The following is a 284,917-nucleotide window of genomic DNA, read 5'->3' on the forward strand; positions in this document are numbered from 1 at the left end:
AGCAGAATTTCTCAGTCATCTTCTCAATGTCTGTCCTCCTCTTGGTAAATACAAATATTCCTGTTAGTCTTGTGACTCTCTAGCCCTTTTCTGGATCCTCTTCAATTCTTAACTACGGTTTTATTTCATGTCTATGACTTTCAATCTATATCACTGAGGTAAGAAAACATTCTTTATCTGTTTGCAACCTGCTGCCTTTCACTTTGTTGTGTCTTCCCTTGATTTTTCATTAAACAGAATAGAACCTGAATCACTGAGGCTGGAAAAGACTTCCAAGATCATCAATCCAACTGTTAACCCAGCACCACTGTTCACCAAGTGCCACATCCATGTTTTTTGAACACCTCCACTGCTTCCCTGGGCAGCTATTCCAATGCCTGACCACCCTTTCCATGAAGAAATTTCCCCTAATATCCAATTCAAACCTTCCCTGGCACAACTTGAGGCGGTCCCTGTTCCCTTCGAACAGAGCCCGACCCCCCCGGCTGCCCCCTCCTGTCAGGGACTTGTGCAGAGCCACAAGGTCCCCCCTGAGCCTCCTTTGCTCCAGGCTGAGCCCCTTTCCCAGCTCCCTCAGCCACTCCTGGGGCTACAGCCCCTTCCCCAGCTCTGTTCCCTTCAGACATGCTCCAGATAACTTAATTTTCCCCAGTAATAAGCACAATCTTGTCTTAGCCTGTCATATTTACACCTGTTCTCTTCTTTAATTTCTTACTGGAATGAATGAATGAATGAATGAATGAGCATAGCTGTACCTTTGCAATTTATGTAACAAACATGTGAAAGCTATTTCAGTGCAAAGAACTTATAGAAACTTGGCTGTTTTCATATTTTTCATAATTTGTTGGTCTAAACATTCACATTTCTTTGAACAGAAGGAATATATTTTATAGTCAGAAATACTGTTTTTGCAGATGGCTCTGTTTCTGTGAAATCTCAATAAATAAAGCTTTGTTTAGGATTGCACTGAAGCGAACAATGTGGTTGGAATTGTGTAGAAGATAATTAAAGGAGGAATGAAAATTGAGACTGTTTAGCTTTGTCTCAACTTGAAAATCAAGTTTCATGTTTGGGAACATTTTGTCAAATCAGAAATTTTCAATTGTTATAGAAACCTTACAGAGATTATTGCATTCCCTAAAGTCTTTCTGGTAGAAGAAGAGATGTCACTGCCTGGAGAACCATTTGCTTTTGCAATTTTTCAATTACAAAGACACTAAATCTTTTCTCAAACCCAAAAGAATTATATGAGCCTACTTTTGATCATAAGGGGAAAATTGCCCAGAAACTCAATATTAATCACAATAATTATGATTTTTATGGAGAAGCCACCCAAACTTTTTGGGTCTTAATGGCATATGAGACTGAGGGATGGGCAGATGCTTTTTGTTGCAATATGTGTGATCAAGGACACAATTCTATTTGTAGACAAATATTGGTAGGGTATATGTTGCTTAACATTTCTTTTTTTCTTTCTTTCTCGACAGACAACTGCAAACATCTTGAGTTTCCTGGGTGTAACCATCTCAAGGCATGATTATGAGCTTTTTTTCAGCCTGGAGTGTCAGTGGTGTCTTAGTCCTTTGCTTCTCAGAGCCATTGGTAAGGATTTGAGCAACAGCACCAAGTCATTAGTGAGACAAAACCTCACAAGGGATAATGTGATAATCCCCAGAACAGAGTTTTGCAGGAGTGCATGGTGCTTGCAGATGGGGTAAATTACATCAAATGTCTTCAGGCAGGACAACCTGCTTTCCAGCTCCTCCTGCTCCCCAGACATGCTACCCCTGTTTCTGGTTTCCTCTCACTATACTGAGAGTTTCCATAAGAATATTTTTTTTCCATATCCCAGATCTCTCTTCCGAAGTCTTCCTTTTGAAGGTTGCACTTTCGGTAAAGAAAACCAGTGTCATTTGTGTCTTCTTGTTCCATCTGCTGCCCTCAATCCTGTCCTTTAAAACAATGCCAGGATTATTACTGCAACCTGGGATCCTCTTCAGTGTTGCAGATTATCCTACAAGCCATTTACACCATTTTAAGTTATGTGAAAGCTAAAGGAGGAGCAGGAACATTCAAAGGAAAAACTGCAAAGCAAAAAGATAAAAGTGAAGGAACGGAAGTCAAAAATAACCAGGAATGTGGAAAATGGCTGAGGAAGATGGCACCTAGCTGCTTGTTGAGGAAGGAAGTGATATTTCTCCTCAATTATGTCACCTTTTGGAATTGCTGGGTCTTCAAAGGCAATCTTCTCCCATCATTCCTAAGAGATCCCCACAACTGGCCCGAAAAGGAAGGGACTTCCAAAGCCTTTGGGTGCCCCACCACCCCCTGCCCATTTTATGCATGCTTTGTCAGCTCATCTTGAAGATAAGCACCTCAAATTTCCCTGGAGGTGCAGGGTGGGGGGGCTGTGTGAAGTACAAATTATGACTCACTGGGATATTTGAGCAGAATGGTACTGCAATTGTTAAGACACTTGGGCTTTCCTCCTAATCAAACACAGTATTTGAAATGCAGCAGCCTTGTATTAAAACATATTTAGGGCTCAACCAAGCAGCAGATTGCAGGAGAGATTTGGAAAAGTACATTTTTGTTTCCCCAATCACTCTGGTGCTCCCTCAGAACATTTTGTTCCCAAAATCCTTGTCCAGGCCCTGAAGCTCAGGCCCATCTGGCTGCACTGATCCATTGCACTGGACACCACAGGCACATGACTCAGGAGTTTGATTCCAGCCAGGCTTTTCCTCAAGGCTGCTGTGAATCCAACCCTCACCAACTTGGACAGCCTCCCAGAGAGAGTCAAGAGCAAAGTGTAATTCAGGAATCCCAACCCAACACCTGATCAGACACCTTTGCAAGACTCTGCTGTTCTTTAATGGATAGATCATTTTGGCGAGGTGACAGACAGGAGGCTGTGCCAGCCGTGTGGCTTGTCAGCCCCAGGTGTGGGAATGCAGTTCCCAGGGCAGGAGACACAGCTTGCTTCTGCTGGCATTTGTTGTAATGCTTTCAGTGCAATCTTGTCATCCCCCTCTCAGGACTGGCTCTCCCTGGAGCATTAATTTAAGCATCCAACTCTGGCCAGCAGGATATCCGGGATATCTCACAGTGTGCATCACAGAGTCAGGGGTATTATCATGTGAATGTTCTCTACCGTGATGGTGCTGCCTTTTTTCATCCCTCATTGAAGAGTCTTCAGCTAAACTGCATCACTCCGCACTTACCATTGTCTAAACTTTTAAACACACAATTTATGGATTTTAGTGAGTATGTTCTAATGAACAGTAGCTCAGCAGATGTGGCAACTTGCCACCTGTGCCCTAAATCCTCATGTCTGGTTTCCTGGTTTAAGTGTCTTTGTTATGCACAAAAGCACCTTCTGAATCTTTTATGTATTGCAATGCATAAATGATAAAGCAGACAGAAAGAGAAAACGTTGAGGCAGAAGTAGAGAATGCTCTATTACAGAATCCCAGAATGGGTCAGGCTGAAAGGGACCACGGTGCGACATCTGGTGCCACCTCCCAGCTCCAGCAGGGCCATCCCAGAGCACAGGGCACAGGATTGTGTCCAGACGGTTCTCCAGTGAGGGAGACTCCACACCCTCTCTGGACAGTCTGTTCAGTGCTCGGTCACTGCACAGGAAAGAATTTCTTCCTCATGTCCAGGTAGAACTTCCTGGGCTCAGGCCCTGCCCGGTGCTCTGGTGCCATTGCTGGGCCCTGGAGCAGAGTCCGGGCCCTGCCCTGAGCCCTCCCTGCAGCCAGGGACAGCCAGGGCTGAGGGCCCCTCTCAGCTGGGGCTCCTCTCGAGGCTGAGCAGCCCCGGCTCCCTCAGCCTGTGCTGGGCACGGAGCTGCTCCAGGCCCTTCCTCAGCTGCGCAGCCTCCGCCGGCCCCGCTCCAGGAGCTCCCTGGCCCTGCTGGGCTGAGGAGCCGGAGCTGGGCACGGCACCCCAGATGTGCCTCACAGGGCTGAGGAGAGGGGCAGGATCCCCTCCCTGACCTGCTGGCAATGCTTTTCCCAGTGCTTCCCAGGATCCCAGTGGCCTTTTGGGGCCTCAAGGCACAATTCTGGGACAATGCTGGCTCATGGTTAGTGGTCAAGGATGAGGTGGATGGTTATTTGCTGGTGTGATCCTTGTTACAGACCAACAGAAACTGTTATTACAGGTACCCTGTTTGAACTGACCCATTCACAACCAAACCTGCACCAGGCAGTGTCGTGCTGGTATGATCCTGTTGCTGGCAGAAATGCTGCTCTGGAGATAGGCCAAGTGTCTGCCTTTCAAACAGCACCAGTGGGTTCAGAGTATGGGAAGTGTACTAGCTGAGACTAAGGTACTTCAAATTTTCCTTGAACAGCTACATCTTTTTTTTTTTTTTTTTTTCTGTAAGGACTCCAAGTTGCATGTAAACCTCATTAAAACCATATCATGGATGTATTAAAGCTATAGCAAAAAGTTGTCTTGTGAGGACACAGATGACAACAAAAAGAATGAAAAATGTTCCTTGGTAAAAAAATTACTTCATTACCAGATGATGAATACCACTCACTGGGAACCCTCAGATCTCCTGTAAAATGACATTGAGCTGCATTTTTTCATAGTGAGGTTTAAAAATGAATCTTGGTGGCAAGTGGGTGGAAAGGAGCTACGTTTTTGAGGAAACCTGCTATTGGTTTAAGTTGTAGCAAGTGTTTGCTTCCTGTCTGCCAGCTGAAGTTCTCTAAGGAAGTGTAGGATCAGGATATTATTTCTACTTTCATTTCAGGTTAAAGATTCTTGCAACAAATGGCTTCAATTATCACTGTAAAAGAGGATTTTTATTTTCTGATATTAAGAGACGTTGTTCTAGATTTTCCAGGGAGAACCTTTTTGCTTTTACCAGTTCAGAAAGAATACAACTCTTGCTCTGGGCTTTCTAAATTTCACTGTATATTACAAATGACAGCAATTGTCAGAACTTTCTTAATGCCACTTCAGGTAGAGCAGGCAGGTAAACTGCCCCATCCCAGGATTTATGCCTGTGGATTAGACCTGGATAAAACACATGGCTGCAAGCACAGGATGCATCCCCAAAGAGAAAATGGTCAGAATGACTCTACAGATTTGTTCCTGTATCTCTCAGGGCAGGAATTGTCTTCCAATGTACTTACAGAGCCCACACTGTGAAAAAGCCATGGACATGAGGGAATCAATCTAAGGAATAACCTCATGGATTGCTCCATGTGGATGCTGTCTCAGGCACTTCCAAGAGACTTGATGGGCATCTGGTGTCCAGCCAGGGCCAGCCCACCATGTGCTCGTTCATCTCTGGGGGTGGGGAGAGCTCCAGATTGTGTTTAAAAGAGAGATATGTGCAAGGGAAAGGGAAGAGTCAGGGAGAAAAGAAATCTCCAAGTTACCAGTGAGCTGGTGAGCTAATCATGACTTATGGGCTGGATTTATCTCTGTCCTGGGTTACTGTTCCTTGCTGTCTGCTGTGGTTTGGCTTAGTCACTGCTGCAGCAGTAATAAGTCATAAATTTGGTCATGACACAGGACAGTCTGTTTCTCCTAGAAAAAAGTAGTGATAACAATAGGCAGAGAATTGGATTTTCTCCCCTCCTCTCCACGCAAGAAAGTGAAATAACTTTGGGACAGCAGACTGCTTACTGCAAGGGATTGAGTGCATTATTGGAGAAGTCTTTCAACAAATGAGGGATTCCCAGCTCCTCCTGTGCAGAAGGGAGAGCAGGAGCTTCTGTCCCCCTCCGATACCTCTTTCTAAAAGGCTCCCTGGCTGTGTTGTCCCTTACCTTCCATCCACTATCTTGAGTTACAGCACAAATCTGTGCTTGCCCTGTCCATGTGAACTGTGGCACCAAGCTCAGAAAATCACTTCAGTTGTGTCCTCAAGGGGGGCCAAAGAGAAGGAAATGTGAATGGCAGGGAAGTGCTGAACATCAGGGTCCCTGGGCTCTGCAGCCTGTGGTTTGGGAGCAATGTGTAATCCAGAGCAGAAAAACAGCCACAAACCCAGTGTCAGCCGTGGCAAAGCTGGGGTTTGTTCTGACAGGCAATGGAATTGAAGTGAGATGGTCCAAGATGCTTTAGTGCATGGAATTCCCAACTCTGGGTAAATTTTTCAGGGGAAAGAGGTATGTGGAAAGGGACTTTACTCTTTTCCCAGTGCTGCTGCAAAGATGTGGTGCTCACAGGTCAGGGGAAAAATGGCTAAAGCAGTCATATGCTGGAAAGTCAGGCTGTCTCCAAAGGGGCTTCTCTGGGGAAAGGGTTTCATTATAGAATGAACAGTCTCTCTCCACTGAGCCAAAATCTGCCCCTTCACCAGGGTGTGATTCAAACCAGCCTTCTGGGCTAAATCATGTGAGTGTTTCAAGTAAACATCATCTTCCTGCAGGACTTGGGTCCAGACTTGGTCATGACTGTTGCACCCTTGTTCTGGAAGTCAGCAAAAATGAAAGGTGCTCTCAAAGGTGCTGTTAGAGGCCTTCAAATTGTGCAAACCTCCCAGCCTCTTAGAGCACATTTTAGTAACTAAATAGCTTGATCCTTTTTAAGATGTAGATGGGAATGAATAAATCTCTGTGGCATTCATATTCTTATGATAATACCCAACTGAAAATTATAATCTATTGTGTGGAGTGGAAAACGCAGCCAAATGAGAGTGTGAGGGCAACCAAGCAGTTGGGTGTGAGTCGCTGCTTCGTAAATCTCAGCACACTTCAGCTGTTTTGCCCATGCTGTCAGATAATTTAGAGATCAAGGTATCTGGAGAAGAAATATGGTTTTCACTTCTGAAACTTGGCCTCCTGACTTCTGTTTTCTTTCTCACTTGTCTCAATATAAGCAAAAGTATTCAACACCAAGGCAGATCTTTACTTGTTAGGAATGTCACAGCTCTCTTACCATGAAAGAAATACTTGTGGAAAACCTCAGATTATTCTTTGGGAGTCCAGAGTTTTCCAGACAGCTGCACTGGGAAGATGATGGTGCTACTGGCAGATCAGAAGGGGCGCCTGCTTTCTTTTCACCTAATGTCTTTCTTTTCTGGACCTGCATCCTTATGTTCAAACCCAGAGCTGGGAACCAATTTGTATTTAGTTTTGTACTTGTAGTTCAAAGACAAACCCCATTAGATGGGTGGGCAGAAACCCTGGGCTATCTAAAGCCTTTGCCCTTCCCTTTGCTGTGTATCCCACAGACTCTAAGAAGGCAGTCTCCTCCTCTGCTCCAGTGCCCACCAGGACATGGCTAATTGCTACCTTTTTTTTCCTCTTTTTCTCTCCTTTTTTTTTGCTTTAGAGTGGTCTCAGTTGTGTTTGTCTTAACCTCTTTTTCTGTTTATTTGTTTGTGACCAAACTGCTGGTTTGTGACCAGTAATTTGTTTTCTATTTGGCTTATTGTTGTAACACAGAATATTTTTCTCTGCAGCTGTCCATCACCTGCAGAAACTGAGGAGAGAAGCAGCAGCCAGAGCCACACTCCCTTGCCATGTCCCTTGCTGGAAGGGGACATCAGCTCCTGCAGATAAACCAGACTGATTCAGTGAGAGCCCATCCTCCACTGTGCAGAGGAGCCCAGCTGAGGGGCCCCTTCACATGAAGGACAGAGGGGGTGACATGGCCCATCAAAGGCCACCAGAGATGATGCAACAGACCCTCAGTGTTGCAAGGAACTGTGTCAAACCAAGCTCCCTGCAAGGGAGGCACCTGGGTGTTCCCACCTGCCCAAAGCGTGTCTTAATCCATGGGATTTGATACTTTTTGGTGTGGCAGCGTGGCAGCGGGGGACCCTCAGCACCAGAAGAACCGATGGAGGGGAGCAACGAGACATCACTGGGGCCCCCCCTGGAAGGGTGATGTGCTTCCACCTAACCCCTGTCATTCTCTCCCTGACCCCTCACCCCCCCACCTCTCTCTTTCTTTCCTTCTTTCTTTTCTTTTCTTTTTCTTTCTTTTCTTTTTCTTTCTTTTCTTTCTTTCTTTTCTTTCTTTCTTTTCTTTCTTTCTTTTCTTTCTTTCTTTTCTTTCTCTCTCTTTGCCTCTTTTACTAATAAATAAAACATATCAATTTTTTGGCACCAATACCTAACCTCATTTGGTTTTAATCATGTTTTTTGGGTATATTTTGAACCTTCAAAGTTCTTTCTGTTTTATACACAGGACTTAGTTTTCTTTGCTCTTCTGGGTTTAACCAGATTGCAACAAGAATGATGAAAAAAAGTTCATTTTGAGGCCAGCAACTGAACTTTCAGGTGTTGGAGGCAAGGTCATGATATGCCCAGAATAACGCTTTTCATTTTTCTTTTCACTGTGTACAAAAACCACTGGGCCTTCATTTTCCAGCCATGACTATACAGAAATCTTATTTAGGACTGTGGGTGAGTTGCACAGTGTCACTTAACCCAGCTGGTCCAGTGTTCGCAATTCTTTCCTACCTTGTGCAATAACGTGCTAATTAAAAAAAGACTGAGTGGAACTTTTACCAATCCCCCGCACTTTTCTCCCAGAGCTGACAGCCCCCTCCTGTGTGTGCAGCGCCTGCTGATGCAGTCACCTGGTCTGATCAGTCCCTGCAAAACTGTGGGTACTGCTTAGAGTGGCAAGCCTTGCACATTGAACGGAGTATCTGCGGTCTGTGAGAGATAGAGAATGGCTTAAAATGGGTTTTTAAAACCCTCCCAACATTTTCTTTTTCCTTTATTGGAGATTTATTTTGACTGGGCTTAAGTCAATCACTTCTAAATTTAGGTAATAGGAAGATAAGGTGCTGCTTCAGTGAAATCTCTGCATTCACAGATCTGTGCCAGTGTGACGGGTTAGAAATGGATCTAATTGCTTTTATTTTCTTCAAGGACTTTGTTGGAATTCCAGACCCAAGATGTGATTTGGGTCTGTTAACACTTAAACCCCAGTGTTGATTCATATTGCCAATTATCACCAGTAGGTATGTGTCAACTTCCAGTTAAGGGGCTGCCACAAGAAAATAACCTAAACCATATGTCCGTGTGTATCCATTTCCTCCTGTTCACAACTTGTGACAGAAGGTGGCATTTCCGTCAGATCGGGAAAAGGTTGTTTATATTCCTGTATCATTCCTAGACATATCTTTGGAACGGAGTGTTTCCTGGCCATTCAGCCAGGATTTACTCCCTCCCTAAATGGATGCAATGAAAATGTTGTGTACACAGGGTGGGTCTGGACCAAAGCTAGTGACAATGTTTCGTGAGTGAGATGTGACTCAAGAACTTCAGCGGTGCTTTAAATGCTTTTGATCTCAAATAACATTCAAGGGCAGGAAAGTCTTCAGTGAAAAAAGTGATGCCTCTACAAATATGAGTCTTGCACCTGTTTTCCATAGGAGGAGAAAAGGCTGATGGAGACAGGGAATATTGATGCAGTTTTGATTATGTACAAAGTCCTCTGTTCCTTGTGTGCAGGAGGGATTGAACATGAACCTTGTTCTTGGCTCTCGGACCAAGCCTGGTTTCACCTGCTCTTTCTCAAATCACATGTACAGCTTGTCCAAGCTGTGTGTTCATTTTCCTGGCTTTTTTAACACCCAAAGATGTCTCCTCTCTTTCTCTTTCTTTTTTTGCCATCTGTATTGAAAATGGTACCTATCAACAGCTCTGTCTGCATATTATTTTATTCCCAAATGGGTTTTTCTGTGATTTTTATCATGCAGAGCAATAGGAGGGACAGCAACAGCAACAATCTGTGCTTCAGGCCTCCAGGGAGCTCCTGGACAGACTCTGCACTGTGGCTAGCAAAGCAGGCTGGCAGAAATCCGACTATAAAAGTTACATGACAAAGGCTACAGTTCCCAACATGAACATTCCTCACACACTGGACAAAGTGCTAACTTTAAAGGACACTCTCTGTGGTTGTCCAGGCAGAAGGTTTAGCAAACTGAGCTGTGATAGAGGGGAGTTGGGCTCTCTACACCCACAGTTTTCAGTCGATGTGGAGTACCTTGTTTGTTCAGGAACTGTTGAAAATGCTTGCAAACACCACGTTCAAAATATAGCAAAGAGCTGGAGACAGTCAGGAGAAGAACGAAGTCCTGCCTCTGGAATAACGCGTGGTGTGTTTAAACTTCCCTCTGCAAGGAATTCACAAGCGGTTTCAGCCATAAACCTCTGGATTCACTGTTTCTGGCAGATTTGAACTGAGAGCTGACTGATGTTCTGATGTCCTGGAAAAAAGAGTGCTGTGAGCTCTACCACGAGCCGCTGCGCCCCCACTCACCCCCTTTCTAAACGCGGTGCAGGAGCAAGGGAAAACCCCCTTTGCTGGCGCTGCTGCTGGGGCCCAGGCTGCCGTGTCCGGGCTGTGTGCGGGGCTGTGCGGCGCTGCCCGGGCACTCCCCGGGGGATGGCGGAGGGAATCCCGGTGTCCCCGCTCGGGCACGGCGGGCCCCGCTCCCGCCACCGCGGGCCCGGGCTCCTGAGCGCGGCCGCCCTCTGGCCCAAGTTCCCGCGCGGCGGGCGCGGCCTTCCCTCAGGATCGGGGCACACGCGGATCCCCGGCCCTCTGGATGACTGTTGTGTCCATGGCTCTTCCCACTCACAATCCACAGGGATCACAGAATTCCAGAACGGTTAGAGTGGGAAGGAACATTAAAGCCCATCTCGTTCCACCCCCTGCCAGAGACACACCTTCCACTATCCCAGGGTGCTCCAAGCTCCATCCAGTCTGGCCTTGGGACATTTCCAGGGATGCGGCAGCCACAGCTTCTCTGGGCACCCTGTGCCAGGGCTGCACCACTTGTTCCTTCCCAATATCCCACCCATCCCTGCCCTCTGGCGCTGGGAAGCCATTCCCCCTTGCCTGTCACTCCAGGCCCTTGTCCAAAGTCCCTCTCCAGCTCTCTTGAGGCCGCTTTAGGTACTGGAAGGGGCTCTAAGGTCTCCCTGGACCCTTCTCCTCTTCAGGCTGAACAGGAGCCATGTATGATTCCATAACCTCAGTTTAGGTGTGTAATGGCTACTTCAAACAGATGGGATGTCTGCAGGTATTGGCACCATGAGACAGCCTGGCCTCAGCATCACAGCGAGCCTAAGAGCAGGGCTCGGCATTCAGCCAGGCAAACTCGCAAGGAATTTGTTTGGAGGGCTGGGTAATACTCAAAACCACACTCATAACCTCCACAAGTGTGTTTCCCATGATTGGGATTTCTGCTGTGCCATCCCCCCAAATTCAAGGCTGCATTTGAAGTTTATTACTCCCAGACTGTGACTGCTCATCCCTGTAACTTGGGTAACTGCACAATAGTTGTAGTGCACTCAGATTCTGAGCTTTAAGGATCTGAGCTTTAGTTACTGAAGTTAAAATTCTACTTGACCTGCTGCCTCATAGGCCTCTTCCTTATTGTCACAACTTTTGCTCTTCAATAAAATAAGAAAAAAAGTAGAAGAAACCTTTTATTCTGTGTGTTTCAACAAGCTCTTTAACCCAGCCTGTTCTTTTCTTACTAAAACTCATGTAGCATTTTTTCCCCCAAATATCAGATCAAAGATACAAGTTCCACCTAGTCTTGGCAAAATGTAATCAGTAACAACTAATTAACAACTAATGCACCAGCACTCTCCCATTCCTGGAATTTAATTAATGCACAAGGAAAGCATAGAAGAAGAAAGAACAGGGCAGTCCTGCATCCTTAACAGCCTGTTGGCATGGGAAGGGGAAAAATTAATAGAAGGTGATCTCCCAGGTGTGCTTTGATGTTGTGTGTCTGCAGCCAGGAGCTTCAAAGACAGCATTTTGGTGTCCGTTGGAGAAAGCCCAGCCCAGCACTCCTGGCAGCTCCTTTTCTCCTGAGGTGTTCCAAGTATCCTGCACAACATTTTATGTGTTATTCACTAGGCAGCCCAACTGGAGGGTGTCTTGGGATTTTTGATCACCAAGTGTCTCAGGGTATTTGTCATCAATAAAACACATTGCCCAAGTACTACCGACAAAGAAAGCAGAGACTTATTCTAGAATGTGTTAACAGATATGTTATGGATGAGGCATTAGGGAATTATCTGGCTCTGTCTGGTACTGCCCAGAAATCTGACGGAAGTGCTATGCCCAGAACTGAGCACTGAGCTTTAGGAATATGGACATTAAGTGAGGTGCAGGAGACAGCAACGGAAACAAGAACAAAAAGGCTGGATGTTTTGAAAAAAGAAGGCTATGGGGGTAAGACAAGAACGGGCACAGTGATATTCCAAAAGCCTGTGGCTTATCACAAAGGGAGCCCTGAGCTGCTGTGTCCTCAGGGACACTGCAACAGCCATTGGGTTAAGTCACAGCAAAAAAGGTGAAGAAATTTTGTTGTCAGGCACTTGAAGAGGCTGCAGAGGGAATCTCTGTCCATGGTGGTTTTTAAGAACAGCATAGACACACATAGCTGGGGATGATACAAAAATATCATTATCCTGTCTCAGGACAGGAGGTTTGTCTAGGCAAGCCCTGGGCAGTGAGGAAGGTGTTGGGACAGTGCAGGTGCAGCCATCAGCAATCCATGTGCTCCAGCTTCATGTCAAGGAAAAATGTCCCAGAGTGGACAGTCTCATATGACAGGAATATCAAAGCAAAAGTCTGCAGCAAAAGAAGGAAGAAGAATTTGGTGGGCGAGCATCCTCAGTGTTACAGCAACACCAAATGTGTCTGCTCAGCTGATCAACATCTTTTCTCCAGTGACCAGGGACAACGCCCAGGGAACGGCTGGAGCTGTGCCAGGGGAGGGTCAGGCTGGATATCGGGAAAGAAAGGTTCTTCCCCCAGAGGGTGCTGGGCACTGCCCAGGCTCCCCAGGGAATGGGCACGGCCCCGAGGCTGCCAGAGCTCCAGGAGCGTTTGGACAGCGCTGCCAGGGATGCCCAGGCTGGGGTTGTTGGGGTGTCTGTGCAGGGCCAGGAGCTGGGCTGGATGATCCTTGTGGCTCCCTTCCAGCTCAGCATATTCTGTGACTCTCTGATTAAAGAGCTGCCTGCAGTACCTGAAAATCTGCGGCATCCCTGTAACCCAACAGCACAAATGGGGCAAATACCCAGGGAAACAGGGTGGAACTGAAGCAAGCAAGAAAAGTAATCTTTGAAGTTGGGTTTCAGGTTTTAACAGAAAAGTATTGTAGTCATCTTGGGAAAAGCTAAAACTGGTCCTGTCCTGGCTCCTGCTTTGTCTCCAAAGTGATGGTTTTGCTTACAGAGCATGCTGGGGGCCCTCACTGCCCACTGAGGCAAGTGGGAAAGGCAGAGGAAAGGAAGAGCAAGGATAGACAAGATGTTTCTTGTAGGTGATGACAAAGTTAAATGATAGAGTGTGCATAAGTTTACATCACCTAATGGGAAATTATGGGCCTTCAAGAATCCAAACGGTCTGGAAATATTAAAATGTAAAACAAACCCTGTAACAATGCTTGGGCTGATGGCTCTGCCTGCTTTAACACTGTATCTTGCATGAAACAGATGACCTTTAAATGTCAGAGTTGGTTGGGAGGCAAAATTTCAACACCTCGTTGTAAATAAGTGTTTTCATTAGTGCTGTATTTTTTTATTAAGCAGTATTAGGGAAATGGAACGAGGAAGGTGGTCCTGCCCCTGGCAGGGGGTTCAAACTAGATGGTTTTAAAGGTCCCTTCCCAGCCAAAACATTCTGTGATTTGATGACAAACGAATGGGAGGATCTGACACACAAGGCTGAGAGAGCCTGGTTGTTCAACCTATAAAGACAAGGCTCAGAGGGATCATATCAGTGTGTACAGAGGTGAATAAACAAGACAGCCAGACTCTTCTGGGTGACAGAAGGGGCAGAAGACACAGGCTGAAATACAGGAAATTCTGCTTAAACACAGAAAAAAGAGGTTTTATTATTAAGATGGAACAGGTTGCTCAAAGGAGTTGGGGTGACCCCATCCTTAGAGATACTCAAAACCCAGCAGAAGGTCCTGAGAAATCTGTTCCCGTTGCCCCTGTATGAGCAAGGAGCTTGGACCAGACACTCTCCAGAGCCCTTTCCTACACCCACAAGTCTCCAAATCCAGCTGATCAACCAACCTCTACCAGCACAAGCTCATGCAGATCATGGTCTCTTTTCCAGCTGGTACTTGACACCTGCATGGGGGGTTCAAGCTATTTAGGAGGAACTTCTTCTCAGAAGGGGTGATTAGACATTGGAATGGGCTGCCCAGGGAGGTGGTAGAGTCACCGTCCCTGGAAGTGCATAAGGAAAGACTGGATGCGGCACTAAGTGCCATGATCTAGTTAACATTGTGGTATTGGGTCACAGCTTGGACTCGATGATCTCAGAGGTCTTTTCCAGCCTAATTGATCCTGTGATTCTGCATTTAGGAGTGAGGACAGGCTCCTTGCCACAGGAACTGACTGTGTCCCAGGAGCCATTATCTCCAAAGGTGAGAGATTATTTCACATTATTAAAAAGCAGAAGAATGTACATTCTCACATACAAAAAGCCCTCGATGTCCTGACAACGGGGTATTTACAATGGCATGTCCCATTAGAGACATCAAGGGCTCACTTTTAGGATATGGTGGAAATCTCTGTTCAGAACCAGATCAGGAGAAGCTCAGCAAGAGAAGGGATACTTTCATGGGAATGACAACATCCCAACACCAAGCTGGTCAGAGAGAACAGTGGCACAGCTGGAGGCCTGTTATTAGTGGTGTCCCCCAGGGTTCAATCCTAGGCCTGCTCTTTTTGCACTTGTTCATCAGTGACTTGGATGAGGCGGCCAATGGCTCCCCATCAGGGTCACTGTGCATCCCCTCAGAGGGATCTCAGCAGGTTGGAGAGATGGGCAGAGAGGAACCTTCTGAAACTCAACAAGGGTCCTGCACCTGGGGAGGGACAGCCCCAGGCACCTGCACAGGCTGGAGCCAACCTGCTGGGAAGCAGCTTTGTGGAGAAGGACCTGGGGGCCCTGGTGGACAAGAAACTCCCCACGAGCCAGCAGTGTGTCCTTGGGGCCAAGGTGGCCACTGGGATCCTGGGAAGCACTGGGAAAAGCATTGCCAGCAGGTCAGGGAGGGGATCCTGCCCCTCTCCTCAGCCCTGTGAGGCACCTCTGGAGTACTGTGTCCAGTTCTGGGTTCTTCTGGACAGGAGGGCCAGGGAGCTCCTGGAGCGGGGCCGGCGGAGGCTGCGCAGCTGAGGAAGGGCCTGGAGCAGCTCCGTGCCCAGCACAGGCTGAGGGAGCCGGGGCTGCTCAGCCTCGAGAGGAGCCCCAGCTGAGAGGGGCCCTCAGCCCTGGGTGTCCCTGGCTGCAGGGAGGGCTCAGGGCAGGGCCCGGGCTCTGCTCCGGGGCCCAGCAGCGGCACCAGAGCCACGGGCAGGGCCTGAGCCCAGAAGTTCTACCTGGACATGAGGAAGAAATTCTTTCCTGTGCAGTGACCGAGCACTGAACAGGCTGCCCAGGGAGGGTGTGGAGTCTCCCTCACTAGTGATATTTCAGAATCGTCTGGACGCAATCCCGTGCGATGTGCTCTGGGATGGATGGCCCTGCTGGAGCTGGGAGGTGGCACCAGATGCCGCACCGCAATCCCTTCCAGCGCGATCCGTGCTGGCATCCCGCAGCTGTGCGAGCACGGGAGCAGCTCCGTTCCCCGCTGCCCAGCGCCGCCCTCAGCGATCCCGCCGCCGCCTGGCGCGTGCGCAGCGCGGGAAGGCCGCAAGTCGCGCGAGGCGAGGCGGCGCGGCGGGCGCGCGCAGGCGCGGGGCGGGGCGGGCGCGCGGCGCTGATGCAAGAGCCGAGCACGGTCTGACCCCGCGGCACCGACCCACCCCGGCCCCTCCGGCCCGCGGCCCCGACCGGCCGCAGACATGTCCGGCGACGAGGTGAGACCCGCCGGCCGCCGCCACCACTACCACCCGCGGGAGAGCCGCGCCCGGTGGCTGCGCCGCGCCGGGGCCGCCGCCATGTGGGCGCCGGGCCTGAGGCCCGCGGCGAGTGCGGCCTCCGCCCTGCGCGGGGCCGGGGCAGGGCGAGGGGCCGGGACGGGCGGGGGTCCCGCCGGGCCGGGGCTGAGGCAGCGCGGGGGCCGCAGGCCGGGCCGGGCGCGGGGCCGGCGCCTTGCCCGGAGCCCCGCCGGGCCCGCGGGTGTGTGCCGGGGCCGCGAGTCCTGGGAAGGCCTGGAGCTGTCCGGGAGCTCCCGGTGTGCTGCCGGCGCCCGCCCCTGGCACGGGGACGCCGGAGAGGGAGACAGATGGCCCCGCCACCGATTCTCCATCGTGTTCTGCGCTATTTAGCGAAACGCAGCGTTTAGGCAGTTACCACTCGTTTCCTGGAGCTTTACTAGCTTGGGTTTTAACCTTGAGAGCCGACTAGCAACATCTGAACAAATAATTACTTCACGTTTTCCGGATCTGGTGGTGTTAGTCTAGGCCCAGTACCAGGGAAGTTGATACATCCGTGTCTGAAAAATTTTTCAGTTGTTTTAAGTGCCGTGTGTTGGCAGCTTTAGTGGCCTCATTTCCATTGCTCTCATGGGGAAAAGGAAAGTTTTCCGTGTGTGAGGTGCTTATCAGGCTGGTGTAGCTCGTGGGAAGCTGCCCTGGCTGGATCCAGGAGATGGCTGCTTCTGGCCTTGTATGTTCTCTCTGGTGTTGTTTTAAATACCTGTGTGGCTTGTTTCCTTCAGAGCAAGGTGGTCACTCAAGCCTTGGAGACAGGCTTGTCCTACATCATAAAGAACTGATGTAATTACGACTTACTGTAGTAGGAGCTGTGACTGACCTACTCAGCTGCTTTAACATCTAGAATAAATACGTTGCATTTTTGTGCCTAAATGTGTCATGGGAGCTGCAGTTCTCATGTCTAGGCTGTTCTCTGCACTCATGAATGCTTGCATCAGCTGCTGTCTGACGCAGGTGATCACAGGGCCAGGGACGAGTTCATGGAGTGTCCTGGTTTGAATATAGTTTGTATTCAGTAAAACTGGTTTTCTTGCACAGTGAATTAATTTGACATTGGGGTTATTCCTGGGATCTGCAGTGAAGTTCCACCTCTGGGCATGACAGAGAATAAAGATGATGGCAGATAACACAGTTGAGCTGTCACTGTTCTTCAGGCTTTGGTATGAGTGTGAGTGCAGGTGCCTTCCAGAACTTCTGTGGCTCTGGTTGCTGGGAGCCAAATACTTTGATACTGATGTAAAGTTGGTGAAACTTTTTAAAGCCTGTGAAGTTGAGGAGAGTGAAGACACATGAAGACTGGGATAGATGGTAAGAACTTCGTTGTGTTGAACTGCAGCTTAAAATTTTCAGAGCTATGTGTGAATGAAACTCATTGGTGGGAACGTGCCCAGAGCTGAGGCACAGCAGGGGTGGCACAGGCTTATTTTGTGAGGGGAGGTAGTCTGTTAATGTCTGTTCAGTTTATTAAAAATCCTGAAATGTACATAATCCTACTGAAGATCTGAAAGTTCTTTGAATCCTGCAGTTTTGTGAAGCTTCAGGCAATAATATTAGAGAGTGCTGTGCTTTGAGCAGCCAGAAAATTTGAGTGCTGCTTGATCTTAGTAATTTTGCATCTCACCATAGACATAAGTCAGTGTAGTGTAATGACACCTGAACTAACTTGATCAGGGCAGGGGTGATGTCTGCTTCCTAGACATGCCTGTGTTTATTCAGACTAAGGAAATGGGATTTATTTGTGACTTCTGTTGGAATCCCTGCTGTTTGCCACTGTCACAGCAGTTCAGAGGATCATTGGCTTCAGTCTTGAGTTGCATTTGGTCTACGAAAGTGATTGTGTTTCCCCCCTGTCTGTTTGTTCACTTGCTAATTTTCTGTAAGTTGGGATTTTGACTGTGTAGGCACTTGAAGTAAGGAGCAGCTATATGGAGATGGATGTGAGAAGGAGCCATGTGGTCTACAGAGGAGAAAACCCCATATGGGAATTTGGCTCTGAGAGCAGAAACAGGACAGGAATTTTTAACTTCTTTTCACACAGGAAAAGCATCCATGTTTGTTGTGTTTGTACTGGAGGCTGCAGTTCTTTCAGTAGAAAACCTGCAGCTTTGTAGTTTGTCAGAGCTTAAATGGTATCAGAAAGTTTGGACTAAGCCAATGTGCTGAGCAGAGAAAAGGAATAAAGAAAACTTGGAAACACCTACCTCAGAAAGCCAGAACATGAACAGCCGGGTTATCAGGCTGGTTCATTTATGTCATGACTTGTTAAAGCAAATGTGACCTAAGGCTCCTGCTGAGTACTTGTTGAAGCCCTTGGTGAACAAAATATTTCAGGCTTAGGCCTCCTCCTCAGGTTGTGGAGTGTGATGTGTTCTGAGTAGGTGTTGGGTGTGCAGAAGCCTGGCTTGCCCTGCTTGGCTGGGGTGGCCCTGCTCAAGGCCCCCTGGGTTTAATGCTGAAAACCCATCTCCTGCATCCAGGAGTTGTCTGGGTGTGTTCAGTGTGGTTAGGCTGCAGACACTCTGTCTCTGTAGGCACAAGAGATCCTTTATGGTGGTTCAGATGTCTTTTCCTTCACAAAGAGAGTGATTTGGGGCAGGGGGGCTGGTTCCTTCTTAGAAACTGTTACATCCGATCGAGGCATGATTTTAGGTTTGTTTCACATGAGAGAATAAAAACCTCTCCAGCGTCTTGAAGAGCATCTTCATGGAAATGAGTCAGCCACTTGTGCTTGTTCCCAAGGCTGTGGACTGTGTCCATGCAGGCAGCTTTCCTGCTGTCCCAGCAGGCTGGGGAGGACCAGGAGGAAGCAGATGTGTAACCAGTTGGACATACTGTGATTTCTGTGCATTACAGGAGTGTGATTCACACCACTATCTAAGGAAGCAACAGAGGAAAGCCCTTTGGCAGAACTCCTTTGAAGATCATTCCAGCACAGCGTATGCAACTAAAGACACACTTCAGCAGTTTGAAAGCCTCAGTGTCCCGTGTTTGTGCAGGCTTTGGGGATGTTGTGCTTCAGACACCCATATGAGCAGTTCGCTGCCTTTAGTAGAGCCTTTATGAAACGTGTGTCTCAGAAAATGGGAAGAATATCACAAGAATAGCATGTGTAGGAGAATGAGAAGTGCAAAGAAGGGTTCCGTTGTGGGGAGAGGGCAACCAGCAGACTTCAGGGTATAGCTGAGCAGGAAGTTGGACAACTGCTTTTTGATGAAGTGCTGGTCCTTTCCTGAGTGAGGGTGTTCATGATGGTGAACTACAACTCGGTGAGAACATTCTTCCATTACTGGATAAAAAACATTGGAAAAAGTGTCTAAAATTGTTGTATTTAACATATGCTATGGTGTGACAGTCCAGGCAGATGTGTGTAACAAACTGACCAACAGCTGGGATGTCAACATGTGTCTGAAGTGAAACAAAAGGCCTTAATGTGTTGGAAAAAATCCCTCAGGTCTGCAGATGATGAATAGGTTAAAAGTGAGTCTGGGGTTAGTGCCTTCCTCACAGTCGGACAAGGGGAATTAAGCTGCTTTGCTGGCTGAAGAGCGCATTAACAGCTTTTAATCACTTGGTGTCTGAGGTTCAGTTTCTCACCTCTGGGGAGGGATAAGGATGAGACCTTTGCCATTTCACGGTTTTCAGAGCTGATGCAGGTCTTGCTGTATCACCAGCCCCTTCTAGGTTTCCCCCTCATCCAGACTGTTCTTGTCAAGACAGTTGGCAAATCTTGCCTTTAATAAATCTGGGAATGAATGTGTCTCACAAGTGGAAGCGATGTGTGATTGGACTGTGTGCTTTGATGGGGTTAAATTTTCTTCTGATGTTGGGTGGTGCTGTATTACTGCAAAATTGGAGTCCACAATGGTCATAAAATAGAGACGGTAGCCAGTCTGTCAGAGAGTCACAGCTTTAACATATTTTCAGCTGCACTAATTAGTAGATGGCAGGAAACTTGGACTACAGGAAGAGTAGCAGAAGCTGTGAACTCTGTCAGTTTTCCCTTGTAATTGACACAGTTGAGGTTGAGGCTGAGGACCAGTTTGGGAAGAGTGTTATAAGTATTAAATGAGGGGTGATTATTGAGCTGCTAAGGAACTCTTGACTTTTACAGATGATTTTCGATCCTACTATGAGCAAGAAGAAGAAGAAAAAGAAGAAGCCCTTCATGCTGGATGAGGAAGGAGGAGGAGACACACAAATGGAAGAGACTCAGCAATCAGAAACAAAGGAAGTTGAACCAGAGCCAACAGAAGACAAAGATGTTGAAGCAGATGAAGAAGACAGCAGGAAGAAAGGTAAAGTGAATCCATGTAGATAAACTCTCAAAGGTGCTGTTTTGAGACTACAAGGCCTGTTTCAAGAATCTGGCATCCCAGAGTACAATGTCAGAGCCGCGGTTTGTTCGGAGATTTGTGAGTAATCTGTGCTGCTTGTTTGGAGGGCAGATTGCTCTCCTGCTTGGCATCACATTCACAGACATCACCAAGTTCCCAGAGGCTAATGTAATTTCCATTTTTCTGACTCAAACAGTCTTTTGTGTGAGGCAGTGGAAAGAGACTCTCTAAAATAGTGTGGAGTTTTAAATCTTCCACGTGCAGGTGTTGCAGTAATTCCACAAATATGGCTCTTCATCATTTGAACAATTAAGCGATAGCGCAAATAACAGAAACATGGTTAAAGGAGTTTCTAGTTTTTGGACAATTCTGAATGTTATAACCAAACCAGAGCGTTCTTTGGAATCTTTCAGGAAGTAAGTGTGTGATTGTGTATAAAATCTTGCTTTTTAAATTGAGGCCAATGTCATTTCAAGATTACCTAATTCAGAGAGTGCCATTAACTTAAATCCGTTTGTTGATAAAATTGGCTCCTGCTGTAGACCAAAGAAACTTTACCTTCCTCCTGCAGTTCTCTTCTCATTTTTTTTGTCCAAGCATATCTAATGACAAAAGTAACTAATTTATCTTGTACAGCAGAAGGAAAGATGAAACATTTAAAGAATCAAAAGACACAGTTAGAAGATGCAGAAACTAAAACAGTATTTGGGGGCAGCGGGGAATGTTCTCTTCAAAACCTGAAGGATATCCACAGGGGTTACAGATTGTTGCTCATGTCTTACTGTAATGTTTTAAAGGTTTGGATGTAAATTGGAAACCTTAATGTCTGAACTGTTTCTACAGTTACACTTCTTTAGGCAATCCTTTGTTCTTTAGATACAACAGATGACTTGGATGATTTAAACTTCTTCAATCAAAAGAAAAAGAAGAAAAAAACAAAAAAGATATTTGATATAGATGAAGCAGAAGAAGGTGTAAAGGTTTGTTTACATAACTTGACTATGGCTGAAAACTCTCTTGCTTTCATTTTCTTGAGTTTAGCAGTGCAGGAGTTGTTTCAAGTCTGTCATTGTGTCTTAATGCAGTTCATAATTAAACTTTACGCGTCTTTCATTTTTTTTGATGAACGTGTTGCTCCTGCCTGGGCTTTTTGTCCAGAAGTGGAAAAACCTGCCTGCTCTGCACAAAGAGCAAATAATTCAGCAGTATGTAGGAAGGGTTGGTTAACCTCAAGGTTAGTTGTCTTTTGGGGTTGGAGAGGTAACTGGATGTCAGAAGCCACACACAGAACAGTCCTCTAAAGGCCAGCCCTTCAAATAAAGTGCACATATCTGCCAAGAAATCTGTTTTCACTCTGGTGTTTTCTTTAGAAAGGATTGGCTACTGTGCTGTGTTCCTGAAGGTGTACAAGATATTTTTACTCTTCTCAAGTTTTATTCCAAGTAGTGTTTTTGTATCACATGTCAGTGTAACTGGCAAGCCCAGAGAGCAAGAGGACAGAGAAATGTTACGTTATGTATAAACCTCCTCTTCACATTCTGCCTTTTGGGGAAGAAAATGTTCCTCTGATCTAGCCCAGAAGACAAAATACTTGCTCTGTGTTCTTTCAGAGTGCAGAACTGTGATAGCAAACTGGAGTAGCACAGCTTTGCTTTCCCTTACTGCCTGCCACGAAGGGTGTTTTGTTCCCTCCTGCCCTCAGATGGCTGCTGCCCTTAAGTATAGCCTGACCTTGTTCCTGGCTAGCCAGAAGTTAAGCCAGAAAGTGCAAATCTGGCCCTGCTCCTGGCAGCAGTACAGGGCTCTCTTGAACATGCTGGAATTCCATTCTTACCTGTTGGGTTCCAGGGCTGTGGTGGATGTTACCCGTATTCACCTCTGTAGTGTGCAGCTGGTATTATTTCTGATGCTGTGCAGTGGAGGTCTGTGTTTAACACTGGATAAACTACAGCCTTACTTCTTTGCAGGAATTGAAAATTGAAGGAGATGTGCCAGAGACAGTAGAACCTGAAGATGACCTTGATATCATGCTGGGCAATAAAAAGAAGAAAAAGAAGAATGTGAAGTTTCCAGATGAAGATGAGATAATGGAAAAGGATGAAGGTATAACCTAGCTCAGTGAGATGTTGCAAGTGAAATGTATTCTACCTTGTATGTGAATAAGTTCTGTTCAAGTGCCTTTTTAGTTCCAGAATTTGTCAGAAAAGTGTTCTTTAAAAGCACTGTATAAATTTCCTATGAGTGCTGATGTCCCCTGTTGACAAACAGAGGAGACTTGAGTCCACATCTTAGTGGAATTTTATTTCATGTAAGCATGAGGTTAAAGAATGTCTCTTAATGAATCCCCAAAAACTTTCTTTACAGCATTTGAGGATGAAGATAGCAAAAAAGATGATGGAATTTCTTTTAGCCTTCAGTCAGGACCTGCGTGGGCAGGCTCAGAAAGGGACTACACATATGATGAGGTAATGTTCCAGAGACTTTTAAAACATATTTGCTATGTTCATCTGCATCAGTAGAGCCTTATGCTCGTATTTCCTATTTCTAACTTCAAAGTAAAGGACTTGTAGTCAGAAGCTCATTAGCAGACAGCTAACAAAGCATGTCTTCTATCGCAGTCATTTTCATATGGGGCAATACTGGTCATAGTTCAGACACCTCTGCCATGGGCAGAGCAAATCCGTGGGGAAACAGTGTTGGGATTTTGCATTTATCAGAACGTTTTAAGTGTGTTCTGAAGCAGGTGGGGAAATGCTCTTAGGCAAAGGTACTCTGATATTCAGTGTGAATGCTGTTGCAGGTGGCTTTTAGAGGTGAGGTACTTTGAGACATGGAAAATGCTCACGTGGGTGTGAATCCCTTCTTTTGCAGTTGCTCAATAGAGTTTTTAATATCATGCGGGAAAAGAACCCGGACATGGTGGCTGGAGAGAAGCGGAAATTTGTCATGAAGCCCCCGCAGGTTGTGAGAGTAGGGACCAAGAAAACATCTTTTGTCAACTTCACAGATATCTGCAAATTGTAAGTTTCCTCTTTGGATTTCCTAGGAATAGCAGATGGATACACTGCTCTGTGCTCCTGTGTTGAAAGCAGTGTTTTCTGGCAAGTGGCTGTGGCCAGGAGTGGAAGCTATTTCAGTCAGAGAGCTCATTACATTGCTCTGTGAGAAGATATTTCTGAAAATAATTTATTGAGATAATTTCTAATTTTATACTTAAAATACGAAAATGGTACATGGGCTCTTGGGCTGAAACTTGGTGAGTTCATTGGCTTCTGTCAAGCTGGGTCACCAGTGGTACTTATGTGCAAGCCTTGAGGAGAAGGGTGGGAAAGGTTCTTTCTAATTTGAGCTGACTACAAATACTGTTCTCTCAGTAAATGGTGTGGACTCCAGTAGTGTTTTCCCACTGTTTTCTGCAGTGAGATATCTATGTCTTAATTATGTCTTGTGAAGACAGATCTGTTCTTTGTGAGCACTTCTGGGAATGCAGATCTATGGGTGTCATAAATGTGCCAGAAAACCCAGGGAGTTTTTAATGGTAGCTACTAACATTTTTCCAGGGGATGGGACAGTTGGAATGAAAAATCTCTAATAGAAAACTTCTGTTCCCTAGTTGCTGTAATTTTGAGTTTGGTTTGGTGGGGATGGTGGGAGGTTTTTTTGTGTGGACTCTTGAGGTTTCTAATGTCCTCAGTCATTGTGTGTGTGTACTCTTTGGTGCAGGCCCTCTGGCACTGCTCCCTTTGAAACTTGGTAACTTAAATTGGATTTACCCTGCCAGTCCTGCATAAATACCAGATTTCTCTGAAAGGGAAAGGTTAAACATTTCCTTACTTTATTTTTAGATTACATCGTCAGCCAAAACATCTCCTGGCATTTTTGTTGGCAGAATTGGGTACAAGGTAAGGCTGCTGGGCTGTGGGTGTGCTTAGGCTCAGTATTGATCAAATATAACATTTTTGGGATTAGATCTTTATACATGTGCTGGAACGTGGGGCTTTTGTTCCCTGCACTTCAGTGCTGTGCTGGGTGATTGAGGAGAGAACATTTTAGTGAGGAGGTACAGAGTCCTCCTTTCCAAGTCTTCCAAGTCCTAGAGAATGGTCTTGTTCACTCCCATGAGATAAGCAGGTGAGGGTTGTGCCTGGGCAAAACTTCCTGTAGGAAGTAGCTCTAAATACCTCAGAATTTTGCATTTTTTTCCCTCACAAAGTGATTCTGGCTGTGCTTTTCTTGAAGAACACATCCTTACCTTGCTTCATGTTCCTGTTTTGTTTTAACACTTCACACCTGCAAATGAAATAATTAATTTTCTCTTTTCAATTAGTGGTTCAATAGATGGTAACAACCAACTGGTAATCAAAGGAAGATTCCAGCAAAAACAGATAGAAAATGTCTTGAGAAGATATATCAGTAAGTAGAACCTCTTTTCCCACTCCAAATTTCTCTCAGGCCCCTTGTGATGCCCAGGGGCCCATGTATGGCCCAGGTGTGTGCCCACCATGGAAAAGGCTGAGGAGCCACAACTTCCCTTTATCATGGAATAATGCAAATACAGGTGGTTCTGCCATGGTTAGGCCACATGGGCTGTACTCAGTCCTGCACTAAAACATGCCAAGGAAAACAGAGCATTTGAGAACTGCTTGTTTTCATCTCAGTTTCGTGTCTTGGCTTTGATGAGGACTCTGGACAACAACAGTAATTGTTGATTTTGTAGTCTATTGTACCCATGAATTGACAGATGCAGTGTGTGTGTGTGTCACTGCTGGGCAGAGGACTCAGATTATGTGTCACAGAGCTCCTGCTTCAGTGCTGTGTCAGTACCAGCGTTGCTGACACCTGGGAATGCTGCTTCAGCAGAGGAACCCGGGCAACAGCAGTGGGAAGTCTGTCCTGGTTATTGATTTTCAAACACCTGTGTCAGTGCAGGATGTACCACATCCTCTTTGTTAACCAGGGGCAATTTTTAGGTTTTCATCATCAGCCTCTTTGAGGTAGTAGGTGTGTTTGAACAGCTTTTCAGGACAGCTGTTGCACAGCTGCTGCTGCTCGATTAACCGCCCGTTCCTTCCCCGCAGAGGAGTACGTCACCTGTCACACGTGCCGCTCCCCCGACACCATCCTGCAGAAGGACACCAGGTTATACTTCCTGCAGTGCGAGACCTGCCACTCCCGCTGCTCCGTGGCCAGCATCAAAACCGGCTTCCAGGCTGTCACAGGCAAGAGAGCACAGCTCCGTGCCAAAGCTAACTAGGTTTGCTAATCAACACTGGAGGTGGCAAAGTGTTCTGGGGAGATGGGACTGGACAGGTTTACAATCGGAGTGGATTTACCATTGTATTAAAGCAAGGCTGTAAAAACGACAAGAAATTTGGCTTTTGATTGATTGGTCTGTGAAATCCTTGCAAGATGCAGATCCTCAAGCTGTTCACATACATTTGCTCATTGAATATATTTTACCAACTGTAAGGAGCGTGATGGGAAAGGAGGTGCTTTTTAATCCGTTCAGACTTCTGTAAAACACGAGATAAATTAAAGATACTATAACAGTGAGTGTCTTGGATTTGGATTTTTCCTTCAGTTTCCTCTTCCAACACTGGTGGGAATGGTTGGCGTGTTGTTCTGCAGATCATGTCACTGAGCTATGTCCAAGACCCAGAATGAAGTTTTAAGATAAAGGTTATTTTGCTTTTACATAACAGACTTATTTTAGTTCTGCTGTCATGAAACAGAGAAAGCAGTCACAGAGTCCCAGGGCTGACAGGCCAACACGAGCCCTGCTCCTGCTTGCACAGCCGTGGGTGCATTGTGCACAGACAGGGGCTCAGGGCATGCTGGTACTGCTTAATTAGGCAAAAATAGCTCTGAGAGAGTTCAGACACCAGATTGATGCTGAATCTTAACACAGAATCAATAAACTGTACTGTAAGTTTTCATAGTGTCATAGTACTAAATTTTGCAATTTCTAATAGAGAAACGTTTATATTTCTGAAGTCCTGCACTCTTCATCACTTTAAAAAGAATCTAAATGCAGCAAAAAACAAATAGTAGGTCTAAATGTCATTGTATGGTGGCTGCAATACAGTCTTCTATAAATCTCGAATTTGCAGGGGACACTGCCAAGTAATTTGGGTTCCAAATTAACACTTTTTGCTTCAGGATCTTCCCATGCCCTTCATCTGCTGGCAGTGGCAGTGACCTTGAGGGGACACCTGGTGCTGTCCTCGCTGGGTTTTGTGTAGAAATTGTTCCAGCTGGGGAGTACAAAGATGCAAATGTGGAGTGAAATTCCCCCCTGGGTTGCAGAAGTGAGGACAGTTGTCACTTGATTGCTAAAATGTCCCAGGGGGAGGGAAAGGTGCAGCAGCTCAGGGCCCCAGGCACCCACCCCTGCAGGTCAGGGGAGCAGCCTCCTCCACAGAGGAACTGGTCCTTCTGAAGGCAATAAAGCAAACACCACAACTTGAAGGGTTTCTACTAAGTTTTAACCTTTGTATGTTAACACAGAGCACAGTACTGCTGGGAAGTCACTCACTTGCTATTTGAAAACTTTGACAGCACTGTAAGGTGAAAAATCAAGGTTTTATGGTTGGTTTCTTAAAAGCATTTTGAATTTCAAGTGAGCTATAACAATGTTGGATGTATCTTAAAGTGAATAAAGCCAGGATCAGTGCCTCTTGTAACATCATTGTTGTATTGTTTCTTCCTCTAGCAAAGAGTCTCCTGTTGGGAGTAATACCTTGGAGAAGTGCAAGTTGCCTTTTTGTTCTGGTGGCTTGCTGGTGGGACACCCTGAAATAGTTGAAGAACAATGATACTTTGTTCTAAAATGCTTGTTTTTCCCTGGGTCAAATACCTTTAACATACTTCAAAAAAATACAGTGTGGCCTTGAGCTGGTGCTGTATTTCAGTGCTTTAAATGAAAAGTTCCATTTAGTGAAATTGGATCAAAAAGATCCAAGTTGCATAATAAAGGAATAAATAATTGCTCCAAACTCTCAGCTGTGAGCTCTGGCTCACAGGAGAGTTTCATAGGTGTATTTTGTAGATGTGCTTTGAGTCTGTGCATGAAACCCTCAGGGCTTTTAATGACTAACATTTGAGTGCAGCATCTTGAGCTGTAGGCTCAGATCTTCCTGTGGAATGACCTCCCTAATGCAGGAAAAATCTGTGTCTAGGAGCAGATACTGGTTGGGCTTTATTTTTCTTAGAAAAAACTTCCAGAGTACATTCAAAAAGTGTTGTATGAACACAAATGCCTCTTAGGAGGCTGATGTGAGTTTGAAGTGCAGTTGTGCTCAGAGGCAAAAGAGTTTCTACTTGAGCTGGCTGTGAGAAACAGCTTAAGGATGGTGTTCTTAACAGAGGAAGAAGGAGGTGGTAGCTGTGGTTGCCCTGGGTCTGTGTGCAGACATCTTTCTGGAGACAAAGCTGTGTTCTCCATGTTTTTTTTCTCTCTGAGCTGGAAATCGGCAGTGTGGAGATGTGGGAGCCAGATTTTGGGTACTGACAGGCCCTGGGTGACCAAGAGCTGAGCTGCTCCTCTCCATGGATTTTGCTATGCCCAGTTCTCCACCTGATCCAAGTAATCTGAGCAATGCAGGACTGTTCCTTCCCAGCAGTGAAGGTGAGATGCCTTCCAGCCCAGAACATTCAAGAGAAAGTCATCTGAGATTTGTTCCTGGAGGAGTTGGGAGAACCAGACAGGAGAATTGCTGTTGTGGTCAGTCAGCCTGAGATTTACTGATGTCTTGGAAGAATAATCTCTTTATGCCCCCCCTTCTGCCAGGACATGCTTTTATCTCCACTGTCAGGTGGTTGCAGCTTGAAGGGTTGAGGACCTTGCTCACATCCCTGCAGTAACCAGGGTAATGGGAACATCTCATTCCCTAATTCAGCACAAATCCAGTGGGATCAGCTGCATTGGGGTTCCTGTGCTTCTGTTCTGCTGAAATCACTGGTGGCTACTATGAAAATCAGTGAGAATAAACTCCATTGCTGGGAGTTTCTGGCCAGAGCAAGAATTTAATCACTTTTTGTAACCACAACTGGTGTAAAGGAGGAGCATTTATGAAATGCCTCCATCGAGAGCTGGGAGTTTCTGGTGGTCCCAGGCCTGTGACATTGTGCAGTGTGTCGTCCAGGACTGGCCACGTCACCCTGAGATCCCTGGTTTGGGGCAGCTTCTCAGGGAGACTGGGGCACCTGGGGTTGTCTGCAAGGAGAGGAAAAAAACAGATTTTCAAAGCTGCTGCTACCAGGACAGGGTTTGTCATGAATTTCAGGGGGTGTTGAGCTTTAATCAGGTGAAAAGACCTGAGGTGGTGGCTGGTGGAGGAGGCACAGGAATAGAAACAGCAGGAAGTTCCTGAAAGTCAAGAAAAGGGGAAGTTGAGTGTGATGCTGACAGCTGAGAATCATTAGAATTTATCTGTTCATCTTGTGAATAACATTTCTCCAGCTCTCCATTCTGCCCCTGTGCTCAGTTTTTCTCTAGAGGTTTACTCCTGATTACTGGAATAGCATCCAAGAAGGGGAGAGGCCCGGCTTTGAGAAGGATGTGAACACAGATGTTGAACAGAAATCAGCAGCTGCACAAGAATTTACCAGTTCAGAATCAGGCTGGATGGAGAGCAAACTGCAAAGCCTCTCCAGCTCTTAAAAGAATTGCTGGATTTTCTGTTTCTGAATTGTTCCTGCCATGGTGAAGGTCAGTGCCTTGTTGCCAGAGTAGCAGAGGACCCGGGTCCCAGGGGGATCAGGACAAGCCTGTCCTGGGGAAAACCTTTCCTAGGCTTTTGGCAGCAGTGCCCACTTCTGGAGTCTGCAGAGGGTGGGATTCTCTCAATGGCCATGGGAGCAGCCAGGGTTAGGCTGGACCTGTCTGGCTTTGCTCCTCATTCTGCTCTCTGCATTTATAGGGACATTTGGCAGTTCACAGCTTGCTCTGGTTCCAGGGGTTTGGGCACCTTGGGAAAACTCAACTGGCTCCAGTTTGGGATAATAGCTAAAAGGATTTTGGGTGAACAGTAAAATCCTATGGCAGAGAAAGGAGCACAATTCCCTGTGTCCTTTCCCTCAAACGCAGAGAGCTGAGGGAGCAGAAAGGTTGCTCTGATCTGATCAGTTGCTTAAAGGATCTCATGACAGGAGGAGGAAAAAGGCTTTTGAAGGAAGATGTTACAGGGAAATACCCTCCTGAAGAGAAACAAGTTCCAGGGCTGCTGCTGATCCTTAACACATTATCTCACCTGGACATGGCTTTGCTTTGAAGGGACCTCACCAGTCCCTGAGCTAAGAAGTTTGGTGTTTGCAGCTCTTTCATTATTTTATCTATTTCAGTGATGAAGACAGGGAAGCGCCTCCAGAGGCTGTTCAGCCAGTGTTTAGTTTTTAGAGAAAGCCTGAACGCTGCTTTTCCTGCAGGTGTTTCACCATACGCGGACTTAGATAAGCTCCACGTAAACATTGCCTTAGGTATCACACGCATAACCCTGTGCGTTCCTACACATCCTCCGTACCCAGTGGCTGTCAGTCTGTCAGTCTGCCCCAAACCCATGGGAACAGGTCTTTATACAGAACTAGAAATTCCAGCTGGCCCTGGAAATGTGTTGCTGCCCAACAGACCTGAGGAACTGGGTTTTCCTCACTGGAAGAAAAACACTTTCTCACTTCCCTCTGCCCTTGTCTATAAGCCCAGGCTCACTCCTTGCTGCCTGAGTTTGCTGTTCATCCTTTTTCCTTTTTGTATATTGCAAACACCTGCATAATTCTGAAATAAAACACTTTACCTCTGTGGTGGGAAGCATTTTTCTGCCCAATACCCACCAGAAATGTGTGGTACATCCCCTCCTCCCTCTCTTTTCAGCCCATTGCATCTCCCACAGTGGTCTCTGGACTCACAGAAGTTTTGTGTTTTCTAACAAAAGCAGCATCCTTAATTCTACATTCTGTAGTAAAGCACATCACTTTTAATTGTTTCTGTCCCCAGCCCTGCTTTGGGTAATTATCCCATGAGTTTGGTGTATTTCTTTCTTCAGTGTGAGAGCATTGCACTGGGGGGGAGCAGGACTGTGGGACTGATGGCAAAGCAGTTTGTGCCCTGATTGTCACCAGTGTCACGTGGTTTATTACAGGGAGGAAAGCTGGATGTGATTAATTTTGAAAATAAGGCACAGAAGGCAAATGTAAAATAAATTTGCAGTTACATTTCTTGTTTTGTGGACTGAAATGTCTCTATGCTGCTCGTTGCCCTCAGACCCTGCTGCAGGCCTTGTGCTGCTTTTGTTCAGCACCAAAATTGCCTTTTTTCCCACCAAGGCTGTGATAAAATAAGTTCTGAGAAATGTGAGCTCATCTGAAATGAAGCTTAAAACGTTTTTCTTTGCTGCCTTGTCCCCACACTCCCCAACACCCTCAGACAACAGAGGGAGGAGATGTTGCTTTCTCTACTCTTCTGAAGGAGCTGTGCAGGCAGCCCTGGGGTTCTCCTGATGTGATTTGTGCTTGAGGCTGTGGGTGCTGTTGAGGGAAAGCCCTTGCTTGGGGCTGCCTGGGGAGTCTCAAATACTCTGTACATGGCACTTTGTTTTTAATTTGAGGCCTTCCCCACTTCCCCAAAATTCATTTAAACTGTGTGCTGAAGCACATTGTTTCCCTTTACTCTTTGTTCTGAATGAAGGAGGTGGCCTTTAAATCCTGTCCCTGGCCAAGAAAATCCGTGGCTTGAATCAAGAGGAGTGTGCTGAGGCTGGAGCCCCTCTGTCCCTCTGGAGATGCCGTGGCCACTCCTGAGCTGGGCCAACTCAGCACAGGGATGCTCTGGCCAGTGTGGGCAGGAAGGGAGGAGCCAAGCTGGGGCACAGAGCGCAGAGCAGGAGGAGATGTCCCAGCTGAGCTGCCAGGCCTGCTCTCCTCACCCCATCTGGCTCGGGCTCACCCAGCAGGAGGAAGCTCTGAGTGTGTGCAGTGCTGGGGCTCTGCACCCTCGTGCCTGGGCCAGCCTGTCAGAGGAAACAATCCCCTGCCTGGGAGGACATCTGGGCAATGGAAGGTGCTGAACTGGATGTGTTCTTGCTGAGCCAGTGCAGGGTGTCCATCCTGACACCTGGCTCTGTCCAGGGCAGGCAGAGCATTCCCCATGTGGCTGAGTCCTTTCGGCACCACTGTCCCCATGCAAGGCTCGGGGGTGTTTTCCTGCCAGAGGATGGACAGACTCCACCAGGAACCTGTGGGGATCTTGACTACATCTCCAAATGTTTGCAAAACTTGACTGATAAGAGGAAAAAGAGGGAATTGAACCTCCTGCAGGTAGCAAGAAGACAATGCAGGAGGGATACGACCACTGTGACAGACACAGCAACTGGCTCTTACAAATTCCCCAAAGAACAGTCCCGTTACAGCTGCAGTAACTGAAATGTTCCCAAAGTGCTGCACGGCCTGCAACTGTGATGCTCATCAAAGTTAATGGGAGTTACTAAAGTCAGTGAGGGTTTCTGTGGCATCTCCTGGCTCAGACAGTGCATGACTGCAGGCATTTTGGCCCCAGTGATTGTTTGTCTGTGTCCAGAAGCACCTGGAAGGAGCATTTGGGACTGGAGTAACCCTGCTCTGCTGCTCTAATGCCTGCCCAGGCCAGCATGGGAGAACCAGAGCACCAAAACTTCCGGCACATCTGCTGATCCCATCTCATCCCACCCCACCCCATCCCACCCCATCACATCCCATCCCATCCCATCCCATCCCATCCCAAGTGTGTCACCAGTCTCAGACATTCCCGTTTCCTTTGCAGAGGTGCAGGCAAGGCAGCAGGCACTGAGACTTTGGGGTTGTTTCTAACCAAGACCACGCTGCTTTTGCCACTGATGGGATGGCAGCAAACAGAGCAGTCCAAGTGAGAAGCCAGGTGAGGTCCAGGACACTTGGGAATGGGACATCCTCTCTGTGGGTGGTCAGGAGTCTTTAACAAAAGCTTTTTTCAAGCTCACACGTGGCAACTGGTGCGTGTTCAGTTGAGCTACTCAGCTTCTGACTATGAGCTTTCTTCAGACTATGCAGACGTTGAATTAATTGTTGCCTGTGGGGTTGTTCTGGAGAGAATGGACTGGCCCAACCCTTGTCCTCCCACATGCCAGCAGGACAGGGGGGATTTACAGGGAGCGACTCCTTGGGGATGCTGGAAAAGGAGGTTGGGTGCATATGGGGTGGGACCCTTTACATTCATTCAAAAGCTCACGGAATTTGAAACATCTTTTTTGCATCATGGATGTTTAAAGGGCCTTGGGGAGGACGCCACACATCTTTCTGTTAGCCAGGCCAACCCTAAAGGCCCCGGAGCTGGCTGTGCCTATGAGCCAGAAGATGAGATGGGGAAGAAAAACGGGTTGGTTTAACTTCTATCTGGAACTGAGGAAAAAAGAATTTATGACTTTTGGAAGAACAGGGAGGCAATTTAGGACAACTACAAGAGTGTCATGGGGCTATGCAGGGAGAAAATAAGAAGAGTCAAAGCTCAGCTTGAACGTAATCTGGCTACTGCCACAGAAGACAATAAAAACCGTTGTTGTGAATACATTAGCACCACCAGCAGGGCTAAGGAGAATCCCCCTCCTTTTTGGGATGTGGCTGGGGGCCAGTCTCTTTTCCCAGATATCAAGGGATAGGACAAGAGGAAATGGCTTCAGGCTGTGCCAGGGGCGGTTTAGGTTGGATATGAAGGAAAATTTTTTCACGGGAAGGGTGGTCAGGCATTGGAACAGCTGCCCAGGGCAGTGGTGGAGTCACCATCCCTGCAGGGATTTAAAAGAGGTGATGTGGCACTCGGGGACATGGGTCAGTGATGGCCTTGGCGGAGCTGGGGGCAGTTGGACTGGGTGGCCTTAGAGGGATTTTCCAACCTAAATGGAAATGTGGGAACCTAATGTGGGAAAGCCCCTCAGAGCAGGGGTGACCCCTCCTGGCTGCCCATTCCCCTCCTGCTGGAGCCAGCAGGGAGCTGTGCAGCTGGTTTATGGCCCAAAGGGTGCATGAAGGGGTCAGGGGTGTCCCTTTCCCACCCCCTGCTGCCCCCTCACCTCTCCGTGTGGGTTCTCTTCACCGTCACAGAAAGACCTTGGTGAGCACCAAAACCCCAGAACTCATTTCCTTGGGGCCCCACCTACAGCCAGGAGCGGAGTGAGCTGCCCTACAAGGGCCTGAGAGCTCCCCCAGTCCCTCACTCTCCTCCCAAGATAATGAACAAAATCAAACCAGTTGTTTGCTGGGAGACTTTGGCCGTGGAGTGACCCAGTCCCAGCCCCTGAGGCACTGCAGCACCTCAGAGCTGGGAACATGACTGAAGGTCGGGCTGATTTCCATCTTCTTGAAAGCCAGTTTGACTTGGTTTGGTTTTGGGTTTTTTTTTTTCCCCCTCCTGTTGTTCCTCCTTCCAGCCACAGACACCCAGCCATCAGTCTGATGCTGCTGCTTTTCTCACCTTGAAGGGAACTGCTGACTGATGGCAGGATGCATGGAGAGATGGATGTTCAAACATCTCAGACTCACCATAAACTCAGGCAGCTTTGCCCTCCAGTGCTGGATGGTGGCTCAGCCACAAAGAACCCACCAAGGTTGGATGGGCCTTGGAGAAACCTGGTCCAGTGCAAGGTGTCCTGAAGAGATCATCTTTAAGGTCCTTTCCAACCCCAGCCATTCTGGGATTCTGGGATTCTCCCCATGTGGTCACTGGTCCCTCCTGACACCACTCTGGTGCCAACCAGAGCAACACTGTGCTTAAGAAGCAGTTTTTGGCACTGCTGGCTTGTGCAAACTGGCAAAGCAGCCAGATTTTTCCAGTCTGTTATGAGCCGGACAAGTGAAAAATCCAGAGATTAAAGGCCAGGATTTGGCCCCTGCTCTCCTGCATTAAAGAAGTTTCCAAGCCTCCAGGGAAAAATCCCAGAGCCCCTGTGAACGCAGATGTTTTGGTCAGCCCAGTGGGATATACCTTGTGGAAGGGAAAGCAAATCCTGTGGGGAGAGCGGAGGCTTGGAAAGGGAAAAAAGCCTTGTCTGGAACAGAAGAAGTGTGTGTGTACAGCAGACAGAAGAGAGGGGAGGCAGATTAGATTTCTTTCTTTTATTATACAGGATTGTATGTACAAGGTCACCTCTCTCCCGAACATCAGCATCACAGTCAGTTCACAGCCACACCTGCAGCTCATCTCTCCAGGCCTGGAGAACAGCTCGGGACAGCACGGTGCAGACATTGCACAGGAACCACAGGGGAAGGATGGGCTCTCCCTTCAAGCCCTCCTCAAGCAGCCCAAACTAAGAAATGCAAAGGAAACTTTGTGCTTCAAGGGCCATGCGTGCTCCAGGATGGTGCCAGGGAGAGGAAGTGTCACCCCTGGAGCTGTTTTCCCTTCACCCTTCCAAGAGATGCCGTGGATGAGGTTGGAGCACTTGGGACCACCCAGGGCCAGGTGTGGGAGGGATTGGCCAAGGGGAAGGTGTGGACAGCACTCTGGGTTCCAAGCACTGATGTGTGTGTGTGTTCTGGAGGGGAAGGGGGTGGGCAGGACACACCATGTATGAAAAAAGTGCTGTGGGAGTTTCAGTCCCGTCTACCCCGGGAAAACAGGACAAGCCCAGCAAGGAGAAACGAGAACGGCTGAGGCCTCTCGGGTGCAGGGGTCCCACGATGAGCCCTCTGCTCACAGCACCGGGCAGGGGGCAAAAGCAGCTGGGATCTGGGGAGCAGGGGGGTGCTGGCACACCCACATGCATCGTGCTCGGGGTATTCCCTGTCCCCAGCCTCGGGCACGCTGTCACCCCGGGGATGGAGCTCAGGCAGAAGCAGGAGCTGTCGCACCACTCTCCTGATGTGCCCTGACCGGGGCAGGAGGAGATGTGGGCAGCCAGGGAAGAGGCTGATCTCTCTGGCTCCAGGCTGCAGGAGGAGCTCCCTTCCTTCCAGGGAGCAGCTGGTCCAAGGAAAGGGTCTCATCCATAGCTGCTGGCACCCCCCACTCTGCAGAGGCTTGCTCAGCCCTTACATGGTGGAGAATGAGGACACCAAATCACTGAGGGTGACGTGTCCTTGGTTTCTCCTGCTTGGGATCACTTGCTTTCCTGCAGCTTCCTCTCCCCTCCTCTCTTCAAGCAGCTTCCCAGAGCGCAGCAGCTGCTCCAGCACCGACTCCTTTCCACCTGGAAGTGACCCTGGACACACAGCAGCTCATGGGGCGCAAGAGACGTGACAGGAGGTGGCCGTGCTGGGGGACAGCTCACCCCACACCTCTGACTCAACAGGATCTTCAGCACAGGAACACAGATTGTCCAAACTGAGACAGTACTTTTCCCCCAGTCAGGAAATGCTCTGGCTCTCACCTCGCACAGGAAAAATGTCTTTATTGGGTTGGGCTCAGTTCTCTCTGCTCTCCTGCAAGCAGCTCTAGAACACCTCTGGCTCCCTTGGGGACACAGCTGCTCTCCTGATCTCTGTGGTGGCTCTGGGTTGTGCAGGTCTGGCTCCTGCCTCTGGCTGCAGAGCTCCGAATCCATTGCAGGGGTGGTGGGGATCCGCTGGGAGGATGAGTTTTCTTTGCCTTTGCTTTACAGATGGATGGAAGATGTTGGGCCATGTTTCTTCTTTGAATGCCAGGTAGAGATGACAGCAGCACTTCCATTCAGCTTGTCTTGCTCAACGTGCCAGGACAGGGTTTAGCCTCGTGCTTTCCTCACACTGTTGCTCACAGCTGCTCTGGGTGGGCTGCAAGGAGAAAAGGGGAGCTACAGCACTGTCCTTGAACCCCACAGATTTGTCATTTAGGAGAGAGGGTGAGGGACTGGCCAGTGACCCAGCTGAGCAGCCAAGCTCCATGTCTCCACATAGGGGATCAGTGGAACAGAGCCTCTCCTGAAGCAGCAACCCCCCAGCCCAACATGCACAGAACAAGAGCTTTGGCTCAGAATCAGCAGCAGGGGAGCTGTACCTGGTTACTGTAGTCTGGCATCCTCCACATCTGTGTAATGGCTGTTCTCCTGCAGGGAAAAGGAACCACAAACAGTAAACCCCCCTGTGTCCCTCCTGCCCTGCCTGGGGCGCTGTGACACCTCGCATGTGGCCACCAGCTGGTCCCCTGGTGTGGGAGAGCAGTGCCAGGGTGCTCAGTGTGATGGAGGAGCTACAAAACACACCTGGTATGGACACCAGGGGCCAGGGCTGTGCTTGCTGGCACAACAGAGGCCCAGGCAAAACCACACAATTCCTCTGGCTCCTTACTCTGAAACGGCTCTGCCAAACAGACCTGGGGTGTGTAATTCCCTCCTGGGCTTGGAAGTGATGGAATCATAGAATCATTTAGATTGGAACAGACTTCCAAGATCATCAAGTCCAACCATTAACCAGCACCTCCGTGTTCACTTCCCTGGGCAACTGTTTCAATGCCTGACCACCCTTTCAGTGAAGAAATTTCCCTGATCTCCGATCTAAACCTCCCCTGGCACAGTTTGAGGCCATTTCCGCTCATCCTGTTTCTTGTTCCCTGGAACTGCCCCGTGATGCCAGCGTGCATCAGTCCACAGAGGCAAATCAGAGTCCTGATTCTGCTGCTGAGCACAGGAACTGTTTGCAGCAGTCCCAGTTTGCAGCAGAACTCATTTTCCAGAATGGTAACACACATTCATCACTACAAATACCACAGTAATGGTGCTGAACTGCTCCCCATGCAGGGGGTTTGGAAAGCATGGCATGTTGTTGGACTGGCTTGATGGTCTTGCAAGTCTTTTCCAGCCTTTGTGGTTGTCTGGAATTTCCTGCTGGAGCTGTTGTGCAGTGCAGCATCGCTGGGAGAATGGGGTGCTCAGCAGGAGTGTTCAACCTCCTGCACAGGGGGAGCATTTCAGGGATGGAAATGGATCCAGCAGTTGTCTACAGGGGACACGAGGGAGTCCAAAAGGAAAGGCAAGGAAACAGGCTGTGCCTGAAAGCCAGGGGAGGTGTCCTTGCTGTGGGCAAGGATCAGGGACAGCCCAATGGGGCTGGCACCGTGGCAGGCATCTCCTCACACCACGGGTACAGAGGCTCCTCTGGAGGGCTGCAGGACGGGGCACCTCCACCACCCTGGCATCTGGGGGGAAGGAGCAGGGCTGGAGCAAGAAACAGGAGACTTTTGGAGAGCCTCAAGAGTAAGTTCCTGACCCAGCTGACCAGGGGAAACATTGTTCTCGTTCCTGATGGCCAAGGAACACCTGGTCAGGGATGTGAAGGTGGAGAGAAGCCTTGGCTGCAGAGCCCATGGGACTGTGAACCTGAGTAACCTGAGAGAAGTGACCAACACCAAGAGCAGGATCAAATCCCTGAACTTAGGAGAGCAGATTTTGGGTTGTTTTGGGACCTGCTTGGCAAAATCCCATGTGAGACTGCCTTGGAGGCCGAGGAGACCCAGGACATCTGGGCTTTTACTGTGTGAGACTTTCACTGAGCCCCCAGCATCAACCTCAAAAACCATTTGGATGCAGACTGGGCAGATAAATGACCAAACCTCCCTGAAAACAGAAGAAAATCTGACTGCAAATCAACCACTGTGTGCTGTGAATACCTGAACACATCAGGATACCTTTAGCTCTCCCTCCAAAGCAGCTGTCTGTGTGCAAGGATCTCCCCTTGAACAGATCCCTCAAGACACCCCTCACCGGACACCAGGCATTGCTGGGCTGGCAGGTGACCTTTTTTGCACAAGTGTGACATTTAAGGCACGTACACAATGATCTTTGTATCCCACAGTAAGTGCAGTGAACAGTACTGACCACCAATCCAACTGCACTTACTAAATATTTTCCATACCCAAATGTATGGCTCAGAACTCAATGATCTCCATCAGCTCTGAGTGACCTCTGACTCTTCTCCTGTCACTCCCCTGCCCCTCAGTGCCAAAGGGATTTTAGGGACCCCATTTGGGTGCCGTGTCCATGGACAGCAGTGTCCATGGTGACAGCCACACTGCTGTGTGTGAGCCAGAGAGATGTGGGACAAAGGAGTCACTCCCCAGGAACTGGGGACACTTCAGAAGTGCTCAGTGCTGGTGCAAAAGTGCTCAGTTGAGGTCAGGAGCAATACAAAGGCTGGCTCTGGCAAGCTGCCTTGCAGGGCTCGAGGAGCTCCCTGCACATGCCCTGCACACACTGACTTGACCATCCAGAGCACTTGGGAGCCTGTCTGAAGCTGGCAGTGAAATATTTCTGGTCTTGATGCCACATCAGGACCAGGGAGTTACAGAAAATAGAGATGTAAGTGAGCTGAAATAGACATCTTGTTCCTCGTAATGAGGACCAGCTCTTCCCAAACCATTGCCAGCAGATGTCTCTCCACTATTTTCTTACCCCAGCAATGGCAGACAACTGCCCGTTTTTTGTGACAGGCTGTGTGCTGCTTTATCAGCATTAACAGCAGCAAGTTTCCCTTGATGTAATTCAAACCTGGACTTCCTTTTCCTGGCACAGAGCTTGTGCCTTTCTTCTTCCCAGTGCCTGGAATGACGTCTCCCCTCAAGCAGCTCCCCCCAGATTTGGCAGGACTGATGGACTCCAGCCACGAGGCCCCAGACCTGGAACAGCTGAAGGACCCTATTCAGAGCCCTCACCCATCATGGCTCCAGCAGGACAGAGCAGGAGAGCACAAACCAGCTGGGAGTGTTTGGGGTTGGAGGAGCTTTTAGGCCTGGGGAAATGCTGTGGATGTGCAGCATGGCCACCCCAGGGATGGGAGGTGAGGAAGAGGAGAGGGAGGCTGAGATTCATCCTCACTTCTGCCGCCAGCAGTGCTGGAGTGGGGATGGGTTGGAGCTGTGCCAAGGGGCCACTCAGGGCAGGTCACGTCCTTCTACCCTGGAGCCCTGTTGGCCTCAGCCTGGATCTGGAACTGGTCCTGTTCTCAGCAAAGGTTTGGTTTGGGATAAATGACAGTGCTGGCAGTGGTTACACAGAGCCTGGTATGCCCTGTGATGTACCCAAACACTGGGCTCCCATCCAAAGGCACACATTTGTCACTGGGTTCCCCAGGAACACCCCTGCTTGGGGCAGGACTAGGAGCAGTGGGGCAGATGTGTGCCTGGCACCAGCGGTGCTGGCACTGCCCTCGCTGGGGGTGCCCTGGCTCGGTCAGACCTTGGTTTGTGCCATGGGACAAGTGCCTCTGGAGAGGGACTTTGGACAAGGGCCTGGAGAGACAGGACAAGGCTTCACATTGACAGAGGGCAGGGTTAGATGAGATATTGGGAAGGAATTTCCCTGTGAGGGTGGGGAGGCCCTGGCACAGGGTGCCCAGAGAAGCTGTGGCTGCCCCTGGATCCCTGGAAGTGTCCAAGGCCAGGTTGGATAGGGCTTGGAGCAGGCTGGGATAGTGGAAGGTGTCCCTGCCCATGGCAGGGGTGGAACGAGAAGTTCTCTAGGGTTCATTCTAATCCAAACCCTCCTGTGACTCTGTGGATGTCCAGTCAGGTGCAAGGGCACTGCAAATGCAGCTCATCTAACACAGCCTGTCTTTGCCATGGGATTAAATCCATCTAAGAATCACCTGGGAGCAGAGCAGTGTGGTTTAAACCACTCCTAGCTGTGAAATCAAGTATAAATGTCTGAATTTCAAGAGCCAACCATGTTTCCTTCAGCACCTCCACAGGTTTGCATGGGCAGTGCTTTTGCAGGCAGCAGGGAGGTTTGGAAGAATAAGCTGTGAACAACAATCGGATTTAAATACAGCAATTTCTTTGAAGGAAGGAAAAACTACTTCTCCTGGGGATTTAGCAAGTTCCAGTAAAGCTGTGCCCCACAACTGAACTGCTCTGCTGCAGGGATGTTTCACCCAAGCTCTCTTACCAGTTCATCCTCACACTCCTCCCGTGTGAGTCCCTCCTCCTCGCCCTCGTCCCCGTTGAGCGGCTCCTCCACGTTGGCCTCGGCCTCGGATGCCGTGTCCTCCTGGGACACCTCGCTCTTGCTGCTCTCCGCCTTCTTCCGGGCCTCTGCAGGGCAACAGCTGGGTCAGGGCTGGGAACAGGGGCCACAGCCTGAACCCCGGGGTCAGACGGCCCCCACACCCGGGCCGTGGGGAAATAACAGTGATGGAGAGGCTTCCTGCAGCGGGGAGCTCTGCTGATCTTGAAGAAGCGGCCTGGGAGACCATGGAGAGGGCAGAGAAGGTTCCACATCCCCCAACAAGGCTGTGGGAGCCAGGCAGGGCAGGATAGGATGGGGACAGGGATAGGGATAGGGATAGGATGTAGGATAGGATAGGATGGGGATAGGGATAGGGATAGGATAGGGGTAGGATAGGATAGGATAGGATAGGGGTAGGATAGGATAGGGATGGGGATAAGGATTGGGATAGGCATAGGATAGGGGTAGGATAGGACAGGATAGGACAGGATAGGGGTAGGATAGGATGGAAGAGAGGAGAACAGACTAAAATAGAACTTGGATAGGATAGGATAAAATAGGGATAGGATAAAATAGGGATAGGATAGGAAAGGAATGGGAATGGGAATGGGAATGGGAAGGGAAGGGAAGGGAAGGGAAGGGAAGGGAAGGAAAGGAAAGGAAAGGAAAGGAAAGGAAAGGAAAGGAAAGGAAAGGAAAGGAAAGGAAAGGAAAGGAAAGGAAAGGAAAGGAAAGGAAAGGAAAGGAAAGGAAAGGAAAGGAAAGGAAAGGAAAGGAAAGGAAAGGAAAGGAAAGGAAAGGAAAGGAAAGGAAAGGAAAGGAAAGGAAAGGAAAGGAAAGGAAAGGAAAGGAAAGGGAGAATAAGATAGGACAGGATAGGATAGGATACAATACAATAGGATATGACAGAGTAAAACAGAATAGTAGAACAAAAAAGCAAACTGAAAAAAAATATAAACGATATGACAAAGGAAAAAAAATCTCATCATTTTAAACCCCAACTCCATTAACTTCAGGAATTCTGGTGTGTAATTTTGGCCTGTGATTCTACCCTGGAACCTGGGGGTTGACATTTCCCTGTCAAAGCCTGGAGGGAGTTGTGATGCCAAGGCCAGCCCTGAGGCATCCTCGCACCCCACTGACCTGCAGACAGCTTCTGTTCCTCAGCAATCTGCTCCAGCCGGCCCAGGAGAGCATCAATGTTGGATTTGATCTGTGTCAGCTCAGTTTTGATTGTCTGCAGCTCACTGCTCTTCACTTGGAGGGAGGAAGGAAGGAAAGGAAGGAAAGGAAGGCACTCAGTGCCCTGCAGAGCACCCGCGGAGCAGCCCCACCCCGCGCCTGCCCCAGGGCACTTCCTGAGCAGACAGAAAAACCACGGAGGAACCCCGGGCTGGCAGCTCGCTGGGAAACTGGCAGGGAAGCTGGGGGGCTGCTCCCAAAAAAGCCTGTGGGCGCTGTTTCAGGCAGGCTGTGGAGGCCGAGGCCGGCCTTTGGCGCGCTCAGGCTGTACCTGCACTTCCCCAGCCGCACCCCCCGCAGCCGGGCTGCTCTTTCCAGGCGTTCGGGGCTTTCTGAGGGGTTTTTTGGGAGGCCCCACGCGTGTCCCCAGCCCAGGCACACACTCACACTTGAGCTTGGCCGAGCTGTTGGCGATGGCGGCCGACCTGGCGAAGAGCTTGACCGGGAGCGTGGCCTTGACGCGCCGCACCAGGGGGATGGTGACCCGCGGCCGCTTCACCGGCACCACCCGCGGCACCGGCGACACCCGGCCCCGGTACTCGAAGATCCTGAGGGGGAGGCAGAGGAAGGACGTGGCAGCCCTGCCGTGGGGTGCCCCAGCCCCCGCAGCGTTCCCGCTGATCGCGGCCATCGGATCCCACCCCACAGGCTGGGCTGGACCCCATGCACCCCAATCCCTCCCTCCCCTGCCCCACAAAGCCCCTCTGGCTGACGCCTGACCTGTCGTAGAAGTCGTCTCTGTAGTAGTCATAATCGAAGTCGTAGCCACTGCAGAGACATCAGGGCATCATGGGTTAATTAGTGCTGGTAACTCATTATTATTGCCCCCTCACGGGCTGCTGAGTGCCCCCAGGGCCACCAAGGGTAAATAGGTTGATCCCCCTTCATAAGGGACTCTCATCCAGCAGGACATGGACAGTCCTGGCTGCAGGGAGATGGGCTGAGCCCAGGAGGAAGATTTGGGGGGCTGAAGGCACTGGAGAGGTTGATGTTGGCAGAGGGGTGTTAGCCTGGTTATCTCAAGGAGGAGCAAGATGTGTGTGGAGGAAAGTCGGGACGAAGGGCATATTTATGGGGATATTTATTAATTTAAACCTCTCTCCCCCCAGCCAGGCAATGCCCACATCCTGTTCTCTTAAGCTTGAGCTGCATTTTAACCTAAAGTAGGAGCATTCCCCACTCCCTGGAGACCCAGTAACACACATTCCCCCCTTGCTGCAGCTGTTTTTTCACAAGGCAGCAAAAACCAGGGGGTCTGACCCCACACATTGGTACCAGTTGCCCCAGCTGAACACAGCACCCTTCCCTGGTGTGCTGAGGCTCAGTTCACACTGGCTAAGACAGAGGTGATGCTGGTGGTCTCTTCTCTCTGCTCTGAACAAAGACAATTAGTGCAGCCCCAGAAAGCAAAGTCTGTCCTGCCTCCTGAACTGCCTGAAAAGAATGGGAAGAATGATAGATTGATGCGGGGAGAGGGACGGGCTCAGCCAGGAGGAACAGGGGAGAGGGAAGGATGACCACCCAAGTGTGTAGTTGAGAGTAAATTTGGTGCCCTGCATCTTTGACAGAAGCGACAAGAACAATGTGAGGCTGGCTGGGATGGCTGGTGGGGTGTGGTTTGGAGCAGGAAGTCTCTCCTGCCTATGCTGGCATTGAGGTCCCAGCCAGTGTTAAGTTTCAGTAACTGGTTGGCTTCCTAAATGTGTTTTTTCCACACTCCTTGGGTTCCCCAAATGCCTGTGGCAGCATGTGGAGACCCAGCCTGTGCCCTGGGGGAACCTGAGGGTGGCTGGATACACCAGAGCTGCTTTGGGGCCAAGGAGTTGGTGCCAGGGTGCTCATGCACCTCCTGCCCCAGTAGTGCCCTGCCATGGGGACTTCAGTGAGGAGATATTCCATAAAGCTGGGCTTTATCTCTGAGCAGCTGCTGCCTGTGGCATTCCCAGCTGGCTGAGGGTGGGATGGGGAGAGCAGGGTCGCACTCCTGAGGAAAGAGCACTGGTGGGGAGATGTGGCTGTGGAGGTGTTATCACCACAACCCTTCCAGATTCCACTGCTTGGTGGAAAATAGCCATTTTTGACCGATGAATTCCAGATTCTTTTCAGGTGCCCTCCCCTTCAGACCTGAGTTGTAGCCAACATTTCTGCTGGGCTCAGAGGACACAGGAATATCCCACAGCCTCTGTCCCAACCACTGCATGATCTGTGTTTACTTATTCCCTCTTCTGGATTGAAAGGGAAAGGCACTTCCTCGCAGGGCAGCTGCTGCTGGAATGAGCCCAACTGTGTGTGGGGCTGAGGGGATGGACAGCAGGGAACGAGGCACTTCCATGGAGCTTTTCATGATTGGTAACTTGATTTCACCTGGGGTGAAACCTGGAGATACAAAAATTCTCCAAGAAAATAGCTCCCCTCAGCCTGCCAATTTATTTTGATCACCGAGGATGTTTGACTCCAGGTCTGTTTGAATCCAATAAATACAAAATACCATCAAAACAGGAAGCCATTTGAAAGGAAAATTGAAGAAGGATGCTTCTACACTGTCAGACTCTCCCTCTTCAATTTTCTCCCTCTCCTTAGATGCAACTCAAATGAAATTGCTGTGATTTTGTAATATTTTCAATCCTGACAGGCTCTGGTGAAGTGCTTCTGGCTCTCTCTCCAGCAGAGACAATGTTCTCCCCAGTCCCAGGCAAGAGGACACAGTGGCATCTCCCTGCAGCTCCAGGGCTCCAAGTGGGATGAAGCAGTGCCTTTATCCACACCCTCCATGGGGTGTTGCTCTTGCTGGAAGCTCCCCGTGGCTTGGAGACCACGAGGCAGCTTGGCAGGATTTGTTCATAAACAACACAAAGCTTGGGAGCGTTTGGCAAAATTTTGAGATGCCCAAATTCCTTTTACCTGACCCCATTTCACACTCCTGGTCTGAGCCAGCTTTTCCTCCAAGCCTTTGCTCCCTGGCAGAGCTGTGGGATCACACATGGGCCGCTCCATGGACACATGGGGATGGAGAGGAGCTGCAGCCTCAGTCCCAGCACACAGCACTGCCCTGGGCAAAGCCTGGCACCTGCAAACAAGGAATGGAGCCCTGGATGGCCTGGGCACCTCCATCTCCAGCACTGCCCCTGCCCTGAGGCATTTGGGCACCTCTGCCCTGCTCCTGGGCTTGGCTCCAGCACCAACAGGAGGAAGCTCAGCCTCCAATATCTGTAGATCCAAAGATAGAGAGGCCCAAAAGCTCATGTGAAGCCCCAAGCCTCTTCCCAGAGCAGTCAATCTGCTGGATGAAGTGGCCAATGAACCCTGGCAATGTTATGACACTGTGTTATTCCCTATTTCCATGGGGAATGTGGGAGCAAAGCTGGGCAGCCCTGGGTTTTCCTGGTGGGAATTGCTCCTGGCAGTTCTGCAGGGTATTCCCAGAGGCAGTGGGGGGTCACACCCTGCCTGGACTGCAGGGCAGGGGCCCCAGAGCATCTGTGGGTGCAAAGCCCGAGGGTGGGGGTTCTCCTGCCCTGGCCCTGAATCCTTGTGGGATTGGAGATACTTCCATCCTTTCAAAAGGAATTAGGGGCATAATTACCCCAGGGAGCTGGTCCTGACTTCCCAAAACACGAACCCCAGCCTCTGCAGTGCTGCTTTGATTCCTGACCATGGGACAGCCCTCAGGGAAGGCAGGGGGCTGGAATGAGGGGTTTGGGGCAGTCTGGGGCTGTGTGACCCTGCTGTGACACACCAGTCACTCGTGGCTTAGCAGGTGATCCCAGGGAGGCAGTGGCTGGATGGTTTTAGCAGCATCCCTGGAATCGGGCTATGAGCACAGGGCAGGTCTTCCCAGATGAATCCAGGAAAACAGCTGGTAAAAGGGAGTGCCTTAGCATGGGTGATTTATCCTGAAAATTTCACTGCATGTAGGATAAAGCATCCTGAGACTGAGGGGTTGTTTCTCAGCGACCTGGCAGGTCTGTCTTTGTGTACAGGAATAATTTTTGCCATTTTTCTATCGGCCGGTGACACTGCACCCTTTCAAAATAAGGGACAGGCAGAGGCAAAGGCTGGAAAGCAGGAAGGCCTCAAGGAACACCTCCTGCTGCATTCACTGCCTTGGCTTTGTTTGCCTTTAGCAATCAAACAACATTTATACTGACTCAGGTTCAAAATGCAGCTGTTCATAACTGAAGGGGGATTGTTTACATGTGCTGCCTCTCCATCACATTTGTGGGGCCACTTCTGAGCCTGTACCTGAACAGCAAATGTGCATTTGAGCACCTGTGCTTTAATTACTGCCTGATACTGCTAATCACGAGTGCCATGTTGAGCTCAGCTCCCACCCTGCTGCCATGGCATTACTGCAGCAGGCAAAGGAATACCTGCTGGAAAGCTGCTTGGAAAATGTGGCATTGATCAAACAGTGATCTGGTGGAGCTCTGTGAGACTCCTTCCTCCTGCAAATAGCCAAGGCAGTGGGAAATAGAGGAATGTGGGATGAAGCCCGGCATTCCCAAAGTGCTGGGGCTGCTGTAGGCTGGGACATTATTGCTCACCTCCCTCTCTGCCCCAGAGCTGCTCTCAGCCCTGTCCATGTGGATTTGGCACTGGGATGTCACTGCTCCAGCACCAGGGCCTGGGAGGGGTGTTCAGGGATGGGCTGACACCAGCTTGGGGTGTAACGGGATGGATGCCGGTGTTCACTAGCTGTGACAGTCAGTCAGCAGTGCTTTGTCCCTGTCACCATTTCAGAGACCCCTCCTGGGGCCACTGAGCTGCAGACACCAGCAGCTCTTGCTCAGGTTGTCCTCTCTGTCCTTTTGGCCATGGAGCAGCTTTAGCCCCAGCACTGCAGGGCAGGGCAGAGATTTGTCCCTCCAGAAGCCCAGAGGGGCCCTGGCAGAGCCACCTTCCCTTCCCAGCCAGCTGACAGCAAGGTGGGATCGCTGGCACCAACCTGAACATGGCCCCAAATGCCCCAGGAAATCCTGTCCTGACATTTGCTGTGCAGGAGAAAAAAAAAAGTGCTGCCAGAAGGCAGATTTGGAGAGACAGTGAGTGCCGGCCTGGGGACATGGTCACAGCACCTCATTTCCCAGCCAGCCCCACGGGCAGGATGGCCACGCTTGTGGCGGTGGCCGGGATGCCGGGCAGGAGCATCCAGGAGCCTTCCCTGTGCAAAGGGATGCTCTGGGAAGTGCCAGAGGGAGGGAGGAAGGTCCAGAGATCCAGGTGTGGAGGAGAGCAGTGAGGGCAGCGAGGCTTTGTAAGAACTGAAGGTGCCTCGTGTGGAGACACCTGAGAAAACTGACAGTGGCATGAGCCTGGGTGGAGCTGGAGGGGAGGTTACATCCCCAAGGATTTCTACTGAACACCTGGACCTCCCCTTGGGCTGGTGGACAGCTAAAAATGTCACGACTGTTGCTTCCTCTGTGTTCAAAATGGAACTTCCCTTGCCTTGCCTTCCCCTCGACCCTCCCATGCGGACTTGGAGCGAGGCAAAGCAAAACCCGGCCTTTAGAAAAATCCTCTGCTGTGTGTAACAGCACCTCTATAAATTACAGTGCTGTGATTTTTGAAGTCTAACGTTTAGAAAAATTGATGGTGGTTCGGGAAGCTGTAAGCACAGCTCGCTGCAAACCTGGATTCCCTGTTTTCCAGGAGATATCGTAAGTTCTGCCAGCTCAGATGGCAAAGTTTTAATCTGACAGCCAGTCTGGGATGAAACATTGCTGGAGCTCGGAGCAGTGCAGTTCTCTGGCCCATATTTTAGCATACCCATATTTGTGGGAGGGAGCAAACATCTCTCTCAGCAGGCTGGAAGTCTGAAACATTGGTCATTCCAGAGGAAGGGATTAATGCTCCAGGCACGGGTGAGCAGTAAATGAAAAGCTCGTTAGTGCAAGATGTATGGAAGGAGCTGGTGTGCCTTATGGCCCCGGCCCCATGTGAGCAGTCCACGTGCAGCTGAACAGCAGGAGTTGCATCATCTCTACTGCCATCTCCTTCCCCTCAAGTGCCATCCCCTGGGAATCCAGAGAGCCACGTCCTGTGAAGGGCCAAAGGGTCCCAGGATGGGAGAAATGTGCCTGAAAGCTGCACAGAGGGAGCTCAGCTGAGAGGCTCCTGGAAGGAACCCAGAGATGCCCTGTGGGTGGTGGGAGGCTGCTGGGGCTCTGGGGGGTCTGGATGTGCCAGAGCTGCACTTTCCAACCAGGATTTGCCATTCCACAGCACACTGGTGCAGGACCACACGGCTGAGTCTGAATCACAGGGTTCTCTTCACCCCTTGCACTTATTTCTTCTTTTTGTGGAAAAGTCTCCAGTTCTCCCATGATTTCCCCTTTTGCTACACCCACCTATAACCCCAATACTGATTTTAGTCTTTTCCTCCCAACCTCACACCTTCCAACTCGTGATTCAGCATGAGACTGGCATCAAAATTGTGACAATTTACAAATAAAACACATTTGGGGACCTTGTTATTTGGTTTTGGGTTCCTGAACCTGCAGGTCACTCCTGAAATACCTTTTCAACCACAAGCAAGAACTTAATGAGTTTCTCCCACATTCCCCTGACTCCAGAGTATGGGGCTTAAATGAAAATCTTCACCTCTTGTGGAAATCATGATAAATTCTCTTGAGCTAAGGGCTCACTGACATCTGTAACACGCTCCATGTGCCACACACCTCTCCATGTCCCTCCTGTCCCTCCTGTTCCCTTGATCCCTCATTGCTGCTCCTCAGAACATGCTCCCTTGGGACTTCCCCCGGCCTCTTCCTTGCTTCACCTCCATTTGTCACCCCCAGGGTTTCCCACTTTCTTCCCTTCTCCTCTCCCTTTGACAGTCAGTCTTCTCTTTCCCTGAATTATCCCTGTTCCCTGTTTTTCCCCCACACCCAGCCCCTCTGTGCCCACTCCTGCTGCCTGGCTGGAGGGGGGTTCTCCTCTTGCTCCCCCTCCTCCGGTGTGGTTAAAGCACAGGGTACTGCTCACCCTTCTCCAGCCCTCTCCAGGTCCAGCACCTGCACAGGTGGGACCATGCCCAGGAAATCTCCCACACCACCACAGGCACTGGCCAACCTTGGGGCTGCCACTGCCTGAAGGGCACTGCCAAGGAAAGGAGCCCCTGGGAGAAGCTCTGGATGCGCAGTGTCCAGGCTGCTGGGGGCGGGGAGCTCAGGGCAGTGGTCAGGGGGTGCTGGAAGGCAAAAACAGCAGCCCAGACCTCACACCCAGGTGAACACCTACCTGTACAAGGCAGAGGCTGCTCTCTTCAGCCCTTTGGGTCTGTTGGGTTTGGGCTCCCCGGCCATGTTGATGTCTGCAAGGAAGGGACACGCAGCTGTGACACAGCATGTCCCTTGTCACCTTCACCTGTACCTGGGCATGGAGCTGGGGCAGATGCACACAAGCCTGCCAGAGAGAAACGAGCTCTCCCACACCCCCACCCATTCCCACCTGCTTCTGGCACATCTGGGGCCTGCTGGGGCTCCACAGGAAGGCAAACACATCGTGTTGGCAAACCTCTTCCTTTTCCTTTCCAGAGCCACTCACCATTCAGCTGGCAGTCAGCACCGTGCTCCAATCCACACACACAAACTCAGGACAGCTTTCTCAGGAGAACTTGGTGTGACAAGGCAAAATCCAAACCTGCTGCACGCTGCTGGCTGCTGACAATCCACCCCTTGATCCTTTGGGAATAACGAGGAATGCTTGGCATGAGCCAGCCAGGCACTGCTATGGATTTGGCTGCGTTAAACTCTGCACGGGGTGCCCGTGCCTGCAGCTGCTCTTGGAGGAGCATCTTCTGCCAGGGGAGGGGAGAACAAGCTCCTCTAATCCCCTGAGGAAATTTTGCTCCTTGGCCTTGGTGCCAAATGTGCTTTTGATGTGAGAATAAAGTGACACAGCCAATTTCATGGAGCTGCCGAGAGCCCGGCAATCCAACATGGGGTGTGGAGCCAGAGCTCAGAGAGGTGAGCAACTGCTCTGTTCTGAGCCCAGGACAGAGCAAATGCCCTGCTGGCTTCTCCAATCAGCCCTAAACCCTGTTGGTTCTTCTGGTCCTGTGTATCTAAAGAGATGTCAGACCTCTGGGCATGTCAGATCTCGGCAAGACAGGATTTCCGCATGTGGACCAAGTCCACCATGAAACCAGGGCCCTCAGACACGGCAGGAATAAAGAGAAAGGAGCATTCATGTAAAAGAACCCCTCATATTTCAAAAATCAAAGTAGTGGAAAGTGAGGGAGTCAAAGACCAGCTGCTGAGTCCATGGGGTTGGCAAGAATCCTCTTCGTCAGCTGGTGTGAGGCAGGTGACGTCCAGGAGCTCGGAGGAACCACATCTGTGTTTCTGGAAAAGGCTGGGTGGGTTCAGGAGACTCTTCAGCACATGTGGGTCACCTACTGAATGTCTTGGTCCTCAGGGGTCTGTGTTGACCTGCCCTGAGGGAACTGGTTCCCCCCAGAGAACCAGGGGCTGGGAGTGTCCCACCCATGGGTACATGCTGCAGCTCCATGACACCGGTGCCCCACGGGAGCATTGGGATGGACCAGAGATGTGGTGGGAGAAAAAGATCCCAGAATGGTTTGGGCTGGAAGAGATCTTCCCTGAAAGACCATCCAGTTCCACCCCTCTGCCATGGGACACCTTCCACTGTCCCAGGCTGCTCCAAGCCCCATCCAGCCTGGCCTTGGGCACTTTCAGGGTTCCAGGGGCAGCCACAGCTTCTCTGGGCACCCTGTGCCAGGGCCTCACCACCCTCACAGGGCAGAATTTCTTCAGTGATGCCTTGCTCTCTGCTACCTGCACCTTAGGGGGCATCCAACCAGCTTTTAGCACATCAGACCATTTAAAACTTTTATTTTTTTATGCTTCATGAAGGGACTTTATGGAGAAATGTGGATGGGGGGGTCCACACGCCATCAAACTAAAGAGCCTAAAAAGTGATCCAAAGGAGCACCCTGACGTAGTTATTAACCATGAAAATCACCTTCAGGAGCACAGGAAGGCTGCAGCACTGCTGGGATGAGCTGAGCAGGAGCAGCACAGGCTGCATGTGCAGGACACAGTTCTGGAGGAGCACGGACCTGCTCCCACTGCCCAGTGCCTTGCTGGGCAATTCCTTGGGCTGTCCGTCAAGAGACCTCATTCCTGCTGGAGCCGGAGCTCAGCCTCCTCCTGAGGTTGTACAACCAGCGTGGTGTTGGGGGGGCTGGGGGGGCTCAGCCATCGCACCGAGCGCTCCTCTGGAGGCACCTTCCCATCAGCGCCTTCCTTGCTGCCTCCCTCCCTCCATCCTGCCATCCCCAGCTGCAGGGGAGTGCTGAGCCTGAATGCTGAGAGGCTGCACGTGGCCGTAGGGCAGGTCCAGGGCCAGCTGCAGCCAGCGGGAACATTTCACACACGGTTGCCTTTCTGAGCCTGCAGAGCCACCAGGGCTGCTGGCACTGCAGGGGAGAGAGGGGCCCATCCTTCCCTGGTGCAGCCCAGAACACACCCCTGCCCAGCTGCAGCCCCCTGGCTGGGAACCCTTTTTGCTGTCAGGGTGCATCTCTCCAGCTGCCACGCAGTGCTCCTGTGGACTGGAGAGCGCCAGGATGGGGACACCCTCCAAGGGAGAGGCACGGGAAACCCAGGAGGTGAGAAGAACAACAATTAGCTCCATCTGCTGGTCCCCACTGCTACAAAGAGCCCTGCGGAGCCCTCCCTCACTGGCACATGCCAACAGCAGGGAATTCTTACTCTCAGCTATGGTGGTGATGGGCAGTGATCCCACAGCATTCCCTTGAGAGTGAAAAAGGACAGACAAGAGCTCAGCATGCACATCAGCCTGGACAGATTTTTGCATCTCATTCCCATTCTGGCTCCCTCCTCTGCATCGCTGACTCCATCTGCCTACCCCAAGGCAGTACTGATCCCTCCTGCTCATATCCAGGCACCTGCTCCCTGGAAATGGAGAGGTTGTGCTGTGTCCAGTCCCCATGGCAGGGTGAGGGGACGGTGTGGATCTAGTTTCCAGTGCCTCCTGCGATGACTGGGGTGTCTGGGAGTGTCTGCAGAAGGCACTCCAGAGGTTGCCAGGACCTGCAGGGACAGTCCCTTCAGCAGGGTGTCTGCTGTGTCCCCTGGCGGTCCCAGCCTGTCCTCCCTCTCCACATTCTTACCTGGCCATCCCTCCTCTTTTCAGAGAAAAACTTTCCACCTTGATTGTCTAACCACAGATCTTCTCTGCTGGTTCTCCTGCAAGGGGAGCATCCCAGTGCTCACACCTGCCAGCAACAGCAAAGGGAAGCCTGATGAGCTCTCCTGTGCTCAGACTGGCCCATGAAGGGCGGGAAGATGAAAGGCAGCTGAGTTTGCACCTCGTCCAGGACATGGACAGGACACCCAGCTATCACACAGCCCTTTCGCCTCCTTTTGGAATTCCAGCCCTTTGAGACCAGCAGAGATGAGAGGTTTCAGAGGTTTTCTGACAGAAGGTTTTTCTCATGGCAAACCTTTCATGTCTCTCATCAGCTAAGTGAGCAAGTGCTCCATGTCCCTTGGCCACGTCTCCTGTATCTGTCTGGAGCATCACAAGGAGCTCCTGGGTTCCCCAAGGCCCTCTCCATCCTATCTCAGACTGCACATGTGGGCAACATCTGGGCTGGAAGTATTCCTGGCACACTGAGCTCTGCCAGGTCTGCAGCTCCGCTCTCTGGAGCACAAGAGAAGTGAGCAGAAGTTTCTGGTATCCAGATAAACCTCAGAGGAAGCAGCACAGCCTCAGCACAACTTCTTACCTTGGACTGCTGTGCCAGCAGCAGGGTGGGAATGGGCTGCAAATTGCTTTCCTGGGTGCCCACTGCCTGCAGCAGGCTTGGAAATCACCATTTTTCATTAAAAATCCTGTCCCCAGTTCCAATTCTCAGCTTGGAGCTGGTGACAAGGACATCTCACAATATGACTCCTCAGAACAATCTGCAAAGCAAGGGTGCAGCTGGGGGGGATTTGCTTGTTAGTTCTCATCCCACAGCAGTGCAGACGTGGGGGGGGAGTTCTCTCATTTCACATCTGCTGGCTGAAGTCAGGCTGAGCTGGTCTGGATATCAGCTCTCCTGACAGGCTGAGGGTAAGGCCTGTCCTGGAAGGGAATCACTGAATCACAGCATGGTTTGGGTTGGAAGGGACCTTAAAGATCATCTTGTTCCACCCCCTGCCATGGGCAGGGACACCTTCCCAGGCTGCTCCAAGCCCTGTCCAGCCCGGCCTTGGACACTTCCAGGGATGGGGCAGCCCCAGCTTCTCTGGCGCCCTGTGCCAGGGCCTGCCCACCCTCACAGGGAACAATTCCTTCCCAATATCCCACCTAACCCTGCCCTCTGGCAGGGGGAAGCCCTTCCCCATTGTCCTATCCATGTCTTTAACACCAGGCAATGTCTTTTCCCCACCCTTGTTCTTCCCCAGCAGTTCAAGGACGAGGCCATGGGATGATCCAGAATCGTGGTTTTGCCGTTTGGCTTCTACAATCACAGCCCACAGCTGAGGTTTTGGGCCACGATGTCACACAGGCTTTTGATCCCATCCCACACGGGAGCTGGGAGCCTTCAGCTCCTGCCTGGGGGTGCTGTTGGAATGCTGCTCTCCAGCTCCGTGCCCCGCCACGCCTCCTGCTCATCCTGCCTCATCACTCGGTCCTCACCGGCTCCTCTCTGAGCCGCTCTGCGCACCCAACATCCCGGATGGACCGGGCACTGGCCATCCCTTCCCCATCCCCTACGGAACAGCCGAGCCAGCCCGCCCCGGACACCCCGGCGAGGGGACTCACCCAGGGTCTGGCCGGCCAGCATGCGGCCGTTCTCGCCCAGCACGGCGGCGCGCGCGTGCCGCTCGTTGGAGTACTGGACGAAGGCGTAGCCCTTGTGCACGGAGCAGCCGACCACGCGGCCGTACTTGGAGAAGATGGTCTCCACATCCGACTTCTTCACCACCGCCGTGTTGAGGTTGCCGATGAACACCCGCGAGTTGATGGACTTGGGGTCATTCTTGTTCGTGATGTTGCTCGTCTGCACCTTCAAGGACATCTTGGATGCCTGCAAGGACAGGTGGGGAGTCAGGAAGGTGTGCAAGGGAATTCCCAGATAAAGGGAGGGATGGGGAACAAATCTCGCAGCAGAGGGAGCAGCTCCTCAATTTCAACTGGTCACAGTGGGGCAGAACCCACCTCCAGGAGCCCCTGGGTGTTGGGAGACCCCTGGCAGAGTCAATCCTAAATTCTTGCTGGCAAATAGTTGATCAGGCTGACACCCAGTCAGTTCTGTGCAGGATCAGGAGTTGAACTTCAATGATGTTTGTGGGTCCCTTCCATCTCAGGGTATTCTGTGATTCTACAGTTGCACGTAGGGGAGAAACCAAGATTTAAATCAATTTCACATCTAAGTTTTATAAGGTTTAATGCTGTCATACCAAAGCTTTTACCTCTCTCTGCTGAATCACAACTCAAAGAACTGCTCTTTTTGAAGCAGTCTGCATCCAGCACCTTGGTTGATGCCCACTTTTCCAGGCTTTTCCCTGCCAGCACCTCCCAGCTCAGCACAGCCCTCACCGCGCTCAGGGATGGCTGTATCCCTGTGGGGCCACACTTGCACCTGGAAGGGTACTTGGGATTTCTGGATATAAATGATGTAAGCAGTGATCAGCCCGTGTGCTCCTGATGGCACCTGCACTGCCCTGCCTGCACGCCGGGCTTTGGGCTGGATTTTATGCAAACAGGAGGTGTCACTGTTAGCTTGGAAATCACCATCAGCTGCATCAGCTGGAAGCCACTCCAAGCCCCTTCCGGCAGCTGCAAGGCAGGATCTGCCGAGCTTCGTGCCCCGGGTAGCTTGTGGGGACAGCTTTGCCCTCTGAGGACAAGGGACAGGGCTGGAAGTTGTGTGAAATCCGAGGCAGTGTGAGCTGGCTGCTCAAACTCCAGCAAAACCCAGAGCTGTCCAGAGAGATCAGCTTGATTTGCAGCTCCCAGACCCCGAGGGATGCTTTGGGGTCACCGCTGTGCTGCACACACACGGTGTGGGATTTACCCGGCAGCTGAGCAAGGTGTTTTGTGATGCACATGGAGGTGCTGCTCTTCCCCAGCCCCTTCCAGCAGCACCCACAGCTGCTCCCACTCCCAAGGGCAACTCCACCAGAGCATCCACAACTCCTGGAGGTCCCCGAGCTTGCCACAGGGGTTGTACTGCTACCACAGGGCCTGGTGTCCCCTGCCTGGTGGTCCCCAGCATCTGCCCTGGCACTGGGCAGAGCTGGACCCTGCCTGGCTTTGGGGTTTTGGCTCTCTGGGCTCAGAGCCCAAGTCTGAGCAGCCTGGTCCAAGGTGGGGACAGTGGCAGGACCCTGTCCCCCTGGTCCCCAAGTCCTGGCAGCCTCTGCTTGCCCCCAGCCCAGCCTGCCCGAGGCACTGGCAGGGCAGTGTGGGATGCTCCAGCTCTGCTGAGCCCTAAAGCACAGAGTTTCCTTTCCTACACTCCTGCCCTGGCAGGCAGAGCCTGGCAAAAAGCCACAGTATTTTGGGGTCGCATCCAAGACTTTCCAAAGCCCCAGTCCTGCTTCTTCCTTGCGATCTCCTGCACAGAGATTCCCCACAGGACACAAAATTTCTGGTTGCTTCTCTCTTTGTTAAGGGGGAGAACATCACCACACCCACCTCACCCTTTGCCAGGGGAGCCCCGTTTCGGCTCCTCAGGGGGTAGATGTTTTCCCTTCTGAGCTCCCAGTCCCTTGGGATCTGCTCCTGCCATAGTCCCACTCTGCCCGAGGGTGCCCACACAGACAAGCATCGCTGTTTCAGGGCTCACCATCACTGCTCCAAATCCCAGGATCTGAAATTTCAGTTCAGGACAGGGACATGGGAGGACACTCCCCCATCCCCACAGGCAGAGGGTGTTTGCAGCCTAACCCAGGAGCCATAGGATGCTGGAACAATCCCTCAGCAGTGGGCTCTGTGCCAGGGGCACTCCTTCACCTTTCCAGCTGGGAGCACAAGGAGCTGGACACTCCATCCCTTGCACCATTTAAAGCCAGACCACACAGAGCACTGGAGACACCTGGCAAGTCTGAGCCTCTCTGTGAGGATGTGACTCCACAATAAATCTCCTCTGGCTCCAGCCCCTGCGACTCCATTAACCTGCCACTGAGGCTGGAAATAATTTTCCTGCTAAATCCAATAATAATGAAAAAAAAAGTTACACTTTGTCTGAGTCTGGCTCGTTGTATTTTCCCCTTCACGCTTATGGATTAAAAGAGCCAGAGACTTTTGTTCTATTACTTTAAAACCAATTCCTGGCAGGCAGTTTTCCTAAAAACACTGGGAAGAATAGCCAAAGGAGAGGACTTTCAAAGGAATCTAAGTGAATTCAATTCTCAACCTTTGGCAAGTGCTGCTCCAACTTCCACCCCTATATCAACCCTTGTTTAATGCTCTCTGTGTGAATTTAGTTTTGCAGTGCCACCTGGAAGAGGTTCCCAAAGGAAACTGCCCCTTTCCTGCTGCAGATGGGGAGAAATGGAGGCTTTTCCCAGCTCTTTGGTCACTCTGGGTACCCAGCTTAAGCCTCAAGGACTCATGTCACAGAAATCCTGAATACCTGCACCACAACCAGCTGGAGGCTGCTCCAGGGTGGCCAGTTCCCAGGGAATCTGCATCCTGGTCGTGCTGGGAGGGGCTGAGGCTGTGCAGGACCCTCAGAGAGTGTGCACACAGGTGGGGTGTCTGCAGCCAGGGGTCCCTGGGTGGCCTTGCTACCCCGAGGACACATCAGACCTGCTGTGAACCCATGGTCCTCCTTTCCCTGCGGATTCAGCAATGCCACGCCAGTGACTCCAGCACGTGGCTTTACACCTGGTGAGCCCTGGAGTTTCCAGCTCCTGAAGCCCATTTTGTCTTGTTTCAGAGCCAACCTGCCCTGGCACCTCTTTCCCCCACCCCAGGCCATGCCACGGGGACATCCTTGGTCCCTCTAAGCTGCTTCCCCTCTACAGGATGCACTTCCACTTTTCCATCTTCATCTGCTGGAGTCTGTGCAAGTCTCCAACACATTTTGTACCCACCCATGGCCTTCCTTTCCCCCAGCCTCCAGAGAAATTTCCCTGGTCCCTGGGCAGAGCCTGAGCCCTTCTCCCATCCTTGGAGCCCACCATGCAACTTGCACTGCCCTGGGAGCCGCCCATCCAGGCTTGTGTCCCACCTGGATGCCAGGATGCTGCAGGAGACCATGTCCAAAGCCTTCCTGCAGTGAGGGCACACACCACCCATGTCACTTTGGCACAGTAAACAAGTGGCTCGGTCAAATCTGGCTGCAGCATTGCCAGGTCTGGCCCTGCTGCAGGCACTGCTGAGGAATGTTCTCTTCCTCAAAATCAGACACAGCACTCATATCAAATTCACCCCTGGCTCTCCTTTCACAGCCCAACACTGAAGAGCTTCACTGCTGCTACCCCCCAGTCCCAAACCAGGGAAAGCCCAAAGCCTTCCCAAGGACTGATCATCCCAGCCAGGTATTATTGACAAGAGCCTGAAGCTCTGCCCAGCTGTTTGCAGCTGCAAACCCCAACTACATCAGGGGCTGAGCTCCTCAAGCCTGTGTAGGAGGGACGTGGGTTAAGCTGCCTCTGTGCCTGGGCTGGAACAGGCTAGCTGGAGGGTTCAGGTGGGATGTGGGGAGGGGGGGGGTATGAAACTGTGTTTTCCCCCAAATTTCATGGGCTCTCAGCAGGTGCCACACGAGCCAGCTCTGGACCCTTCCCCATGTGGGTTTGCTATAAAGAAAAAGAGACCTGGATGAAGCTGAGGTGCGGGCAGGAAGGCCCCAGGGGGATCTTCAGCTGGAGAATGGAATCTTCTAAGGCATCTCCCCAGATGAAGATTTTGGCTGCCGTGGAGTTGGGGGGGGTTGGGCCTCTCCCAGGTCCCTGCTGCCCACCCCCAGCTCGCACCCTCCTTGTCTGGCTCCCATGACCTTCCCCACGCTCCCTGCAGCTGGACCAGCACGTGCAGTGCTTGTTCCCTGTGCTGTGTCCTCTCCTGCCCACCTGCATCCCAACAATCCCATAAAGCTGGATGTGGGATGAGCAACTTCCACCCCGCATTGCAGGGACCAGTGATGGAGTGGGGAGCTCAGCATCCCCATGCCTCAGCATGGCCTTTCCCTTGGAATTCCCAGTGGCTCCAGGGCCAGCTCAGGACACGGCAGCTCTGTGCAGGGGATGTGCCTGGGCTGATGGGAGATGGGACAGGGCCAAGCCAAGGTCAGGAGAGGTGACAGCGACACCGCAGGGCAGGGCTTGGGAGGGAGCCACGGGACCCCGGCGTCGCTGCAGACGGGAGCTCTCCAGGGCCATCTGCCCACGCTCTGCTGGCCCTGCCCGGGCAGGCAGCAGGGATTTGGCAGCAGGGAGAAGGGAAGGCCAAGGCTGGGGAATGCTCTGACAGTTTGGGCCCCACCGCTGGTGTCTCACAGCCCGCTGGGCACTGCGTGTTCCAGCACCCTGTGCTCTGCTGCTCCCGCCCACGAGCCAGGCGTTCCCTGGAGAAATCAGCCTCCCTGTTCCACTCATTTGGGATTTCTTCTTAAACACAGCAGTCACCTGGCATCATTTACTGGCCTCCTTAGAGTAACAGCTGGAAAGGACATTTGAACCATGGCTGTTAATGTTTCATCCTCCCCCTCCCTGCACTCCAGCAGGGCACTCTGCGCCATGTCCAGGTGAAATCCAGCAGAGCTGGAAATCAGCTCGGGAACAGCCCAGCTCCACAACTGGGGAGCAGAGTGGCCTCTCCAGCCACTTGGATACACCATGGAGAATCCAGCAGGGCTGAGTCAGAGCAGAGCAGCTTGGTGACGTGTCTGGTCAGAAACACCCACACAGCACACACACATGTTCCTGCTTTCAGACAGAGATTCCAACAACCATCGGCAGCATTTCCACAGCTCTGATTTCACTGTTCAGCCCCTAGCCTGCAACTGCCACAAGATGGGCTGGAGTTGGAAAAGAGAAAAGACAGAAGGCAGCAAGGAATAAAACTTGGACATGAATAAATGAATGTGTAAAGAGGTTCTTCATCTCCAGGACACCAGAGAACATCAAGGACAGAGTATTAGGATTATCCCTGTTTTCTGCAAGGGAAACAGGGATTATACCTGTTTTCTGCAAGGCCCAGACAGGAGAGGTGTGGGGTGAAGGGGTGTGTGCCCCCAGCTTCAGCAAAGCCTCCAGAGACATTACAGTGGCACTCCCAGCTCCAAATGCCCCCAAAGACACAAGGAGACTTAAGGATGAGGTTGCCAGGAGTAAGAATTCTCCTTCCATCCCTCCTTCCTTCTACCCTTCCTAGAATCACAGAATGATCTGAGGTGGAAGGGGCCTTAAAGCCCATCCCATCCCATCCCATCCCATCCCATCCCATCCCATCCCATCCCACCCCTGACACAGGCAGGGACACCTTCCACTGTCCCAGGCTGCTCCAAGCCCTGTCCAACCTGGCCTTGGACACTGCCAGGGATCCAGGGGCAGCCACAGCTCTGGGCACCCTGTGCCAGGGCCTCCCCACCCTCACAAGGAACAATTTCTTCCTAATATCCAACCTACACCTACTCCCTTTCCCTTTCCCTTGGTTCCTTCCTTCCCTCCCTCCTGCCCGTGCCATCCCCCTCTGCACAGGGAGAGCCCCTGTGAGTCCTCAGGGGGCAGCAGTGAAGCCACCCCACGGTGCCCCAGGAGCACATCCATCTGCACCCAGGCTGGGCTCTCAGAACCCTCAGACCATCATCCCTGCACCCTGACCCTTCACACACCCCTGCAGCCTGGGATTTACCCAGGATTCTCCAAAGGTTCAGCCCTCTGGGCACAAGGGCACCTTGTGTGCCACTGCTGGGTGAGAAGAAAATACAACAAGGATTTGCACCCCAGAGAGTCAGGGACCCCCTGTGCCAGTTCTAAGAGGTGCTGAGGACCACTCCAAGGTCCCAGCGAGCACCCACACCCCAGGACAGGCTGTGCCCACCTGCACACACCCCTGTTCCATGCTGGGAGGGGGATGGATGCCAACAAACTCCTCTCCCTGCCTCTGCTGCTCTTCTCTTCCCGTGACAGCACACCTGGCACCAATGTCACACACTGTCCCTGCTGCTGCCAGCATTGCAGGAATCCCTTAAAAATACCTCTATTCCACCCAGAAACAGCCCAAGGCTGGCACTGGTGTGCTGATAAGCTGTTCCCTCGCTGCTCTCAGTGCCTTGTTTGCCAGAGTAGCTGGTTAATTGAGAGCCAGGTGGCTGCAAACCCCAGGGGCCCCGTGTGAATGACGAACTGTCACGGGAGGAGAAGGGAAAGCAAAGCCTCGGCACCCTCGTGTCCTGCAGGAGCTCTTTGTGGCAGCAGCAGCCAGGCTGTTGTCCCCCTCTCATCACATCTGCTCATAGGAGGGGAGATGTGCTTTTATATCCTGCCCACTTCCCCTCCCAGTAACACCAGCAACACGTTTTTCCAGTTTGGAGGTTTGACGAATGCAGACATCCCGCAGGGACCTCCAGCACGCAGCAGAGGGACAAACTTGGTCCCTGCCAGGTTTGGGGCAGATTTGGCATTTGGGGTATTGGAAAAAGCACCAGCAACCTGTCTTGCCAGCACAGATGGATGCTCCAGCCTGTGGAGCTCCAGTGTGAGTGGGGTGCACCTTGTTTCAGGTCCTTTTAACCATCTCAGGTACTCCAGCACAGGGCACACCCCAATCCTGACCTCACTGCGTTTTGGAGGTTGCCCTCGCTGCTTTCATCCCAAATCTTTCCCGAACATCTTTCTTGCCACTTGCAAGGGAGCAGCACAGAAAACTTCTGGAATTTGATGGCGACAAAACTCTAAGTAGGGTTGTTGTGACAGGACACAGGGGAATGGTTTTAAACTGAAAGAGGGTCAGTCTGTATCGGATATCAGTAAGAAATTCTCCCCTGTAAGGGTGGGGAGGCCCTGGCACAGGGTGCCCAGAGAAGCTGTGGCTGCCCCTGGATCCCTGGAAGTGTCCAAGGCCAGGCTGGACAGGGCTTGGAGCAGGCTGGGATGGTGGGAGGTGTCCCTGCCCATGGTAGGGGGTGGGATGGGATGAGCTTTAAGGTCCCTTCCCACCCAAACCATTCTGTGTTTCTATGAATTTAAAGACTTAATCAGAAGCATTACACTGGAAGACAAAAATCCACCAAGGGAGTGATTTGCACTTTCTTGCAAGTGGCCAGAAAGATGATTTTTAGGGAAGGCCTGGGCAGTTAACATTCCCTAGCACAAACTGGCAGGTCTGTCCCACAGGGAAGATCTCACTTCGGGCAGCCATCAAGCTTCTCCTTGGCTCTGAAGGGTTTAGGAGAATCACAGGATCACAGAATGGCTGGGTTGGAGGGGACCTTAAAAATCATCCTGTTCCGCCCCCTGCCATGGGCAGGGACACCTTCCACTGTCCCAGGCTGCTCCAAGCCCCATCCAGCCTGGCCTTGGGCACTTCCAGGGATCCAGGGGCAGCCACAGCTTCTCTGGGCAACCTGCTCCTGTTTGGTTTTTCTTTCCCTTTAAGCTGAAAAAAGGAAGTTTTGAAGAGAAACACAGCCAGCTGTGAGACAGGGGATTGCCCTGCTCAGCTCCATTGGCAACACAGAGCTGCACAAGCCCTGGGAAGCACGGTCCCTGCCACCTCCAGTGCCAATCATTCCTCCCTGGAGAGCCCTGAGTAATTTCCTAGTGAGTCCCCAAACATGAGAGCCGAGCTCGGAAGCATTGGTTTAATAACCAACACAAACCCTGCAATCTTTTCAATAACTCCTGAGTCCCCAGCAAGTCCTGCACAGAAACCTGGAGGGCTCAGCCCTCCTCGGAGAGAGCAGGAAGATCCTGCTCGCTGCTGTGTGCTCCAATAAACAGAATAAACTGGCAGGAAACCAGTGCTTGGGGTTTCTGGGGAAAACAGCTTCAATCTTCCCAAACACGAGTGTTAAAGGACTGGGAAGTTATTAAAAAAAGGGGTAGACAAAGATGTCACAATTATTAGACTGGTTCTTGCAGGCCCAGGGCTGTCTTTTGGGGGAATATTTGCTGTGCTGGGAGCTGGGAGGGCCGGAAAGTTGGAGATGAGCTCAGCAGGAGCCAGACTGTGAAGCTGTGGGGTCTCTTTGCAAACCTTGTTCTGCCTGTAAAGTGCAACCAAGCACATCCCAGTAAGGGAGGATCCCTCCCCTGCAGACAGAGCAGCTCCTCGGGTCCCTCGAGTGCCATTTTGGGCCGTCCCCTCTCCCATCGGACAAGGGGCTCCTTGTACAGGGCCTGGGAATTTGTCCCAACGCTTCCCAGGGCTCCACCTTGCACACCATGGAATCATTAAGGTTGCAAAAGATCTCTGAGGCCATCAGGTCCAAGCATCCACCCAGCACCACCACCAGGCCCATCACTAAACCATGGCCCCAAGTGCCACATCCACATGCTTTTTGGTCATTTCCAGGGATGGTGACTCCACCCCTGCCCTGGGCAGCCTGTCCCAGTGCTTGACAACCCTTTCCATGAGGAAATTTTTCCTAACATCCAATCTAAACCTCCCGTGGCACTACTTGAGGCCACCTCTAGCATCACTCCAGAGGCTCAGGCTCTGGCAGTGGCAGTCCCTGACCTCCTGGTCCCGTGGAGGTGCACCAAGCCCCTGCTGGGAACCCCTGGCTGTCCCCCCACCCCTACCCCCTCTCCATGGCCAGCCCACCCCATCAGGGCTGTGTGGCTGAAGCTGAGATGCAGAAGGCACCAATGCAGCCCCTGTGCATCCCCACTGACCCCCAGATACCTCCTGGGAATGTGGGAACCACGTCCTGCCCGAGGACAGGGGCTGCCCCCTGAGCAGGCAGGCTCAGGTTCAGCCCAGCTGCCACCCTGTGTTTTCCCTGGAGGAAGGAAATGCTGTTCACACCTGACCTGCAGGGTCAGCTGGCACTCCTCAGGCTGGGGACAGCCCTCAGGGACAGGGGCTGTGATGCCTCTGCACCCCCCGGTCATGGGAGAGCAGCCGGACATTCCCAGACATTCCTGCCTCTGCAGGCACCTGGATACTCCCAGGGAACTGGGGCTCCCATCCCTGTTCATAACCTGATCTCACTGCCTGCTCCACTCAGTTTATGGGGTGGGTGACGGGGGGGAGTTGCTCCCCACCCTGTTCCCCTTCCCCACGCTCAGGTGGAGGCTGCACCATCCCAACCTCAGACTGAAAACACGAAGGGAGAGCAACCAGGCAGGCCTGGCTCCTCAGGGCACACACACTCCCACACACACATCAGCAATAACGCAGCCTGACCCTCGAGGCAGATGTGGGTTCTGCAGGAGGGCTGCCTCCAGCCCCTGATCCTGCCTCATTCCCAGCACGGCCGACGCACGGGGAATTGCACTGGGAGCATCCTGGCCTGGAGCTGCTCCAGCACAGCGTCACCACAGCACCTGGCTGATGGCACCTGGGCTGATGGCATCTGGCTGATGGCACCTGGGCTGATGGCACCTGGGCTGATGGCATCTGGCTGATGGCACCTGGCTGATGGCACCTGGCTGGTGGCACCTGGCTGGTGGCACCTGGGTGATGGCACCTGGGTGGTGGCACCTGGGCTGATGGCATCTGGCTGATGGCACCTGGCTGATGGCACCTGGGTGGTGGCACCTGGGCTGATGGCACCTGGGTGATGGCACCTGGGTGGTGGCACCTGGCTGATGGCGCCTGGGCTGCTGCCTCTGTGCCAGCGGCAACATCAGCTCCTTTAACCCCCAGGAGGAGCACTGATGGCCCCACAAATCTGGGATTCAGTGCTGGCTGATGCAGGGCTGTCTGTGCCTGGACACTGGGGACAGAACTGGCTCCCCCCCAGCCTTCCTTCAACTCTCCACCTCACTGTGCAGAGAGCCTCCTTTTTGAATTTTTAATTAAAACAAGTCATTTCAAACTGGAGAAATCCTGCCAATCCTTTGAAAAGCTGGCTCTGGTTTAAATGTCTGAAATGCTCCATAACAGAGCCATAAATAATCAATAGCTGCCTAAACAAGTATTTAATCAGCTGTTAAAGGTACAATGGTCACAAAGTCTATCGGGTCAGCACTTCGTTTATAGCTGTGGCTCGTTACCATCTGTCCTATATATTATTTATGTCTGTAGAAGCTTAAAAACCTATTCATTAGAGCCTGAAATCCTTCCTAATAAGTGTGATAAAGGATGACCTAGAGCTGGACAGTGAGAGGCATCCAAGGAGCCCCTGCAGCATCCCTGCTCCTCACCCTGCCTTGTGCCTACACATCTGGGGCTGCCCCAAATGCTGCACAACTCATTGCACAGGTGTGGGGTCACGCCAGAGCTGCTCATCTGCATCCCCTCTGGACATTGTGCTGTACCCCAGAGAACCAGGGAATGGTTTGGGTTGGAAGGGACCTTTAAAGATTGAGTTGTTCCACCCCCTGCCACGGGCAGGGACACCTTCCACTAGCCCAGGTTGCTCCAAGCCTCATCCAACCTGGCCTTGAATATTCCCAGGGATGGGGCATCCATCAACTCCATCTGCTTGACAAGGCTGAAGTTTTGTCTTTGAAAACATTTTCTCCATGAAAATGTATTTTAAATTAAGGCACTTTTCTCCTAGAAGCCCTCCCTCCCCAAACAGGAGCATCCTTTGATTGCAGAATATGCAACAAGTGGAGTTTTCAGCAGTCTCTGCTTCCAATCATCGCAGAAATCTCTTGTGAACAGACCAACGTTCTTTTTGACAGAAGCAAAATAAATTTTAAAGGTCAATTGAATCAGATAAGCCCAGTCTGGCAGCCCTTTCAGATGCAGAATTCCATGGATAACATTTAGGTTCTGCTGGAGAACAGAAACAAAATTCTTTGGAGGAAAGAATCTTCAAAAGAAAGAAAAAAAAAGGGGGGAAGAAAATGAAAAGGAAACAGCAATTAAATAGAATGTCATCCGTAATCCCACCAGTGCAAAACCTGGTGATTACCTACCAGGCACTGGACAATGCTACATGCACTAATCTAATTAAAGGCCTTTTTTACAGGCAGCTGAAGGCAGCTCATTAGTGTGTAACCGAGATGCTCATTAATGGCTGGCCACGACTAATTTCTTGAGAATTATTCTTTACTTCTTTATCATTCCCAGCCTAACAGAAAACCACAATGTTTCCATCCCCCTCTCCCACTCCCACGGGTTCTGATGTTCCTTAATGAACACCCCCCCACCCGGCCTCACTGTTGTTTGAACAGCAAGTGATTTATTGATGAGGAAAACCAAGGGAAGTTTCTGGGAATTTTCTTGGCTGGTAATGACATGGCCTTGCTGCTGCTGCTCTCAGCACCTCCCACACGTGGCAGGACGAGCAGGGCTCCCAGCCTGGCCACAGAGGAGCCTTCTGCCCCGATCCACGAGCCCAGGGCTCTCCTTCTCCTCACACAAACCCCTCTGGCCATATCTGAGAGCTCTCCCAGGCTCCAGGGTTGGGTCACATCCTACCCTTCCCAGGCCAGGTTCCTGTGGGAAGAACATGTGGATCTCTCACCACAGGGCAACGCTGAGTTAGAGGGAAAACCTGGGCTGCAGGAAGGCCCCCATTTCATGCTGCCAATTAATTTAATTTAACTGCCTCCAGGGCCACCCAGCTCCCAAAGAGGAGCTGCTGCAGGTCAAGCTTCATTGATGGAATCCCTTTTTGAGCTCCACCGGTGCCTTTGTGGTTGAAAAAGACCTCCAAGATCATCCGAGTCCAACCATTAACCTCATTTCTTAAGCAGAGGTCCTGCATCGTGATGCCACAGCTTCTTTAGCACTCCAGTGCTGCTCTTCCCAGCCAAACTGGTCCTGCTCATCCCCCAGGCCACCTCTGCCAAGCCAGGAGGGCTGTGGCTGGTCCTTCTGAATGAATGAGCAAAAATCAGGGATTTCCCGTCCCTCAGGATTTTAGCACAGCCCCAAGTGCCAGGAGACTGGGCAAAATCATGAGCTGAGGACAGTAGGACAGTCACCATCCAGACCAAAGGGGTCCCAGGGACCCAGACCAGACTGATCCTTCAAAATGCTTGTCCCTGTTCTCCTGCAGGGAAAACCACCTGACTGTCCTCCCACCTGCTAAAGGACTTCATGTCACAGGTGCCACCACAGCCACTCACTCCCAGAGACTGGGCTGGTGCCAGGGGGAGCAGGACATGGGGTGAGGAGCCTCAGGGAGCCTCACTGAGAACCTTTACCAGCTGAGGGTTTTGCCCTGCTCCTTTCCTCTCTCTGAGTTAATTACCAGCTGATTGCCTTTCACAATTATTTCAGACACCTCCAATATGCAGAATGACATGAAGTATTAAGACATAAATCTCTGTGGAATGGCTGGGATGTGGCTCCCACTTCACTTCTGGTTGGATTTGCTGAGGTTTGGTTGTCTAAATGCCAAATCTCTCAATCTCTGAGGCTCCACAGAGATTGGGGAGGCACCCTCTTTCCATGGAAAGCATCTCAGGTGGGAGAAGGAGATCTGGAGAGTGGCTGAGCTGCTCAGGGGGCCAGCTATAGCGAGGCCTATGGTTGTAGCCATTCCTTTTTCTCCTGAAAAATAACAAATCCTGCTCCAGATCCACTGGCCTTTGCCTCTCCCAGTTCTACATGGATGCAAGGACTAAAGCAAAGCCTGGCTTTGCAGAGGGTGCTGTGCTCCCCTCGGGGACTGATGGTCTGGGGATTTCCCTGTGACGTCAGCGGGCTCTGGGCCAAAGCTGAGATCAAAGCACGTCATCTGCTGCTCTCATGCTCCATCAGCATCAGCCTGCCAGTCGTGCATGCCAGGATGATGGGTCACAGCTGGGAGGGCTCTTGGGACTCTCTGCTGATGCTGCTTTCATCCCTTCACTCCCTGCCAGCCCTTCTTGGGGACTGCATTCAGCTCCCACAGCAGGGGCTGAAGACACAGACCCCCCCTTTAATAATCCAGCAAGATTAGTAGCCCATCACTGTTTGTTGATTATGGTCATTCTTTTCTGTAAATGAAGTTTAAAAGTCATCAACAGATTTTTCAGCTGTGACTTATGAGCCCTTCTCGCTGTAGGGGAGTGAAGCAATGACAAATCCCCTCCAGCAGCACCTCATCTGTTATGTGTTAGGAGTTGCCACGTTCCAATTACCAGGGGCCCCCGGAATCCATAAACAAAAGCTACAGAAATGTCCTCACAGCTGCTGGGACCATCCCTCAGAGCTGGTGACTTCCCTGCCACAGCCCCGGCCTCAGGGACCAGGGACATGTGGCCTTATTGATGTTAAGCAAGCACTGGGCCCAGCTTTGGGGAGGTGGAGATCTCCCACACAGGAGATGTGGCTGAAGGGCTGCAGGAGCTGAGGGCTGCAGCCACTGCGAGTGTCCCCCATCCAGGGAAGCTCCTCCTGATGATGATGAGGAGCACGGAGAGCTTGCTGGGAGAGCAGCTGGAGGTGTACACAGTGCTGAGGGTGCAGGACCCTTCTGGCTCTGCTCTGGGATGGAGGTGGCTCCCCATGGATCATCCTGATGGAGGCATCCCGGTAAAGCCCGATTTCCCTGCCAGGGTAGGGCAGGCTCTGTGGGGACCCTGCAGCTCCTCACCAACACGGGATGCTCAGCTCTGCCCTTCCCATGGGGTGCTGAGCAGCTTCCCCACACCAGGCAGGCTCTCCTCCTGCTTCCACTTATAAAGGCTCCAAACACCACGGGCTGCTGGCCCCCGAGTCCTGGCAGCTCTCCAGGTCTCTGTAGATCCTTTCTCTAGCCCTCCCCCGGGGTCCAGCCCCAGTGTGGGGTTACACACAAAGCTGGAGCCTCCCAGCCTCTCCCAGTGCCACACATCACATGTCAGACTGCCAGGGGACCCTGGAGAACTTCTTGTTGACACAACAGTTTACAAAATCAATTAGATCCCATTAAATGGCAATTTGGCCCTCATCACACTCAGCCTCCTCTGGGAGAGGGGTAATGGCCCATGGACATTTCCTGTTTGGCTTTAATTTGTTGGGCCTGGTGGAGGGAGCACTCACAACAGCAAACCTTGCTTTCCTAGGCAACAAAACCTGTCACTAAAACCTCTGAGACCAGCTTCTCTCCAAATTTCCTCTCCCAGAGCCCTCTGAGGTGTCCTGGGGGAGCCACATCAGAGCAGGGATGTGGCACTGCACTTGTGGGGCTGCCACGATGGACCAGACAGGTGTCAGGAGCTCTGTCTTGCATCTGGCAGTGGCCAACACCCAAGCCCTGCCTGTGACACCAGCAGAGATGACAAAGAACAGCCTTTGACTGCCCCGTGTGTGCCTGACATCCTCACACCCCAAAACTGATCATCCTTCTTCATTCACCTTCACTGACCACATGTGAAAGCAGGCATGGATTTATCCTGTTAACCCTGTATTATCCTATTTAACCCAGTCAAAACTGACCTTTTACCAGCAAACCTGGCTGCCTGGGACTGTGCCTTCCATCACTGATGCACAGACCCTTGGGGGCTCACCCAAGCCAGAGTGACTTTCAGCTCTGTTTGCTTTCCTGGCTGTGCAGGGCATTTCTGACTGTCACAAAGAGCTGTGAGCAGAAACAGATCTGTCTGGACACGGCTGCTCCACAATTATTCATTTTAACAGTAGCAGTCGCTGGGAAAGTAGCAGAAGAAGAATGATTTCATTTTTGTAACCTTGAGTTCCCCCTGCCCTGCTTGGATGAGTTTGCCTCTGTCATTTCCATCCCCCAGGAATGCAGGCCCCACGCTGCTCCTGCTCCAGAGCATCTTCCACATGTGCTGAAGGCTCAGTCTCAGCTCTCAGATGCCCAGGGCTTGTTCCAGTGTGATGGATGATGAACCCCCAGGGAATCTGGGACTGACCCTCATGGATAAACCCTGAGCAGCCAACCCAAACTCATTTCCTCTGGTGAGTGCTCATCTGCAAGTGCTAAATGAGCTGCTGTGAACTGTGCCCCTGTTCCTCCACACAAACACCAGGGGCCCGGCCCTGGCTCGGTGATGAACTGAAGCTGATGCAGTTGAATGGGGAAATTGAGCTGGTTTATGAAATTTCGTGGTTCACTGTAGTGGGATATCAGCCTTTCCCTCATCTTCCACTTTGCCAGGGTGCTGGTTGTGCATGGGAACACCCCCCTGATGCACCCACAGCCACAACACCCATAAATCCTTGTGACGCTCCTGCTCACGCTCTGGTTCTGGGAAAGGCAGGGAATTATGCATTTATACTTTACAGAAGAGTCTGAGACATGCCAACACCTCTGTACCACCTGTGGTTATTGCTTAGGAACTCACTGCTGCACACTGCCAACACGAGGGACAGAAAAATGAAGAAAATGCCATTTTGAAGTGTTTTCCTAACCCCACTCCATCCACAAGGCTTTCATTCTGCTAAATTAGTGACAGCTGCTTGGTTCTTTGCAGGTGAGGTCTGTAATGGCAGCACTTGGCACTCCCATTTAATGGCTGTACTGGGAACTCCCTGGTGACCAGCACTTTCTCCCAGTGCTAGGTGGCTTTGTGAAACTCATTTTTATTTTGTGAACCACAACTCCCCACGATGCCTTTGCAAACGTTCAGCAAACGTACCCCAAATATTGCAGAATCTTAGGATTACTTGGGCTGGAATATCCTCTAAGATCATCGAGTTCAACTGTTACCCCAGTACTGCCAAACTCACCCCTAGTCCATGTCCCTTAGACATGACAGGAATAAAAAGTGCTCATTTAAAAAATGCTTTTTTTTTTTTTTTGTTAGAAACCAAACTAGTGAAGAGGGTGAGGGAAGAACTTGTAATGGTGGTGTTTGTCTCCCTGGCTTTGCAGAAGCATTGGCCAAAGCACTCCCTGCCCAGACGACCTCTCGCTCCTGAGCAGACAGGAGGGAACATCCCTGCAGTCACCTCCTCCAGAGTTAGTCAATTCCTCGTCTCTGTGGCTCACACAGGCTCTGGGACTGGCTGCCAGTTCAGGATGACACTTCAGACTGGGAGGGCTCTGCATGACGAGCATTCATACAAGGAGATGAAAACCTCCCCCTCTGGAGCACCCATGGGAACACCTTCCATGGGAAAGCTGGGAAAAACCCTCTTTTTGTCACCTCTCTTTAACCTCCCCATGCCATAGCCCACCGGAGTTGCTTTCTGGGTTCAAGATGAAGCCATGAATGTTTGCTCATGGCTGTGAATCACCTGAAAAGCAGCCTGTAAATGCCAGGGATGGCACTGATACCTGCCCTAGATAACGTCTGTAGGGTCATTAATGCCGATCACCCCACAGACGTCTGAGACACAGCTTGTCCAGTCAAGAGGGATCATTTTAGAGCAAGATCCTAAAATGGGTTTTTGGAGATAAAGAGGTTATCAATAAACTTAGACTTCTTTAAGATGTTTGTCTTGGGGCGTGTGTTTTTCACTCTGAGATCTGAACATTGACTCTGAGAGCTGGCGAGGGCTGGAGGTGCCATTATGGAGCCATGACAACACCCAGCAGCTGGAGGATGAGGCCAGACAAAGTCAGATTATAAACCAGGTGAAACACTCCATGCTGGGAGTAATCAGCCTGAGAGGCTTCTTGCTCTGACAGATCCTCTGTTGCTTTTAAAGCAAGGCAGATGATCTTCCTAAAAAACCTGCTGCCTCTTACGTGTTCCTTTAATATGGAATTCAGGGCAGTCCCAGGGCCTGACTTATACAGGTGGTCAGATTAAGGGATAATTTGACTTAATAAATTTATTCAGCAACTTATCACACACATGACAGCTCATGCACATGGTGCTGTCTCCCTCCAGCTTCACATCCAGAGGGGTTCTTCTCCCTTTACCAGCACCAGGACATCCTGGCAGAAGCAGGTGGTCTAGTTGCCTTGCTAAAGCCTGTGGTAGTTCTAACCCTTCATCTAAAATATCTAAGAATGTGCCTTTGGCTGTTAAACTACAAGTTTCCCCATTTAAAGGATGTTTAGAACCTACTTTCCATTCTCTTTGAAATTAAATCCATGTTTTTGTTCATTTTTGGACAGCCACTATCACCAGACGAATCCCAGTTTCAGTCCAGCACCAGGAAAGTTGGCATTACTAAAACTGAGCAGGGAAGAGACACTCTGGTGTTTCGTCCAAGGTTCAATTCTCATTGTGAACCAAAACCTGGGAGTTTAAACTTGAGGTGGCCAGGTACAGAATATGAGATGGGTGCTCTGAACTTCCCCTTTTCTGGTTCATGAGCTGTCACCTACCTGTGTGCCCACACAGAGACCGGCTCCTGATGGAATTACAGACCTCTGCTTCACTGAGATCATAGACTCAGACTGGGTTGGGTTGGGAGGGACCTTCAAAGGTCACCTAGTTCAACCCTGTGCCATGGGGAGGGACATCTTCAACCAGACCAGGGTGCTCAGGGCATTCTCCAGCCTGGCAATGAATGTTCCCAGGGATGGGGCAGCCACAGCTTCTCTGGGTGCCCTGTGCCAGTGTTTTACCACTCTTGTAAAAAACTTCTTCCTTATACCAAACTTCAATTTACCCTCCTGCAGTTTAGACCATTCCCCCTTGTCCTACTGCACCAGCGTCTCCCCACCTTTCTTACAGGCCCCCTTCAAGGCCACAAGAGATTCTCCCCAGAGCCTCTGCTTGAAAGAGAAAGCCCAGAGCTCCCACAGCTCCAGGACAGCAAAGCCACTCTCAGCTGCCCCAGGAGCTGCTCTTCCTGGCCAGTTCTTGGTGTCAGAGCTCCTGGTGTGGCTGCCCAGCAAAGCTCCTACAGGAAATGGCACCTTACAACTGGTCCCACAACCAACAGGGCCTGAAGGGCTGAGGGAGATATGAAAGGGAGATGTGATGTCCAGCAGGTCACCAAGACGTGGCAATGTCCCCACCAAGGCTCCCATTCCTCATGTCCCCAGCACCGCTCCTGTGCTTCCTTGTCACACTTGTGCTTCTTTGATGTGTCCCCTGGAACCTGCCAGGCTGGATGAGGGGACCTCTGAGCCCAGCCTGCTCGGCAAACTCTGCACAGCACTGCCAAATCTGTGATCCTCACTCAGGCCAAAGTCCCTAGGATTTGGGACTGAGCTTTGCTAAAGCGAAGACCTAATGCAGGCTGAGAGAGCTGGGGCTGCTCGGCCTGGAGAAGAGAAGGTTGTGTGGAGACCTCCCAGCACCTTCCCAGTGTGTGAAGGGGCTGCAGGGAAGCAGGAGAGCGACTCTTCCTCAGGAGCTGTGGGGACAGGACGAGGGGGGATGGGATCAAACTGAAAGAGGAGAAATTTAGGTTAGATATGCCCAGAAAGTTGTTCCCTGTGAGGGTGGGGAGGCCCTGGCACAGGGTGCCCAGAGAAGCTGTGGCTGCCCCTGGATCCCTGGCAGTGTCCAAGGCCAGGTTGGACGGGGCTTGGAGCAGCCTGGGGCAGTGGAAGGTGTCCCTGCCCATGGCAGGGGTTGGAATGAGATGAGCTTTAAGGTCCCTTCCAACCCAAATAATTCCATGATTTTCTGAATCTAACGCTGTGAAACCAAAGGACTGAGTGGACTTCTGCAGAAGCTCTGTGGCTAAGCCATGGATGACACAATTCATGCCACCATCACATTTCATTTCTACTCTTCAGAGTTAGTTGTCTATCTGGGCAACAAAACCACTCTGGAAACTGCACTGTTCACTCTATTTAAATCATCAGTTAAAGCCTCTGGAAAATGCAGTGGAGCTCAGTGGGGAGGAGATAGGCAAATACAGGCATTAAATAGGTACAGGTGGAAAAATTTCAGCCAAGCTCAAATTTGGCCACCTTGAAGCTCTGCACAGGTTGTGCCTTGAGCTCCTCACGTGGAGTTTGTGACATGCCAGGGGCAGCTCAGCAGCACTGTCCTGGCCCTGTGCTGGTGCCAGAGCCAAAGAGGGGCATGATCCATCCAGAACGTGGTGGAGAGGGGTAAAACTCCCAGAAGGTGGGAGAAGGGTTTAGAAAGAGATCCCTTTCTTCTTAACCAGCTTTCAGCTTATGAAATCATGATCCCACCCTTTGGGCACTGCCCTTCTGTGCTCCCCGCAGTCAGGGAAGGTGTCACAGCAGAGCAGGAGGGCATTACACAGGAGTTTGGGGAGATTTCCACACCTTTACAAAGCTCCCTGCTGCCTGGACGCCTCCTGACTAGAGAGATTAAAGGGATTAGAAGCTTATAAATGATGAGGCAGGGAAGTGAGGGGCTTTAGAAAATACCAAGGTCTTAATTTACAAAGGATGTTTAAAAATGAATGGAGTGAGGATTTTCTCCCACAGGACAGTGGGAAGATTTCCTTGTGAGGGAAGGTTATTTGACCAGTAAAATGGTTGGCCCATCCCATGTGGAAGTACCAATGTATATTTTATACAGTGCAGACAAAAAGCATCTCTTCTTTACAAGTGAGGTGAGGAGAGTGAAGGGGGCTGCTAGGATGGCAGAGGACATGGGTTCATGAACACAATGAATGAAGTGTTGCTGGAGCAAAGTCGGGAAGCACATTTCCACATGAGTAGTTCATTGACTACAAATTGTATTTTGGGGTATGCTGAGCATTACTCCCAAAACGTCCCGGTGGAGCACTTGCAGGAGGAGTAAAGTGCAGATATTTTATTTTCACAGACATGTGGGCAGTGTGGGCTCTCTCCTTGTTTTCACCTCCATCCTGCCCTGGGAGGGCTGTGCTATTCCCACACTGACGGGCAGCTTGGGCCAGTTTAGTACCCAGCCCTGGTTAAACCAAAATTTAACCGAGCCTGTAACAAGGAGGGGGTAGAAAGAGCTCTTGGAGGCTTTCCAAGGAAGGGTTTACAGGTCAAGAATATGTTCTTCCCTCTCCATTCTCCCCAGGCAGAGAGAAGGGACGGGCAGGATGGGTGCTGCTGCAGAGGCTGCAGGATCCTGGCTTTGGCTAACAGCTTTCAGACACTTGGATAAAAGCTCCCCAGGCTTGTTTCTGCAGGTTTCTTCTTGGCCATGAATGCAATTCCTGCAGAAGTAATTCCCAGGGTAGGTTCCTTTCTGTACTGGCCCTTTCAAGCATGGTTTTCTCCATCCTCAGTCCCTGCTGTCTTGTGTGTCCCAGGTAATTCTGTAATGCTAGGAATCCAGGCAGTGCCTGCAGTGAAAGCCTCACTCTCACAGAATCCTGGAATATCCTGAGCAGGAAGGGACCCATAGGATCACCCAGTCCCACCCCTGGCCCTGCACAGACCCCCCAACAACCCCAGCCTGGGCATCCCTGGCAGCGCTGTCCAAACGCTCCTGGAGCTCTGGCAGCCTCGGGGCCGTGCCCATTCCCTGGGGAGCCTGGGCAGTGCCCAGCACCCTCTGGGGGAAGAACCTTTCTTTCCCTGATACCCAGCCTGACCCTCCCCTGGCACAGCTCCAGCCGTTCCCTGGGTGCTGTCCCTGTCAGAGGGAGCAGAGATTGGAGCTGCCCCTCGGGAGGAGCTGCAACCCCTCAGACTCCTCTGCTCCAGGCTGGACAAACCAAGTGATCTCAGCCACTCCTCATATGGCCTTTCCAGGCCTTTCACCATCCTTGTGGGTTTGTAGAGACCATCTCCAAATGCCCACCATGACTGTGGGCACAGCTGCACCATATCCAGAAACCCCCTCAGATCCCAGCACATAAAGGACTCACAGTGAGACCCCTGTGTGCAACACTCCTGAGACAGTTTGGAGGGGTTCCTACCTCTGGAGGCATCTGCTCTGCTTCCACTTCACTTCTCACAGCATCCCAGAATGGGTTGGGTTGGAAGGACCTTAAAGCTCATCCATTCCAACCCCTGCCATGGGCAGGGACACCTTCCACTGTCCCAGGCTGCTCCAAGCCCCATCCAACCTGGCCTTGGGCACTGCCAGGGATCCAGGGGCAGCCACAGCTGCTCTGGGCACCCTGTGCCAGGGCCTCCCCACCCTCACAAGTGGCCACTTATGCCAGGGGCTCCTCTACCTTCCATGGTGTGTAATGGCCAGGCAAAAAAGCCATTTTGGATGATTTTTGGTGCATCTTAACCGACTCATCTCTCACAGAACAGAGCAGAGCTGGAGTCACACATTATTCTACAGTCACACATTACTTCTGCTCGTAAAATCCACCCAAAGTCCAGACACGTCAGCACAGAGAAGGGAGTAAACATGGTATCTGAAGGGAAGGAGAAAGTGAGAATGGTCTGGGTCTCTGTAATTAACCCTGTGACACTTGTGAATGCTTGACAATCTGAGAGTGTAAATCCTGACACGCATTTTTATGTAGTTCAGCCTCCCCTGCAATGCCATAAACCATAACAAAACCAGGGCCACACCAGAGGCTGTGAACTGGAGTATTAAGCCTGTTAACCTACTTAAACTTCAAACCCCCTGTGCAAAGTTAAATTAAGGCAGATCAGGACTCTTAATGGAATTCAGTAGTTTCCGGTGCCTCCATTAAATTCCAAAATCCCATCCATAAAGTTGAGAAGATGGGAAGCAAGGATGCTGCACTGGGGTTTCCAGTTCCCAACAGCCTGACCACGATCATAAGGTCTTTGAGCCAGTTTGTCCCTCGGATCATTTGCTCTGTGCCTTCCAGAGAGGGATTGGATTTCCTAATCTGGTCCATGGTTCAATCCGGCAGAAAAATCAACAATCACTGTAATCATACCCTGGAATGCTCCTGATACGGTTCTCCTTCAGTCCCTAATTTTGGAGGTGGACTTTGCTGCTTTCTGTAATTTGCTCCTGATTTACTTCTGGGGTTGTCACCAAGTTATCAGCCAGGGTGTGGCCAGCAGGACCAGGGCACTGGCCACCTCTCTTTACTCGAATCCTGGGGTCAGTTTTGGGCCCCTCATGACAAAGACATTGAGAAGCTGGAGTGTGTCCGGGGAAGGGAATGGAGCTGGGAAGGGGCTGGAGCCCCAGGAGCAGCTGAGGGAGCTGCGAAAGGGGCTCAGCCTGGAGCAAAGGAGGCTCAGGGGGAACCTTGTGGCTCTGCACAAGTCCCTGACAGGAGGGGGCAGCCGGGGGGGTCGGGCTCTGCTCCCAGGGAAGAGGGACAGGAGGAGAGGAAGCAGCTTCAAGTTGTACCAGAGAAAATTTAGGTTGGAGATTAGGGAAAATTTCATCACTGAAAGGGTGGTCAAGCACTGGACAGGCTGCCCAGGGCAGTGGTGGAGTCCCCATCCCTGGAGGTGTTCAAAAGCCCTGTGGATGTGGCACTTGGGGACAGGGGTCAGAGGTGGCCTTGGCAGTGCTGGGGGAATGGCTGGACTCGATGCTCTCAGAGGGCTTTTCCAAACTAAACTGTTCTGTGATTCTGTCGCTTTCCAAGCAGCCTCTGGCTGCCTCAGAGGAGCTGCTGGTGGCCCTGGGGCCCACAAGGGTGGCTTTTGTGCCTCTCTGCCCCTCTGTGTGCCCAGGGTGTGCCCACAGATCCTGCCTGGAGCCAGCAGGACTCAGCCTTCCCCAGCCTGAGCACAGCAAAGCTGGTGATTCAGAGAGGAGGCTTCAGTAACCAGGACAGTGTGACTTGACAGAGCACTTGCCAAACTTTCCAGGCCCCAGGTGAGATTTACAGAGAGCACTGGGCGTAGGGAAGTATTTCTTGTGGAGCAGAGGAGTGAAGCCAGCGAGCGCGGGCACCGGGAGGAAGCAGCATGATCCATCAGCGGGGAAGAGCCAGACAACTGATCTGTTTGCTGCAATTCCACTTACAGCCAAGAAAAATGAGCCATCATCACAGGAATTATGTGTGGCAGGGAAGGACAAACTGCTCTAATCAAATCAGCAGGGGTTCAGATAACTCCTGGAAGAACCCTGGCACCCAGCTCCATTTGGAGGGAGATATTGGGCCGGGAGGATGCTCCTGGCAGGACAATGAGGCACAGACACTGCTCACCCTCCCCTCCTCCAGGATGGATAAATAAGCACTCAGAAAGCAGTGCCATGCACCTCCAGAATACTGATTCCCTAGTGCTAATATTTCCTGCCTCCCTGCTACAAAGCCAAGGCAATTTGATTTAAGCCAAAACATAAATAAAGAACTTCCCAACAGTAGGGTGAGGTGAGGCAGAAGAGGATGGTGGGGAGGAAATATGGAAGCAATGAAAACTAAAGCTAATCACGCAAGTTGCTGAGACTGACTGGCTCCCAGAAACGCCTGAACTGGCTCCTGAAGGCAAAGCTTTCATCTGGGTCCCCACTGCTCTGTTATTTTTCTCAAGAGAAGTGTGACCCTCAGGGCCAACGCCTTGAAGCTCCTTTCAAGTTTGCTGATTTGAGCAGCAATGAACATCCTTCTGCCCCTGTGTTGGCACAGAGCAAACCCCAGACCCTGAGAGGTTTGTTAATTCCAAGTTTTGGGCCCCCCACCATCAGAAGGACATGGAGTGAGTCCAGAGGGGACCACAGAGGTGCTCTGAGGGCTGGAGCCCCTCAGCTCTGGAGCCAGGCTGGGAGAGCTGGGAGTGGTCACCTGGAGGGGAGAATGCTCCAGGGAAACCTTAGAGCCCCAAGGAAGAAACAAATAGCCTCATTTAGGGCTAAACAGGCCCATCAGGACTTTGAAGGCTGAGCAAGCACCCCTCTATTAGACCTCATCTGGCTGCAGGTCCTGCCCAAGGGAAGAACAAGCCTGCTTTGCCCACAGCTCCCCAGCGGCTTTGCCACACCACTCCCTTCCCGAGCCAGCAGCACTGGCTCTCTTTCCAGCTCTCCCTGCTCCTGTGATGTATGACACCTGGGAACTCTCATATATCCAGTGGGCAGGCTCATTTATACAGTGTTTGAAAAATAGATGGTGGATGAAGCGCAATTTGGTGTTGTAGCAGAGCTCTGTCCCCCTTGGGGTGTCAGGGCATTTGATTAAAGCCCTTTTATGGGAAAATCAATATTTTCCTCATTACAACTTTCATTCTCAGGCCTAAAAACTACTGAGATGGACTTGTAAGATGCTGCACTACATGCATGCACACACGGGTCTATTCATTAGGGGACTAATCCCACAGCATTTATTTTTCTTTCATAAGCTCTGACAGAGGTAAATAAGCAGTGTGGGGATCTCTCTCTAATGGGTTAGACACCATCTGCAGCAGGCATGCACTGTTTACTGCTGGATTAAAGGATCCTGCTTCGAAAAACTGGCTCAGACCTTCCCAAGATCCCAGCCAGAATCTTGGACAAAACTCTTCCAAGGCCAAAACAGCCTAAAGCTTTGACTTACACCCAAGGGCTGTAGCTGAGTCTCCTCTGCCTTTGTGAGTCCCTCCCTGTAGCACCGTGTCCAGCACCGTTGTACAAGGACCTGGAGCTGCTGGAGTGAGTCCAGAGGAGGCCACGGAGATGCTCCAAGGCTGGAGCCCCTCTGCTCTGGAGCCAGGCTGGGAGAGCTGGGGGTGTTCAACCTCAGAGCCCCTTCCAGGGCCTAAAGGGGGCTTGTGAAAAAAAGGCAGAGCAACTTTTTACACAGGCAGAGATTCATAGGGCACAGGGGAGCAGTTTTAAACTGAAAGGAGAGATTTAGGTTAAGTGTTAGATGTCTCCGTGAGGGTGGGCAGGCCCTGGCACAGGGTGCCCAGAGAAGCTGTGGCTGCCCCTGGATCCCTGGAAGTGTCCAAGGCCAGGCTGGATGGGGCTTGGAGCAGCCTGGGATAGTGGAAGGTGTCCCTGCCCATGGCAGAGGGGGTGGAATGGAATGGGCTTTAAGGTCCCTTCCAACCCAAACCAGTCTGGGATTCCACGATACGATTCCATGCTCAGTGGGATTAAATGAATAAAGGACTGACTTGAGACCCATGAGACACAGACTTGACTCAGCTTCTGCCTCTGCCCCCCTGGGGACCCTGGGTTGTCCCTCAAGAGCTCCGTGCTTTGGTTTTCCCTCCCGTACCACGGGCTGAGGTCACTGTCCCCCAGTGGGGTGACACCTGCGCATGGACATCCTTTAGGGGCTGGAAAAGGAGTGGGATCATGGCTGGGGTTTTGGCACAGAGCCTGTGGCTCTTCCCATGGGTAGTTCCAGGGGCAGCACAGCCCAACCTGCCGGTACCAGCCCGGGCTGCTGCTCATTCCCACCCTGCAGCAGCTCCGGGAACCAGACAAGCAGCAGCAATAGTAACAAAATAATGCTTAGTAATCCCTTCCCAAAGCAGCCCTGATTTATTTCTCCTGGAGCTTGCTTTGACTTCTGCAACCTGATCCCAAAGTGCTGAAACCCTGGGAACAGCCCAGATGCTCCACTTGGGAATGCACAGCCACCACCACCTGCACCAGCACCAGCACGCTGCCTGGACTCAACCTAATTATGGAGTCATCTAGCTTGGAAAAGTCCTCTAAGATCACTGAGTCCAAATGCTTCCCCAGCACTGCTGAGTCCACTGTGTCCCCAAGTGCCACACCCACATGGAAATGATGATAAAATGATGATAAATCCAATTTCCTTTCTGCTCAGCACTGAGGATGCAGATGAACATGTCCAGCAGTGCTTCCTCTTCACAGTTTGAATTAAAAGTTTTCACACTCCAGTTTATTGTTGGTTATTGGTTATGGTGATTTTGGGAGCCAGAATGACGGACGTGAGGCCAAGATGGTAAATGAGGCATAAGGAGAGGACAGGCCCTGTCTCAGAGTCCCCAGCCCAGCCCAGAGCTGCACTCCTCACTCCACACCACTCCTCTCTTGGGCACCTCCACTATGGACTCACTTGGTCCTGGAAAGATCAGAAGAAACTTTATTATCTTCCGTTTAAAGCACTTCAGGCACTCCACCCACCCAGTATGACAAAAGGACAAACTTCTCAACAAGATGAAAGGAACAAAGTGAAGGCAATGGCAAATGAAAAGACAAAGTCACAGCATCAGCCGGGGAGAGAAATGTTTCTGTTTGTTACTTTTTCCTTTCAAAATACAAAATTTCATTACCATCCGAAAGGACTGAATATCTTCTGCTTGCTCCCTGGAGGTTAGGAAGTGGGAAGGAAAAGTGTGCAAACATTTTCCAACTCTCCTACTGTTTATTCTTGGAAAAATGTCAGATGTTCAAAATATATCTGAGAGCTTTGTGCCCAATCACACATGGATAATGACGCTGCTTTGCAGGGGGATGAGTGTGGATGAGAAATGCCTCCATTTAGAGGAAATATAAGTGGGTTGGGGTTTTATCCAGGATGAGTAGGATTAGACAAAGGGAGCTGTGAAAAGGACCCCAGCTGGTTTTGTGGGGACAATCTTCCTCGGGGTGAAAGCTGGCAGGGCTCAGATGGGGATCTGCTGCTGGGAACAGCCAACACCAGCCTGCATCTGATCCAGGGCTCATCTGTGCCCAGTTACCTTCCATGGCTCCTTTGCCCAATCAGCCACACTCTCACAAAGGTCCAAAATGAATTAATTTGTCTGGGTAAAGACATCCAGACAAGAAATCCAGAACAAAGCCAGGCATCAGTGTTCCAAGGGAGAGCAAACCACATTCCCAAAGGCATTCCTCAGGTCAGCCTTCTCTGTGTTCTGGGAAGGAAACACCTTCCCAGCGCTGGGGGAAGGGGCAGCTCTGCATTTCACAGCCCATGTGGCTAATGGTAGCCAAGGGCTTGTCCTCCTCTCAGGGGTGCTCAGGGCACATCCATCTATCCAACACTCCCCTGCCAGGCAGAATAAAGCCCTGGCGCCTCCTGACCCCACAATGACAATGTGGATCTGCAAAGCAACTCACACTCCCCCTGCCCCAATAATTTTAGGATTTGCCACTGAGGGATTTTCAGCATTTTGAGAAGCTTAGACACTGGAAGGGAGCCCTGCTGCTTCCCAGCACTGGCAGGATTTACAGGCATGGGTAGGGGAAGGAAACTTTATGAGATTTATGCACTTTCTTTTCTTTAAATGTGTCATTTTCTATTTCCTGACCTCATTTCCAGCCTCGCATCTGCACGCGCACTTGCAGGAACCCAGCTTGAGGATTAGAGGCAAGCAGTGCCTTTAATGCCTTCAGGGGATTTTAAAGGTGTCAGGAGTAAATCCAGATGTCCCTCCTGAGCACCCCAGTGGAATATGTCCATCAGGGACCCCACAGCCTTTAGGGACAGGCACATCACCTGGGAGCACCTCCAGAGAGCAGATCCAGAGATTCACACGGAGGGAATCCAACAGATGGCCCAAAGCAAACACATGGAATCATGGAACCACAGGATGTCCTGAGCAGGAAGGGACACGCAAGGATCATGGAGTGGCCCTGCACAGAGACCCCAACAACCCCACCCTGGCCATCCCTGGCAGCGCTGTCCAAACGCTCCTGGAGCTCTGGCAGCCTCGGGGCCGTGCCCATTCCCTGGGGAGCCTGGGCAGTGCCCAGCACCCTCTGGGGGAAGAACCTTTCTTTCTCTGATATCCAGCCTGACCCTCCCCTGGCACAGCTCCAGCTGTTCCCTGCATCCTGTCCTTGTCAGAGGGAGCAGAGATCAGTGTCTGTCCCTCCTCTTCCTCACACGGAAGTTGCAGACTGGGACCCCTCAGTCTCCTCCAGCTGAACAGACCAAGTGCCCTCCTCACAGGGTTTCCCCTCCAGGCCCTTCTCCGTCCTTGTGTCCCTCCTTTGGACACAGGGGCCCTCTGGGGCTGCACTGGCTGCTCCCCCACCTCGACAGCCGTGGTGACACAGGGTGGGGATCTCGAGGGGATTTGGGGCTGTCTCCCACTGGTGTGCAAGGTGCTGCTGAGCGAGTCCTGGCACAGCTGAGGGAACGGAGATGAGGCCTTCTGCCGTGCCCGGGAAGGTGTGGCTGTGACCCCACACCTGCACTGGAGGGTCACCAGGTGCTGGGAGCCTCTCTGGGGTCTGGGTGGGTTTCCAGGAACCACCTCCTTTCTTCTCATCGCTACTCTTCCTTCTATTATTAATGTATTTGAAAAAGCCCTTCTTGTTGTCCTTGATATCCTTGGCCAAGAACATCATCCCAGGACAGAAGGATGACACTGGGACAGTGTGTGTATTCCAAATCTGCTCCTGGCAAACCTGAGAGCTGCTCATGCTACTGCATCTCAGGTGGGAATTCCAACACGTTCCATACCAATGAGTGTCTGGGAAGAGAACCCCTCTAGGAAGGCCTTAAAGAGCCTCTGGGGTAAGACTCTGACAGGAGCACAACCCTTTTTAGACATCAGAGAAGGTACAAGGAGTGGGAGCTTCTGAACAATGCAGTTACAGAAAACCTTCCAGCCCAGCACATGAGAAAAGCCAGGTCTCAGCCTGTCTCAGGTTACAGTGTAAGATGTAACCAAAATCGAGCATTCTATCACCAGCTGTTGAAACCAGCTGGGGCAGGGTTCTTTATCTCTTCCATGACACATCCCTGATAACTCCCTCCGGGCCATATCTTCTGCTAATGGGCCACCAAGCCTCACTGCATGGCCCATCAAGTTACATCATCCCACTGGGAGATGCTCCGCCCAGGGGGAGGAACCGAGCGTTCCTGCCTGGCTGTAAGCTGAGGTTTGGAACAGCACAGGCAGCCCTGACCTCCTGGCTTCCCAGAGGACAAGAGCTCCATTAGCAGCACTGGACCTGCAGGGGAACACCAGACCCTTCTACAGGATCATGGCTTCAGCAGAGCCACATCCATCACTTCAGCAGGGCTGCAGCCACCATTTAATGGGGCTGCTCCCAGCACCCTGCCCGGCAGGTGCCAGGCTGTGTCCTGACTCTGGCAGTTTAAGCCAATGTTTTCTGCCTTTATTTTAAATTTTCCTCTTAAATTGTAGTTCTGACTTGGGATCTCCCACTGGTTTGTTTTCAAACTAGTGCACAGCCAGATATCTCCTGCCCAGACTCTCTGGTGCCTGGCAGGGTGTGAGGGCTGAGCCTCTTCCTATCCCCAGACACTCACGTTCCATACTCGTGTACAGCCACCCACACCTAGAAAGAGCTCAGCTCGTGCTGAAAATTGGCACAATTCTGTGGGGAAGTCCATGAACTGACACCAAAAGCTGCCCTGCACGAGCTGCAGCAGCACCAGCTGCTCGTGGAACTCCAGGTTCTGCCCTGCTTTTACAGAAGACAATTAACTATAAGTAATAATTAACTTCAGTGCAGCAGGATTAGTCCCTTAGGAAACACCAGGATGACTTGACTTGGTTTTATTCCCCCTGTGGGAAACACTGCCAGGTGACAATGCTCAGTAAGAAATTTCTACAGAAGTGGTAGGATTTACAAACTTCCAAACTCCCAAAGGATTTGGTTGTCAGGATGAGTGGAAACCACAGGTCTGTATTTTAAGCACCTTCTCCAGAACACCTTGTGATCTCAGGGTTAGCAGATGATCGTGATTTGGGGTGAAACACATCCTGGGAGTTTGACTGGAGGAATTACACTTCTCCAAAATCCAGGGCTCTGCAGAATTCAGGCCATCCACAACCACGACCTTGGATAAGCCTGACATAACTTATGCCAGAAGAGAACCCCCCACTTAGAAGGCACTTAAGAACAAGCTCTTGGAAGTCTGACAAGTCTGAGTAGGAAATGTGATTTCTTCCCCCAAATTCTACCTCACTGAAGACCCTCCTGAGTGAAACCATCTTCTCTCTCTCTGAAGATGGTGAGGATTCAGGGTGTTACATCAGAAAATGCTTCCTTGAACACAGGTGCTGTCTGACACCTCTGGGGGGGTTTGCTGGTGTGCTGTGAATGTCCTGTAATTTAACATCTGTGCACACCAAGTTTGATTGAAAATGGTCACTCGAGTTCGATTTTTAAAAATATCTTCTGAATTTTCTTAATCAGGGGTTTGCCGCTTTGTTTTCTTTTTCATTTTCATAAAAGGTTTTAAAGACATGAAATTCCACAGGAGATGGAATTCCCCAAATTCACCAAAATCTGCGATTAAAAGGTGCTGAAACAATTGCTCCTAACTCTGGAAACTTCTGAAATTCCTGAGAGGCGCTTGGTAACTGTAATAAAGAAGCTAATAAGCACCTTCCACTCCTCCAGCGTGCTGTGTACTTGGGAGTAAACACGTTCCCACCACCATCACATCACGTTTGTTAGAAAGATCATTACGTTGCTTTTGATTAAGTGTCAGGAATAAACTATGGATGAATGATGGAGTTTTTTAATGAGTTCAAAGTCCATGAAATAATTTTCTTCCCTGGGTCAATTAGAATTTCAAAGCAAAATTCCTATGGGACCAATTTATTGGGAGTGCAAAGAGGCTTTTGTTCTGCATTTCCCAGACACTTCACAGGCTGCCTGACCCTGCTTGTGTTTGGATATCTGGGATTTCACTTACTCAGATAAGAGGCTGAATGCCCCAGCTGAGAGCTCTGGGGAGCAGCTTTCCCTTTCTGGCTGATAACACAGATTTTGGTGCTGTTACTCACAAAAGAAAAAGATAAATGTCCTGCACAGTGAACACTTCCCCATGACTTGGCAAACTATCCAGGGATTTTTGCAAGCAGAGATGTTCAGTATAGTCTGGATACAAGGAGCTCTTCCTCTTTATTTGGGATCCTTCCTGGAATATCTACACAGCTCACCACAGTGCCTTCTGCAGCGTGATATGGGACAGCACTGGCCCAAAGCACAGAGAACATGCCCATGATTTCAGATACCATGTCAGCCAAATGATCCCAGTAAGGGTAACTGGAAAAGGTGGCCATGGACAGGATCCAAGCTGCTCTTGGGTGGCTGCTATGACAGCCATCAGCTCCCCAAAATTCCAGTTGGAAGTCATCTTCCAAACCTCTTAGAGAAACATGACAACTGCTGCTGACACCACCAACCACAGGAACATCCAAACTGCCGGCCCAGGGCAAACCAAAGATCCATCCCAGCTGTCTCTGTGGGCAGGGGACAGTGTGTGCAGGGTAATACTGAATATATCCAATAATTTCACAGAGGAAGTGAAGAAACATAGTTGAGAAACATTCCCGTCCCTAGAAGTGCTCAAGGACAGGCTTGATAGGGCTTGGAGCAACCTGGAAGACTGAAAGGTGTCCCTGTCCATGGCAGGGATGTGGAATGAGATGGGCTTTCATGTCCTTCCAACCCAGACCGTTCTCGGATTCCCTGAAACACGGCAGGGAAGCTGGCAGAAGTGACTGCTGCCCTCTTCACTCTGCCCTCACCCACACCACTCCCTGACCTCCCCTTCCTGCTGCTCCTCCTTGGACTGTCATCCAGAGAGGCAGGAAAAGCCTGGGAACTGCTGGCATGGAGCTTTTTGAGGGACCTGGGCTCCAGACTGCAGTTTCTAGACCACAGACATGGTTTTTGATTTCACCATCTGCAAGTCCAGGTGCTGTTCTGGCACAGAACACATCTGATCCAAAGCGACACAGCATCAGTTTGCTAAACCAACTCCTTGCCCAGTAGGATGCTCTAAAAATCAGGACATCTATTCCTCAAAACTTCCCAGCATGTCACCTCCTGCAACTTCCACAATGAAACACAGCCCTAGACTCAACAGGAAAGAAAGACATGGGCTTAAGTGATGTTTGGTCCAAACCTCTCCTTGGGGGAGTGAATTCCCAAATTTCTGATTTTCTTGATATTCCATTCAAGGCAGCTTTATCTTTGCCCCCACAAGGACAGGTTTGCCCTTGGGGTGAAGGTTGAAGCCCAAGAAGTGGAGGGGCTCTCAAGGAATTCTCTATGAGCCAGCACAGCTGCAGAAGGGAATCACAGAAAAACCATGGAATATCCTGAGCAGGAAGGGACCCACAGGATCATTGATCCAACCCCTGGCCCTGCACAGACACCCCAACAACCCCACCCTGGGCATCCCTGGCAGCGCTGTCCAAACGCTCCTGGAGCTCTGGCAGCCTCGGGGCCGTGCCCATTCCCTGGGGAGCCTGGGCAGTGCCCAGCACCCTCTGGGGGAAGAACCTTTCTTTCCCGATACCCAGCCTGACCCTCCCCTGGGTGCTGTCCCTGGTCACCAGGGTCCATCCATGTGAAATCCTCTGCTCCACAACAAGAAGAAGGGGCAGTTGTGGGAGTGCTCAGTACTCTGGTGCTGGTCCAGGCACTCAGTTAATTATTTATTTAAATCTGAGCCCAAGAGCAGCCTAATTAGATGCAACAGGACACCCCTCCAGCTTAAGTGTTTTGCTGGACCAGCTCCCCGGTATAAAATATAAAGCCAGGGGCTCTGTGCAGAATACAGAGGGATTTGGATTAAATTCTTCTGATGGGGAAGGCAGAAGGGAGAAATGTAGCCTTTATTGAATGTCCTCCTCAGTTTACAATTGATATTCCAAAAAGCTGAGAGCTGTGGTCTTAAGGCAGGAAGGAGGAGATCAGTGTCGCCTGCAGCGAGCGTCCTCCCCTGCCCACCACGCTGAGCTGAGGTGGAACTGAAAAAGGAATCAACCTTATCTTATCTTTTCAGTCAAAAAGGGAAAAATGGAATGATTGTGCTTCCTCAAAGGAGGGACAAGACTGTGTGACTCAGGCTTTCCCACTGATTTTGGATGCCCCCAAAGGACTGGCACACACCTGCAGAGAGCTGGTCCTTGAGCTGCTGCCTCCCAGGAGGAGCTCCTGGATACCAGGGAGCAGGTCCAGCTGGGCAGAACCACCTCCAGATCCAAGCAAACCTCACCTGGAGCTATGCAAAGGACAAAGGAAAGACACTGCCATGTGGAACAATGGGTTCCTGCCCAATTTGGAGGTGCTGAATTTGCCCAGCAGCCAGGATGGCAAAGGGGGATTATCCCAATCCACCAACAACCCCCAGCTCTCTCTGTCCCAGCCCTCCTCATATGAATCAACCCCCTAAAATCCTCCACAGCCAGACCTGGCTGCACAGCTACGTGCCTGTAATGACCAAAATGACAATTTATTTTTCCCTCAGCCTGCAGAGCTTTATAGAGATTCCAGCTATGGTGGTGACCTGCTAATGACCCACCATCAGCACTGCTGCCAGCCCTGCCGGGACTGCCCCAAAAACACGGGCTTTGCTGAGAGCTTCAACTAACCCTGCCTCAAAAAAACCCCATATTTCCCCAAAAAGCATAGAATGGGTCAGGTTGGAAGGGACCTTGAAGATTGTTTTGTTCTATCTTGCTGTCATGGGCAGGGACACCTTCCACCAGACCAGGTTGCTCCAAGCCCTGTCCAACCTGGCCTTGAAAATCAAGCCATGGAAACTCAGAAACATCCCAAAGCAGCAGCACTGGAAACTCCCAGCTTCCACAAGATGGCAACTTCCTCCTGCATGTTTCCACCAGGATTTCCATAGGGTTTTTTGCCAGCAGCTGGTTTGGAGGGGGTTTGGCTGCTGCCTGTTTGAACACACTGTGGCTGCGGGTGGTCAGCACTGAACTGGAAGCCAAGCTCTGCACATCAATAACACCGCGTTTCCCCAAATGTGGCTGCTCTGAATTCATCTGCCTCCCAGTTCTCTGCTCATCCCAAGCCACTTTCTGCACCACTTCACCTTGCTGTGGTTTAACCCCAGCTGGCAACTTGGCCCCACACAGCTGCTGCCTTGCTTCCCCTGGGTGGGATGTTAGAGGGAATTGGAAAGGTAAAAATGAGGAAAGTGTGTTGGGATAAAGACAGTTTAATAGGGAAAGCAAAAGCTGTGCAAAACCAGGAATCCATTCCACACTTCCCATGGGCAGGCAGGTTTCAGGATCATTACAGATTCATGGAATGGTTTGGCTGGAAAGGACCTTATTAACACCGTAAAATATCATCATGTCCCGTAGCCATAGGGAGAAGATCCAGCAGGCAGGAATTGTGCAGCAAGATTGATTTATTTAATTACTTTACAAACTCTTTTATAGACTTTTTTCTTCATAGTCTAATTGGACAAGGATCAGCCACCCCTTGGGGGTGATTGGCTAAAATCCTAAAACATCCATTGTCAAAATATTTTCCTACTGTACCATAAACAAAGCTCGGCAAGGTCGCAGGTGTTTGGTTGTTTCCAGAACTCTGCCACCTCTTCTGTGAGAGAGAAAAGTCTCTCACGGACTTAGAAAACAGCAAGAAAATCCTTGCTAGCAGCATTTTTGTATCCACAGGACCTTAAAGCTCATCTTGTTCCACGCCCTGCCATAGGCAGGGACACCTCCCACTAGACCAGGATTCTCCAAGCCCCATCCAACCTGGCCTTGGACACCTCCAGAGCATCTCTGGGCCCCTTCACCCTTAAGAGTGACTTGGGAAGACAAGCACCATCGCTCCAAACATCACCTCCTTCCTTCTTCCCCCAGCTTTACATGCTGAGCACAATCCCCCGTGGCCTGGAATATCCTTGGGGACAATGGGGCTCAGCTGTCCCCTTCCAACTCCTTGTTCCCCCCAGCTGCTCCACTGGTGGGGCAAGGAGCAGAGCAGACCTCACCTCTGAGCCAGCCCTGCTCAGGTGTGACTGCAACATCCCTGTAAGACCTGCACTGCTTCCAGCACAAACCCAAACCAGCTCCTGCGAGGAAAATTAACACTGTGCCATCCCAAACCAGCCCCTGGGGGTCCTGCATCACCGCCCCACAGCCATCCCAGCTGGCACAGCAGGATCTGCATCCAGCTCTGGGCTCAGCCACAGCCCCAGGAGATGCGGGCAGGTGTTTAACCTCTGCAGGGCCATCTACAAACAGAGCCCAGGCAGCTGTCCCCAGCCCCTGCTAATGCATGAACTGCTTGTGGCACTCACTGCTGCCCTGTGCTTCCTTTTCCATTTTGGCCACCTTTCTGTGCAGATTTGTACCTTGTAACACACTTGCACACTGTCCCTTTAAATGAGTTCTGAATTCTGGGACTGGGTGGAGAAGGACAGCAAGTGTCTGTTTCCTTCAGACAATAAAAGGGCTCCTTTGGCATGGAGCAGGAACGTTGTTCCCCTCCATATCCACTCTTGAGCCTCCCTGCCTATGCACACACACGGACAGGGAGCTCTGAGTGGAGCTGTGTGCTCTCAACAATCCTCCACCTCCAAGCAAGTCAGAAATACTCCTCAGGAGCAAAGACAGCAACAGAGATGCTGATTAGACCAAGAAACTAATAAAGAAAACCTTTCCCAGATCACAAAGGCTATGACTCAGAGGCAAAGCTAAGCTTTAGGATTATCCCACTTACAGCTTCAGAAGAAAATTCAATTAAATGGCAGTCTACCCCGAGTGCCCCCTCTGCAGGGATGCAATGGGCACCCCAAGGAGGGCCCGTCTGGTGCCATTTGGGGAGGGAAGAAGAGCAAGAAGGAAAAGCATCCTGGGATGAGAGGTAGGAGATGCAGGACCCAGAGCAGATATTGGAGCAGCTGGAACAAACCAGTTGCAGGAGGCAATTTAAAGTAAGGAATTACGAGACAGACAAGGAGAGTGTAGAAAAACAAACCCCAGAAATTCATTCCTTTCAAAAGAGAGGGTGAGACAGGGTTAGCAGCAAGTGGTGCCCAGCAGGGTGAGCAGTACAGCCTGAGCTACAAATCACACTTGATTTGAGCAGCCCTGGGAAGCAGAAAGCTGGAGAGTCAATGCAGTGGCACCAGCATTTCCTCAGGGATTCGGCCCCAGTGCTGTCTTGTGTGCTGCTGGCCCGGGGCTGACAGAAACAGGGCACAAACCCAAACGAGCGACCCACCTGCAAAGATCTCCCTGACTCACTGCATTGGAGGTCTCCCACTGCCCAGACTGGGAGTTCTGTGCCACCCTCTTCTAATCCAGCTCCTGTCTGTCCTGGGACAGCTCATTTTGGGAACATTCCTTTGCCTCCTTCCCGCAGGGCAGGCTCAGCATAGAGCACAAACCTCTCAGACCTCCTGTCCTTTGCTCTCCCCTCCATCTGCTCCCCTCCCTTGCTGGTTTCCCTCAGGAGCTGATGGAGAAGCAGCACGGGGTGGAGGAGCAGCACAAGGCAGCCAGGTTGTTGTATTTTGGCTGAAGTGTCCTTGCTCCACACCCCAGAACTGCCCATGTGGGATCTACAGGGTCAGGGTAAGCAGGTGGCTGACTCCCACCTGGAAAGCTGTGTGTCCCTGGGGAGACTGGCCCTGAACACCCCCATGCCAGACAGATGAAAATACTGAAGTTCAAACTGCTGACATGAAAAACACGTTGGCATCTGGAGGGAGGCTGCTGGTTATGCAAATACATGAAATAGTCTATAAAATTTAAGAATAAAGCAACAAAACTGACAGGCTGCTCGAGCATCCAAGCCAAAATCCTTGGTGGTCATTAACAGCTGCCTGCTAAATGGCCAGGCAGTCTTTATTAACCAACAACTGCAGCAGCAAACTCCAGTGACAGCAGAGCTCAAGAGCTAAAATAAATCTTAGAGACTTTCCAGCCAACGCAGTGGAAACACCAGGGTTTGCAGCAATCTGGGATGCTGGGGAGAGCAGGGGGAAGGACATTCAGAAACTGGCTGGGCAAGCTGTAACTACACTGAACAGATCACCTCAGGTTAGCAAAGCTGGAGTCAATACCCAAGCCTTCAGATTTAGACTTTCAATCAAGTGCTTAATTAACAGAGCCTAGAAAAGCAGGGTTCTGCAATTTAATGAGACACTCAACGCAGAGCTAAGTGCTTCAGATATCCAAGCTTTCAAAAAACATGAGAGAGCGATAAAAGAAAGTGAGGACTATGCAAATATAACCCCTCTTTGGGTCGACTGCAAGGTTTGCTGCAAGGAAATGAGGATGCACCATTGCTGGAATGGCTCCGAGACAGTGACAGGAATATTGATTACAGGGCTTGATCCTCAATGACTTCAGCTTGTCTGATTTCAAGAGGGTATCCCAGATTTCCATCTGCTATAGGGAGAGCTGCCTCCTGCAGTTCACTTCCCCCGGTTCTTCACCTGTACGGACCAAGCTGGGGGAGCCAGGAAGCAGCCAACAGCTGTGCTGGGAATTCCAGCAAAGTTTCACAAAACTGAGTCCCTTTAGGTGTCTCTTTTTCTCTTCTGCATGTTCTGATAGGAGGATCAGAAAGCCAAATGGCCAAGCAGAGCTGGAGGTGTCCTCAGCGAAAGGAGTCATGCCAGGAAGGCACCAGGAGCAAGGCTTGGAGAAACGAACTTCAGACCCACATGAACCCTGTGTGCACCTGCCTTTGGCCTGACCCTGAGCTGCCTTCCCAGAAGGGGTTAATGGGATCCATCTGGAGCATCTGGGGAGGCACCAGGTCAGACACCTTGCTGAGAACTGCTCTGTGCAGAGTCACACTCCTGCTCCAAGGGCTGCTGGGTGTCTTGTGTGGTAAACCACAGAAGGAATCCCAGAATGGTTTGGATTCAAGGAACCTTAAAGCTCATCCCATTCCACCCCCTGCCATGGGCAGGGACATCTTCCACTATCCCAGGCTGCTCCAAGCCCTGTCCAGCCTGGCCCTGGACACTGCCAGGGATCCAGGGGCAGCCACAGCTTCTCTGGGCACCCTGTGCCAGGGCCTCCCCACCCTCACAGGGAAGGATTCCCTCCCAAGATCCCATCCAGCCCCGCCCTCTGGCAGTAGGAGGGCATTCCCTGTGTCCTGTCCTCCATCCCTTGTCCAAACTCACTCTCCTGGAGCCCCTTTAGGCCCTGGAAGGGGCTCTAAGCTCTCCCTGGAGCCTTCTCTTCTCCAGGTGAACACCCCAGCTCTCCCAGCCTGGCTCCAGAGCAGAGATCCTAAATCCCAGGCTTTGGGGCTTCCTGCTTGACAAGCATCCACAGGAGAGTGAGGTCCAGGGCATGGGTCAGTCTCTAAACTCAGGGCTTGAGGCTTGGCCGGACTTTTGCACCTCCAATTTGACAACTGAGACACTCAATTCAAGATCTAAATTCCACAGGTAAAAAAAAAAAAAATTAGAGAGTACAGCATTCAGCCCCACAGATGATTCAGGGGTGGAAGAAAATGCATGACAAAGAGAAAATTAAAGACTTTGTTCTGTTTAGCTTATCAAAAGGGATATGGGAAGGTGATGTGATTACTGTGTGCAAGAACCTTCATCTGCAGACAATACCGGATACCAAAGGGCTCTTTAATCAAAAGGGTAAAGACACAACAGGAATAATGGCTGCAAGCTGAAGGCCGACCAATTCAAATGAGATAAAGGGCACAAATTATAGCAGGGAGATGATTAACCACTGGCACAAGTGACAAGGGGGGCAGGGGAGTCTGACTGTTGACATCTTAACTGCATTTCTGTCTGAAAGAGACACTTTAATCACGCTCAGGTTCCCAGGCTCCGTGCTGGGCTGGACTGGGAGCGAGCACCAGGAGGCACAAACAGCGGTGGAATGACAGTGATGGGCTGATCCCAACACCTCCCAGACCCTCCAGGCTTCTTCTTAAGGAAATCCATCCCCAGGGATCCCTCCCGCTGGTCAGAGGCAGCAGGTTAACACTGCACTCGTGGGAAATGCCAGCTTGCTGTGGGATGCTCACATTTGGGAATCCAGGCCCAGCCCACCCCCTCTGCCATGGGGCTCTGAGCCACACCCTTGGCAGAAGCAGCTGGAAGACCCTGCCTGTCTGTGTCAAACTGCAGCACCAGGTGAAATGCTTCATTTGCCCCCCTAAATCCCAGCTCTGCTTTCCGTACACTGCTCTAAACACCAGCTCCAGCCCCCAGCTCCGTTATTTCCGGCATTTCACACCCGGAGAATATACCCTGGCAGTGAATTACCAAAATATGGGTATGGATCTAATACCAACACCCAACTGAGACGGACAAAGACTCCCTAACAGTTTAGAGTTAGAAAGTGTATGTTTATTCCAGCGCCGGGCAGCTGCGTGGGATAGCTCCCTGACAGGCAGTGCAAAGGTACAAGCCAATACAGAGTCTATTTATCCACAGAAGTTATGAATATCTAAAATACAAATGCATATTTATAACATTAACACCTCTTATTCTCCGCTTCGTATGGAAATGAGCTTATATGTCATTAAGCATGCGTAGTGTGCTCTCTGAATTGGGTCAGTGGTCTCGAAGATGAAGTAAAAATAGCCTTCCTCGATTTGACCTTTCTGCCTTCCTGAGTTTCCACAATACAAATTACTTTTGGTGACCTTCCAGTTCCTCTCCGTGACTTCTGAATAGGTTCTCAGGTGGGGAAAATTGGTAATTGTCTACATTTCTTTAGATCTACTTATCAATGTTTCTGTTTCTCATCCTAAGCACAGCTAAACAAACATAGAAGCGAAGGTAATCAGTTATTTAGCAATCAGTTACTTACATCTTAAAGCTTATTTCAGGTCCAGCTCTTCTTAACTAACTTTTAATTAATTCTAACCAATCCTAAACTCCCTTCTAACTAAATTCAGCACAGCTGACCTTCTAACTAAATCTTTATGTTTCTTTTAAAATTCCGTGTTTCAGCAATTCCCCCTGGTTCTGGTTTTTAAGCACAGCGAACAATTACACTCAACTGCACTCGTAAGGCAGCGCTAATGAGGCTCATCCACACACTTTACTGACAGCAGCTGCTGCACAAACCACGGCACTGATCTGGGAGCTGCAGGGGTGAGACCCTCGTGCTGCAATCCAGGGTCCTCCTTGCATGCGCTGGCTGCGGGGTGAGCAGGGTGTGAGCCCTGCCCCTGCTCCTCTCACCTGCTGGATTTGGGCACCACATCAGGCTCCTCAGGGCATCCTGCCCTGCCACAGAGCATGAAAACTTCTCTTTGGGGTCCAGGGAAAACTCCAGCTCAGCAATCCCAGAGATCAAGCAATTACCGCTGGTCAGGAGGTGAAAATAGGGAGTGGTTGAGGAGTAAGGCTTTTGGGACAGGGACTGGCACTGAGGATGGAGGGGACAGGGTGAACCATCCCTGTCAGGGAACCAAGGCAAATGCTTTCAGCGCCTTAAGGAGGACATTTAGTAAGCTGTGACCTGCCCAGGTGCTGAGCCCTGGTTGTGTTTCACCCCAGGAAAGGCTGGATATGGCATTCAAGGACCCAAGTTTATTCCAAGATCCAAGTTTATTCCCCGTGTGCCAATTTGTCACCCTTATCTCCGGCAGCCCACACTGGTCTGGCAGGGCTTGGAAGAAAATGTTGCCCTTGAGGAAGCAGAACATGCTGGGAAAAGAGATCCAGCCAAATGAGATGCACGAGGCTTCCCTGGAATTCCCTGGAGTAGAATTCTCAGGTCTCTGGGAGAGGGACACAGCACCTGCAGCAGGGAGTGGGGCTTTGCTAAGGAATCCTCTCTCTTCTATCAGAAAATTACCCCCTGACAGTGCTGGAGAGCAGCTGGAAAGGGAGGGGAAAGAGTTTGCCATGAAATTTGTGCAATGAAATCACAAAGCTTACAGAAAAATGGATCAACTGTGGCCCCCTCTTCTTAGATTAAAACTCAAGAGTTACAATTTTCTGTTTCTCAATAAAGGTTACAGCTTTCATTCTTCTTACTAAAAGCATGACAACTTCAAAATAAAAAACCTTCTATGACATTTGCCCCATCCCTGGAAGTGTCCGGGGCCAGCTTGGAGCACCCTGGGATAGTGGAACGTGTCCCTGCCCATGGCAGGGGGTGGGATGGGATGAGCTTTTAGGTCTTTTCCAACCCAAATATTCCACGATTCTATGACCTTTGAGGTCTCTATCAACCCAAACCACTCTGTGATTCTATGATTCTATGTCAATTTGCACTGAAAAAGGAATTTTTAACCTAAAAAACTTGAATTGAAACTCACCTTTTTCATTTGTCTTCTGTAGAACAGAATCCCCGATGTCATTGCTATGGAGAGCTATGAAATCTACAAAAGGTGGCCTTCCCATCAAATTCTGTGATCATGGCATTATTGATGTATCCCCACTCCACAGGACTTCCCTGCAAAGAGCCTGAAGAACGCTGATTATCGGGAGCATTGGTCAGCAAACTGCCAAGTGCTGGACTATTTGCTGTGCTGCTCCCCGTGATAAATAAACAAAACTGCTGCTTTGCCCTTTATAGCATTGATTAGATCTGGGTAAAACAAATAGAAAAGAAAAAAAAAACCTACAGGAGGGATTTACAGTTGCTCCTCAACTCGAGCTCAGCCCTGGGGGGAGGAATTCCTGTAAATGGTGGTGTTTCCAAGGTGCTGCAGTGGGACGGTGAAGGTTTAACAAAACCCAGCTGTGGCACGATAAAAACTGGAGTGGGTGGCACAGCCCTGGCTGAGGGTGGGCTGCAGGGTCAGGGGGACAAAGTTTCTGAGCCAGACAGAGGCAGGAATAGCCTGAAGGAGCAGGAAAATGGGGAGTCCAAAGGGGGAAACGGGTCCCCAAGCTGCAAAACCTTTTCCAGTGAGGAAAAGCACTGCGAGAGCAGCATCCCAGTGCAGACCAGGAGCAACCTCTCCTTCCATCACCTCTTTGCAGAGTGCCTGGTGGCCTCTCCCATGCTGGCCATGGCACAAGAACACAGGGAGGGCTGGAACTTGGACCTTTCCTACAGGGTGAGCAATCTACAGGGTGCCCAGAGCAGGTGTGGCTGCCCCTGGATTCCTGGCAGTGTCCAAGGCCAGCTTGGATGGGGCTTGGAGCAACCTGGGATAGTGGAAGGTGTCCCTGCCCACAGCAGGGGGTGGAATGGGATAATCATTAAGGTCCCTTCCAACCCAAACCATTCCAGATTCTATAATTTTGCCCTGCTCCAACACCACCATTCCTTGTGCAGTTCCAAGCCCTTAAAAGCACAGCAGGCTCAGAGCCCAGGGGCCAGCACAGAGCCCGGGGACCAGCACAGAGCCTGGGGGGACTGCAAAGCTTGGGGTGGCACAGGTCTGCCCTGCTGGTGCTACAAGACCTACACCTGGTGAGCATGAGGGTGTCCAAGTCAGCATCAGCTTCACTGGCACCAGGACAGGAGATGGTGACGAGGTGGGGCAGGGATGTGGGGCAGACACCTGATCTGCCATCACATTTAGCAGGCCACAGAGATGCTTCCAGGGGGGATGCAGGGCAGGCAGGAGCTGCAGGCAGGAGCTGCCAGACCCACAGGGCACACAGGAGGCTCTAGGTGAGGAGATACAAGGAGGAAAAGCCTGCAGAGGGGACAGCAGCCACGAGATCCAGGTCTCTATCCCTGCACGCCTTTCCCTGAGCTCTCCCTGCCTGCTTCCCCACACCCCCTCAGTTCAGTGCCATCCACCCCCTCAGCATCTCCCTTCTCCCCCCTGACGATGGAAAATGATGGCACCAGACAGCCCCGATGTCCTTCTCCACAAAGAAATTCTGTGCCAAATCCTGTCCTTCATCCAGTGAGTGAGAGCAGAGCCTTTCTCAGTCCGAATGTGATCTTGAATCTCCAGAGGCTTCTGCCACCTGCAGTACAGGCTTCACTTCTAATTACTGCTGTTAACGAATCTGCCTGCAACAGCAAGCTCCCAGTGCTGTTTTTCCAAGGGCTTTGTGGGAATGACACCGTCATCACATTCCCTCCCAGCCCTGTCCAACCTGGCCTTGGACACTGCCAGGGATCCAGGGGCAGCCACAGCTTCTCTGGGCACCCTGTGCCAGGGCCTCCCCACCCTCACAGGGACGAATTCTCTCCCAAAATCCCATCTAAATCTACCCTCTGTCCTCTAAAAGCCATTAGAAGAATCCCAGGGCTTTTTTTTTTTTTTTCTGTTTGCAGCCAGAAACTTCCTGTGACCCAGGGGGCTTGCCCCACATTCCAGCAGGGAATATGAAATAGGATCAGGCCTCCTAAGCCAGGAGACCCTCTTCTTTCTCTTTTTGAGCCCCCAAACTTTCTCTTCCTGTCTGTCCATCCCACCCAAGCCAGCACCTCTCCCCCTGCCAAGAGCAATCCCTCGGACAGAGCTCCTTGTTACTCTGAATTTTATGGAATATAGATCTGTCTCCTCCCCAGCTCTGAGCTTTGCTGATTCAGAGGAAAGGGATCTTTAACGATCCCCTAGATAGCTGTATTTTTCTTACCTAAGTGCTCACAAATTGCATCCTACGACCAATTAAACAGATGGTTTCTCATTTTTTCACAACAAACATAATTTGTAATTCCAAAATATCAATAAAAAGTCCTTTCTTCCTTTTTATATTCTGCAGCATTTGCAACTCAGCTCGGTAATTTTGGAGTCAATAATTAAAAAAAGGGGCAATTAGGGTATTAATTGGGAATCACCAAGTTACTTCATAGAATATATTCCGTATTTATCCACTGCCTCCTCTGCCCAGACTGCTCTCACCACACGGAATGCTGCTCCATCATCACAGCTGGGGTTTTTAGAGCAGCCCATCCCTCCTTCCCAGCCCTTTGTCTCAGCTGGGCACCTGGCTGGAAACACCAGACAAGTGATGGATCTGGGACAGGGCAAGGGAATGATGGATCCTGGAGGGATGAGCAGGATTTACCTTGAACTAAGCTGTGTTTGCTCTTTGGAACCAGGTGGGAAAACCAGCCTGGTCACTGTGGAGAATTAGAGTAAGAAAAGGGGAAAAGGATTTCCTGCAAATGTTATTGCCCACCATAACCCCAAGAGTTTCATTTTATCAATGATGCATTTTGTTTCCTGCCTACTGTTCTGATTATTCCTAGGACTGAAAAATGGAAGTGGCCCAACAGAAGGTAGGTTTTTGGTATTAAATACCAGTGGTGTAGTTACCAGCCCAAATCACACTTCAGACATCCATGCATCCCTTTCACAGCCCTGGCAAAGGATCTGGATATGGCATCCCTGAGCCATGGGGAGGCTCAGGACCCTACAATGACCACAGGGTCATGGCCTTGTCTCACACCAGGGAAGGGAGAGGATGAGCATGGAAGAAGAATATGGGAGAGGGTGGAGGAACAAGGAGTGAGCACCTCTGTTGGGTGGGTGTCACTTCCTGAGTGCCCCCAGTCCTGCAAATACACCCCAAAACAGCTCCCTCAGCCCCGGCCCTCCTCCTGCCTCCTCCCTTGCAGCCTGACATTTTTGGAAATGGGATGCTGTCCTCTCTTTTCCTTTCACAGCAATATCCAGATCCACGGGAGGCATTCTGGATGTGCCAGACTTGGCAGATTCGGATGGAGCCAGCGAGGCAGGGCACACACACGAGCCCAGGCACAAAGGCAGGGCACTCTGCTTCCCCAAGCAGATTTCCTGCTATCAGGAGGGATATTTCTGATATCAGAGTGCTAATACAGCCTGGCTTTAGATGGATTGGCAGCTCACCACCTGCAGTACAAAGACTTCCATCAGCTGTCTCGCCACACAAAGAGCAGCGTCTCTATCAAATCCTAATACCTGGTGATTCTGCAAGTTTGGGATTAATACCAAGGGTAAGGAGGAAATGCAAGTCAGCTGAATGCACGGGGATGTTATCCCAGTTTGGGAACAGCTGCTCTGCACCAGCACAGCAGCCCTGGCACTGGAGCACACACAGAGGATGCAGAAGATGAAGGCAAAGAAGGACAAACATCCCGAGGGACTGCAGGACTGTTGCAGGCACTCTGGAAATAGTGAAATGAGGTGAGGCAGAGCACGGGCACTGAGGGAGAGAGGAAGTTCCCATGTGAGAAGGACTCACTGAGCCCATCAGAAGTGGTCTGAGGTGCAGCAGTGCCCTACTTCTGTCGCAATGGCAATGGCAGCTCAGGGTCACCTCAAGGGAGGGGATTCTCCTCCTCTGCTCTGCTCAGGTGGGACCCCACCTGCAGAGCTGCCTCCAGCCCTGGGGCCCCCAGGGCATGAAGAAAATGGAGCTGATAGAACAAGTGGCAAGGAGGCCACGGAGATGCTCCAAGGGCTGCAGCTTCTCTGCTCTGGGAAAGGCTGGGAATGCTGGGAGTGTTCACCTGGAGAGGAGAAGGCTCCAGGGAGGCCTTAGAGCCCCTTCCAGAGCCTAAAGGGGCTCCAAGAGAGCTTTTTTTGGGACAAGGGATGGAGTGCCAGGACAAGAGGGAATGCCCTCCCACTGCCAGAGGGCAGGGATGGATGGGATATTGGGAAGGAATTGTTCCCTGGGAGGGTGCTGAGGCCCTGGCACAGGGTGCCCAGAGCAGCTGTGGCTGCCCCTGGATCCCTGGAAGTGTCCAAGGCCAGGCTGGACAGGGCTTAGAGCAGCCTGGGATAGTGGAAGGTGTCCCTGCCCATGGCAGGGGGTGGGACTGGATGAGCTTTAAAGTCCCTTCCAAAACCATTCATGATTCCATGATCTCAGACCTCATGCACCCTTGGGGCTGCTGCAGCACCAGTCCCAGCAGAGGCTTTCAGGGTGGAGGGACCTTGGGATCAGCCCTCAGGACACTCCCTGCTCCCCCCCAGCTCTGCAGGGGGCTCCCAGGAAGGGCCAGAGGCAGGAGCTCCATCTCCACTTCCCATCCTCCTTTCAGGAATGGTTTCCAGTGCTGACACTGGACACTTCTCCTTACATTTGAGGAGCTGTGCTGGCCCCAAAGCAGGGCTGTCCAAGGACACTCACCAGTGTGCAGGAAGGGCTGAGACCAGCTGGATCCCTGTGGCCAGAGCTGGGACATCCCTCCCTGGATGGGAGTTTAGAAGGCAGGATAGAAAGGGCAGCAGAGAGCAGCTGGCAGAGCCCCTCCTGGGGCTGGCTTTTCTGTCGAGATTCCATCGATGTCGGTAAGAGATGGTGAAGGATTTTCTCGCCACATGTGGCTCTAGGATGGAGCTCCTGATCTATGGATCACAGCTCACCAAGGAGACAGCTCTGAGGAAAAATGCTCAGGAGGAAGAAATGGCACCACTGTAGAGAAAAGCCCAGGGACTATTTTCTGGGGTCATTCCTCTTAGAAAAACTGCCCTGTAGAGTGACAGAACAGCACTTATCTGAGCACCAGGGACTCTGCAGCTGGCTCTGAGCAGGACAACCCCCATGGACTCATCCTTCAGGCTCACTGAACCATGGAATCATTAAGGTTGGAGAAGCCCTTTAAGATCCAATGAGTCCAACCATTAATTAACCCAGCACTGTCCAGCCCACCCCTAACCCACATCCCCAAGGACATTTTTTGAACACCTCCAGGGATGGAGACTCCACCACTGCCCTGTTCCAATGCCTGACCACTCTTTCAGGGAAGGAAATATCCAATATCCAATCTCAACCTCCCCTGGCCCAGCCTGAGGCCGTTCCCTCTCCTCCTGTCCCTGTTCCCTGCCAGCAGAGCCCGACCCCCCCCCCGGCTGCCCCCTCCTGTCAGAGACTTGTGCAGAGCCACAAGGTCCCCCCTGAGCCTCCTTTGCTCCAGGCTCAGCGCCCCCCAGCTCCCTCAGCCTCTCCTGGGGCTCCAGACCCTTCCCAGCTCTGTTCCCATCTCTGGACACGCTTCCCACACCGAGTGTGCCTGTGAGCTGTACCTGTACCTACGGGAATTCCTTCACCACAGAGTCCTGGAGCCAAAATCCAGCCAAATTTTACATTGCTCATCAGCTTTCCAGCAGCTCCAATGAATGCTGCTACACCATGTCCAGCCCTTAATTCCACCCTGCATCACACAGGGCACCAGAGACACCACCCAGGCACCAGGACCCTACAAGAAGGTTTTTCCCCAAATCTCCTTGCAGATGGGTCTCAGCAGACTTTCCACAGCCAGGAAAGGCAAGTGCAGCTTCCTCCACCCCCTCCCAGTGCATCACTTCTGCCAGCCCATCAAACCTTGACCTCCCAGCACTACAAACTCCAGCATTTCTTCTCTGCTTGTGAGCATGAGAAAGAAAAAGTTCACTAAAAGACTCGGCTGGGTCCGTATCAAAAACTCTCCACCCCTTACACACTTTTCCCTCAAATTACAAAATAATATCACCTGATTTTACAGTTCTGCAGATTTCATGTGCCACAAAGCAGCATCTATGTGTGCTCCCAATTTCTGCCTGGCTTTGGCTTGGAGCATCTCCTACCTGCCCATTTTTATTCACAAGTACAAAGGCAAAGCTCCAGTGCAGTTTTCCACCCCCTGCAAACAGAGATATTGGTGTTTATTTATAGCTCCTTGTTTGCAGAGAGCCCACAGAGAGGGGAAGAGATGTCATTCCCAGGGGAAGGCAGATGGATTGAATCAATCACCACTTGGAGGGGCCTGGGGTGTTTCACAAAAGAACCACAATTCACAATGGAAGATAAATTATCCAAACAGATCCGAACACATCCTTGTCTGTCAGTTACTGTCTCCAAACAATCTTCACAAGAAATAGAGCAGGATCCCCTCTTTGAGGTCTAGCAGTAAAGCACAGTTTTCCTCTCCAGTTCTGGAGTTTGCTCAAGTTGCAGTCTCACTTTGAATCTCAAACTGTGTCACTGACTGACCCCTCAAAAAAGGTCTCCAGCTTCTTTAAAAGTTTCCTTTGACAGTTGGGAAACAAATCCTCCCAAAGTGCTGCAAACTGCTCTACCATGGAATGCTTGAAGTGTTTGTGCTGGAAGAGGCCTTAAAGCTCCTCTTGTTCCACCCCCTGCCATGGGCAGGGACACCTTCCACTGTCCCAGGCTGCTCCAAGTCCCATCCAACCTGGCCTTGGACACTGCCAGGGATCCAGGGGCAGCCACAGCTTCTCTGGGCACCCTGTGCCAGGGCCTCCCCACCCTCACAGGGAAGAATTCCCTCCCAACATCCCACCTATCCCTGACCTCCTTAAGCTTAAAGCCGCTCCCCCTTTTCCTATCACTCCACACCTTTGTAAAAAGCAGGGTAAGGTAAGGGTGGGTAGGATGGGGGGCTGTTCCTCCATGAAAAAAGGGTATTTCTGGATCTGGAGACAGAGGGAGAAGGGAGCAGCTCTCCTTTTCTCGTGCATTGGTAAAAGTTGTCAAAGATGGACAAGGAGAGCTTCTTAATTTGGAAAAAGGGCCAGCACCTCACAGACACCTACAGATTTCCCTGGCAGCATCAGGGAACTGACCTACCTTCAGGAGTTAGAGGGTGATCCTAGCTGCAGTGCCAAACTCAGCTGAAGAGGGGAGAATGGGAAATAGGGAGAACGAGGAAGAGAAAAGATTAAAAGAGAGTTAATAGAATAAAGTCAATGTTCCCAGGTTTCCTACACACCTCTGCTGAGTGCAGCAGCCAGCTCCTCCAGGCCATGGGCATTTCAATCCTACAGTTCCCACATTTTATTCCCTAACCAAATCTAACCATGCCAATACCCCACTGTGGAACTACAAGTATTTATAACCAGCCACCAATTAAACCAGCAATGTTCCCTTGGCTCCTCTGAGTCTGCCTGAGATCTTCAAAACTTTACATGACCCATGCAGTGCCCTTTGTATTCCCTCGTTTTCCATAAGGTGATAATATCCCAGGGCTGTTACACTCAAGGGATTACCACTTTGATGCCCTGGGAGTCAGGAGGTGGAATGATAGGATCATGGAATATCCCTGAGCTGGGAGGGATGATCCACAGGGATCATGCAGTCCAGCTCCTGGCCCTGCACAGACACCCCAACAACCCCACCCTGGGCATCCCTGAGAGCTCCTGGAGCTCTGGCAGCCTCAGGGCCGTGCCCATTCCCTGGGGAGCCTGGGCAGTGCCCTCTCGGAGAAGAACCTTTTCCCAATATCCAAAGGCATGATATCCAACCATGTCCATTGCCAAAGACAGTTTCAACCCCCTTTATACAGCCTGGTTCTCCATCAGACAGAACCAGCTCGGTGACACAATATCCCATGAAAATGGAAATCCCATATACAAGCACAGCTCTAACCAAAGTATTTTTTAGCAGGAACAGGGAACTATGTAGATAACCACTATTTTGAGCCTCAGCCTGCTGTGTTTTGTGCCTGTTCTACAGGAGAGCAGGTAACAGCTCACGATCTTGCCTTGCTGTGTGTTTTTAATAAACATATGGTTCCCATCCTCTGACCCCTTTCCCACTTCTGGGCTCAGCTGACAAATCACATGGCCACAGATGACAAAACAACCTGAGTCTCTGCAGTACTGTGCTTTCCAAAGCCGTTGGGGTAATGGCAGGGACTGCTCTCTAAGCAAATGGACCATTTATGGTGGCCAATAAAAGCCCTCAATTCCTCACAGCCATGAAGCAAATCTGGGGGTTCCCTCTTTGTCCGAGCTCTGGGGAGCTGGACTGTGGCAGCCACAGGGCAGCTAAAAGGCAGAAGAAAAGTAATTAATCCCTCTTTCCTTCCACAGTTTCCTCACAGTTTAAATGCAGAGCAGGAAAAAGCTCCAGAGCAGCGGGAGAGCTGGGCTGGGGGCAGCCAGGCCTCCCCAGGGCAGGTTTGGCTGCACCTCCTCATCTCCAGGATAATGGCAGGAACAAAGAGCTGCTGGGAGCACAGACTTCCCTCCTTGCTCAGAGCTGGAACCAAGTGAAGTCTGACCCATCCCTGTCCCTGGAACACCTCCCTGCCTGAAGGAAACTCAGCAGAGAAGCTACACCAGGTCACGGCCATCAGGCCCTTCCATCTGGGAAAGGACCTTTACCTTAGCACAGCAATGGGATGGGAATTAGCCAGAGTTAATTTTGAGACATTTGGGGTGGAAGCCAAGCCCAAGGAAGTGAGGGATGCAACAAGCAGCAATCCCAGCCCTGTTAGGCCAGGAATTACAATGCAGCAAGGTCACTAATGGGGGGGGGGGGGGAAATCATCCAAGCAGTTCTGAGTGGGAGGGAAGGGTGGGAGATGACGCTGGAAAGCGCAGGGTGAAATCAAACTGGAGAAATCAATATTGGGAGAGGACAGAGGGGGGGCACGGAACACAGGAAGAGATAAATTAAAGGCTTGCCCAAGTGCTGTGATGGCTAGTGAGCAATAAATTAAATCAAAAAGGGCAATGGGGACGAGCAAGGCACTGTAAAAAATTAATTAAAAGGAAGGGAGGCATAACCAAGGCATAAAACATGGGTGCTTCTGGAGAGATTAGAGGAGCCAGGCAATGAAGAGGCTTTGGGAAGTGTAATAGGAGCCAAGGCAGAGGCTGTAAAGGCTGTGACCGCATGGAAGGGTCAGGTGAACAACACAGATGCATTTCCAGACTCTGAGAAGCAGCAAAGCATCGGAGAAGAAAAGAAATCTCCTGCAGAAGGAGGTGCTGGCATAGCAAACTTCACTCCTTGGCTTCTGTAGCCAAAATGCAGCAGGGTGCTGAGTCCCTCCATCTGCCTGCTGCTGTCCCCTGCCCCTCTGCCCCACAGGAGGGCCACGGGGCTGCTGCAGGGTGGGGCATTTTCCCTGGGTGTGTTCCCCAACTGTCTGCACCGACACAGGGAAGGGCTGGGCAGGGCAGACTGGAGCTGGCTGCCCCCAGGACTCCCCCCTGGCTCTCCCAAATGCACCCCCAGGCTCCCTGCAGCCATCCCTGCAGGCATCCCCCAGCTCCTGAGCAGAATTCACCAGCCCTGGCTGCTGCAGCCCAGTTTGGCCCATCCATGGGGTGGATGCATCCCGCTGCCTTCTGCAGGCTGGTGGGACAGGCAGCATTTGGGTGAGGCCACAGGACAAGCACAGCCTCACATCCACATCCCTGCTGGTCCAGCGGCCATCAGGGCTTGAATGGCAGGTGTGAGTGCACAGGGGGACACCCTGCTTCCCTCCAGGACTGCCCTGGGCTGAGCCCTTGGACACGGAGCTGCTGCACTGTGAACACAGCAGTGCCATGCACTGGGAGAGCCAGGGCTGGACAAGGCCTGGGTGGAGAGAGAACAGCTCAGGCACCTCCCTCGAGCATGGGGAACTTGCCTGAAGTCCCATTTGTGTCCTGGGCCCATCGCCCAAGAGCTGCATGGGGCCAGCCCAAAGCCCTGCAGCCCATTCCCTGAATCACCTGGGATAGTGGAAGGTGTCCCGGCCGTGGCAGGGGTGGAATGAGAGGAGCTTTAAGCTCCCTTCCAACCCAAACCATTCTGGGATTCTGTGAAATGATTACAGGAATATTTTCAGGCCCTTCAAGCCACAGGGGAAAAGAAAGAATCGGCCAAGTCTGGCTCACACCTGCCTTTAAAGCAGCTTTCTTTGAAATGAACAGGCTGCCTCAGTGCTAAGAAGATTATAAGCAGAGACACCTCTGCCAGAGGAGGGAAGAAGGAATAATAAAGGCATTCAAAGCTGTGACAAGCAAATGGGGGAAAAAAAAAAAAAGAATGAAGCAGACTTTTTGGATCTAGGTACAAGGAAGATCAAGGCACAGACAGTGACAGGCAAAGTCGGACAAGGAACAGATTCAGAACATCTCTGTGGGGCTGAGCCACCCAGCCCAGAGAAGCACAGGGACTCTGCTGAGCCCCAGCGGACACTGAGCAGGCAGGGAAGGCTTGGAGGGAAAGTAGGGCAAGAAGTGATGGATAATTAACAACAGCAGAGAAAGCTCAGTGGCCCACAAACCTCTCCCTGCCCTGACAAACTTCTCCTTGGCTTCAGACCAGAACTGTGGGAAGCTGAGGGATGGTTCATTGCACGCCACTCCTAACAGGCAGCAGAGACAGGCTCAGGGAAGCTGTGATGTAAAGAGAGGGGAAAGGAGGGGGGTTCTTCTGGCTCTCCACAACTCCCTGGGCTCTGCTCCCAGGAAACAAGGGACAGGACAAGAGAAAAAGGCCTCAAGTTGTGCCAGGGGGGATTCAGATTGGATATGGGGGGAAATTTCTTCATTAAAAGGGTGGTCAGGCATCAGAAGAGGCTGCCCAGGGCAGTGGTGGAGTCAACCATCCATGGAAGTATCCAAAAAACATGTGGATGTGGCACTTGGGGACATGGTTAGTGATGAGCTTGGCAGTGCTGAGTTAAGGGTTGAACTTGATGATCTTGGAGGTCCTTTCCCACCGTAATGATTCCAAGATTCTCTGGGGAGACAACCCATGGAAGGTGAACAGGGTGCAGGTGTCCTGGCTCCACACAGCACAGCAAAGCCAGGCTTTTAGGGATAAGTGTGGGGGAATGGAACAAGGTTTGATTACAAGGCTTTTCCCCCAGTACAACAGGAAAAACAGGCAAGAGACCAAGGCTGCCCTGGTCCCTTTGCATCTCTCCCCTGGGAAGGGGGGTGGGAACAGCCCACGATCAAGTGTTTGTCCCAAAGAATCATGGAATGTCCTGAGCTGGGAGGGACCCACAGGATCATCCAGCCCAGCTCCTGGCCCTGCACAGACACCCCAACAACCCCAGCCTGGGCATCCCTGGCAGCGCTGTCCAAACGCTCCTGGAGCTCTGGCAGCCTCGGGGCCGTGCCCATTCCCTGGGGAGCCTCTACAGAGTTCACCTACCAGAGGAAAGCTGGGGACCCACATCAGTCCTCCGAGCTTGCCCAGCACATCCCAAGGCCAGCCCCACTGATCCACTGACCCTGTTTTTCCAATGGAACCTCCACTCTCAGGAAGAAACTAAAAAGAAAGGATTTTAGCAGAAAAAAACCCCAACACCCTACCTCAGACAGCTCATCATAAACACAGGGCTTGTGGCATCATCTCCCATCCTCTGGATGGCACAGCCCAACCTCTCCAGGCAGCACAAGGTCCCTGAGGCTTCCCCACATCTTTTGTCACAGCACTGCCTGTGAAAGGTCAGTGCCTCACGGAAGCAGCACATCTAATGATGAAATGGCAAAATAAGCAACTTTTTGGCTCATTTCCTGAAATCTCCAGTTCAGGCCGAGCTGGAAGCAAATCTCAGGCCTGGATTCCTACAGATGAAGGACTGTGGCCACCTCACTGTTTACCTTTTCTGCATTTCCTGCTAACCCTTATTTGTCTCCTTAAAAAAACCCCTAAAATCCATGCTCACACATCGTGTCTGATGCATCTTCCAAGGCCAGAGCCATCATATCCCATCCAGCACACATCAATACACCCTTGTAAGGGGAAGCTGAGAAAAGACGTGCAGGGAGATCTATTTTTGTACCTTCGTTTTAAGGCACCCCTTTGACTCCCTCCTTTCTGACTCACATTCCAGCTCCAGAACTCAGGAATGCAGCCAGAAAGCTGCACCCAGTCAGGAGAGGATGCTCTGCCACTTCACTTTCACCCAAAGTTTGAGCACAGCCATGGCAGAAGAAGGGACTCGTGCTATCATCTGTCTGGTGTTTGCACAAGCAGTTATTTGGGAAAAGATTTTACATTTTTCATTCACGCACTACCTTAAGCTGAATTAACCTCCAAGTCTTGAGAAGCTCTGAGAAACAGATGATTTCGAAAAGGAAATCCAGGAGTGAAAAAGGAAAACCAAAAATCCCCCAGTCAGATAATTTAAATCGATATCATATTTCAATAAGATCAAGATTTGCAGAAAACTGAGTGTTCATTATGATCCGCTTGCTCAGCTCTTCAAAGAATCAAACATTTGGGTTGATCACAGAAAACCATCTCAGCTCTAGAGATGAATCATTGGATAGGTGTTATTTTAACCCATGGCTTTCTTTGAGCATAGCTTTGCCTGAATGTACAGGTTTACAGTTCCACATGTGCTCGAGTTTCTGTGCTTTCTCCAGGTTTTCCATCCCAAAGCAGGTGTGGTGCAAAGCACTGCATTGTGTTTGCTGGGGGAACTCATGTCTGAGGAATCAAACATGATTCTGCTGATTTTCTGTTCAGCCTTACATCCCTTAAATAACACCCAGTACTCTGCTCTTCCCAGATTCCTGTTGAGCCACACAACCTTCCACTCACCATCAAGGTCCTGAGCAGGAGGGTCCTGTCCTGCATCCATCACCTGGCATCTCTCCTATTGCCTGGGAAGAGCAGCTGAGAGCTTCAGGCAGTTCATTTGCAGTTCATTTGCTTATTTCCAAGCCCCAGTAAGCCCAGGGACAGAGCCACAAGGGTGTTTGTAATGGGTTAATTAGCAGCTCCTCTTCCCTCACTCATCCAGTGTCCCGCTCCTAAGGCTTCAGCATCAAAAATGGCAGCTCAGTGTGTCAGGACTTGGCTCTCACTGGAAAACCTGATCCTTGCTGAGACTGCCTGGGTCCCAGCTCCCAGCCAGCCCAGCTCAGCTCCCCCAGGCAGTGGGGGCACAGGGAGGGGATGGCTCCACCCCTGGACAACACTCAGAGCTGAGCCTGCAGACCCCACTCCTGGTGTGTGGGAACACTAAATGACCCCTAATCATCCTCAAACAAAACAACCCCTCATGCTGGGAGCGTCCAAGGCTAGCTTGGAGGGGGCTTGGAGCAGCCTGGGACAGTGGAAGGTGTCCCTGCCCATGGCAGGGGTGGCACTGGATGGGCTTTAAGGTCCCTTCCACACCAAGCCATTGTGGGATTCTGCGCTTTGCTTTCACTACAGACTGTGCCAAGAACATCCCAAAACTCACCTGCTTCCCTGCAGAGAGTGGTCAGGGACCGGCATCTCTGTGTGAGGAGAGCTCTCCTCCCACCCTGCCTTTGCCAGGTGGGCTCCACAGCTCACTCCCACAGGACAAGAGTGAACCTGTCCCAGCCAAAACCTCTCCCAGACCCTTGGGAACATCCTCCAGCCAACCACGCCCGAGTACTGCACGAGCCATGAGAGCATTCCCAGCACAGACAAGGGCAGTCCTTCCAGGGAGCCTACTCAGAATGTGAGCTTTAACTGTGTCTGTGAATTTTTTTACAGCAGATAAAGACTGGGGAGAGTGTGTTTTGGGGGGAATTTCTGCTCATGTCCTCCACAGCCTGATGGTTTCTGATGGTTCACGACACCTGTGGGGCCTCTGGAATGAGTTCCAACCTGAGTGATCCAACCACCCATCCCTTGACAGAGGCACCTTAGGCACAGAGGGGAACTCAATCCCAGAGTTTGGCTTTTTTTTGGGCTTGACCACGAGCCCTGTAAGGGTCACGTCCTGCAGCCCTTCCCAGCTCCTGCCCCCACCGGGTTCCAGGATCTGCAACCTCCTCCTGACCTGGTGCTCTCCAAATTAAGAACCTGTTACATCGCTTCCTTCCTTGGCCCACGGGGTGCTAAGAAGGTCACACAGCTCATAGCTTAAAGGGCCGCCAGGGCCCCCCTAATCCTGGCAGGACAGGAACTGCCCGAGCTGGTAACGACCTGAGCAGGTGATTAGAGTCTGGATTTATCTGTGCTCAGAGCCCTGCTGGCCCCCTCCACCCTGGGCTTCTTCTGAGACAGCCAGGAAATTTCAGCCATCCCGTTTTTGCTGAGCCACCTAAGGATGCTCTGTGTCCTCTCATTACGGGGCACTCCCAGCCCTGTAAGGATGGACTCAGTACCAGCTATTTCCAACAATTTCCCTGCATTCCTGGAGTAATGGGCATTTTCATCAGCCTTCCTTGTTCTCCAGTCGCTCTCTGTGTTCTTCTCCCATTGCCTGAATGACAGATATTTCCCCACTGATATATTTCCCAAGGAACAGGGAGCTCTGCAGCTCCTTCTGGAATCAACCTTTATTCTGTGTGCCATCAGTAAGTGCAGGCAGAAGTGAAAAATGAAAGAGCAACTGATCAGCCAGCAGTGTTCAGGGGCTCAGGAGTCCTGAGAAAGGGAAGAACTTGTTGGATAAAAGACTTCCTCCCCTTACAGCAAGTACCTTGTACAAAAAGAAGGGTCCACACTTTAAAACTCTAGTGGATATGCCAACAGCCAAAACAAAACTTGGAAAAATTTCTTGCAGTGTTCTTAATAAAAGTATCTTCGAAGTAAAAAACATGTATTTCTTCAATGCTGCCAAATCCTGCAATTTCATTTGCTGAGTTAAATTCTGGTCTATGGAATTAGGGCACAGGAGCTGTCTTAGTCATGCACAAAAGGGTTTTTTAGCCAGGTCATTTATTCAACATATCTGTGTGCCAGAATATTTTGTGTCAAAATATCCTTCCTACCACCACGGGCAGGTACACTAAGCTGGAACAGAAAATGGTTTTGGACAAATCTGATGAAACCCAAGTTCCCTTTCTCCCTCAATTGCCTCATTTTGATTTGAAGAAGTTCAGGTGAATCTTTTCCCTGCTGTTATTTGGAGTTTCCTGGATTAGATTTCCAACTAAGATCCTTATTTACTGTGTGTGGTATCTCTGGGGGTCCATCACACAACAGCAGAGCTCCTGCCTCTGTGATAAGAACTTTTATCTGATCACATTTATTTTTCCTTTCTTCTCTGCAAGTTCCAAAGTAAAACTCCAACCGTGATACCAATTAAAATGTGAGTTCTGCAAACCCTGCTGAACTGGAAACTGAGAACCTCGTCCCTGGAAGTGCCCAAGGCCAGCTTGGAGGGGGCTTGGAGCAAGCTGGGATAGTGGAAGGTGTCCCTGTTCATGGCAGGGGGTGGAACTGGATGGTTTTTAAGATCCCTTCCTTAACCACCCTGTTAATCTGTAATTTCTGCTTTAATCCATCTGCCCAGGAACTGGAAGAGAAAATCCACTGCTGAAAACTTTACACTGCTGCATCTTCCTGCCATGAATTGAGCACAGAACGAGGACACCCTGAAATCTTTACCCTCTGCTGAAGCAAACTCGAGGTTTTACTCCCTGCTAATCCATTCTCACCTCAACAAAACTCCCAGCAGAGCAGGCAGAGCCCTCCCAGCTCCAGCCCTCCCTGACCTCACTGCTCAGGAAGCACAGCAAGTTTCCAACAGCCACAGTCATTCCCAGGCCAGCATTTCCCAACCCTTAGGTCATGCTGCCACTGGACCTGTTCCTAAATCCCTTCCCATCCCTCCATAAAACCTCTTCTTCACAGAGGTGCTTTCAGCTCAGCCCCCCTGGCCAAGCTAGGTCTGGGGGATGTTAAACTCATGTCCTGACAGTCTGCTGGCATTTGGAGTTGGTTATCTTCCTAAACTGTGGCCTGAGGACACCCCCGTACCCTTTGGGGATGAGGAACTCCTCCGTCCTGGCCTGAGCACTGACAAACACAGTCCCAGCGTGCTGGTGCTCCAGGAAATACCACGGGAATGTTTCCTCCCAGCCCATGTCCCAGGGGCTGCCTGCTCTGCTCCCCCTGTGCAGAGGCAGCACCAGAGGTTTGACCAAACTCTGGGCACACCCAGCCCCCACACACCAGCTCTGCACCTCGCCTGCCCCAAGCACAGCGTTCCCCACGGGCAGCACTTCCACCCCCTTGCTCTGGGATGTGCACAGGGGAGTCAGGAGCAGAGTCCACCTCCAGCTTACTCACAAGTCATTCTTGTTTTCACCTCCACCATGACAAACTGCAGACAGAACTTTGAGAAGCACCACAAGCAGTGAATCTAAAATGCAGACATGCCCAAACCCGTGTCCAGAACAACCCACAGGGTGTAATAACAGACTCACAGAACCATAGAATTAGGCTGGGACAGACCTTTGAGATCACTGGGTCCAGCCTCTGACCCAACACCACCTTGTCAACCAGACCGTGGCACTGGGTGCCACATCCAGACTTTCCCGGGACACCTCCAGGGGTGGGGACTCCACCACCTGCCTGCGGTTAAAGTGCTCCCGATTCCATCCCCAACAGCACCAGGGACAGGGGCAGGTGCTCAGCAAATCCATCAACCTCTGACTCCCTGAACACCCACACCAGGCCAGGGGGAGGGAAAATCAGCCTCTCTCAGCAGCCTCCAAGGGAGGAATCCTCAGACCGATCCCAGAACGAAAGCAGCTGTACCTCTCCTGCCCCAAATCCCACTGCTGAGTCCCACAGCTGGGAATCACAGGCATCTCCCCCACCACTCCTCACATCCAAGAGCACACGGAGACACGGTCACTCACCAGGGCTGGCTGGGCACTTGGGCTTTGTCGCTCTCCCCGTTCCCAGAGCGGGAGCAGGCGCAGCTCCTCTCTGTGCTTCTTCACCCTGCAGGAAGCAGGACATGGAAGGAGGGTAAGCAGATAATCCACGACTTTCTGTGAGGGTGTGCAGTGCCGGAAAGCAAAGCTGCTGCTGTCTGCAAGGATCAGAGCCGGGACTTTCTGAGCTAAGACGCTGAGCTGCTTAGCACGGAGCTGGAAGCGGAGCAGACAGAGGTGGTTATGTTCCCAGGGCTGAGCACTGGGGGGGTGGTTCAGGCTGGCTCAGGCACCAGAAATCCCACAAAAACTGCTTCATCAGGTTAATGCTGGCAGAGAACAAGGATAGAGGCAGGCAGGGATTTTTGGTCACGATGGCTGGGATTTGCTCAGGGAAAAACCAGAGTTTCTTCAAAGTGAAATATCCCAGAGCAAAACTTTTTCATAGTTTTGTTTATTTATTTATTTAATATTTGGAAAATGTGCTTTTGAAACTGAAGATTTTACTTTGGGTTGGGCCAACTTGAAACTATTCCTTGATGGAATTGAAATGTTGTGCTTTAAATCAGTTCCCCTGCATCCCCCGAGATGCCCCGAATCCTCCTGGAACTTCAAATTAAGGTGTTTTCCTTTCCCTGCCATGGCTGACATACCTGGCTGACCTGCCCAGCATGAGAGATGTGCCAGGTGGGACCATACCCAGGATTGAGAAGTGGAAACTGCAGGACTTTCTAAGGCATTTCTTGACTGGGTCACCCTCAGCACCCCCAGGCAGAAGCTCCTGGAGCAGCAGTGTTGGTCCAGACAGGGTGTCCAGTGCTGCTCCTCACAGGGAAGGGTGCAGAGCATGGATGCTCAGCCCTTTGTGCCCCTAAGGATGTTAAGTTACACCTGGGTGAGGCCTAAGAAGTTGACTGATAACCTGGAGTGAAAGCAGCCAAGAGGTGCCACAGTAAAACCTCACCAAGAGCAAAATCAAGGGAGTTGAAAAAAGGACATCTTCCACTATCCCAGACTGCTCCAAGCCCCAGTGTCCAGCCTGGCCTTGGGCACTGCCAGGGATCCAGGGGCAGCCACAGCTGCTCTGGGCACCCTGTGCCAGGGCCTAATCTCTAACCTAAATCTACTCTCCTTCAGTTTAAGGCCATTCCCTGCTCTTACACTGAATTCCCCTTTACTGTGCAAGTCCTATGGAATTCGGGCAGCAAAAGCAGCTGAGCCCAGCCCTTGCAAGGCTGGAGTTGATCCATCGAGTGCCCCATCCCATGATTTTTGTAGAATTACTTCAACCCACAATGCAAAAGTGAAGGAGAATGGAGGCAAGCACTCTGCCAAAACACAGCATCTTTTGAACAAAGTAACTGCACTGAAATGTGCTGGTTTATTTTCACTCTGGGCTCCCCAAGCCTTTCCCTTCTCCCCCTGAATGATAACGGGCATAAAAATTAAACAGAAGTTCTCCAAGAGCAAATGAAACGCACTGAAGGGCAATAAATCACGGGGCTGGATGGCATTCCGAGGGAGCTGGGGGAGGGAAGAAGGGATGGAACAGTGCAGATACTGACTAAGATTTATCACAGACCCTTCAGAACCCAGGACTCATCCCTGGGGCAGGGACTCCACACACTGGGCTAAACTTCGATGGAGCAGCAAAGGGAACGTGCCCAGCACAGCCGTGGGGTTGGAGTGTAGTGTCCAACACAGCACAGTGAGTGTCACCCCAGCATCACACCCTGACAAAAACACCTCCTCACCTCCCTAAAGCCACGATTCCATACCCACTGCTGAGGGCAGAGACTTGTAAGAAGATGGGTTTTTTGGGGGGGGGGTTTCCAAGAAGTGCCCTTCCTGCTCAGCCAAAGGGCTGCAGGATGGACACATGGGGCCAGGGCTGCCTCTCTCCCTCCCCTGGGCTGTGCCACTGACACCAGGATCAACTGGGGACTCCAGGAAAAGGAAAGAGCAAAAGTAAATCCCAGTGCTGGAGCGGCATCCAGACACCTCCGAGCAGCAGCTATCCCACATGGAATGCTCTGGCATCTGACCTGGGATCCTGCCATCAGCACTTCCAGCCACCTGAAAACACTCCCAGGGCATCACACACAAGCCCACTGTTCTGGAAACACCAGGAATCAGCACTGATTTTCTTCTAGCAAACAAGCTCACCTTTAATTTCGCAGGCACCTCCTACTTCGTTAAAGATCTTGCTCTCCAGGGATTTGCTCCTCAGCTGGGGCAGGAGATGGAAGACACGAAATGCCATTTAGTTGGGGATAAAGCTCCATCTTTGCAGTGCCTATCATAATTATGTGTCATTTAAGAACAAGTGTGGAGCAGGTGTGAGATGGCACCAGCTCTGCATGTCCATAAAAAAGGCTGACACCAGCAGTGTGCCTCAGAGAGAATCAGGTGGTGCAACTTCCAAACTCCTGTTCCCTTTGGGTTCTCTCTTGGTCTCTCCCCTCAAACTTCTCTGACAAATTGACTTTTGAAACGGGTAAAGAGAAATGGCATCTCAGGGAAGCCAAGGGGTTTGAAAGGAAGAGAATGGCCCCTGAAATGGTCCCAGCAATGGTCCCTGAAATTGTGGGGCAGGGCTGGTGCTGGAGTCAAGGAGGGAGAAGGGAAAATCATCAGCACAGCCAAGGTTCAGGTGATCCTGATACCCAACCTAAACCTCCCTGACACGGCTCCAGCCATTCCCTGGGGTCCTGTCCCTCATCAAGAGACATCAAGGTGCTGATGTCTGCCTTGGGAGCTGAGTCAGGTGGGAGAGGGTTTCTGCTCTCCCTCGGGTCTCCCAGCCCCTCTCTCTGTGCTCCAGCACCAGGAGGAGCAATGTGATAAATCCCTTTAATGCTCAGGGTTTCAGATGACCTGCAGAGAGCAGAGTCAAAGAAGGGCAAGGAGAGCTTATGGATGCATTATGCTCCTCGATGTAAGGAAAGGGAAACCTGGAGTTCATCTTCTGAGCTGCTGGGGAGTCTCCAATGGAGTTCAAGGCAGCTCAGTGGGCTCAAGCCTTCCCAAAACAGCTTCTGTGGGTGAGGCTTTTCCATCTGAAGAAGCCCCAAATCAGAATCCTCACATGTGTCCCTCTGCGCTGAGAACTTCTCCAGCTTTCCATGTGAGCTGGGAGCTTGGATCTGATAGTGCCCCAGCCTGGGCAAAAACCCAGGGGGTGAGCATGACCCCTGAGCACTGGGAGACACTGGGAGAGACTGGCAGGAATCCTGGAGAAACCAAACCATTTGACTTCACGCCAAAGGTAGAGCGGCTCAGCTGGAAGCTTGAGTGTTCCTCCTGGGAAAGAGAGGCCTGAAGCATCAGAGCAGAGGTCCCTGCCCTTTGTGCTTCTCCAGATGTTATCTGTAACACCGTGGATTTATTGAAATCTATTTTTCTAACAAGTACCTTTTCTGCACCTCCTCCCATGGGAGACAAAAGAAGGAGGAGCCCCGTTTAATTGATGCACTTTAATTAACTGCCTGTCCTGTCAAAGCCCTGCTCCTGTATTCTGATGCAAATTCACAGCCTTTCACTGTAAGCAAGATCTCAGTTTGGCTCCAGTCTTAAGTGATCTTTAATGTCACATTTTCTCCCCAGTGGATCCATACTCACAGAATCACAGCACGGTTTGGGTTGGAAGGGACCTTGAAAATGTCTCGTTCCAACTCCCTGCTATGGGCAGGCTGCTTAGATCCTTCAATTATCACTTCTCTGCTCACCCCACCTTGGGCTGGGCTTCTTTAGCCCCTGAGCACATCAGACACTTTTCCTGACCGACCTCTTCGGCCAGGATGCTGCTCGGGAACTGTGCTGGGAGCTGGCTCTGCTCCCACCTGTCTCACACTGTCCTGCTCCAAGAGCCTGGCTGGGAGCAGGATGTGCCTTGCATGAGGCAAACAGGAGCATCTTCTGTAAGGGAGATATGAAACCCTAAACCACGTCCCAGGCAGGGAGCAGGGACAGGTTTTCCTGTTTCACTTCAAAGGGGCAAAGACACAACTCCCCATTGTCCCTAATTTTATGTCTTGATGTCTCCACCTTCTGCCTGTGAATTCTCTCCTGCTGTCAGAAGGTCACCAGGCCAGCTGCAAAGACATTTTACACACCCTGGCTAATCCAGAGGCACCTGGCTGCATCCTCCCACCAGCAAAATGCTGACAACAGAACTTATTAGTGGGCAGCAGGACTGTGGGTGGGTGACAGCACTGGCCTTTACTGTACCAGCCAAAAATTCAAGGGATTCAGGAGCAGCTCATCTCATGGCTCTTCCCCAGACTCCTTTCATGACCTTGGGCTCCAGCTCTGTGCTCATCTCTCCCCACTGAGGCTGATAACATTTCCCAGATGTTGCCATGCCAGTAAATTAATTTATGGTGAGGAAATAATTCATTAGGATGGGCACAAAGGTCCACTAAGAATAAAAATGTAACCTGGTCAAGCTTTTTACTAGACTTGTGCATTAGCTGGATATTCCCAATATTCTCACAATGTCTGGGCTGAGCACGTTGAGTGGAACAGGGTGCCCAGAGAAGCTGTGGCTGCCCCTGGATCCCTGGCAGTGTCCAAGGCCAGGTTGGACAGGGCTTGGAGCAACCTGGGATAGTGGAAGGTGTCCCTGCCCATGGCTGGGGGTGGGATGGGATGAGTTTGAAGGGCCCTTCCAAACCAACTCATTCCCTGACTGTAGAAATGCCCAGGGCCAGGGGTGCTCTGCAGCAGGAGGCAGGTCAGGAGGGGGTTAACCTCTCCTCACTCAGCTGCTGTTGTCATGACACTGATGAAATCCACCACTGGAGAATGGTCTATGGACCACCATTCGTTCTGAAATCAACTGAGGGGTGGCACAGTGCCCTCCCTGTCCCAGACAGAGCACAGGCATCCCCTGGAGCCCAGCTGCTTTCCCTGCATCCCTCCCCAGCACTGACGCCGCCTGTGAAGCACCGTGCCAGCCCCGGACACCCCCACAGCTCCTGGGGAGCTGGGACAACCCCAGCTTGGACAGGGAATGAAAAACATCTCGACATCCCCAGCCAGACAGCTTTTCCTGTCTATAAAACATGAAGGGGGGCTCAGTGAGCAGGGCAGTGCCTGCTGAATCCCAGCACACCGGGACACCCCGGAGAAACATGGGAGAGGAAGGAGAAGCCCTGAGCAGCCTGTCAGAACTTCAGCAGTGGGGATAATTGGTTTGTACACATTCCTCTCACACCCAATTACCAGCTCGGTTTGGTGTTTGATTGTACACGACTCTGGTCCAGCAGAGCTGCTGCTGTTTCCATTCCTGCACACATCACCCAGTCCCTAAATCATTTTTAATAGCTCCTCTCCTCGCGTGCCCTTCCGGCTCATTCCAGCCCCATCAGCACGAGGCAGGTTGCAGATATGGAGGAGCTGACATTTCTCTTTTGAGTAATTTGCAGTGGATTTCTTGCCCGTTTGATGTAGTCATTTTGTTCTCGGCGCTGATGTGACATTAATTATTGTTAAATATTCTTATCTGTTACACACAGTTCTGTTTAGATAAAGGTCAGTGCGTGAACCCCTGACAGTGCTCGTTGCTGCCATGCTCCAAAGCCAATTTGTCATCCTCTCCCTTCAATACCTTCATCTTGGTTTCAGTTCATTTTTCCATTAATTCAGGCACAGTAGAGAGTCATTAAAAAATGCAAAAACTCTCAGCTGTTCAGCTCAGCACTCGGACAGAGAATTATGAGCCGGGGGAGCACCAGTTGCACAGGGAGGGCAGGGAATAACACCCAGGAAAATCCAGCAGCAGCCTCTTTTAAGGAACTGTATGGCTGCCCCCCAAAATCTGTACATAGTTCTGGTTTAATGAAAATCAGCCAAGCCTTGTGCAGCACACGGTGCCTTCTGCCAGCCTGGTGTGCAGTGGGATAACAGCACAATCCTGAGGTCCTGGCACAGGGTGCCCAGAGCAGCTGTGGCTGCCCCTGGATCCCTGGCAGTGTCCAAGGCCAGGTTGGACACTGGGGCTTGGAGCAACCTGGGATAGTGGAAGGTGTCCCTGCCCATGGCAGGGGGTGGCACTGGATGGACTTTAAGGCCCCTCCAACCCCAGCCATCCTGGGGTTTCTGATTCTCTGCTAAGTCCACACCACCCTCTCTTGGCAGAGGACAAGAAGCGCAAAGCTCAAGCTGTCAAAATCTCCCAGAACAGAAGCACCACCCAGCAGTGATCCATCTTCCCAGAGACCTGAGGAGCAGCTGGGCCTGCTTATGGTGACCAAAACCAGCACCAGCATCTACTCTGTCTTGCTTTTTATCTGTCTGACCAAATAATTACCCTCTGCCACCCTGAGGTGTCACTTCCCACCACATCACCTGCAAGGTGGGGATGGGAATGCAGGGACAGCCTTGCTGGGACTCACTCCAGCACCCCTGGTCCCTGCCTGCCTTGGGACCCCTTGATGAGCCAAACTTGCATCTCCACAGCCATTCAGGAGTAGGGGTGCTGAGGCTTTTCCAGCAGCCCGTGCCCTCACATGGCTCTCCCTAGGGACAGGTCATACAATCCCACAGGGACACGCGTCAGCAGGGCACAAACAACAGAGCTCAGGCCAGCCAGGCTGGCACAGCTGGCAGCAGGAACAATCCCAGCTCAGCTTACAGCACAGGGAGCAGGGCTGGCAGCCCCGGTGCTGGGCAGACCTGTGCTACTGCCCAGCTGCAGCTCCCGGGCTTTTGTGCTCCATCCAAAGTGCTCCAGCACATCCGGAACCCACAAAGAGCCTGAATCCCACCCAGGGAGCCCTGCACACACTTCAGCTGAAGTCCAGGCCTAAGGGAGCGTCTGAGAGAGCCCTTCAGAGCACAGCCAGGAAGGAGAGGGCATGGAGAGCAGCTAAGCCCTCAAGCCAACCAAGACAGTGACAAGGGGCAGGGTGAAGATACTCACGAGGCTCCAAATCCAGGACTAAGTTAATCCAAGGGCTCTGCACAAGCAGAGAAGGATGCTAAGGTGGATTCAGCATGACTGAAGTACCACACCATGAATCGTGTGCTCATCCCAGCACTTGGCAAATGAAAGAACATTTGAACCTTTATTCAAAGTTACATTTAATTTTGCATTGTGCTAAATCATTCTGTACTTCTAAATAAAAGAGAATAAACTCCCAAACTTATCCCCCTCTCAGTGAAACACAAAGAAATTGTGCAATGTGCTGGATGTAATCGAGTGTGGGGTTTTCTTCCTTCACTTGGAATCACAGAATCATTAAAGCCGAAAAGGACCTCTAAGATAATTAAGTCCAACAATGCCAAGCCCACCACTAACCCACGTCCCTAAGCCCCATACCCACATGTTTTTTGAACACTTCCAGGGATGGTGATTCCACCACTGCCCTGGGCACTGTGTTCCAGGGCTTGCCCACCCTTTCTGGGAAGACATTTTCCCTAATCTCCAACCTAAACCTCCCCTCGCACAACCTGAGGCCGTTTCCTCTCATCCTGTCCCTTGTCACCTGGGAGCAGAGACCAACCTGGCTGCACCTCCTGTCAGGGAGTTGGAGAGTGCGAGAAGGTCCCCCCTGAGCCTCCTTTTCTCCACACTAAACAACCATCTTATTTATCAGAACCATAAATAAACTCCCAGACAAAGGGACATTCACATCCCAGGTCCTCACTTGCACCAGTGCCAGTGGGAAGCAGCAGCACTGCCCCCCTCCCCTCTGCTAAATTGAGAGCAGGGAAGCGTGAGAGCTGGCTTCACATGTTGTTGGGAGAGGTATGAGACACCGCAGGTCCTCTCCAGCCTTGGGGACGGAGTGTCCTGAGGCTAAAAATACAGAGACAAGCCAAAAAGTCAAGGCTAGCAAGAGGCATTAACAGAGCCTGTTTATTTCTGTAGCCAGTGAGCATCCAGAGAGAGCCCGAGCCCCCGGCACTTGCTGCCTGCGTGACGGACAGGCTGCTGCAGCTGGAGGAGTCTGGTTTCTCCTGCACACACAGGGCTTCCCTCCCTGTCCCCTGCCCCCAGGGCAGCCTCACACCTTGCTTGCCATTCTTTTTAGCTGCTGCACAAAGCAGGGTAACGTGCAGGAGCAGAGGGACAAGGCGAACGATGGAAAGCACGGCCCTGGTGCAGGCTCTTGCCTTGCAACCACCACAGGGAGTCAGGATCCAAGTTTATCAAGGTTTGTGATCAAACCTGTCCAGAGTCAGTGGGATCCAAGATGGAAATCTCTCTACCAGCCTTTACCAGCAGCCTGGGTTGTGGTGGGACACATCCCACACCCGGAGCAGGACTGGGCTGCTCCCACCACACCTTCCCCAGGGCTCCTGCCCTGCACCATGCCCGGACACCGGCCACAGGTGGGGCCCGGCCCCTCCTCAGCCCAGGCCCAGAGGTCCAAGGAAAGTTTCCACTGCCAAAAGCAGTGGGATGCAACCTCACGGCTGGCAGTGGCAGACCTAAGCACAGGGATGCTCCTTGAGCCTGCTCCAGATGCAATCATCACAGAATCCCAGAATGGCTCAGGTTGGGAGGGACATTTAAGACCTCCAATCCCCTGCCATGGGCAGGGACACCTTCCACCATCCCAGGTTGCTCCAAGCCCTGTCCAACCTGGCCTTGGACACTGCCAGGGATCCAGGGGCAGCCACAGCTGCTCTGGGCACCCTGTTCCATGATGAGACCTGTCAGAGCTCAGCTCCTCTCACCTGGCATAAAAAAAACCCCATGTGACACCAGGATGGAGCCACTGGAACACCAAGGGAAGACCACAAGGAGCCTCTGGCATTGGCTACATGCCAGGCTGAGCCTCCCACACAGGGCTCTTCAATTCAATTTGCCTTCCTTCATTAACCACAATGGATTTACACCCAAACCAGAACTGAAAAAAATCAATTATCTGTCTCTTTAACCTCACTGCCATGTTATCATTCCCTCTGTCCCATGTTTGGCTCCCCTCTAATATCCTTTCTCGCAGGCCTGACAGAAATTTGGCACACTCGTCACGCTGTAGGACAAACTTCCAAGGTAAAGAAGGGACAACATCCCAGTTCCTTCTGCAAGAGTGATTTCAGCACTAACTACTGCAAAAATATGAATAGAAAACTCCACACTTGTAAGAGCAGCTGATCCCTCTGCAAACTGCACTCCAGTGCATGGATTAAGTTCTAGGTCCTGCTGTAGGAAACCGTGTCCTTCTGGCAGGAATGCTGCTGGAGCTCTTGGATAAGCAGGTACTTGATTTTCAAGGCTGATGATAGAGGAACCTCACGGGAAAAGAGGATCCAAATTTTAGCTATCAGGCTCCCACCAGCAGATGCTGTTGGCTTCAGGTGCTGGTGCAGCACTGAGAGCCACAGAACAAACGATCTCCAATGTGGGTTAATTAATTTTTTGTGCTACTTTGGCCTCTGAGAGCACATCAGATGAGGTAGAGCTGGTCTGAAACTGAAGGGAAGGTGCTGTTGCTGCTGTATCATTGCTGAGCTTTGACACAAAACCCAGTAAATCCCAGTGCAGCAGCCACCTGGACCCTTGGTCACGGTGCACAGACCATGGTGCCTCGAAGCTCTGACCAGTTCCTCACCCTCATCATCACAGGTACCTCGAGAGCCTCCCCCCAAAGGAGCCAGTGATCCCAATGCAGTCACAGGACACTCCACATGGCCTGGGGACCTCCAGGGACGTCCCCACCACCCAGGCCCCACCCAGCTGGAGAGGGGGATGTTCATTCTGCACTGAACTGGGCGGTTTGTTGTACACAATCAGTTCCTTTTCTGTAATGGAATGGGTGGGTGAATCATTATGATTAGGCACAGTCGTTACATCCAGCACTTAATTAGATTTGTGTAATTAGAAATTCACTGAGTTATTTCACACAGTGGAAAACGTCCTGCCTGGGTGGAGTTACATGAGACAGCGACAGATTCCTCTGGAGCTTCCAGAGCTGACTGATAACCTGGAACAAATGACATCTCCAGTTTTGGGACCTCCACAAGGTGTGCCTAATGCTCAACATCAGGCTGATTTTGCATGGCTGAAAGGCAGAAATCAGGCAAAACCACATGGAAAAATATCATGACAGTTCCTATCAGTATTTTCTTCTCCTGCAAAGATATTCAAGTAGCACAATCAGGAGGCCAATGCTGCAGCCCCTGGTGCTGCACTGGAGCCCCAGACACCCAGCTGGGCTCACTGGGGTGGATGGGACCAGGAGATGGGATGTCCCCAAGTCACCACTCTGGCTTGGACACAGGAATGAAATATTCATGTACCAACGACAGAGAAAGTCACTGGGAAAAATCCTAAGGGATCAGAAGGCTTTGGCAGCAGGCCAGGCAGGCAGGCGGGGGTGCCTCCCCCACACAGACCCACATGACTCAGATCCAGCCCCACTGCTGCACCAGCTGAGGAGCATCAGTGGGAAGGATTGAGCAAGTTGGTTGCTCTTTTTGGGTTTTCCTGGAAAACAACAGCTGAGAGGTGATCCAGGCTGCTTTCCACAGGGGCAGGAGTCAGGTCAGACAGAAAATCAGCTGAGCTAAAAGAGAAACTGCCACACAGAGAAATCAGGGAATGGTTTGGGGTGGAAGGAAATTCAAAGACCATGGCATTCCAGCTCCCCTGCCATGGGCAGGGATTGCACCCATCAGAGCAGGATGCTCTGAGCCCCATCCAGCCTGGCCTGACCAGGTTGCAACCAGATGCTTTTACACTCCAGCCAGGGGGGGACACTGAACCCAAAGTCGTTTTAATTCACTTCAGGGCAGAAAAGCATCTTGTGGCATGGTCAGGAGCAGATCTGGACTCACCCTATGGCACCTGCAGCTTTGAAAAGCTCCCTGGGCATTTCCTCCTGTGATAGCTGTTGGCACAGCACTGCACCAGGCACCTGTAATGGGCTGAGAGCTCTCTGCACCCCACAGGAAAACACCAACAAGCACAAAACGTTCAGGGAAGCAGCAAGAAAATGCTCTCCTGAGAGACCTAAGCCTGATTTTTTTTTTCCATTAGACGATTTTTACAGATGGGGAAATGAAGCAAGAAGCAAGAAATGGCCCCCAGCCACAGAGTTATTTACTGGTAAGTGAACAGCCAGCTCTGCTATCAGATGTACACACAGCTGCATTACTACCCTGAGCAGTATCTGCACCTTAAGTAGCTTCTCCCACCCAAGCAGGGCTGTGTAGCACAGCCCCCATGGCCAGGCTGTGCTCAGGGACCAGGTGGCAGCCAAGGGGATGCTCCACACCTTCCCTTGGCTGGGTCAGGGGTGGCCAAAGGGCCACCAAGGAGCCTCTGAGAAGGGAACACCTGGAACACCTACACTGGCTCAAATCCAGCTGGGACAAGGTGCAGCAGGATTTGAAAAAAGCTGAAGAGAGAGAAAACAGCAGGTCTAAAAGTGGAGATAACCGATGCCCCAAAAATCATGGCTTGTCCTGAAGAGTTTTTTCCATGAAACTGCTTCTGGCAGGTGGGAAAAGGGGGAACCAGTTACACAAACAAGTGACTCATGAGGATAAGAGCATTTGATTAAGTGGCACTTTAAAGGAGGTCCTTCACAAACATCTGAAGAACCCTAATACATGCTTGCAGTCATGTCTGGAGCAAATTTTAACAAAATGTTTAACTGCACAACCAGGTGAGAGTCAGATTATACAGTAAAATCTGGTTTTCTTCCTCTTCCACAGCTTTCACCTAGGTTCGTGGTCCCTGCTCCTCAAATTTCTCCCAGTCCTGTTTGTGGGAATAACACTTTTCCTGCTCCCCTTCCAGCTGTCAGGCTACCATTGCTCAGTGACTGCAATCACAGCCCTGAGTGACTCTCAGGGACCCTCCAACTTCTCAGGTCAATCACAAACAGGCAGCAAAGCTGGAATTTCAAACATTGCTTGAAGCTGAACAGCTCGGAGAGCTCTTTACCAAAACCACTTGATGAACAAGTTTGGGAGAAACCTCCTCTCTGGAGCAGGGGCTGGTGCAGAGGAACCTGCATCCAACAGCAGCCTCTGAGTCCCTGGAGAGCTGCTCCCAGTGCATCATCCCAGCACACTTTGGGTTGGAAGGGACCTTCAAACCCATCCAGTGCCACCCCTGCCATGGGCAGGGACACCTTCCACTGTCCCAGCCTGCTCCAAGCCTCATCCAGCCTGGCCTTGGACACTTCCAGGGATCCAGGGGCAGCCACAGCTTCTCTGGGCACCCTGTGCCAGGGCCTCACAGCCCTCACAGTGAGGAATTTTTTTCTAATATCCAATTTAAAGCTACTCTCTCAGTTAGAAGCCATTCCCTTGTCCTGTCCCTCCAGGCCCTTGTCCAAAGTCCCTCTCCAGCTCTCTTGGAGCCCCTTTAGGCACTGGAAGTTTCTGAGGGCAATGGTCCTGTAATACTCCAAGAACAGGGCTAGAGTAGAGGGAATTAGGGCAAAAGTTCATTTTCACTTCACTTAAAAGCAAAAATCTTTCCATTTTAGTCCAAAACTACTCATTAAATCAGAACGGCAGATATTCTATCTGCAGCATCTACTGTGGGCATCCTTGCAGCTCCTCACCAGCTTCTGCAACTCAAAATTTGCACAAAAAGCCCAGGACCTGCTTACCACGCCCCTCAGCTCCCTGGCAGATGATGCAGGTGGTTGGGATTAAGGGATGGGATGTGAATCCTTGGTCACACAGTGGCTCCAAATCCAGCTCTGCACCTGCATCCCAACACAGTTCTCCTGAGCTCCATGATAGAGCAGTTCTGACAAAAAGGGACCTTTGGAGGTCCCTTCTTACCCCATTGTCCCCAGCACAGTGCAAGGGACCTGATGGGTCAGCTGGGGTCAGCAAAGCCACGAGGCAGCTGGAGCTGTCCCCTGCTGGCTCAGCAGCTCTGCAGGGCCCTCCTGGCTCACTTTACTGCTGGACACTCGTGGCTGCTCCTGGCCCAGACAGAGGGAGGCAGGTGGGTGCACAGAGGGAACGGCCTGAGAACACCCCCAAAGGTTTTGGAGAGGGTCTCCCTTAGGCAGCAGCCCAACACGGGCTTCTCCCCTGTCCCAAGTACCTACCAACACTGTGAAAGATCTAACCTAGGTCCTGAGCTCCTTCCTTTGCCAAAGCAGCTTGGACCAGCCCCAGCACCTTCCCCTTGCTCTGCCCACACCCCAGTTCCCCCCAAATCCCCCATTTTGAGCACTCCTGCTTTGCAGACTCCTCCTCAGCACGAAGCAGGGGATCTGTGCTCACTGTGGTCCTTCCCACAGGGCTGCGTAAGCCCATGCACAGATGAGAGCCTGGATCCTGGCAATAGGATCTGGGAGTGGGAAGGGAGAGCCCCCCCGCTGCCATGTCTGCAGTGACACTCCTGCTGTGCCCTTGCAGAGGTGGAGCTGCCACGGATTAGCAGGAACCTGCTGGGCTCTGCTGCTGCATCCAGCAGATATGGAAACCTGATCCAAGAGGGTCCTGACACAAATCCCTCCTGCTCCCCACCCCTCCCAAGGAGGCTGACGGTCCAGCACTGTTTTGTCTCCTGGCAATGAAAGCGATGCTAAGCCCGCGTCTGTGTGGTGGGAGGGAAGAGTCACAGGGAGATGGGAGGGGGTGTGACATGGTGGTAATTACAGGAGAAAGGTAATTGCCTTCAAGGTAATTACAGGGCAAAGGTGCCTTACAGGGCTGCAGCCATGTCTGGCTCTGGCAATGGATACTGCCAGCTGAAATCCCCTCTGGAATTACCCTGACAGTGATGGTCAGACACCTGCGCCCCTCAGACTACAGCCACATCCATTGTCCTGGGCAGTGTTGTCCCAAGAGGGAAAACCTGCCCACACCTCCTTCAAAGTGATTTATTAAAATATGAATACCGATCTAGTATCAATATCCAACTGAGATGGACAAAAACTCTCTAACAGTTTAGAGTTAGAAAGTGAATGTTTTATTTGGTGCCAGGCACTGTGTGGGATAGCTCCCTAAGACACAGGGCTCTGATCCAAGCAAACACAAAGCTTTTTATTTCCAAAAATTATTAATATCCAAAATACAAATGCATATTCATAACATTAACACCTCCCATTCTCTGCTTCGTACGGAAATGAGCTTACATGTCATTAAGCATGCGTAGTGTGTGTTCTGAATTGAGTCGGTGGTCTTGAATTGGGTCAGTGGTCCCAGACAGATGAAGTAAGCTCATCTCCCTGTTTTTGACCTTTTTCACCTTTCTGAACTTTAACAATCCTAATTATTTTAGTGACCTCCAAATTTCCTCTTGCGTGACTTTTGGACGGGTTCCCACAGAGGGAGGAAATTGGTAATTGTCCTTGTTCCCTACACCAACTTATCAATATTTCTGTTCCTCATTCTAAGCACAGCTAACCAAACATACAAATGACAGATCATCAATTATTCTGTAATCAATTACTAACATCTTGAAAACCGGTTCAGGTCCAGCTCTCTTAACTATTTTAATTAACTCTAGCTGGGCCCGAATTCCTTCTTATTCTAACTAATTTCAACACAGCTAGCCTATAACTAAAATCTTTATGTTTCTTTTAAATCTATGTTTCAAAAGGACTGTGCCTGCCCTCCAGGAGCAGCAGCAATGCCCTCACCTCCCCAAACACCAGCAGGGTTTGTGGTACCCTCCACAAAGGGCTCAGCACACCCTGACCCCCTCACCAGTCCCCAGCCCTCCATCCTCGTGAGCACCTCCGTGCCAAGGTGCCAGTGGAGGAGATACAAGAACTTCCCTGATTTCAAAGAGCATCCTCCCTGGATTGATTTAGCCCAATTTATCCTAAATCGATTTCCCATTCCCACTAGCTTAAGGGAAAACGGCTTGGAAGAGTATTTCTGATTCCTGCAGTGGAGCAGATCTGTGCTGGTTCAAAAATGTAAAGGTCTTGTTGAGGCAGGAATATCAACTTGGGATTCCTACTTGTGTGTGTGGAGAGAAGGCTTCTCCCCCATTCAATGTCCCTGTCCCCAGCTCTGGGGTCCTGAGCACAGGAAGCACCTGGAGCTGCTGCAGGGAGTGCAGAGGAGGCCCCGGAGATGCTGCGAGGGCCGGAGCCCCTCTGCTCTGAGGAAAGGCTGAGACAGCTGGGGTTGCTCAGCCGGGAGAAGGCTCCGGGGAGGCCTCAGAGCCCCTGCCAGGGCCTAAAGGGGCTCCAGAAGAGCTGAAGAGGAACTTTAGACAAGGGCCTGGAGTGACAGAAAAGGGGCAATGGCTTCACGCTGCCTGAGTGCAGGGTTAGTGCGATACTGGGAAGAAATTCTTCCCTGTGAGGGTGGGCAGGCCCTGGCACAGGGTGCCCAGAGAAGCTGTGGCTGCCCCTGGATCCCTGGCAGTGCCCAAGGCCAGGCTGGATGGGGCTTGGAGCAGCCTGGGATAGTGGGAGGTGTCCCTGCCCATGGCAGGGGTGGCACTGGATGGCTTTGAAGGTCCCTTCCAACCCAAACCGGTCTGGGATTCTCTCATCCCCCCCTGCTGTTGGGCCTGGCTTTTCAAAAACACCTGGGGAATGTGGGTGGTCCAACAGCCCTGGAATTCATTAGGATTGCAGATGAGACCCAAGTCAGGAAGACACTTGGGCTCCATGCAAAGTCTGGCTGTTCAACATTTAAATGTTACCACTGAAACCATGTTAAACATGGTTTATTAAGGACAGTCTTACCTCCATATTACACCTGTCACTTCCAGGGAGCCCAAACCACTTTTCCAGCTGCCCTGGCTCCACCTGCAGAACCATATCTGCACTGAGAATGTCACATCCCACACAACTTCCCCGGAATCACAGAGGAGGTGCCACCAGGACAGCATCCCTCACCCACCTGCTGTCCTGCTGTCTCTGTGGTCCCTCCTCTCGAAAAAAAACCACCATCATATTTCCACAAGAACAAGTTTCCATGAGACAGTTTATGCCCAGCCAAGTTTCCCAACCCCTCTGTTCACTGGGCACAAAGTCTCTTCTACAGAAACCCAACCCAGCAGTTCAAGCCTGGCTTCCTTCCTGGGATGTATGGGCAAGGAGGAATATCAATCACGGATATACAGCTATTCCCTCCTCTTACAAACCCCAAACAAAATGAAATCCAAACCCTACAGTGCTTTTATGGGGTCTATATTCCATTGAGTTTAAAGATGAAGCACTGGGACAATGACAATATTAAAATCCACAGAACTGCTCCCCTCTTTTCTCATTTGAATTCCATGTTACTGGCCACATTCAAGTCACAGGATTCCAGCTGTGGTTTGGAGCTGTCTGGCACCAGGATCCACTCTTGCATGTGGACCTGGAGGATTCTTCTCTCATTCTACAACATAGACCTTTAGTCTCTATGAACTATGGTGCCAGTTCAAAACTGGACAAAAATCCAAATGCATCAGCCCTTCTTCCATGCTGGGCTGCTCCATAAATTAACAGGTCAGAGAGCAGAGACAATGATTTTGTGGCACTGCTGTGCCTGGAAAAGCAGCCAGAGACAGTCCTGGAGCCCAGGGCTCACAGGAGCAGGAGAAAGCACACAGAGGCTTCATATCCTCTCTGCAGGCTCCACCACATCTCCTCTGTAACCCAGAGAGGTTTGCAGAGACCCCACCAGCTTCCCAACACCTGGAAATTTTCCTTATTTCTTCCCATTCGTAGGAAAGATGCTTTCCACCTCACCTCTCTCATAGGAAAAATGCTGCTCAATTTGTCCTGAGCCTTAAAGATCATCCAGTATTCCACTTCCTTTTCACCCAGACCATGGCTCTAATGTCTCCTTAAAATCTGCAGCAGAGCAGAGGATTTCTGGGGCTTTTTGGGCCAGTGTAGCTTGAACTCCCTGTGCTCCTGGCCTGTCTCATCAGTGATGCAGAGGCTGCAGCGGTGCCCAGTGCATCTGTGCCCTTCTCACTCCAGCTCAGCAGGCTCCAATGGGCATTTCTCCACCAGGCCAGAAATCAAGTTGTGCAGATGAGCAATTCCCCCACACCAGGAGCCTGCAGGTCCCCTGGGACACCAGGAAAAGGTTCCAGTAGGGCTCAGGCTGATCAGTACCAGGTAACAGGGCAATGCTGAACCACGGAGGGACTGGTACCCACCAAGTCAGAGACCCTGGCATGGGCAATGCCACCTCCCTGGCTGCAGATGGAGGTGCCCACTGTGAAGCAAGGACAGAAACAGAAGATCTGGGGGCCAGAGGAGCCTCTGGCAGGGAGAAGGGAGGGAGCTGAGCGTGCAGGGGCAGCAGGAGCAGAGCACAGAGGCACTGGCTCCTGCAGCACCACGTGCAGCATCCCATGGGGCTGCTGCTGTTCTAAGCAGCCTCTAAAGCAACCCCTTCCCAAGGACACAGGGGGCTGTGCTGAGAGGGTTGGTCCCACTGATCCAGACTGGTCCAAGAGGACAGCTCTGTGTGCAGAAGGGATGTGAGAGAGACTTTCCTTCCCCTTTATCCTTCTTCAACATCCTCCCGAAGGGCAGCGGAGCAGCAGGCACCAATTTCTTCTCTGTGACCAGTGACAGGACCTGAGGAAATGGCCTGAAGTTGTGCCAGGGGAGGGTCAGGCTGGATATCAGGAAAGAAAGGTTCTTCCCCCAGAGGGTGCTGGGCACTGCCCAGGCTCCCCAGGGAATGGGCACGGCCCCGAGGCTGCCAGAGCTCCAGGAGCGTTTGGACAGCGCTGCCAGGGATGCCCAGGGTGGGGCTGTTGGGGTCTCTGTGCAGGGCCAGGGGTTGGATCAATGATCCTTGTGGATCCCTTCCCACTCAGGATATTCCCAGATTCTGTGATTACTGGAGCACAGGCTGAGATCCCAGCTCCCAAATCCACATGCTCCTTCTTCCTCTCCCAGCTCAGTGCTGGTGCCAAACAGAGCATCCCTGTGAGGTCCTGGAACTGCTGCCCTTACCTACCCAAACTCCATAAGCTCAGCTGCCTCACACCCAGCCAGCCAGGATCCAGCTCCTACACCTACAATCTCCAGATTCTCCTCACCTTTACACAGTTTTAAAAGCAGCTCAGCACCTCAGATCACCTAAATGGAACCACACTGTGCCTTATCAGGGGGTCAGAGCAAGGCAAGAGTGGGATACAGGAACACACAGCAGGAGCATCACCCCTCCCTCCCCAGGATGCTGGGACGGGGCATCCACCCGGGGATCTCTCCCAAAACAAACTGACCTCTCATTTTACCAAATGGTGAATGAATCCAGCTCAAACTCTGCCTCCAGCAGCACAATATCTTGTTTCAATCCAACCCAGACATGCAGCTCCACCCCTGCACACAGAGCAGGGAAGGAACAAAGCCTGTGGCTCCAGCAGCAAAGGACAAATTCCTAGCAGCTGACTCCATGGGCTGGGTGCAGCACTGGGGGGAAGGGTTTGGAGCCATGTGCCCAACAGGCTTGAAGGAAGGACTGGAAAGAACCTGTGTGCACATGGCTCAGGTGTGATTCAGCCACAGCTCCTGGGATAGTGCAACTGTGGTGCCTCCAAGCATGAAATTCCATGAGGAGTCTGGGGATTCCACCTACAAGGACTGGTCCTTGCAAATGTGAATCCCTCTGCAGAATTAGAACCTCTAAGCAATGACAGCTTCTTTTCACAGCGACTTTCTAGGGTGAGAAATCTGGAATAGCTCAAGACAGGATTTGGGGCAGCCTTGTGCTCATCCTGTTCCCAAGCTGGGGAGGGTCCAGTCTGAGTTAACACCTGCTGAGAGTGCTGGTATCCCAACCTCTGAGCAAAAAGCCTCCCAAACTTTTTATTTCAGACAATCACCAACACTTTGCCTTTCATGCAGGTCTGATGGAGTCACTTCTCAGCCAAAGGCAGCTCTAGGAACAAAGCCATCACCCATTTTGGTCCCCAAGTCCTTGCCCAGCATCCAGCTGCTTGTCCATGATCCAGAGCTAGGCTGTGCCCTGGAGAGCAGCAAAGCCCAGCCCTCAAAACACACCCAATTAATTGGGGTCTTGAATTAGTGAGGTCAGAGACAATTAGCTCAGTTCGACCCAGCTGCTTTAAGCAACATTTCTCTAGTCTATTGGAGCTTGTTATCACACAGATTCATCTCGGTGCCAGGTGAAAAATGAGCTGTCAGAGCAGGTGTGACCCTTTGGGACACATTTTAATCCTTTCTGGGGGTGACAACAGGAGAGAGCCCAGGAGGAGAGAGCGGCCTGGTGTTTGCAGCCCAGCACTCCGGAGCTGCTCCAGCCAGAACAGCCTCTGTGTGTCCACTGCCTGCTGAGGAAAAACATGTCCAGACACCCCCCACCTCCTGCCAGCCCACCTGCTCCACGTGGGACCTGCTATTAACAACTCACTAAACTTAATGTTTAATAACTTTGTGCCCGAGCAGGGACAGCTACAGAGCCACCACTGCCCTGGTACCACATTAACTCCAGCAGTGGACCTGGAGTTGACCAGAATTCCTTTTCTGGACACATCTAATTTGCAGAAAGAAAGGCCAGGCTGGATGGGGCTTGGAGCAAGCTGGGATAGTGGAAGGTGTCCCTGCCCATAGCAGGGGGTGGAAATGGATGAGCTTTAAGTCCCTTCAAACCAAACCAGTCTGGGATTCTGTAAAAGAATTAATCCTGCTCCGTCCCTTTTCACTGGAAGAATGAAAGATGCAGATCAGAGAAAGCCCAAGCCACAGCACCCACGTGTGCAGCAACCTCAGCAGCTGGGGTTTTACAAAAATGAAAGAATCCTCAACAAAACTTTCCCTTTTCCTGAAAGAAAATGTACAATTAGAGGGGTTCTTTTCTAACGAGACACGTGAAAGCAAAAAAAAAGTTTGACTTTTTTTTTGAACCAGTATTTCAAAGCATCAAAACAACCTCCATTTAATGTGTCATGTTACTGACATCCCCAGCTATGTGAATGGCACTGCAAACCCCCTCAGTGACGTGGAAAACACCAAATTCTCCAAATTTGTTTTTATTCTGTGAACACTACTTTCAGTCTGTCAGATGTTCTTGTCAAGATGTCACATACTGAAGCATTTAGAATTTCTTACAGACAAATTCCCAGTTCCAGAAGCTCTCCACAGGCAGCAGTGGGGAGCTGCTCATCACACCTGGCACCAGCTGCAGCTTGGGGCACTGCTCTGTGGGAGATGCCTTCAAAGGAATCCAGGAGAGGTGATTAAAAAGGTTCCCCTCTGATTAGAGACCACCCAGCCCCAAATTCCTCGCTGCAGGTCCAGCCAGTTTGGTTTGATCACGACCAGGACACCCCAAGCAGGATCACAACGAGGAGGTGTCACAGCCAAAGGATCACTGAGTGATTTAGGTTGGAAAAGACCTCCAGGATCATCAGGTTCAAGCATTCCCCAGCACTGCTGAGGCCACACTAAACCCCATCACCGAGTGCCACATCTACAGGGATTTTAAATCCCTCCAAGATGGGGACTCCACCCCTGCCCTGGTCAGCTGTTCCAACGCTTGACAATCCTTTCAGGGAAGAAATTTTCCCTAATATCCAATCTAGACCTCCCCTGGTACAGCCTGAGGGCATCTCCTCTTGTCCTGTCACTTATTTCCTGAGAGCAGAGCCAGACCCCACCCCGGCTGCACCCTCATGTCAGGGGGTTGTGGAGAACCAGAGCCCCTGTGAAGTGTCACATCCCTTCTTCTGGTAACTGGGAGCAGTGATAACCCCTAATCCCAGGGCTTGGGGCTTGAGATGCCTTCTTAGGGCTTCCCACATCACCCCAAGACTCGAAACATCTTGTGTCCCCCCAGTAACTGCAGCGGGGAAACCCCAGCACCCCACATCAACAGCACCCACCACGTGAAAAATAATCGGGATGTCACCCCCCTGTGTGCCCATAGCAGGCGGGGGGAACTCTGCAAGTGTCCAAGGCCAGGCTGGATGGGGCTTGGAGCACCCTGGGATAGTGGAAGTTGTTGTCCCTGCCCACAGCAGGGGTGGAATGGGATGAGCTGTAAGTTCCCTCCAACCCAAACCTGTCTAAGCAGGGCTGAGATGGCTTTTCACCCCTCTCACTAAATACAGAGATAAGATAGATCAAAATAAATACACTCCTTGAATAAGCACTCGCTACTGAGAAGTGTTATGGAACCAGCCATGAACCCTTCCTGCCTACCTTTGATTGAAATAATAGGTTTTTCTTCTTCATCTTTCCCTGACATTCCCATATTATCATAACCAAGCCTAATGAATGTAATTAAAGCTAGAAGTCTCTCAATTTCTTTCCTTTCTGAACAGGTTCCAATTTTTCTTTTTTTATTCTGAAGCCCTGGAACAGAGCAGCAGCTGAAGTCACAACTCACACAAACAGAATTAGGAACAAAACCCCAGCCCGAGTAGCTGTTCCTCCAGGATTCCCAAACACACAGCCTCAGAGATTAGGGAAATGGCGGGGGTTTGTGCACAAAGCTACAAAAATAAAAGTTAAACGTTGTGTTGGGCCAAGAAGAAAGCAAATTCACCACGGAATAGCTCTTTCTGCCTCTATTAGTTTCAGCAGGCTGTGGTGCTTCCCACAAGCCACTAATGCAGCCTAATTGGGAGGGAAGGGATGGAGCTCAGCAGCAGCTTAGCAAACTTTATCATTATTTTTCATGAGGTCCCAATTTTCCCTGCTGCCTTGGATTTGCTTTGCCTCTTTGTATTTTCCTGTCCTGTGCTTCGTTTTCTTTCCTCTCTTCCTCCTCCTCTCTCTGTTTGTTTTATCACAACCCCCAGGGCTGGCCACTGAAAAAGAACCTTCACAAGCCCCTCACAGCCTGGCAGCAGCAAATCTCCTCCTGTGCCCCGAGTGGAACAGCAGGACAGTACATTCCTGCATCCCCCAGAGCTCCTCCACGGCCAGGGCATGGCTGGCCCAGGGCAGGGTTAGATGGGATATCAGGAAGGAATTCTTCCCTGGGAGGCCCTGGCACAGAGAAGCTGTGGCTGCCCCTGGATGCCCTTGGAAGTGCCCAAGGCCAGGCTGGACAGGGCTTGGAGCAGCCTGGGATAGTGGAAGGTGTCCCTGCCCATGGCAGGGGGTGGGACTGGAGGAGCTTTAAGGTCCCTTCCAACCCAACCCATTCCATGATTCCATGATCATCAGGGCCAAAGGCCTTGCTTCGACCAGCTACAGCCAAGGTTATGGAGGCTTTTTGGTGATCAGGATGAATCCAAACCAGCGGACAGGCTGGAAACACCAAGTTGCGCTCACGTGGTAGAACACACTCAAGAATTTTTCACCATAGGCTGTGAAAAGGGTGGGCAAAGATTCTAGGGATACATTCCCTAGCAAGGATCAGAGAATCAGGGAATATCCTGAGCTGGGAGGGACCCACAGGATCACCCAGTCCCACCCCTGGCCCTGCACAGACACCCCAACAACCCCACCCTGGGCATCCCTGGCAGCGCTGTCCAAACGCTCCTGGAGCTCTGGCAGCCTCGGGGCCGTGCCCATTCCCTGGGGAGCCTGGGCAGTGCCCAGCACCCTCTGGGGGAAGAACCTTTCTTTCCCGATACCCAGCCTGACCCTCCCCTGGCACAGCTAAGGGATGTAAGGACCCAAACCCCACTTCCACCCCTGTGCACCTCCCACCCAAAGGAAGCTGCTACTGATGATCTCCTCCTTAAGCTCTGAGAGGTCCATCCAGGTCCCTCCCAGGGTGGGTTCCAGCCTCCCCCAGCCCTGAGGACACAGCTCAGGAATTACACACTTCATCTTCTGTCATTCACTCCCCTAGAGGAAGCAAGGCTCCAAATTGAATTATCATAAAGAAATCAATTCCAGATCAAACCGCTGTGAAATTATAATTGCTTTAATGATCTGCAGGCTGGAATAGACAGGGCCCAGGGAAAGCATCATACACTTTCCCTCTACAGTTCATAAGGCTCCTGTAGGAATCAGCCTTTGTTCACAGGGAGCATTAGTGTTTTCTAATTATGTATTAATTTAATCTACTATTAATTTTCAATTATTGTTATTACACAGGAAGTTCCTTTTTCCCAAATGTGACTGCTGTGTAAGATGCTGAATTCCAAGCAGCTCTGGGGTGAGCTGACAGGCAGCTGCTTAGCCTTTAAAAAGGGAAAAAAAACCCCTTCAACAACCAATTTTGATGAAGACATTCCAACCAAACAAAAATATATTTAAAAAAAAAAGACATGCACAAACCTTTCTGACTCATCTGAAAATGAGCAGCATTTTACTAGCAGCCTGTTTAGCCTACAGGCTTAAATCACTTAGGTACAGCGTGTCTGTGGAGATTTTCATTAGAATTGACATTTTGACAACTGTAAAAAAACCCTACAACAACCCCACTCACAACATGACGGGTAGTTTAAAAATAATTATCAACCACAGGACAAAGGCACCCAGGGAAATGAAGTTTCACTGAAGTCTCTTCTTCCTAAAGATGATATTTAGAAAACAATCAACCACCCTTCCTTAATGAATTGAAGATGCAAAAATAGCTCTGGATTGTCAGCATTACACATGAGCAGGAGCAGAAGGGACAGGGCTGTGAGCAGAGCTGCCCTGGATGGGCAGCAGAAGTGTCTGTGAGCGTGGGGGGATTTAATTCTTGGATTTCACATTCCAGAGACTCTGATGGCACTGAGGATGGGCCCTCTTCATCATGGAAAATATCCAAGATGCCCAAGGGAAGAAGAAGCTCCTGAAAAACACAGAATATGTCAAACCTAACTGGCTTGATTTGTCCTGCCTTTTCCAGGGATGCTGGGGATGAGGCTTCCGAGAGGGAAAGCAGAACGCCTACTCCCGGACTTGGGGCCCGTCTGCCCTGGCTTGGCAGAAGATCCTCAAATTTTCCATAAACAGCTAGAATCCCATCCAAGAACCAGTAAACCAGGGAGAGACTCTCCAAAGGCTTCAATAGCTTTGGATCAGAGGGACTCTCACACACTTGCAGTGCATACAAAACAAGGAATTAGATAATCCTGCGAAATAAAGGCTTAGGAAGTGCCTTTGGCTCTGCTGGTCCAACACCAGCAGGATGAGCCCATCAGAGGGGAGCTCATGGAGCACCCAAGTGACAAACAGAGCTCCTGCAGCAGCAGGACTGATCCTGCACAACCCCCAGGGAAGAGCTGACCCACAGCCCAGGCTTGGGCATCCCCCTGGGCACATGCCCTCTGTGAGGTCCCTGTGCCACCACTGAGCTGGGGTCAGCCTCCTACAACCCACCGAGGTGACAAAACCCCACAGGCTTAGGGCACAGGGAGCACCCCAAGGTCTGTGTCCAACTCCCTGAAATACATGGCCGAGCTCCCTACAGGGAAACCTTCAGACAGGTCTGCAGAACACAAAGAATAGGAGAAACCCGATTTCTTTGCAGGAATAATGAAGTCTAAGGTTACTTCCTGAGGTCAAGAAGGTTTCTTTTGAGCCGTGGGGTCCACGTGTGCTGTCTGCCAATAGTCCTGCCCTGTGAAAGCTCCATTTATCACAGAGCTCTGTTCTTCTATTATTGTGTATCAAAACAGCTGTAGTGAAACCAGAATTACTCCCAACTCGTACCAGAATATCAGCAAGCCAAGCTCAGCTCATGAGCTGCAAAAGTGTTCTGGCAGCGAAAAGCTGCACACTGAATAAAATCTTCCTGATACAAGGAAATACCTTGTTCTGTGGAACATCCCTGGCATCTCCCAAGAGATCCCAGCATAAAGATCAGGAACTTGGCGAGTTTGGAAGACAAACTGGACTGACAGAAAGATAAACGTGATAAGTCAGGACATCTTCAAAAATTAGGACCTCAGAGCCCCTGCCAGTGTCCTGAAGTGGCTTCAAGAGAGCTGGGGTGGGACTTTGGACAATGGCCTGGACTGACAGGACAAAGGGGAATGGCTTCCCACTACCAGAGGGCAGGGTTAGATGGGATATTAGGAAGGAATTGCTCCCTGTGAGGGTGGGGAGGCCCTGGCACAGGGTGCCCAGAGCAGCTGTGGCTACCCCTGGATCCCTGGCAGTGCCCAAGGCCAGGTTGGACAGGGCTTGGAGCAGGCTGGGACAGTGGAAGGTGTCCCTGCCCATGGCAGGGGGTGGTACTGGATGGGCTTTAGGGTCCCTTCCAGCCCAAACCTTCTCACAGACAGCATACAGTGGAATTAAGCTGGAAGCAGGGATATGAGAGGGCCCAGGAAGCGTGAGAAGACCTCACATTGGTCCTACAGAGACCAAGGCTGAGGATGTATCCCCCACAACACCCCAAGGCTCCTCAAACTCCAGTTATGAATTTTTTTACTATCATAATCACTTTCCTGTGCTGCCTTTCCAAGTTCATTGCTGTAACAGTGAATGAGCAGACAGAAATAAAAAACACTCACAACAGGGGAGCCACAAGGAACCTCAAGGATTTCATTGGCTTTTGGGGCCCAAATCAGAATATAATTTTAAAAAATAATAAGAGAAAACTCCCATGCCTTCATCAGATCCAAAGGTGCAGCACAGCATTTTTGAAGAGACCATCAGGAACCTGAAATTGCAGCACAAGTCTCTCCAAACATGCACTACAAGGTCACCAGCTCCCACCACCTTCCAAGATTTGGCCGTGTTTATTATTGGGTTCCTGACACTTGGGGCTCCTGGGGTCAAGCAACATGAAAATCCTGAGGTTTTTGAGGTTTTTTCCCCCCTAAGCCTGCTGCTGGCCTTCCTGCTGAAATAGCTGCAAGAATAAATCTTGAAAACAACATCCCTGGAGGAGGCCAGGCAGCAAAAGGTAGAGAGGAAAGAAAAGGTGCAACACTCAACAAAATAACACAGAATTTGAAATCATGAGACCACTCATTGGGGGATATTTACCTTGGGACAGAAAAGGGTAACAAAAAGCCACCACGAATGTAAGATGTGTACATGGAGAGCCAAAGTTTAATGAAAGGTATTTTACTCAGGGGTTTGATTGAACTTTTTATAGCTGGTTGTGCCAGGTTTTTACCTTGAAACAGCTGCAATTCCACCCAAGGGGAATGTGCAGTAGTGATGGGACAGTCCAGACGTGCAGGGCTCCTGCTTGAGGCTCATGCCTGACTCCTGACCCTCCCCAATTCCCCCACTCCGTCACCATGGAACCATCACGTTTCTCCCCCAGAAAGGGGCATAAAAGGTGACTTCTCCCATCTCCTGAGCCCCTTTCCAAAGGGGACAGGGTGCCACACAGAGCCACCAGCACTGACAGCTCCAGCCTGGGCTGGGGGAGCTCCCCACCATCCCTGCAACACAGGTAAATATGAAGTTTGATCAAACTGCTTGGGCTGGCATGTTTTCTGCCTTCCTTTAAACCAAGCAACTCATGCTAACCTGCAGCTAAATCCCACCATCCCAGAGGCACTGCTGACATCAGGCAGGAAATAATTCCCATTCCAAGGGACAAATCAGATCCCATTGACAAAATCCAGTGTCACATTTTTATTTAAAGGAGTCTCAGGCTCTGCTGAACAGGCAGGAGACACCTTGTTTGGAGCATTATTTCAAGGATGGCCAGATCTGAGCTGCCCACAGAGGAGCAGGCTGGTTTTGGCAGGGTCATGTTTTATACATGACCCAGCACTGCAGCTTCTGCAGCACACAGCTTTGAAGAGTTATTGTTTATGGATGGAGGATTTTAATAAACTGGAGCAAGCGGGGGACGCAGGATTCCCAGCTCCTGTGTGGCATTCCCGGGTGATTTAAGATCAAAATAATCCGTGTGTGCATGGAAGCAAATCAAAGCACAGCCTTGGTGGCAGCACAGGGACAGGCAGCACCTCCCAACTGGGCACCACAGACTCCTTTTTAACACCACGAGTTAATGGGAACAACCTCAGTGGAGTGCTGGAGACCCTGAAGTGCCTCCTGGACTCTGACCAGGGTGGTTTGCTACTGAATCAGCAACAAGGATGGACAAGGCTCCCTATGGAGAGGCACCCTATGGAAAAGCTCTCTAGGCAGACAGGGTGTGCAGTCCAGCCCAAAAGCAGGCCCAGGGGCAGTTCCACCTCAACTTTCCCCCCAGCCTCACCCTGCCTTGGACAACAAGCAGCCAGACAGAAAATTACTGCAGAACGTGAATAAATTCCTCTTAGAAAAGGACTGGAGGCACACAGGGTGGTGGCAGGGTCAGGGAGAGAGTTTGGCAGACTTTTGACAACCCCAGGACCTCTGTGGCCCTTTTTGCTCCTCCTGAGTTGTCACACTTGGTTGTCACAAAAACCATTCCAACAGCTCAGGCAGAGGACTGATTTCAGTCCAGTTCTAAGGAGGGAGAGAACAGCCAGGCTGCTGGGAGAAGCAGCCTGGCCCTGGAAGCAAACCCATCCCACAATTCCGAGAATGCAGAGCTCCTGCCTCCAGCTGCCACACAAACATCACTTCCCTGGCACCACGGGAGCAGCTGGGCCCAGTCCCTGGGCCAGGAGAGGCTCTCTGGTTTTTGGGATCCTCGGGGCAGGATGGTGCCCACCACCCCAAGGGCAAGCACAGCTTGTGTCCACCACCACCACAGCACTGGTACCAGTATGGAACTGGCTGCATGTGCTCCTCTGGAGGCAGAGGAGGACACCCACCAGAGCCAAGGAGAGATGACCCACAAGTGTGTCTGTGCCTTCCAAACACCTGAGCTTTGGTGTATTTGGCAAATGAGACCTTCAAGGTGCTTGCCTTGAAGCCCCAACAGCTGAAGAGTCAGTCCTTCACAAGGCCACTTGTCCATGGAGAGAGGTCCTGGTGAATGCAAAATCCCCTCTACCTCTGAACTTTCAGGAGGAAAAACCTCCTCAGAGCACTGAACTCAGCCTTAGCCCATCTTCTCCCACCTGAGTTCACATCAAATTAATAAAGGCCTTGATGAGCTGTTGGGAGGCTCAGCCAGGCTTACTCCCCTTGAGGCACAAACTTCCCCCAGTCCTTTCTCAAAAGGACTTTCTGCCATGAAAATGTTTGAGATTCATTGTTTTGGCCAAAGCAGCCATTTCACTTCTGCTGTGGATGCAGAGAACGGCACAGCATCCTTCCTTCCTCCCTCCCTTTTCTCATCTCTAAAAATAAGGAGTTTACACCCTGCTTTTAAAATCAAGTCCGGAGAAAACTGCAAAATGCTGAGTTCCTCTGTCTGCTTCATAACCAGAACAGCTGAGAGACCCCCAAAAGCTGAGGGGACTCCACTTGCGAGCTCACCAGAACCCAGAGCACAGCAAATTCACCTGCTGCTCTGCTCTCTGCCTCCACTTTAAACCCCCACTGTCCCCACTCCATCTCCTGCCCAAAACAAGCCCAGATTTCCTGGTGGGACTCCTGACTCACCAGCACATTTTCCTTTCAAAGGTCAAAACAAATGTGTTGTGGCAATAGGGATTTCATTAGTTCCCTCTTAGTTTCAGTTGATCAGCAGGAGTTTAAGAGATTGGTTGCACTCTGGAGCTTCCCTAACAAGGCACTCTTCATCTTATTTAGGAAGAAGGGAAGGAGCAGCCATGGGAAACGTCTCATCCCTGGATTTGCTGCTGAACACAGCAGCAGAGCAATTAGCAAGGTGGTCTCTGCAGCAGAGAGGTCTGCACTGGGATGTCCTCACACTCATTTCCACACCGAGGATCAGGACTGCAGCCGCAATTCTCGCACAACAGAACGACAACCTTCAGTTACTCCAATTTCCCTTCAAGCACTCCAACATTGCTCGTTTCCATGAAACTTTGTGTGACTCTGAATTCCAGAGTCATTTCCTCACACTGAAAGCCTACTCCAACCCAAGGGCAATGCTCCCAAATCCATGGACCAGTCATGACCAGATCAGTGCTCCACCTACCACCATTTACTGCTGCAGTCACCAGGAGCTGCTCATTGCCATTGTCCCAAGCTCCTGGGTGCTCATCCAGCTGCTTCAGGACACAACTTCACATCCTATTTGGAGTCTCCTGGAAAGCTGTTAATGCTTGTAGACAATCCTTCTTTTGCTTGCAGATGCTGCTCAGTTTCAGAGGAGGAGGTGGCAGGTGGAGCCCTTCTTTCAGTTCAAATGTTTCTTGGTAAGACTTGTGGAGCAGACAGAACAACATTAATACTGGAAATATCTTCCACCCTGCCTGGGTTGCATAAGGACATCCACATATCCATCTTCATCTGCTCTGATCCCCCTCTGCCACTGCTCCAATCGTGGTCACTGCCAAGGTCATCTCAGATAAGGAAAAGTAAGGTGGGCAGCAAAGCCAGTTCCCTGTTCAGATTTAAAATGAACTTTAGGTCCTCTGTTTATCTATCTGTTTTTAGTGGATGTTCAGGGACATGTTTTCAAGTTCTCCCTCCAAAAAGCCCCTTCTGTGAGAAACAAAGTTCCTACATCGCCCACAGAACCTCAGGACTGAAGACAGAAGAAACCCCCAACATGCAGAAACCAGCCAGACTGGTTTAGGTCTCCTATGTCATGGGGTGGGATCAGACTGAGGAGATCAGAGGACCCTGATGAGAGGTAGATCAGCAGGAACTGTGTTCTTCATCCCTATTAGTCTCACCTCAGTGGAGCATCTCCCACAAGACCAAACACACCTGGATGTGAGACTGTCCATGAGCAAAGGGAGACTCTCAACTAAAAGGTGTTGGATCAGGTCCCTAAATTGCTTCTGGGCATGACAGGTTGCCTGTTCCCAACTCATTTTCTCCTCCACCACTGCCAGAGTCAGAAGAGGTCAAGGAATCCCAGAACAGGATTGGCTGGGGGGAAGAAAGAGGAGGCAGAGGCATTTGCATGTTAAGAAATAAGGCAAGAGAAACGCAGGCTGCAGAGATTAGGGAACAGGCTTTTTAGTGAGAGCAGAGCAAGAGGCAGCTGCTGGAAGCAGGGCATGGAAGCATTTAGCATTTCCAGCTGCAAGGCTAATCTGATACGACACTGAATCAAGCCTGGATACGCAGCTCCGATAAATCTTTCATCAATAAAGCTCACTGTCACAAACCTGGAGCACACCAGGAAGGCAATAAACTTCACCTGCACACACAGCCCCTGGGGGGTCTTCCCTAAGGACATTTCTCATGGAGGCAGCATGTGAATTTTGTGATCCTCCCTCACTGGCTGCAGCGAGGAAACGCTGTCAAGTTTAGTCTTCGTAAAGAAGCAACTACACATCTGACCTACATAGAGTGCACAGATGTGAGTAGCCTCGCACAGCACGCCACAGATTATTTTTTTTTAATGCAAAAAAAAAAATTAAACACCACCTGCTTTGCCTGGGAATGTGCAGGAACAAAAGGCAGCTGTGCACAGGAGTGCTGCACCAGGACTCAGATGGGAACTCGGGAGCAGCATGTCCATCTTTTTTTGTTTAAATACACTTCCCAGGATTGCCCATCCCTGAAAGTGTCCCAGGCCAGGTTGGACAGGGCTTGGAGCGACCTGGGAGAGTGGAAGGTGTCCCTGCCCATGGCAGGGGGTGGAATGGGATGATCATTAAGGTCTCTCCAACCCAAACCATTGCAGGATTCTCTGATTTTCAAGATTAGGACACAGCTTTTGTTCCCAGGACTGAAAGCTCTGTAACCTTGGGCAGGAGTGTGAAGGATTGACATCCATCCCCCAGGGATCTTCACAGGATGATTAATGGCACAAGCACAGGGACAGAGCCCTGGGGCTGCTGAATCAGGGGACAACCACAGCTCTGCCAGCACTGCTGCAAAACCTCTTCTCTTGAAATAAGCTGCACACTCCTGCAGCACCCAGGTGACCTGACAAAAGTCCAAGTCCATTAGGACAGGTTGGGGTCGGGCTCTTCTCTCAGGGAACAAGCGATGGGACAAGAGGAAGCAGCCTCAAGTTGTATCGGGGAAAATTTAGGTTGCAGATTAGGGAAAATTTCATCACTGAAAGGGTGGTCAAGCACTGGACAGGTTGCCCAGGGCAGTGGTGGAGTCCCCATCCCTGGAAGTGTTCAAAAACCATGTGGATGTGGCACTTGGGGACATGGGTTAGTGGCTGGTTAACCCATGGTGCTGGGTTAGCAGCTGGACTCGATGGTCTCAGAGGTCGTTTCCAACCTCAGGGATTCTGTAATTTTAGGTGTCTGTTACCTCCCAGAGTTTAACCCTGAGACAAAAAAAGGGCAGGAAGAGCAGTCGATGCAGCAATAGCAAACAGGTGCTGCAGGCAGATTTGCCAAGGAAGGTGCTCAGAGCAGGGCCAGTTCCTTCCTCACAGGCCAACACTAAGCCCGGCAAACACGGCTGCTATGCAGCTGCAGCGAGCTAAACCCCACATGCCAGGCATTCCCCGAAATCCAGGCCCTCCGAGAAAATCAGCTGTGACAGGGCAAAGCCCCAGGAATGGGGTGGGAATGGCTGGGAGCAGCAGCGCCTGGGCTCGGGCACCCTGCACCTCTCTGGGGCTGGTGAGGGATCTGCAGGGGCTGGGGGAGCCCAGGCCTGGCTTTGTTCCCAGCTCTGCTGCTGCCCAAGGTCCAGCCAAGTCACATGCCCCCCTACCTGCTGTGTATTCAGAGCATCAACGCCAGAGCCATGACTGCTTCTCACCAAGCCCAGAGCTCCTGATACCACCCTGCCGCAAGGGGAAATGTCAGCGCTGGCTACCAAGTCCTGCAGATTTCTCATAGTTGTTTAAATTTGGGGTTTTTTTTCAGGAACGGGGCAAAAAGCGACTCTAGAGGGTGGGAAGCCTTATCAATACCTCCTGGTTGCCTTTATTCTCCCTAGAAAACTTCGAGCAAGCAAAATTCAAGGGATGAACAAGAATTCAAGGAAGTGATCACAGCACCAAGCCTGCCAGAGGCTCAGGGGATACTTGGACAATGCTCTCAGGCACAGGGTGGGATAGTTGGAGTGTCCTTTGCAGGGCCAGGAGTCGGACTCAATCCTTGTGGGGCCCTTTCAGTTCGGAGTATTTCATATTTCTAATAAACTAAATTAATTGGTTTGCATTAATTTTATCAGCTGGTCTATTAGCTAGAGATTCCTCTTGCTCACGACTGTGAGACTCAGAGTAAAATAAGAAGTTGACGAACTTCATGGTGAGAAAAAAAATATAAAATCCAAACTTACTGCCTGATTTAACCTGGAAATTTATAAAGCAGCCACTGGCAGCAAAAGTCCTGGCTCCCTGCACCTCAGCTGCATCAGCCTGTTTGGGACCAACAGGGACAACAATTCCAGCATGGGCTGAGGGCATCTACTTCCAAAGGCATCAGCTTCCAAAACCAGTTTCTTTTAACAATAACTCAGTGGCTCTAAAGGCTGTTTGCCATCACTGCACAAAGCTTTCTCTCTCACATCACTGTCACATTACTGCAGAGATGCTCAGGAATGCTCCCCTTCTGTTACAACCCAGGAAAGAAATCAAAATTCACTATATTTATAAGGCTGCTGGGCTGCTTTGCCCAACTGCATTTTGCCTCAAGATATGGCACCTGCCCAGCCTGAGCAGCCTGTTAAAGTGGTTCATCCTCTTTTTGGGGACTTGTAGAGAAAAGGCTTTGTGTAAACATGCAATATTTACTCCCCAACATGCTGTAGTTTGGCAAGCCAGCTGCGCAGACTTGGGGCAAGCCATAAATTACTCACATCACTGAGTGGGTAAAAGCCTCAGACTCGCTGAGCCAGAATTCCCTGCACCAATGCCTCACAACAAATTATAAAATATAGATGTTTATGCTACATATAAAGTTTTCCCCCTCTTGCAAACGAGGCATTGAAAAGGCAGAGCATCAGCATACGGAAGGGATTGGGGATATGGAATCTGCAAATTGAACTGCAGGAGATTGGAATGAGATGAGCTTTAAGGCCCCTTCCGACCCAAACCAGTCTGTGACTCTGGGATATGATAAATGATAATAAAATTAATGAATGCAGAGACCAGCCTGGATCATGAACCCACACACAGCTCAGGCTGCTGCATCCCCCTTCACTGAGCCAAACTCCTCATGCCAAGCCCTCCAGGACCTCCTCTCACCAGCATTTTGGGGCATGCACCAGGAATAAGGGTGATTGTGCATCTAAATAACCTGCTCCCTTCCAGGTCTGCTTGGGAAGGAGGCTGCTGTGACCTGTTACCATCAAAGCGTTAACACCACCCCACAAAGAACTGTGTCTGCATAAAGGAGCATCAGAAACCTGCTCCAAATGATTGATTAAACCTTCCTGCCTGTTCAGCTGTAGCTCTGGGCTTTTCCATGCTGAATTAACCACCTCTGCTGTCTGCTGCCTGTTTGACACAGAATAAATGTCCTGCTGTTAGTGAGTACTTTTTTCCCCAGATCTCAGTACTCAAATGGCAAAGGAAGAGATCCAAAGTTTCTTTTCCAAACTCCCCTGCCAGGGATTAGCTCACCTCTGCATCCCATGGTTTGCATGGCATTAACCCATGGAGCCCCCCAGCCTTTCCCTAGGGAGCAGCAAGAAGAAAGATCCCACTGCTGCAGTAAGGGGAGAAAAAGTCATCTTTAAAACAGGATCCTGCTCCCCAAAACGGAACACTGAGAGATTCTCCCTCAAAATTAAGTTGCACTTTGGCTTTTATCTTTCCTGGAATCCCTGCTGCTTTGCAGATTGGGCTGGAAGATGAATCCAGGAGAACTGGGCGAAAACCTGGGAGCAGCTGATTTATACTTTGGCTGAAAGAGCTTTAATTCTCCCAGCCCATACACACAGCCCGTTCATTTGGAGGGAAAGAGGTAATTTAAAATATCTTTCCTAATGTCTGCTGGCAGAACAAAGATGAAGGCCTGTAAGAGATGATCAATGTTTAAGCCCATCTTCAAAGCGATTTGGGGAGCTGCTGAAGATAAACAAGCAATTGGGGCCCAGGAGCCAGGCTAAAAGCTGACAGAGAAATTGCTTTTTTCCAAGGCAAACAGAAGGCAAAGAATGGCTTAGTTCAGAGAGGCTGTGCTCACTCCCTCGTAATATGAGCAGGGTGAGAGACCAAATTTAATTTCTTCCTCACAACAACGTTAATTAAAATCATCTAAGCCCTCCCTGCCTCTCTCCTGCCACGAGGTGTGGTTGTGCTCACAGGAGGTATCAGCAAACTTGGCCTTATTACCATGGCCTCCCTGGAAATGCTGTTTATGCTGCAGTCAAATGGCTGGGGAGCCCAGCTGCAGGGAAGCACTCGGCTCCTCATTAACAGGAGAACACACAAATCCCACCTTTGACGTGCAGCAGTGGCAGCAGCCACTCCCCAAGCACTGGAGATGCTCCACAGCATCACCTGCACAGCATTTCCTGCCAGGGGAACTTCCCAAGGGGTGTTCCTCCTCACCCTCACCTGTGCCCTGAGGGTGCCAAGGTGCCACCAGAGATACAGGATGGACATTGGCTGCAGGACGTGAGCTGCACCAAGGGTTTTTCATCATAAACAAAAACTTCAGAGCCAGTTCCTTGACCCTGGACAAGGGCCTGGAGGGACAGGACACAGGGAATGGCTTCCCATTGCCAGAAAACAGGGTTGGATGGGATGTTGGGCAGGAATTGTTCCCTGGGAGGGTGGGCAGGCCCTGGCACAGGGTGCCCAGAGCAGCTGTGGCTGCCCCTGGATCCCTGGCAGTGTCCAAGGCCAGGCTGGACAGGGCTTGGAGCAGCCTGGGACAGTGGAAGGTGTCCCTGCCCATGGCAGGGGTGGCACTGGATGAGCTTTAAGGTTCCTTCCAGCCCAAACGATTCTGGGATTCTCTCAGAGCCATCACAGAGATGGGCAAGGTTTTACTGGCCTCTTGAAATGTGTGAGCCTAAGAGCTGCACGCTTTGGAGCAAAAGTTAAGAATTATAAATAAAAAAAATTAAGTTTAAATTACTAGAAGAGCTCAAGAGGATTTCTGCAGTGCTTAACAGCTTTTACCAACTCCAGAAGGAGCTTCAGGAGCTGTAAGAGCTCCAAGCATTGCAGATTGCTGCAGCACCAACAGAAATACCTGTTTGACAGCAGATACAGCTCCAGGGACAGGAACCAGGAGGTGCTGAACCATCAAACCCTCCCAGTGCTGCCCCTCAGCAGGAACACAGCTCAGGGCTCAGGCCAGGCAGCACCATCAGCTCTGCAAGGTCTGTCCCACAGCAACCACTGAGATTTTTCTAGATTTGAAAAAAAACAACTATATTTGAGCACCAGCCACCTGCAGTCGTCTACACAGGGGCCACATCCCGGGCCAGAAGAGTCACCTTGAAGTCCTGGCAAGCGTAGGATGTCACTGAAGGCCACGTGAAAGGCAACCGTGAACACTGAGGGCACTGACGCAGGTGCCAGTGACACAGCAGCCACAGCCAAAGCCACCCCCCTGCAGGAGAACTGGCAGAGCCAGTGCTCCCCACATCCTTCCAAAGGAACCTTTTCCCTCACAAATGCTCCCGAGACAGTTTTCCAAAAGAAAGTTTGCTAAAGACAGAAGGGCAGCACAAGATTTACACTAATGAAGACATCAAGAGCCTTGGCAGGGGAGATGTGCATCCACCTCCTCTGTCCACTCTGTGACCTTTGCCAGCCTATGAGAACTCGGGAATTCACACATTAAAACGAGCAGCAGTGGTTCCAGAACAAGTGTCCATTGCCACCTTCCCCTCAACACCTTATCTTGCAGCAATTGTGTTTCAGTGCCGGCAGGCAGAGCCCCAGGGGAAGGATGCTGTCCCTCCAGGGAAGGTGGCACAGAGCAGGAGCCACCGGGAACCCTGATCCAGCAGGAGAGGGAGCTGCACTGCCTCAGTTATTACTCTGCTCACACATTTAACCCGGCCATGCTTATTCTGCCTGTCCTAGCAACCCGAAAATGAGCTCACATTCATTCCCAGCGTGGCTGTATTTGTTGAAATGTAAGCTGCTTGCAAAAGCATCAGATAAAGCCGTGGCACTTCTCAGCTCCTTTTGTCTGGTACCATCCCCACATAGAGGTGATGCTGCAGATATCACCTGGCAGTCACTGAATTCACACAGACATAGCCCAGAGGTGCCCATCTATTTACCTCATTCTTGGTAGAAAAAAAACCCAGCAACCTGGCATTATGTTTTCTATTTTAAACCAGATCTTTTGGAACAAATTAAAAAAAAAAAAAAAGAAAGAACAGTTGTGCAACATCACTGGCAAAGTCTGTGCATGTTCAGTAAAGGAAATTCTCTGCTGCAGGTGCAGGGATGCTCCTGGAACAGAGCTCGGCATCCTGCTGGGCACATCCTGCCAGGAAGCTCTGGCAACAGAGGGGAAGGAAAAGCCCAGAAGCCCTGAAATCAGCTGGGGACCTCCCCTGCAAAGGCAAGGCCAAGTCTTGCCTCAGATCGCCAGCACCACTTGCTCTATACATCTGCAACACATTCTCAAGGCTCGCTTTAAAACAATAATAAAGTATTAGGATTATGAGGTGCCAGGGTGAGAACTGCAGGATCCAGCTGCTCCAAAAGCTGCAGCTCAGGAGGTGCCCCTGGAGAGGGTCCATCCAGTCCCACATCTCTTTGTGCTGGGCAATCCAAGAGCCCTCAGTGAGCAGGACAAACGGCATTGTTTGGGTGTTACACAAGAGCCAAAAAGATGACTCAGGCTGCCCTTATAGCCCTTCCCTGGCTACCCAGAGCCAGGGCTAAGGAATCAGCTGCTCCCAGGGAGAGGAGGGCTCCAGGGACACCTCCTGCCCAGGTGAGACAGCCCTGGCACTGCTCGTGCAGCCAGAGCTGCTTTCAGACAGTCACATTTTCAGACAAAACCTACTGTCGTTTCCTTCAAGAACACGTAGTCATTACAATACTCGCAGGATTTCACCTTTCTCTAGCAGGGAGTGTCTCGCTGGGAGCTCACAGCACTCCAGATTGCAGGCAGCACTTTTCCACATGCATGCTCCAACATCATCTGTTACATCCTGCACAATATTCCCCCAGCTCGGGCTCCACAGGAGCAGCTCCTCTTGTTTGCCCACAGCCTGGCAACACCAGGATCCTCTTTCTGATTGTTTCAGGCTGCAAGTAACATGAGAAGCCCCAAGAAAAGCTTTGGATTCACGATGTGCACGCAGGCTGGTCTCTGTGAAAGGAAACAGTCTTTGTTCACGGTTCGAAGCCTTGGTTTTGGTATTTCCAACATCTCAAATACTAAACCAGACACAGACAGATGTTAATTCTGCAGAGCACCCATCTAAGTCAACTCCTGCCTGGTATCACCTCAATTCTGCCTTTTATAAAGCACTTCCAAAGCATTTTCTGTTGGAGATGGAGCTGGCAGACACCTGACCTTCTCATTAAATGCACGCTTTCAGGTGACACCCCTTGGCTACTATTACTCACTGGAATTAAACAGGTACACCAGGACTAGTGGCAAAAATAAAAATAGACCCAGCTCTCGGCATGCCGAGGAAGGCAGCAGCATTCTGTGCACAACAGCAAAATCAACTTAATCACAAATGACAACTTCTGAAAGCCTTTACTTTGGCTTCATCCTTGGCATTTTTCTAGGCCAGCTTGAAAACAAAAGCTTTGTCTTCTTAAAATGCAATTGCCTGAGGCACCTCTAAAAAAAGTGACATAACTCAGGTTTGAAAAATGCCTCCTGGGTTTCAGATCCTCCTAAGAGCCTCTTTACTATTCAGCTTGATTGAGATTACCCAGATCAGCATGAACTCTGCAGATTTAGCCCCAGCTACCAGCACAGGTATAAAACCCACACATTTAGGATTATTTTTTTAAACTATATGATTAAAGCTCTACAGTTATAAAAAAGGAACTTGTTATTCTTGTTATTGATCTGAATGGTTGCTCCCTCCCTTTTCTCCAGCAGGTTTATAAACACTCTCTGATGACAGTTTATTCTGAATTTCACTCTGTTCAGCTTATTCCAGATTTTTTTTTTCCCCAGCCTGTTTTTCTTGCTCGGTATTTTCAACCTTTCCATCACAAACCTCAAGCTGTGAGAAGAAAGAGCAACTTGTTTTGGAATCAAAATCTGAGCCTAAAATTTGATTCTTGTTTCTTTTCCCCTGCACAAACCTTTTTTATTTCAGTAATTTTACGAGCAGTGACTTGGTGCTTCTGCAAATCCAGGAGCACAGCCCTGTGCCAGCAACTTAATGGCAGGGGGCAAGGAAGGAAAAGGTGCAATTCTCCAAGACAGACACAGCTACTTGCAATGTCTATAATTAACACCTTGGATAAATCCACAGTACCTTTAGCATATCACAGATTTTTATACCCATAGGCTGGTTTTTTTGAGCAGATACAAGTTTACTGCCAGGTCTGAAAACTCCTTATGCAACCACCAGTAAAGAGCTCAAATCAAAAGGAGTTTTGTTGCTTTTATTGAATAATTTGGGACAAGGAGAGCTGAAAGCTCTCTTGGTGATGGGAACACGTTAAGAGTCTTTTTCTGAATGATCAAGTCCCATCACTTATTCCACACAAACTGTTCTCTGTCAAGAGCTTTAATCCTCTCTTTTCAATCCCTAAATAAAACATCCTCCCCAAACTCACTGCCTATTATCTGCCTTTTCTAAAGAAAGTGGTTCTTAAGAGACACACCTTCTGCTTTGCCGCTCCCCTGAAATCCATCTCCAATATTAGACTGACAGAAGTGAAACAGCAGCAATCCTCCCCGGCACAGCGAGCTGGACGAATGTCTGAACACCCCCCTCCTGAAGGAAGCTCTCACACGCGCCCGAAAACAAGTCACAAAAACGCTTCCAGGAACGGGAGCAATACACCTTGTGACAAGCTGTCACCCACAGCAGGCAGCCCAGAAAGGGTGCTGCAGGGTCACCCATCGGAGGTTCTGCTCGTGGCACAGGCTCCTCAGCTCCCTGACAACAGCAGTCCTTCCCTTTCCACTCCATCCCTGCAGGCTCCTCATCCCGGAGCTCACTTAGAAACCAGGCTCCTTCCCTGTCCTTTAGAAGAAAACAATGCCAAGAGCCCAAATCCCAACAAACAGGAGAATAAAGGAGAGGGCAAAATGAAAGGGAAAGCACCATCTCCCACTTAACTGCTAAAGGGAGACCAAGAGTGGAGGCACCTGTGGAAGAGCTCAGCCTTGCTCCCCGCAGCAGGGACGATCCGGAGGCGCTGTGACTCAGCCCAGCCCTCCTTGGCTGATGACACGGCCAAGGAAAACAGGCTCAGCCAGGGTGCTGAGATCCAGGGCAAATGCCAAGGGCTTGTGCTGCCCCTGCCAGCTCGGGAAGGGCCGGCAGCAGTGGCCGACCTGTGCTGCCACCCTGGTCCCTCCCTGCCCGGCCAGCGCTGGCACCAGCCATCAGTCACCACACCAAATTTACTGGTGGGGGAAAGACAACTATTTCCTCAATATGAAATAAGAAAGGGTCTTTTCTTCTGGCCTTGAAAGTCAGCTCAAGCCAGTCGTGATGCCACTGACTTCTGTCTCCTCAAAAGCCCAAGCTCCCAGAGACCTGAGCAGCCGCTGGAGTGTGGGAAGGCTCCGGAGCTCCAGAGTAGCACGGGCTGGTTCCCAGCCCTTCCCCATGCCAAAACCATGGGAGAATTATACTCAGAAGTGGTGGAGTCACCATCTCTGCAGGGATTTAAAAGAGGTGTAGAAGTGGCACTTGGGGACATGGGTTAGTGGTGGGCTTGGCAGTGCTGGGTTAATGGCTGGACTCTAGGATGTTAGAGGGCTCTTCCAACCTAAATAATGCTAATTATTCTGGGATTCTGGGATTCTGTGCTGAAGCACTGCAGCAGGCACGACTGCGATGGGTCGTTCCTGCAGGTGGGCTCTTGCTCTTCAGGAGCAAGTCAGGAAAATAAAGGTGCACGTCCACCCTGTTCTCCATCCCGGCAATTTGTGTCTCAGCCGTCTGGGCTGTCTCACGAGGGAATCATCAGCCGTCGGACACCCTTCCAAAGGCACGGCCAGATCTGAATGTTTCACACCCACCAGAGCTGCTCTGGAGTAAGACATGGAGTTTTATACATCACCTCAAATCTATGGAATCACTAAGGTTGGAAGAGATCTCCAAAATCATCAAATTCCTACCTCTGACCAAGTCCCCGCATGCTCACTAAACCGTACGGCCGAGTACCACATCTGCTCGTTTTTACCATTCCCAAGGATGGTGACTCCACCGCTTCCCTGGGGAGCCTGTTCCCAAATACAACTCCCGACAGAAATCAGCAGCCCCAACATAATCGCGACACAGAAGGCTCCGAAGGCTCCGGCACCGCGCGCTGCAGCCCGCAGGGCTCCGCAAGGACCCGCGGCGAGCGGGGCGGCTCAGCGCCGCTCGGGCTCGATATTCCGCCTGTTTTCTCGCTACGAAACCGCTCCCGGCCGCCCGGGGCCCCTCTGGCACAGCAGTCGAGCATCTCCGGTTTGCAGGAGGCACAAAGTACCCCGCGATCGCGCGGTCACACCGCGGACATCCCTCCCAAGTGTCCGGCACCCGCGGAGGGCTTCAGCCCCGGAGCCATCGCCAGCCCCGGCGGGGTCGGACCCGCCCGGCAGCCGCTTCCAGGCGCGGCGCTTCCCCATCCCGCGGGCGCCGGCATCTCCCCTTCCCGTTAAACGGCGAAAACGTGCATCAGGGGCGGAAAAACCTAACCACACACAAGAAAACCGGCGGGGAAAGCGAAGATTGAAAGGAGGAAAAAAAAAAAAATAAAGCGGCACTAAGTCACTGGCAGGGGGACCCGCGCTGCCAGCACGGACCGCACGCTCCGGCTGGCGGGAGCGGCCCCCCGGAGCAGCCCGGGGGAAGGGGCGGCGGCACTCACCGGGCAGGTCGGTGCCGGGCTGGTCGGTGCCGGGCAGGTCGGTGCCGTGCGGACGGAGGGCCAGGCCCGCCCCGTCCCGCCTCGCCCGCGGGAGCCGCCGGCTCAGTGCTGCGCACCGCCCCGCGCCGCGGCTCCTTCCCGCCGACCGTACCACGGCTCCGCGCCGGGGGGGACACGCGCGCCGCGGAGAGGCCACCCCGCCGCTCGCCGCCCGGCCTCGCTGCCGCTGCGGCGCGGCCCGCACCGATCCCACCTTACGAGGCTGTGCCGGGCAGGGCCGCGCCGCCGGGGCTCGGCCCGGGGCAGAGCCTCTCGCCCCGCACCGCCCGCTCCCTCCCGCTCGCCTGCCCGAGCGGTGGAAGAGTCCAGAGCGGGGCGGGCGCGGGCGGGGCCGGCGCGCGGGGCCGCTCCGGGCGCGGGTCCCGGTGTGGGACCGACGGGCCGGCCGCGGCGGGGCCGGGCTGCTCCCGGGGGTCGCGGTGTTGGTGGGTGGGTCCCGGCCCCGGGAGCTGCAGAGCAGCCGCTCCCAGCGCTCGCACCGGCACCGCTCGCTCTTTGCCTACACCCGGTTCACCGGAGCCGCAGCCGAAGTTCGCACCGCGGCGTCCCCGCTGAGCGCGGAGCGGAGCGCGGCCGCTCTGCCCCGGGGGCTGTCGCTAGCAGAGCGGTGCTCAGCTCGGCTGCTCCATTCTGTGTCCGCCTGCTCCTGGCACTCACCGGGAAGAAAACGGTTCTCTTGGGAAAATGATGTTTCCTGACCGAAATTAACGTCCGGCGTCCCGTCAGTGTCCGAACGCTGAGGGGCCCGGCGCTAGAGGGACAGGCACACGCGGAGGTGTGCGGGGAGCAGCGCCGGCGGTGCTGGGGACAGCATCAGCTGGAGGTGGCACACGGGTTCCACAGGCTCCCGCCGTGTGCTCCCCGCTCACGGCAGCGGTGTTCAGGTCACAGCAATGCAAATAATTTAATGCAGCCGCTTTCGACAGCCTGTTAGAGGAGGGCAAGGGCTCACCAGCAGGAGCGACCCAGCACAGAGGCATAAATCATAGAATCACCATCAAGTCCAGCCATTATCCCAGCACTGCCAAACCCACCACTAACCCATGTCCCCAAGTGCCACATCCTCACAGCTTTTAAATCCTTGCATTGATGGTGACTCCCCCCCACTGCCCTGGGCAGCTGTGCCAGGGCTGGATAACCCTTTCAGTGAAGAAATTTATTCCTGTTACATATCTGGGATAGTGCCGCAGCACAAATGATTAATTGACACTCACGGCAAATCCCCCTGAAGTTTTCCCCACTGATCCCAAGAGAATTATATTGGTATTTAAGTGACCAGTTGCACAAAACTACCCAACATAGTGTTGATTCCTGATGGGACTGGTGGGAGTGTTGAGGTGCTCAGAAGATACCTCTGAAGGTTGGGTAAAGACCCCTTAGTAAGGTGAACTCTCCTGCCAACATCAAGACCTCTCTGGCTGTGAGCTGGAGGCAAGAACTCGGTACCTACCAACCCAAATGTGAGCAATTAACTGGCTTTTTCAGCTCAATTTTTCTTGGGCAGCTCATGGCTGACAGAGGGCAGGATAAGATTGGATATTAGGAAGAAATTTTCCCCTGGGAGGGTGGGGAGGCCCTGGCACAGGGTGCCCAGAGAAGCTGTGGCTGCCCCTGGATCCCTGGCAGTGTCCAAGGCCAGCTTGGACGGGGCTTGGAGCAGCCTGGACAGTGGAAGGTGTCCCTGCCCATGGCAGGGGTGGGATGGGATGAGCTTTAAGATCCCTTCCAACCCAACCCATTCCATTATCCCATGATATGCCCTCCAAGCTTCAGTTTTTCACCTACACCATGGGCTTTCCCTTGGCAGCATTGAAAGCCACATCAGCTTCCTGGTGGAATACACTGTTTTTCCATGAACGCCAAATCCCCCAGTCTGACACAGGATGTTGCTCTCCTTCTCTTCTCGGAGAACAATGTCCTCTTTGGGCTTGGCTTTCCATGTAAATCCCCCCTCAGAATGAGATCAGACAGGACAGGACATCACAGCAGTGCTGTGATCAGGGCATCAAAGTGCCTCTCCTGTGGCATCTCCCGGTTTCCTTCCAAATTCTAATTCCCACAGAGCTACACAACAGCATTTCAGAATCATTTAGTGATGTTTTCCCAGTGTTGGAACATTCAGAGCTTTCACCAAGTTTTTCCACCCACCAAAGCCCCAGGAATGTCTGTAAACTTGTGCAACAGCAGGTGCTTCTCTTTTAGTCCGAAATAAGTTTTCATCAAGCCCTGATTTTCTTTAGAGTCCTATTTATTGTTGCTTAACAATCACTTGAAAGTCTATGGGTGGGAAGCAATACAAAAGCATCTTTCATTATTCATTAAGGACAAGCGATGCCGGGCTTTTGGAAGGAAATAGAATGTACACAGACTTTTCTGCATTTAAAACAATTATTTCTTATTAATAACCCCGCAGAAAGGTGCCCTGCGGAGAGTTTGGGTGTTTTGAAGTTCAGTCTCTTGATCACAAAAAGAGTTTTTCTTCCCCTGTGACATTCCTCAGCAGAGATCCTGGGAAATGTTTTGTCATTTTTATTTTGAAAAAATTATTAGGTGATTATTTTTGGGGGTGTCCCTTTCCTGGGATGGAAAATAAGGTGGTGCTAATTGTGGAGATCAAGACCTGATCTCCATGAGAATCTGTCATGAGAATAAAAAGCTGCAGCTACAGAGCAAACCTGCAGCAGGTTTGGGAAGGGGATTGGGGAGCTACAAGATCCCAGGAAAGCTCAGGTTGGAAGGGGCATTCAGGGTCTCATTTTGAGGGTGCATTTTGTCCCCTTCCCAGGTCATTGCTATGGCTATTAGGGCAGGTCCCAGGAAAGACCCCTGAGGGGTCTAGCCCTTTGTAACTGGCACCCAGGTAGAGTCCAACCCATCCCTAATCTCCCTGGAGCCCAGGTCTTATCCAGCCTTTACAAAGCCACCCATCTGGACTGTGAGGTGCTGACTTGGAATGCCAGGATCATGTGGGACACCACACCAAAGCCCTTCCCAGCACCAAGGCCCCTGGGGTGGTGTGGGATTCCATGTGAGGAGCCACAGAAGATGCTCCTTATCAGCCTCATCCCAGGAAAAAGTGGACGGGGACCTCCAACCTGCAGAGCTGAGGATCTGCTGTTCCAAGTCCCTTGATCAGCCCTGAACAGTCACACTCTGCTCTGAGGCTGAAGAACCACACAGAACAGTTTTGCTGAGGTCCCCGTGGTGAGGAGGAGCTCCAGAGCATGGCCCAGCTCCTCTGGCTGTGCCTTCTCATTGGATCTGTCCCTCCAATCCTGAATAGGTGTCCTTGAGGCTGATGGAAGGTCCTGGGAAAGTCAACGCAGGGCTGTGCACAGAGTCCCCCATTACCAACACCATCCCCAGAAGAGGATCCATGTGGTGGGGAGCTGGTTGCAGAGCCCCACTGCCAGCAGAGTCTGTCTATGCCTCAGTTTCCCTCAGTTTGTCCCCTCCCTGCCATCTCCTGCCCCTGCCTCCCTGCTTGGGAAAGTGGGGCAAACCAGACTGGAGGTGATGTCTGTGGGGACTTGGGACCATGTGGGGGCTGGGGGTGCCAGCCCAGCTGGAAAGGGGAGAGTGTGGGGTCCTGCCAGGCTGGGAGAGCCTGGAGGGTCCATATGAGGATGGCTGAGATCACTTGGTTTGTTCAGCTGGAGAAGAGAAGGCTGAGGTCAGACCTCAACAGGGTCTGCAGCTCCTCCTGAGGGGCAGCTCCAATCTCTGCTCTCTGTGACCAGGGACAGCACCCAGGGAACGGCTGGAGCTGTGCCAGGGGAGGGTCAGGCTGGGTATCAGGGAAAGAAAGGTTCTTCCCCCAGAGGGTGCTGGGCACTGCCCAGGCTCCCCAGGGAATGGGCACGGCCCCGAGGCTGCCAGAGCTCCAGGAGCGTTTGGACAGCGCTGCCAGGGATGCCCAGGGTGGGGTTGTTGGGGTGTCTGTGCAGGGCCAGGGGTGGGACTGGATGATCCCTGTGGATCCTTTCCAGCTCGGGATTTCCATCCTGTGATTCCATGACAGCAGGGCTGAGGGCAGAGCCCCTGCTTGGGGATTTCCCTGGGGCCATGGTGCAGCTCCCAGAGCTCCTCTGAGGGGTCACTGCCTAAAGAAAGCATGTCCACCTGTGAGACCCTTCCCTGGCTCCTAATTTGATAGTGAGAATCTGAGAAGATGACAGGTCCTTTTCATTCTTTTTATTGACATGTTTGTCCCAGACACTGCGTGTGGCTGGACCCTTTAGACATTTAACCCTCTCACCCTTCCCTTCCCATCACCCTGTTTTCAATCTTCCACATTTAATTTTGTGCTGGGAGATAGAGTAACACCAGTGGGTTTCTTTTCTCCTTTATTTTTTTTCCCCCTCTGTTTTAATGAATTTTTCATTTTGTTTCACTGGTACAGAAAGAATAACAATGAAGCAACAGTGTCAACATAGAAAGAATTTTCTCCAAAATCACACCGTGGCCAATCTACAGCAGCAATAATAGATCTTGTGAATCCCACTGAAGGGAATCATAAGTGGAAGGGCTGGGGGGTGCAGATGAAAGGCTCTGAACTAATTTGTGCTTTCCACACCACGAAACCCCATTCTAAGGAGCTGTTTAAGAACAAGAAAAAAAAAAATCAAATAAAAAAGAGCACTCTGCCAAAGCAGATTTCTAATAGGAGAGGAACAAGAAATACACAGGTGCTTTGTGACGTTTAAAGAAAATAAGTTGCCTAAAAAGGCAGCTTTCTCCATCTCTGTCTCCTGGGAGATGACCGGGATGCTGCCAGGAGCTGGGATCACATCTGGACAGAAGAGGCGTTGGAATTGGGCTGGATTTGCTGTCATGCCAGACTCCTGCTCAGCAGTGGCTGCCCCAGTAATGGGTCTGCTTCCCAGTCTGAGCAAGGTTCTCCTTTTATATTTGTTGTTCTTTCCAGGAGGTGTTAACACCAATTTATGAGCTCAGTGGGATGACAGAGCCGGGTGAGCAGTGCTGACCTTGGAACTCACCTCTCTCAGATTTCTTTTTCCACCCCATCTCAAAATCAGTCTAAAAGCAATAAAAGGATGTTGGAAGGGGGGGAGCTGGGGCTCATCCACTTCATGCTCCCGCAAGGAGGGAAAATTCTGGGAACATGATCTCAAAAAGCAGATGCCTCGCGGGTGGCTGTATCCGTACCGCTGCTGTTTCAGGAAGGGCTGCATGTTTCCCCTCAGTCTCCTGCCTGCAGGAGCTCCTGCCAAAGAATCACAGAATCATGGATCAGAATATCCTGGCTGGAAGGAGCCCCCAGGATCATCCAGTCCAACCCTTGGACAGCCTGTCCAGGACACCCAACAATCCCACCCTGTGCCTCAAAGTGTTGTCCAAACGCTCCTGGAGCTTTGGCAGCCTTGGGCCGTGCCCACTGCCCTGTGTATATCCAGGTGCCTTTTCTTCCAGGATCTGCACACTGCATGCAGTTGAAAATGTGCTGAAAACAAAACCTGTGCTTATTTTCGTATGTTTTTCTTACTGTTATGTTGAGGAAATCAAAGATTTGCTCCTAAGCACTCCCTTCACCTCACCAGAGTATGCAGTGACTCACAGGCCCTGAATGGGAGACAGCACAAACAGGATTCTCTCTGAAAAGACAGAAGAACAATCCATGTGTTGGGGAAGGGGGAGCAAATGAAGAATATCACTTCCAAGGATCATTAAAAATAAACCAATTTGCCTGAAGTGTGGTGGTTAAACAGCACTGGCACAGGGTGCCCAGAGCAGCTGTGGCTGCCCCCTCCCTGCAAGTGTCCAAGGCCAGGTTGGAGCACCCTGGGATAGTGGAAGGTGGGGCTGGAATGAGGTGATATTTTGGTCTCACACAACACAACGCATTCCATGATTCTGTGATTTTCTTCCTGAAAACAACACTGTGTCTGTCAAGGTACCTTTTGGCCCAGAAATGCTGCCCAGCTCCAGCAGTGACACTGTTTATGAGCTACCAAGTGAAGACGACTGCTTTAAATGAGTGTCCTGAGGGAAAGGAGCAAGGACACTGATCACACAGGGCCACCCTGCCCAGGTAGCTCCTCGTCCCTCAGATGGTGCCTGGGCACAAGCACCAATAAATCTGCCACTGGCTGGGTATCAGCAGCCTTTCCCACATCGACGTTTCCTCTGTTTGGTTCAAGTGCCTGACAAATGAAGGAAGCACAAGAACAATAAAGACTAAATCTTATCTTAATGGCCTTTCATTATTAACTGTCTCCAGATTTATTTGTCACTGAAGGAGGGGGGGAGTGTGCCAGGCACCACTGGCATGAGCCCAGGCGAGGTTCCTGCCTTTCCCCAGCTGTGTGATTTCCACCAGTGAAATCTGGCTCTGTGGTTTGTTTTTTTCAACACCTACACTGCCTATAAGGAAACTCTGTCCACGTGCTCCTCCCACCATCTGATGGCTCTTGGCCTCCAGATCCTTTTCTTCTTGGATCCCCCTGGGATGGCAGTCCCGTGGTGAGGCAGAGACAGGGACCAGCTTCTTGTCCCAGGCTGCTCCAGGGAAAATGGAGAAGTGGGGGCTGTCCAAGCTGGAAAAGAACAACACTGAAGAGCTGGATAATCCAATTCCCCACCAGGATGTTTCCCACTGCCTCTGCCATGCTCCAGGAGAGGGATGTGGATCCAACGATAGATTTATTCTACAGCACTTTCCTGCCTTCCTGTGCTGATGCCTGAGGATTTTAGCTTTTATATCTCTCATATATTTGTGATCCTGCAGTTCTTTAGTGTGTAACTCTAAACTCCATATGCAGTGTTAGCTGCTGTTCTCCCATCTGGGTCAGACAAAACAATTCCTCTCCAGGCCTGGGAATCAAGGACACCTGACTGCCTCAGGCCCCGAGAAATGGGAACAGCAGAGAGTTGGGGGGGAGCAAACTTGGGGTGAACGACTTCATCACCTGAAGCTGTAATTGGAGGATTAACCCCCGATATGCAAACGGACCAAAGCTAGAAAAGTATGAAAACCAGTGACCCCATGGTCCATTCTGGGTGCAGCCCCTGGGGGGGCTTTGTCTGCCCTGAATGTACCTGAAGGCCCTTCAATAAATATAACCTCTTTTACTCTCTTAATTTTGCCTGGCCTCTGCTTTTAGGTAGCCCCAGAAGGCATCAGTACCACCAGACACCTGCCCGGTGAAACTTGGTGTTTCAAAGGATTTCTTTCCTAGAAAAGCTGTCAAGGTGCTGCTCACTGGCAGCTCCTGTGGGTGTGCATTGATAAATGAATCCAGCACCATGGGAGCTGCTGGGGAGTGGGGGAAGGACCAAACCTTCACCTGAATAGGAAGGAGAAACATGGGGGGCAGTGGGTGGGGGAGAGGAGGAGTCTGGCAGCAGGGTCAGGGTGCTAAACCTGAGCCCAGTGACCCTGCCTGGCAGGAGAACAGCAGCAAAAAAAGACAAATTCGAAGTGGCTTGGGAAACACAGATCAATCCCTTTGCAGACCCAGCCAGTGCCTCCCAAACCATGTGGTGTTTCTTCCTGCTGGAAGCGTGGGATCATTTCTTAGGCAGATCTTAATTTGTGTGTCCTTTAGCACTTTTCCCTAAAAAGCCCCAAAAGGAGAGTTTCTGCTGAAGCTGCCATCCAGGAGTTCCCCTTCTCAGCTGGAGCACATCCACTTCTCCGAGAGCTGCTGTCATTAGGTGCCCAGGCTGAAATCCCACAGAAATGCTTTAATTAAAACGAACATTAAGAGCTCACTCATTCAAGCCAAAGAACATTAGGAGGAATTTAAATGAAGAGATTTTTAAATCTGTGACATTTGTTCTAATGAGAAAACACTTTCTAATCCTAAGTGTCTCCTAATTCAAAACAGATTGGAGAGACTGCAAGTGAAAACAATTTTTTTTTCCTCCCAAAAACACGTCCTGTAATTAGTAGACCTAACTGGAAAATACCATTTATCTTTTCCCTACAGCTTCCATATCAGCTTGGAAGCAGGAGGTGAAATGCAGTGTGTGAAAGCACCCACATGTGTCTGTGTTTTGTGTTAGGACAGGTAACAGAACTCATGGAAATTTCCACCACATCAATCCCAGCAGCTGGGGGGGAAACCCATACAGAGGATGCAGGATGCTCCTGATGCATCTGATGAAAGGGATATTGCTGCATCCAGGGGCTGGATGCTGAGGAGGGGCAGGGAAGCAATCTGTTTGCAGCAGAGGAAAAACATCCGGTGATTTGCCGGAGTGGGACTATTTTCGTCTGGAAACACTGAGATAATGAGATGTAAAATAACAGCAGAAAGAAAAGTGTGAAGCCTCAAATGAGAGTAACTTGGGGATGCAGCAAACCGTTTCAGGGGGGTTTAGACAGATGTTAGAGAGGTGAAATACAATCCGTCCTCTTTTGTTTTAATCATGGAAGAGATGGCAGGAAAACTAGAGGATCCTTAATTTTCCATGTGTTTCACAAATGAAAGTCCTGCATGGTGGAAGGTGACTTGTCCTGCTCCTCCCTTGCTTGCCTTTTCTTTGGGAATATTGCCCTCAGCATAAAACAGTAAGGCAGGAAACCTCCTGGCTACTGCTGCAACTTTCGGGGAATTACAGACATCCACAGTCCATAAGGACTTTATCCTTTTCCCTGGGAAAAAAGAGACTTGACTGTACCAACAGAAATCCTTCCACTATCAGCAGTCCTCAGCTCTGCTTGTCCCTGCGTGCTGGGACAGTGCCCTGCTGGTGACAGCTCCTCTGTGCCAGCGCTGAGCAGGATCCTCTCTGCTCGGGGCCCTCTCAGGCAGGGCAGGGCTGCTCCACAAGCAGAGCATCCTCCCCGAGCCAGCGCCTGGGATTTGGGAATGAGGACACAGTGTTCTGGTGCCTCCAGCAAATTCGACAGGCATCAGCCTGGATCCAGCTTCCCACCTCCTTCACACTTTGCAGAAGTCGGCTCCAGAGCTAAAATTCACCGTCAGTCTTACTCCTGTAATGGTGCAAGCAAAAGGATCTGGATGCAAAGACCCAAGTTCTGGATCGGGATGTTTGTGGCATTATCCATCTTTGGTTCCATGCACAGCATTAACTTCCTGAACAAAGAACTTGATCCTATTTAAAATCCAGATCTGCCTGGTTGCTGGGATGGAGTGGAGGATCATGGATCATGTTTGCCTTGTCTCCTGCTGGCTCACTGTGAATCCATGAGCACAAATAGCAGCACAATTCCCAGGAAACCACCCACTTTTAAGCTTGTATTGGTAACCCTGTGAAAGTGTCTTTGTGTTCATCCTACTGAGGATTCACTCTGGAAACATGAAACACTTTACCTAAGAGCCCAATTAAACCAGCTTGGGCTTTAAAGCTTGGGTACTCAGAGCCATCTTCTTGAAAGAGTAATCCTGAGCTGGCATAAATGGATACAAATCAATGAAGATCAAGGGACTGACACCCAGTTATGCATACTGACAACCCAACTTAGATCTTAGTAAATCACCTCAAATTCTGTGCAAAAACTCAGAGCTGCTCTGAAACACCTGCAAACACAGAGACAGAAAATACATCCCTTATTTCAGGGGAATTCATTTGCTGGAAATATGGAGCTCCTCAGGTTCTGAGTGCAGAATTCGTAAACGTAAAGCATTTGAAGCAATTTGCCAGTTTTGACAATTGGGCCTCTTAATCCTGCCTGTCCCCTCTGAGATCCCATCTGCATCTTTAGGCAGTTTTGTAGCTCTTTTAATCTCTCCTCCTCCTCCTCCTGCTTGGACTCTTTGTCACCATGGATGACCCACCATGAATAAAAGATTAGAATGTGCCAGATTCAAACGAAACCTTTGCTTCTGGGGTCCTGAGCTGCAGGAAAGGGAGGCTGCCGAGCCTGGAGGGTTCATTTCTCGTCTGGATCGTGTGGCTGCGCTTCCAGTCACCTCCTGGTCCAGGCTGAGAAGATAACGCTTCATCTGTGAGACCTAACAGGGCCGATGCTGTGAAGGCTGTCAGTTCTGGGTCTGTTTTCAAAGAGATAACAGGGCCTGTCACCAGCAGGGCCACAGGAAGAGGGATGAAGGCTACAGATGATGGGTAAAGGCCCTAATGGTGGCCAAAGGAAAAAAATGAGGATCTAAACCTTGAATTTCTGCTCAGGATTTCATGGCCCATTCTGCTCCAACCCTGCACCTGAATGCATGGAAGGGGTCAGCTTGTGCCAAAGTGGTGCTGGGCAGATCCTCTCCTTGGATTCTGGTACTTTCAGTGGGGTTTTGCTCAGTTTTTGCCACGTTGAGAACTTGGACAGGCTTCAGCTTGGTTCAGCTTCCAGGGCAGCAGTGGAGGGGAAGGTGCTGATCTCCTCTTTCAGGTGATACCAAACGAGGAGATGGAATGAAGCTGCCTCAGGGAAAGTTCAGGTGGGACATTGGGGAAAGGTTCTTTCTCCAGGGGCTGGTTGGTTCCTGGAACAGGTTGCCCAGGCAAATGGTCATGGCAGAGCTTGCCAGAGCTCAAGGAGCGCCTGGACAATGCTCTTAATCCTCAGTTTAGTTCTAGGTGTTCCTGTGAGGAGAAGGGAGTTGCTGATCCCTGGGGGTCCCTTCCAGCTTGAGACAATCTGAGATCCTATGAAACTCCTGAAAAGCACCTGCCTAAGAAACCTGCCTTGAGGAGAAGAGATTGAGAGGTCTTAAGGCCACTTTGGCCAACCCTCCTGATGGTTCATCTCCCTTTTAAACACGTGCCTTGATTCCTCCAGACATTGTTCATCTCTCTGCTGTGCTGGAGTGGCCTCCAACACCCCCCTTTTCCCTGTGAGAGCATTTCCCCCACAACCAGATGCCCCATGAGCATGGGCACCACCCAAACCCACAGGCCCTTACAGCCCCACTTCAGAGCACTTCTCCCATCTTTAGGTCATTCCTGCGCTCTTCTCCAGGCACAACCTCCCCTCCAAAAGCCTTTTAATCCCCCAGCATTGGTGCTGGACCTGCTGCTCCTTGGAGAGCTGTGCACAAACAAACTGAGCCTGGCTGCTGCCCTGCTGAAGCTCCCAGGGATCACAGTGTGAGGAGATAAGAACTGATTTTGAACAAACTGATTTTTTATCAGTTGGAGGTCCGATTTTATGGTCTGATACTTTCTCTGGCAGCATCTGTATGGAAATACCAGGACAGCTTAGGGGCTGTGGTGGCACTCCAAACAAACAGGGATGGCAGAACTGGGTCTGCTGAAGGGAGACATAAATGAAATTCACCTTCCAGCATTCACTGCAAGTGAAGCTGATCTGCATTTCTTATACCAAGCAAAGGCTACAGCTCGGATGCTAATTTTATCTTGCTGGCTTTGTAGTGTCCTTGATCTTCAAGAGAATTCAGAATAACATGGAGCAAATGTATAACTAAGTCATTTTAGAGAAGGAGCTGCAAAGTGCATCACTCTGCTCAAGGGGAAACAGCTTCTCTGCTAAACACAGAGTATGAAATCAGATCATGCTGGCAGAACAAATGGGCTCTTTACTCCTCATCCTCCCAGCACAGCTCTTAGGGAGCTCATTCTCTGTTTGCCCTCCAAACCCATTCCGGTGGGAATGTGCAGGAAGGCCAAGCCCACCCTCACCTCCTCATGGCTTGTGAGGGATTGTGACAGATTGTGAACCTCCCCTGACACAGCTTCATTCCATCTCCTCGTTTGGCATCACCTGGAAGTGGAGATCAGCACCTTCCCCTCCACTGCTGCACTGGAAGTTAAACCAAGTTGAAGCCTGTCCAAGTTCTCAAAGTGGCAGCAACTGAGCAAAATCCCTTTGCTCAGCAGACACAGGTGATTGATGAGACCAGGAGCACTTAGTGCTAAACACTGGGCAGAGTTATTGCAAGGGACCCTCTCCACTGCTGTGAACACCCAGCCCCAGCGCTGGGGCAGGCAGGGCTGCTCCTCTCTCCAAAGGCAGGCACACACCTCTGGCAGAGCCCAGGAGAGGAGGAGTGGGGACACAGACAGTGTGTGCTGGCCTGGCTGGGGGCATTTGCACGGGGAGGGGAAGCACAAGCCCGGGAGAGGTGGGCTGGACTGCTTGAAGCCCTGCCAAGCTGCCAGTGCAGCTCCCGGGATCAAAGCCTGGGCTCCCCTCCCTCTGCGGAGTTCCAGTTGAGGCAGGAGTTGAGCAGGAGCTCCAGGGCTCCATGCTCTGCTCCAGGAGCAGGATCAAGCTGTGCTAAACCCACTGTCCAGATACATCTGCTGGAAAGGTCCTCAAGGCTTTGGGGGAACAGCATGGGCTGGAACAGCTGTACCTGGCCAGGAAGCAGGCAGAGGTCACCTCGGGGCAGGGGACTTCTTTGTCCCTCAGTGCAGGAAGAAAGGAGGGCTCAGACACCAGCCCTCCCACGCAGACTTTGCTCCCCAGGGCAGTGCCTGCCACCAAGGAATACTGAACCATTCCCCATGGAAAGCAAATGCTTCCCTCTAGGCTGCTCTCCAGCCATGGGCCCTGCTTAGCCTCACCCCAAATGTCACCTTACAGGCGAGCTGGGGAAGAGCCTGCTGTGCCAAGCAGCAGTGGCAAAGCCTTCCCAGGAGCTGCCACAGCTCTCCCAAATTCTTTTTAGTCTGTCCCAGGCAGAGCTGTCTGGCAGGGAGGAAAAAGGATATTTCTCCATATAACAGGGAAGCATTCTTGTCTTTCACTGTTACCAAACTCCAGAGAAGTCCTCCTTTGCCAGGTGAGAGGTGTAGGGGTGCTGGAGTGGTGCTGCAGAGCCGGCACAGCCCTTGGAAGGGGCAGGAAGTCTCTGGGCAGACAATTCTCACAGCAGGGATGCTGTGGGGATACCAGGGCACATCCTACATGTCTTTTCCAACTCCTACTAAGCAAAAAAGGAGGAAAATGAATGTCAGGTCAGGCTCCAGAGAGCTCTTCTGGAGGGAGGTCAGAGGACAGAGATGGATGTTCTTTCTCACCACTCTCCATGTTCACCTCCACACTTATTTTCAGGACACAGGGTAGAATTCCTGGGGTGTCCTGTGCAGGATGATCCCTTTGGGTCCCTTCCAACTGGGGATATTCTGTGATTCTCTGAGGTTATTTGCCCCTCATCCTCCCTCCTCAGCCAGGGTTGAAGTCTCACAGCCTCATCGCATCCGCTCCTTAAGGATTAGTCAGGACACATCCTTGTGAAGGTGAATACAAGGAAGGATTTAACCTGATGGCACCACAACCTAATCCCCCACCCCTGCAGAGCCAAAGACATCAGCTGGAGCCAGTGGAAGCAGGACATCTGCAAGGGAATTTAGACTCTGCTCCCTGCCTGTATTTTTTTCCAGTTGGAGATAGATAAAGTGAAAAGAAACCCCAAAACCTGGAGAAGCAGCTGAATTGAAAATAAGAAATGAGCTGTGGTATTTGTTTTCTTTGCTTGGATTTAATACTTCTTGCAATGAAGTAGTGAGAACCAGATCCTCTGCTCCTGAACTCCTCGTGCCAGCCCCACAGCTCTGCCCTGTGTGCCCCCTATGTGCTCTCCTATGAACCCCTGCCATGGACTGGGACCCTGCACACAAATGCTGAAGGTGAACGATGAGAGGTGCTGAACTTTTCTCTTTCTTGAGCAAATTTGGCCTCCAGTCCCTTTCTCCATCCTCTCTGTGCTTTCATTAAGTGTTTCCCTTATTTTCAGAGCAGGTGCTCGCTCCTGTTCTTAATGAACCTCTCTGCTCACTTGTAAACAAGCCCTTTATTAGCTCCACAAGCATGTGCTTGTTTCTATTTATACCTTTTCCATATCAATATTTGAAAGCACACTCCCCTACGCTGCATTCTTTCTCCGTGCCCTTTTCCATCCCTGCTGCCTCTTTCCCTCTTCTTTCTCTCCCAGGTTCATCCAGGCTGATTTAAATCAAACCTAGAATTTACATTTCCTTTGTTGGCCTGAATTAAATAATTGGGAACTTTGTTTCTGAATGATTTGCATTCGAAGACATCTCCATATCCCTGTAGAGGTGTCATCCTCTGCATGAACTGGAAGTAGGTGGGAAGTGAACACCTGAATCCTCCAGGCATTCTTCTGAGTGCCTGCTGTCCACCTGGCTTTGGAGAGAGCTACACACCTATTTATGTACAGGATTTATAGGGATGGGGCACCTCTCCTATGAGGAAAGGCGGAGAGAATTGGCCTTGTCTGGCCTGGAGGAGAGAAGGCTTTAGAGTGATCTAATTGTGGCCTTTTGGTGCCTAAAGGGACTCCAGGAGAGTTGGAGAGGGACTTTGAACAAAGGTCCGGAATAACAGGACAAAGGGGAGTGGCTTCCCACTACCAGAGGGCAGGGATGGATGAGATACTGGGAAGGAATCCTTCCCTGTGAGGGTGGGGTGGCCCTGGCACAGGGTGCCCAGAGCAGCTGTGGCTGCCCCTGGATCCCTGGCAGTGCCCAAGGCCAGGTTGGATGGGGCTTGGAGCAAGCTGGGATAGTGGAAGGTGTCCCTGCCCATGGCAGGGGTGGGATGGGATGAGCTTTGAGGATCCTTCACACCCAAACCATTCCATGACTCTCTGCTGCTACACCTTGTATTTTAAATTCCCATCTTATTAATACCAGGAATTACTGTTCCAGTGTGGAAACCTGTGAAAACAGGAGCTGCTTCCCCTCTCCCACCAGCTGTACCCAGGGACAAGATTTCAGCTCCTCCACCTCAAGAGCTGGGGGCAGCTTTGTAATGTAAATAGGCACTTCTGGTATTTTTCACAAGCACCTGCTTTATCCCGCTGCCTAATGAGAGCCTGGACAGAAACGCAGTGAAAGCACACGAAGGTAAGACTGCCATTTAAGCTAATTAACAGCAAATTAAATTAAACTGACACACACATATATTTTGGGCTCGTGCATCTAACAGGAGGCAATGCTGCAGAGGTTTCATTATTCACATTTCCCATCACTTGCTTTTTTTTTCCCCCCAGCACCTTCCTACCCAATTACCTGGGGAAGGGAAAGGGAGAAAGACACTAAAGCCAATAAGATAATTCTCATTTACATAAAAATTTTTCTGCGTTGTGCTTAATAGTCTGCGAGTAACTGCAGAAGAATATATAGTCCATTCTTTAAAAAGCTCCAGTGCACTAATTGAAATTAAATTACATGGAACCCAGTGTCTGGCTCCTGCTCATTGGGAGATAATACACAAGCCCCAGCTTTATGTGTTACTATTAATACTGATGGATGAAACACTGGAGTCACCACAGAGCCACTTCCCAGGTGCAATTCCCCTTCCTCCAGCTCTAGGGGAGCCTAAACTGATGGGTTTTTCCCCATGAATATTCTTCGTTTGCTGCAGGCAGGGCTGTGATCCCTCGGCATTCCAGACATCCAGCACTGCAGGTTTGGGTCCCTTTGCTGCATTAACCCTGGGTAATGCCACTGCAGCCTTTCCTTCACGTTCCTTTGCATCTCTCACAGCTCAATTAATCCGTCTGGGGGACGCTGCCGTCGCAAACGAGATTTAAGGGAATTTAGCACTAAGCTGGCAGGCCTGGAAAGTGACGGCTGGCGTTCTCTGGAAGAGGCAAAAGAGCAGAACCTGCTTCCCCGCCTTCCCGGGAGCTGCTGGGGGTTCAGGTGGTGTGGAGTTCACTCCTCACCTTCTCAACGAGCTGCTAACAAGGGAGCCAATTAGTGCCAGTTGTGATGGGAGCACCTTTTCCACCAGGAGCCAGATTGAAACCTTTAATTCATTTTGCACAGGCAGAGGAACACAAAATGTTCAAGCATGGATAAAATCCACAAGTTTTGAGGGTTTAGGGCATCCCCATGGATTTTATTCTTTGTTTCAGACTTGCAGCTTTCATTAAAAAGAAAAAAAAAACAGAGAGAGGAAAAAGAGAAAGATTTCTTGCCCTTCTGATGATGAAACTAATTTCCCTCATCTGAACTAATACCAAGCTTTCTTGAGTGACTCTTGCTGAAATGGTCCCTTGGTGATCTGGGACCTTGGAATAACAAGTCCAAGGTTGGACATCAGTCCTTGCTGCTGTGGGCTCCAGTGCCAGCCCCTGCCAGCCTCCCGATCCTCGTGACATTTCCCACACAGAGCAGGAGAACCGAAGAGCTCTGTGCTACTGTCCTCCAACTCTGTGAGATCCAGAGGAAACAGGATAGAGATGGAGAGCCCCTCCATCACTGTCCCTGTCCCAAGGGGCCCAGCCAAGGGGTGCCTGGTCCTCAATTCCATCCCATTCCAACGTGGGAAGGGCTTTGAGCTGCTTCTCTGCCTTTTGCTTGGACTTCTGCAGGGTTAAAGAGAAGACAAAGGGTGTTCTCCCTCCAGGACCCATTTTCTCAACTGGAGATAGACTTCTGCTCCTGGATGATGCAGAAAGTCCCCTGAAGCTGTGCAGAACAGTCCCAGAGGAGGGTTGATACCACCCAGAGTCCTGTCAATGGTCCCGCAGCTCTGAGCAGCTCCATGGAGGGTTTGGGATGCCAAACCCATTCCAGTTCCCATCCCAAGGCTTGGGAGCATCACCACTGCCTTGAAGAAGGCTGGACCTAGTTTAGACCACTCAGTCCTGCCCTAAAGACTAAAGATCCTCTGGATGGATGAAGTTTCCTTTCAAAGGAGCCAGCAAACACAGCTCATACCCCAACAGGAAGGGATCATCTTCCAGCGAGGTAAATGGGAATGCAGGCTCCCCCCTGTGCTTCAGATGAGTCACCAGGCAAATGTTCCTGAAACCTCCCGTCAAACAGACTTCACATTAAAGGCAGCGTCAGAAGGCAGACAGTGTTTTTCTCAGGACATTTATTAAGTCCTGCAGCTAATTAATCCATGCATCTACAAAAGAAATACTTGACAATACACAGAGTTCAGTCGAGTTCAAGGAATGAAAGAAAATATCAGATCAGGGAACCTGCGCTTCTCCTTTGGTCCGTAACAGATCTCCTTAGCAGCAAATCTCAGCAAGAAACTTCTCTGTTTTCCCCCTCAAGCCAAATCTTTTGTGTCAAACCCTGTTTTTAACTCAGCCCACTGAGCTCATGAGGGAGAAAACCCCGTGCAAGGACCCCGGGTTCTGCCCCACTGCTTTTAATTGGAATGCGCTGGGGAAAGATCCTCCAGTGCAGCTGGAGATGCAGAACATCAGAGTGCAGAGCAAGCAACACAGAACTTCTTCCTCAAGCACAGCAGTTGTGCTTGGATACCTCACTGGTACCTTGGGATCCTGGCTTGTTTGCAGCTCTCCAGGTCTTCCATTTCCCCATTTTTTAAAATGGGGGTTATATTTTCTTTTTTTTTCCCAGTCATCAGGAACTTCACCTGGCTGCCACAATTTTTCAAATGTGATGGATAGTGGATAAGGTACTTCATCTGCCAGTTCCCTCTGTGGTTCTTTGGAGGAGGTGATGCCTGGGTTCACACTGAAATTTAGGCTAAATACTGGGATAGCAACATATGGATAAGGATAAGAACATACTGGGAGCAAATTGACACTGGGCTTGGAGGAGACAGTAGAAGGAGAGGCTGTAACAGGCTGGTGGTTTAAGAAACAGCAGCAGCCACAAGTGTAATCCCAGAGCTCAGACTCCATGGGATGAACAGAACTGCCCCTCACCTTCTGTACCCAGCAGGACTGTGCCCTACACCTGGATCTTTTTCCACAAGGGATTTAGGAGTCAAATGATATTAATTGTTAGTTCCATGATTTTATGGGGCTTCTGTAGGTTCAGTAATTTTTATACCTGTGAAGTGCAACTTTTGTCAACAAACATGGCCATTTACAGAGTTCTGGCTGGACTGTGTGGGATTTAAAAGCTGAGCAGACACGGGGACAGTGGGAAGGATTACACAGACTGTGCCTCTCCAGGAAGACATGGGCAGGGGGTCCCCATGGAGCTTCCAGAAAGGAAGGAAAAGCAAAGCCTTACTCTAATAAACTCCTCGAATTCAGCACTGACACCATCGTGGGGTTTTGAGCTACTAAATCTTTCTTTTTTACCTTCCCAGAAACACACAATCACACATAACATTTGCTTGAGAAAACACTGGCTTCCCATTCTCAGCAGCAGAGTAAACATGGCAAAGATGAATTGGAGAAGATACCAATCGGCTGCTGAATGGATTTAAGAATGAATTCATCCAGCCTTGCCCTGCAGACGCTCAGCGATGTTGGCCAGCACACTCACCTGGCGTGTGCAGTGTGACTCCCTGGGCAAGGGGAGGCAGCTCTGGTGCCTCCCGAGGTGTCAGACAGACCCTGAGGCCGGGAGTCAGTGCTGGCAGGGCTCTGGCTGTGCAGGGCTGTACCTTATAATGTGTTATAAGCACACAAGTCCCATGTCACCTCCCCTGTCCAGTTTAGCCTGGAGCCAGGAGCAGCTGAATGGCCCGAGGGCTGCCAAGTCCTTTCACATCAGCTCTGCGTAAAGGCCTCAACAGATGGGGAGCTAAGGGACAGAGTGGATCTCAAATTATTCCATGTAGCCTAATTATTTCATAATAATGTCTTTAATGCATCTGAGAAGCTTGGGAGGACTCCTTTCATGCCTAATTGCGAGGCTTTCTGAGAAAGCAATCACTGCTCAGAGATATTTTCCAAGGATTTTTTTGTCTTTTGCCTTTGTAACATCAGTCAAGCAAACCACTGTTGGTTGAGCAGTCTCTGTAGTCTGGCTCCCTTTTTAACCTCTCCTGTAAAACCTTGGGATATTATTATCCTTCCCCTATTTGTTCTTGTCTTATGAGTGCAGATGCTTATTTGGGGCTTGCATTAGTGCACTCGCCAAATAAAGAGGAGACATGAAAGGAGCAAAGAGAGGAGTTAAGTTGAAAGTCTGTGGGATGAGCTTGGAAGTTATTTGTTGCTGAGTGAGGAGCCACCTTTCATCTGCCTTCACCTGGCAGTGCCGGGGAGGAGCAGGGCAGGGATGCAGCGATGCAGAGGAGTGTCTGCAAACAACCCCAGCTCGTGTTGGGGGAAAAGGCTCCCTCAGGGTGTGCTGGAACACTCCAGCCCTGGGCTGCAGCTCTACAAAGGCTCATGCTGAGCAGAGGTGTTTTCACTGTGTCACTCACTGCCTGCAGCTTCCAGGGCAGGGGGTCGGGGCAGTTCCTGTGTTGGGCTCATGTGCAAACACAGACCCCCAAACAAGCACAGACCCCCAAACACAGATCCCCAAACAAACACAGACCCCCAAACAAGCACAGACCCCCAAACACAGATCCCCAAACAAACGCAGATCCCCAAACACAGACCCCCAAACAAGCACAGACCCCCAAACACAGATCCCCAAACAAACACAGACCCCCAAACAAGCACAGACCCCAAACACAGATCCCCAAGCACAGATCCCCAAACACAGCCCTGCAAACACAGGCCCCCAAATACAGCCCTCTAACACAGTCCCCAAACACAACTCCCCCAAACACAGCCCCCATAAACAAACACAGCCCCCCAGCAGCTGCTGCCTGGCACCCTGGGAGCCCTGGCCAGCACAGACCACCTGAGACAAGGGAAAAGCAGGTTCCCCTGGTGCTCAGGTCACCCAGCACAAGGCTGGAGGCAGAGGGAGAGCGGGGTGAGGGGAGCATTGGGCAGGGCTGTGGGAGCATCCCCCAGAGAGCCAGGACATGGTGTTCTTCATCCCTGCTGCCAGAGTGGCTTCACAGACCTCCTGGGAGTAAATACACAGCAACTGTGACCTTTGGAAGTGATCTTCCACTGAGAAATAGCTCTCTCTAATCACACACCCATTATTGGTTCAGAATAAACACGTTGCCTCAGTGGTCAGTGGGAGTTGGACACAGCGGCTCCAGCTTTTCTCCAGCTGTTCTGTGGTGCTGATCCCAGAGATACCCTTTGTGTGCAGGCCAGGCCCAATTTAAACAGAAGGACTAAAGGAGACAGGGCTGCTTTGTCTTACATTTCTGGTGTTCCAAAGGACATTAATCCCCCTCCCAACCAGCTTAATTTCCTTTCATTTTGTCTGGAAACCAGCCCGTGGCTCCTCAAAGTGTTTCATGATCACTCCTCAGAGTATTTCAAGAGCCACTGCTCCAGCTGAGTCAGAAATACTCGAAGAGCTTCTCTTCACACCTGACCTGCTTATCCCCTCTCATCTCTGCAGAGGGGCCTGGGGATGAGGTTCAGTTGTGGTACCAGCAGAAGGTCCCTTGTTACCACATCAAACCACACCCTCCATCACACATGGACCACAAATCCTTGCTGGGTTCTCAGGTGAGAGAGAACAGTTAGATTTGCCCGTGGGTGTTGGTCTGGGTGAGGGACATCAATCGACTTCATAATTGGCTTTGCTATCTTTGATATAATTGCTTCAAAACGTGTGCACTGTACTGTACTGAGAGTTATAACTCTTATCCTGGGTAGCAAATGATTCTGATTGAGATCTTTTTGTCTAATCATTATAATCATTAATAATTTATTTTTATATAAACAGATCTGGTTTGCCATCCTTATTCCTGCAGGACAAAGGTTCAATTGCACCTGTAGAATTCTTTAAACTCCCCTGAGAAGGAGTTTGGAAAGCAAGGACGGTCCTTGCTCATGACTCAGTGGGAGGGTCTCCCTGAAAAACTCTGTCTGAAGCTCCCACTCTGCCCAGGACACTCTGGAAAAGTGGGGATGGTGGGGATTTCCTCCTGCTGAGGCGGGGAGGAAGCACCAGGAATCAGGGCCCCCCTCAGATAACCCGTGTACACTTCACATCCAGCCTTACAGGAACAAGGCAGGCATCACTTTTCCAGCTACATTTTGTTCTGTCATTCTGGGAAGATAAAGAGCAAGGCAAAATAAAAAAAAAAAAAAAGGAATTAGAAGAGTGACAAACCCACACTGGTAATGGCCCTTGCACAAAACCCAGGGAAGTTTGCTCTCTTATCAGACAGCATCAGCCTGCTGTGCTGCTACAGGACACGGAGATGGCAGCCCATTTAGATTTCCTTTTGATCTGGTAAACAGGCACCAGATCTGCTGCACGAGGTGTCTGTCACACAAAATCCTCAGCTGGCACTGGCAGCACCTCTGTGAAACCGCACACAGAGTGTTGTGAGCCACGTCAGGCTCTTACAGATACAAGCTCAGGAGGCCAGGACCTCTGGGAAGTGCTCCTTTGGGAATAAACACAGCACCACGGAGTAGCACTGGTTTGATGAGGGTCTGTTAATACTCCTTCCATTCTCCATCACACTGAACATGTTTCCTGACCATTGGATCACAGGCCAGGTGCAGGAGGAACAGCCCTGGGGACAGCCATTGCCTCCAGACTCCACTCTGCTCATTCCCTGGGCTTTCCAAGTGCTGCTGCTCTAAAACCCAGAGGGAAGGGGGGTTTTCTTCAGGGTTTCTCCTTCCTTGTTTACCTGTTCATTTTAGCTTAGGAAAGAGACAGATTCTTCTCATTTGTGCTGTGAAAAGAAAGCAAACCGAGGTTTCCCCAGGTCTCCATTCCACAGGGAATGGTGTCAGTGCCAGCCTCCCGGCCAAGAGCATTAAATACACCACAAATGCTAATTCCACACCTCCTACATGACACCAACACCACAGGCGCTCACTGGCCCTACAGCAGGAGCGGGGAGCTGTTGCCAGACTTTGAACTTTTAGCCATGACCTCAAGACCTCTCATTTGTTCAGGAGAAGCTTCCCATACTCCCAAGGAAAACTCACCTGGCATGCTTTTGTTGGTCCTGTCAGCATCACCCTGACACTCACACACTGCGCAGAAGTTGAAATAACACAAGCAGCAGAATTAGACATAAGGGCATGAACAGGGAGCTGTGATGTGTTAAATCAAAGCATTCAGTCACGAGGCCAGAAATATTTACATCAGAGGGAGCTCGGAATAGAAGTGAGGCAGCAAAGATTTTGGCCACTGGAGTAGCACCCAGGGCCACCAGCCGTGGTGTTTCCACAGCTGATTTTCACAGCCAGGCCTCGGTATTTTTGTTGTAACCCCACAGTCAAAGCACTTTGCACGGACTCTTTTCCTACAACTCCATCAAGGGCTTTGCCTGGCCCAGCTCCAGGAGAGGAGAGCCACCAGATCTGGTTTTGGAGAACACACGGTTGAGCAAGATCTGTGCAAAGCTCCCCACTTATATCAGTGTCATCCTCCACCTTGATAACAACTAAAAATAAAGTGCTGCAATAATCAACTAGATTGACTAAGACAGATGCTGCTTTTAACATGTGTACTGTAATTAACTTACAGAGGGCTAGAAAGCTCCATCTCAGCCTCTTCCCACAGCGGAGGAAGTTTGCCTTTCTAATAATAGGAGCTGGTAACACATGTTGAATTATAAAGTAATGAAAGTTGGTTTTGGCAGGAACAATCCAGATTTGTCGTGCTTCCATTTAATTTCCAAGTCTGACAGGCGCTCTGCTCCCAAAGGACCCGCTGCTTTTCCTGGAGCTCCTGCTGAATTTCTTTCCTCTGGCAGAAGGTAGGGCACAAACCCTTCCCAGGGGGAGGGGGGATGCTGTCTGCGGGTGCCCTCCCGACGATGCAGTGCTGACTTGCTCTCACATGCCGGATGGTTTGCACACACTCGTTAGCACCCAGCACACCCCCCCTCACGCTGTGTGCACACCCACGCAAAACCTGGCGCAGCCAAAGCTGTGCTTCCCTCGGGGTGGCCTCACCCTGAACCACCACAGATGGGATCGCACAGCACTGTGTGAGCAGCGCATAAAAGATGTTTCCCTGCCCTCTCCCATTTTCCAGCCTGCACACGTGTGTGGTGCCAGGGCCTTCCCCTGCCTCCGGCTGCTGCTGACACACGGCCGCTGTGCTGGGACACAGCCCTGGCTGCAAGTGTCAGCGAACACTTCTGGGCTAGAACTTCCCTCACAAATTCTCTCCTGGGCCCGGTTTTCAGATCTGGATTCCAATCACTCTTTGCACCCTTCTTGGAAGCCGCTGTCTTGGGATCCTCTCTGGTCTCACCAGCTCCCTCCCACATGCCTAGCCTTTTCCCTCCCTCTCCAGCTCCGCAGCTGCATTCTCCTTTCCTCCTTGGTCAGCCTCTGCTTGGCCAAATCCCACCTTTTGGCCGGGATCTGGCAGGAGTGCAGTTCAGGCAGCCAGGCCTTGCTGGCTTTGATCTCACCAGCTCAGCTCACACCCACAGGAGCCCGTGACAGCAGGGGCTTGTGTGGATTCTAAATGCCAGGATCCATCCTGAATGCCACCGTGGGCTGTCAGACTGTGCTCTCTGCCCTCTTGCTGGGCTGAAATCCCCTCATGCCCTCACATCGCTCTTGCCACTCCAGAGCACCCTGAGGCGACCCTGTCCCTCTGCAGCCCCCCACTCCTGACCAGCAGTGACTGACCCTCTCCTTTTACATTTGCTGCCTGCATTTCCCCACGCTCTTAGATGTGCGGAACAATTTGTCCCAGTCTGGTTCCTGCTTCCACACATTAAAAAAGCACCTCCACAATAATATTTGTGCACTGTTTGTGTGTGTGTGTGCAGACATCTGCCAAAAATCCTCATTCTTGAAGGGGTATCTCCAAGACGCAAAAGCACAGCTGGGAATGCACTTGGTCAGATGTGGCCAAAGAGTAATTTTTAATTTTTTTCTCAACATTTTAAAAGTAATTTTAAAGTAATTTCCTCCAGAGGAAAAGTTCTTGGTCATATCCACGTAACATAGCATCGGCCTGGCTTCCATCTGTCTCCTCTGAGTCCTGGGGAGGTGAGCTCAGGATCCACCAGGAATTCAATGCCCTGAGTGGACAAAGGTAGGAATGAGATTCCTTTCCTGGTCCAACAATGATTCAACAAGTGCAGCCTTGAATTTGCTTTTTGTAAGACCTGGTGTATCTCTTCCCTCTCACTTGCTATTTATTTGCTACATCTGGCTTCATACAAAGCCATGCTCACCCACAGCACAGCACTGAGGGCTCAGTCTGAGGGGATTAGGGGCAGTATCAGTGTAGCTTTGCTTCCATGGAACAAGGAAAAGGCTGCTCTGTGTGTCCTCACCTTTGTGTGTCCTCCTCCTCAGCAGGGAGGTCCCGTCCCTGATGTCCTCACCGGAGGCAACTCCCTAATCCCTGGGTGCTGCAGGCTGGCAGCACAGACACATCTGGGGAAGATGGGTTTAGTGACAGGACCCCAGCACTCCTGAGCGGTGGGACAGCAGCACCACGAGCAGGTGAAGGTGTTTCAGTTCATCCTGAACCTTGTTGACTCCCTTTTTTTCTGCAGCCTGTGCTGGGTGACTCCTCAGAGGAGCTGGCCATAGTGGCCATGCCACAGCTGCCTTTTCTCATGGGAGAAGGGCATTGTAGGGAGCCTCTCCAAGCCAGAGATCCTGTTTTGTGATCCAGAGCCCAAACCAGGACATCCAGCCTGCTGGTGTTCTCCCTAGGGCTTTACAGCTGTGCTCCCACCAGAGGAGTGCTCAGATCAGCTGTAATGCACTGCTGCTCTCACTGAGAGAAGAAGCCTCATGTGGGGTGAGGTGGTCAAATTACTGGAGGAAAAGGTAGGGAAAGAAGCAAGCAGGGCCCTCCCAGCACCATCAGTACCAGAGGTACCGTTTCAGGTCACATTTGAAATCCAGTGCTGCATTTCAAAGCGTGATACTCAGACAGGCCAAGCACACCCATAATTAAATCAAAGTCCTGTTACTTGGCTTATGGAATAGAATGAAATTTTGACAGAAGTCACATTTCATGGCCTACCAGTCACCTAGAACAGAAAACACAATGCGCTGGACACTTCTGGCATTCCTTGTGTCACCCCAGCAGCACTTGCCCCGGGCAGCATTTGTTGTATCACAGCTACACAGGTGATCTTCCAAGGATTATATTTCATTTGGATCAAAAGTTTGTATCTAGACATGCAAAGTCTTCTCAGGCAGACACATGTAATGCAGGTGTAACTCTCCCAGCTCTTTCCAACCCAGAAGAGAAGAGATCATTTCAGTTTCATCAGGTGCCTTTGGACCACGGATTAACCCTAACCAAGCTCCAGCTCTTGCACAGGGAAGTTAGATCCGTAAAATAAAAGGGGAGATGGAAACACGTAGCAGAGGCTCTGGCTGCTGGCTTCTTAAGGTTTGCAAAAACCTCCAGGTGGGGAACAGTGCTCTGAACATCCAGTGATCTTCAGGAGAGAACAGACTTGCAAATACAATATACACACTGCCAGCACCTGAGAAAATGGCAAAAGGAACATTTATCCTTCTGCTTCATGGCTGGGCTCAATCTCAGAGGTCTTTTCCAACCTTAGTGTATCTTTGAGTGTGTCCCTTTAGTGTAAATCACTTCCTTTCCCCTCACACCTCTCACTGCTCCTTAGCAGCAGGAGTTGAGCTGGACCAATACAATGCTGTAGTTGGAGAATTTTGTGCTGGGTGAGAAGTCACCCTTCCCCTCCAGGGACAGAGGAACAGGGAAAACCCAATCTGCCTGGACCAGGCTGTTTGTGGTATGAGCAGAGTCCAGAAGAGCCCTGGCTGCCAATCTGAGAAGGAACCTCATTGCCAGAGAGAGGAAGAGGGAGCCTGTGAACAGGCAGGGACAGCTCACAGCTCACGGGCCATGGGAGAGAAGGTGGCGTCCCTGGAGGTGTTCAAGGAAAGTCTGGATGTGGCACTCAGTGCCATGGTCTGGCTGACAGGGTCACAGGTTGAACTCGATGATCTCAAAGGTCTTTTCCAACCTAATTCTGTGTAATTCTGGCTGTGGCAGACTGGGAAGGGAGGTGCAAAAATTACTGATGAGATGAGAGAGTAAGGAGTGGGTGATGTTCTGGGAAACAGAACCACTGGAGGTGATAAAATACCCTGTTGAGGACAGAACCTGGACAAGGATAGGTTGTTCTCCATGGAGTCCTACATTCTGAAAGCTGGCACCTCCTTAAGTGCTCCAATGGAAGGCTGACCTAGGGCAGGGCACTGAGAAATGCCAGACTTGCTGACTCCAGGCCCTGCTGCTGCCGTAGGATGTCCAGCCCAGAGGAAAGAGCAGAGGACAGCCACACCAGCATTCTCTGCCACCTTCTCACCCAGCTGCAGCCCCAACCCTGACTGCTGGGTTCAGCAGAATTACCCTTTATTGCCAGATGACAGCATGCAGCACCTCTAAAGGCAACAAAATTCATCTGGCTGCCTTTTCTATGAGTGTCTGTTCTCAAAATGTAGTCAAAGCCACTTTCAGCTAGTTTCACTTATAAAAAGTCGAGCAAACCTGCGAGTTTTACACAAAATGCGAGCCATAAAGCATCAAAGGTTCTGTTGGAGGGTTGGTGAACTTTAGCAATGCCTTTGATGAAAATGGTCTGAGTTTCAAGTGTGTAATGAAACCCCAAATCATTCAAGTTTCACATGGTTGCAAATATTTCTCACAGTTCTGATCAAAGGTGTATTCAGCAGGGAAGAGGCTTTGATTTTGCAGTACAGGGGACGTGCTGAAATTTTCAAAGCCAGGCCCTGGGATTTGGCTGAGCAGTTCTTCTTGGAAGCAACACAGCTAAACTTAGCAATGCTTAGGGGGAAGGAAGGTGAAGATGCCATGTTTGGATTACTCCTGTTACCCCTAAACCCCTTCCCAGGGGGAAGCTTTAATCCCCCCAGTGAGCCCAGGAGGCTGCAAGCCCCAGCAGCAGGTTTGGCTTCTACGGCTGCCCTCTCTGCACATTCATCTCCAGTGCTCTTCCCTGACTTCTCTCTCCTGGCTGCTGGCACCGCCGCTCTGTGCACAGCACTCAGAGGGAAAGCTGGAGCGTTTGGAGGAGAAGGAGGAGGAGGAGGAGGAGGAGGCATTAATGCTGCAGGACTGGCTGCTGACCAACATTCCAGCAGACAGGCACTGGGAAGGGCTCCCTGGCTGCCCATACAGGATCCCTCCACCACCTTGTGTGTCCCTGGCCAGCAGGAAACAGGAAAGCAGCCTCATCCTTCCCAGCGCTCAGCCAGGAGACCCAAATCCCCCCGGAGCCAGAGGCATATGTAAATGTCTGGGTTTAATACCACTGTCGTGCTGGGAAGTCTTCATTTGTGACAACAATTTCCATAGCAACAGACTGAGCTCACTGGCAGGACTGGGGTCCCCTTGGAAGAGCAGGTGGAAGGAGGGAACAGAGAAAGCACGAAATGCCGTGGAGAAGCAGATATCAGTGTTTGTGTCAGCAGAGTGCCAGGCTCCAGTAGGGCAGAGCTCCCAAGGAAAGGGAATTCTCCAGGAATCCAGTGCAGAGGCTGCTGTGACGCGTCAAGCTGGGGGCTAAGGACACACAGACTCTGCACAAACCTCATCTCCCCACCTTGAGGTGCCCCTGCACAGCCCGGGGCTGCTCTCCCTGCCAGGGACACCTTCCCTGTCCCAGGGGACATGCTCCGGGAGGCAGAGGAGCACTTTTACCCTCTGGGCAGAGGTGTGCAGGGCAGGGATGGATCCCATCCAGGGCAGCAGGTGGGAGCCATTCCCACATGCCCTCCCTGGCCTATTTGTGTCCCCTGAAGGCAGCAGCCAGCAGCACTGACCAGCAGCACTGACCAGCAGCACTGACCAGCAGCCTGAGCCAGGATCAGCCCCAGACTCACCCCTGTTCAGACACTGCTGTTCAACCCTCGGCTACCTGGCACTGCAGAAAAGCAAAGCTTTGTCTGATGACAGCCACAGCTCTGTTCCACCACAGATACACTGCAGAGGCTGCTTTTCCTACGAACAGCCCATTTTCTGGGCAGCCTGGCATGATTCTACACTTCATTCCCACATCCAGTTTCCAATCAGTACAAATAATATGCACAAGCATCACAGAGCCATCAGCCGCTGCCCAAGGGGCAGGAACAGAGTCAGCTCAGAGATGGCTGGGGCAGCCAAAGATGTTTTTTAGGCAGCAGCAAGTTTTTCTGGCTAATGTGTTCTGCTTCTGGATAATTTTGTTATTTTCCCTGAGACATTCCAGTAAGTGGCCTGGTAGCCCCTTGTGATCCCATCAAATAAATCACATCACAGTGATTTAACCATAGAGGTGGCACCTGGAGCTGGCACATCTCACTTTTGGATGTCCAGAGGCCTTGATGCAGAGAGCCCTGCAAAGCCAAAGCAGACTGTTCCTCCCTGTTTATCCAACTCCCTATTTAGTTGTTTTTATTGCCCAAATAAGAGGCCCCTGTAATAACAGCTTCAAAGGCTGGAAGCCCCAAGGGCAGAGAACATCCAGCACCACAGATATCTTGAGTAGCTTTAGTATTAATTGATTGAACACTTCACCCAGCAACACCAAACACCACCATTCCTGAAATTCAAGCCTCATAAGGCCTTGGTGCTTCTTGCGAGAGTGACAAATACATTGAGGAGCTTTTCTTGCACAGATTCTCTGAAGCCCTGGAGGCTTTAACTGTTGAAGGCAACATCTCTGTAAGAATTGGAATGATCTCTTTTCCTAAAATCAGTAAAGGATGCCCCAACAAGGTTTTAGGATGCCTCTGTGGGTTCAGATATTTATCAATAATTCCTACATGTATTCAGTTTTGTTCTTGCTGCAGAACCATCCACTTACCAGAACCACCACCTCACTGTTTGTGTCTCCTAGCCCATCACTCCCAAAGTTAAAGGGCGCCAGGAAAAAAAGAAACAAAAAAACCCTCCAAACCAACTCCCCAAAAACCTCAAGTGCAAGGAAAACTTATTACAAAGCTCACACATACAGAGGCACTCATTTAGCCGGGTTAAATCACACTGTTCCCAATCTCCAACCAATATCCTGAGCAAAAACCATCTCTCCCCTCACCCCAGCACACTCACAAGGATTTTAGGAGCCAACCCTTTATTCCTCGGGAGAGCAAACACTCAGCTTCCTGCCTGATTTGCTGAATTGGGTATTTTCTCCCCCTTCATGCAAACGAGCAGTTAATTATTTACCAGCCTGTCTGTAATGCTCTGGTTTACATGCTGGAATTTACATGATTTATTAAACAAAATAGCATTTAAAAAGGAATCCTGTCATGGAGATGTCATCCTTAAAGGAGACCGAGCAGTTTTTCCTGGAGAAGGAGATCGGCTGAGGAATTGCTGCCCATGCCTCCTTCTGTTTGCAGTCATTTACAGCCTGAAGGAGCTCTCTCCTCCCTGCCACCCCCAGCTTCGGGGCTGAAGTCTCCTCAGCTGCCTAACCCTGGTGAGGATGTTGGGGAGGAACTGCTCCCTGAAGAAGATTACGCATCAATCATGAATTCCTAGAGAACTGTCCTAAAATTCTGGGAAGGTCAGTGTTGGAACCCTGGGGATAATCAACAGGTCAGCTTTAACTCTGTGCTTTTAGTGGCCCCGGGAGCACAACAGTGAGAAATTAAATGGGTGTTTAACCCTTGCAAGGGGATTTCTTCTCTTTTAACCCAAGTCTGTTTCTTTTTCCGCTGTGAAAATCTGATTTAGTCTGAGAAAACCTTTGGTAGTGGCTGTGGTAGATCGTTTGGCTAAAAAGCTTTGCAAATGTAGAAAAAGAGATTTCATTTTCCTATTTCATTTTTTTTTTTTTGTGTTGTAAAACAATATCCCATTTAGGAGGAAACTGCTGCTGCATATTCTTGAGCATTATTCATTCCAGAAACAGACTGGGATGCTGTAGAGCCTGACTAATTCCTGACTGGGAATTATTTTGTGCTTCTCAGAGCTGGACCTTCTGAAAACTCAGTCAGAGCCTTCAGCAATTAGCTGAGCTTGTCTCCCTTAAGTGCAAATAAACCCTGATGCATTTAAGGATGAGTCAAAATGATGAAACTGAACTTCAAATAATAAACATATCAATCATTGTGCGTTCACTGGATCACACCTGTATCAATCATGATCTTCACAGCCACCACAGTTCCCACACTTGCCACTGCTTCAAGTACCAATGTCCTTGCACTTGGCACAGGCGTCCTGCAATCCCTAACTCATCTTTTGTCAGCCAAAATGCCTGCTAATTTCCTATTTTTGACAAGCAGGGATGATCCATCACTGCTAAAACAGTGGGTCCATTTGTTACTGCAGGAAATGATGCAACTGAATAGAAGTTACACTGCAAAATCTGTAAATAAGAGTGATTTGGCTGTAAAGTGAAAGTTAGATGTATTCAAATAGAAACAAAGTGAACTTTTGAGCAGTGGCAGTGCTTAAATCACTGAGCCAGGTTACTGAGAGATGGATATGGAGCCTTTTGAACTGAGGTCCAGTGTCCTTTTCAAACACTCAGTTCTGCTGCCAGGTCCGGCTTTGATGTAGAAATCCTGGGGTGAACTTTGGGTTATCGGGGAGATCAGGCTCGATAATCAGAATGGTCCATTCTGGCCTTAAAATCCCTGGCAAGCTGAAGCAGAGAGCGTGAGGATGAATTTTTCAGCACTGACACTGATGTCTCTTCTTTTGCAGAGCTGAGCTGTGGAAACACTCGGCAGCAGCGGAGCCAGCCCAGTCTGTGGAAAACGCTCAGCAAGATCACCGGGCAATATTGGCTCCCATCCCGTGGGGATGTGATCGATGGAGTGGGTGCTTCTGACCCACTGGGGACAGCAGAGGTGTGCTCCCACCCCTCCTGCTGCCTGGATCCTGGGCAGGCTGGAATGAGTGGAACTAATTCCGGAGAAAGTGACAAATACGTTGAGGAGCTTTTCTTGCACAGATTCTCTGAAGCCCTGGAGGCTTTAACTGTTGAAGGTAACATCTCTGTAAGAATTGGAACGATTTCCTTTCCTAAAGTCAGTAAAGGATGCCCCAACAAGGTTTCAGGATGCCTCTGTGGGTTCAGATATTTATCAATAATTCCTACATGTATTCAGTTTTGTTCTTGCTGCAGAACCATCCACTTACCAGAACCACCACCTCACTGTTCGTGTCTCCTATGCCATCACTCCCAAAGTTAAAGGGCGCCAGGATAAAAAGAAACAAAAAAACCCCCTCCAAACCAACTCCCCAAAAACCTCAAGTGCGAGGAAAACTTTGCAGGCTTCTCTGAGCCCAGCTGAAGTGAACCTCCAGCCCGGGGAATGCACACCACATTTTCCTCTGTCTTGCAGCACAGGAGAGAGATGTGTGCATAATCACAGGTAAGGACATCCATCCAGTGAGATCCAGCACTGCCCAGCTCAGGAGATAAAGCTGTGACTAAACAGACACAGAGACAGTGCAGGGAAAGACAAACTTCCCTGACACGAGTCCCTCCTGGATCGTGGCCTGCCCCATCCCCTGTTCAACGAACGCTCTCTGAACAAAAGGATGAGCAAATCATCGTCAGATTAGGCAAAAAGAAAAAATACCTCAAGACACATCTCCCCCCTGCCTAGGAGGCTAGAGTTGCAATTTTTGGTTACCAGGTTAACAGCAGCAGTGTGAATTCCCACCTGGACTCTGTTTGCCTCAGCTGTGACCTAAATGTACCATCTCCACCACAAAATGGGAGGCTGGCACCTGAACATGGGGAAATTTAGGTTGGATTTTGGAAAGACTTTTTTTACTGTGAGGGCAGTGGGGCCCTGGCACAGGGTGCCCAGAGAAGCTCTGGCTGCCCCTGGATCCCTGGCAGTGTCCAAGGCCAGGCTGGACATTGGGGCTTGGAGGAACCTGGGACAGTGGAAGGTGTCCCTGCCCGTGGCAGGGGTGGGACTGGATGGGATTTAAGATCCCTTTCAGCCCAAACGATTCTGGGATTCTATGAATGGTAGCTGAGCACCCAGGAAATGATCTGCAGTCAGCAAACACTCTGGAGACTCACTGGGAGCCTCTCCACCAACCCCAGTGGGCACTGGATTGGATCTGTAAGGGTTTTAACACAGGTGCATCCTGCAATACCCTTTGGGATGCCCAGGAGGAGCTCTGTGGGCTCCCACCCTTGCTGACCCAGAGATGGGAAAGCTGAGGACTTCCAGGCTCAGTCCTCGTGCTCTGAGCCCAGCACTGCCCATGGTTTGCTCATTTTGTGAACTTGTTTATCCCACTCCTCACTGGGGAGTCAAAGGATCCCTCTCAGACAGGTTTTATGTGGGCTTTGCTTGTCAGACCCTGCCTGCAGCATCCTGGAAGGAAAATTCTCAGCAAGGATGAAAGTGCCACCTCAAACAAGGAGCCTGGAGAGGCCAGAAGTCCTCAGGACATGCTGGGCCAGGCGTGTGGCTTTATGAGCAGCCTGTCTAGAGCACGTGTTGGGGACTGCATAAACCAAGGCTGTCCTCTGCTCTGTGCACCCCACTGGAGCAGCTCGTACTTCAGAGACAGCATTGAGCTGGCAGAGGGAGAGAAAAGGTAGAAGTTGCTTTGGACTCCAGCTTCTGTCTTTAGAGCTGAATCTTCCTCGCCTGCAAACTTGGCTGGATTTACACAGGGCATCCTGATTCTCCCTCTCATCTGCTTCAAACATGGGATTAGGCAAAGCATTCAAAATTGAGGACAACCATCAAAAACCCCCTTGGCCACTGAATAAACAAAGCCAAGCCTCCAGAGAGTGAAATCAATTCCTGTTAGCATTCTGTGCCATGCAACAGGAGCAATTCCACTTAGCTCTGCCTTAAAATGCCACTGTATGTCACCCTTTGCAGGAACTGATAGTTCCATTTTCAGCACATTGATCTCCCATTAAATCAATGGCTCTGAGCAGGTTCACCTGTCCAGTGCTCAGAGCAGACCCAGTCCCTGCGAGTGTGGGGAACTGGAAATGTCACTGCAGCAGGAGAAGCTCCTGTTGTGCTGCTCGCACTTGTGGCATCCCCAGCTCCAGGACGAAAGGGGGGGTTCACTTCCTTCTTTAAGGAGTTGCTTCCTGCAGGAGCAGCCAGAGGTCCTGTCCAGCAGGAGGTTGCACATGGACAAGGGAATCTGCTCCCACGTTCCACTGCCAGCCTGGAAACTTCACCCTCAGGCAGAGCCAGCCTGGGGCAGCCCGAGGGCTGTGTACTTGTCTGAAAGCAAAGCAGGGAGAGATCCCAAGTCAGAACTGCAATTTAATGGGAAAATTAAAATCAATGCAGGGGTACAGAGACACTGCCAGAGTCAGGACACAGCCTGGCACCTGCTGGGCAGGGCGCTGGGAGCAGCCCCATTAAATGGTGGCTGCAGCCCTGCTGAAGTGATGGATGTGGCTCTGCTGAAGCCGTGATCCTGTAGAAGGGTCTGGTGTTCCCCTGCAGGTCCAGTGCTGCTAATGGAGCTCTTGTCCTCCGGGAAGCCAGGAGGTCAGGGCTGCCTGTGCTGTTCCAAACCTCAGCTTACAGCCAGGCAGGAACGCTCGGTTCCTCCCCCTGGGCGGAGCATCTCCCGGTGGGATGATGTAACTTGATGGGCCATGCAGTGAGGCTTGGTGGCCCATTAGCAGAAGATATGGCCCGGAGGGAGTTATCAGGGATGTGTCATGGAAGAGATAAAGAACCCTGCCCCAGCTGGTTTCAACAGCTGGTGATAGAATGCTCGATTTTGGTTACATCTTACACTGCAACCTGAGACAGGCTGTCAGAGGAGTTCTGTGAGGAGCCCGTGGAATGACTTGGAGGGGGGCTGGAGGCTGGATGAGGTGCTCTGCTGGAAGGTCAGCTCCTGGCAGGGCCAGCTTTAAAGCCCCTCCATGGACTGTGATCCTGTCACCCTCCAGGGGACACTGGGAGCTCCACGGGAGACGAGCAGAACCCACAGGGTGAGGAGGACACTTCAGCCCCTGCAGGTGCCTGAGGCTGTCAAGCCTTTCGAGCTGGGTCACAATGGCGAGACAAGGGAATGCTGCCGTGAGCAGCACCCTGGGACTCACCATCCTCCCCCATGGAGTCACGGGAGAAATGGGATGTGCAAGTGATGCTTCAGAGCACCCACTGGTGTCCCGCCAGGCACAGCGGGAGTTCTTGCTCCCAAGGTCAACCAGACTGGGGGGGATTTTGCCACTTGGAAGGTTCTGAGATGGCTCCGGGCTGAGGGGGAACAGGGCTTGGGCATTTCCTGGGAGGTGTGACCAGCATGTGGGTTGGGGAGGCAGGTCCTGCTCAATGCTCAGGGAACAACTGGTCCCAGCTTTGGGGTCAGGAAGGGATTTTCCCATGGGACAGATTGGCACTGGCCCCCTGGGCCTTTTGGCTTCCTCTGCAGCATGGAGCATCCCCACGTGCCAGGTCTCTGCTCCCTTTGGCCAGGTTGCTGCCTGCTCACACACCACAGAGGTGTCCTTGTGCCCTGCACTGGGAGGAAGAAGGCTTCTTTTCCCACTGGGTGGACTGGGAAGTGTCCCTGGGGTTTTTCTGCCTTCCTCTGCAGCACTGAGCATGGCCAGGACTCCTCTGGGCCAGTCTGGCTGTGTGGCTGCTGCCCATGCTGTGATGGTGGCATCCCCAGGTGCCCTGCATTTGGGTCGGGGGAAGCTTTCTTTGCCCCCAGGGTCAGGGACTCCACTGGGCCTCACCTGAGAAGTGACAACACCTTTTTCTGCAAAAAAAGGTTCAGGAAGTGCATGATCAGGTGAGCTTCTAAGTTCCAGGGACAGCAAAGTCAGGAGTGTTGTGGATAATGGACCCCTGGGACGAAGAGTCACCTTTGTCCTCAGTGAGGAGAGCATTTCTCAGGCTGGATGATCCTGAGCCTCGCCTCAGAAGAAAACTGCCTGGACACACTTACACGGGCAGACAGCGACAGCACAGGGAGGAAAGGTTTTAAACTAAAAGAGGAGAGATTTAGATTCGCTGTTAGGAAGGAATTCTTCTCTGTGAGGGTGGGGAGGCCCTGGCACAGGGTGCCCAGAGAAGCTGTGGCTGCCCCTGGATCCCTGGCAGTGTCCAAGGCCAGGTTGGACAGGGCTTGGAGCAACCTGGGCTAGTGGAAGGTGTCCCTGCCCATGGCAGGGGTGGGATGAGATGGGCTTTGAAGTCACTCCAACTCAAACCATTCCATGATTCCGGCCACTCCTCCTCTTGCTGGGATCTCTCAGGATGTGCGGAGGTGACAGATGGACACGCTCCCATATGGGCCATTGTTAATTATTGGGCTCAGCTGAGATTAATCCAATGGCTGGGCACTGTCTCTGAGCACTGAGGACCATTCTGGGCACAGGTGACCTTTCCCAGTGAGGCTTATTGGGGGGAAAACAGAAACAAAGAGGAAAATAATTTGCCTATCTTGCTCCTTAGGCAGAGCAGGAGAGCAGATGATCCTTGAAAAGGGGCTTATAAGGGGATATGTGAAATATCTGATGAGAAAGCTGCTCTCCCTCCTCCACTGGACACACTGGGAAGGAAACCCAGCCGGTGGAAAACAGAGCAGGGGTTGCATAAAGTTCTCCAGCTGCATTCGAGGTGGCTGAGTTCTACCCAACGTTGTTTTACATCCTTCATTCACATGCCACTGATGCTCTGATGGGTTGTATTTGTCAAGCTCCTCTGACAGTCTCTCCTGAACTTTGAGCATCAATCTGTCTCCTTCCACCTGCTTGGAGCTGACTCCATTTTTCAGGAGCAGTGTGCCAGAGGAACATGCTCTGCAGGAATTTGTCACTTCCCTGCACACGCTCCTCCGGAGGCGAGCATGGCTCTGCTCTGTCACTCTGTCCCCAGTCTCTGAGAGGTTTCTGGGCACAAAACCCAGAGGGAGGAGTGCTCTCCTGGCACAGTTTTGCTCCACAGGCACCTTCTTGTCCCTCTGAGCCCTCCACATGCTGACATCACTGCACAGCAATAAGGGATTGATGGAGGAGCACAGGAATTTGTTGACTAAATATGTATGGAAAGGATCTCTGACACTTTTGTTACGTTCTGACATCACTGCCTGCAGCAGAATCCCGGTTCAACAAACCCAGTTTCTCTTGGTATTTTGGGCAATGCTCTCAGGGATGCCCAGGGTGGGGTTGTTGGAGTGTCTGTGCAGGGCCAGGGGTTGCACTGGATGATCCCTGTGGGTCCCTTCCACTCAGGATATTCTGTGATTCCACGATTTTGGAGAAACCTCAGAGTGATCTGTGAATTTCCTAGTATGTAAAGAAATATAATTTGCTCAGTGGGCATTAGACCTAAGAACTTTAATCGTTCCAGTCTGGTTTTGGGTCCATGATAAGTACAGGTCTGTCCTACTCAGTCCTTTGCTGTCCTTCTCAGCATCTCTGGGATGTTGCAGGGAAGTCTAAAGGCAGCTCTGAGCTCTCTGCCTTGGCCCTGGTGCAGGTGACAAGTCCAAGCAGCCCAGAGCAGCTCACAAACCACGGCCAGGGTTGAAAGCCCAGAGAAGATTCAGAGTGACAAATGAAAATATTACAAAATAGGAGCTGGAAGTGATTTCCTCCTTTTCTGACCTATTGTAAATGCAGTCGTAGGGGAAATGCTAAACTCCACTGCTGTGATCTTGGCTTGTAACCAGCTCTCCAGCACCTCTGCAAGGAATTTTATTTTAGCCTGAATTTAATTTTTGGTGGTTTAGAATTTGTGACCTCCCCAGCTCACCTGAGCTCATGAAGCCCAAAACCAGTCTCTTTCTCCTCACCACACAGAAAGATACGTCCCCAAACTTCCCGTGGAAGTTTTACGTCTGGATATGCGGGGTAGGAAGGAAATAAAGTACTCCTCATGGACATTAATCTGAACTCTGCCTGTTCCTAGAGCTGGGCTTCAGAGCTCTCCCACCTGCTTTCCAATCCCTTGTGGAAGGTGTGGTGTGGTTTTCATTTGAAACCAATGTTGGCCAAAGCAAAAATATCCTGAGTACCTGGGGTCCCGCTGCATCCCTGTGGCAGCAGGATCGCAGGGCTGGATCCTGTGGATTTTCCTTCAAACCAGACCGGAGCAGATCGATTCCATTGTCTCATCAATGTCCAAGGACAGGCTCTGCAGGGCTCAGTGGCCTCTCAGCTTAGGCAGAATATGGACTGGAGGCCAGAGCTCATTAACTCTGATTTTACTGGGTTTAGAAGAGGTTTTCCCTGGCCCTCGTTGTGCCCCCCAGAGTGTGGGCCACCGTGGGCAGCTCTGAGCTGGCCATCCTGTCACCGCTGAAGGTGGGGGGTGCAGTTGGATGTGGTGGGGTCACAGGGGTGAGGGACCCGAGTAACCTGGCCAGAACCACCACGGACAGCACCTGACACTTTGGGAAGAGCTCACCTGCCAGGGGAGGGGGGGGAGATGGCCCAGGGAGACTCGGCAGAGCCAGCTGAGCCCAGAGCCCTGCCTTGGGTGAGGATGAGGAGCAGAGACCTCGCAGACACCACTGCCATGGAGTGCATCTATTCACAGAGCCTGGATTTCCCTCTCATGTCCTGCTGAGCCGTGCCTGCTTTGTGGATCCCAGCTGCTTTTGGATGAAAAGGGACTCTGGGGCTGCCCAAGCTCTGTGGCTCTGGGGAAGAGGAGGAGGAGGAGGGGGAGGCAGCCCTGTGAGTCCATGCCCGCCCCCAGCACAGTGGGCAAGGCAGGGCAAGGAAGGGCTTGTCCTCAGTGTGTGCTGAGCTCAGGCAGACTGGGACCAAGAGCCTGCTTCGTGTTGGAAGTGAAGAGATCCAGCTGCTTCTTGAAATGGCAGGACCGCCCCCCCCCCCATGCCACCCCCATCAAACTGGCGGTAAAACAGGTGTTTGAAGCCTTTAAATATTTCCTGGCCAGGTTGGAATCTTGCTTTTAATCCTCTAAAATAGATGTCTAGACCTTAAGCAGCTGCTGGGTGCTGTTTCTGCAGCAGCATGTGCTCTCACCCTCTTCCAGTGCAGGCAAGGCAAGAAGCAGAGCCCAGACCAAAGGGCTGAAAGGGTTAAAACCCCCCCATTTGCCTGGCAGACAGAACCCAAATCAGTGACAAAGACACAGCAGGTTGGGATGGGCCATTAGCCTTTGGCTGAGGCTGGTCCGGGACTGGGGAATGTGCAGCCAATTCCTGCAGGATGGGGAGCTGGGCGCTGGGAACGCTGAGCTCCTTCCCGAGGGCATCCCGAGCAGCCTGGCTGCTCTCCAGCAAAGGCCTGGTGGGAGCTGGAACCAGCCCCCTGGGGTGCTACGGGAGGAGGATGCACAGGCTGGGAAAAGTCCAAATACAGCTTGGAGATGCAGCAGGAGCTGAGTGAGGGCTTGTGCTCAGCACGTGGGGAAAGCAACTCAATGGTGACAGGTGCCTGAGCGCTGACACCGGCCCCAGAGGGGGTGCATTTGCATCAGAGGGAGCACAAGGAATAGATTAAATATATATATATCAGGCTTGGAGCTTCTGGGTGGCTGGAGGCACATTTTGTTCCAGGTAGGGCAGGAAGCTGCCAACAAAATCAGCCTCTTGGGGCTTGATTATCGAGGAGGAGTAGAGAGAAAGGGAGGCTAGGTAAGAGCTGGGGGCTAGAGGCTGGGAGGTGGGAGGTGGTTTGGGAAGATCTGCTGAGAATGACAGAAGAGGACATGGGCAAGGGCTGGAGAGGACTTCAGGAGAGGCTGGGCATGGCAAGAGGTATCCTGAGGCATTAATCAGGCATTTAGCTCTGCTGTCTAGTAAACAACTGGTAATCACCATCTCCAGCCCTCTGTCCTGGAGGTCCTGGAGAGCTCCAGCAGCTTTCTACTGCTCCTCATTATAGCTTAGCTGGAGGACTTGCTGTGGGTCAGAACATCCAAATCCTGCTGATTAACTGTGTGAGAAATCAGTGCTGCTGGACAGTGGGATATTTTTTCTTCTCAGCTTTTAGTTTTTATAAGAATCCAGGACCTGGGGGCATTTGTCAGTTGGCAAAGTCAGGATCTCAGAAGCTGGCCACTGTCTGTCCATCCTGAATCCACCTCTGGTTATGTGGGATGCAATTCCCTTTAATGAACTGTGTGTGCAAGAGCTGCCCTGCCCCTGCCAGCACAGTCCCTGCAGGTGCTTGGCTATCAGCTCTTTTCTAGCAGCTGTTTTCAGGAGGTTGCCTGGCTGATTCACTGGGCTTCCAGGTACCTTCTCTTGAGTGGTGACTATTTCAGCACGTTTGGGAGCTGTGTCCCGAGATGGAGCCCCAGGGGATGTAATTCAACATTCTCCAGGGTGAGTAAAATAGTTGAAATACAGTTATTATACAGATGATTGAGAAGAATCTGTGCAGGTGTCGCAGCCTGCCCTGCCCAGAAGTGTTGATGGTCTTTCTTAATCAGCCTCTAATTTCTTCCTTCCATTTCCTTCCAAGGCAATCATCCTGCTGCACAGGTTCTTCTCCTCCTGGGTGACCTCTCAGAAGCCTTGGGTGGGGTCTCAGCGACCTGGGAGGAGCCCCTGGCTTGGAAGTGGCGGGATGATGATCTCAGAGGGGTGTAGAACAGGGAAGGGATTTTGCAGGGATCAGGTCCTGCCTGCTGTACTTTTGGAGGTGAAACCCTCTGACTGACACATTCTGCTGCAGCTGCCAGAATCAGAAGTGATTTCGGCGCCAAACCTGAGCTGTAATTATTGCTAATGGTGTCATGTTGACTCTGCTGCTTGTAGTGCTCAGCACAAAGGTGGGTTCAGTAAACACAGGAAACTAAAGCCAATTAGTAATAAAAACCATGACTTCTGCAAGTGGGTGCCTGAATGAAGTAACGTGTGTGAGCACTCATTCCAACCAAAGTAACAAAATTTCCAGCACTTTCTGCTCCGTTCTGTCCATTCCTCATCAGCATTCATAGAAGTAAATTGTGTTTCTGAAAAGTTCTGTGAGAAAAGGAGTGTTTGAATATTAATGGCAATTACAAGAAGGGACATGCAGCTGTGTGGGTAAAAGCTGCAGGAGAAGCTCTCCATCGCCCAGCGTGTGATCTTGGGAGACTTTGCACAGTTTTGCAACATCTCTGGCAACAAAAGCGGGTGTAAATGTAGGATCAGGTGACTGATCAAGCTCTGTGGGCAATAAATAGCTGATACTCAAACTGAATGAACTCTGGGGAAATCCTTGGCTTAGACCTCTTCTGCCTACGACATCTAGTTCATAAACAAACAAACAAACAAACAAAATAGTTACTGAGTTATTAGGGTAGGCAGTGAAGAAAACCCCACCTGCTGACCCCAACAGGGTCAGGTTTTCACCTTAAACTCTTCAAGCACAACTTGTGAGCTCAGTTTGTGAAGAAAATAGAGCTGAATTTATTACTCAGTCCTATGACCAAGCAACTGTGCAGAGTTTTGTACTGGGGCCAGGGAGTGCTGCGTCTGCTGCTTCCAAGGAGAAAATTACCCACCCACAAACAGGGCAAAGCAGTGACTCTCTGAATAGAGATCTGTGTATTAATACAAGTACAAAAATCAACTGTTTAGAATTCGGGATTGTTTCCCTGGCTTGCACGGCTGCAGATCGCAGCTGGGCTGATGCCAAGGTGTTTCCATCCCCTCTCCTTCTCCCCCAGTCAGTGGAGTGATCATCCCAACGCTGCCTGAGCTGCTGTTTGTGCCTGTACTATTCATTTGTGTGCTCTTGATCCTTCTGCCTTCAGTTCCAATCTTGCACAGGGTTGCTCCTGAGTTTCTACCTAAATCTGAATTAGGGATGAATTTTTAGTGAGATCTCTGCTCAACCGCCCTGGGCTGCTCTCTAGCTCTGGATCTCTGTGTGTTCCCATTGGAGTGAGCTCTTCAAAAGAATTTCCTAAGGGCTTTTTTTCCTGTTTTTGCTTATCAGAGAATCCCAGAATGGTTTGGATTAGGAGGAACTTCAAAGACCATCTTGTTCTACCTTCCACTGTCCCAGGTTGCTCCAAGCCCCATCCAACCTGGACTTGGACACTTCCAGGCATGGGGCAACCACAGCTTCTCTGGCAGAGTTTGTTTCCTTTTTAACCAGTGCTTGTCCTTGGCCTCTTTTCCTTATTTTGAATGACAAACTCTTTCAAACTGTTTCATTTTATTTTGAAGGAGTGTTCACAGCTGGTCCCCATTACTGTTTCTGCTCCTCCTTCGCATGGTCCACCCTCCTTGTATTTCCTGAACCTACAGGCTCCAAATCTGCTGTCTGTGGATATTGTGGATTTTGACATTCTGTCTGCTTGGGTAAGGTTGCTTGTAAAGTGCTTCTAAATAATAATAAAAAAATAATAATAAAAAAATAAGCCCCAACTGAAGGGGGTCCCCCGAAGGACCAAAGTTGATGTAATGGGAAGTTCATGGGAACATTTGGAAGTATTTTCTTGGCTCTATAAGCTGGGGTTTGTATGTCCTTTTCTCTGCAGGGCCTTGGGAAATAGAAGCAGGATGAGGGACAACCAAATTAAATTTTACATGGTGAGACTGGTTTAAATTTTTAACTGCTTAGACGGCTGCCACCTTTTGGCACAGAACTAGGGAGAGCTTTTGCCAGACTGATTTGGGGGAGAAAAGCCTTTTCCATACCTAAACAGCAGCAAGAGGGGATCACCTGGATGTAACAAGAGCATTATCCCCGGAGCTGCTTCTCCTTCTCCTTCGTGCTCTGCTCCCGACTCCCAGCTCTCTGTTTGCCCGCTGTTCTCCCCCCAGTTTTTTGTTGTGCTTGTCCCCATGAGGAACGCAGCCTCAAAGTGCTTCCAGCATTCCCAGCCTGCAGGAAGGATGCTCCAGCGCTCCTCTGAGGAGGACCAGTGGCTTAAATCAAAGCCACAGAGCAGTGGAGCAGGCTGGAGAAAATTGCCTGATGGAGAAAAATGCCTTTTGTCAGAGTGCTCCGTGTGTGCTGGCACCGTGCAGCAGGGCTGGGAGCTGAGCTGGGTTCTCAGCCTACCTGGGAGTCAGTGCTTACACACAGCCAGGCTGGGAACGCTGCTTCTCCCCCTGTGCAGCAACCCAGGGAGATAAAGTGACAGTGCATCACGTTTGTGTGTGGTTTTCCTTCCTGCCACTCTGGGTTTCAATGCCTCTGATGAAAGTTCTGTGCGGTTTAACCCCGAGGAGAGGGCAGATACTCGGTAGACAATAGGAGATTCTTTTCACTGAGGCTTTTTGCACTACTGAAAGGACACAGGACCTAAATGGAAGGAAGTTTCTTGGGGACATGCCATCTAGAAAGACTCTTTTAACTTCCCAGACTCTGGGATGAGAGGTTGGAAGTTCAAATATCTGCAGGGATCACAGAATCCCAGAGTGGTTTGGTTTGGATGGACCTTAAAGCTCCTCCAGTGCCACCTCTGCCATGGGCAGGGGCACCTCCCACTGTCCCAGGCTGCTCCAAGCCCCAATGTCCAACCTGGCCTTGGGCACTGCCAGGGATCCAGGGGCAGCCACAGCTGCTCTGGGCACCCTGTGCCACGGCCTCCCCACCCTCCCAGGGAACAATTCCTTCCCGATATCCCATCCATCCCTGCCCTCTGGCAGTGGGGAGCCATTCCCTGTGTCCTGTCATGCTCTTGTAAATAGTCTCTGTCCATCTTGCAGGCTTCCTATCCATAATCCCTCGTTACTGGATCCTGTGGGATGGAGGAGTTCCTTTCACCAGGACACGGCTGATGTCCCCACAAAGCCCCTGTGCAGCACCAGACAGGGATGTGTGGAGTTGATCCCCATGGAAGAATTCCCTGGGAGCTGCTGGGGTGAGCAGCAATCCCTGGACTGCTGGTGCTGGGAGCAGCAGGATGCAGGGAAGCAGCGGGTGCCTAAAGGATTTTAGTAACCATTGCCAAGGCTGGTAATGACAGTAATTTTTTATTAAGTGAGAACAGTGCCTGTTTCTTTACTCTGTAGGCTCCAGCTTGTAACTGAGAATTAAATACCACGATAATTCTCCTTTACAAGGCATCCGAGATCTGTTTTCACAACCTTGAGTAGCTCTTTCTCACAGGAGGAGAATCCTTGACTTTAAAGACATCGGTCACACGAACAAAGATGCAGAGCTGCGTTTTACATTTGCATTGTGCACAATGTGAGTTAGGGGATGCTGTAATTATTATTTCTGTCCATGCTAGGAAGATGTGATTGCCTCAGTCCCAGGGTGAGAACAACCTGTTCCAGGGGAAGATTCCCTGCCTGTGGCACGGGGTTGGGATGAGATGAGCCTTGAGGTTCCTTCCAACCCAAACCATTGTGTGATTCTGTCACTCTCCGATTCTGCAGCGAATAACTGGGAAGTAGCTCCAAAGGAAGCTTAGTGATATGCAAAATACAAGATGTCAAGATCTGACATTCTTCATTGCTCGTAAGGAGACATCTAATAACTCATAAGTGAATGTAAATGTCGTATCACTCCTAAAACATTGTGCATTCTCTATCAACCAGAATAATGACTGATTATAAATGTTCCAGTGCACAAAACACCAACAAAACAAAAGGGAAGCGTGAAATTAAATTAAAGAAATAAAGAAGAAAATAATAATAATAATCATGATGCTACTCTACCTTGCTTCTTTAATCCTCATCATCTGGAAGGGTCCCAGAGCCTGTGAGCAGGATGGGCTGCTCCAGACAAGTCTGACCACACAAACAGAAACCTGGGTTTTTCTAGTTCTTTCTGGACTGGCAGTGAGGCAGACACAGAATTCTGGGAGAAATGAAACACTTTTGGAAGGTTTCTTTGCAGTTGCAAGCACTGGAAAATGAGAGTTGGCAGCAACGGCAGTTGAAATCACAGAACTCCAGGAGCTGAATCCTGCAGTACCTCCCAGAGAGTGTCCAAATGGGGGATGTTCCTTTCCTTCACAACTCCCAGCTTTTCTGCAAGAATCAAGGAATAGAGGGAACATCCTAACTTCTTAGTTTTTCTTATTTCTTTGGATATTCTGTGGTGGATCTCCTTTGAGCATTTTTATCTCTGCTGTGCCTGCAGCGCCCATGGTATCATTTTCACTCTTCCTTGTTCTGCCCACTCCTAGTTTTCTTTGGGGATTTGGGTAGAACACACAGTTTTCTCCTGTTATTTGTCATATTTGGGATTCTTTGCTCAAATGACGAGTTGTTGGATTTTGGTTTTCCCTGGTAACTTTGAAAAACATTCTCCTGAAAAATGTCTAAATATGCCTCTGGAACCTATAAAAAAAAGGTGGGTTTAAAAATTCTTGGGTAGCTTAGATTGCAGTAGAAGTGGGTTTGTTCCCTTTGGCCTGCTCTTGATGAGCTGTGCTCCTTTAGAAAAGTAACAAAGCCAAGTGGTATTGAGAAAAAAGAATGTTTTAGAAATCACATCAGGGCAAATTCAGGGACTACCCAGAAGCATCACAAGCCCGTCTCCTCCTGCCATGTGCTGGGATCCCAGTCCCAAACTGCAGGTTGCCTGCAAAAACCTTCTCCCTTGCTGTCCATTTGCAAGGGAATATTTCTTCCAGGGCAGCAGGAGCTGGGCTAGGCTGGCTGCAAGGGCAGAGGGAGGGGATCACGGTACAGACACTTCAACAAAAGCCAGCTCCCACCTCACGCTGACCCTGTGCTCCTGCAGCCTGGCTCCCGAGGGCCCTCTCTTTAGGAAAAAAGTGCCCAGGGCAGGTTCCTACTGCCAGCATTTCCTGCAGGGGCTGTGATGATGTTTCCACATGTGTTGGGCTGTGCAGCTGCCACAGAAACAGTGAGACAGAGATGGAAAGGGCAGAGCTGGCCCTAGGTAGGATTTTGGGTGGCACCCAGATGCACGTGGTGGGTTTGCTGGGGGGGTGACTGAGGGGATTGCACCAGCCTGACTTGGCCTGAGACTCCTCCCTGACGTTGTCCTGCCACAGGAACAGCTGGCAAACCCCACAATTCTGGCCTGGCTTCTCCAGTAGTGTTTGCTTCCAACCCTGTAAGTTCCTTTTTCACGAGCCCCCCTTCCTTCAGCTGTCTGCCTGCCAAAGTTCTTCCTCCTGGATGCTCCTATCCCATTTCTGTCACTATCAGAAAGCATTTCCTCCTGGCTTGCCCTTGCCTTGTGGGATCACCTCTTCCTTCCTGGCTCTTTCCCTCCTCCAGATCCATGAAACTCACTGTCCTAAATCCCTTCTCCTCCAAGAGAGGAGGCTGCATCCTTCACTGCACTTTCCAAAAGCCAGCTGCCTGCAAGTTCTTGCCTCTGCAAGGGTCAAGGAGTGTCCACCAGGGCCTGGCTATTCCAAGAACTTTGGCTGTGTGTCCCAGAGCAGGAAGAGGAGAGGAGCAGCTGGGAGGAGGAGAGGGAAATTATTGCAAAATCCCATCTGGCAAGCCAAAATCCAGAGGAAAAGTGGTGAAAGGAAAGGCTTGGAGGTCAGAGCAGCCAGAAGAAGCCCAGGGCCTTGACTTGCAAGGTCCCTGTGATCATGAGAATCTGTATTTTGGGCTCCTGACCTGAGTTTTCTGAAAGAAACAATGACTAATTGCGATACGATGCTGTCTGAATACAAAACCAGGGTGGGAAATCTATTTCCAAGCCTCAGCTGTTGTGTTCTGTGCTCCTGTAAAGCCCAAGCCCTGATCATCCAGGTTTTCTGGGAGCACGGTGTTGTTTGGAAATTTGTGGAAATCTGTGCCCAGAGCAGTGTTTTTTAGTGAGGATCTTCTGGCAAAGGGACAATTTTTAGGAGCTCATGTCTTGCTCAAGAAACCCAGATGGAGGTTGACTTCACCCATCATGAAATCAATCTTTAGTATTTCAGAACCACCCCCAAAATTTATGGGGCTGTCTTCTGTAAAGTCCTGTAGGATTTTAACATCATTTACATGGAACATTATCATTGTTATTTGTTATTTTCTTCTCCTTTTCTCTGCCACGAGATAATCAAAGCCAGAGCATCCTGCCTCCAGCCCATTCATTTCCTGCTTCTATTTTAGCCCCTTCTCAGCCTTCACTCAGTGGATTGATCCCAGTGGGCACAATCTGTGTCACAATTCCACGCAGGGCCCTGGTGAGTCCCACTCGTCCCTCTGGTCTCCTGCTTGCAGAACAGTTTCTCACCAGAAACACCTGCAGGGTGAGGTTTCCCACCTCTGTCCCAGGGTGACCACACCACTCTCCTGCTGAAGCACAGAGATGTTTGTGCACACAGTGTTGAACTCGTGGCAAGGGGCATTTTCATTTTCTCCCAGAGCTGGTGCCTCTGCAGAGCTGTGCTGATCTAAGCTCACAGCGTGGATTGTGACTTTCATAAACCAACATCGTTTTTCCCCAAGAAGCCCCTGCAACAGCCTCTTGGCCTTGTTCCTTCTCCTGGCCCCACACAGGGAGCATTTCAGGATTCCTTGTTTGTACCTGGCGATCACCTGTTCTCATTAATGAAGAAACCTCTTGTGGGAGCTCCTAAGGAGACAGCAGTGTTTGGAAACAGAAATTACAACATGTACTGAATCATTCCAAGTGAGATAGTTAGTGCACCAAATAAAGTAAATGCATTTTATTGTTGTCTCATTAGAAATGTTTAATCACTTCCAGCAAAGCACAGTGGATGCAGATATAAATATCAGATCCCTGTTTAAAAAGCCTTACGGGAAAAGGGACAAACCTGCAAATTACCACGAGCTGTAAACTCGGGGGCAGCTCAGCAGAGGCTGCCAGAGCACTCCTGGACTCTGGGATTTATTGAAGATGCTGCTTTGCTGTTACAGATGGTGAACTCGGTGCCCTGACCTCAACTCCTCGCTGTCACACCGGTCAAGGCTTTGGAGAGAAACAGAAAATTGTATTGATTATGCAAAATGTTCATAAAGCACATTTTTATGAGGGAGGCCTGGGTGCACTGAAGCAACGGGCTGCCGGGATTTAGCTGGAAACTGGAGCATGAGGAAGGGTGAAGGGATGGATTGGAGCCATCCCAGCTCCGAACCATCGGCAGGGTCTCCCCCGGGAGCTGTGGTTCTGGTGTTGCCCATCCTGGTTTGGTGGCTGTGGCAGGCCTGTCCCTGACTGGTTATACTGGTTTGTGCTGGAGCCTGTTAGGCTGCTTCACTTCAGCCAGGACCTGTGGGAACAGATTTCCTCCAGCTTTCCTCAAGGTAAGCACTAAGCTCAGGAGATCTTGGGAATGACGTCCAGTTACCAGTAGGGGAAGTGAGGCACACAAGAGTGGCATGGATTGCTCAGGGTCACCCAGGGACACACACACAGCTGCCACATTCAATATCCCCCAAACCAGTGCTCGATTCCCTGGATTCAGTGCTTGGCAAGTACCTGGAACATGCTGGCAACCTGGTACAGCAGAAGAGCAGAGTCCAGGGAGACCTGAGAGCCCCTTCCAGTGCCTAAAGGGGCTCCAGGAGAGCTGGAGAGGGACTTTGGATGATGGCCTGGAGGGACAGGACACAGGGAATGGCTTCCCACTGCCAGAGGGCAGGGTGAGATGGGATATTGGGATGAAATTGTTCCCTGGGAGGGTGGGGAGGCCCTGGCACAGGGTGCCCAGAGCAGCTGGGGCTGCCCCTGGATCCCTGGAAGTGTCCAAGGCCAGGTTGGACACTGGGGCTTGGAGCAGCCTGGGATAGTGGAAGGTGTTCCTGCCATGACAGGGGTGGCACTGGATGGGCTTTAAGGTCCATCCAACCCAAACTATGCTGGGATTCCGTGATTCTATGGCAGGGTCATTTCCCATGATGTTGAGCTGATGCTCTCCTGAGGGTGGTGCAAGGCCAATCGCTGCGTTTGTCATTTTCTCTTTTATTTGAAAGGCTCAGAAGGAGGAAAATCACGGCCAGAAGCAAATCCCTGAGGCTGGGCAGGGCCTGTCCTTGGGGAGCCCTGTTGTACCTTACATCTCCAGGTCCTGGAGTCCATGGGACCCCAAAAAGCTTTGGGTTATTATTGAGGGGCCACAGCAAGGTGGGAGGAATCCAGCCTCATTTTCCTGTGAGTCTCCACATCCTTAGGGGGCCCACTATGGAGATCTTTGTGGGTTTGTGGCAGATAAAGATGAGCAAGCTGATAAGATTTTCTCTGCTCTCCAGTGCAGAGGTTTCCTACCAAAATTGCTCTCAGGTGGGGCAGCATCAGATGAAACTAAAATTTAAAATGAAACCAAAATTAATTAAAATAAAAATTAAAAATTAAATTTAAATTAATTTAAAATGAAAATAAAGACAAAATTGAATTAAAAATTTTTAAAAAGCACATGGTTCACTCTGTAAAATGCCATGCTACAAGAACAGGCTGGACAGAGCCCTTTTCAGTAGCACTTACTGGGAATCTCATGTCAGATTTCTGCGACCACAGCAGCCCCCAACAGCCAAGCCTCACCTGGGGCTGGCCTTGGGTTACACAGCTGGGCTGTGCCCGAGGATGGGCAAACCCTCTGTGCTGCTGTCAGCTCTGGGGCTGCTGAAATAAAGATTTTCTCAATGGAAAATTGTGTCTGAAATGGCGTAACTGAGAATACAAATCTGGGGGAAGGGAAGGGAAGGGAAGGGAAGGGAAGGGAAGGGAAGGGAAGGGAAGGGAAGGGAAGGGAAGGGAAGGGAAGGGAAGGGAAGGGAAGGGAAGGGAAGGGAAGGGAAGGGAAGGGAAGGGAAGGGAAGGGAAGGGAAGGGAAGGGAAGGGAAAGGAAGGGAAGGGAAGGGAAGGGAAGGGAAAGTTGGTGTTGTGGAGAGGGAGATCTCCATCACTATTTTTCCCATGGAGGTCTCCTCTGCTTTTTCCTTTGTCCTTTCCTGTTTGTTCCTTTCCAACAGGATCCTGGTGTGGGGGATTCTTGTGCTGCTCCTGTCTCACCTGTTTGCGGGTCTGAGGATGCACCTCCAGCTGGAGGATGTGTTTTTAATTGTGTTTTTGTGAAGCCCTTTGATATGGGTAAATTAACTTTGATCTCCAGCTGCTAAATGAAAGGGTTTTGCCTGGATCAGATGGGAGAAGTTCCCTTTTGTTGATGGGATGAAGATGGGATGAAGAGGAGAACAAGGCTGGTAGGAGACAGTAAAACTTCTGACTTCCAAGAGGTCAAAACACAATAAATCATCAATGCAAGGTCAGGGTGAGGAGAGCTTCCCAAACACTGAGGTGATGGGGGCTGGAGTGAGACCAGACCTCAGTGCAAAAGCTGAAATGAGCAATGTACAAATTACTGTTGATAATCCTTTTGGTATAAGCTGAATTTCTGCTTTTACTATGACACAATGCAAAATAATGGCAAAACTTCTTTATTAGGGACAAGTGGATTGTGCTTTCCTGGCTCTGTCCATGAGGTGGTGGATGTTTACATCCTCACCTGCCTGAGGACAGATGAGCTGCTGCTTTATCCCCTCCTTGCTTGCTTTAGTCCTTTTCCCTCCTTCTTGTCCCAGTGCCCATAAATTGGTCCAATAAAGAGCGTGTTGATGTCATTGGTGTTTTAATTAATTCTCCTGATTGCTCAAAGATAAATGGGACTGAGGCAAATGTGTTGGCTCTTGCCAAGCAGGCAGCTTGATGCAAGGAGAACGTGGGGGATGGAGATGTGAATGTGAGATCCCTGAAGACATGGGTGTTGTAGATCCAGACCTGGAATGAGACATGGAAAAAGCAAATTCTTTTTTGGAGCTGCTTGGCATTTTGGATGGGCAATCTTGCAGGAGCTGGAGGGTTTTAAGGACTTCCAGGAGTACTTCAAGAAGTGGCCTCTTCAGAGCTATTTCATTTTTCAGCCTGCCTGGATGGAGACAAAGCCCTGCTCTCACTAACATGTAACCATCAGCTTTCCAAGCAGAATTAAATCAGATGAGATCCTTGTATCAAATGGAAATGTGTACACAGGAAATAGTCATCAGGCAGTGATCAGGGAGGAATTCTTAAAGAAATAAGATTGAATTTGGCTTAAATGAAGCGCTTCCCTCCTTCCCTCCTTCCCTGGCCAAGGCTAAGAGCTTCTTTCTACCCACCTTAGCTTTGAATAACCTTTTTTTTCTTCAGGAAGGTGCTTCTAGTCAGCAAAGAATGGTATTTCATGGTAGGAGGTGCTCTCATGTGCAGACTGTGTATCAGCTACACAGATAAAAACATTTTCTGCCTAAGAATATTGTAGTTTAGTTGGGAAATGCCTGCTTGATTTCACTGAGTGCCCTGCTACACAGCAATTTCTGTGCAACAGCAGCGAAGGCGTGTTGGGGAAAGCCTTGGCTCACGTTCAGACCTGCAAAGGAGCACGAGCTCAGTGGAGCAGGGGATGGGATTTCTCCCAGCTTGGTGTGCTCACTCCTCCCAGCAGGTTCAGATCCATTTAACTGAGGTGCTTGTGTTATACTGGGGGCAGGGAAAGTTGTTTGCAGGACAGAAAGAATTGATTAACAACAAAAAAATCAGGTTATCAAGTTACCAAGAATGATGGGCTGAGTCCGAAGCTTTTATTGGAGCCTCTGTACATTAGATTGGGAATATTCCTGAGCTTGGATCTGTACTGTGTCCTGGTTTGTGTTTGAGGAAGCCCCTGAGGTTTTACCAGAGCAGCTGGAAAGGGCAGGCACTTGGGGTCATTCTATAGGTGAACTGATTCCAACTGGGACATGTGGATCTCGCTTGAGAAACTTGAATTCAGTGTCCCAGCCCTGAGCACCCTGGAGGAGTCTCAGCTCCCCCAGAGGTGTCTCCTTGGGGTCGGTTTGCTGTGATGTGCAACCAAGGACATCAGCATGAAGCTGTGCCTTTGGAACTGCAGGAAATGCAGGCGTGCTGTGCCCCTGGACAGGCAGCTCAGCCGTTCAGCTTTGCTGGTAGCAAACCTCAAACCAATTAAGCTAACATCAGGTTTTTAATTGCCTTGGTTAAGCTGGTGCAGCCCTCGGTGTGCTCGCTCATAAATCAATTTAAATGCAAGTTGTAGGAAAATTTACATTAAAGCAGCACTTTGCCAGACTGCCTTTTAAACAAAAACAAGAACGGAGAGGAAACAATTCCCGGTGACCCTTTGCAGGCTCCCTGGGATGCACGACTGTGCTCCAGCATGGGCTGTTCTCTCGAGGAGCTGCTGCTGCAGCTGCTGAATGTGGAATCAGGAGCACAGCCTGCCTTTAGGGAAGAGACTGGGCCAGCCAAAGGTGCCTCAGCAGCAGAACAGGAGGAGACAGGAGCTGTTGGGCCGTGCCCCAAAGCATCCCATGGTAACACCCCACAAGCTACAAGCAGGTGTAAATCCCTGACCATGTCAGCTGTGCCTTGGCACAAAGATTGCCTTTCTTCCCCAAATCCTGCTGCTTTCACCTCAAGTCTCTTGTAAGTCCAGCTTTGATTCAGTGATTTTATCCTTGTGAAACTTTCTGGGTGGAAAGGGGAAACTCAGCCTTTCTTCTGTGCCACCCTCCGTTAACTTAAACCTCCCCGCACAGAATTTCCCCCTCAGCCCCCTCAGCCCTGCTCTGCACACTGGGGGACTTCTCACAGCTCCTTGGGGAGAGAAGCAAGTGCTCCAAAACTCACAGTAAAGCCATGACCATCCCTGGGAAGAAGAAAGAAGGACACTTCTTTGCTCCTGCTTCCACCTGCTGAGACTCCACGTGCCAGCTGTGATGGGCACTCTGAGCAAGCCTCCCCAGACCCCATAGTTCTCACTCCAGCTCCTGTTTTCCTTTGGTTTTCAGGGTTTTGTTCTTAATCAAGGAAGAATAAACACAGCAACTTGGGAAATTGTTAAGCCATGACTGCAGAGTCACACCGCTCTGGCTCTTACCCTGGGCACAGCCCTGCTGGCAGGGACAAGGCAAGAGCAGCCCATAGAGAGCCTCGTTACTCACATCTCTTGTTAATACAGGACACAAGTGTGGGAGAGGAAATTTTCTCCTGAAAAGCTACAGAAATTTCTCAGGGCAAACTTCTGCATAGGGACCTCCCAGCACTGAGGGATTCTAACACCTCACAGCACTGCAGGCTGTTGTTTTACAGGTGTATTAGCTGTCAACAGCTCCTTTTTTTGCCTATTAATCCTGGTTACATAAATAATCACTGCAGAACAGGACAGTGAGTACACAGCAATCCTGCATTCACTGAACTTTCCAGGGCTAGAATTCCTACAGCTGGGAAGCAGCTGCAGTGTCTCCTTAGCTGCTGTGATGCTGAGCTGTGGGATCAGATAATGATCATTTAATGATGAACTTCTGATACCTGGCTATGATAATAAAAAACTGCATCCCTCTGTGCCAGAGAGCACACCCTGGCTCTGCGCGGCTGCACAGGAAGCACAAGTGAGTTATTTACCACGAGTGTTGGGAGCTGTTGTAGGAGCTCCTGCGTGACCTGGAGTACACATGACTGGCTGTAGTAGCACGGTCTATGCACCATTAAATGGAACTTGCCTGTGTGAGTGATCCCAGAGCAAACTGCCCTAAAACCCCCATGCAGGAAGGGACAGGCTGGATGAACACGGTGAATTTAGTCCTGCATGTCGGGTGCTTTGATTAAGAGACACTGCCTTGAGGAGTGATTTGGGTTTTGGAACACGCTGAGCATCCTGGAGGTGGTAGATGAGACATTGCAGATTTGCCAGATTTTCTCAATTGGATTTTGGGTGGGAGCTGGTGAGTAAGGATGCACTGGAGGAGGGTGCCAGCCCCATCAGCTGTGCTAGCCAGCAGGAGCAGGAGAGGAGACGTGGAACAGAAACCTCGGCTAGAAAACGCAGAGGACTAAGGATTAACTCATTGCTGCCTTCTGACTCGGTTTTAAACTTCTCTGAGGTGTCTCTTCATTCTCCACCCATCCTTCTCCTTCTGCATCATCCACTGGGTGTTTTCAGGCTGTTATGTTGGGGCTGTACCCAGGGAAGGGAGAAATATCCATTCATGTGAGGACAGCGAATATTTGCCGGAGTTAGGATGGAGCTTGACTTGTGCAGGTCCAGAAGGAAAGGAAGAAGAGGCATCTTAAAGAAAACGTTGAAGTGCAGGAGGTCCTTGTGCACAGAACCCCGTGTGAGAAGCCTGCAGGTGAAGGTGGGCACTGGGTGCAGAGTTGTAACTCAAGGACTTGATCACAAAGCCATCAAGCAACTGTCTTTTATACTGATATCATATTTGTGTGGTTTTCCTCGCCTTCTCCCCCCTCTCCCTTAATTGGATGTCAGCCACGTGGCAAGGTTATTCTGTTAGACAAGCTGGGAAATGACAATGACAGGATTATAATTAAGTGCCAGGACATGAAGCCAATACAATTACCATGCTGTTATTACACTGGATGATGTGCTAAAGAAGCTCAATAAAAACACTGTAAAGAATATAAATCATGGGATATGTGTACAATTGGGGAAGAAAATGTTTCCCCTTTTGCTAAAGCCCAGTCAGTGCTAGATAAGCCCAATGAAAGAGATGTTTCCTTGCTCTGACAGATTCCTCCTTTCAAATGACTCCAGTAGCAAGCAGTGCTTCTTTTTATTTCAGCTTCAGGTGTGGTGCTGCAAACCTCAGCAATTTTTAAGATGGTATTTCCCCTCTGTTTTCAGCCACTGCCTTCCCCTGTACCTGCACCACTGTCGTGTGTGGCCGAATCTCACCAGGCTTTTCTTGGCTTTGTGCAGGCATCTGTCACTGCTGGCAGCACTGTCCTGTTCTGCTGATTTTCTGGGTTTTCTTCCTCATAAAGTATTGAACTAAAGGCTGAATCTTCTCACTGGAGGCAGGACACCTGGGGGATCCCTGTGAGAGAAGCCACTTACACGAAACACTGATTAACAGATGTACCTCCATGCCCCATTTGCAGTCCCTTCTCCTCCGGCTGAACGGTGAATTTGAGGTTTGTGCTTGTCAACGTCTACCGTGAGTCAGGAAATGTTGACATTCACTTCAAAAGAGAAGCTGATCTGTCAGTCAGATCCTCGGCCTTGCAGACCTTTGGGCTGGAGCTGAACTTCTCTAAAACTCCAAACTTCCCAAAGCAGGGCTGCCCGGGAGCTCTGATGTTTCCATAGCCAAAGGCTGTTCTGCTGAAGCTTGGCCACGTTGCTTCTTCTGACAATATTTTTGCTTCAAATCATCTTCTCCTTAGAAAGCTGCCACTCTGATATCTCCAGAAAAATGACAACCCCCCCTTTTTTTTCATCTTTTAATTGGCATGCCTTGCTGCTGTACTGCACAAAGCTGAAATTTCTAATGGTCAAATTTTATCAGTTCGAAAAACCCAGCGCTTTGAAATGAAGCATAAAAGAAGTTCAATTGTCTCCACTGCTTGTTTTGACGTTTGATCTAAACATTCTGGTAATTTGAACGATTTGAGGGTATTTAGGGGTTTGGATTCCTGACTAATGTGCTGAATTCACAGCCCTTGAAGTACTTGTGGTAGCTTAGATCTGCTCCCAGGACCTCCAATACCTTGATTCCTTTCACGGCTAAACAAGGAGAGCTTGGATCTGAAGGAATAAATGTCCAAAGCACAGATAGTTCACTAAGTAATCCTGCAAAACACCCTGTGCCCCTCTTGAACAGCACAGGATCAGGCCCTGAGGCCTTGCTGCTGGATTTCCATCTCATTAAATGGGAATAAAAGCAAAGAAAAGGGGTTTCTGTCAAGCCTATATTGTCACAAATGTTGAAATATGGAGCTGGTGCACTTGATTTACTGTCCCAGTGGCTGGTAATTAGCGTGGCTATTTGTAAACCTCATGCAGCTTAATGTCCCCTCCTGGGAGTTGGAGCAGTTTAATCTCACCCCGACGCTGGCAGTTCCTCATGCTCTGGAATTACGTGGCACAAGTTTCGGGAGGATGGTCTGAGCCAGCCCACGGAGGCAGAGCAGGGGCTCCAGTGACATCCCCAAAGGCCCAGGGGTGCAGGGGGGTCTCTGCACTCTGTCCTTCTGATAAGGGGCTGCTCAAAGGTCCCTCTGTGATAAAAATACCAAAGGCCACGGGTAAGGCTGTGTTGTCTCTGACTGGGTTTTCCTTTCTGTAAGTTCTTATTGCATTCAGCCTTACAGAACTCCAGAGATGACAGGGCTTTATTGTTGCTTATTATTTTACACTTACAACAGGCAGGCTGAGAGGACGCTGCCTGACATTTCAGTGGATTCCTTTATTTCATATTTTAAACCACAACGAGGAGCCTGATGTCCTGACTGGCAGCTGCAGGCGAGCACCTTCCTCATCAAAAGATTTAAATAAAAGGGGGAGTTGCTGGTTCAGCACTGACCTCCTGCTGGGACAGCCGGGTCTGTAAGGAACAAAACAGATCCTCGTGTGCTGGGCAGGGTTTGCAGGTGTCTGCTGTAGGTGCAGGGGTTCAGGAATGAAGAATGTGTCAGTTCTGTGGTTGGGTGATGTGTGGGAGAGCATTGGCACGGGGCAGTCACAGAATCCTGGAATCTCCTGAGCTGGGAGGGACCCACAGGGATCATCCAGTCCCACCCCTGGCCCTGCACAGACACCCCAACAACCCCACCCTGGGCATCCCTGGCAGCGCTGTCCAAACGCTCCTGGAGCTCTGGCAGCCTCGGGGCCGTGCCCATTCCCTGGGGAGCCTGGGCAGTGCCCAGCACCCTCTGGGGGAAGAGATAAAACCTCCCTGAGCCTGTGCAAGGCAGAGTCTGCTCCTCAGACACCACAACTCTTTACAAAATCCCTTGTCTCTCCTGCTTAAAGCTTCTGGGGTCAGTGACATGTTGAAAATAGGGTCAGCTGCCACAAATTGCCACAAATGACCCTTTCCCTGATAAGGGCTGCTGCATCTGTTGGTGCTCCTGTGGGCCAAAAAGGCTGTGGGACAATTGTCTGTGTCTGTGCTGTGCCTGATGGATGGACTCAAAGCTTGTGCCTACGTGCCAAAATCAGGACAGGCTGTCCTCAAGTCGTGCTCCTGGGGTCCCTTCCCAACCTGGAGGAGTTTTCTTCTGCCCCGCTGCCATGACCCAAGTGCCCACAGTAGGAACCACCAAGGAAAGGCTGGGAGAGCTGGGGGTGTCCAGCCAGGAGATGAAAAAGCTCCAGGGGACCTTAAAGCCTCTTCTGGTGCCTAAAGGGGCTCCAACAGAACTGGAGAGGGACTTAGTACAAGGAGCTGGAGGGACAGGTCAAGGGGGAGTGGCTTCCCACTGCCAGAGGGCAGCATGAGATGGGATATGGGGAGGGAATTGTGAGGGTGCTGAGGCCCTGGCACAGGGTGCCCAGAGAAGCTGTGGCTGCCCCTGGATCCCTGGCAGTGCCCAAGGCCAGGTTGGATGGGGCTTGGAGCGGCCTGGGACAGTGGAAGGCGTCCCTGCCCATGGCAGGGGGTGGAACGGGATGGGCTTTAAGGTCCATCCAACCCAAACCAGTCTGGGATTCTGTGATACACCCATGGGTTGGGGTTTTTTTAAAGCTTCTGTACTGCCCTCGGTACCTGGAAGGGGATGGATGGCACAGGGATTTGCCAAGCCTGGCTGCACCAGAGCTGTCCCAAGCAGACAAACCCAGCTGCACAACCCCAGCCCACGCTCAGCCACCGCTGCCTTTGGATCTGCCTGGGGCTGCCTCTCATTCCCAGCCCTGCTCCCCTTGCAGGGCCTGTTTCTGCTGATCCTGTTCTTTGTGCTCTGGGCTATTTCTGTCTCTGGCTGGCTGAGTGGGTGAGCCAGGCTGTTTGTGGCTGCCGTGAGTGTGGCACGGGACGGGCTGAGGGAGCTGCCAGCCTGAGCCTCACTGGGAATGGGCTCCATGGACCTGCCCTGGGCAGTGCTGGCTCCCCATGGATTTCTCAGCTCCAGCCTTCCCTTCTGGGCTGGAGCAAGAACAGTCCAGTTACAGTTCTGTAAAGATTCTGATGAGAGTTTTTAATTGACTCCACGGCTGGCACATACTGCCCAGCACTGCCACTGCTGCAGGAGAGACCAAAACACACCTGGGGTACAGGTACAGGACCTTTGTAGGAATGTCCTTGTCCCTGTTCATCTCTGCACAGAGCCTCATCTTCTCTTTTAATGTCCCATCCCGCAGAAATGGGATTAAGTATGAATTCCAGCTTTTCCTCTTCATTTTCTCTCCCCTGAAAGGGACTTTTTAGTAGCCTTGGTTGCATTTGATTGGTAATTTGCAAGTTCTACATTGCTCTTTTTCTTTTTTTTGGTCCATTTTTTTTACGATTTCTGGCCACTGTGGGTAGGCAGATGCTGTGTGGGATCCTTTCCTTTGCCTTGGTGCTCATATAAATATGTATCTATCTATATATCTCTATAAAATCTCTCCTGAATTAGCCCTTAGTCTGCTGTGCTCAGATGATGCCTCTTCGTCTGTGAGCACCGAGGTGATGAGCTGTGCCACAGAGCCAGGAACAAAGTGAGCAGTGCTGAAAGCCAGGAGGATCATGGAGTTTTATTCAAACAGGCTGCTTGAAAGCTTGCCTTAAATGTTTTCTGTTGAGGTAAAGGGTGGGAAATGTCTGGAGGCAGTGGCAGGATTTGGCATTTGTGGCAGCTGACCCTATTTTCAACATGTCACTGACCCCAGAAGCTTTAAGCATGAGAGACAAGGGGTTTTGGAAAGAGCTGTGGTGTCTGAGGAGCAGACTCTGCCTTGCACAGGCTCAGGGAGGTTTTGTCTCTTCACAGCTCCTGCCATCAGCTGAGTTTGAAAAGGTTTTTGTTGCCCTAATTGTGGTGTCAACAAATACAGAAATAAGTGAGACGAGAGGTGTCAGTGGGATTCAGGGCTCGTGTATGCCAAGCAAAGGGAACTCAGGGTGTCAAAATTCAGAGCTGGGTCATTCTGGGGAAGAAGAAGCAGCAGTGTAAATGGAAAACTGAACCTCAGCGTGGCTCGAGTTTTACATCCAGACTGCTCTGGTTTCAGTGTTGAATCAGGAGACCATGGCTGAAATTTGGGGCTTTTTCTTCTCTCTTTCTTTCTTCCCAGAAGGTTCAGAAAAACAGCACCAAATTTTAGCTCAGTAACTACACTAATAAGCTGCAAAACTGGAATCTGGGGAGTGGAAGATCAGCAGGAGCAACTCTCTTGAACTGTCCCCTGGGATTTCTGCTGCTCAGGGATAGTGGGGGAGCTCCCAGAAAATGGCCCTGGTACAGCTGGATAAGGAGGAGCGAGAGCCCCAGGATGCAGGGATGGCTCCTTGAGGTGTGGGAGCTCTTTGTCCTTCATGACAATCTCAGAGGAGATGGGAAGGACCTGGAGGAGAAGCCAAAATGTGCTTGAGGGAGGAAATAACAAGGGATGGATGGGGGCATTCAGACAGCAGAGACAACTTAGGGAGGGACAGAGGGATGGCTGGGGTGCCATCAAAATCTAAATAAAAGAACAGGCACAATAATCCCTGGTGGCACCCAAATGGGAAACGGAGGCAAATGTGTTCCACCTCACCAAAGGTGCTGCCAGAGATCTGCTCTGCAGGTGTTAAACCAGCACAGAGAACAGAGCCCGTGTGTGCCCAGCCCAGCTCTGCTCAGAGCTGCCCATGGAACAGGGAATTTGTCCCTGTGCCCTGCAAGATTCCAAGGGTCCCGTGGTTGGTCCCTTCCCTGGGGCAGCACAGCAGATGCTGAGGTTTGGATTTCGGAGCAGGAGGCAGTTCCCAGGGGGTGGGAGCTGCAGGGTGTGCAGGGCCAGGACTGCACAGCCCCCAGGGCCCTGGGTTTGTGCTCAGGGGAAGCATCAGGCGAGCCAGGAATGATTTCCCCACAGAGCTGGGTCGGGTCCTCCTCCAGGATCCAGTGCAGGATCTTTGCCAGTCTGCCTCCAGCTGAGGATTTGCACTGGGAAGCAACAAGTTGGAGCTCAGTGAGCCGTGGATTTGGGGTGAGATGCTGTAGATGGTGCCCCCCCTTCCTGCTGGCACAGCCCAGTCCCTCCAGCTGGCTGAGTCTCTCCCAGTGTGTGCCACACCAGCCCAGACACAAAGTGTTGTCACTGGCCATGCAAAACTCATTTGGAGGCGAGTGGGTGTGTTAGGTGAGGACGTGACAGCTCTGGGCCACCCCTGGGGCCTGGAGGCTGATTCCCTTTGCCTCACTCACGTTTCTCCAAGCCCCAACGAGCTTTGTCTGTGTAGAAAGAAACTCAGCAAGCAGCAAACACAGCCTGACTGGCCCAGCTGAGTAGGAAATGGATATTCCCAGGGCCTGCTCTCAAATAAATGACCTGCTAAAAATAGCTGTGCTCAAGCATGAGAACACCAAAAACCTGCTGTAGTGACTGTGGCTCGCTGGCCTTGGGGACAGAAGTGTTTGGTTGTTTTACTTCTGCGGAAGAGCAGGTGGTGACGCCTTCCAAACTCAGGGTTTGCTGCTCTTTAGCTTTTATTTGGATAAATGGATATATGGATAACCTTCTCTGCAACTGCTCTGCCCTCTCACAACCCAGCAGGACGAGCAGGGATCTCGGTGATCCCACGGGAACTCATGAAGGAGCTCTGCCTTGTCTCTGCTAGATCCAGCAGCACAGGGGATGTGTCAGACTGGGGACAAGGGGCAGCATTTGGAAGCGTTCCTTAGCGTCCATAATTCTGGGATGTGTTGGCACCTGACAGGATAAAGCTGGGATTTACTAGAAAATGGGGAGACTTGACTTGAAAACTTGGGCAAGGGTTTTGGGTTTTTTTGTTGGTTCTTTCCTATCAAGTTCTGTAGCTGGAAAGGCTTCTGTTGTGCCACCAGAAAAAAACCAGACCTTCTCTAGGTTGTAGATTTTGCGCTTTTAGGAAGGGAAAGGTCTGCAGCTGTCTCGGGCTGTTCAAAAGAAGCAAATGTGAGACAGATCTTTCTTGATTCTGTCTTTGTGGCTCTGCTGGGCACTTTCTCCCTCATCTCCTGGTAGCAGACGTGCAGAGGAAAGGTCAGGAAGTGCCGTGCTGGAATCCTTCCCCAGCCACCACGTTCCCGCGCTGCTCTCCATGGGTAACGTGCTGGGGATGTGATGGGACAGATGTCACATCGTGACAAGCCCTTGCACTGATCTCTGGAGAAGTTAGGCGTGCTCTGAATGTCATTTATGCAGCAGAGGAAAGATGCTGTGATTCCTTGGCATTTTAGGGTGCCTGTGGCATGTCTTGGGCTTGTCTGGTTCGCTGTAGGTGCTGAGATAATTCTGACTTCCCCCTTGGGTGTATTCCCACTCTGCATTGGCTCCTCTGTGCACTGTTTCTCACTCAGGATATCTTCTGGCACCTCTGTTCCCCTCATTTGCAGTCCTGGGAAGTGGCTCAGAGGGTCTGTGGAGGTGCCTGGATGTCGATACTCTGCCGTGGTGATGGAGCAGGAGCTGCCTCGGTGTGCACAGCAAACAAACAGCACTCAGGGAGCCTCTGCAGAGCTGAGCAGTCACCCCTGCCCCCTGCCAGGCCCCACTTCTCTGCTGCCATCGCAATCCAGCCCTCTCCTAAATGACTTGCTGGACACCAAAGAAGGATAAATGCTTGGAAAGGGGAAAAAAAAAAATAATGGGAGGCAGAGCAGCACTCGCCAAGCTCTGTGCCCATCCCGTTTTGGATTGCCCTTTCCTTCAAATCAAACAATGCAGTTCTGAAATCAGATGTTTCCTGACAGATGTGCACAGGGCCCCGTGTAACTAAGCCGATCTGAAGGGCTGACCTTCTCACAGACGGCTGGGCATGGATAATTTGTTTCATGGTTGTACCTAAAGGATCAGTCCTGAGAGAAGGATGCAAATTTAAAAGGCGGCTTTCGAATTAATATAAGCAGTGGAGGAACATAAGAACTGTCAGGCTGGATCAGGCCTTTCTTGCTTAGGTTTATGTTGTGATTTAAAACCAAAATAGCTGCTCCTTCAGAGCAAAGTAGGAGAGCTTAATGGCAGGACTCACCCACGCATTGTATCTTCCCCATCTTTAACAATTAACGTTTAGTTTCAGGCCCGATGAACAGAGAAGAATCCCCCTTGCTCAGTGCTGTTGGTGTAATTGATACCTCTAAGTGCTCTCTATTAGTGTAAATGCTTTCAATCTTCAGGTTTCGCCTGACTTGCTGAGTGTTGTTATGCTTGAACTCGCTTGGGACAAGGTATGGAGACAGAGACTCGGGCTTCCTTTTCCATCCTTTAGAATCCCCACCTTTGTCCTCCTGGACTGTTCTCTTTTCTGGATATGAATCAGCAGAACCCCTCAATTTTCCTAATGTACTGTCACATTCCTTGCTTAAGACAAAACTATTTACAATTTAGTTGCTTGTGCCTCTTTTTGAGCACCAATCCTGCTCTCTCTAGTTCACCTTTATGAGCATTTTTGAGGTGTTTCATTGTTCCCTGCCTCCTGCCCCTGCTTTGAGCCAGGCTGACACTTCCGTGTATTAAAGGAGACCTCTGTGTGTCCAAGGACATGGCAGATTCCTGGAGCCAATGGATTTTGCTCTCTTGTCCCAGCCCTGTGGAACTGGTGGCTGAAGGAGCATGGCAGGAGTGTCTGAGGCTCAGGGGTTCATTGCCTGAGGGGTCTGGACCTGCTCCAGGAGGGAGGGTGACCTCTGAGTCCCCAGAATTGCCTCTGCTGCTCCTCTTGCTGTGAGATTCTGCTCTGGCTCCTTCCTGCCGTGCACCTGATTTATGCACTTTATTAAATCTGTCCCTGTTTCCTCTTTCCCCTGAGAGGGCTCCTTGCTCCTCTGGAAGTACATTTGCCTTTGTGGATTTCATGGGTGGATCATTAGATGGATTTCTTTCACCATCCCAGCACCATTTCTGCCTTGAGCTTTGGTTTCTGCTGGTTATTCAGCTGGGAAACAGCAGGAGAGGCTGGAAGCAGAGCAGCAGCAGGTTCATTTTGAGCCTGGGTCCAACCTCAGGAAGACATGAACGTGCAGGAAGATAGGAATCCTCCTAAGCTGGGCTTCACCAGCGTTTCTGAAGTTTGCTGCTTTCAAAGGAGCCTGTTTGAAAGTCGAGAGAGGGTTCCAGCCCTTTGCAGGAGGAGTTGGTGAGTCCTGAGGTTCCCTGTCAAACTCCTTGTCCTGGAAAGCAGAGGAGGGTCCAGAGGGCTCCAGGATGGCTGAGCTCGGAAGGGATGGGTTACACCCTCAGGGTGGTTGTGAAAGCCTTTTCTTTCTGCTTTCTAATGTACTTCCCTCTGAGCTGTAGCAAGGCCTGAGCTCCCAGTGGCCTGGAATGGCTCTGCCCTGCTAAAACCTGTGTGGTTCTGTCTGTCCTACGGGGAAAATGGGAGAACCAGGAGGATTGAGCACCCTGATTGTGCGCTGCTCAGTCCTGGGGAGCGGCAGGATGTGGGATGTTGGCTGGGGATGGCTTGGCAGGGAGGGACAGATATTCCCTGCTTGCAGAGTTCCTGTGGGAGGCACAAGCAAGGCTGTAGGGAAATGTGAGGTAGGCTCGGGAATTCCACTTTTTTCAAAGCATTTCTGTAAATCAAAAACTACCCTGCTGTTCTCTGGGTGCCTACAAGCACTTCCCTGTCCAGAGAAGATCCTCCCTCCAAGGAAGCACTGGGAATAAGAGGCAGGCCAGCTTGGACAGGGCTTGGAGCACCCTGGGATAGTGGAAGGTGTCCCTGCCCAAGGCAGGGGCTGGAATGGGACGAGCTTTAAAATTCTTTCCAACCCAAACCATTCCATAATTCACTGATTCTAAGTGTTCAACTCTTCTGAAAACCCTCCCCAACCACTCCTTTATCCATATTTCTGTGGAGCTCCTGGTGTTTTCACTCTGTGGCCCAAACCTGGAGTATTTTAGCAGGAGACAAACAGGATGTGTCCCTCTCTTTCCTCACCAACAGCACCCGTCTCAAATTGCAGCAGATACAGAGCTTTGTTCCTGACACTGTCTGTCAAATGTAAGAACGTTTTTTGATCCACTTTAGAGAAAATCAAAATGTTTAATCTAGAAAAGCTTGAAATGCTTCATCAACCCATCCACCCCCCTTTGTTTTTTCTTACAGGACCAGCTGCTGATGCAGTGGAAGTCCACGTGAGTTTGAGTGTTCTAAAGCTGTGTGTTTGGTGAGAATATTATTTCTTCCCAAATATTAACCTTTTTTTTGCATTGGTGACAAGCTCACACTTACACACATTACTGGCTATTGATTCTTCATTGAGATGCTCTCAATTCTTCAGTGAGAAACTTTATTAGAATGATTTACTCCCTGCAAAACAAATCTAACAACTTTTAGAGAGATCTTGTGATAACATCAAGCAGCCACAAACTGTGGTGCTGCACCCTGGTTCAAAATTGACTCTGCTCAGCAGTTTCATGTTTCATCACCTCCTCCACCTCTTCCCTGGTTTTGCCAGAAATGGTAAAAAACCTCCTGAGGTTCCCTCAATTTGTCTTTTTTTCTTACGCAAGGGAAGAAAGTCTGGCCAAATTCATGGAGTCCTCAACCTTCCATTTTACAAGCTGAGGTCTGTTTGCATCTTGTAAACAAGGTTTAATATTCTTTAAAAATTCTCCATAGAGCAGAATTCATATTTCATTAAAGTATCAGTTTGAAGTTCAAAACCTTGGACACCCCGAGTTTGTGACTCCCACAGAGCTGCTGTAATTTGGGACAGGATATTTTCCTCCTGAGTTCAACACTCAGGATTTCACTGGGGTTTTTTTTAACTTGTTCCTGTGTTGGAAAACAGCAAAGACAAGTATTTGCTCTCCGTTTCATCGCTCCCTCAGGACTCTGATTAACCTGCTGCTCATTCCTTTCCTGAGGTAAATTCATGGGTTTGTTCTTTCTCTGTGTAGGAGGAGGAAAAAAAATCTTTGCCATTGGTGCTGTGTGAATCTCTGCCAAGCTAGTGTGAGCTGTTCCTGGGCATGGGTGGGCACCAGGCAGGTCCTGGCAGGGCTGAGGGGCTGCTTTGCTTTGGAACCTTGTACTGCTCTGTAATACCCGCTGCTCTTCACATCCACCAAATTCCTGTCAAGGAATGAAATGTTGAAGTCAAACTTGTAATATACCACTGGGCTGCATTTCTGAACCATCAAACGACTGATTTCAAGGCTGTCTCTTAAAGAGGACTCTCCTCTGGGCGGCCCCAACCAAACCAGAGCATTGACAGCCCTCTGAGCAGTGCAGGAAACCCACGGTGTGTCCCAGATCTTTATAAAACCAGGGCTGAGGCACTGCTGTGATGCAGCAGGGCTGGGACCCCAGACCATTTGCTTGTCTCAAACCTCAACACACTCCCCAAATCTGTGCCTTTCTCAAGGGCTGCTGGGGGTCTCTTGCATCCCCCACGCACAGCAAAGTGCTGGGGGATGGTGCCACCACAGATGTCTGGGCTTTCTGCTTTGTTAAATTCACATCCATTATTACAGCATGCAAATTCCTTGGCTAGGAGAAGAAGGAAATGCACATTTCTTTTCTTTTTCATAATCATCTTTGCTAGTCATAGGGCAGTTGGAATAATGTGTTCTCTTTCAAATGAAAACAAAGGCATAAAAATAGAGCTTCAGAACCCAGAACAGTGGCAAGATCTTTAAATAAATCCCCTCAGAATACTTGATTTTCAAATTGGTTACTTCAAATAGATTCACCATCTCACCTTCTCTCCAGAAGATGCTTTTATCAGATCCAAAACTAAGGAGCATTTAGTCAGAAGAGCTTAAGTGAGACTTTTCTAACAATTGCCTGTTAGACCTTAGCCAAAATCAAACATCTGTTTGTGCCTAGGTACATTCAGTTTTCTTTGCAGTTTTCCTTGGTGCAGTTGTTCATTCTTTGCAGTTGTCTCCATTCCTGGCCCCTGCTGTTAAATTGCTGCTGCATTTTCCTGCAGAGAAGGCTGCACTTTATTGATAGATGAAGTGATTCCAAATAATCCATTGTCCAAGGCAGTAACTATTTTTCTTTAGGGAAAGCCCCTTGGCTGGAATGTGCAGCTTAACAAACAAATAAAACAATGCCAAACTCACTCATGGATGAAAGAGAGGGGGGAAACCTCAGGATTTAATTGGTGGGATGAAATGAATGCATTGTCTGGGCAGTGTCCACCACCTTCTCATCTCACACTGAGGGAGAGGGTCATTGGAGCAGGCAGAGTGTCTGCTGACCCTCAGGACTTGTGGCTGGCTTGCAGCAAAGCAAACATCCCTGGGATGCATCCCACAGGGAGGCAAATCCATCAGGGAGCTCACAGGCTGGAAATCCGGTGCCTGAGCTGCCCAAAGCTGCCTCCTTGGGGCACCATGAAGCACCCTGGTGATGCCAAGGAATCTCAATCCCTGAAAAAAGCCTCTTCCCCTTTTTCCTGAGGCCAGTGAGTTACCACGGACCTGGCAGTGCTGGCTCTTCTCTGTAATTCCTGTCTGCTCAAGGAAAATCCTGGATGTGAGCAATGGAGCAGGTCAGGGAACTGAGAGCACTGCCAGGCTGGCAGCGAGGATTTCACACTCGAGCAGATTGTTGTTGCCATTCCAGCACCTCCAGCATCGGGCTGGCTGGAGCACGAGTGCTGGGGCTTGGCAAATCCAGCTTTTGGGTTGTGGCTTTTCTACAGACTCACTGTGTGAATGTTGGCAACTTGCTTAATTTCCCTGAGCGTGATCCAAAACCTTTGGGAAGTCAAGGAGAGTCTTTCCTGGAGCTTAAAATATGCTGTAAACAGGCTCCTCAAGTCTCTGTTTCTAGTCTATAACGTGGGGAATGCACTGCCTCTCCTATATTGGCTGCAAACTCTGCATGACAGGGTTTGTTCCTGGCTGTGAGCACAGCAGAGCCCTGATTTGGGTTGGCATTCTGGAGGTTCAAGGCAAACAGAACCCGTGGGCACCCCGCAGGTACAGGAACGCAGCTGGGTGGTGAGCACCAGCCTCCCAAAATCTGTGCTGCTCCTGTGTGGGAATACAGAACAGAAGGGCTTGCACGGCTTGTATTTATCCACGGCAAAAATCAAACCACCCAAAGAGGGTCGGGGTTAGCCTGGATGTAGGGGTTGCACTGGTAGTGAAAGAACAGGGATATTGTTGTAGAATCCCAGAATTGCAGAATGGTTTGGGTTGGAGGGCATCTCCAAACTCATCCAGTGCCACCCCCTGCCATGGACAGGGACACCTTCCACTGTCCCAGGTTGCTCCAAGCCCCATCCAACCTGGCCTTGGGCACTTCCAGGGATCCAGGGGCAGCCACAGCTTCTCTGGGCACCCTGTGCCAGGGCCTCACAGCCCTCACAGTGAGGAATTTTTTTCTAATATCCAATTTAAAGCTACTCTCTCAGTTAGAAGCCATTCCCTTGTCCTGTCCCTCCAGGCCCTTGTCCAAAGTCCCTCTCCAGCTCTCTTGGAGCCCCTTTAGGCACTGGAAGTTTCTGAGGGCAATGGTCCTGTAATACTCCAAGAACAGGGCTAGAGTAGAGGGAATTAGGGCAGAAGTTCGTTTTCACTTCACCTAAAAGCAGAAATCCTTCAGTTTTAGTCCAAAACTACTCATTAAACCAGAATAGTAGGATTTTAATTCCCCCTTGTCCTATCCCTACCTGTCCACACAAAAAGTTTCTCTCCCTCTTTCATAAGTCCCCTTCAGGAACTGGAAGGCCTCAGTGAAGTCCCCCAGAGCCTTCTCCTCTCCAGGCACATCAGTATGACTTAAGCAGGAAGAAGGATTCCTGCAGGCATTTCCTAGTCTGCAAAAGGCTTTTGCCTCCTTGGGCAGAGCCCAGCACAGCATCTTTCATGCCAGAGCTGGCTCCTTTTCTGCTTCAGGGTAGTTTTGTGAAGGCAAAGCTGGGGCTGTTTTCACCTCTGCCTGCAGGATCTGGGCAGGAACTCCTGCCGCTCCCCACTTTCCTTTCCATCTTCTGCAGGAATCCACAATCCAGCCTCTTCCACCAGCTCCTGCACAGCCTGAGGAGACCAGCTGCACCCAGAGATGGGCTGTGCACTCCTGCACAGAAATGTCAGCCAAGTGGCCCTCATTCCCAGGGAGCCACAGCGCTGGGGACATCAGTGATGAGCCAAGTGGGTCACAATCCAAGTCCCCTTCTCACACAAACCATGCTCAAGGCCTAAGCAAACCGTGGAATTCTGCTCCCAGCAGGACAGGGCAGCTGTGGAGCTGAGCTGGTGCTGGTGCCCCAGGCTGGGGGTGGAGTTCCATTGGGTCAGATATGGATTTGGGAACAGTGGTGGCTCCAGGATGGATCTGAGGTGGTTTGGAGAATAAATTTGGGGCTCTTCAGTGGCCAAGGAGAGGATGATGTGGGACTGGAACAAGGGGTACCTCAGGACTCTGGAGTTTTGAATCTCTGAGAGGAGGATTAGGGAGGGCGGGGATGGAGAGGCGTGAGGAGTCACAGGGTGTGGGCAGAAATTAGGAAGGCAGGTTGGATGGGCACTGGAGCTGATCTAGTGGGTGGCATCCCTGTCCTTGAACTGGTTGAGGTCCCTCCTGACCCAAACCATTGTGTGACCTCTCAGAGGAAGGACACCCTGGACACACTCTGTGTCTGAGGACTCAGAATGAGGGCAAGGACGGCTTTCCCTGAGCTGCGTGCCTCTATTCTCCTGCCAGAAGCTCAGCAGCTCTGGGAGTTCTGGCACAGGGCTCCAGGTGTTGTACCTGAGCAGCGACAACGGTGAGAGAGACTCAGGGAGGATCTGAAGCCATGTGGTTTCACGCTTTTAACTAAAAGCCTTCAGATCACCAGCAGCCCAGGCAAGAACAGGCAGGTTTCTCCCAGCCCTTACTGCACTGCCACAGCAATTTATGGTTCCCATGAGCTTTGCTCATCTAAAAAGTGCCCACGGAAGCATTTCCTCATGGAAAGTCTCTCCAGCATATTTTAATGGGGAAGGAGTGAGTGTATTTATTTGAAGTGGTGCACTAGAAAGCTGCTCCAAGCCTGGCAGGCAGTTGTTGCCCACCACTGTGATGCAAAGAGAGGAAACACAAGTCTCATTGTGAACCCTTCATGACAGATTGAAAGACAAGTCCGTGCCCAAGAACTCCCACAGCATTCAGCCTCATTCTGGCCTCTCCAGTAAAACTTTTAGTTCAGATGGCTTTTGCTTTTGCAACTCTGTTCCTGAGGTCAAAGCTAAGGTTGTACAACTGAAAAATGTAGATTTAGGATTCGTGTTGCTCCCTGGCACTTTTTATTCTTTCAGTGCTACCCTAAGTTTCATTAACCTGGAGTTAAACTAAGGTTATGCTGTTGGATGAGTATAATAAAATGCACTGCCTGGGCTGAGGAACATATTTCTTTCATGGTGCTTTAAGAGGCCTATAAAGCTGTGATTAAATGATGTCTAAGCTTAGCTCTTCTGCAGCATCTTGCTGAGAGCAGAATCAAAACCTTGTTGGGACCTTGTCTTTAATACACCACAGTCACAGTGAGGTGCAGAGCCACCAGACCCAGCAACTCTGCTTATTTTAAGCCAGCGACAGCTGAGGGGTCAGTGGCCCTTTGCAAATGCCTGTAACACGATGCTCACGTAAGTAACAGCCTGGTTCATCCTCCGGCCCCAGGAATGTGTTGGTGTGTGCTCAGGGAATAGCTGGCATAGCTGGGAGGGCTCAGAAATCCCAGCCCAGCATTGAGCTGGGGCCTTGGAAGGCACGAGATGTGCAGGGTTTGTTCAAGGGAAACAGCTGCACGCGAGAGAAGAAAAAAACAAGGAGAAAGGAAAAAAAAAAAGAGAAAACGAGGCAGTCAGAGGGGCAGAAATAGCATGGAGCTGTGCCAGGGGAGGGTCAGGCTGGAGAGCAAGGAAAGGTTCTTCCCCCAGGGAATGGGCACGGCCCCGAGGCTGCCAGAGCTCCAGGAGCGTTTGGACAGCGCTGCCAGGGATGCCCAGGGTGGGGCTGTTGGGGTGTCTGTGCAGGGCCAGGAGCTGGGCTGGGTGATCCCTGTGGGTCCCTCCCAGCTCAGGATATTCTGTGATCTCTTGTCCAACACAGTGGGCACTCCTGGCTGTTTAGTGCAGAGGCTGCATTGGTTTTGTGGCACAGCACCAAGATAAATCTGCTTCTTTTAATTGTGATGCTTTGGTACTGAAGTGTTCCGGCTTCCTTGTGCTTTACTGGGAGGCAAGTGCTCCCCTCAGACCCAGCCTGTCCCTGCTGTGCTGCATGGCCACCCCAGAGCAGGGTTTGTCACTACCACCACCCCACAGCCCACCTTGGAAGGGACACAGCCATGCGAAGGAATACAGGCTCATCTCCCAGTCAGGCTTTTCCAGGGAATTTGAGCGCAGTGGTTGAATGGTCCTGAAAAATCATTGCTGCCCAACTGTGTGAACTGCCAGGCATGGCAAGGAGCTGGGACTGGGGGTTGGAGAGGGCTGGGGATTAACACCAGGGGCTCAGGCTCGTGCAGCCAGAAAACTTCAGCAGGACTTTCTTCTGGAGGACAACAGAGTGGTTGCTACTGAGATGGGGAAAGCAGAGCTTGCTGCTGTGGTGTTATTTTAATAGAGGTTGTGTAACTTTACCTTGTCCTGAACTCCCAAACTTTTCTGGCTGGTAATAGGGACACTGCCATAGCATGAGCCTCGAAGCAAGAAGCCTTGGAAGCTTCCCAGGAAGGCTGGGGAATCAAAGATGTGCAGCTTAATATGGAGACAAAGTTTGAGCGGGCAGCAAAAGAGCAGGGCCTGAGGTGCAGGGCCCGTGTGAAGTCCCAGCATTACTCACTTCCATGGCTGCTCTCCCTCCGAAGGGGCAGCTGAGTAAGGATTTCTTCATTTGGCAGAGGAGAGTCCTGAGGTGATTCCCACAGGGATGATTTGCCTGTGTTCAGTCAAGGGCTGTGCCTGGTAAGACTGTTCCCCACGGTGCTGTATATTTGTGGCAGTCCTTGTCCAGTGAGTGAATATTCCACAGGCTGGGATAGGAAAGGGGATCTGAAGGTGCAGGGAAGGACAGTGACTGTTTCATGGCCACACACAGAGAGGTGGCAGAGCAAGGCAGAAAACTCGAGGGGACTTCACATCATGGGGTTGTCCCAAAGCTGGCAGGGTGCTCCTAACTGTGAGGGTGGGGAAGGGAAGGGCAAAAGGAGGGGTTCCTCCTGCCTCATCCATCCTTGGGCACACAGGTCTGCCCACCCTCGTCCCAATCCTGACGTCTCAGTGCTGTCCTTGGAGCAAAGCCTTGAATTCTCAGGAATTTCCAGAGCAGACCTGCTCCCCCCAGCCTGCCCAGCCCTGCACTCTGAGTCTCCTTTCAGCTGAGCCAGCAGAGGGTTTGCAAGCAGCTTCTGATCCCACAAGTGAAACCTTCCAGTCCCTGTGACAGCTCTGAGTGCTTCAAACTGAGCAATTGGTGTTATCCACACGAGGATCTTGAAATCACAGTGATTGTGCAGGATATGAGAGGGACCTGCCAGCTGCAGGTCAGGTCCTTTCCTGCCAAAACCATTTGAGCTCTGGCCCTTGTCACCAAACACGTGCTCCTGGGACAGGGCACTCTTTTCACTGCATTTGCTGCTCTCTTATGGCTTAAGATGGGAGGCTTGAAAGAAACAGCTCTTTTTCAGGCAAACCTCCTCCTGGAATACTTGAGTCAGACACTAAATATACAGAAAATCCACTCAATGGAAAAGGACTTTGTATTGTCCCTGTAAATCTTTCATCCAATGCCCTCCACACACACCAGGACAGATCTCAGGGCATGATCTTTTGTGAGAGCATTGCAGAGATTAAGAGGTATAAATGTCAGTCCATCCTCAACTCCCTGTCACCTAGCTGAGCTGCTGGTCCAGCCGGCAGGGAGGAATGGGAGTTTTTCTTTTCAGTCCTCCACAAGGACCCGTTCCTCTGGAAAACCAACTGTTCCTTATGGATGGGGTTGGATCAGCCCCCAAAACTGACTGGTTTGGTGTGTCCAAATCATGTCTGGGCATCCTCCAGTGCAAGGGAGCCCAGCTCACAATTGAGACTTGGCCACAGGGAGACAAAATGAAAGAATCCTGTGTGACTTTGCCAAAAGGAGTGGGATAAGTCCTCATGTGTGTGCCCTGAGCTGTTCCTGCAGGATGCTTGTTTCACTCTGGCTGGAGGTGTTTAAGGAAAGACTGGACCTGCCATGGTCTGGTTAACAAGGTGGTGTTGGGTCATATGTTGGACTCAATGACTTCAGAGGTCTTTTCCGACCTCACCGACCCTGTGATTCTGCAGTTCATCCAAAGCCAGGAGTCCTTGCCTTGCACACTGAGATGTGCCCAAAGAACACAGCACTGCATGGTGGGTGCTGCCCGTGCTCCCTGCTGAGCCTCCAGCAGGGCAGAAGCTTCCCAAAGGACACACTCTGAAGCAAAGCAGACACCAGCCACAGGTCAGAACAGCTTCAGGATCTTGGAGAGCAACTCCTAATACCAGAATTCATCTCCCTGGAACATATTGTGCAGCTTCTGCTCTTGGCAAGCCTGTCCAAGCCATCCACGCTGAAGCAGGGGCTGAACTTTGCTTGGAGCAGTCACTGGTTGTGGTAAACACTTGATGGTGAGGAGAGCGTGAGCTCACATCTTATGGCTGTGTGCTCAGAGCTTTGTGAGCGCCTGCACCTGCAAGAGGCAGGATCCTGGAGCATATTCCTTAATTTTCACCTTTTGATGTCGACTAAACAGTGGCTCAGGAGGTCATGTTTTGATCTCAGCATTAAAACACTTCAGGAGAGACAGTTCCTGTTCAGGAAGAGTGAATTATTCGAGGACTATCACTGCCCAGCACATTTTTCTTCACTAATGCCACTTCATGGCTAGAAAGTCTCAATTCCAAGTCACATGTGTAAACATTGGAGCAGTCATTTATCCAGTGTACAATTTGTAGGGATGACAAGTCATTTAAATAGTGTGTGTAACGCAAAACATCCCGGTACTGATTTAGTGGCTTTATTATTACCCTGTCAGGAGAATTAATGTTCTATTTGCACAAAGCACCCATTCAGGCTCCCTATCTGCAGCAGCAGAGGTTGGGATCCAGGCTGAGGTGTTCTGACGATGGAGAGCTCTGTGGTGTCCCAGCTCCCAGGGGAACTGGCCTTTCCCAGGATTGCCTGGCACTGGAAAGAGCACATCCCAATTACTGGCTGAGAAGGCCAACAGCAGAGTGACAGACAGCCCAAAGTGTGAATCCACAGCGATGATTCACCCAGCAACTGGCTCCTTTCCAATGAAATGGTGGGAATTTTTTTTTCCTTTTTTTTCAGTTGGAGCAGAGGAGCCTGAGGGGAAAGCATAGGAAGGAAAATATCAGCGACAAGCTCTGCAAACCCAGAAACAACTCGGCTCTGTTTTGTAACAAGAGGAAGGAAGATGCTCTCCCACGTCTCCCTGCTTTTCTGCACCGTGTTTTCCAACAAGTACAGTTGGATAGAAATTGGCAGGGAGCAGCAGGAGGGGGCTGCTCCAAGGGGAACACGAGGCAGAGTGGGGAGCAGTGAGGCAGGCGTGGAGCGATGTCCTGCTGCAGCCCCCAGGTCCTGGCTGAGAGGAGAGGTCCAGCAGCCACCACTGGGCTCAGCCAGTCATGTCCAGACAGGCTCATGGTGACAGACCCTGGATCCAGCTGGGAAGCCAAGCCGGGATCAGCAAGACCAAGCCCAGGCTCAGCTGTGGTCAGGCCAGGCTGGGATCAAAGGGCTTGAGCACAGCAGGTGGCTCCAACAAGGGCCCTCCCAGCTCTTTTCCAGCAGCCCAACACCAGGATACAGCTGCACCTGCACCAGAGCTGGTTGGACTCAGTGACTTCAGAGGTCAGAAGAATCCAGACTCTTCTGAGCAGAACCCCAGATTCTCAGAATCCCAGAATCATTCTGGATGGAAAAGACCTCCCAGACCATCGAGTCCCAGCTGTGCCCGATCCCCACCTTGCCACCAGCCCAGAGCACTGAGTGCCACATCCAGTCCTTCCTTGAACACCTCCAGGGATGGGGACTCCACCACCTTCCTGAGCAGCCATTTCCAATGTTTAACAACCCATTCCATGAAGAAATTCCCCCTGAATTCCCTCCCCACCTTGTGGGGTGCTTTTTAGAGTTGGCTTTTGAACTCTTTTAATGTGGGGTCTTAATTTTCCATATGCTGGGGAGCTTGGGAGGAAACTAAGGGAGCCACAAGGAGCCTGTGCACCCTGAGAGACTCATCCTCAACTCAATTTAGAGTTCCCTACCTCTTCTCTCAGGGAGTGTGCATATCCCATGAGCCAGTTGTCTGGAAAATGCATGGCCAGGGGGTAGAGACGGCTGTAAATATTCCCTGGTGTGATGGCAGCAACCTGGAGGAGGGAAAATAAACTGTCAGCTTGAGAAGTGAAAGAACAAAGCCATTAATAAGAGCATCTAAACAGGCTCTGGAGTGTGGAGCTGCACCATGGAATGGATGCAGCGAGGTGGAATCCACGGTGGATTTTCCAGAGGTCTCCCAGGGCAGCAGAGCCTTCCACCAGATGGCTTTGGGCAGGAGCCTCTGCAGCAGCCCTGTGGTGATGGGTGGGCAGACAGGGACCTCTCAGAATGAAGCTGGGCCCTCAGAATATTCCCTGTGCTTCTTCCAAAGCGAGGATGCACTTGAGAGATTCCAGAAGGCTCCCATGGAGATGTGTCCACTTGACCTGGCCATGGCAAGATGGGTTGAACATAAAATGAAACACCGAAGGAGAACCAACCCTTAAAGCACTTGAACTGGTGAGACAACCAGATATTTATCCCTTTGGAGTTCTTCCTGATAACCACAGGGAAGCTGAACCAGCCTGACCTGGTTTGCCACCTCTCTTTACACCTCCATTTCGGTGAAGGCTCCCTCAATCATACAGGTTGTGTAAAGCAATTTCTTCTGCCATTTTCGTTTACTTCCCTGCAGGTTTCCGAACCTTTTATAGAGCCTTGGGTGAAGCTGTTGAGCTCCTGGAGTTGGGAGGCACCAGAACAGGTTGTCCATGAATATGAGGGATGAACATTCTGGGAGGGTTTCAGAACACAGTCAGACAAGGCTCTTGGTGACCTGATCCAACCTTGAAGTTGCCCGCTTTGAATCTGCCTATGATTCCAAATTCTCTGTGCTACCGTAAGACTGGAAAAGAGATGTTTTATTAAAAGCCAAAATGTTTATTCAGTCTCTTAAATCTGCACACTCAAGAAAGGAGAAATGATTTCTTTTTATTTATAATAAAATTCTGAGGTTTCAGGCCTAATCTGATGGAGACTTTGATGTCTTCTCTGCCTTTTTTTTTTTTTTTTTTAGTGATAAGGGCTTGGCTTTGAAAACTAAAAAATTATTAGTTAAAAAAGCAAAGGAAGTCCACTCCTGGTGACCTTTCCTTCTGGTTCTCTGAGGGATGTGTTGAAATTCCAAGCTGCTCTGGAAGCTGACTGCAAGGAGACACCACAGGAGCTCAGTTCTCCTGGAAATGCTCTCTGTGTGGGAGAGGAGAGAGGGAGGCATTTAAGGATAAGAAAAGTGAGGCAGGGAAGAGCCGAACTTCTCAGCAGTCAGATGGAGTTTGTTTCTGCCAGCAGTGGATCCCCCACTGGGCTTCCCCTGCTCCAGCAGCGGGAAGAGCGGAGAGTCCGCCCCAATTCCAGAGCTGCCTGTGCTGGATCAGCTGCCCTGCCCAGGGCAGGTGGGATGTGGGCCAAAAAGTGCTTTTAGGCAAGGCTGAGACCTACTGAAGTGCTGAAGTGGTGTCACTGAGCTGTCCCTGCCCTGCTGTGTCCCTCTCCTGGTCCCCAAATGGAGCTGAGGGGTTGAATCCCTGCTGGAGGCTGGGGAAGGCACTTGCAGTGGGAATGCTGGAAAGAGGAGGTCTCTGGTCTCAGGAAGGGACAATTTTCCAGTGAAGATGGACCAGGACACGTCTGGGTGTGGAATTTGGGCTGACACCGTTAGTGAGTGGTGGTGATCTGATTACCTGCACAATTAGTCCATGAAATGAGTGGGTTTCCTCTTGTGCATAGAGTGGAAAGGGAATAATTAACCAATGAAAGGAAGTGTGATAACCAATTAAAGAAAAGTGTCATGTGTAAGAGGAAAAAACCCCAAAACAATAAAATGGAGAGTCCATAGCTTAACACAACAGGGATATGGAAATGCTGCACAAGGAAAGATGGGAATGCCATTTCCACACCCTTTGTTTCCAGAGAGTCTCACCTCTCTCCATGAGGAGTTCCTTGCAGCTGTGCTTGTTTCTGTGCTGCCTGAATGAAGGAACCTGATGGATGAAATCCCATCTTGTGTCAGGGAGTGAGGAGAGCTGGCAGCTGGAAGAGAGACTGGGCATGCTGTTAATTCTGGTGAGTGACCCAAAGCAGAGCATGGAAAATCTAAAATGAACAATATCCTTGACTGTCAGCTGGGTGACAATGGAAGGAGCACAGGGAAAAGTTGTAGGAAGAGCCTGGATGATCTTTTAGAGCAATGGTGAGAGGAGAAGGCTTGAGAGAGGAGGATTCAAAACGAAATCTGTCATCTGGCTGAAAAGACCAGCCTGGGACCTCTCTCTCTGAAAATGCAGTGGTTTAGAAGAGGTTTTCATTTTTCTTTTCTATATTTTGTGTTAATTTCCTTTATTTTAAAGTACCTCTGGGTTTAAACTTCTGCTGCTGTCTCATTGTTTCAGCCCCAAAGCTGAGAGGAGCCCAATGTCCTTGTGGGTGCTCTCTAAGAGCTCCCATTCGTGCCAATGGATCCACACCAGCTCAAGTTCCTGCCAGGAGGACCCTTTTACCAATCTTTTGGGCAGCATCTGCACCTATGGAAGAAAATTAATTGCTACAAGAAACCAAAAAGCTACCAGGGACCCCAGCACCGTGTGTCCCTGAAGGACAGGGGCATGGTTATGGGTTATCCTTGGGCATAAATGGGCAGGAATTCTCTAAGTCCACGTGAGACATCTTGGCTGGCTGGACACTGAACTCTCCGTGTTGTTTGGTGACTCCTGAAATGCATTCAGCCCAGAACAGGATGTTCCTAAAGGTCTTCTCTCTGCACAGCACTTCTTCCCATCCCTCCTCAAACCAGCAGTGCCACTAACAGCAGGAAATGTATTTATTTTCCTGCTCTATCTTGTTAAACTCCTGCTTTTCCCGGCTGCTGCACATCAGAGATGTTAACTCGGTGCTAACCTGGTAAATCTGGGGGGCTGGGCCCAGGGGAGAGCAAGGGAGAGGTTGGTGGGGAGGCATCCAGCAGCTGAAGCAGAAAAAATGTGACTTTATAAATCCTTCATCCCCTACATCTTCCCAGAAACATTTCTCAGCAGCGTCCTTATGGAAAATTAAACTCTACTCTGGCAAGAAAAACAACACACTCACATAACTTCTGTGCCTCTGGACAGCCTCGCTCTGTCATTTATTTGGAACAGCAGGGCTTGCCTTGTCTTCTTGTTTTGCCTGGTCTCTGAGCAAAATTAAAGTAAGGAAAGCATCTCTCAGCCTATCTGGAGGCTACAAGGGTGGAGAAACACCAGAAAATGAGTGAGGAGCTTCTGGGACCATCACATCTCATTAGGAGGAGCAGAGCAGTGCTGAGAGCCCCTTTGCACGTGAGGCTGCCTGAGAACGCAGCAGGGGCTGTGCTGGGGTTTGTGCCAGATCCCTGCGCCCCTTCCCTGCCCCCGTGCCCATCCCTGTGGTTGGGGTGCTCACAGGGGGCTGGAGATGGGTTCTCTGGGTGTTTCCCCCTGCTGGAGCTGCTGCTGGCACCACCAGTGTGTGTTTGCATGGCTGAGGGTGCTGCCTGTGCTGCCCCTGCCCCTCTGCCCTCCTCCAGGTCCCCGTGGCTGTGCCCATCTGGCATCGGGGATGAAAGGCCAGAGCTGGCACAAGGATTTTGTAGCCCTGTGTCAAAAGCTTCCATGGGACTTCCCAGAAAGATCAAATCCCCTGGGCAGGGACCCTCTGCTGGGAGTTTTGATCACAGGTCACTGGTATAAAACCCGGGGTTCAGCGGACACCAAAGGTGCCATTCAATGAGTCAGTGGTTCTGGAGAAGCACTTTGAGGCCACACAGGAGACAGCCTTGTCCTGGAGAGCTATCCAAGAGCACAGAATTGTGGAATTCATGGAATCCAGGATGGTTTGTGCCCTTCCAAATCCTCATGTTCCAACCCCCTGCCATGGGCAGCAGCACTGGTGACAGGCACTCTTTAAAGCATCCACCATCCCAGAGCAGGAGTGTCCGGCAAAGGAAACGGGGCAGAAAGAAAAATGAACTGAGATTCCCTTGTTCAGGGCATTTCCAGGAGAATGTCAGGGAAAAGGTCTCTCCCAGGCCCCACTAAAGCACTGCCAGGCCCCAAAGAGGCACACAAAGAAGATCCTAAGGGGATAAGACACAAAGAGAACACAAATGCAAGGTGTGGGCAGGCTTGGCCTTTGACAGAGCCTGAGGACAGGCAGAGCTGTGCATGGGTGGAGGAAAGCATCCATGGGGAAAATCACAGCCTCAGCACAGCCATGAGCAAATCCCGTGAGCCTCCTGCTTGGCTTTAGTCTCAGTGGAAAGAAACAGCCAGCCATGGCACCCTTCAGGAGCATTTCCGAGCCCATGCTGTGGGATATGAAGGGAATCCTTGCTGGAGCGATTTCCTGTCTAACAAATGCTGCAGACCCTCATCTCACCGGGCTGGAGATGAGCAGTGACTCAGGGTAGAGCTGGAGTGTGATATTTGGGAAGCCAGGATGGCTTTGCATCCCTCCTCGCCCTTGATGGGCTGTTCCTCTTGATTTGCTGTGACTTCTCAGATATTTTTGGAGAAAAGTGAATGACAGCCTATGAGAGACCATCACTGCCCTTCCTGCCTTACAGAGCTCAGTTTATCCTCTCAGTCAGCTTTGTTTAAGGAGCCCAAGGTGCAGGAAAAGCTGTTCCCAAAGGGCTGGGATGCTCTGCATTTGAGTTTCAAATCTTGCTGTTGTCATTGGCCAACAGCTATAAATAGGTGGCACTGCCAAGGCTGGCATCAAACCCAACATATTTGAGGGAAACAGAAGAAAAGCAGCTTTTGCCTGCAGACTTTGATGTCCTCTGTTCCCAGGTGACAGCCCCCTCAGCCTATTTGCTGCCATTGCTGGTGCAGAACATTTCAGAAGATACCTGCTCTTACCCCACTCCTGGGAGCTTTGCTCGTGCGCCTCATCCCAGGGACAGCATTCAAGGTAAAATTCCCTCTGGTTCTGTTGCTCTTCCCAGATTTCAGGGGAAAGGAATTTCAGATTTCAGATTTTTTTTTTACTTGCTCTTACCAAGAGCTAAACCTGTGAGGGCAGGTCTGTAAGTGCTGTAGAGTCTCCTGTTTCCCTTGGCTTCGATGAAGCCCTGATGATTTATGGATTTTTGGCTCCCTCCAGGATTCTGAGAGTCCAGGAGGGAGATCTAGGCCCCTTCTGTCTTCAGAATCTTGAAAATTATTTAGGTTGGACAGGACCTTCAAGACCATGGAGTCCAACCATTCCCCCAGCACTGCCAAGCCACTAAACCATGTCCCCAAGTGCCACATCTGCAGGGCTTTTAACCTCCCCCAGGGTGTTTCAATAGTTTAAATAGCTGCTTCAAAGCTTGATTTAGCAATTTTATCCCATGATGGGCACTAAGTTAAAACCAAAATGTTTTGTAAAACACACCAGTATTCTCTGAAATGCTGGGCTCCTGGAACAGGTTTCTTTTCTCCATCGTGTGGATGAAGTGACATTGTCACAATATTTATCTGTTCCTCAGCCTGTTTTGCTGATGACACTGCTGCTGAAGAGTGCTCTTGTCACTCTTGAAAAATTCTCAGTGTGTTTGCAGTGACTGCAGGAGGAAACTTCCACGAATCCCCACAGGAACTGACTGAAGGATTGCTGAGCTGATAAAACAAAGCCCTGCTGGGTCAGACACCCCAACTCCTACATTTGTGGGGTGTGGAGAGAACGGGCAAGTTCTGCTTCAGCAGGTTCCCCAAACAGGAGGGGGGATTGCACTGGTGTTACTGGGGAGTGGGGCTTGGACATGGGCCCCTCCTTCTACCCCTGCCCACCACTGCTCCTGCTGAGCTTCACTCCCTGCACACTCCTCATCCTTACACACTCCTCATTCCCTACACACATCCTACACACTCCTCATCCCTGCACACTCCTCATCCTTACACACTCCTCATTCCCTACACACATCCTACACACTCCTCATCCCTGCACACTCCTCATCCTTACACACTCCTCATTCCCTACACACATCCTACACACTCCTCATCCCTGCACACTCCTCATCCTTACACACTCCTCATTCCCTACACACATCCTACACACTCCTCATCCCTGCACACTCCTCATCCTTACACACTCCTCATTCCCTACACACATCCTACACACTCCTCATTCCCTACACACTCCTCATCCTTACACACTCCTCATTCCCTACACACATCCTACACACTCCTCATTCCCTACACACTCCTCATCCTTACACACTCCTCATTCCCTACACACATCCTACACACTCCTCATCCCTACACACTCCTCATCCTTACACACTCCTCATCCTTACATCCTACACACTCCTCATCCCTACACACTCCTCATTCCCTACACACATCCTACACACTCCTCATCCCTACACTCTCCTCATCCCTACACACTCCTCATCCCTACACACTCCTCATTCCCTACACTCTCCTCATTCCCTACACTCTCCTCATTCCCTACACACTCCTCATTCCCTACACTCTCCTCATCCCTACACACTCCTCATTCCCTACACACTCCTCATTCCCTACACTCTCCTCATCCCTACACACTCCTCATCCTTACAGGACTAAGTGTCTGCGCAGAAGAATCAGCCCTTGTCACCTTCACCCACAGTTTTTTAGATTACACCTTCTCTGAGATAATAGAACTCTTACAAAACAATGTAATGACACCTTTCCACCCCAACTCCATCAGTCAGCACAGTGCACTGTGCTTGCCTTTAATTTATTTTCCCAGCAATTAAAATGTGTACCTACTTCTGCAGGCTCCTTAAATCCAATAGCACTTTAGATATTTCTACCAAGAAAATAATTTGGTTTGTGCTGAGCAGATGAACTTCTTGATTACTGAATTCTGCAAAAGGCCACATCCTCCTTGTCATCATTTTTTAATTACTCTTTTGCAGTTTTCCTCATGCAGGGCATTTTGTGTTCTACAAGTTTATCATTTCCTAAATGCTCTTTTTGTTTAGGTTTTCCTCCAGAAAAGGATGAGAAGATGTTTCATAGAAGAACCAGAATGGTTTGGGTTGGAAGGGACCTTAAAGCCCATCCAGCCCCACCCCTGCCATGGGCAGGGACACCTTCCACTGTCCCAGGTTGCTCCAAGCCCTGTCCAACCTGGCCTTGGGCACTGCCAGGGATCCAGGGGCAGCCACAGCTTCTCTGGGCACCCTGTGCCAGGGCCTCCCCACCCTCACAGAGAAGGATTTGTTCTTAATATTCAGCATAAAACTCTCCTGGTTTATGCCCCTGTACCAGCTAATTCAAAGGAGAACAAAAGAACATTCCTGGGATGCAATTTGTGTAACACTTCCCAAGTAAGCTGACCAGGAAAGGGAAGCAAGGACATGAATTATTGTTAGAGTGTCTCTAGGCTTGGTTGATTATTTCAGAAGGAAGAAAAGAGGAAACAAAAGGTGTTTTTCTCAGCCTTGTAATTCAGAGGCTGGGAGAAATAGCAGTGATCCTCTGCCTTCCCCTGCCTGGCTCTTCCCTGCTCCAGCCTCCGTGTGTGGGAGGGGGAGCTGCCTGCAATCTGTGCCGTGTCTTCACTCCCTTCACAGGCTGTCATCCACTCCTGATGGAACCTTACACTTAACTCAGGGCCCCGTCCCCTGGCGCTGCTGGAGCCCAGGGTGTGACCTCCCTGCTCTGCGAGTTTGTCCACAAAATACCTGGAAAAGCCCTCCAGCCTCCAGGTGGTGAAGCAGGAGTAGGTAGAGCAGGAGATTTTTTCTTTTCTGTTCCCTTTCAATTGTTCCAGTCGCTTGTTTTTCTTTCCTCCAGTGGATAATGGGAGAAAAGAATGGATTTTGGTTAGTTGAAGACTGATTTCAGTGGTAAGTCATTCAGCACGACCAAAGAAATGGGTCTGAAATCCCAAATGGTATCTTTAGATGGAGAGAGATGTATTCCCCACTTATGGAATATTTTCCACATATATCCCTACCCAGAAAATATATTTGTATGGAGAATGTGCATTGCAGAGCGTCTACTTATGCATCAGTGTGAGGGTGTTGTTATCACTGCAGGAGGAATTCAGGGATCCTGTGCAGCCTGAAATGTCCTGACCCTGCTGCGCCAGGGACCTGAACACATTTTCTGGGCTTTTTTTTCCTCTTGTGTTCCCAGTTTGGCCTTGCCCTTTGGATGTTAATGGGAAAACTTGTTCTGCTGTCAAAAAAAATGGTGTTGTCACTCAAATGACCCTGTGAATGAAGAAGTGAAATCCCAACCTGATTAAATTTGTCCTGTAAGCTACAGTGTGGGAGAGGAGGGGGAATAGAGGAGTAGGGGAGGAAAGCTCCATTGGTTTGGGGGTTGAAGGCAATGAAAGGATTTGAAAAGCCGTGGATGTGTGCTGAGATCTCTGTCAGCCTCCAGCCGGGCTCTCCTTTGGGAAAAAACTGGATCTGTATCCCTGTGCCTACTCCTGGTACCATTCCAGACAGGCCACAAGTGCTTCAGTGTGCTCACCTGGGCTTAAAAACCTGTGAAATGCATGAGTGATGAGGCTTCATAAAAACTTCGATCCTTGCAGTGAGTCATGAATCACTCCTCTTCATCTGTCCCTACCAGCCACACGACTTCTTTAGAAACCAGCACAAATTGAGCAATAACAGCTAATAAAAAATGTATTCCTGAAGAAAAATAGTTTCTAAAAATGTATTCACAGGACACATTAGTTGAATCCAAATGAGAGGTAAATACAAACCCTGCTGTCTGCATTCTGTCCTCAGACAAAATGAGGAGAAAGGAGTTTTCTTCTTCAGCTTTTATTTCAGTTTTATTCTCAAATGCAGGCAAACAAGCACATGAAGCTGTGCTCCTGCTCCTTTCATCCTCGTGCACTTCAAGGAAGGGCTCTTAGACATTTTCATTTCAGCAGATCAAATAGCAGAGATTTCCCCTTCATCTCTTGCCTTCCTTCTTCCTCCTCCTGTTCCCACGTTCCAAACCTGGAGCACGGGTGAGTTGAAAGTGGTTTGGCTGCATGGGGCGAGGTTGGCTCAGAGCCTTTGCAGGGGTGGAGGGTCAGCCAGCACAGCTGGGTGGCACAGGCTGAACACGGGGAGAATCTGTGTCTGGATGTCTTTAACAACCCTGGAATGAGACCTCCTGCTGGCCTGGACCAGCTCCAGTGTGGCCGGCAGGGCCAGAGCAGTGCCCAGACCCTGTGCTGGCACTGCTGAGGCACCTCCAGTCCTGGGGGCAGTTTTGGGCCCCTCAGGAAAAGAATAAAAACATTGAGGAGTTGGAGTGTGTCCAGGGAAGGGGCTGGAGCCCCAGGAGTGGCTGAGGGAGCTGGGAAAGGGGCTCAGCCTGGAGCAAAGGAGGCTCAGGGGGGACCTCGTGGCTCTGCACAAGTCCCTGACAGGAGGGGGCAGCCGGGGGGGTCGGGCTCTGCTGCCAGGGAACAGGGACAGGAGGAGAGGGAATGACCTCAATTTGCCCCAGGGAAGGTTTAGATTGGATAATAGGGAAAATTTCTTCATGGAAAGGGTTGTCTAGCCCTGGCACAGCTGCCCAGGGAGGTGGTAGAGTCCCCATCCCTGGAGGAGCTCAGAAGCTCCGTGGATGTGGCACTTGGGGACAGGGCTTGGTGGTGGCCTTGGCAGTGCAGGGTTAATGGCTGGACTTGATGGCTTCAGAATCCTTTTCCCACCTAAATGACTCTGTGAATCCCAAAGGCACTGTAGGAACATTTCCCTGCACACACAGTGCTGTGAGAATTCCTGAGCAGTTGGGAACTCGATGTCCACCTCTCCTGAGGCTCGGCACTCTCAGGAGAGCTGTTGGCTGAGCTCAAGGGGGTGTTCCAGCAGATGGAATCCTGCCCAACACGGCCAAGAGCTGCAGGGTCACAGCACAGATGGTACCAGGAGCCCAAGAGATGTGCACAGGTCACCTCAGGGCAGGAGTGGTCTCACCAAGCTTTCATCATCTAAATGGGACTGCTCAGCTCCTTCCAGCAAGCAATTCCTCTGAGACATCAGCGGAGCCATCTCCGGCGTCTGCCACAGTCCCTGCACATGAAGCTCCTCCAGTGGGTCATGGAGAGTCCCCCCAAAACCTGCACTGCCTCCTGAAGGTGATGCCTTAGGTTTTAACTTTTCTATTTTTCAACTCCTGCACTGCCTGGTGTGTAACTCTGGAGTTTCGTGTGGCCTGTTCACTTCTGCTCTCTCATGCCAGGTACACATAACAAAGCCTCTCCAGGCCTGCTCTCCAAGGGACACCTTGATTGTCCCAGGCCCCAAAATGTGTAAACTAAGGCCTCTGAGGAGGAGGGCAAACCTGGGGTAGTTACATCATTAACTGAAGCTTTAATTGGAGAATTGATCCTGATATGCAAATGGACCAAACCTATCAAAGTGTGAAGAACTCGTGACCTGGGGTCTGTGTTGGGTGCAGCCTTTGGCCTGCCCAGGGTGTACCTTGAAGGCCCTTCAAATCAATACTACCTTCATTCCCTTATTCCTGCCTAGCCTCTGTTTTTAGGTGGCCTCTTCAGGCATCAAAGGCACTTGATTTTCCCTGTGGACAAGGACAAATCCCTTGCCACCCATGCCTGGCACATCCTGCTGTGAGAGCAGGGCATGCTGCCTGGGCACTGAGCCGTGTGCTGCTCAGCACAGGAGGAAGCCTAATTACGGGCCCATTGTTGCAAGGAAAAAGAAATTCCTTGTGTAGAATAATAATCTGGACGAAGGTTTGAATACAATCTCGGCATTTCCCATGTTTTGACTTCGATATTGTCCTCACAAATGCACCTTTTCTGCCATCTAATTTTAAAGCTCCAGCATTTCTCAAACCTTGCCTAAGTACAAATTCTAGGTCGCATCCCAAGCCCAAATTTAGCAAATTCAGAGGAGCTTAGGACTAGATTGCATCATTGTAAGATTTTATAGAAGAATTTGTTCATAAAGTGCTGTCACAATGAAAGAATGTATTAACAATAGATTAAGCAGGGTGTCAAACAGGAGCTGTTTCAAAATCCAGACAAGGAGGTAGCAGAGGATGCTGACACTCCTGTGGCTTTGTATGCCCTGGGAATGTTTCTCTGATTACCTTAATTATTTAATGCAGGCTCTGATTGTTGAACCTCACAGATAAAATCTTGATGCTCAGTGTCCCACTGCCTCCAGCACAGCCAGGGTGGGCAATCTGGGTTTGGATGGTACCCCAGATCAAAACAAGCCTGGAGTATTTATGGGATGGGACCCCCCTGTCTGGAGGGGGGCTGGGCTGGATGAACTCCCATGGATTTCTGTCTGTGTCTGTGTGGGTAGGAGGCCTTTATTCATGGTGTGGATCACAGCTGCTGTCTCAGGAGGCCACTGAGTGTTTAGAAAGCTGTTCACAACCTTCCCAGGGACGTTCTCTGGGAATAAAACCACTCCTCCCCACTGAGGCTGAAGGGCTATAAAGCAGAGAGATCCAGATAAGGAAATATGACTGTCCTTTCTTATCTCCACTCATCCTAACAGGTGTCCTTGGGATTGTAAATTTGTGTGAGGGGAAGGGAAGAACAGTGTGAGGTATCTTTAACCTTATCACAAATCTTTCCCAGGGTGGAAAGATTGACATTGCCATTGATAAACCCTGAATCGTGGCCAGGGTCCTTTTCCCCACTCACTTCCTCTGGAAAACGTGGCTGCTCTCCCCTGGGCTGTGTGTGCTGCCTGTCCTGGGTCACAGTCCATAATAAAAGCCAGGCAGACTGATGCAGTGAAATGCCCAATTCCTCAAAAGTTTGTAATTCCACAAAAGATAATTTGTGTGCCCGTGCCATTACAATTGTTGCAGTTTTATTGCAGCCAGGCCAAAGAGCCGTCTCGTAAATGAGGTGGAATTATCCTTATTTGTCACTTTTGTGGGAGGAATGGATTGTTCCATGTGCTGGCCATGAGATCCTCACTCACAGCAGTGCTTTGTGCCCATGGATATATGGGCTAATCATGTTTCTGTGGAGGAGGAGCTGGGGCTCATCGTGTGAATGACTGGAGACTGCTGATTTCACCCCTCTCTGCTCCTTCTGAAAGGGACATTTGGATTTGAAGAGCCCCTTTCTTATTATATTACCCTAATTTTTTTGTGTGCACCATTCTCCATGAAAATGAGGGTTTCCTCTCTCATCCCATTGTGTTGTCATGGAAATTGCTTTCTCTCTCTCTCTCTCGTTTTTTTTGGGAATCCTGTGGCAAAAAAAAGTGCTTTGCCTCGCTGGGAGCTCGCAGCCAAAACAGTTCTGAGGAGCTGCTGAAAGCTGGGACAGGTCCTACCTCTGCTTCTGGCACTGCTTTTAGTATCTCCCGCTTCCCCAGGGATCAGGAACTCATCCTGGCTTTTCTGCTCGCTGCCCTTCTGGAGGGAAATCCCAAATACCTGCAGAGCCCTGGTTCAGCTGCTTTCTACCCTGCATTCCCAGAGCCACCTTGGATCAGAGGGATGCCTTTTCCTAGGTCTGGCATTTGCCCTTGCTGCATCCCTGCACCAGCTGGGCACCGAAATTCCCCAGTGGGAGTGAGAGATTATCCAGAGCTTTGGTTACTTGGGATATCTTTGGTGCAAGCAGCTTTTCCATGCCAGGTGTCAGCAGCCTCAAAATCTTTAGGCAAGGATCAAACTGTCTGCCACCCACCCTGGAGCACAGCTGTGGAGCGTGGCTTTGGTCACAGGAGCCCCTGAGCATCCAGGGGAGGCCTCTCTGAAAAGGCCAAGTAAGTTCCCATCTTCCCTACTTCTTCCATTTGCAGGTGAATGGGGAATAAAAGCTGCAATTCCAGGGTTTGTCCTTACCACTGGATATTGTGTGTGCTCCGAGTTTCCTTTGGGCTGTGGGAGCAATTCTAACTCTGAGGAAGAAGGAAATTAATTTATTTCTTGTCATGCTGTATTTCAGAAGGGAGGAAACAATGAGGTGAAACGTGGACTAAAGGGGAAGGGAGGTCAGTGACAAACCTGGGCAGTGGATGATCCTGGGGAGGTTTTTCTTTAGGATTTAATAGCTCTTAATGAGGACTGAGTTTCCACACACCTACCCTGAAACTTGGCCAAGTGCCCCTAAATTTCCTGTGTTCACTGGATGCATTTTCTCCTTTTCACAACAAGAGCCAAATTAGGCTTTCTGTGAATGGGAGAAGAGTCGAGGGAAGCAGAGAAAAAGGATCCCAAAGCCCAGCACCTAAATTAGAGGGAGGCAGTCAATAGTGTGCCCTCCCAGAGGGTGGCTGCTGAGCCAGGCTGGGCCTTAGTGCTCTGCTGTGACCTCCCCTCCCAGTTTCAGAGAACTAAACCCCACAGGACAGTGAGGTCCCCCGGCTGAGCCATGAGTTTGGAGCTGCTCCTCACTCCCGAGCTGCTCCCACCCACGATCAGCTCCTGCCTGTGCCAGTTCTGGCAGCCTCGCTAATAGTTCCTTATTTTAGCTCTGGGAAGGAGACGTGTGATGTGGAGCATTAAACCCACCCCCAGCTCACACCATCCCTTTCAGAGGGTTTTCCCCTGCATGCACAAAACTCTTATCCCAAGTCCTTTGTCTTCCCCTCCTTTTTGGGCTCTGCTCTTCACATGCCAATGTCGGGAACTGGTGTGCTTCTCATCAAGTGTCTTCATGAGGACCCTCCACACCCAGAGATTGCTGCTGGGGTGATGGGCAACTTGGGGCTGGATTTAATTTTGGTGCTGACTCTTCTTTTTGTGTAGAAACCATCCTGGGAATGAATCAGGAGGCAGCAAATGAGGAAACGCTCTCTGAGGTTCCTAGGACAGGTCACAGATCCCAGAATGGTTTGGATAGCGAAGAACCTTAAAGGTCATCCCATCCCACCCCCTGCCATGGGCAGGGACACCTTCCACTAGCCCAGGCTGCTCAGAGCTCCATCCAACCTGGCCTTGGGCACTTCCAGGGATGAGGCAGCCACAAGTTTCCATTTTCTCAGCAGTAAAGGCCCTGAAAGGATGAGTCGTTGTGTTTTCCTTTGAAGCACTTTTGGCTCCATGTCTCAGTGTGAGAAAATGGGTTCACATTCCTGTGCTCCCAGAGCCAGGACACTGAAAAGAACCCCAGGGGCTGGAGCACAGGTGGGATGGGGAGAAGCTGAGGGAGCTGGAAAGGGGCTCAGCCTGGAGCAAAGGAGGCTCAGGGGGGACCTTGTGGCTCTGCACAAGTCCCTGACAGGAGGGGGCAGCCGGGGGTGGGGGGGGGGGTCGGGCTCTGCTCGCAGGGAACAGGGACAGGATGGGAGAAAACCTTCTCAAACTTCACCAGGGAAGGTTTAGATTGGATATTTGGGAATTTTTTTTCCCCTGCAAGGCTGGTCAGGCACTGGCACAGCTGCCCAGTGCAGTGGTGAAGTCACTGCTCTTGGAAGCGTTCCAAAAACACGTGGATGTGGCACTTGGGGACAAGGTTTAGTGGTGGTCCTGGCAGTGCTGGCTTAGGGGCTGGACTCTTAGACAGCTTTTCCCACCTCAGTGTTTCTGTGATGCTCTGATGGTGCAGGACACTGTCATCATTTTGACCATATTTTGTTGCCCTCAGCTCACCAGCACAGGGACCTGCTGTACAAAACTTCAAGTAGCTCTTCTCGAGGAAAAGAAAATTTCAGGCAAGTCCATTTTCCTTAATTGAATGTTGTGATTCCTCTGCAGGAAGCTTTAGCTCCCCAAAAACCTGCCCCAAATACCAGTGAAGGCTTTCCAGGGAAATATCTATAGACAGAAACCGAAGGAGATGTTCAGAGGGCCCCCATCCTAAACCAGTTACACGTGAAGATGCTCTTTAATTCAGTGCAGGTAATTAGTGTAATTGAGCAGGAACGTGCCCTAACTGCTCTGCACAAATCCCCAGGTGGGTGTGTAACTTGTTCTTGCAGTTACTAGGGGAGTTCACATCACTTCCTTCACTTTTCCAGGCAAGAAAGACCCTGGAGATTATAGGAAGGGCCACAGATTTAAAGGGACAAATCAAGAAATACACGAGCTGTAGATTAAAGATAAAACTCTCTTTACGAAATGCTTTTCAACAGCTTTGCTGATGGATAAACTGAAATAAAGCAATTAAATCAAAGGGGCTGGAAATAAGCAAAGATGATCCTGAAGGTTGAACTTCTGTAATAAACACTTGCCACTTAGATGTGCCTTTTGTTTGCAGCAGTCAGATCTGCACGGTGTGTTAGCACATGAGTGCATGAGAATTTGTATTTCCAAGCATTTTATTCCTCTTGCAGTCATTTAAATAATGCCAAATTGAGCATGAAGCTGACTGGATTCAATTGCTGTCATCAGAAAAGAAGAGTGAGTGGGCTGGGGAAGGTTGTCCTCCCTCCCAGCAGTTGCCCAGCGAGGAAAACTGCTCAAAGTGAGGGCAAGGAGATGCTGTTGTTTGTGTGCTGCTAAAATCTCCTTCAGTCAGTACCCACCGAGGGCTGACTGCACATTGTTTAACTTAGCCAGGCAGGAGGTGTGAGCTGGGAATCAGCTGGAGCCAGGCTGGAGTCTCCAGGCCAGGCTGGACAGGGCTTGGAGCAGCCTGGGATAGTGGAGGGTGTCCCTGCCCGTGGGTGGGTGGAACTGGATGATATTTAAGATCCCTGCCCACCCAAACCCTGCTGGGATTCTGTGGTTCTTTTTGCAGGTAAGCAAATTCCTGTTTTTCCTCCACACCCAGTTCCTGTCCCCAAACCCCCGTGATCCCACTGGTGTTGTGCCCAGTCAGCAGCAAAGTGACAGGGGGACAAGGCTGTGCTCTGCAGAAAACACCGAGAGAGCAGAGGAGAGGGAGAAGGAGGAGGTGACCCCAAGATGGGCTCAGCCGGTCCAAGTGCCAAGGTCAGAGGTTTTGTTCCATCCCCTGAGCAGCTGGACTGGATGATCCCTCAGGTCCCTTCCAGCTTGGACTATTCTGTCATTCTGTGCTTGTTTTCCCCTCAGAATCCTCTGAGCACCAGAGCTGGTGGAAGCCCCAGCAGCCCCTGTGCTCCCCTCGGGCTCCTCCAGCACCGGAGCCCACCCGAGTGGTCACAGCCATGGAAGTTTAACAGGATCAGGAAAAACACTTGGAGAGCTGGTGAGGGAACACCCCAGGCATCAATATTCCTCATTTATCCCCACATAAACAGTCCTGTGGAGCTGCCCAATTCCTGTTCCCCCTTCAGTACATTAAACCTGGGTGGTTTTAGTGTGGGCACGTGGCTGGCAGAGCAGCTGAGGCTGGCTGGGAAAGGGGATGTTTCTATTCCCACGGAGTTCCCATGGAAGAAGGTCGCCTTTGTGAGCAGGTTAAATGCCAAGGCACTGAAAATGCTCCGTGTGGAGAACACAGGGGCAGTGCTGAGTCCAGGGAAGGTCTTACTGAAACCTGAAAGTGAAATTCCAGTGGCTGGATGGGGTGACTGGGCCTTGGGGAATGATCTCCTGGCACAGGGTTTGCCAGAACAAGGATTTTCAAAGCCAGTATTTATTTGTACGTGGTGTGACAGCAAAAAAGGGCTGAATTCTGAACAAACAGATCTCTTTTCTTGACAAGTTTCCTCCTATGGACCTGTGCAGAAGCAGGGGGTGGTTTTTCCCCTCACTTTTTTCCCCCCCTGGGAATCTTGAATGTTAATTTATCCTGAACAATCAGAATTTTATCTTGGATTTTTCCTTTGTTTGTTTGTTTTTCCGTCACTCAAAAAATAATGGCCTCTTGATCTAAACACTTGGTTACCTGGGCATTTTCCATCAGAACTTTGTTAAGTGAAGGAATACAGAGAGCAGCCAGCACTGGGAATCAGAAACAATCTTGGCTTGTGAGGCTCGCTCTTTGATATTAAATGTGAGGGCACATCCCAGCACAGTTAATAGCTTTCTGCATTAAAAAAAAAAATCAGGAAAAATGTCTGTTCAGCCCTGAAAATGAGCACGTTGAAGAGTGTGTGCTGCTCCCAGCAGTGAACGATGATGTTTTCCTTTACCTTGTCTTGCTGCTGCTGCCTGGATATTGCAGCAGCATTTAAAATATAGCATTAAAAATAGCCCAGAAACGCTGGGAAAACAAATATTAGAGCAGCCTGTGAGTGCTCAGGGCCAGAATTTAATGGTATTGTGACAGAAAGGGACATTTCCCTACCCTGACTCATGCAGGGCTGAAGGCAGGTACAGGTGTACTTTCATTTTTCCATCCACTCCGAGCATTTTTGGGGGAAAGGATGGGACGGCACGGGGGATTATGGATTTCTGTAACCTGTTGTCACTTCGCCCTGCTATTTCTTGCTCAGCTAAAGTTCATCTGCACAGCAGACATTGATTTCACTGCATGAACTTGTCTGGAGGTTTAATTAATGTTATGTTCACTCTGCTTTATTTATTTATTCCTGTCATTGGCTTTGTGGTGTTGGTGCTCCTGACTCCCTGCGCTGGTGTTTGAGAAAGTGTAGGAATATGGTTAAATCTCCAATTTTGCAGCCAAAGTGCTCCTCAGCAATGTGTGGCATCCAGAATATTCCCTGAGAATATTTTGCAGGAAAACCTGAGTTTTGTAAAGAGTTCATTTCCCAAACTCTCTTTTCAAATCTCCTTCTATCTATGGACTTCCATAGAAGAAAAAATATATTTATTTCTGTATGAACTTTCTGCTTGTGCTGCTTCATTCATTCATCATTCCTTTGTAATCATTGCTTTTTGCCTTTTCCATTTTGCCCACATATTTTAGTCTGTGTCATTCAACATCAGAAAGGAGATTTGTGGTGAATCAGATGTATTTAAGGTTCTTTTCCATCTTTCTCACCAAGACTTAAAAAACAGAATTCACAGAATCCCAGACTGGTTTGGGTTGGAAGGGACCTTAAAGCCCATCCAGTGTCACCCCTGCCATGGGCAGGGACACCTCCCACTGTCCCAGGCTGCTCCAAGCCCCGTCCAGCCTGGCCTTGGGCACTTCCAGGGATCCAGGGGCAGCCACAGCTTCCCAGGGCTGTGAGAAGGCTGATGGTGAATTGGAGTGGTGGAAACTGCGTGAAGGAGCCAGAAAAAAACTGTGAGAACAACCAGGAGAACGTGGAGCTTCCCTGAGGACAGGCTGGGATTCTCCGTGTGGGCTCTCACCTTGGCACCATCGGGGCCTGGAGCAGCACATGTGGGACACACGGGGCTGGAGCATCATCCAAATTCCCTCCCTTGACCCCATAAGATTTTCCAGCCCCTCCTGGCTGCTTCTCCCCTGCCCCCAAGCTGGCCAGGCTGCCTGGACCATGGATGTGTTCTGCAGGGGGACAGGGAGAGCGCAGCAGCCTCCTGGGAGCGGGGCTTTCATCACTCGTCCGTCAGCATGGAGAACACCGAAAGCTCCCTGCTTTTTCTTTCCCCTTCACCAGTCAGATCCCATAAGCAAATGACACTTCCACAAGCCTTATTGACGGAAAATATTGAATATCCCGAGCAGGTTTTGGGTTGGTGTCGAGGGAATGCTGTGAGCTGCTGTCTAGCAGAGATCGCTCCGTGCTTAAAAGCCTCACACAATGTCAAGAACAACCTTCCCCGCCTGATTCTTGACCCTGGGACTCTCTTCCCTCTGTCCCAAGGACCCTCCTGCTGCTGTCCCACTGTGGGACCTGCTCAGATCCCTCCCAGCAGCCTGTAAGAGCATCCCACAGGGAGAAAACATACAAATGAAAAAGACAACACACAACACACAGAGCCAGGCAGCTTCATGGGAGGATGAAACTTATGCAAACAGAGAGCTACAAAAAAACAGAATTAATAAAATATACCCTGCCCATGCATTATGAAACACATCTGGCTGCAGAGTGACATGCCAGCTTTAATTTTAACTTTGGCTTGGGAGCAGTGGTGGGGCTGAAATGACTGCATGCATCGGTGAGCAGCCACTGCAAATGTTTGCACACAACTCTTTTTCCCCCCCCCCCCTTATGTTTTTCATGTGTCTGACTCCCACAGAGGGTTTGGGCAAGGGGCTGGGAGTGCACGGATGATTTTTTTAATGCCTTGGAGATTTGGATTGAGCAGTGCATAATCCAGGAGGAGGCACAAAGGAATAAAGGGAGCAGCTGGGGCTGGTGGTCTGGATCCTCGGGGCAGGTTTGGTGGGAAGGGTTGGGGGAGAGTTTTGGGAGCCATGCCCTCCCCTCTCCCCTCCCTGTTAATGGTGCAGTGCCTTACTGGTGCTGTGAGCCATCACAACACACCTCTGTATCCAAGGAGCTCTTCCCAGGCTTTGTGTCTCCAGTGTTTCTGGAAGAAACTGCCTGTGGGTGAGGAACAGAGGAACTGCTCTGTGCAAGAATGTTCTTCCTGGGTTTTGCCTTGCAGATGGAAACTGGACCCTTTTTAACCCTCCCTGTTTGTGGACTTCTTCATATATTTCCATTTCTTCAGTATCTGCACCTGTTTCTGGTGCCTCTCCTTCAACAATGAGCTGAGGCTGTGAATTCCAGGGGTCAGCTCCTGGCTGGACAGACACTTCCTTCCCTCTGTGCTTGCCTGTTTTTCTTTGCAAAAGCATGGGATGGGAAGATGAGCATTCCCTCAACCTGCATCATTCGCCATGTCCTGTCCTGCTCCTGCTGGCTGGAATTCAGATGAACAAAAATCACAGAGTCTGCAAAAGTCAAGACACAAAAGTCTGTCCCCAGGGTTAGAAAGTTGCTCTGAGTGCATTGCACATCAAACGTTTCAATCAGGCCAGGCAAGTGCAGTGAGGCGGACGTGGAACCCACCAGCTGCACAACTGCAGCTCTTCAGGAATCCCTTCCCTGCCCCTCCTGCCCCAGCTCTCCAGCTGCAATGGAGAAGAAGTTAAATATTCAGGACAACAAACAGCAGGAGGAAAATTGAGTCCATTAGAAATGAAAGTTCCCCAGGGAATGGTCAATGGAAAGGCTGCCAGAGCTCCAGGAGCGTTGGGACAGCGCTGCCAGGGATGCCCAGGGTGGGGTTGTTGGGGTGTCTGTGCAGGCAGAGGTGTTGGACTGGATGATCCCTGTGGGTCCCTCCCAGCTCAGGATATTCCATGATTCCCCCTGGAAGGGGGTTCTGCTGTCACTGGGGCTGTTTCTGTCGCAGCAAATGCCAGACAGCTCCTGACAGGAGAAACTTCTGCTCCACAGCAAGCTGGGGTTGTACTTTCAAAGTCAGCCGACATCAATGAGCAAGGAACAGAACTTTCCTGCTATAAATATTTGAACAGCAGTTTGTTAATTTTTGTTACTCTCAACGTGGATTAATTGCTGTTTTATTATCAACTTCAGCTTCTATTAGTTTAGGATTTACATCTTAAATGATAATATCAGACTTTGTCTTGAATAAAACATTTTGTAACCTAGACGAGTTCATTAAATTTGTGAAGGTGAGCTGACAGATTAAAGGCAGAACAAAGATCCTGATGTGTTTTACAATCGCAGGAATGCTCATTTGGAGTTTTGTAAAACAACATTGCACGTCTCAGAGAGCTCAGCTTCAAATGCATTGTGATAAATGCTGCTGCCTTTTGAAAGGCTGCTGCTCCTCGTTGTCTGCCTTCAACAGACTGCTGCACCTTTCCTCTCCTCAGAGGCTAATGAGGTGTCCTTTTACATTATTAATGGCACAAATGACTAAGGATGTAACAAAATAACCCTTTGCATGTTGTTCTTTTACCTAATTAGCCTTGGGAGGGTGGGATTATCCCTTTGGCCCCAGCGTGGGCTGCCAGGATTCTCCTGAGGAGGGACAAGGGCTGAAGCGGGGAGAAGTCACACTTGTGCTGCACCCCCATTCCAGCAAGAGATGGAGATTTGGAACAACAAAATGGTTTGGGAGGGACCTTTAGAGCCATCTTCTCTCACCCCCTTGCAGTGAGCAAAGCTAAGTTCACTTTGTGAGGTTGCTCAGAGCAACCTGACCTTGAATGCTCCCAAGGATGGGGAACCCACTGCCTGTCCGGGCAACCTGTGCCAGGCCTCACCACCCTCACTGCAAAAACCTTCTTCTTCCTTATCTAAATCAACCCTGGTTTAGTTTAGAATTCCTTATCCTGTTGCTACAGGACAGATTTATCCAAATTTGGATGGAAGCCCACGACCAGCTGGGGGATGGAAACCAGAGCTGCTGGTGGGGCGTGTTGGGAAGACTCAGATTATTCTGGAATAACACCATGTACCTGCTGTAGTGTAGGGGAGGCATGGTCAGATCCAGGGAATGTACAGATTCATCTGCTGCGAGACACATCGTTAGTTACTATTAATTAATCACAGCTGGTATCATTAATTAGGATGTACACACAGGCTAATGGCTGTACAGCTGAGCCTCCTCTCTGGCTCAGGTCGATGGCCTGGGTCTCCTGTGCCTGCTCCGGGTACCCTGCAGCCACCCTGGGCCACCTGCACAGGCAGAGGCACTGGGGAGGGAGGCTGGGAAGGGCAGGGCTGGGGGTTACCACGTGCTCCATGCAAAAATAAAGGGAAATTCTGGCATTGGAACAGATTTCTTGGAGCCATTTCTTGTCTTAATCAGGAAATGTGGCACCCTGGGCACAGCAGCTGCTCTGCAGGACTGGGTTAAATCTTACTTTGACCACAGCAAACTGTCAGAGGTGCAGGATGGAGCCCCAGGAGAGCTCCTGGCTCTGCTCCTCTGCAGGACACTGTCATGGCCATGTCCCAGGGATGGGGACAGAGGATGAGCCAGGGCAGAAGTTTGTGTTCTCAGTTTGGAGGACTAAACAAATAAACACGAGTGTGAGAAAATAGCAGAGGGCTTAATGCAGAGACAGGGTGCTCAGGAGTATTATTGGAGAGGTTCATTTAATCCCAGAGAGATTCAAAGGGATAATGGCATGGGAGCAGCTCTCCAGACCTCCTTACCCTTCCTGCCTTTGGGAGTTTGATTCATCTGCAGAGCTGAGGGGAATGGGATGATCCAGATGCCTAACAATGAGATTTAGGCTTGAATTTATTTCACTCGAGGTAGTTAAATCTGATGCTTTTGTCCCCCGGGTCTTGTGTCTGAACTTAAGCCAAGTTAGTGATGAGCACAAGGTTTTCCTGCTGGGGGATGTTCAGTGACCTTGCATGAAGTGGTTTTGGCAAGCTGGATGAGCAGGAGCTCCGAACAAGCCTGCGATGACAGGGAGCACTGGGGTCAGCTGTTCCCACACGGGGATGTGCTGCTGGAAAAGCTCTCACTGTTTTTTCTGCTGCTGTTGGTGTTTCCCGGGCTCGAGGCTGTCTCTCAGGGGCACAGTCACGCCAGCACTTCCCTGCATTTGCTTTTTCTCCTGGATTTTTGCCTTTGGAAAGAATAGTCCGGGTAACACCACCTGTTGTGAGGTTAGACACGTGTCACTGTGTTACTGCCTGGGTTTTCTGTCTGTCTACAGGGTTGGGAATGCTCCAGTCCCAGACCTGGAGAATCTCTGCTTCTCTCTAAAGAAATGTGGACTGTGTTTTGCCCAAGGTTTGTTGGGAAAATCTGGAGTCTTCCCCTTCTGTGATGCAGACATTGGAGGCACCAATAAGCCACCCTCATTTAGAGAGAGCAGTGCAGGGGATTTTCCCAGGATTTGGGGGTTTTGAAACCCTGTGGAGCATCCTGGAATCCTTACCAAGGAGGACAGGAGCAGGCAATTACCAGCTCCTGATTAAGGAAGAAGCAACCCAGGGGCAAGGAGTGGGAACCTGGGAGGGCGGCAGCCAGCGGGAGTGGGAGAGGAGACGCATCCCTGACTTGGATCCATGAGGAGCAGGGAACTGCTGCTGTGGTGACCCCCCAGCCCCCAGCTGTGGAATGAGGAATTCTGGAGTGAGTTTATCCAGGCAGGAGGGGCTGGGGGAGCCGTGTGTGTGCCTGCATAGACTCTGGAATTGGCACTTAATTACATTAATTCCATGGGCATGCTTTCCATGGCAATTGTGTTTTCATGGCTATTTAAAGTCTGTTTAAACGTTTACAGAGCTTTAATGGCTGGTAATTAACTGCTGGATGCAAATATGGAGAAGGTGAGGGCACACACATTTTGGGTGCACACACATCCCCCCCTCCCTGCCGTCCTACAGGACAATGTCCCCACTGCCAGGTGGGGGTGACTGTGCCTGCCCTGAGGAGCTCGTTCCCATGGGCTGTGGGGGCTCTTCCTTTTGGGGAACACGGTTCTGTCACCCACCAAGTCACCCAGTGAAATCTGGATCTGGAAAATGGATGCTCAGTCCCTGGAAGTGTCCAAGGCCAGGTTGGATGGGGTTTGGAGCAAACTGGGATAGTGGAAGGTGTCCTTGCCCATGGCAGGGCGCTGGAATGAGATGAGCTTTAAGGTTCCTTCCAGCCCAAACCATTCCAGGATTCTACAACCCATGCAAATTTCTGCCCAAGATTCCTAAAACATCCTGGGAACTGAGGCAGAGCTGAGTCTGTACGGGGTTCATGGCTTAATTAAGCAGGGGGAGCAATTTAATCTGATAATGAAGGATCAAAAGCAATTCCTGGTGCAGGAATGAAGTTAATCCAGATTCAGAGCTGTTCACATTGAGATTTGATCTCAGTTTGGAAGTGGTTTTAGCTGTCCTTTACAGAGAGAGAATAAAATCAACATTGCCTTGGGTGACACCAATTGTGTCTCTCTGGTGTGGTTGGGACGTCACTCTGAGACTTCAAAGCAACAAAAGCCCAAAAAACCTCTGAAAATAACATCTGTGATACTTTGGGGTGTTCCATCAAAACAAGAAGCCTTGCTGGATTTTAGAGGGAGCAACAGATGCTCTCCAAGGCAGGTGAACCCGTGAGAAGGGGTGGGTGCCAGATGCCTCTTGGTGCTCCTTTCACTTTTAAAATTAACTTTCCTGGCAAAACTAACACCAACCATAGTCCTGTTATAGCCCTAAAGCTCAGGACTCACCCCCCAAGTTAGATGAGACCAAGGTAATCTTCCACTTACTCATTTCAGTGGGACCCACGAGAATTAAACAACATATTTCCACAAAAAAAAGCTCCTTTTCTGAGTCATCTGACCACGTTGGGCTGCTCTGGCCTCAGATTTGGATGCTCTCTCAGGTGGAGACCATTTAAGCTGCATTTTTTAATGCTGCAACAGGATCCTGAAAAGGGCTGGTAATGCCGTGAGGTTCCAACCAGGACAAGGAAATCAGTGTGGGGATTTTCCATGGCTGAACATCTCCAGGTTGTTGTTGTAACGTGGTGCTGCAGAGCAGGAGGTGGGGGCAGAGAGAAGGGCCATGCCCTGTGCTCTTGGCTCCTCAGGAATATTATTCCATAAACATCTTCGGGCAGAGGGCACCTTGAGTTGGCTGTGAATTCCCAGATGTGCCTAAAGCCAGACAGACACGGCTGGGTTTTTTTTTCCCTTCTTTGAAACTGAAACATAAGAGGGAAGAAAATTCAGAGCAAAGAAAACCAGAAAATGATCCTGTTTCTTTCAGTGATTCAAACTTAAACAGCTGCCGCTGGCTTTGGAAAAGCATTCTTTTGGCACCATCAATGTTCCTGTGACCCCTTCATAAGAAATTTTGTCTTAATTCGGAGTGTTCCTGTTTTAAATTTGAATACATCAACCAAAACAAAAAAATTCCACTAGAAAAGTTCTAGTCTCAAAGATTTTGGTCTGGAAGCAGCAGCAGAAGCCAGTGAAACTCAAACGTATCTGCTGCTACCTTAAAATCACAGAATCATTTGGGTTGGAGGAAACCTCCAGGACCATCAAGTCCAACCTTTGACTGATCACCACTTTGTCAACTAAACCACATTGTCAAGTGCCACATCTGCTTGTTTTTTGAACATTTCTGGGGCTGGTGACCCCACCACTGCCCTGGGCAGCCTGTGTCAATGTTTAACTACTCTCCAATAAATAATTTTTCCCCAGTATCCAGCCTGCCCCTCCCCTGGCCCAGCCTGAGGCCGTTCCCTCTCCTCCTGTCCCTCTTCCCTGGGAGCAGAGCCCGACCCCCCCGGCTGCCCCCTCCTGTCAGGGACTTGTGCAGAGCCACAAGGTCCCCCCTGAGCCTCCTTTGCTCCAGGCTGAGCCCTCGAGGGAAGTCTTTGGCCCATCCTCTTGCCTCTCTTTGCAATGGCTCTGCACAAGCTTATACAAAAGTCTGGTTGGGATCTGGGCTTGAGAAGTGACTCCTCTCCTGCCCTACTGAGCCAAACACAGAAAACATCTGAATTTTGCTTTGTGCAGAGCCTTTTCGTTTCCTTTAAACTTTACTGGAACCAACCTTATGCTTGTGGAAGGGCATTTTGGCCACAAAAATCCCCAGCAACATTACAGGCTGGGGACAGAGTGGATGGACAGTGTCTGGGCAGAAAGGTCAACAGCCGACTGAACATGAGCCAGCAGTGTGCCCAGGTGGCCAAGAAGGCCAATGGCACCTGGCTTGCATTAGGAACTGTGTGGCCAGCAGGAGCAGGGAGGTCATTCTTCCGCTGTACTCAGCACTGGTGAGGCCACACCTCGAGTGCTGTGTCCAGCTCTGGGCCCCACAGTTCAGGAAGGACGTGGAGATGTTTGAATGTGTCCACAGGAGGGCAACGAGGCTGGTGAGGGGCTTGGAACACAAGCCCTATGAGGAACCATTGAGGGAGCTGGGATTGTTTAGCCTGGAGAAAAGGAGACTCAGAGGTGGCCTTATCGCTCTCTACAACTCCCTGAAAGGAGGCTGCAGACAGATGGGGGTTGGTCTCTTCCACCAGGCAGCAACTGACAGAACAAGAGGACACTGTCTCAGCTGCATCAAGGAAGGTAGAGATTGGATATCAGGAAAAAGTTTTTCACTGAAAGAATAAGAAAGTACTGGAATGGTCTGCCCAGGGAGGTGGTGGAGCCACCATCTCTGGATGTGTTTAAAAACAGACTGGACGTGGCACTTGGTGCCATAGTCCAGTTGAGGTGTTAGAGCATGGGTTGGACTCGAAGATCTTGGAGGTCTCTTCCACCCTCGATTTCTGTGATTCTGTGATTTTTGTTCATCTGAATTCCAGCCAGTGGGAGCAGGACAGGACATGGCGAATGATGCAGGTTGAGGGAATGCTCATCTTCCCATCCCATGCTTTTGCTTCTTCCTTGGCAGGTGTGTCCAGAGGGTCCTGTCTGGGGTGTTTGTTGCAGCAGGGGAAACCAGAGTGTGTCCAAACAAGAGTCCAGGTTCCCACTGGGATGTGCAGCTCCACTTGTTGTCTGTTTCTGCCATCCAGGCCTCTTCCCAGCACCCTGGAGCACAGCTGGGCTGCTTGTCCCTGTTCTGGTGAGGGGCCCACAGAGCTGGGCAGGGACACTGCCACCCCAGGCAGCGTCACAGCCCCTGCCCTGCCTGCTGCCAGCCCTGGAGAGACACCAGCACCCAGTCTCCTTCTAAAATAACAGAGTTTAATCCTCCTTTTTTTCATCTTCTTTTGACTTTCAGTATAAATTACCTCATCTGAGGTGTCACTGGAAATTGATTTGTTATGCTAAATACTTGCCAAATAAATAATGAGCTCCCAAACCAGTCTATATGCAGTAAGACAAGGAGTGAATTATTTCTAGTGGTTCCTTTTATCATGCATGGATTAAATTATTTCAGAGCCCTGATTCTCAGGGCTGGGCCATCTCTGAAAATGTGCTGGTGACACTTAAAAACACCAAGCCCCCTCTATGCTCTTTTATGATATTAAATGTCACCGGTTTCCTCATTTTATCACATTATTACAGCCTTTTCTTGCCTGGAAGGAATCAAATTAATGAAAACCAAAAGAATTCAAGGTGCCTGCCCATACATCTCTCATAAAATCATCCCCCACATTACAGAACAAGTTTCCAGGTGATGCCACGAGGCAAAAGACCAAACCAATTTAAATAAGGCTGATTACAGCCTTTAAAAACCCCAACAACCCAACCCCCAAAGCTGAACAACACTGTCGTGTATTTTAAGGTGCTGATAAAGAGAACCAGAACATTTATTTAGCAGAAATGCTCAGTTTTATTTGCTCTGCTAGGTTTTTGCTGAGATGTCTCCTTCTTGGCTGTGTTTTCCCACCTGGTCTCATGCACAGCTTCCAGAGGTTGTTTTTGGGTTGCTCTCCTCAGGTTGGTGACACGTCCCCACCGTGGTGCTTGTGGGACACTGGTGATGGAGCTGGAACTCTGCTCAGCAGTGTCTGAAATCCCCCCAAAACCTCTGCCAGCTGTTTGGGGGCGTCGGTGGAAGGAGCTGGGGACACGGAGAGCAGTGTCCCCCTGTGGGCAGAAGGGCCAGGGAGGGAATGAGCCGTGGGGACTGGGCAGGGAACGGGCCTGCGGCCCTCATGGGGGTGGGTGAGGTGCCAGGGCTGCACATCCTCACTGCTGTGCCCACCTCAGTGGGTTATGGGTGGAACCAATGGTCCTGGAGGTCTTTTCCAACCTAAATGACTCCATGGTTCTGTTCAGCCTTGGGGGCTCCAGGGAGGACGTGGCTCTGAGCTCACCTGTGAAACGCGTGAGGTGAGAACAGAAGCCAACAGCTCCCGAGGCTGACCATGGCACCTTCAGGAAAATGAATCCATGGGAAAAAGTCATCAGGGTTGGAAAACGCCTCTCTGGTCATCAAGTTCAACCATCAGCCAGCACCACCACCGTCTTCACCACTGCCACGTGTCCCCACGTGCCTCATCCACGCTCCTTCTAAATCCCTCCAGGGATGGGGACTCCACCACTGCCCTGGGCAGCTGTGCCAGGGCTGGACAACCCTTTCAGTGAAGAAGTTCTCCCTAACAGCCAACCTGAACCTTCCCTGGTGCAACTTGGGGCCATTTCCTCTCATCCTATCGCTTGTTCCCTGAGGCTTCAGAGCTTCACGCCAGTGTCCCTTGTTGCTGGACCACATCTCCTGCCCCTCTGTGCCACTGCTCCAGGCTGTGGCTCTTCTGCAAGCAAGGAGGGTTTTTCCACAGCTGTCCCCACTCAGTTCTTCAGCCCAGCTCCTGGGAAATGCAGTTCCAGCAGCTCAGGCTCACCACGGAGGCTTGAGCGCATGGGCTGCTCTGGAGGGTGGGACAGAAGGCCCAGATTCCCACACTAAATTACCAGTTTGTCTTCATAGACTGAAAAAAACCCTGGTGGGACTCCCTTCCCAGACTGAACCTTCTGCGAATGTCCAGTGGAGAAAAGAGAGGCAAAAAGCCGAGGAAGGTGGATAAGATGGAAGAAACCCTCACTCGGAAACAAAGAGAACAATCCCTGTGGCAGGCCAAGTGTGACTGGCTGCTCCTGATGCTGGTTTTTCTACCGTAAAATGAGAGATTATTAGGGCTGCATTAGGTAGCTAATGGCACCTTTCACTAAAGTGGGCTGTGTCCACTAATGCCTGGAGATGCTTATTTTTATTATATATTGATATATAAAGCTGCTGTACAAGCTTTATTTAAAGGCATGCCAGGCACGATTACCATAATTTGCTAATGCAACAAAAGAATTTCCTATAAGCCTAATGTCACCTTGCTAAAGCTCTTGTGATTTTTTTCCCTGCAATGTCTTGCTACAGAGGGAATCCAGCACAGCTGCTCAGTTCAGCGTTGGTTTTGTGCCACTCACTGAGGTTACGTGGCTTGTGGGTGACTTGGATTATGAATTCAATATTTCAGTTATGTTCAAGCAACATCAAACAGAGTACTGGTGCACAGAGAGCCCTGCAATGGTTGTTCGTGAGGTGTTTGAACCCCTCAAGTGGCCCCTGGCGCTCAGGTTGGACCCTCTGTGCCTGGAGCACACTCAGAGGCTGCTGTGGTGTGGCTGCCCCTGCAGGAGAGAAGCACCTGCCCATTGCTCCATGGATCTGAGGAGCCAGGAAATGAACAGCTTTGAGGGAGTTTGAACAAGTTCCAGAATCCCAGAGCCTTTAGGGAAGAGCTCTGCCAGCTCTGTGGCTGGGACCGGCCGAAGGCTTGTTCTGACTCTTTGGGATGAGCAGCAAGGAGGGATCTGTGCATGAGGTTTGATTTCTGAGCCTGCAGCCCTCAGAAGGAGCCAGAAAGGACCTTTGAGATAAGATCGGGCTGTAGGGTGAATGGTGATTTGCTTCCCAAATTCCTCCTGCTCTAACCCAACAATCCAGTGCTTCCCAGCCCCATATCCATTGCTGCAGAGCAATTCCTGCTGGGATCTTCCTGTGGAATGGACACACTGCTGGGATCACACCTCGTGTTTTACAAGATTTCCCTCCAAAACCAGTGCCCTGCTGATTTTGCAGAGCAGTTTTATCTGAGCTGCAGGGGAACTCTCGCCCAGGTGTGCCCGTGGCTGGGGTGGCACCAGCCCACAGGTCCAGCAGCACAGCTGGGATGTGTGGCCGTGCTGTCCCTTCACCCAGGCACGGCAACTCAGGCCTGGCTGCTCCCACCCCCTGCTCTGCCAGCTGCTGCCCAGCCAGCCCCTGGCACCTGCAATGACGGCTCTCGCGGTTTAAAAAGTGTGGAAATGGCTATGGCCACTTGGCAACTTCAGGCCGTGCTCCATTTTGCTGTATTTTAACTCGTTTGGGGGTTTTTTGTTTGGTTTGGGTTGGGTTGGTTTTGGGGTTTTTTTTGTGTTTTATAGTCACAATTTCTGTCTTTTTTCCCATGCAACTGAAAGCACTGGGGTGTACACCTTCTCTTTTCTTCTCTCTCCTTTCCTTTCCTTCTCTCTCCTTTCCTTTCCTTCTCTCTCCTTTCCTTTCCTTTCCTTCTCTCTCCTTTCCTTCTCTCTCCTTTCCTTCTCTCTCCTTTCCTTCTCTCTCCTTTCCTTTCCTTTCCTTGCCTTGCCTTGCCTTGCCTTGCCTTGCCTTGCCTTTCCCTTCCCCTTCCCCTTCCCCTTCCCCTTCCCCTTCTTTCCTTTCTCCTTTCCTTTCTCCTTTCCTTTCTCCTCTCCTTTCTCCTCTCCTTTCTCCTCTCCTTTCTCCTTTCCTTTCTCCTTTCCTTTCTCCTTTCCTTTCTCCTTTCCTTTCTCTTCTCCTTTCTCCTTTCCTTTCTCCTTTCCTTTCTCTTCTCCTTTCTCCTCTCCTTTCTCCTTTCCTTTCTCCTTTCCTTTCTCCTTTCCTTTCTCCTTTCCTTTCTCCTCTCCTTTCTCCTTTCCTTTCTCCTTTCCTTTCTCCTTTCTCCTCTCCTCTCCTCTCCTCTCCTCTCCTCTCCTCTCCTCTCCTCTCCTCTCCTCTCCTCTCCTCTCCTCTCCTCTCCTCTCCTCCCCTTTCCTTTCCTTTCCTCCCCTTTCCTCCCCTTTCCCCTTTCCTTTTTTTTAGGGAAGAGCTTTCTTAAGGTTGGATTTCAGTAATCCTGGCCAGAGTGAGGGCTTCCCTTCCAACAATCTCAGTGCAGGCTGGCACACAGATCTCTCTAAGGACACCTGAGTCTGTATGTGCAGGTGTGACTGGGATGTTTTCCCCTGGCAATGCCCAGCCCTGCTGCCACTTCCTGGAGGAAATTGTATTTATCCTTATTATGGATTTATTCTTATTATTAATTTATTCTTATGAAAGCATTTCAGAGCTTGAGAGTGGCTGCTGCTGTGATTCCATGGTTCCGTGAGGTGCTGATGGTCATGGATGGGGCAGACAAGGGTGGTGCTGCCCTGCTGGAACACACACCTGGATCTGCTGGAATGCCCAGGTCTTGCTTGCTCTCAGATCCAGTTGTGCTGCTAGCAGCTGGAAAAAAGGGAGCTACAGGCAGAGGAAATGTGGGAGAGGGATACAGGTGTTCGTTTTAGGGGGGATAAAGCAGCCTGTGCTCAGCACCCTTATCTCTGCAGGAACACTTGTGCTTTTACTTCCATGGATTTTCAACAAAGGCCCAGCATCCACTGAAATTGGATGAAGCAGCTGCTGGGGAATGTGGTTCAAAGTTACCTCAGGTGTCCCATCATGGGCACAGTGCCAGCAGCAGATGATACAGGTTACCTGGAATATTGTTCTGCACGGAGGAAAGCATCTTCCAACAAACATCCACCCACTACTCTGCAATTCCATGAAAAGCCTTGGAAGCCTGTGCTTCCTGAATATCAAGTTCCTTTAAATTAGCAATGTCGCAAATTATTTTCATAAAACAAGAAAACCCCTGCATTTTCACCAAAGCTCAAACTCTGAACTTCCTGTGTGGTTTCTTTTTCTTTCCCTTTCTCCTCCAAAATTACTGATCATTTTTTGGCTATTTTCGAGGTTCTGAGTTCAAGCTGGTGTGGTTGGAAAATATCCCAAAGAAAAGAAAGCAAATAGCAAGTTTGGAAATGAACCTGGGCAGGCAGGAGAACTGCAAGTAGGGACAATTTCAGTAATGGTGCATCTGTATTTGTGCCCCCTGCACATTTGTATTGTGGCTGAGCTTTTATAAAAATGATGTTTGCTGCTAATGATGGATAATCGTGAAAATGTACCTGCTGCACAAAGGCAGCATTCTGCTTGGGAAGGGAACAGCTTCTCCTTTGGGAGAGGTTTTCCCCTGGGCTGAAAACAGGGAAGGAAGTTGTACCAAATTACAGTGACCATGGGTGTTACACAAGGGCCAAGACTTGGAGTATCACAAAACATTGGCCAAGGCTTCAGCCCAGGACAGGAATTTCTACGTGTAACCTTCTAATACACAAATTAAAGTGGGGTTCTGACTAATTAGTGCTCTCAGAGTGGTGTGATGGGCCTGGAGTGTAGCAGGGAGATCAGTGGAGGTACCCAGGGAAATTGTGGGTTCCCCATGCCCGGGAAGTAGAATCTGGGAATATCCTGAGCTGGGAGGGACCCACAGGATCATTGATCCAACCCCTGGCCCTGCACAGACACCCCAACAGCCCCACCCTGGGCATCCCTGGCAGCGCTGTCCAAACGCTCCTGGAGCTCTGGCAGCCTCGGGGCCGGGACCATTCCCTGGGGAGCCTGGGCAGTGCCCAGCACCCTCTGGGGGAAGAACCTTTCTTTCCCGATACCCAGCCTGACCCTCCCCTGGCACAGCTCCAGCTGTTCCCTGAGTCCTGTCACTGGTCACAGAGCAGAGATCAGTGTCTTCCCCTTCTCTTCCCCTCACGAGGAAGTTGTAACTCAGTGAGCTCTCCCCTCAGTCTCCTCCAGCTGAACAGACCAAGCACCCTCAGCTGTCCCTCTTGGGCTTCCCCTCCAGACCCTTCCCCATCCTTATGTTCCCCCCCTTTGGACACTCTCCAACGGCTTTAGATCTTTTTTTTTTAATATTGTGGCACCCAAAACTGCTCCCAGGGCTCGAGGTGAGGCTGCACCAGCAGCTCTGAGCACTGTCCTAGGACAAGTTGGACGGGGTTTGGAGCAACCTGGGGTAGTGGAAGGTGCCCCTGCCCATGGCAGGGGTTGGGATGGGATGAGCTTTAAGGTCGCTTCCAACCCAACCCCTTTTATGAATCTGTGTGTTCAGGGTTGGGGGGTTTTGGTAGTAGAGGTTTGAAATACCAAGGTTTGAAGCTCATTCTGAAGGTCACTGTGCAGCTGATGTGCAGAGCTCTTTGGAGCCATCAGCCTAAAGTCTGCTGGCAAATAATCCAGTCATTCCTAAAGGATTAATGCACGATTAATGCTCAGGGTACAGCAGAAGAAGGGTTTGCCAGAAGGGAAAGCCCAGTTGCAAAGTCACCAGCCTCTCATTACATTTCCCCCTGGCTTTTCAGGGATCTTTTTTTTATCTTTCATCTTTTATAAAAATATCTTTACCACTGGCCTCGTTTCCTTGGGATGAGTTGCAGGGGGCTGCTCCTGTTCTCTTGGGCAAAGAGGATGCTGAGCCAACCTTGGAAAAATTCCTGAGAGGCCCTGGTAAAAAATACGTGGCCTTGGTGTCAGATGGCACAACGCTTGTTTTGTTGAAAAATATTCTTTAGAGCCTCTCATCTGGCCTAGAAACATATTTTTATTTAACTATTTATTTTTAAAAGGAAAGCTGTGATTCTTGCGTGCCTTTGTGGTGGGAGAAACAGTGAAAGCATGGATGTCCTACCCAGCTTTCTTCTCCCTGAGTGCAGGGAACCAGGATTTCACCTCCAACATCACCTCACACTGTCTGGAGGTGGTGACATCTGAGGAGCTTGAGGGGGGAGGTGTTCAGCATATGTTGCAGTCAGTGCTGGCACAGAAGTGTGGTCAGCAGGAGCAAGGGAGCTGCTTTGCCAGGAAACATTGAAGGAGATCAGGTTGTCCCACCTGAAGAGCCCTTCCTTCTTGATTAAAAACCTTTTCCTGAAAAAGAATTCAGATTTGGCACTACTGAAATATTCTGTGATCTAAGTTCTGGCTTTATGAGAGGAGTATTAGCAGGAAAATAAAGTGGCACGAAGGAAATCTCCCAGGGTGACAATGTCATTCTTGTGTTTTCAGATTCAAAGATTGCAGATTTGGAGTTTTTAAAATAATTTTCATTTGTAAAGTTTTCCCTGTTTCATTGGTATCAGTACCCCACATCCCCAAAGATCAAAACGACACATCTCCTTGGAGATTAAATGAAGCATTATTCAAATAAAGCTCATTGGACAGAGCTGCCAACGATGTGGAAAGGCAGCTCAAGCAGAGAGCCCTGCTGGTGTCCCTCACAGCCCTGCTCAGGCACCTGGCATGTCCAGACCCCAACAGGGCCATTCAGGACCTGTTTTCCACCTGGTTTGACACTTTGGGTCATGGAGATGCCCTCAGGACAGGGCAGAGGGCTGAGGTTTGCCGTGCATCCATGGAAAGCTGTGTACACCTATCCTGTCCTCATCCAGCTGATCTGGCAAACTCATCTTCCCTGGTGATTTTAGGAAGGCCCTTGGAGGATCTTGCCCACCTTTGAGTGGCTGCCAAGGTCGGAGGAGCAGCTCAAGGGTGATCAGGGACAACGTGATGTGCACAACCTGCCCACACTCCAAGTGCTCCCTCCAGCACCACCTTCGTTCCTGATTTTCTTTCTTGGTGCCCTCAACCCGACTTCCAGTGTGAGAAACCACATCAGCAGTCAGTAAATGAAGCTTTGTTAACATGCAGAGTTCAGAGTGAGAAGGAGGAAATTACTGGTTCAAAACTCCACCACTTGCTATTTGGGAAGAGAAAACTTTTTCTTTGCCCATTTTTCCCTCACACCCTAAGCCAAGCTCTCCCCACTCCCTCCTTCTGTGTCTCTGCCTCTGCTTTCCAATGACCAGTATTTATCTCTCACTTCCATATTTTAAGAGCAGGAATTCCCAGTGAAACATGGCTTCGGCTCAGTGCTCTACAGGCAAGCCTGCCTGGTGCAACGTGTTACGGATGGGAGCGAGTGAAGCTGAGAGCAGGCCTAAGGTGAATCTGCCTGCATTTATTTCCCTCTTCTGTGCCTTGCTTTCTATTTCTTCTGCCCCACAGCTGCCTGAACCCAGCCAGCTTTTAATGGGGAGACAGCAGCGAGCCAGGGTTGCTTCATGAATCAAGGGGAGCTGAAATTCTGCAGCACTGAAGACCATTTTCAAAGGCAATTTCGTGGACTATTTTTTCCTGATTCCAAGTGGTGCCTGGCCACATTTCTGCATGGAGTTCATCTAGGACATGCTGCCAAGCCTGAGATGTGAGGCCGGGCCAGTGTCACCCACTGATCTCAGCTGTGATGCTCCACTGCAAGCTGGAGGAAAATAGAAAGGAAAAAAGCCACGGGTTTTGGTGCCTTTTTCCTTTCCAGGGAGATTCTGAAGTGTGGCTGCATTGCACAGCTTCAGAGAGCACATCCTTGAAAATTACAGCTCTTAGCTCTGTTTTGTCTTCCTATGCAGTGGTTTGGGATTCACAAATATTTTCTGTTGCTAAAAGGAGTGGAAGGATCACAAGGTTATCAGCTGCACTCAGACACTGCCCGCGCTGTTCCTTTGTGGAGAAGGACACTCGGAGAGCCCAATTTTCTGATTTGACATCCCATGCAAGGAGAAGACTCTTCCAAAAACGGATGGGAACTAAAATTGTGAGCATCATTATCTGTATTTTTATCTCAAGTGAGGACACTGGACGGATGGGAAGTGGGGCTGCCCCAGTGGAGGTTGAGCTGCTGCTCTGATTAAAGAGCCCCCACAAGCGACAGGGCTTTGAAAGGACCAGCACAAGTGATCACTGGAGCTGCAACCCAGCCCAGATCTCCCGTGTCCCCAGTGCCTGGAGCTCACACCACTCCATCCTCCGGCTCAGATGCAGGGAAAGGTTGGAGCTGTTTCCATGTGGCAGCAAACTGGGGGCATTTACTGCCCGGAGCACAATAACCAGCTCCCATTATTACCCAGTTTATGGGGTGCACTCCTGTGTGCCCATTCCAATTCATCTGCTTGGCAAACTGGGAGCATTCCCTGGTTCATGAATCTCCAGTGACCAGCTGGGGACATCTGTGGGCGCAGGCTCGTTCGTATTTTAGCTGCAGACATTAGTGGGGTAGAGCATGGGCAGAGCCACGGCACCAGCCACTGGTGTGGAGCCAGAAATTGTTTCTCAGGACGCCTCTGGAAGCCAAATTGCTTCCCAGCACAGTTGTGATAACAGTGCTGCAGCAAATGCCATTTAAATACAATTCCCTGCTAACGCAGGGGAGGAATGAGGGAATAGAGAAACCAAATAATTAACGCTGCCTGGCTGACTCCAGTTCTGTGTGTGCAAGGACAAGAGGGAAGTAAACAGTGGGGTGGAAGAGGACAGCTTTTCCTTGTAATTGTAAAACTTAATGTGCTCTTTAAGGAAGGATCAAAATGACATTAAAGTGAATGCCAATTGATTTCAAAGGGGTTTGAATTGATTTCTGGAAACTATTGCTGGTTAAAATTGCCAGGGAAAGCCCATCAGGACTGACATCTTTACAGCCACTATGGCTGACTGGAGATGGGAATTCCCTTCTGGAAATAACTGAAAATATTTCTGTATTATCAAATGGAAAGAAAACTGCTGCCCCCAGAGGAGGGGCAAACCTTTTGTAAGGTGGCTTTACAAATATTAAACCAGCCATTTCGTTTTTTATTTTTTAAAACCTTTTCTCAAGGCTCCCCAACTTTCCTGGAGCCCAGGCTCTTTTAAGGGGAGGAGCTGGTCTGGGAGGGGAGGAAGCCAGGGTTGCTGACATCCAGGGTTGCTGACATCCTGCTGAGCCTAAAGGATGTGGGAAATCCAGCCCTAGGGCTGGATTCTCCTGAGACTGCCCAGTGCTGGACAAAGTGGAGGTCTGGCCCTAGAAATTGGTGCTTGGAGCAAATATCCCAGGTCCCACAGAGTTGCAGGGATGAGCATGGTCTGCCAAGGAGATATGAACCTCTATTTCACTGGAAAATGAAGGTTTTTTAAAGGGCAGTGTGTGCTCCCCTCCGGGACTCCAAAACAGAGAATCCAGCAGTTTTCCATGAGGATTTGATCATCGTCTGCACGTTCCTTCAGTGCTGAAGGATTGGCTTTTTCTGCTGAAGACCTGGTCTGCTGGAGAATCCCCAGCTAGCTCAGACATTCCCAAATTCTGCTCACCACGAGCAGCACCATGGAGCTTCCCCAGGGATCTCCTTCCCCGGCCTTTGGCTCCATCCCCCTGCGGGGGTTTGTTGGGAACTGCGTGGTGTGGATACAGCTCTGAGGGGTTGCACATACATCCCTAAACACCAGAACCCAGTGAATTTTGGAGCTTGTTGGTTCCATGGTTTAGCAGTGGTGGGGGATGACCTGTTGAGTAAAGATGAGATATTTAAATACCTGTTCCTTAATGAGGTCCATCCTTCCAAACAGGCACAGAATGGTTCTCAGGGAAGGATTTTATTCCCTCAACAGCAAAAGCAACATGACACACATTTAATATTCCTTCTTATTAATATCACATCTTCTAACAGGCAAATCCTGTCAGCTTATTATCAAACTCACAACTCCTTTGACTGAGCAGAAACAAGGTAAGTGAGAGAGGTCAGAGCTGTGCACCCAGGAGAGCAGCTCACCCTTTAAGAAACCCCTTTCTTAATTTCCTCAGCCTTTACCTCACATTTGTAAGTGACTCATTTGCTGTGTGGCTGATAGCATATTTAATAACTCTCCCTGCTCTGGTTTACATGGCACCCACAGCCCTCCTTGCCATGCAGCATCACTGGAGACCTGGCACTGCCAGGATTAGCATTGCAAAATCCTTGGAAAACCCAGTCTCACTTCACTGGAGTCTCCTAAGGCGATTTGCCCTGCAAATCCCTATTACAGTGCACTGGTAATGCTCTCTGAGGCTAATTGTTCTTCCTCTGTTAGCAGCAACAATGTGCCCAGCCTTATGTTAAAGAACCAGAACAGACTTATTGAATTCCCATGCCAAGTGCTCTGTCATCTTCCTGCCTGTGATGGGAATGAAGAGCCATGCAGTCTTTGAGGCAGGACATGACAGAGCCCATTTTGTGAGCACATCTGCCTGTCCTTACACAGATGTGGCCAGCTGGGCCATGGGTGTGTCCCTGACAGACACAGCCCTTCCCCAGGCTGGCCCTACCTGGACTTTCATGGACTCACAGAAAACTCCTCACTCCTCACTGGGAAAATCTGAGCTGCTCTGGGTCAGCCTGGGATCACAGCAGGGATTGAAGCACCAGCTTCTCTTTTCTCATGGCAATGACTTACTTTTCCACTTCTGTACCAAAGAATTCCCCTCATTCCAGGCAGGCAGCTTGAGCCTTCTCCGAGGATGCATGGAAGACTGGGAGGCCTGGTCCTTGGTCATTCATTGTGGCTGGAATTGATTTTCCAGTTCAGTGCTGGGATAAGAAAGGAATATCAAGCACCCTGAAGGTGTTTAATCGAAAGTCTGTGAGGAATCAGGGCTCCTCTGAGCACATCTGTGCACTCAGCTGATGCTTTATGGGGCTACCTAAAAGCAGAGGCCAGACAAAATTAAGAGAGTAAAAGAGGTTACATTTATTGAAGGGCCTTCAGGTACATTCAGGGCAGACAAAGCCCCCCCAGGGGCTGCACCCAGAATGGACCATGGGGTCACTGGTTTTCATACTTTTCTAGCTTTGGTCCGTTTGCATATCGGGGGTTAATCCTCCAATTACAGCTTCAGGTGATGAAGTCGTTCACCCCAAGTTTGCTCCCCCCCAACTCTCTGCTGTTCCCATTTCTCGGGGCCTGAGGCAGTCAGGTGTCCTTGATTCCCAGGCCTGGAGAGGAATTGTTTTGTCTGACCCAGATGGGAGAACAGCAGCTAACACTGCATATGGAGTTTAGAGTTACACACTAAAGAACTGCAGGATCACAAATATATGAGAGATATAAAAGCTAAAATCCTCAGGCATCAGCACAGTCTGCCACGCCAGGGTTTTCCCACGAGATCTGCAGCTCCTGCTGGCAGCCTGGCAGTGGGGCAGTGCTGGTTCAAACTGGGGCAGCCATGGAACCTCTGTGGGTTCAGCAGTTGCTGGGATAACACCATGAACAGGGCCAGGCAAGGCAGGAAGGGAGCTCCTTGTGTGTGGCCTTTGAGGCCTCAGCCCTGCTGCATTTGTCTGCCCTTTTGGTAATTAAATGCACTTAATGAACACACAGTGAGAGTGTCCTGGTGTTGGCGAGGGTTTCTGCTTGTGATGCTGCTCTGGGAATCAGTGATCCAGACCTCTGAGGTCAGAGAACACCCTTCAGCTGCCTTCCTGCTGCTGGATGGGGGCAGCTGAGGATGTGCCCAGGTTCCAAGAAAACAAGGGGAGAGGAAGAGGTGGGGAAAAGGAAGAAACAAATAGAAGAGATGGACAAAAGGCTTGTGTCACTACTGTTAGGAGATACTGTCCCTGGAAGGCTGTCCTGCATGGCACAGAGGACCTGAGGCTGTGGAGAAGGCTCCTAAATCCTGCCAGCATGGCCACAGTGTCATTTTGACCCTCGTGGGTGATGCTGCCTCCTGCTTCCTGTCCACAGGCAGCTGCAGGGAGCTCCAAAAACCCTGCTTTTAGGATGAATGACCTGGAGAGGCTGTTTGAACCCTGCTGGCCCCAGCTGCTTCCAGCATTGTGCGCAGGATGAGCCCCACCAACCCCCTGGCTATCTCCAGCAGTGCCTGCTGTCCTCACCCCCTGGAAAAGTGCCTGTCACTGCTGGGTTCTGCACAGACTGAGGGGATTCAGCTTTACAGGCAGAAGAGCAACGAGGATATGGGGAAAAAGAGAGGATGCTCGTGCAGCCTATTTAGCCATAAGTTCTTGGAGAGGAGAGGAGAGGAGAGGAGAGGAGAGGAGAGGAGAGGAGAGGAGAGGAGAGGAGAGGAGAGGAGAGGAGAGGAGAGGAGAGGAGAGGAGAGGAGAGGAGAGGAGAGGAGAGGAGAGGAGAGGAGAGGAGAGGAGAGGAGAGGAGAGGAGAGGAGAGGAGAGGAGAGGAGAGGAGAGGAGAGGAGAGGAGAGGAGAGGAGAGGAGAGGAGAGGAGAGGAGAGGAGAGGAGAGGAGAGGAGAGGAGAGGAGAGGAGAGGAGAGGAGAGGAGAGGAGAGGAGAGGAGAGGAGAGGAGAGGAGAGGAGAGGAGAGGAGAGGAGAGGAGAGGAGAGGAGAGGAGAGGAGAGGAGAGGAGAGGAGAGGAGAGGAGAGGAGAGGAGAGGAGAGGAGAGGAGAGGAGAGGAGAGGAGAGGAGAGGAGAGGAGAGGAGAGGCTGCTGTTCAGAGGGCAGCTAAAGCCCGCGGAGGAGAGGTGGTTTAAACCACAGATCAAGAACAAACTGCTTAAGTGTAGGTTTTAATTGCAAATGAGGAGATTCCTGGATACATGATAAGGGAAGTTCTTTAACAGCCTCCCCTGGGGAGCAAGGGGAAAGCCACTGCTTCCAAGGCAGAGTTTAATAAGCTGGTGTGACGGGAATCACAGGGAAGAGGACTTGACAACAGAGGAGACTCCTTCAATCCCTCTCTTACTACATTCTTATCTCTGCTCTTGCCTTGATACTCCAGTAATGGGCTTTCTTCATTTAATTAGCATGTTATTAATTAGCAGGATAACAGTGAAAGCAGGTGTCTGCCCTGGCTGTGTCACTGGCCACCCTCTGCTGCACACCCTGGAGAGGCCAGAGATTCCTGAATTCCGTGGCTGAACAACACTTAAAGCGAGTAAAGAAAAATAATATTCAGGTTAATCGCAGGATCTCAGACGCTCTTTAGACTGGGAAGGGGTTTTGCTGCAGGAGGATGAATTTGAAGGATCATGCAGGGGGAGGGAAGACTTGAGGGGAGGTGGGAAGGTTGATGTCCTGCAGATGGACATGCAGCAGGCAGCCTGTGCCAGGGAAAGTTCATTTTATAAGGCTCATTAACTGGTTTTGAGTAATTTTTGGGCTACTTTGCCTGGCACCTGTTGTTGGTACCTCGTACCCTGGAGGTTGGTGGGAAGTACCTGAAGGGAGCTGACAAGAAAGATGGAGAGGAATTATTTACAAGGGCCTGGAGAGACAGGACAAGGGGGAATGGCTTCAAACTGAAAGAGAGTGGGATTCGATGGGACATTGGGAGGAAGTTCTGGGCTGTGAAGGTGGAGAGGCCCTGGCACAGGGTGCCCAGAGAAGCTGTGGCTGCCCCTGGATCCCTGGCAGTGCCCAAGGCCAGGTTGGACGTTGGGGCTTGGAGCAGCCTGGGATAGTGGAAGGTGTCCCTGCCCATGGCAGGGGGTTGGAATGGATGGGCTTTAAGGTCCCTCCAACCCAAACCAGTCTGGGATTCTGTGATTCCAAGTGCTGTCTCAGGAGGGCCCAGCCCAGCTGCCAGCACAGAGGGGCCACAGAGGTGCCCGGCAATCCTTAGCTCTGCGTTAGAGGCATGATGAAATGCAGTGAGAGGCCTCTGGCCGGGTGTGCTGGGACTGGCAGCAGGTGCCCAGTGCCACCAGAGCGGTGGCAGGGACACAGCAATGCCCTGGTGCATGAAGCTGCCAGCGAGTCCCGCAGAGAGGAACGCGCAGAGCCCGCGGTGACCCAGACGAGTGGCACACACCAGCTGGCACCTCCGGGCTGGAGCTGGCTGTAAAACACAGCAAAAATAACCCTCTGCTCTGCTCTTGCCTCAGGCCAGCTTTGGGCTGAATGCCTGATCCGAGGCCTCTCTCTGCTCCTTTAAACAGCGCCGCGCTGGGAAAAGCCTCACGCCGGATTGTCCTCAGCAGCCACGGCGTGTGCTGCTATTTCTCTGGAAGAAATGCTCCCTCCTGCCTCACCCAGACCAGGATCCCTGCCTGGAAAAATGGCTTTCTCCTGAGCGTTTGTTATCTGCAGCTGTGTGAGACTCTCAGGCTGTTCAATTAAAGAGCCTGTTTCCCCATTAACTGTCTCCTCAGACAAATGGGAAGTGTATTTAATGCTCGCTCAGGATGAAGCCAACATGTTTCTCCTGCTGTTTTACACTTTCTTCTTCATAGGGATTTGTCGTCTCTGACTGTTCAAATACCTTGAAGTTCCCCAGCATTTACCATCAGGGAAAGGTAACAAGTGTGGTGACAAAGAGTGAGTGCCAGATGAGCCTGAGAAAATGGATGGCTTCAATAGATGTTACTGAGGCCCTTTTGCACCCTGCCGGACGCTGAGCAACCTCCCCATCCATCACCCTCACTCTGCCTGAGGAGAACACAGCAGCCAGGCTTTAACAGACCTTTCCTCCCCTGCTTCTTTAGGCAAAGTGCTGGCCTGGCTCCCTCCCCCCTCCTGACAGTCTGAGGAGAAGCAGTTTAGAGAAGGCAAAATAAGCAACAGATCCCCCACCTCAGCTTGATGCTTTTTCTTAACATGCCCTGAGAATCAGCTTCTTCCCGCCGCTGGTACCTTGCTGTACATTAATACAAGAGCTGATAAAGTGTGCTCTGAGCCTTTATTTTCTCTCTTTTTTTCACCCTTGTTTTTTCAGCACTGTTTTCCTATGAATCAAACAGCCAAGGAAAATGGTGTCGGTTTTTGCCTGTATAAAAATACTTTGCCCGAAATATGAGTCCCACATTGGGCTGATGTATTAATCCTTGTCTCCTGGACAGCAATAATCACTCTCTGTCATTTGTCAAGCTGCAACTCAGCACTTCAGCTTTTTCCACTTGCCTTTCAGCAAGTTTGGTGTCAGCCCCAAAAAGGGGAAGGGAGGGAGGTGGAGGGCAGAGCTCCTCTGGGCCTGATCCAGCTCTGGCCTACACTGTGAAGGGGTGTAATGAGTAACTTGGGTAAAAGCAGCCTCAGACTCCACTGTTCCCCGATTTCTCATCTCGATCCTAAACCAGCTTTGTCTAAAGAGCAGAGGTGACTGTGTTTATGTGGGACCAGTCTGCCCCAGCTGGGCTGAGCAAGGCTTGGTGGGACCAGCCAGACTCCTCTTCCCTGCCCATGGCAAGGGGCTGGAACTCGATGGTCTTTAATCCACCCCAACCCATTCTGGGACTGTGTGATCCCTGAGCTCTGGCTGCACAGGGGCAGCTGTTCCCCTTGGCCAAGGCAGGGCTCCTGGGTGTTCTGCATGAGCAAGAACTAAAGTGAGGTGCAAGCTGCTGGTGTGATGTGAGCTGTCCCAGTACAGAGGTCCTGACCCTGGAGCGCTGCAAGCACCAGCACTGCCCCCACTGCGCTGCCCACCTTGTGCTGGGGGGGTTTAGGGCTGGCATGAGAGGAGCCCTGGGAGCACTCGGTGCCTTTGTGCTCTGAGATCAGCCCCAGCTCTTCAGTAAAACAAGCCCTGGTTTATCCCTTTGGATAAATAGCTTCAGCTTAGGACTCCAGCATTGTCAGGTGTGAGGCACTTCCCCTACAAGAGGCAGTAGAACCCTCTACAGCACTTGCTCAGCACAACAAATCCTGTTCAATCCCTTGCAGTGGTGGCTTTATGTCCTCCGCCCCACAGGGGCTGTGCCAGGCCCTCCAGCCCTGCTGTTGGGTTGTCTTGGATGAAGTGTCACCGTCTCACCACAGGCTGTGCCCACAGGGCACATCCCTGGTGTCCTGTGCACTCCCAGCACAACCACTGCTCCTTCCTTGGCCCTGGTGGCCCATAGATCCAGAAATGGGGAAGATTTGGCTCTAAGCAGTTCTGCTTTGAACTGAAATGGAAATGAATCTGATGACGATCACAAGGTATCCTTAAGGATGGGCCATGTTTTTCCCAAAGTTTCAGTATTTCAGGAAATACTGATTTCCTGCTTCGTCCTCCATGGGTGTTACCAGCTGGAATTCCACCCTGCTGATAGGAGCAGAAAAGGGAACGAAAGGGGGTGCCAGGATGAGGGGATGTAAACTCTTCTTGTAACTCCAGGGTGCAAAGCATCTGCCAATAGAATTCCACAAGAGGAAATTTCTGACTGGTGCTGCTGTCACTGAAATCCTGGGGATAAATAAGACTCCTCCAACTCTCTTTTTAACCTTACAGAGGCAGGCATGACATTATTCCTGACCAAGGTTTGTGTGTGTGGCTGACAAAGTTCTGGCCTCTGCACCGATACAAAACATTTCACTTATTCATACATTTTTAGCAAACAAAGAAATTCGTGTTCATTGGTTCTAAATTACATAATCCTCTTCATTAATTCACGTTCTATTCTCTGTTGGTCTATGATTCTCGCTCTTTATGCTAATCTGGTCCATATTCTGTGGTTCTTTTGTTATCTTTTCCTCACACAGGGAGTCCCCAGCTTTTCAGGCCTTAACCTCTTCTGTATCTTCTTGTTACTCCAATCTCCTTGAATGGTGATAAATTTAAGATTCCAGACACTCAATCTTCAGATCCCTTTGGCTTTGTTTATTGAAGCTTGTCAGGGTTAGTTTTAACACCTTTAAGGTTTCGATGATTTAATGATCAAAGCATCAATAAGAGTCTGTGAAAAAATTTAAACAGTGCTGCCTAAAGGTGGGCAATGCTTACAATTAATTAAAACAGCTAATGAAAAGTTAGTTAGGGATGTTATATCATTTCCAATATTACCAGTGCAATAAACTTGCAGGAACACCAGGAAGACTCTTAACCACATCAGCAGCTGGAAATCTGAGGGGGTTCCCCTGGAGTTCTCCTGTGTCCTGTAGGACCACGTCTCCCATGGCATCTGGCTTTGAAAACAAGCACAGCAAGGGACAAAGGGACCTAAGAGAGGTGCCAGTGAAGGGGACAAGGCCTGGCAGCCCAGGATCCCAGACAGCCCAAAAGACCTGGAATATTCTCCTGCCACCCCTGTTTTCTGGCTGAGCAGCATCGCTGCTGGTGGATTCCTCAGGCAAGGGTGAGATATTGATGTGTGTGGGGGGGGATTTTCGGGTTTGTTTTGGCAGAGCTTCCTTCTTCAGTCCTTCCCCAGCTCAGGACCCTGGGGACAACTCTTCATCCCTGTGCCCCCAGCAAGGGCTTTGCACTGGGGCTGCTGAGGAGGGACAGCTTTCCCTGAGGACACATGGGGTGGCAGCACGTGAGGAACTGGAGCATCCCTCCCCCAAGGAGGGATAAACCCCACAGCCAGCACCGACCTGTCACCGTCCTGTTTTCACCCCTGGCTCTTTCATCCCTTCTGTTTCATGACACCTAAACAAGTTTTACCCACCCCGTCCTTCCTTTGTTTGTTTGTTTCTCCATCTTTCCTCTGCAGACCACGTGGAAAAGTGGGATTTTTCTTGTACTGGGGGATTGCTTGGGCAGGAAGCCTTCAGCACTTGCAGGGCTGAGTGACCCCCATCCTGTGACAGACCCCTGTGGCAGGCAGGGCTGGCCTGGGGGGATTTCAGCTGCTGCAGCCTGGCTGATCTTCACAGCAGCCCCAGCTCTCCCTCCCCAGAAACTCTTCCCTGGCCTCACTTTTGTTTCCTGCTGCCTCCCTTTCCCTGCTGGCCTGGTGCATGAAGTACTTGTTTGAGATCTCCCGGTACCTGAACTTTACTGGGATTGCTGGGAACATCTCTTGAGGTTTTGAAAGACTTCTTCATTGTTAGTAGAGTTAAATCCTTCTGCCTGCAAAGCCGATGAGATACCTTGCTGTAGTTATGTACACGCTGCACAAACCTGCAGCATCTTCAGTACACCTCGGTGCTTTTTACCTCCAGGGTTTCCCTGACCAGCTTTCCCAATGCTTTTAGAGGCAGTTGGGAAGCTCAGAGTCAAAACCCTGACTGGTGTGGGATCCTGCAGCTCCTGGGCCCAAGGTATTCCCACTTGGAGCAAGACTCAATAGCATGGCTGAACTTACCATGTTCAAAACTTAGTGGTAGCAGGGGTGGTAGACAGAGGTCCTCAATATTGGCTCTGTCCAAAATGGAGAGTCTAAAGAACCAGATTTTTGCTTAGATTGACATCTTAGAAATGGGTGTAGAAAAATGCAGCTGTTCCTTGCAGGAGGCAAGAGGCAGAAGTAACACGATTGTTACTACTGGTCTCAGTGCAGCTCTTTTCCCTCAAAGCATCAGCCTGTTCCCTCCTTGGTTCGTTTGCTTTTAGTGTGGTCTGGAGTCACAGGGCTGCCAGAGGAAGCTCAGAGAACCCCCACTTCTGCTGTGGTTTTATGTTCACCTACTGAATGTTTGAATTTCTCAAGCATTTCTTCTCTTAAATTTTAGAAATGCATCAAGTTTCCTGACATTATTGGCTGAGCAAACCCTGTTCCCACACCAGGCAGAGCAGGCAGCTCCTTCTCCTTCCCAAAGCCAGGGTAGGGTCTATTTCTATCCCCTGTAGCTCTGCTGTCAAGCGCTGTTTTCCCAGGACAGGCTTAGAGTGAAATCAGAATTCCCTCCCCGGAACCCACACCGACATCCTGCTGCTGCTGTGCCAGGGAGGAGGGCAGGAAAGCACAGCCCAGGCAGGGAGAATTCCATGTCAGGTGGCTGCCACTCCACAGTTCCCTGCTGCAGGCCAGACCAACCCGGCACTGGCAGGGCAGGGAAGATGCTCCTGCAAGGCTGAATTTGACAGAAGCACAATTTGCCTCCTGGGTGAGGAAAATAGGTTCAAGATGACCAAAAATTTTGTGTCAAGGGGGAGCTTTGAAACTTGTCCAGGATGCCCAGTTCCACATTTAATGCAGAGTATGAACAAGTGGAGGATGCCACCAGCTGCAGGCACTGCTCAGCCTTTAGTGCTGCACTCCAGCTGTGCCCAAACATCTGTGCCCACACTCCAGAGCCTCAGTTCACAACTGCAGCTGGTGTCCAAGGACAATTTTTTGGGTAGGGAATTTTTTGGTTGGTATTTGGCCATGTGCAAGGTGAAAACCAAGTCTGAGGCACTATCTCAGCTCATTTCCTGGCAGGCTGAGTTCCGTGTGAGTAATGTGTGTTCAGAGCCAGGGAATGGCTGTGGTTGGAAAAAGAACCATGGTCCTGTCATGGAATCATGGAATGGGTTGGGTTGGAAGGGACCTTAAAGACCATCTTGTTCCACTCTCTGCCACAGGACACCTTCCACCATCCCAGGGTGCTCCAAGCCCTGTCCAAGCTGGCCTTGGACACTTCCAGGGATGGAGTGTCCATCTGGCAGGGCTGGGGCACATCCCTGCCACCCACCGATTCTATTTGTAGGAGTGAAAGGTGCAACAGGGAATACCCAAAATACGATTTTTGGAAGATCTGAAGTTCCTTCCAGTAACTCTCAGAGCTGCCTGGGACATGTAATCCTGGGAGATTTTCTGTAGTTTCAGAACCAGCGAATGTCCCTCTCTGACTCACAAATAACACCCCAAGTCACCAACTTTCCTGCAATTCGAAGCTTGAAAACGACCTCTTCACTTGGGTCTGTGGAAATGTTTTTTAAAAGATGGTTAAATGGGGAAATAGGTGGTTAAAGAAGTGGTTAGTGGTTAATAAATAGTTTAATAGCTAGCTTTAAATAGTTCTTGTAATTGAGGCTTTTCGAAATTCATGCTCATATAGGAAAAGCAGAGATTTTTGCTTAGAAAATATTGAAATGCAATCTTTTTCTAATTTCACATTATATTGTGGTTAGTGTGGTTGAAGAGGCTAATTGACAATGTCCCTCTCCCCTGAACCGTTTTGGTTTCAGTAACTGGTATTTACCCCGTGGAAAAGAATTCCTGGAAAACCTCCAGGTGGATCCAATCAGATTTCTACAAGAAAGGGGTAAGCAAAACTTTCTATTTTTTAACAATAAATTCTCAGTGCTTTGAGTTTTGAATGTAGCTCCTCTCCAGATTCAGAAGTGTGTGTATGGAAGGTACAGCTCCCAGCAAACAGAATATTCCCTCTGAAAGCTGCTCACCTGGGCAGGAATATTTCACATCCAAATCGGAACAAGGAGAGAGGAATAGCCTGAAATTTCCAGGTGGTTTGTCCTAAGAGCTTTAATGTGGGATTTAGGAAGTCCACATTCAATTTTCTAGGCTGAATCGATCAAAAGAGTTTAAATCTTTTAAGTTTTGGGTCTTTAGTGATGTTTGATCACCAGTTGAACTCTGACTATTGCAGGTTGATATGTTGATTTTGTCCAGGCTTAAAAGGAGTTGGATAAAGGCAGAAAGTTTCTTTCTAGAAAAGAGAAACTTTGCTTTTTGAAAAATGCCCACAATTTGCACTGGAGATAGAAAGTGCAAGTTTTTAGATTTTTGTAGCAAAATTATTTCTTGCTAACTACAGCTGAGCATGGCTATTATTGTTATTATTATTATTATCAACTGTTTCTTCCTTCGATTCATTCAAAACCCTTCTCAAACATCAGCATTATTTTATTCTTCTGAAATGAAGATTAAATAAAATACCAGATCATTCAAATTACTTCAAATGGTTTCATATTTTGTGTTTTCTGAACTACCAGACCTAACTCCTAGGAAATCCACACAGCCCTTGAAATACCTACTAAGAGAAGAAGAACATGGGTGAAAAAAAAGCCCATGAAGTGAAATCCAAGGAGGGAGGACAAAATAAAGTTCAAAAAGTTCCTTTTTCCCTCTCAATTCCCTCAGGCACCTGAGAGCCACAGATTCCCCTGCAGGGAGTAGGAAATGCAGTTATCACTCTGCTCTGGCACAGCAAAGGCTAAAACCAAAATGGTTTAACACAGAAACCTGAATAATTTGCAGAATACGAGAGCAGAGCTTTGAGGACGCTCCAGCATGGGCAGCACCGGAAGTGAAGTTCAGGACAAATGACTTTCCTTTGAAATTTTATAGGCCTTATTGTAAACGGCGAGTGACAAATTTATTTTCAAAATGATGAAAAAAGAGAAGTCCTGCCAGGAAGCACTTTAGTCAGCTGGAATATTTCTCCCCTGGTAACTCTGAGTTATCCATTTTCCTGTGGTTCTGCCCAACTGTGGCCCTGTAAGAAAATAGCCCCAGCTGCTCAATAAATAATAACGCCACTGAACTTCAGACCAAGAAACTGTTATTAAAGTTACAAATCTTTGTGGTCATTATATCGTTAATAAAACATTTATCTATTAATAATGGATATTGTTTCTTACCCAGCTCCTGCTTTAAATGGGAAGAAAACCAAGATAAAATGAATGGCGATTGGGAAATTGCCAATATTTCCTTGCCCTCCCCAGCCAAGGCTGACAAAAGCAGTTCCACTGATAAACTGCTCGTCATTTACAAAGGTTTAAAAATTTTAACAGCCTGACATAAATTGAGGGCTCCATGTTTGGCCTTGGGGCCAGGAGCAGCTGGAATTAATCGGGAGAGTCGGTGGAACAGGAGCTGTGACTGCAAGCCCTGCACGTGTGGTTGGAGGGGCACGGTGCACACATCAGCCCAGCTCTGGATTTCCATGTGCAGCACGCCAGGACACCTCAGGGCCAGCTCCACCTGCAATGTTGGGGAGCTGGAGGGATCCTAAAGGAATAAAAACGTGCTGTGAGGAGGCTGAGAAATAAAAATATGGATATGGGGTGGGCACAGATGGGTGAGCTTGTATTTTTATATTTTTATATTTTTATATTTTTATATTTTTATATTTTTATATTTTTATATTTTTATATTTTTATATTTTTATATTTTTATATTTTTATATTTTTATATTTTTATATTTTTATATTTTTATATTTTTATACTTTTGTAGTTTTATAGTTTTATAGTTTTATAGTTTTATAGTTTTATAATATTCTAGTTTTCTAGTTTTTCAGTTTTATATTTCTATTTTTTTATCTGGTTCTAATTCTAGAATATTTATTTGTTTGTTTGTTTATTTATTTATGGGGGGGTTGGATATTATTATTTTGGGGTTTATTTATTTGGGGGTGGATATCAGGAAAGGTTCTTCCCCCAGAGGGTGCTGGGCACTGCCCAGGCTCCCCAGGGAATGGTCCCGGCCCCGAGGCTGCCAGAGCTCCAGGAGCGTTTGGACAGCGCTGCCAGGGATGCCCAGGGTGGGGTTGTTGGGGTGTCTGTGCAGGGCCAGGGGTGGGACTGGGTGATCCCTGTGGGTCCCTCCCAGCTCAGAATATTCCCAGATTCTGTGATGTGTGTCCATGTGGGCATAAATAACTGTGAATGTTGGAATGGGAATGATGTACCAGGGGAGTCCATTCACAGCGGTGTTCCTCGAAGATGTGGAAAATAGACAGGAATTTCCATTCCCCTGGGCTGGGACACATTTTCCAGGGGCCTCTCTTAAGGCAGACTTGGCAGCTGCAAGGGGAGCCCCATCAGTGCCGTGTTTCTGGGCACGGGGAGCCTCCCAGGGCACACGTCCCAGTCCCTGCTCCCTCGGTGTGCCCATCTGTGCTGCTGGCAGTGTCCCTGTCACCGCAGTGGGACAGGACCATATGGCTGCTGTGATTTCCCAGGGAACGGGGCAGTGTGGGGGACTGCAATGTGCACAAGGATGACTGGAAGCACTGAAATACCAGGTCCACTGGAGAGGCAGGAGAACTCGAGGAGCTCAAATGTGCTCGCTGAGGCACCCGGGAGGCCTGCACCCGCACAGGTCCATGGTGGTGGGAGCAGAGCACACACCACACAGCACTGCAGTGCTCCGGGTGCAGCCTCATCCCACAGCCCAGGATCCCAGGATTTACAGGATGAAGATGGGATTGGTAATTTTCCCTCCTCTCCTTCGACAGAAGCCCCTCCCAGCACAGCCCAGTGCGGAGCAGGGCCCAGCAGGCCGATCCTGCTGGAGGTACTGGTGATGATACCGTTTTGGTTTTTGCCTTTTTTTCCTTATATATTCCCTGTATTCCTTACACATGTATTTGTAGCCTGTTGGATTCGTGGCTAGTTGTCCCAGTTACTTTCCACGGCCTTTCCCTTGGCAGAAAGACGAAATTCCAGAGCTCCAAGCCCAGGGGGTACAAGGCCCCTGTCCTATCTTGGTTCTTCCTGGGAACCAAGGCTGAGGACGGCTCTTCGAGACACAGCTTCATAAACAAAGTACAGCTAGGAGCGAGGGGGGCTCCAGAGAAGGGCCCTGATCTGGGGGGGAATTCCATCACCACTTGTCCTCCTAATTGGTTCTTTTTATCCATTATGCTAATTTCCCAAAACCCATAAAAACTATTCACCCCATGTGGGTGGGCTTTTGTGGACCTTCTCTGTAACCGTCCCTGGAGGCCTCCAAATAAAGATCCACTTTTATATTACCTCCTTACTAAAATGCTCTCAAGCTTCATTTCCAGGTTGGGAAAAAAGACAACAGTGACACATCCTGGTGCTGTTCCTTCCTTTTAATGAGTGGGAGCTGTTGGAGTGAGCTGCCCTTTCTGGCTGCACGGGAACATCCATCCCATTGTCTGGGGAGGATAATTGCTGAGGGCTGGCAGCCCTGTATTCAAAATAGCAGCCTGACCCAAATGAGAACATTTCCCATGTGGCTGAAAGTTTCTTGTTTTCTCTCACAGAAAAAAGTAGGAATAGGGAAAGAATATTCTATTTTTTTTTAAGGAAATGTTCAAGTGTTGGTTTTGAAGTGCTAAACACCCCCAGCTCTCTCAGCCACTCCTCATCAGGCTTGTGCTCCAGAGCCTTCCCCAGCTCCGTGCTGGGGGGCTCAGCTGGAGAAAAGGAGGCAATGTTATTCCAGGGAGCCACATCACACTGTCATGGTTCCTGTGTCTGGTTTCACGGGAGGAACCTCATCAGCTGCTGAGTGATTAAAAATCACCAAAACACAAATACCCCGAGGAGCACATCCGGAGGAAAGCTAACTCCGAGGTGTTTTCTCATGGTGTTTCACACCCCAGCGCTCAGCTGGCAGCTCTGCACTGCTCCCTTCACAGACCTGAACCTTCACAGGGCTCGGGTGTCCTTTTGTCCAGAGCAGCAAATATTTCATACCCAGGTAATTGCTGCTTTACAGTGGTGGGTGGCACACGGTGACCATGAAGGATGGAGCATAAGCTCTGGAGGTGGATCTGATGGAAAGATTCATGTTTGCAGCACAGCAGGGACATTCTGGTGACATCTCCCGCTGTAGTGCCGGGCAGCTGCTGGCTTTTCCATCCCCAGAGTTTGTAGAAATGTCCCTCTCCTGCGGCCTGGAGTGGTCCAGACCCAAAACAAACTGAGCTCTCTGAGGAATAATGAGGAAATAGTGCCCAACAGGCATTTGGTGCTGTTGCAGATGGGCCTGGGGCCACTCCAGGTCATCCAGAATTCCATTAGGAATGTGGCCTGTGGAATCACAATGAAGTAGGGGGGGGTGGGGGTGGTGAGAGCTGCATTTTCAGGTGCTCTGTGTTTGGCACATTGGCACCCGGGCTTTAAATGTCTCCATCCAGATGTTCATGCGAAAGCAAAGCTGCTGAGCCTGTGCTGCAGTCAGATCAATGCCAGCTGAGGTGCCATTAAAGCTCTGTGGCCTCTCCTGTGACAGCACCACAGGGACAGCTGGGGAACGGTGAAGGACAAATTATTGTTTGTAGCACACTGAGGCTGAAGTGCCTCTGCACCAGGAGGAGGGCGAGGGCTGGGGCCCTGCCCTCTGTGTGAGGACATGAAACCACAGGGAAAGTTGGTGTGAATCCTTCAGGAGCAAAAAAAGGTGCTAAATTCATTTTTTCCTCCAAGATGTTACCTCCCTAAAAGATGTAACCCCCATCTGGAAAGCATTTGGAGCAGCTGCAGTGCAGGCAGTGCGTGAGGCAGCAGAGTGAGGGTGCAGAGCATCTGTGCAAAGGGAACTGGCAGGGCCAGGACAGTGCTGGGCAAAAACCAGAGTTTGTTTCTGCATAAACAGCACAGGGAAGAGAAGGATGGAGACTCAGATCTGTAACTAAAGTTAAAGCACCTCAGGGAGCGGAGCAATGGAGCTACTTTGAGAGTTGGAATAAAATGGGCTTTAAGGTCCCTTCCAACTCAAACCATTCCATGATCCCGTTAATTTCTTGCATGGACAGACAGTGATAGGACAAGGGGAAAGGGTTTTAAACTAAAAGAGATTTAGATGTTTGGAAGAAATTCCTCCCTGTGAGGGTGGGGAGACCCTGGCACAGGGTGCCCAGAGAAGTTGTGGCTGCCCCTGGATCCCCTGGAAGTGTCCCAGGTTGGATGGGGCTTGGAGCAACCTGGGCTAGTGGATGGTTTGGGGTTGGAACTGGATGGGCTTTAAGGTCCCTTCCAACCTAATTCATTCTGTGATTCTATGAAATAAGCATCAGAAACTCAGGAATGAATGAAATTTAAGTGCAAGGAAAATAGAGAAATATGTCACATCCAGATTATTAAGAACTGTAAGTCCTCAGTAAATTCCCACTATGTTTATTCCTACAGATTAAACAGAGAGTTTTAAAGAAGGCATAGCGAGTTTTGTTTCTATTTTCACTTTTCACTAATTTTACTCTTGGCTGTTGGGAGGACAGACACTGAGAATGCAGAGAGGAGCAAACCCATGATTCAGTTTTCATTCTTGGCCTTGTGTTCCTTGGCTTTCCATCCGTAGCCTGGGGGAAGTTTACAAGCTCAGAAATCACTTTTACCTTGAAATGGATCGGTTAAAAATTAACACAATTGTAACTAAGTTTAAAGGATTAAATTAGAAGTACTGTGCAAGAAATGTAAAGTCAGAGCATGCCTATAATATCATGGTGAGGTGTTCTATGTTGTCAAATTAAAATTTTTAATTGAATTTGCCTCTTTAAAAATTATTTTGCTTCTACAGTGTTATCTAGATGTTTTACTCTGCTGTGGAGGAACAGAGAGAAGCTGGAGCAAACAAATCAACTATTGCATACAAACACACCCTTCCCTTCCAGCTTTATCCCATGGAATTACTTTAGCCCATTGGGGAGGTTTTTGAGTCATGCTGAACATTCACCTTTCCAGAGAAAATATGGCAATCAAATATCCTCTTCCAGAGCATTTGCCTCTGCTCCAGGTGCTGGGGTGGGCTGGGGTGAGCCCTTGACACCATCAATTCTTCCTCAACACCATCAATTCTTCCTCAACACCATCAATTCCCCCTCCCACTGCTGCTCCCAATGGACATGATGGTTCCTGGGAGGAGACAGGGTTTGTTACTGATCAGCTTCTGCCAAATGCAAATCCTTCTGGGGATAAGGGGTATTATTAATGCCAGACACGGAGGAAATGCCCCCCCTGCCGAGTGAGTTATGAGGTGCTGGTGAGGTTTTTCATGCAGGACAGCTGAGGAAGCAGCACCAGTGAGAGGCTGTTATCAAATTATCCACTTTTTCAGGTCCCCAGCCACGTTATCCCGGGATGTTCACTCATCAAGGAGTTAACAGAAGGATGTGTACATTCACAGAAATTCCAGCTGTGGCTCCAGGAGGGGAGTGGTAACTTGGGATGGGATGTCCTTATCCCTCCTGCAAAAAGAGCTTTTCCTTGGCCATGGGGCAGACGAGTGCAAGGGACTGGGTGCCCTGAGGAGCGGGGTGGGATGGAGCAGGGATGAGCTGCTGGGAAGGGAGGCACAGCCTGGGCTACCCCTGTCCAGGTGCAGGGTGGAGCAGAGCCTGGGGCAGCCTGGGGCTGAGCCATGTGGGAATGTGCTTTGGAGCCAGCAGGAAGGGAGGATGCAGGATCCTGCCCTTTCTGCACTTTGGGGCACTTGAAACCTTCCTCTGTGAGGGGCCAGGAGCTGCAGAGGAGGGGAAAAGCAGCCCTAAAACACCCAACAGGAGGGATGATCCATGTGTGTGCTGGGGCAGTGTCCATGGGGTGATCCCAGCTGTGCAACCCTGTGCTGAGCTCCTGGGGGAGCGGGTCAGGGGCCTAGAGACTCCTAAACCACGGACTTAGGGATTTCTGCGGGGTCTGCAGGATGAGAAAACACCAGATTCTGCAAGTTTTTTAATACGAGTCTATGAAGGTCACAGAATTACAGAACAGCCTGGGTGGGAAAGGACCTTAAAGATCACCCAACCCCCTGCCATGGGCAGGGGCACCTTCCACTAGACCAGGCTGCTCCAAGCCCTGTCCAGCCTGGCCTGCAACACTTCCAGGAGTGGGAGAGGAGGAGGTTTGTGGTTTCTGTGGATAACTCTGAGGGCTGACTGTGATTCTCCCCCTCTTCCCTCCAGCACTTGCTGCTGTCTCAGCTCCAAGAGTCTCGCTGATTCTTCACCCTTTCCTTCCACACACACCCCATTTCCCTCCTTGTCCGTGTCATTACACCAGCCCCCACAATTCCCAGTTTTTATTCAAGGGACCTCTGAGCAGGCTGAGGAGAAGGTATCTCATCCCACCCAAGGGCAGCTCCTGTCTGCTGAGCACCAGCACAACGGGGACACTCAGTGTTCCAAACTTGCTGGACCAGAAGCTGCTCCTCAGTTTTCTCATCTAAGTTTATAAGGAAGTTTTAGAGTGGGAAAGGGTTGTGTGTGCATTCCACTCCCTGAAAATTGCTTGCTATGGCCCCAGCATTCTCCATCACTTGGAGCACTGCAGATCCATCAGTGGGATGCACATTTTCCCAGGGTCACTGGGACAGCAGGGCAGTTTTCCCAGGGTGGGTCTTTCTCCATACAGAGAATGCCACAGACACCTGCCATAAACCTTCTGTTGCTGCTCTCCTTTTGGTTTTCTTCCTCTCCTGCTCCTCTCCTGACCCTTGGAAGGGGTCAGGATGCACCTGTGCCTCAGCAGTGGGATCAGACTGGCTCCTCCACACAGGTACCTCCCAGCAATTTGGTATTTCAGTCACCGCCCTTCTCGAGCTCTGAATTCTAGGAAGCAAATTTTGCCCAATAAAGGGATCGATCAGCTGCCCTGTGCATGTTCTCAGTGCTGTTAACAAAACCATCACATAAACACTGCTTCAAATCTCTGCTCAGGTACTGCTCCCAAAACCTCGGCTCACGGCGCTCGACGAAATGAGCCCAAAGAGCCCTTTTGTGCTGCAGCTCCCTGCCCCTCTCACAGCTCCACAGTGGCTTTGCTTTCCCCAGTGCTCTGGGAAAAGGGAGGTTTGGGGTGGGGTGAGCAATTGGAGGAGAGCAGGCTCCTGCTCCTGCATCAGGAATTCCTACAGCAGAGAAAGAGCAGGGAATTTGGCTGGGGAAATCAGGAGGTGAGCTTGCAATGGGCTGCAGGAAAATGAGGGTCTGGGTAGGGCTGTGCAGAGGTGGAGGGGCAGGGTGGGAGCAGCCTGTTCCTCTGCTCCATGAGGGAATGAGCAGAATTCCATGCCTGTCCTCTGTGTGTCTGCCTCCAGAAAATGCAAACTGCTGCCTCTTCCCCACAGCAGATTCTCTGTACATGAATTATTTTGATAGTTTTTTTGATTGAAAAAGTATCTTAACGTAGAATAATTCCAGAAGAGAAAGCAAAGGCTGGTTTACATTGCAGGCTGCAGTAAAAAAGACGGATAGAGGATGTCACCAAAAAAAATCAAAAAGGGGGAAACACTTCAAAAAAGCCAATAGTTTTTCATAAAATCTTTCATGTTCTACTAAAGGCCATTTTTCAACCAAATGATTCTTTGCCTTGTCCTAGGCTTGAAAAATATTAAGCAGCATCTCCCAAGGCCACGCTGGAGAGGCTGGAAGGGAAGGGCTGCATTTCACTGAGGGGGCTCCCAGCTCCAGGGGCTGTGCCTGGGATCACTTCTGGGATATTTCATGCCCTCAGTTCTTCCCTTCAAGTTCAGTTTCGCCTCTGAATTTTTTGGTGCTACTCCTATTTTTATGTCTTATGAGGTGGGTGGTCATGCTGGGGGCATCCTGGACTCGATGGGGCTGGAGTCTCTCCAGAGGCTGGATTGACATGTTGGACTTTTCACAAAGCCATGGAGTGACAGGACAAGGAGGAATGGTGTTAGGGTGAAGGAGGTCAGGGTTAGATGGGATATTGGGAAAAAATCCTTCCCTGTGAAGGTGGGGAGGCCCTGGCACAGGGTGCCCAGAGAAGCTGTGGCTGCCCCTGGATCCCTGGCAGTGCCCAAGGCCAGGCTGGACGGGGCTTGGAGCAGCCTGGGACAGTGGAAGGTGTCCCTGCCCATGGCAGGGGTGGGGCTGGATGGGCTTTAAGGTCCCTCCAATCCAAACCAGTCCATGATTCTGTGGTTCACCCACTCCAGGTGGTCAGACAGGCCCTGCAGCCCCTTCAAATGGACCCAGGTCTGGGTTTGGCCCCCTCAGCTGGGAGAAGGACAATCCTTGTAGGTGCTGTGAAGAGGAATGAGGGTGGGCAGGGCTCATCCCTGACTTTCCCAGCAGATTTGCTTCCAGGGGAGAGTTTGTTTGCAGGCACAGCCATAAGGACAGGCACATCCATGGTCCCAGAGTGTGCTTGGAGCTTTATCCACGGAGCCACCTGTGCTGGGGGGGTGTGACAGGCTGAATGCAGCCCTCAAATCCTCCTGGAGATTCCTCCAGCACAGAACCCCAGTGAGCCCTGGGGGGGAACTGCCTGGAGCTGCCCTCATGTGTGTCCTGCATCCCTCTGCCCCATCCCTGCCCGCTTGGGCTGGCTCTGCTCTCCCAGAAACCTGGATCCATGCTCCAGGAGGTCAGGGCTGATGATGCTGCTGCATTTGCTGTCTCCACTTCCTGGCCCTCATGACTGCTGCCCTTCAGAGGGGGCTGAACTCACCAGGCTTCTGAGAAATGGACTTTTGTGCACTGCCAGCTTGTTTCCACCTCCACCCGGAGCCAAGCACCGTGTGCTTTTCACTCTAACTACCCGGAGAGATCTGCACTGAAGCAGGGAATTGCTCCATTACAGAAACTGTGGCTGAAAATGAAGTTGTTTTTCTAATGGGCCAAATATGTACATCAGAATGTTACAAAAAAAAGCCCCAGCAATTGCAGTTTAAAATGACTTGGCAGGATCTATTTGCTTGCTATCGCATTTGCTTGCTACCTGATTTATTGCCAGCATGGGGTTTATTGCAGGAATGAAAGACTTGTAGCCAGAGGTCTGTGAGTTATCCCTGCAGGCTCCTGCCCTGCCTTCAGCACCCACCCTGCTGCATCTGGGGGTGACAGAAGGCAAGGACCAGCCTCTGAGTAAATATTGGGTTTGCAACCTCCGTGCTCATCTCTTGGGCTCTTTGAGGGGTTGGGCAGGGTCACTGTCAGTGGCTTTGGAGGGGAATTTTTGGATGGAAACCATGGACATTGGGAGGGTGTGACCCATGGGAAATTCACCTGGGGATTTCAGTGTGATTGCAGGGATTTCTCTCTTCTTCCTCAGCTTTCAAACCTTTGTGGCTCTGGTCTGGAGGTTGGTGTCCCTCTGTCACCAGCAGGGCTCTGCTAATGCTGTCCCTGGCTCTCCTTGTCTTCTCCTGTGCTTTCCACCGAGCCTGTGTCCATCCCTGGCAGCACATCACTCCTGGGGGCCACCCCACCAGGCCCCTCTGACCCCAGTGAGATCACAGCTCTGCATGCAGACCCCAAGTTCCTCCTGGCTGGATCAGGCTGGGGAGGAAGAAGTAAGATTCCTTTTGCAGAATATGAGTCCAATAATCAAAGTCACCATTAATCCCTGAGTGTAATTTAGCTGAGGGCTCAGCTGTCGCTCAGTGTGTCCCTTCAGGACACTTCAGAGCCGGAATTTCTGTGAGAGGAGCCCTTCTCCTGTGCCATAGAACCAGCTCTTCCCCTTGCTCTTTCCATGTCTCTGCTGGCTCCTGCTCTCCCCACAGCTCTTCGCTCTCCTGCTGTGCTCAGTGACTTTTCATGCACCAGCTTTGCAGCAGTGAACCCGAGCTAGGGACCCCTTCTAGTAGGTGCTGAGAACTCCCATTTCTGACTGTTCTTCCCTCTGGACAGCCATGTCTTTCCTGGGCTGACATGTGAATACAGCCCAAGCAAACCCAGGCTTCAGTACTCCTGTCATGTGTTCACCAGTGCCTTTCTCACTGACAGAGGCTCCTCCTTTCAGCGAGATAACATCCCCTGTGCCATCAGAAATAACCATTGGACAAACATATCCCAGTCCTGCAGTCTCCTGCTGTACTTGTCTGAAAGCAAAGCAGGGAGAGATCCCAAGTCAGAACTGCAATTTAATGGGAAAATTAAAATCAATGCAGGGGTACAGAGACACTGCCAGAGTCAGGACACAGCCCGGCACCTGCCGGGCAGGGCGCTGGGAGCAGCCCCATTAAATGGTGGCTGCAGCCCTGCTGAAGTGATGGATGTGGCTCTGCTGAAGCCGTGATCCTGTAGAAGGGTCTGGTGTTCCCCTGCAGGTCCAGTGCTGCTTATGGAGCTCTTGTCCTCTGGGAAGCCAGGAGGTCAGGGCTGCCTGTGCTGTTCCAAACCTCAGCTTAGAGCCAGGCAGGAACGCTCGGTTCCTCCCCCTGGGCGGAGCATCTCCCGGTGGGATGATGTAACTTTAGGGGCCATGCAGTGAGGCTTGGTGGCCCATTAGCAGAAGATATGGCCCGGAGGGAGTTATCAGGGATGTGTCATGGAAGAGATAAAGAACCCTGCCCCAGCTGGTTTCAACAGCTGGTGATAGAATGCTCGATTTTGGTTACATCTTACGCTGTAACCTGAGACAGCTGCTCATTCCTGGCATTTTGCAGGCACTGTGGGACACGGAAAGCACAGACAGCAAGAAGCTCTCTGTGGCCTCCACACAGGGTGAGATGTACTCAGTGCTCTTTGCTTCAGGGAATTCTGTCACAGATCTTTTCAGTGACATTCCTGAGATTCCTGGACGATGTTTTATAGCCTGGTGGGAATGTAGAGAGGGAAATACCCCTGGATCTGATGGGAGTAGTGGTCAGTGCCATGATTGGGATTGCTGTACCCTGGTTGCTCTTTCCAAGCTTGTCAATCCCTGTCTCCCTGGGCTCAGTCTTTATGTTTGTGGTTCTCTGCTTTCCTTACATTATTCAGAGCTAAGTGCAGTGACAGCAGGGTCCTGTCACAGTAAAGCTGAAGTCATTTTAACTGTGACTGACAGCGATCCCTGTCACACAAACATGAAGTCACACAAACATGAAGGCTGGAGAACATTGTTTCTCTTCTAGACATCACCCACTTGCCCTAAGCCAGAGCTATCTATGAACCATCTCCCTGTTCCAAACAACTTCTTCCTGTATATTCATCAAACTGCTTTACAAGTTGCTGGGATGATGCTGAGGTGTGTGATGGGCTCAGCAAAATTAAATGTCTTGTGGTGTCCTTTTATCAAAGACCCCAAACTGTGACAGGCATGTAAGAGAAGAGAAAGTTTTTAGGGTTTTTCCCCACCCAAAGGGTTCAGTCTGAGCTTTGACAAAGACTCAGATCATGCCTGAGCATGAGGTGATGCTTCAGCTCCATCAGGTCTGTTTGTTTTCCCACCAATTAAATCTAAGGGGCTTTCTGGAGAACAAAGGGCAGGAGCAAGCTGGAATTGAAGGAGTAAGTACCCAGGCACCAGATCAATCCCCAGGCAAGCTCAGCATCCAGTCTGATCTCCAAGGGAAGCAGCAGGACGTTTGTCAGATTGCGGGGCTGTGTTAGTGAGCACGGTGGTGGCACTGCTGGATTCCATTTCAAGGGATTTGAACAAAATAGGAAGATTTAAGGAAGTCTCAACACCTGTGTTTGGGGGAGACTGGGTGATTCAAATCCGTTTTGCTTGAGCAGAACTTTCTGTTGCCACTCCCCTTCTCTGATCTGCTAAGAATCGTTTTCTTGCAGAGCAAAGAGTGTGTGGAAAGAGAAGCCAGCCCAAATGTTGTCTGCAGAGTTTGACCTAGATTTTCCAAGGGATTTGGCTATGCACAAGCATTCACTAATCTAAATTCAACCACCTGTCTCCTTGTGCTGGTAAACCAAAAACTACTGATGCAAATGGACAAAGACCTTTTTTTTCCCCCACACGATTCCTGATCAGCCTGTGGCAGTGCAGGGAGCACGCTTGCAAACTGAACATGCAGCCAAACGTGGTTTTTTCACAGCTAAACTCCCTTGAAAAGTATTAATCCTGCACACTAATTAGTCAGAGTTCAGAATCTGATCCCAGGAAATATGCTCACTCAGCCAAAAATAGGAAGATGGTTGCAGATATCCATATGCATACATTCCTGTTCTGCATGTGCAGCGAGCTCTAAATGCGCAGATTTCAGAACAGCCTCGACATGAGAACTTTTTAATTAGACTGGTGGCCTTACAGAACATTTCCTGTCGGGATAAAGTGCTAAGTAGGGAAAAAGAACTATCTGGAGAACAAAATGCACTTTTGCAGAAACGCCCAGGAGTCTGCAGGCAGCAGATCAGCAGTGCAAAGATCCCCGGTGTCCAAAGGCTCCCCGAGCTGACAGGGACATGTATCCGAGTGGGAGGGATGTCACTCTGGTTCTCAGGCACTGTCAC

The 284,917-nt window shown here is 50.5% G+C and overlaps 2 protein-coding genes across 5 annotated transcripts; one reads left to right on the top strand and one right to left on the bottom strand.

The window, feature by feature from the left end:
* The first annotated feature begins 15,706 nt into the window (after nt 1–15,706).
* Nucleotides 15,707–26,943, top strand: EIF2S2 (eukaryotic translation initiation factor 2 subunit beta). Its single transcript, XM_032127047.1, has 9 exons — nt 15,707–15,848; nt 20,038–20,221; nt 21,137–21,240; nt 22,228–22,363; nt 22,625–22,725; nt 23,132–23,280; nt 24,106–24,162; nt 24,588–24,673; nt 25,339–26,943. Exons 1-9 carry the CDS (start codon nt 15,834–15,836, stop codon nt 25,512–25,514), a joined length of 1,008 nt encoding a protein of 335 aa, XP_031982938.1. The 5' UTR covers nt 15,707–15,833; the 3' UTR covers nt 25,515–26,943.
* Nucleotides 26,944–34,360: 7,417 nt separating this feature from the next.
* On the bottom strand, nt 34,361–152,629 carry RALY (RALY heterogeneous nuclear ribonucleoprotein). 4 transcript variants are annotated; one of them, XM_032126833.1, is made up of 10 exons: nt 152,313–152,629; nt 110,952–111,036; nt 53,218–53,482; nt 48,655–48,727; nt 42,136–42,183; nt 41,803–41,963; nt 41,317–41,430; nt 40,114–40,259; nt 36,234–36,282; nt 34,361–36,010 (listed from the first exon to the last, which is right to left on the bottom strand). In XM_032126833.1, exons 3-9 carry the CDS (start codon nt 53,471–53,473, stop codon nt 36,238–36,240), a joined length of 843 nt encoding a protein of 280 aa, XP_031982724.1. In that variant the 5' UTR covers nt 53,474–53,482; nt 110,952–111,036; nt 152,313–152,629; the 3' UTR covers nt 34,361–36,010; nt 36,234–36,237. The 4 variants fall into 4 exon arrangements, with proteins under 4 accessions (XP_031982724.1, XP_031982723.1, XP_031982725.1 ...); XM_032126832.1 differs by lacking the exon at nt 152,313–152,629 and adding an exon at nt 151,596–151,709; XM_032126834.1 differs by lacking the exon at nt 152,313–152,629 and adding an exon at nt 151,611–151,708.
* Between the last annotated feature and the right edge of the window lie 132,288 nt (nt 152,630–284,917).

This window comes from Corvus moneduloides, chromosome 17 (genome assembly GCF_009650955.1).
Source record: "Corvus moneduloides isolate bCorMon1 chromosome 17, bCorMon1.pri, whole genome shotgun sequence".
Lineage (NCBI taxonomy): Eukaryota > Metazoa > Chordata > Aves > Passeriformes > Corvidae > Corvus > Corvus moneduloides.

Excerpts from the sequence above, each read along its gene's own strand:
- EIF2S2 (XM_032127047.1), top strand. Across the intron at positions 20,222-21,136 it reads AGAAGACAGCAGGAAGAAAG|ATACAACAGATGACTTGGAT; the intron begins GTAAAGTGAATC and ends TTTGTTCTTTAG. Across the intron at positions 24,674-25,338 it reads TGTCTTGAGAAGATATATCA|AGGAGTACGTCACCTGTCAC; the intron begins GTAAGTAGAACC and ends CCTTCCCCGCAG.
- RALY (XM_032126831.1), bottom strand. The coding sequence starts at position 98,922 with ATGGAATCTCGACAGAAAAGCCAGCCCCAGGAGGGGCTCTGCCAGCTG. Across the intron at positions 41,964-42,135 it reads AGAGACGACTTCTACGACAG|GATCTTCGAGTACCGGGGCC; the intron begins GTCAGGCGTCAG and ends CCTCCCCCTCAG. Across the intron at positions 36,283-40,113 it reads AGGAGTGTGAGGATGAACTG|GAGAACAGCCATTACACAGA; the intron begins GTAAGAGAGCTT and ends TTTTCCCTGCAG.